We start from the raw sequence: 288358 nt of genomic DNA, 5'->3' as shown, positions 1-288358 counted from the left end.
CGTCATCCTCAGAGCCAATTCCTGAGCCAATGCAGTGTGATAGGATTTTGTCTAGAACGGAACGACAAGGATTCAGACGTCAGAATAGGTTGTGTTATTATTGTGGCGACGCTTCTCATGTCATTTCAGTCTGCCCTAAGCGGACAAAGAGGATCCCTAGTTCATTTACCATCAGTACTGTACAACATAAATTTCTGTTATCGGTGTCCTTGATCTGCTCATTGTCATCATTTTCTGTCATGGCGTTTGTGGATTCAGGCGCCGCCTTGAACTTAATGGATTTTGAGTTTGCCAGGCGTTGTGGTTTTTCCTTGCAGCCTTTGCAGAACCCTATTCCTTTAAAGGGGGATTGATGCTACACCTTTGGCTAAAAATAAGCCTCAGTTTTGGACACAGGTGACCATGCACATGGCGCCAGCCCATCAGGAAGATTGTCGATTTCTGGTGTTGCATAATTTGCATGATGTTATCGTGCTGGGTTTCCCGTGCTTGCAGGTACATAATCCTGTGTTGGATTGGAAATCTATGTCTGTGACTAGTTGGGGTTGTCAGGGGGTTCATAATGATGTTCCTTTGATGTCAATCTCCTCTTCTTCCTCTTCTGAAATTCCAGAGTTTTTGTCTGATTTTCAGGATGTATTCGATGAGCCCAAGTCCAGTTTCCTTCCACCGCACAGGGACTGTAATTGTGCGATTGACTTGATTCCAGGCAGTAAGTTTCCTAAGGGTCGACTTTTCAACCTGTCTGTGCCTGAACATACCGCAATGCGCAGTTATGTTAAGGAGTCTTTGGAGAAAGGGCATATTCGGCCATCTTCTTCACCGTTGGGAGCAGGTTTTTTTTTGTTGCTAAGAAGGATGGCTCCTTGAGACCTTGTATTGATTATTGCCTCTTGAATAAGATCACGGTCAAATTTCAATACCCTTTACCTTTGCTTTCCGATTTGTTTGCTAGGATTAAGGGGGCTAGTTGGTTTACGAAGATTGACCTTCAGGGGGCATATAATCTTGTTCGTATTAAACAGGGTGATGAATGGAAAACTGCGTTTAATACGCCCGAAGGCCATTTTGAATACCTTGTGATGCCATTCGGGCTCACTAACGCTCCATCTGTTTTTCAATCCTTCATGCATGATATCTTCCGGACTTATATTGATAAATTCTTGATTGTATATTTGGACGATATTTTGATTTTTTCCGATGATTGGAAGTCTCATGTGGAACAGGTCAGGATGGTATTTCAGATCCTTCGTGACAATGCTTTGTTTGTGAAGGGGTCTAAGTGTCTCTTTGGGGTGCAGAAGGTTTCTTTTTTGGGCTTTATTTTTTCTCCCTCATCTATGGAGATGGAATCCGGTTAAGGTTCAGGCCATTCATGATTGGATTCAACCCACATCCGTGAAGTGCCTTCAGAAATTTGGGGGTTTTGCAAATTTTTATCGCCGTTTCATTGCTAACTTCTCCAGTGTGGTTAAACCCTTGACTGATTTGACGAAAAAAGGTGCTGATGTGGCGAATTGGTCCTCTGCGGCTGTCTCTGCCTTTCAGGAGCTTAAACGCCGATTTACTTCTTCTCCGGTTTTGCGCCAACCAGATGTTTCTCTTCCGTTTCAGGTTGAGGTTGACGCTTCTGAGATTGGGGCAGGGGCCGTTTTGTCTCAGAGGAATTCTGATGGTTCCTTGATGAAACCGTGTGCCTTCTTTTCTCGAAAATTTTCGCCTGCGGAACGCAATTATGATGTTGGCAATCGTGAGTTGTTGGCTATGAAGTGGGCATTTGAGGAGTGGCGACATTGGCTTGAGGGGGCCAAGCATCGTATTGTGATCTTGACCGATCATAAGAATCCGATGTACCTCGAGTCCGCCAAACGGCTGAATCCTAGACAGGCTCGATGGTCCTTGTTTTTTTCTCGTTTTGATTTCGTGGTTTCGTATCTTCCGGGTTCTAAGAATATTAAGGCTGATGCCCTTTCTAGGAGTTTTTTTCCTGATTCTCCTGAGGCCCTTGAACCGGTCGGCATTCTGAAAGAAGGGGTGGTCCTTTCTGCCATTTCCCCTGATCTACGGCGGGTTCTTCAGGAATTTCAAGCTGATAGACCTGACCGCTGTCCTGTGGGGAAATTGTTTGTTCCTGACAGATGGACTAGTAGAGTGATTTCTGAGGTTCACTGTTCTGTGTTGGCTGGTCATCCTGGTATTTTTGGTACCAGAGATTTGGTTGGTAGGTCCTTTTGGTGGCCTTCGTTGTCACGTGCTGTGCGTTCTTTTGTGCAGTCCTGTGGGACTTGTGCACGGGCCAAGCCTTGTTGTTCCCGTGCTAGTGGGTTACTTTTGCCATTGCCGGTCCCTGAGAGGCCCTGGACGCATATTTCTATGGATTTTATTTCTGATCTTCCGGTTTCCCAGAGGATGTCGGTTATCTGGGTTGTTTGTGACCGGTTTTCTAAGATGGTTCATTTGGTGCCTTTGCCTAAATTGCCTTCCTCTTCAGAGTTGGTTCCGTTGTTTTTTCAGCATGTGGTTCGTTTGCATGGTATTCCGGAGAATATTGTGTCCGACAGAGGTTCCCAGTTTGTTTCTAGGTTTTGGCGGGCCTTTTGTGCTAGGCTGGGCATTGATTTGTCTTTTTCTTCTGTATTTCATCCTCAGACAAATGGCCAGACCGAGCGAACTAATCAGACTTTGGAGACTTATTTGAGATGCTTTGTGTCTGCCGATCAGGATGATTGGGTGGCCTTTTTGCCATTGGCTGAGTTTGCCCTTAATAATCGGGCTAGTTCGGCAACTTTGGTTTCGCATTTTTTTGTAATTTTGGTTTTCATCCTCGTTTTTCTTCTTGGCAGGTTGAGCCTTCTGACGGTCCTGGTGTGGATTCTGCGGTTGACAGGTTGCAGCAGATTTGGGCTCATGTGGTGGACAATTTGGTGTTGTCTCAGGAGGAGGCTCAACGTTTTGCTAACCGTCGTCGGTGTGTTGGTTCCCGGCTTCAGGTTGGGGATTTGGTTTGGTTGTCTTCCCGTCATGTTCCTATGAAGGTCTCTTCCCCTAAGTTTAAGCCTCGGTTTATTGGTCCTTATAGGATTTCTGAGATTATTAATCTGGTGTCTTTTCGATTGGCGCTTCTGGCCTCTTTTGCTATCCATAATGTCTTCCATAGATCTTTATTGCGGAAATATGTGGTGCCCGTTGTTCCCTCTGTTGATCCTCCGGCCCCTGTTTTGGTTGATGGGGAGTTGGAGTATGTGGTTGAGAAGATTTTGGATTCTACTTTTTTCGAGGCGGAGGTTTCAGTACCTTGTCAAATGGAAGGGTTATGGCCAGGAGGATAATTCTTGGGTTTTTGCTTCTGATGTTCATGCTGCTGATTTGGTTCATGCTTTTCATCTGGCTCATCCTGATCGGCCTGGGGGCTCTGGTGAGGGTTCGGTGACCCCTCCTCAGGGGGGGGGGTACTGTTGTGAATTCTGCTTTTGGGCTCCCTCCGGTGGTTGTAGGTGGTAATGCAGTTGCCCCTGAGTTGCAGTCCTGGTCAGGTGTATCTGCTGATTGCAGTTCTGACTGGGGTATTTAGGCGTGCAGGATTCATTAGTCCTTGCCAGTTGTCAATTGTTGTTGGGAGGTGTAGGACCTCTGCCTGGTTCCTCCTGCCTTTCTGCCAAATCAGCAAAGATAAGTGTCTGGTTTTTTTTTCCCTGTGGCACACATGTTGTGTGCTTCACAATTCAGTGCTATTCTTTGTGTTTTCTTGTCCAGCTTAGATTGTGTCAGTATTTTCTCAGTCTTGCTGGATTCTCTGGAGTGGCAGATATACATTCCATGTCTTTAGTTAGATTGTGGAACTTTTTGTATTATCTGCTGTGGATATTTTTGGAAGGGTTTTAATACTGACCGCCTAGTAATCTGTCCTATCCTTTCCTATTTAGCTAGAGTGGCCTCTTTTGCTAAATCCTGTTTTCTACCTGCGTTTGTCTATTCTTCTCCTACTCATAGTCATTATTCGTGGGGGGCTGCCTATCCTTCGGGGGTCTGCTCTGAGGCAAGGTAGCATTCCTATTTCCATCTTTAGGGGTATTTAGTCCTCCGGCTGTTTCAAGGTGTCTAGGGTATGTTAGGCACACCCCACGGCTACTTCTAGTTGCGGTGTTAGTTCAGGATTTGCAGTCAGTACAGGTTCCACCGACTCCAGAGAAAGTTTCATGCGGCTCCAAGGTCACCAGATCATAACACTAACCCCTGAAGAGGATTCTTTCCAACTACATTTACTTTCCAGGACTCTAGGATATTTCCTATAACCCAGATAAGGAGCGTCACGCCCTTTTACCTTGTATCATATTACCCTCATCCATGGGATCCACATATAGGACCTCATTCTGACCTTGAGCCACAAACAAAATATTGTTTCCAAAATATTAAGTACACTGAAGAAGGTCAATGTTACTGACCGAAACGTTTGTTGTACAAGTGTGTTGTGAATTCCGTTCTCGGGCTCCCTCCTGCGGTCATGAGTGGTACTGTGTGAGTTTGTTCTTGGGCTCCCTCTGGTGGCCTTTAGCGATATGGCTGGTCTTGGCTGGGCTCAGCTGTTTCATCTCCTGCTAGGCTGGGCCTATTTAACTCACCTGGACCTTTACTTGTCGCCTGCTGTCGGTGTATTCAGTCCTGATCCTGTGCTCTCCTGAATATTCCTTGTGACCAGTCTCCTGCTATGAGAAGCTAAGTTTGCTTGTTCAGTTTCTCATTATTTCCTTGAAAACGTTTCTCATTATATTATGAGTTCAGCCCAGCTTGCTTTTATGTGATTTTTTGCTTGCTGGTTAGTTCTGGGGTGCAGAGTGCACCCCTCACATCGTGAGTCGGTGTGGGGGTTCTTGTATTCTCTGCGTGGTTTACTTTTGATAGTTTTTGTACTGACCGCACAGACACCTACCTATTATCTGCCTATCTAGTATTAGCGGGCCTCATTTGCTAAACCTGTTTCATCTCTACGTTTGTGTTTTCCCCTTAACTCACCGTTATTATTTGTGGGGGGCTATCTAAAACTTTGGGGATATTTCTCTGAGGCAAGTGAGGTCTTTGCTTTCTCTCTAGGGGTAGTCAGTTTCTCAGGCTGTGACGAGGCGTCTAGGTTTTCAGGTAACGCTCCACAGCTGCCTTTAGTGTGTTTGGATAGGATCAGGATTGCGGTCAGTATAGCTTCCACATCCACAGAACTTGTCCTATATATTCAGGGTATATGTGTCAGGTCAGTTTGAGATCCTACCACCAGGATCATAACACAAGTGGCTGCCAATAAAATTTGCATATCATTGAAAGTTGAGTGCCAAAGTTTACTTCATATAGGCACAGGTACCGGCGGATGCTGACCATAGTTGAGGAGGAATGGGGTTTGTCCAGTGGAGTCGGCTATGGCATTGTTCAGTGCAAACTCCGCCCATGATAGCAAGGATGCCCAGTCATCCTGCCTGACTGAGACAAAATGTCGCAAATATGTGACCAAGGTCTGGTTGGCCCTCTCTACCAACCCATTCGTCTCGGGATGATATGCACTACACATACACCCAGACTCATAGTAACTAAAGTGGCCAAAGAAAATATCTCGGCCCACTCTACATGCTACTCCCAATAGAACAATATGCACACAGGAGGACAGCGGGAGTTTTTAGGAAAATATGTATTTATTTAGAAAAATAGTTAAAAAACTAATACACATTAAAAGACACCAATGAAAACACCAGAGATACATACATATCAGTGTACATTATATTAGCAACAGAATTGTTGACACATATAAATATGCAAAGAGAAGATCCCAAGTATCCAAAATGCCCTCAAGCAGGGAACCTTATCCTCCTGTAAACCTGCCTGAGTGTCCTATACACAACAAATATCACCACTGTGGCTGTGGACATGCAAGGAAAAAGCCAGCACAAAAAGGAAAGCCACCACACTAAAGTTAGAGGTGAGGAGTGCCCAGGGGAGCGACCTAAGTACAATGCCACCTGGCGTAAAAAATGCCCCTCCTGGGACACAACCTGAGGACGGATCTTACCCAATAGATGTAATCCCTGGATTGAGTGCTACCCCCGACGCGTGTTTCGCTATTATCTTACTGCTTTATCAAGTGTTGTTGAACGGCGTCCAGGACCTTATATCCCATAATCCCTAGATCACATGGTGGTCATGTGACCGGATGAGTCACCAGGCTGTGAGTAACGGCACATGTGCCCGCGGCTCTCCACCCCCTCAACCCCGTGGCCCGGCCAGCGTCTAGCAACAAGTGTGTGGCTGCAATAGAACCTAGCAACCAGGTCACCAGCCGCAAACGTATAGCGGCCGGACACAAGAGGCGCAGGGAGGGAGGCAAGCCAGCGCACGCGCACCACAGCATATAATCCCTACAAGGCTCCAATATAAAGGATTTACACTGCCGCCACAATATAAACAATAGAAAACATGTCTGAATCAAGTTCTGGCAGCGATCCATAATCCGCAGTCCTTGCAGGGAGAGTGGTATCCTATGATGCTGTAGCTTGATAACCCCAACATGGTCAAGGAGAGAAATAGGTCCAATATAAATGTATAAATCTAAATCAATAAAGAAAAAGTGAAAATTAAAAACAATAATAAAAACAACAACACACAAGAGGGAAATCAGCTGGGGAACAAGTGTATAAACTTATACAACACCGAAGCCTATACTGCATCATGTTACAAGAAGGGAGCAAAATTTAAGGCTTCATTCAGACCATGGGGTTTTGTCGTATCCAAAGCTACTATCCATTTAAGTTCTCGCTGAGCGAAAAGTTGCTTAATGTTTCCATCTCTTATTCCCACGTGGACAAAATCAATCCCCCGCACCTTGAAACTCTTTGGGTCACAGTTATGCACTTCTTTAAAGTGCTTGGGGATGGTAGTTAGTTCTGATATGTCAGCCACTGTCTTTGCCGCGCCAATGCCCCGCACATGCTCCCTCACCCTCACTCTCAGTTCTCTAGAGGTCAGACCCACATATATAAATGGACAGTCGCAAGTAGCATAGTATATAACATTCTTGCTACTGCAAGAGATGTAATCTTTAATCTGAAATTCCTTTTTTCCATCTGCCGAGCGAAAGGAGGTGCTGCGCAGGACATTGGCGCAGGCCAGACAGTGGCCGCACGTATAACATCAGTAGTGTAGCATCGGTATGTTTCGTCAAACTCAATTTGACAGGTGGACCCGCCCCTATCAAAGTGTATCAAAGTGTGTAACCCCCTCCCCTCCCTGTCTGGCAGCTGTCCCTGTTTGTCTGGCTTTCCCTTTTGACATAGTTTGATAATGTTAATTTGCTGCTGTGAGATTATTCTGTAATCAGGGCAGTGTGCTTTGAGATTATTCTGTAATCAGGGCAGTGTGTTTTATTACCAATGAGCACATTGCAAAACTGTGTATTATAATAACACACTGTGGCAGTTATATAATTATATCCTAGCTGGTGTGAGATTATTCTGTAAGATGTATTTTAGAAGCAGTGTTTCATCCCCACAAACAGAGCTAGACACACAGCTAATGCCCCGTCAATCAGCACACCAAAACAGACTGCAGGATGTTATGTGAAGGCCCTCCGGAAAAACACATTTTAAGCCCGTTTTAACTAATTGCTACCAGATCCGGGGGCCATCTCATTTACACAGGGCCTTTGAAGTAATTTGTCTATTCCTTACTTAACTACAAGCAGGTGTGTCTCTCTGCATGACATACATACACAAACATCATTTTACACAAGTTTCACAATGTTATGAGTTATGGAGGGACCCACGGATGTTGTGAGTTCTGGGGCCCCTGAAGTGATGCATCTCATTTTACAAGAGCTATTTCTTACATAAGCACAAACAGATGTGCCGTGCAGCTAATGGCCCATCAATCAACACAGCTTAGGTGATTGTTTCTGTCTGCAATTTTGTTTCTCCCCGCGATTCCTGTTGTTATGTGAAATGCAAGATGTACAAACACAGATCAGTTTAAAATCTTTATTGTCAGGTCTAAGACACAACAGAGCTAATTGCTAGCAGATGTCGCCCTGAATATCTTTTAACTAGCTAGCTGTCCTGGTCAGACATTTAGATCAATGAAGACAAGTACATTTCTGATAAAATTGATAACTCCGGTCAGAACAACGAGTTAAACATGAAAATTTTGATAACACAAAATCTGATACGATTCTATCATTATTCTGCATGTCAGAAGTGAAACGCTGTAAAAGTTTCTTGAATGGTAACCTGCGCGCTAAATGATGTAATACATATACGCAATAATGGCCGCATACACGGCTATACATATCTTGGATTTGCGCGTTCTGGTAACAATAAGATTCACAATTCTTGTTCAGGAATGTCACAAAATCGCGCAGGAAGATTATATTGTCCGGACGAAAACCATAACTATCAAAAAATATGCCCGTTTTATCATCGCAGAGCACGAATTAATACCCAGTGGCGGCCAGCCTGATGCGCCGGGTCTGTATTCACGATATATGCCACGGGTCTCTGAGTCACTCTTTCTTCCGGAAGCAAATCACACGGAAACACACCGGCGAATATACGATTTGTATAATTATTGGCTTTCACCACCGCTGTAAGTTGTAGACTGTCCATCGTTACTTAATTAAAATCGTACAAGATCTCTCTCCTATTATTAATTTCCAGAATGGTGTGGTTGACTGCAAAAACAATCATATTTATCGTGCGGGGTGTCGCTAGCGCAAAGCGGACTTCAGCACGTAGGTTACCTGTTTTAATGAGCGAGAAATGTCCTCCAGGCTCTTGATCAGGAGATAAATCAAAAGCAAATAGAGTGAATCCAGCCATAAATTCTTCACGATCTATCGCCATGGCACAATCAGCCTTTTGCTTGCCAGATATATGGGCAAGCGCCATATACTCTCTGATGGCTAAATCATCATTAAAATTAGGATTATAAGGTCTCACGGGTATCCGCTGGCCGTCCAGATATAAAGCGGCATGGTTGACATGGTAGTGGTGGAAGTGCAACGGATTTTTCACGTATGAACCGCTGAACCCCTCATTATCTACAAACCCCAATATAACAGTTTTTGGTATCTGGCCTAGGAAGAGGTTCTCGTGGTTCGTGATCCGTGTCCCTGCGGCGATGCTGTACACTTTCAGACATGTTTGGTCAATAGCGTACTTGGCGGTTGCGGATAGGAGGGCCTGGCTGTGGCCGATTCGGACAGCCGGAGACACCTGCACTCTCTTCACATAGAGAGCCGCTTGCAAGATTTGCACCTTCAGCGTCTCGGCTTCTGCGGACATAAGGCAGAAAGCATCCTTATTTCTTGTTAACTTAACCTTAAGGTCAAGGCCATTCAATATTAACTTTGGTTGATTAAATATATCCCCAAAAATGGGCCCCAAGAGGTCGATGGGCTTTGAGCGAGAAGCTGCATTGGCTCTTTTGATAAACCCTGCATTTGCGCCATCCAAGCTCCGGTCATTATGATGGCCCGCAGTGTCTTTATAGAACAAACCGGCTGTAAATTGTGATGACAGCGTCTGCGAGCTGTAATTTAAAAGGGTCTCTATGTACGCTCTCTAGCTGTAGAGATTGTCCGATTGTGAGATAAGTCGATCTCCCAGAGTAATATCGACCTGGTTAAAAAGGGAGGCTAGAGGATAGTTTATGAGAGCCACCCGGGAACCATCGGTGATAGCCGTATTATCTTGCTTCACGATGCGACAGCTTATGTACAGCAGCGTGTTGTTTAGATCATAATAATAATCGCCGCTCCCAGATATGAAAATTCCAACGGGCCATTGTCTGACAGCGCCGCAACCGGTTGTACTTCTACAAATAGAGATTTCTCTATACTTGTTTGTGTCGGGGGTACGTCAAAAATATCCAGTTCAGATTTTGCGCCCTCTACAGAAGCGCCATGCAGGAGAGCCATGATAACTGATTAGAAGATGTCGTCCGCAGAGCGCCTTACTCGTTTCTGACGGTGGCGTCTCTTGGTGGTAGTTTTATTCATGAGCATCGGTGGTAAAGGGGGGCAAGCGCACCTCTTTCTTTTTTGTGCTTTTTTAGTGACATAAATTATCCCAGATCCGTCTTGCTGTGGTTGCGTATTTATCCGTTTCATAAGGGCCGTTGAGGCGGTCGTGACGGCGTCCATCGCGATGTTCCGGACCGCTGTCTTTATGTGCGGTTTTACTAATTCTAGGCCTTTTCTGAAAAGCGGCACAGCTTGGCGAAATAAGCCTTTAAATATCCCGGCCAGGCCAGAGCCATACATGTACTCGCTCCTGCGGAACCCCTCTAGCCCGTGCCCTGACTGGGCAGTATAGTAGCGGGCATAAACAGCGGGATCTCCATACACCCTTTGAGACACCATTTTATCGTGTCAATACTGTCGCGGTGTGAAATGAAATCGCACTATACACTTTCCGTATCTGAATTTAACCGGCGTACCCTGGTCCGACATGACTGTAATGTTTATGGAGTCAAAGTGTTGTTTGCACAGCGGTATGTAATCGGGACGCGTATAGCGCACCGTGACAATATCATTATCATCGCCGCTAACTTCTACGGTTCGTAACAGTTGAACGTAACTGTCGCCTACAAGCTGATGCTGAATTATATCAGTGTATACAAAAAGCTAATAAAAACCAGCCTTTGAATCGGTGTAAAAGCGGCGATTACACGGCATTAAAGCAACGGGGGAGTAATCAACGGTCTGTAGGCCGAAAATAAATTTTAGCTTAGTACCCAGAGCAAACTGTATAGGGGCTGAGTCGGGCAGGATCACCTCTTGGCGTAGCTCATCATACCGTATTCTGTAGGCAGGCGTGGATAAATTCAGCGCCTCTATTCGGGCATTGACCGCGCCAACCAGCTTATGAATGTTCGAGTAAAATCCTGATTTTATGTGATAATGTTCTAACGGTTCGCCGTGTTTCGCAGCGTAGAAGTTCCCTTCAAAAGCCTCAAACGTGTTCCACGTATGGGGGTACTGTATTTCCATTAACGCCACTTCATAAGCGTCTGAAAGATGAACGGCCCTCGCTAACTTGGTATTGGTATTGTAATTCGATATGGTGTTGTCGGGGTAGATTTTAATTGAGGAATTGCTGGGCAGTGTCACGAAAAACGACCCCGCTTCCATGGCTATATATCTGTCAACTCCGAAGCCGGGATCCAACTATTGAATTTTTCGGGGTACCCCAGCCATTTGACGAAGCAGTGACTCACACCCCTGACATGTTTTTTTCTCAAAATCTTTTCTACTCTGTAGACGCGATTCTCATCCATAGGTATTTTTTGCAGCTCTTCCTAAAATGACCCCTCTACAGCCTCGCCGGCTAAATCACTAATTTTATAAAGAGGTTTATGAAATTTATTGGATACGCCTGTAATTAAAAAAATCTCTTCGCTGTACGATTTTTTATAGCCCTTACAGAATGTTCCCTTATAGCGCGATATTCTGACATGATCGCCAACCTTTAAAGACGGTTTAATCGGTTTATTAGTAATAGTAGAACTGTAAATATTGCGCCAGATCTGCATCGCGTTTTGCAAACTCACTTCAGCCGGGCTACAGCGTATGGTTGAGTGATAAGTATGGTTGTAGCTATGCACCAAATCCGGTAAAACATCGATGTACCTAAAGGTATTATGCTTCGTAAGATAGCGCCATATACGAGTTTTTAATGTGCGATTAAAGCGCTCTACCATAGCTGCTTTTACGACATTGTTGGTTAAAAAGTGGTGAATATTATGCATATTACATAGCTGCTTGAGTGACGAATTTATAAATTCTTTGCCGCGATCCGTCTGCAATTTCTTCGGTATGCGCTTATCATTTTGAAATATTAATTCGAACGATCTGGTGACACTAGCCCCGGTCTTGTTTGATAAGGCCACGCACCATGCGTATCTCGATAGAGTATCAATCACCGTCAGGATGTATTTGACATTATCATTTTCCCTTGAATAGTCAATTAAACTTACGAGATCCGCTTGCCACTGCGCATCAATGTCCGAAACGTAAATTTTATTTGTCAAAAAGCGTTTTCTAACAGGTTTGTGTAGAGTGTATGCATCTTGGTTATTCAACCAGTCAGCCACGTCGGATTTCTTTATTCCGCGGTCTCTCGTCACTCTAAATAATTTGTCAATTCTGCAGAATGATCCGGGCTCCCTAGCTGTAAAATATTGTTTTTCTAATATTTCATGATACGAGTTAGACGCCATGATTGAATAAAATGATTGTCTCAATAATCAACAGCCGCTTGCCTCTTCAATTGTATAAAATTTCATATTAAATGCTGTATTTATTCCAAATATTCCAGTCCTAGATAATATATTTCATAGGAATTAGAAGCCATGATTGAATAAAATGATTGTGTCTCGATGAACAACATCCGACTGCTTCTTTCAGAAATTCAATTGTATAAAATTTCAGGTTTTAATCCGGCAATATCATGCGTGAGTTAATACACTCAGTAATTGTCTGTATGGGTGTGTTCTGGGTGTTAACAGAAGGCATGTGGCTGGGGCGTAACTGGGAGTGTTTCTGGGTGTTAACAGAAAGCTTGTTTTTTGCCAGCCAGAATAATTACAGCTGTCCTGTACAGCCCCCAAAGGCAGACCAGACCAGACTAATCTCAGAGCTATTTTAAATGTAAGTATATACAGAGCAGCGCATTATTCTATTTTGCCTTATTATTCGCAAATGCTAAATTATATTTAACTATGCATCTCTAAAACCATAATTAAGGTTGTTATTTGGTTTAATAATTTAACCGTATATTTATTATGACATAATTTGTGTAATACAGTAGTTAATAGCTGTTAATACATCCTAACTAGCATATTCACCGCTTACTTATTACATATGTTTTGCATGACAGACATATTTATACAGTAGGCACAAATTTATTTGTTACGGTATATAAAATGTGTTTGTCTGTGGTGTGAAATTAATATAGCAATATAAAATGTGTTTGTCTGTGGTGTGAAATTAATATAGCAATATAAAATGTGTTTGTGTGTGGTGTGAAATTAATATAGTAATATAAAATGTGTTGTCTGTGGTGTGAACTTAATATAGACAGCACAAAAATTTACACAGTTAATTTACTTTAGATGGAATCCCAAAATTTTTGGGATTTTTCCGACCAAGCTGAGGAAACGCTATTAGGTATGTTTCAAGCTTTATATAAATACAACTACTAGTGTTCTAATTAATTCTAATTAAGGGCTGTTTTGTATATTATTTTTATATTGTTTTATTCTTTCTTGTTTAAGCTGCATATATGAGGGAGATCTCCGATGATTTTTTAAACGCCTTCAGCATGTCTGCTCTGGAGTGTGATACACCTGGAGCTGAGTATAGTAACACTAATGAAGCTGGCGCTGCTGTGTGGGATTTATCGCAAGACACCATAGGTGCGTTGTGTGTCTGTGTGTATATATATCTTTTAAGTATTTAGACGTGTAAATATATATTAATTCTTTACAGCTGCCGACCTGAATATCTTTTAAGTATTTAGACGTGTAAATATATATTAATTCTTTACAGATGTCGCCCTGAATATCTTTTAAGTATTTAGACGTGTAAATATATATTAATTCTTTACAGATGCCGACCTGATTCCAGAACCAATTACCTCGGAACACAATCAGATGACCGCTGAAGACTTGTTGTACCAGACCCCCACACCGAGAAACAGCCCGATTTCTAGAGCGCCTAAAAAACCGCGAGGACCTGCGAGCAAGAAAGGAAAAGGTAGCAATCGTATGAAATCGTGTTTTTGCACAACCGCTCTGAGAAAATCCCCCTCGCCAATACTAAGCCCTATATCTTTATTTATAGCCTGTAAAGTGAAGCCTAGGAGAATTGTATACACAAAAGAGAATATACCGCTGCTAATGGAGAACCTCACAGAAGCTCCAGAACACCCCACGGCAATCATCCACCCCACATCGCTAGTCCGTAAGTGTATATTTTGATATACATGCACACTCTCTGTACAATCAATGATACACGTGCTTCTCCAATGAGATCCTGGTCCCACACATATCTGACACATATCTGACACATATCTGACACATGTATAATCTTTCCAGCAGCTAAGCGCTGCGCCATGCAGCGGTCTCGCACATAACTGGCACATGTATAATCTTTCCAGCAGCTAAGCGCAGCGACACGCGGCGCTCGCGCACATATCTGACACATGTATAATCTTTCCCGCAGCTAAATGCAAAGTCGTGAGAAAATCGCCACCAGCACTGCTACAGCCACTACAGATCTCCGAGAATGGCACAGCACCAGTGTGGACGCCAATACAGTCGTCTAATGGACCTGTTAGAACAGCCCCGGTATCGTCGACCTGTGTGGTGCACGGCCTGGGAAACCCTGGGCCTGTGCCCCAGCGTGAAATACCCCATTCAAGTACTGAGCAGACATCAACCAGCCGTGTGAATGACCCAGCGCTACTATATCCAGAAGTAGTAGAGGCACCCCGAAAACATAAGCGAAAAACAAAGCATATTACAGAGCCAGCAAACACATCCGGCACCGTGGGTGTCACAGCCACGCTGACTGGTGAAGCACTTGATCGAGCGATTGATCAGCTCGCTGATGGTAAGTGCAGCGCCCCAGAGTCCTGGTCGTTGCAGTACTGTGGCTCCGCCACTATGGGGAGCCATGGTGCGTCCGATGGCACTGAAGGAGTTCATCTGATCAGGTATCACAGACACCAATATGTTTCACAGCAGGGCCTCCGGGGGGAGCTAAGGGTTCTATTCATTAGGCCACTCCCCACCATAGTGGGTAAACTGGGGGTCAGGCAGGAAGTTAGAGGAGAAGGCTGACTGGATTGAACGAAGCAACACCTTGTGGCAGAGGGTGTTGTGGAGGAAGAGACAGTAGGGTCTCTGCCAGGGGTGGGATCCTGGCAGAGGCTTGGTATTGGAAAGAACGTAACGGGACCGTGCCTGCTCAGAATAGCGGCGGTGCCCTAAGAAAGGACTAGAAGCGAGATAGATTGTGCTGAGTGAGAAACGAGATCAAGCAATAGGAGAATTCCAGTAGGGGTCGTGCTGTAAGACCGGAGCAACACCCTACTGAGGCGCATTACCGGTGGCCGGAACGCCGAGGGAGTATTATAACATTCAGCTTCAAGCAATACTCTAAACAGCAGCAGGACAGTCAGTTTAAGGCGGGCTGTCTAACACACATCACCTATGAAGTCTTGGGAGGCAATTGCGGGAGAGGGGCGTCTCTAGGGTCCCGGAAGAACTCCAGGCCTATCCGACAAACGGGTGCCGTTCCAACTGTAACATCAGGAAGGGACGGAAGATTAGAAGAACATCATTTAATCGAGTTGTGAGGGAACTTAAGAAACAGACACAACGGTTGTGGGGTACTTTCCGTAAGCACAGCAGGGAAGGACTACAACACATAGCGCTAAGAAGGAAGGCACCGATTTCCACCTGTGAAGTGAACTCTGGAGGTGCCATTGGACCGGCCGGACTTGCGCAGCCTGGTGAACCGTTGTAAGGTTTAAGACAATTGGCTATATCTGCTGTTATTTTTAGTAGAACCTAGTTTTTCCTGTCGGCCATTTTGCTTTCTGTTCTGCTGTATCTACTTTGCCCTTAACCAGCATGGAGTTCTCAGTTTCAATGTTTCCGCCCTGTTCTCTGCCACTTGCCCTTTAAAAGCAGCATCAGCTGTTTAATCAGTGCTTCAGAATCAAGTCTGCAATGTACCTGACACCTTGCTCCTGGAAGACATGGACTTATTATCCTAACCACCTTCTGCTTCAGATCCTTGGACATGTGTGGACTCAGGAATCTCTCAGCTTACCATCAACATTGGCAAGGGAAGTAGAGAACCTTTAACCTGTTTCTGTGACTAGATGGACAAGGTTTATTCCTGCCTGTCTTGTATCCTGCCTGCAACTGTGTTAACCCTTACTTGTATGAAGTAATACAAGAACTACTTAAGCAAGCCTGTGTCTTCTGTGTTTCCTTGCACCCAAGCACAAGACACTATACAGACAGTATTTTATATCTGACAAGATTCTGAAGCCAACGTTAGTGTCTGCTGGGTCTGGGAACGCCGAGTCTGCTGTGGACCGTGAATGCCAGATATCCAGTTATACCTTCTGTGATGATAGTGGTTGTGACTCCTCACAACCATTTCAGGTGAGCGCATTCTTTTTTTTCTTCAGCCAGGTGTGTTACCACAGGTAAACACTATTGTGCGCCCTTGTTTCTCTTCCAGCATTTCTATCTTAAAGGATCTGGGAAGATATTAATTTATACATTCTGTGACGACAGTGGTTGTGACTTTTCACAACCATTTCAGGTGAGCGCATTCCTTTTTTTTTTCAGCCAGGTGTGTTACCGCAGGTAAACACTATTGTGCGCTCTTTTCTCTCTTCCAGCTTTTCTGCCGTAAAATATCTGAGAAGATGGAGGCTCGTGTAAAAGACTTATGTGGAGTGACTGATAAGATTCTTGCGGATATTCAGGCTTTAAAGACCAGCTTTGCAAGCCAGCAAGATCTTAATAATCATAACTTGCAAGTTTTCGGACAAAATACGCAGGAATTGCGAACCAGGATTGAGGCTCTGGAGGAACGAGTCCTGGCACCACCCACACCCCCGGGTTCTGGGTTTCCAAAGTTGCCCCCTTTCCATTTTAGCGGTGAACGGGAAAAATTTAGGGGATTTATTAATCAATGCAAACTGTTTTTCTCTGCTCATGCTTCACAATTTCTCTCTGAACGATCCAAGGTGCTAACCATAATCATGTTGCTCACCAACAAAGCTCTGATGTGGGCAAACCCCCTGATTGAGACTGAGGATGAATGTTTAAATAATCTTGAAGCTTTCATTTCAGCCATGGGGCAGGTTTTTGATGACCCAAACCGAGCTGCAACAGCTGAAGCAGCCATGTTGGCTTTGCGCCAAGGTAAGCGCTCAGTAGCTGAATATGCCTTGGATTTCAGGAGATGGGCTCTCGATACCACTTGGGACAGTTCCGCAAAAAAATCTATTTTCCGTAAAGGGTTGTCTCCAATGATTAAGGACGAACTTGCTCGTGCCGACCCTCCCACCGCATTGGGAGACTTTATTAACTACTGCATCCGTATTGATACCCGTCTCACTGAACGCAGACAGGAGAGATGGTCTGAAATTAATCGTCCTAATCATTTCCTGCCTTCCTCCCCAGCTAAGGAGTCTGTGAGCCGGACTACACGGGAACCAGAACCTGAACCAATGCAGGTGGACTCCTTACAGAGACGGGTGAGTGATGCCCGCAAGGAACACCGACTAAAAGAAAATCTATGTTTCTATTGTGGTAAGTCAGGGCACTTCATTACAAGCTGCCCCAACCGTTCTCGTAAGACTGCTGCAGCAGTTATACACTGTGAGTGCTGCGAAAGGGGATCTGTCAAATCCGAATATCAAGCTCTAGGGAGATCTGCAGCTATAGATACTGACTTCTCGGACTTAAACTCCATTATTTCAGAGCCCGATGATGGTATAAATGCAGCAATTTTCCAAGTTTCCCCAACAGTATCCCAGTTGAGCTGTAAGAAGAACAACTCTCATTGTTCCCTCTCCATCAAACTCTGGGTTGACTCGGTATGGGTGTGTAGCTCTGCCATGATTGACTCAGGGGCAAGCGGCAATTTTATGGACATCTCTTTTGCCCAGAAACATGGGATACGTCCCGTGAAGAAGGCTACTCCTGTACAGATGGAGACTGTGGATGGCTCCCTGTTAAACTCTGGACCAGTAGATCAGGAGACAGAAACCTTGAAGGTGTTCATGGGTAAAAATCATCATGAGAGACTGTCTTTTATGCTTATCGCTTCTCCCCATTTTCCCATCATTTTAGGGCTACCATGGCTGCAGGCTCAGAACCCTACAATTAACTGGGAGACCAAGGAGCTGCACTTCCCGGAGAAACAGATAGGTCCAGAAGTTGCAGCTTGTTCTGTTCCTGAGGGATCCTCAACGCTTTCAGAGCTACCGGCTATGTACCATGAGTATGCCGACGTATGTGACAAGAGGAACGCTGACCAGCTTCCCCCTCATCGTCCATATGATTGTCCAATTGAACTCTTGCCAGGAGCAGGTATACCCTTTGGTAAGATCTACCCTTTGGCAGGGCCTGAGCTAAAGGCTTTGAAGGACTATATTGATGAGAATTTAGCCAAAGGCTTTATACGCCACTCCTCATCTCCTGCAGGTGCACCCATATTCTTTGTGAAGAAGAAAGATGGATCTCTTAGACCCTGCATAGATTACCGGGAGCTTAATAAGGTTACTATCAGAAACCGTTACCCACTGCCTTTGATCCCTGAGTTATTGGAGAGAGTACGGCATGCCAAAATTTTTTCTAAACTGGATCTTCGTGGGGCCTATAATTTGGTCCGTATTAGACCTGGGGATGAATGGAAGACCGCATTCAGATCACGTTATGGACATTTTGAATACTTAGTCATGCCTTTCGGTCTGTGTAACGCCCCAGCAACTTTCCAACATTTAGTGAACGACATTTTCAGGGATCTTTTGGATACTTTTGTAGTGATTTATTTAGATGATATTTTGATTTTTTCTAACTCTACAGAAGAACATCATGGACACGTGAAGTTGGTCTTAGAACGCCTACGAAAGAATCATCTTTATATCAAACTTGAAAAATGCGAATTCCATCAGACCGAGATTCAATTTTTGGGGTATGTAATGTCATCACGAGGTATTTGTATGGATGAAAGTAAGACCCAAGCCATCAAGAACTGGCCAGTTCCTAAGAATGTGAAGGAAGTACAGCGCTTCATCGGGTTTGCCAATTTCTACAGGCGTTTTATTAGGAACTTTTCTGAGGTGGTGTCACCTATCACCCAACTTACCCGTAAAAGATCTATCTTCACCTGGACTCCTCAAGCCCAAGAAGCGTTTTCTCACCTGAAGAGTAAATTTACCACAGCACCTATCCTAGTGCATCCCAACCCTGAACTGGCCTTCATAGTAGAGGTGGATGCCTCTGACTGTGCCATCGGAGCTATACTCTCTCAGAGAACAGGTGAGAAGAATGTTTTGCATCCCTGTGCTTTTTTTTCACAGCGGTTGTCTGCAGCAGAAAAGAACTATGACGTGGGCAATAGAGAATTGTTGGCCATCATTGCTGCCTTCAAGGAATGGAGACATCATCTTCAGGGAACTGCACAGCAGATAGTCGTCCTGACCGACCATCGAAATCTTGAATTTATCAGATCAGCTAAGTGCCTGACTCCTCGCCAGGCTCGTTGGAGTCTGTTCCTGAATCAATTCAATTTTGTAATCTCTTACAGGCCAGGGTCGTGCAATGGAAAGGCAGATGCACTCTCTAGGATCCATTCAACTGAGACCTCTCCACTCACTACTTCTAAGACTATTCTTCCCGATTCCAGGTTCCTGGGAGTGATTCACAATCAAGACCTACTCAATGACATCAAGGACGCATACCTTTCGGATCCCTTTCTGGCGCAACCTCCTAGGGATGTAAGTCTTGTTTATAAGAATGGTGTGTGGTTTCAGGGCCAACGTTTGTATATACCCGAAACGGTCAGACTGAGAGTACTACAGCTCATCCACGACTCTAAGATAGCGGGACATAGAGGAGTCTTAAAGACTCAAGAATTCCTTTCTCGTTTCTTTTGGTGGCCCACTTACAGAAAAGATGTTCTAAATTATGTCTCTTCATGTGAAGTGTGTGCGAGATGCAAGACCCCACGTTCTTCACCGACGGGTCTATTACAACCCCTACCCACCCCATCCCGTCCATGGGGATCCATTTCCATTGATTTCATTGTGGAGTTGCCAACCTCGCAAGGGAAAAACACCATTTTGGTGGTGGTGGATCGTTTGACAAAGGCAGCTCACTTTATTCCTTGTAGTGGCTTACCCACTGCTAAACAGACTGCAGATTTAATAATTCAAGATGTGTTTCGCTTGCATGGACTACCGGATGAGGTAATTTCTGATCGAGGAATGCAATTCACTTCAAGATTTTGGCAGAATTTCTGTGCCGCATTGGACATTAAAGTAAATCTTTCTTCTGCCTTTCATCCTCAGACTAATGGCCAGACAGAACGGACCAACCAGACCCTGGAGCAGTATCTCCGCTGCTTTATCTGCCACCTACAGGATGATTGGGTGGATTTACTCCCTTTGGCTGAATTTTCTTATAATAACGCTCAGAGTGCCTCCACTAAGCAGTCTCCTTTTTATGCTAATCTAGGTTATCATCCTAACATACTTCCTCGATTTCCTATAGATACGCCTTTGCCAGCTGTGGCGGACAGAATCGCTTCTCTACAACGGAATGTTGATCTTCTAAAAGAGAATCTGGAATCAGCTCAGGAGAAATACAAGAGAGCAGCTGATAAGTTTCATAAACCCGCACCAGCCTTCAAGGTAGGAGACTTGGTCTGGCTGTCAACTAAGAACCTTAAGTTAAGGATTCCATCATCCAAATTGGGACATAAGTACATTGGTCCCTACAGGATCAGTAAGATTGTAAGTGCCGTGGCTTGTCGTCTTCGTCTGCCCAGAACCATGAGAATTCACCCTGTTTTTCATGTTTCCCTACTAAAGGCGGCAGTACCCAATATGTTTCCTGGACGTTCTTCTCCTCATCCTGACCCAGTGCTGATTGATGGTCAGGAGGAATTTGTAGTGGAAAAGATTCTGGACTCTAGGTTGCATAGAAATCAGCTACAATACCTGATTAAGTGGCAAGGCTACTCAGTTGAAGACAACTCATGGGAACCGGTTGATAACATTAATGCTCCTCGCTTACTTCGCCAGTTCCATCAGAGGTACCCAGACAAGCCGGGTCTGGGGTCATCCGGAGGATGCCCCTAAGGGGGGAGTAATGTAAGGTTTAAGACAATTGGCTATATCTGCTGTTATTTTTAGTAGAACCTAGTTTTTCCTGTCGGCCATTTTGCTTTCTGTTCTGCTGTATCTACTTTGCCCTTAACCAGCATGGAGTTCTCAGTTTCAATGTTTCCGCCCTGTTCTCTGCCACTTGCCCTTTAAAAGCAGCATCAGCTGTTTAATCAGTGCTTCAGAATCAAGTCTGCAATGTACCTGACACCTTGCTCCTGGAAGACATGGACTTATTATCCTAACCACCTTCTGCTTCAGATCCTTGGACATGTGTGGACTCAGGAATCTCTCAGCTTACCATCAACATTGGCAAGGGAAGTAGAGAACCTTTAACCTGTTTCTGTGACTAGATGGACAAGGTTTATTCCTGCCTGTCTTGTATCCTGCCTGCAACTGTGTTAACCCTTACTTGTATGAAGTAATACAAGAACTACTTAAGCAAGCCTGTGTCTTCTGTGTTTCCTTGCACCCAAGCACAAGACACTATACAGACAGTATTTTATATCTGACAACCGTATTCTGGACTGAGGACTCGGAGATCTCCAGTAAAGAGGTAAAGAGACTGCAACCTCGTTATTTACCGCGACCTGCACCCCACAACTGCACCGTTACAACACGACTTATTGCACCGGACGTCCCCCACTGACAGACAGGGCCACGGACCGGGTCTAGCCACCGTGACAACCCCAGGACTGAGACCTAGAGGCCCGGCTCCGGGTACCCCTTGGCCCTGCGGCGGTGTGGGGGCGCTCCAAACTTGGCGTCACGAACAGGATCTACTTAAGCCTGAAGAATCAGGTCATGTGTGCCTAGAGACTGTGATTTGTTGTGCTTGGACTGTACTTTATTAAGAGGACTGTGTGTTGTGCCATTTGCCACCAAAATCCGCCGCCATTGTAGCGCTGAGGAGAGCGCAGGAAGAGAAGAGGGGCGTTCAGGGGGCGTAGGCAAGCTGGAGAGCGCGAACAGCAATGGCCGCCCAGTCTAAGTATTTCTGTGTCCTGAGGACGTGCCCGTCAACAGCCGAGGTCCGCCTCCTGATCTTGGTTGGAGGGTGGAGATCATGGGGACGGGGACGCCCACGAAAGAGACCGCGAAAAGAGGACATTGGAGGACAAATAAAGATGGCGACACCAGAAGTACCACGCGGAGCTGACCCGGCCCGGCCTGAGGCTGCACAACCCGGGACAGCCTCAGAAACGCCAACGCTGCAGGGTCTGACCCTCGCAGGGCCACCGATGGGTCGGGCCCCTTTGCCGCTGTCTGCGGAATGTGCGGCTGCAGCCGAGGCTCGACAGCTAGCCCGCCGGCTGAGGGCCGATGCCCGCGTACTTTCACAGCTAGGCCAGCCCACGGAGATCCATCTGGCCCCAGTGTCCCCTGTCGCTACCCACCCGACCGTGGCTGGAGGTACGTCACAGACGCCGGACTTAAAGATTCTACCCGATGCTGAACATCTGCGGCGGTTGATGGCCGCATGGAGGAGCCGACCCCAGCCTGCGGAACAGATTGGTTCGATTAGCGCTCCGGAAATCCCGCCCTCACACTGGGGTGTAGTAGTGGCCTTTAACCCTCAGTGTGGAAGAGGAGTGATCCAAGAGATCGGGGAACCGGTGCAAGTCCGCGTGGACCGGGAGGAGGTAGAACCTTGCCGTGGGAGGTTCGATCGCGACCTAGAACCAGGCGATGCGGTGACGTATACCCGATGGAGGAGGGCTACGGGGGAAGCTGGCTGGATGGCACGAGGCGTGCAGCGGTGCACTGCCTTCCAGGCTGCTGCTGAAGCACCGGAAAGAGGTGACCCCAAGGGGAAGACAGCGGAGCCCGGCCCCGCGGAACCGCAGGAAGCCCAACCTCACCGTGCCCCGGAGGGACGTGTACGCCTGCCGACAAGAAGGATCTCCCGGCGAGGGATTTTATCACTGTTGGGACCGGAACGGTGTCCTGGCTCACCAGTGCGATCTGTTGGCCTGGTGAGACCGGACAGGAGACCACCTCCCGCTTCACAACAGTAAAGTATCACTGCTCTTTTATGAAAATGTAAATAGTTTTCCCGTTAACTGTTTGTGAACTGTTTGCTGCTAAACCCGTCCAGGGTTAACAATTTATGGATCCCTTAGTTGACCCGGGATCCTTATTGTTTGTTTTTCTACAGTTTTGCACGAGTTTTACAAACTGAGAAATCATGAACAGTGCATGATCCAAACTTTCTTGTAAATAGTTTGCACCTTATTAGAGGCGCTTCCTACTGGTTTTATTTAAAGACTCTTTGCGAAGATACCGTTCTGGAACCTTTGCTGAACAAAGACTGGTAGGCTGAGAAGACGAGCTACCTCAGAAAGACTTGATCCTCTTTTAAAGGGGATGTCCAACAGCGTACTTACGAGAGATACTGTTTTAAGAACAGTAATGCCATGGTAATGTTGGAATGAGAAAAGTTGTATGTGTTTTAACTAGTTAAATGTAAAGAAATACTGATGATGATGCTCTGGAAGAAATGTAACTGTTTTGCATATAGGAAAGTTATGTGTGTTCAATTTGTTTAAAATGTGAAACCTAGATAATGTTCTTTGAAAAAGAAAAATGCAGAAAGCCCGTAGGGGCAGATTTAGAGTTCTGCTTAAGTGAAAGTAAGAAAATAATAATGAAGGTGAGGATAGAAGGTAAACCCTGAGTCCCCATAGAAAGTTAATAATGTGTTACTAAGGACAGAAAGTGAACCCGTAGGGGTTAGTGAGTGAGTCCTAATAGGAGCCAAGTAGAGCCGGCTCCATGTTCTCTAATTGAAAGGAATGTTATGTCTATACCATGTATAGTGGAGAAAGGCAGTAGGCCCTGGCTGAACGGGGCGGTCCTGTAAAAGAAAGGAGAGGCAGTAGGTCTGGTGCCATAGGGACAGGCGGTCCTGCAGGTTCAAAGTAGGAGAATGAAAAGTTAACTTGCCCTGTAATGTGATTATGGGAAGGCCTTTAGCGAGCTAGGAGTGTATGTTCCTTGAAGGCAATGTTAAATTATTGTTCATTTAATTGCACTTAGTAGAATACCCGGTTGGGTAATGAGAGTTAATTGTAGCCTGTTGCTATGATATTTAATTATGTTTGTAACGTTAAAGTGTCCTCACCTCCCATAAAGGGAAGCCTGTTCAAGTATACTTATTGTTTTGCACTCAACAAAATTGTATGTCTTTTTGCTAACCTGTATTGTTGTTTTCTTCCCAGTCCCGGAGTACTGTGTTTAACCAGGGGGGAGTGCAGCGCCCCAGAGTCCTGGTCGTTGCAGTACTGTGGCTCCGCCACTATGGGGAGCCATGGTGCGTCCAATGGCACTGAAGGAGTTCATCTGATCAGGTATCACAGACACCAATATGTTTCACAGCAGGGCTTCCGGGGGGAGCTAAGGGTGCTATTCATTAGGCCACTCCCCACCATAGTGGGTAAACTGGGGGTCAGGCAGGAAGTTAGAGGAGAAGGCTGACTGGATTGAACGAAGCAACACCTTGTGGCAGAGGGTGTTGTGGAGGAAGAGACAGTAGGGTCTCTGCCAGGGGTGGGATCCTGGCAGAGGCTTGGCATTGGAAAGAACGTAACGGGACCGTGCCTGCTCAGAATAGCGGCGGTGCCCTAAGAAAGGACTAGAAGCGAGATAGATTGTGCTGAGTGAGAAACGAGATCAAGCAATAGGAGAATTCCAGTAGGGGTCGTGCTGTAAGACCGGAGCAACACCCTACTGAGGCGCATTACCGGTGGCCGGAACGCCGAGGGAGTATTATAACATTCAGCTTCAAGCAATACTCTAAACAGCGGCAGGACAGTCAGTTTAAGGCGGGCTGTCTAACACACATCACCTTCTGGACTGAGGACTCGGAGATCTCCAGTAAAGAGGTAAAGAGACTGCAACCTGGTGTCCTCGTTATTTACCGCGACCTGCACCCCACAACTGCACTGTTACAACACGACTTATTGCACCGGACGTCCCCCACTGACAGACAGGGCCACGGACCGGGTCTAGCCACCGTGACAACCCCAGGACTGAGACCTAGAGGCCCGGCTCCGGGTACCCCTTGGCCCTGCGGCGGTGTGGGGGCGCTCCATAAGCAATCAGTCGTAGAACCGATCATTATACGTATGGCACACACTATGCAGCCGCCAGCGGCATATCTAACTGTACCGGCTAACTCCTCTGGTGCCGCCCCCACTGGCGTCTCTAATTTGGGTGGCACATCTCATGCTTGTGTATCTAACTCTGTTAATGTTAAGAAACGGTTAAGGAGGTCTTTACCAGAGAGTGTTAAGGTGTGTAAAAAGCCAAGGATTCAAGCGCCATCTTCAAATCTGTCGCATGAATCCATCGGTTGGGGGATCGCTGAAATGGCTGTGTTTCAGGAACAATTCACCCGCTACTTACGCTACAAACTCTGGGGCCCCAACATAATGTTTTTTTGTGATACTTTTGAAAAATTATTATCAACACGAGCCCCAACACATGCTAATAAGGCCGAACTATATGCACTCCGGAATCTGCAGCTGGCTGGCGAGACAACATCTGCCGCTAGCCCATTATGACTGAATATGGTCGGTCACGGTATGCATAAACCACCTAAACCAACACTATCCAGGTATAATAGGGCTAGAGTTATAAAGAGGGCTCTGAAATTGTTGGTCAGCGCTAAATGCTCGCTATGCGCTAGGATGCGTCGTGGTGGCACGTGTCCTGCAATAGCTCTATAGCCTCCCCAGTTATGGTCACAAGAGTCAGACCAGCATTCACATAGCCGAGACATCTCTGCAGATGCCATGCATGCATCTACACAAAATTCACAAGCGTCAGACGTTGACGCTGCCGTTGTTGGTAATGTGCGGAGCAGCGATCATACAGTGTTTTTGCAACACATTCATCATCATCAAAGGGCCCTCCGCAATTTCAACGGTCATATACATACAAATCATTTTAGATTTGTAAATTTGGAGCATGTACGATAATTTGAAGAGGGCATGAATATTGTTCATGACAGCATTCAGTCATTACTGGATAGAATCATCAGGGACATTGAACCTGGCGACTTTGTACAGTTAAGGCTTGAATGTGGCAATACTTTAGACCCTATTTTCACTACAAAACAAACCAGGGAAGATTTTAATTCTGAATCTTTTTTAAATGCTGTTGCCCGCACACTTCAAAGTAACGCTGAATGCATATCATCCAATTCGCTAAAGCTAGTCGTCACCATCATTAAAAACCGACGCGGTGGTGTAAAAAGGCGCTTGAAATCTATAGCGAGCAGTCGGGTCATTAAATAAAAGATGCGATGGCTGTATGATTTTAACAATTACACGACAAATCTGTGTTTGGCTGCTAGTGTGTGCGCCCTGATGGACGACACGGATGTCGCTGATGATGTTTTACTGAGCCGTTCTAAAAACATACACACAGCCCTGGGCATCCCTGATGATCAATTAGTGAGTTTTAGCGACATTCCGGCATTTGAAAAATATTTGGGGCTCAGCATTAAAGTGCTGTACTATAGTCATGGTGATTGGCGTTACTTTCAGAGTGGCAATACAGCTAATGGTAAAACCGTATTCATATTGTTCCATGATAATCACTACTACGGTATCAAAAATATGAAGGGTTTTATCGGTGCTGATTACTTTTGTGAGCTCTGCAATTCAGTGTTTCATCACAAGAAAAATCATTCCTGCCAGCATTTTTGTAGGGCCTGTCAGAGAGAGGGTTGTGCAGAAGGCAGCACCGACCAGCAGCCCAGATGTCCTGTTTGCAGAGTTTATTGCCGATCGAGTGAGTGCTTAGATTATCACACACAATTGGGTGTAGACGATTTAGCCTTCTGCAGGCTTAAAACATTTTGTGATTCATGCAACCGTTTTGTTTTCAGAAATAGCGAGACTGAGCATAGATGTAAAGGTTTGTGCTGTCCTGTATGTCGCGGCCGTATAAATAAATTTGATGCGCATCTTTGTTACATGCGGCGGTATGTAGCACAGGATGAGTCAGATTGTTATATCTTTTACGATTTTGAATGTATGCAGGAGACAGGCACGCACATCCCGAATTACATTTATGCTGCTACGCTGTATGGTCACCCCTCCTGGGAGTTTGAGGGGGATACCTGTACACATGACTTTGTACAGTTCTTTACAAGCGGTAAATTTTCAGATCACACATTTATTGCCCACAATGGTGGAAGATACGACTCATACTTTATTGTTAAGGAACTGATTTCTGAAAAACTACAGGTACAATTGATAACCCAAGGTGGCCGCCTCTTGTGTGTGACGCTACCCGATTTGTCTATAAGGTTCATAGACTCTCTAAATTTTATCCCCATGAAACTCAGTAAATTACCACAGGCCATGGGTTTTTCAGGTGGCAAAGGACATTTTCCACACTTTTTCAATACCAGAGAAAACCAGAGCTATGTAGGCCCCATACCTGCTGTAAAATATTATGGGGTGGAGTACATGTCACCTGGTGAGAAGGTAGAGCTCCTGGAGTGGTATGAGACACAGGTAAATACAACTTTTGACTTCAAGGCTGAGCTAAAATCTTATTGCAAACAGGATGTTGAAATTTTGAGACGCTCCTGCGAGATCTATAGAGAACGTATTATGCAAATGATGCAGAAAAATGTCAAAAAATACTGTAAGCGTCAAAAGCAAACGATTGTAGTGAGCAGATGTGCTTTTCAGCTCCTCACCCTGGCCTCGGTGTGTATGGCAATGTACCGATTTAAATTTCTTTCAAAAAAGACCATCGCCATTTTGCCAGGTGATAATTATCACAAGGCAAAAAAGCGCTACTCGTCACCCGCTATACAGTGGCTCATGTATGTGGCCCACTCCAAGAACATCGACATACAGCACGCTTTGAGAGGCGGTGAAAAACAGGTCGGGAAATATTTTCTAGATGGTTATGCCTATGTTAACGGCCAACACATAGCCTTTGAATTTCAGGGTTGTTTTTACCACGGTTGTCCCATGTGCTATAATGAAAATGACACGAATAAGGTCACAAACACGTCCTACGGCCAGTTATATTACCAGCGTTGCCTGCTGTCTATGTTCAAAAGAAAAACACTTCTAAAAAGTGAATTTTACCCAGGTATCAGACATTCTACGCTGTGTGCGTTGTAATGTAAAGATGTCTGAGAGACTCCGGCATAACTGGGCTCTCTTAAAAACTCTGGTGAAAGCAACCCTCTGTCCGAAAGTCTATTTTGCGCAATGCAAGCAATGATTTAATTACAGCCATAGGCGAGATTGCTTTAAACATCTTAAAAAGCAGGATTCCACTGAAAGAGCATCAAAAAGGCATATTAAAGAAGTGGCGTAAAGCTATAAGAACCCTGAGCGACAGATCTCAGCCCATAAAGAAAAAGAAGCGGCTACTAAAGCAGGCCGGCGGGTTTATCGGCCCTCTTTTAGCTTTTGCAATCCCTATAATAACAAGTCTACTCGCAGGAAGATAATGGAGCATACAGAGAAAATGTATCTAGTCCCCAAACAGGAGCTAGACAAACTAAGACCCGGTACTACAGATAACATACGCGACAGTGTTATTCGACGCCTTGATGGTGAAATTAGCGACATTTTACAACGTTGCGACATTCCCGATGATGTGAAAATTAAAATGTATAGCTCTGTGCTACAGCGCTACTTGGTACATACGAGGCACAGCTCAAAAGAAGTAACGGCTTTAAATCTCGTTAGCACTCCTGATCCTGATCAGCAACAATTGGCAAATACCGACTCTGATAAAAATCAAGAGGTCGCTGAAATTGTCAGCCATATAAACCAAAGATATGAAAAGAATGCTGAATTTTTACTAAACAGGTTACTGCAGAATAAAAATGTTACAGCCTGGAATAATAAAGCTGAATTTATTTTCAAAGGATCCGTAATATCCGGGTCTAACTTACTGGATTTGGTACGTAGTACAACGCAGAGTCATGCTCTGACCGGCAGAAATTTACCGCCGGGTTGGGATTCATTTATGCAGGCTATGGCCGAGCTAAATATACCGTCTACAGTTGTTGGTAACCCCACTACTAGGAAGCTTTTAGATGAATAAAAAATTTCCAGCAGTGAGACACACGCTGTATCTACGCCGCAGAAGCTAGCCACGCCGCCACGTACAATTCAATCTTTACATACCCCGTCATTAGGTACCACACGCGGAACTCTGGTACCTAAAAAAAGGTCTCTACCGATGCTACAAACCATGTGGCTCACGATGTAAAGAATGTACTGGATAAATGCTGTACTTGACTTGTAACACTATATTATTTATTTTGTAAGAAGTGTAATGATGTATGTTCATTGTACTTGTGATACTATTTATTTATTTTGGAAGAAGTGAGTTGATGTATGATCATTGTACTATTTAATGATTTTGCTTTTATACTCTGTAAGAATTTTTATAGTATTGAAATGTCTTTGAGATGTATTTATTTTACAATAAAATCTTTTTAAACTTTTACAATATCGTGTCTTTGGTTTTTATAATCGTATAAAACACACCACTTCATACTTGCGGGTGTTGTAATATGGTCAAAATGATGTTTGTGTATTGCATCTTACAGAATAATCACACACAAGCTACATATGAAAATCTAATATAAAAAACAATACTGTGATAATAAACACAGCAGCAATTAACATTTTCAAACTATATCAAAAGGGAAAGCCAGACACACAGGGACAGATGCCAGACAGGGAGGGGAGGGGGTTACACACTTTGATACACTTTGATAGGGGCAGGTCCACCTGTCAAATTGAGTTTGACGAAACATACCGATGCTACACTACTAACATCCCTTAATCCGCCGTGACATACCAAATAAATTGGTAACCGGTGGGGTATAGTGACTCTTGACCAGAAGGTCTTTCAGATTTCTGGCCCTACGTGGGGTCATAAGTGGACTGTCGGATAGAAACGGACCCAGGGAGGGTTCAGTGCTCAAAATGCGCCAATGCTTTTTCAGGATGGTTCTGATATTATTCCATTCATGATTATATTCAGATATAAATCTGATTGTTTCATCACCCCCATCCCTTTTAGTTTTATTGTATAGCAGCTGGTTTCGTGGGGTCCTCCTGGCCCTGTTATACCCGTATCGAATGCACCGTTTACTATAGCCTCTTTCTTGGAAACGTTTATTCAGATCCTCTGCTTGTTGTTCAAAGCTACCATTGGTCGAGCAAATCCGCCTCATCCGGAGGAACTGTCCGACCGAGATGGCCCTAATTGTGGCTTGGCTGTGCCCAGATGACGCATGCACCAGTGAGTTAACCGCAGTTTGTTTGCGGAAAACATCTGTTTCGATAAATAAATTAGAACCCACCTTCAAACAGATATCAAAAAAATCAATTGTATCATAATCATATCTATAGGTGAGTCTGATATTAAATGAGTTCATATTGAGCACAGCCATAAAATCCCTGAGTTGTTGTTCTGTCCCACTCCAAAAAAACAAAACGTCGTCAATGTAGCGCAGCCAACACAGCACATGGTCAGCGGCCCCTGCCCCCGCATCACCAAACACCAACCTCTCCCAGAAACCCAGGAAGAGGTTGGCGTAAGCGGGCGCACAGGCCGCACCCATGGCTGCGCCACGCTTTTGTTGGTAAAAAGAATCTTTGAAGGTAAAAAAGTTGTATGTGAGGACAAATTCCAACAACTCAAGGATAACTCACTCAAAGGGCCGCCCAGGTCGGAGGCCCCCAGAAAGAAGCGGACCGCCCGTAGACCATCTGAGTGATCGATACAGGTATACAGGGCCTCCACATCAGCCATAACAAGAAGAGTCCCCCGGTCCACAGAGACCCTGTCAACCCTTGTCAGGATGTCCGTTGTGTCTTTGACGAAAGATGGCAATGTTTCCACCAGTTTTTTGAGATAATGATCTATAAATTTGCAAATGGGGTCACATAGACCCTGCATACCTGACACAATCGGATGCCCAGGGGGGTTGACCGGGTCCTTGTGGACCTTGGGAAGGAGGTAAAACGTTGGAACCTTCGGAAATTCCACGGTCAGACCATCCAGAACCTTTTTATTAATTGTCCCTTCCTCAAAGGCCCGATACAGAATCCTCTGCAACTGCCCTGAGAATGAGGCCACCGGATTATGGGTAAGTTTAACATAGATATTACCATCACGGAGCTGTCTAAAGGCTTCCTTTTCATATTTTTCCACTGGCCACACCACGATGTTTCCTCCCTTGTCAGCCGCCTTAAAAACCACATCCTCCATAGATTGGAGCTGACGAATAGCTTCTCTCTCATTCCTCGTCAGATTGTCATATTCTCTACGTGTGGAGAGTTTCCTAAGATCTTCAGTAACTAATTTAGTGAATACCTCCACCGCAGGACAGAGAGACAAGGGGGGAAACCTGGTGGATTTAGGAAATATAGCCGATGGAAACTCACCTTTAGATGTGATGGTTTGCTCCTCCAAAAGCTCCTCCAAAATCCGGAGATCCTCCTCCTCAGTGCAGTCCAGAGGTTCCGACCCTTGTCCCCTACCAGAATGTAATTTCTTCAACACCAATTTACGAGAAAAAAGGTGGAGGTCTTTTAAGGCTGTGAAGAAATTAAAGCCGTTAGTTGGTGAAAACGGTAAACCCCTACCAAGCACACTAAGTTGGCAACTGGAGAGGACATGGTCGGAAAGGTTAATTACCTGTAAACCTCCCTGGGCCCGAACATCCGACTGTTTAGTCACTGACCCCTTCTTTGCATTTTGTCTAGTGGTCATTCTGTCACTCCCATGAGGACCCTCATTGCTTTTATCATGGAGGGCCTCTTTTCCCTCCATGTCTATCCTCCATGGATGTAGTAGACTTATATGACGCAGATCGGGATCTAGAGCGTGATTCATTTCGAAAAAAAGAACGTGACCCTTTGTTCCCATTTCTCCATTTGTACGTTTTGTTAATTTGTCTATCATTAGTATCATGCTGAAATTTCTTGGATTTCACTTGTTGGATGTCCTCCACCCACTTTTGAACCTCCTTATCAACCTCATCCTTAAATTTCTTTAAAGCTTCACCAGACATATCTGTTTTGATGATAACTTGTAAGGCCTCAATCTCGGTCTCCATCTCCTTTAAGGAATTGCCATTCATATCTTTAAGGATCTCCATGAAACCCACGGAACATTTGCTGGCACATTCCTCCCACCTCTCCCTGATGCCAGCGTCATCCACCAGGAAGGATGGGAATACCTGCACTCTTAGACCCCTTGGAATTAGCCCCTTTTGAAGGTATTTGTCCAGGAACGCATGGTTCCACCAAACCTTGGTGCGTTTTCTTAATAAGTCCTTAAATGTCGCCACTGTCTCTTGTAACCCCCTGGAGTTCCCCTCCAAGCCCAATTCATTGGTGTCATTAAAAACACTATCGATTTGCGTGAGCCATGTGCCGTCACGGGCTCTAAAGTCCATATTTTTACTGCTGGGACCTGCTGTGATAAACACAGAAATAATTAGCACTACACATACACCCAGACTCATAGTAACTTAAGTGGCCAAAGAAAATATCTCGGCCCACTCTACATGCTACTCGGGATGATATGCGGAGGAGAGATTTAACTCAATGCTGAGAAGACGACAAAGTTCTCTCCAGAACCGAGACGCAAACTGGGGACCCCGGTCACTGAAAATTTTGTCCGGCATACCGTGTAGGCGGAAGATGTGTTTTATGAACAACGCTGCCAAGGCCCATGCAGAAGGTAACCATGGTAGCGGAACCAAATGCACAATTTTCGAGAAATGATCGGTGATGACCCAAATGATGTTACAGCTGCGAGACTTGGGCAAACCAACTACAAAGTCCATCCCGACCATCTCTGTTATGAACTGGTGGTTTAAGAGCAACATGGGACGAGCTCTGGAGGAGGTGGTACCTGTACTAACCGCAGTTCCTGAGCTTATCACAACACTAGAAGTAGCCGTGGGATGTTTCTGTCTCTCCCTAGACACCTCGTCACAGCCGGAGGGCTAACTACCCCTAAAGATGGAAACAGGAAAGCTATCTTGCCTCAGAGAAAATCCCCAAAGGAAAGTCAGCCCCCCACAAATATTGACTGTGAGTGGAGAGGGAAATGACATATGCAGAATGAAATCAGAATGTAGCAAAGGAGGCCAGTCTAGCTATATAGATAGAACAGGACAGAATACTGTGCGGTCAGTATAAAAAAACTAGAAAAATCCACCACAGAGATTACAAAAATCTCCACACCCGACTAAAGGTGTGGAGGGCAAATCTGATTCCCAGAGCTTCCAGCTTAACTGAATAAATCCATATTGACAAGCTGGACAAGAAAAAACATAGAAAGAGCTGAGCGATAAAGTCCACAATATGTGGACAGCAAAAGAACAAGCAAGGACTTATCTTTGCTGAACTGGTCAGAATATCAGGGAAATCCAAGCAGAGATGTGAATCCAACCAGCAACCATTGACAACTGGCCAAGGCTGAAGGATAGAGCCAGGATAAATAGCCGAGCCAGAAAGATGATCAGTGGAAGCAGCTGCGACTGCTAAATCCAAGGAGCAGCAGTTCCACTCAAAACCACCGGAGGGAGCCCAAGAGCAGAACTCACAAAAGTGCCACTTACAACCACCGGAGGGAGCCCAAGAGCGGAATTCACAACAGTAACCCCCTTGAGGAGGGGTCACCGAACCCTCACCAGAGCCCCCAGGCTGATCAGGGCGAGCCAAGTGAAAGGCACGAACCAAATCGGCGGCATGGACATCGGAGGCAACAACCCAAGAATTATCCTCCTGGCCATAACCCTTCCACTTGACAAGATACTGAAGCCTCCGCCTTGAAAAACGAGAATCCAAAATTTTCTCCACCAAATATTCCAACTCCCCCTCAACCAACACCGGGGCAGGAGGATCAACCGAGGGAACAACGGGCACTACATATCTCCGCAACAAAGATCTATGGAAAACATTATGGATGGCAAAAGAGGCTGGAAGGGCCAAACGAAAAGACACCGGATTGATAATCTCAGAAATCTTATAAGGACCAATAAACCGAGGCTTGAACTTAGGGGAAGAAACCTTCGTAGGAACATGACGAGAAGACAACCAGACTAAATCCCCCACCCGAAGGCGGGGACCAACACACCGACGGTGGTTAGCAAAACGTTAAGTCTTTTCCTGAGACAACGTCAAATTGTCTACCACATGAGTCCAAATCTGCTGTAACCTGTCCACCACAGAATCCACACCAGGACAATCAGAAGGCTCAACCTGCCCCGAAGAAAAACGAGGATGAAAACCAAAATTACAAAAGAAAGGCGAAACCAAAGTAGCCGAGCTAGCTCGAATATTAAGGGCAAACTCGGCCAACGACAAGAAAGCCACCCAATCATCCTGATCAGCAGACACAAAGCATCTCAAATAGGTTTCCAAGGTCTGATTAGTTCGCTCAGTTTGGCCATTTGTCTGAGGATGGAACGCCGAAGAAAAAGTCAAATCAATGCCCATCCTAGCACAAAAGGCCCGCCAAAACCTAGAAACAAACTGGGAACCTCTGTCAGACACAATATTCTCCGGAATGCCATGCAAACGAACCACATGCTGAAAAAACAATGGAACCAAATCAGAGGAGGAAGGCAATTTAGGCAAAGGTACCAAATGGACCATTTTAGAGAACCGGTCACAAACCACCCAGATAACAGACATCTTCTGGGAAACAGGAAGATCCGAAATAAAATCCATGAAAATATGCGTCCAGGGCCTCTCAGGGACCGGCAAAGGCAAAAGCAACCCACTAGCGTGGGAACAGCAAGGCTTGGCCCGGGCACAAGTCCCACAGGACTGCACAAAAGAAAGCACATCCCGCGACAAGGAAGGCCACCAAAAGGACCTAGCAACCAAATCTCTGGTACCAAAAATCCCAGGATGACCAGCCAACACTGAAGAATGAACCTCAGAAATTACCTTACTAGTCCATCTATCAGGAACAAACAGCTTCCCCACTGGACAGCGGTCAGGTTTATCAGCCTGAAATTCCTGAAGCACCCCCCGCAAATCAGGGGAGATGGCAGAAAGAATCACCCCTTCCTTAAGAATGCCAACCGGCTCAAGGACTCCAGGAGAATCAGGCAAAAAACTCCTAGAGAGGGCATCAGCCTTAACATTCTTAGATCCTGGAAGATACGAGACCACAAAATCAAAACGGGAGAAAAACAGGGACCATCGAGCCTGTCTAGGGTTCAGCCGCTTGGCCGACTCGAGGTAAATCAGATTCTTATGATCGGTCAAGACCACAACGCGGTGCTTGGCTCCCTCAAGCCAATGTCGCTACTCCTCAAATGCCCACTTCATAGCCAACAACTCCCGATTGCCAACGTCATAATTGCGCTCCGCAGGCGAAAACTTTCTGGAAAAAAAAGGCACACGGTTTCATCAAAGAACCATCAGAATTCCTCTGAGACAAAGCGGCCCCTGCCCCAATCTCAGAAGCGTCAACCTCAACCTGAAAAGGAAGAGAAACATCCGGCTGACGCAACACAGGGGCAGAAGTAAATCGGCGTTTAAGCTCCTGAAAGGCCTCAACTGCCGCAGAGGACCAATTCGTCACATCAGCGCCTTTCTTCGTCAAATCGGTCAGGGGCTTAACCACACTGGAAAAGTTGGCAATGAAACGGCGATAAAAATTAGCAAAGCCCAAAAATTTCTGAAGGCTCTTCACCGATGTGGGTTGAATCCAGTCATGAATGGCTTGGACCTTAACAGGATCCATTTCTATAGACAAGGGAGAAAAAATAAAACCCAAAAAAGAGACCTTCTGAACTCCAAATAGGCACTTAGACCCCTTCACAAATAAAGCATTATCACGAAGGATCTGGAATACCATCCTAACCTGCTTCACATGAGACTCCCAATCATCGGAAAAAATCAAAATATCATCCAAATACACAATCATGAATTTATCAAGATAATTGCGGAAAATATCATGCATGAAGGACTGAAATACAGAAGGAGCATTAGAAAGCCCGAAAGGCATCACAAGGTATTCAAAATGGCCTTCGGGCGTATTAAATGCAGTTTTCCATTCGTCACCCTGTTTAATACGAACAAGATTATATGCCCCTCGAAGGTCAATCTTAGTAAACCAACTAGCCCCCTTAATCCGAGCAAACAAATCAGAAAGCAAAGGTAAAGGGTATAGGAATTTGACCGTGATCTTATTAAGAAGGCGATAATCAATACAGGGTCTCAAGGAGCCATCCTTCTTGGCAACAAAAAAGAATCCCGCTCCCAATGGTGACAAAGAAGGCCGAATATGCCCCTTTTCCAAAGACTCCTTGACATAACTCCGCATGGCGGCATGCTCTGGCACAGACAGATTGAAAAGTCAGCCCTTAGGGAACTTACAGCCAGGAATCAAATTAATAGCACAATCACAGTCCCTATGTGGAGGAAGGGAACTGGACTTGGGCTCGTCAAATACATCCTGGAAGTTCGACAAAAACTCAGGGACTTTAGAAGAGGGGGAAGAGGAAATTGACATCAAAGGAACGTCACAATGTACCCCTTGACAACCCCAACTAGTCACAGACATAGATTTCCAATCCAGCACCGGATTATGTTCCTGTAACCATGGAAAACCCAGTACAACAACATCATGCAAGTTATGCAACACAAGAAAACGGCAATCTTCCTGATGTGCTGGAGCCATGCACATGGTCAGCTGAGTCCAATACTGAGGTTTATTCTTGGCCAATGGTGTAGCATCAATGCCCCTCAAAGGAATAGGGCTCTGCAAAGGCTGCAAGGAAAAACCACAGCGTCTGGAGAATTCCAAGTCCATTAAGTTCAGGGCAGCGCCTGAATCCACAAATGCCATGACAGAAAAGGACGATAATGAGCAAATCAGGGTCACAGATAAGAGAAATTTAGGCTGTACAGTACTGATGGTAACAGACCTAGCGACCTTCTTAGTACGCTTAGGGCAATCAGAAATAACATGAGCAGAATCACCACAGTAAAAACACAGCTGACGTCTGACGTCTGAATCCCTGCCATTCTCCTCTAGTCAAAATCCTATCACATTGCATAGGCTCAGGACTCCGCTCAGAGGACACTGCTGTTGTGAACTCTGTTTTCAGGCTCCCTCTTGTGGTCACAGATGGTGTTGTGTGACTTTTGTTTTGGGCTCCCCCTGGTGGCTTTGTTTGTTATCCTGCGGGTCTGTGGCTGATCAGCTGCCTCGTTATTCACTTGGGAGTTTCCTATTTAGCTCTGTTCCACTTCCACTTGTTGCCGGCTGTCAATGTACTCAGTGCTATTCTGATTACTCCTGATTATCTTCGGTTTCAGTCTCTTCAGGAGAAGCTAAGTTCTGTTTAATTATTTTTTGCTCATCAGTCTGCAATATGATTTCTGTGTATGATGAGTTTAGTCCAGCTTGCTAATATGTGATTTCTTCTGCTGGTTTGCTCTGGGGTACAGAGTTGCTTCCCCCGCACCGTTAGTTGGTGCGGGGGCTCGAGCGATCTCTGCGTGGATATTTTGAATAGGGTTTTTAATTGACCGCACAGTTCCCTTTCTATTTTCTGCTTTCTAGTGTTAGCGGGCCTCATTTGCTAAACCTAATTTCATCTCTGCGTTTGTGCTTTCCCCTTAACTCACCGTTAATATTTGTGGGGGGCTATTCTATATCTTTGGGGTCATTTCACTGAGGCAAGTGAGGACTTTCGTTCCCTCTAGGAATAGTCAGTTTCTCAGGCCGTGAAGAGACGTCTAGGATTTTCAGGTAACGTTCCACGGCTGCCTATAGTTGTTTGCGGATAGGATCAGGTTGCGGTCAATTCAGTTACCACTTCCCCAGAGTTTGTAGTCGGTTTAGTTACTTAGCTAGTCCTACTTGTGATCCTTGCCACTAGGATCATAACAGTACAGCCGGCCTGTAAAGTGTTAATTGCATGGCAGAAGCAGGAGAAAAGAAGCCTTGAGAATTTGTTTTTTTTTTTTGCCATGTGTCTAGCTGCTGTGTGTCTAGCTTCTCTCCTCCTCTTAATCTTGGTGTGGCTCTGAACTCAGCTGCTGATATGGATATTCAGAGTTTGGCCTCCAGTGTAGATCATCTTGCTGCAAGGGTACAAAGTATTCAGGATTTTGTTGTTCACAGTCCTATGTCAGAGCCTAGAATACCTATTCCGGAGTTGTTTTCTGGAGATAGATCTAGGTTCCTGAATTTTAAGAACAATTGTAAATTGTTTCTTTCTTTGAAACCTCGTTCCTCTGGTGATTCCGTTCAGCAAGTTAAAATTATAATTTCTTTCTTGCGTGGTGACCCTCAAGATTGGGCCTTCGCATTGGCGCCAGGGGATCCGGCATTGCTCAGTGTTGATGCGTTTTTTCTGGCCCTTGGATTGCTCTATGAGGAACCTAATCTTGAGAACCAGGCTGAAAAAGCGTTGTTGGCCCTCTCTCAGGGGCAAGATGGAGCAGAGGTGTACTGCCAGAAATTTCGGAAATGGTCGGTGCTTACTCAGTGGAATGAGTGTGCTCTGGCTGCAAATTTCAGAAAAGGTCTTTCTGAGGCCATTAAGAATGTCATGGTGGGGTTCCCTACGCCTGCAGGTCTGAATGAGTCAATGACTCTGGCCATTCAGATTGATCGGCGTTTGCGGGAGCGCAAACCTGTGCACTATTTGGCGGTGTCTTCTGAACAGACACCTGAGTCTATGCAATGTGATAGAATTCTGACCAGAAGTGAACGGCAAAATTATAGACGGCAAAATGGGTTGTGCTTTTACTGTGGTGACTCAGCTCATGTTATCTCAGCATGCTCTAAGTGCAAAAAAAAGGTTGATAAATCTGTCACCATTGGTACTTTACAGCCTAAGTTCATTTTGTCTGTTACCCTGATTTGTTCCTTGTCATCTTACCCGGTTATGGCTTTTGTAGATTCAGGTGCTGCCCTGAGTCTGATGGACTTGTCATTTGCCAGGCGCTGTGGTTTTGTTTTGGAGCCTTAAAAATTCCCTATTCCACTAAGGGGAATTGATGCTACGCCATTGGCTACGAATAAACCACAGTACTGGACACAAGTGACCATGTGCATGACTCCTGTTCATCAGGAGGTGATTCGCTTTCTTGTGCTGCATAATTTGCATGATGTTGTCGTGTTGGGTCTGCCATGGTTGCAGACTCACAATCCAGTTCTGGATTGGAAAGCAATGTCTGTGTCAAGTTGGGTTTGTCAGGGAATTCATGGCGACGCTCCTGTGGTGTCAATTGCTTCATCCACTCCTTCTGAAGTCCCTGCGTTTTTGTCAGACTACCAGGATGTATTTGATGAGCCCAAACTCAGTTCTCTACCTCCTCATAGGGATTGTGATTGTGCTATAAATTTGATTCCTGGTAGTAAGTTTCCTAAGGGACGACTTTTCAATTTATCAGTGCCGGAGCATGCTGCCATGCGGAGTTATATAAAGGAATCTTTGGAGAAAGGACTTATTCGCCCCTCCTCCTCCCCTCTTGGTGCGGGGTTCTTTTTTGTGGCTAAGAAGGATGGTTCTCTGAGACCTTGTATTGATTATCGCCTTCTAAATAAAATCACGGTCAAATTTCATTATCCTTTGCCATTGTTATCTGATCTGTTTGCTCGCATTAAGGGGTCTAGTTGGTTCACCAAGATAGATCTTCGTGGTGCGTATAACCTTGTGCGTATTAAGCAGGGTGATGAATGGAAAACTGCATTTAATACGCCCGAAGGCCATTTTGAGTACTTGGTGATGCCTTTTGGACTTTCTAACGCTCCTTCTGTCTTTCAGTCTTTTATGCACGACATCTTCCGCGAATATCTGGATAAATTTATGATTGTGTATCTGGATGATATTCTGTTTTTTTCTGATGATTGGGAGTCCCATGTTAAGCAGGTTAGGATGGTGTTTCAGGTCCTGCGTGCCAATGCTTTATTTGTGAAGGGCTCAAAATGTCTTTTTGGAGTCCAGAAGGTTTCTTTTTTGGGTTTCATTTTTTCTCCTTCTACTATTGAGATGGACCCAGTCAAGGTTCAGGCTATTCATGACTGGACGCAGCCTACATCTGTTAAGAGTCTTCAGAAGTTCTTGGGTTTTGCTAATTTTTACCGTCGCTTCATCGCTAATTTTTCTGGTGTTGTTAAGCCTTTGACGGATTTGACCAAGAAAGGTTCTGATGTTACTAACTGGTCTCCTGCGGCTGTGGAGGCCTTTCGGGAGCTGAAGCGCCGGTTTTCTTCGGCTCCGGTCTTATGTCAGCCAGATGTCTCTCTTCCTTTCCAGGTCGAGGTTGATGCTTCCGAGATTGGAGCGGGGGCTGTTTTGTCGCAGAGAAGCGCCGATGGCTCTGTGATTAAGCCATGTGCTTTCTTTTCAAGAAAGTTTTCGCCTGCCGAGCGGAATTATGATGTCGGTAATCGGGAGTTGTTGGCTATGAAGTGGGCATTTGAGGAGTGGCAACATTGGCTCAAGGGAGCTAAGCATCGTGTGGTGGTCTTGACTGATCACAAGAATCTGATTTATCTCGAGTCGGCCAAGCGGCTGAATCCTAGACAGGCTCGTTGGTCGTTGTTTTTCTCTCGTTTTGATTTCGTGGTCTCGTACCTGCCTGGTTCGAAGAATGTAAAGGCTGATGCTCTTTCTAGGAGTTTTGTGCCTGACTCTCCTGGAGATTCAGAGCTGGCTGGTATTCTCAGAGAAGGGGTGATTTTGTCTGCCATCTCCCCAGATTTGCGACGAGTGCTGCAGGAGTTTCAGGCGGATACACCTGACCGATGTCCACCGGAGAGACTGTTTGTCCCGGATAGATGGACCAGCAGAGTTATTTCCGAGGTTCATTCTTCGGTGTTGGCGGGCCATCCTGGAATATTTGGTACCAGAGATTTGGTGGCCAGGTCCTTTTGGTGGCCTTCCTTGTCGCGGGATGTGCGTTCCTTTGTGCAGTCTTGTGGAATTTGTGCTCAGACTAAGCCTTGCTGTTCTCGTGCCAGTGGTTTGCTGTTACCTTTGCCTGTCCCGAAGAGGCCTTGGATGCACATTTCCATGGATTTTATTTCGGATCTCCCTGTCTCTCAGAGAATGTCTGTCATCTGGGTGGTGTGTGATCGTTTTTCTAAGTTGGTCCATTTGGTGCCCTTGCCTAAGTTGCCTTCCTCCTCCGAGTTGGTTCCGCTGTTTTTTCAAAATGTGGTTCGTTTGCATGGGATCCCTGAAAATATTGTTTCCGACAGAGGATCCCAGTTTGTGTCTAGATTTTGGCGGACCTTTTGCGCTAAGATGGGCATTGATTTGTCTTTTTCGTCGGCCTTCCATCCTCAGACGAATGGCCAAACCGAACGAACTAATCAGACCTTGGAAACCTATTTGAGATGTTTTGTTTCTGCTGATCAGGACGACTGGGTGACTTTTTTGCCATTGGCCGAGTTTGCTCTTAATAATCGGGCTAGTTCTGCTACTTTGGTTTCTCCTTTTTTTTGTAATTCGGGGTTTCATCCTCATTTTTCCTCGGGTCAGGTGGAGCCTTCTGACTGTCCTGGAGTGGATGTTGTGGTGGATAGGTTGCATCAGATTTGGAATCATGTTGTGGACAATTTGAAGCTGTCAGAAGAGAAGGCTCAGCGCTTTGCCAACCGCTGTCGCTGTGTGGGTCCCCGACTTCGCGTTGGGGACTTGGTGTGTTTGTCTTCTCGCTTTTTTCCTATGAAGGTCTCCTCTCCTAAGTTCAAGCCTCAGTTTATCGGTCCTTATAAGATTTTGGAAGTCCTTAACCCTGTGTCATTTCGTTTGGACCTCCCAGCATCATTTGCTATTCATAATGTGTTTCATCGGTCGTTGTTACGGAGGTATGTGGTGCCTGTGGGTCCTCCAGTTGAGCCTCCTGCCCCTGTGCTGGTTGAGGGAGAATTGGAATACGTGGTGGAGAAGATCTTGGATTCTCGTATTTCTAGACGGAGGCTTCAGTATTTGGTTAAATGGAAGGGCTATGGTCAGGAGGATAATTCCTGGGTTGTCGCCTCTGATGTTCATGCGGCCGATTTGGTTCGTGCCTTCCATGTGGCTCACCCTGATCGCCCTGGGGGTTTTGATGAGGGTTCGGTGACCCCTCCTCAAGGGGGGGGGTACTGTTGTGAACTCTGTTTTCAGGCTCCCTCTTGTGGTCACAGGTGGTATTGTGTGACTTTTGTTTTGGGCTCCCCCTGGTGGCTTTGTTTGTTATCCTGCGGGTCTGTGGCTGATCAGCTGCCTCGTTATTCACTTGGGAGTTTCCTATTTAGCTCTGTTCCACTTCCACTTGTTGCCGGCTGTCAATGTACTCAGTGCTATTCTGATTACTCCTGATTATCTTCGGTTTCAGTCTCTTCAGGAGAAGCTAAGTTCTGTTTAATTATTTTTTGCTCATCAGTCTGCAATATGATTTCTGTGTATGATGAGTTTAGTCCAGCTTGCTAATATGTGATTTCTTCTGCTGGTTTGCTCTGGGGTACAGAGTTGCTTCCCCCGCACCGTTAGTTGGTGCGGGGGCTCGAGCGATCTCTGCGTGGATATTTTGAATAGGGTTTTTAATTGACCGCACAGTTCCCTTTCTATTTTCTGCTTTCTAGTGTTAGCGGGCCTCATTTGCTAAATCTAATTTCATCTCTGCGTTTGTGCTTTCCCCTTAACTCACCATTAATATTTGTGGGGGGCTATTCTATATCTTTGGGGTCATTTCACTGAGGCAAGTGAGGAATTTCGTTCCATCTAGGAATAGTCAGTTTCTCAGGCCGTGAAGAGACGTCTAGGATTTTCAGGTAACGTTCCACGGCTGCCTATAGTTGTTTGCGGATAGGATCAGGTTGCGGTCAATTCAGTTACCACTTCCCCAGAGTTTGTAGTCGGTTTAGTTACTTAGCTAGTCCTACTTGTGATCCTTGCCACTAGGATCATAACACACTGCCATATGGTGCACAACTTTGCGCTCGCGCAGGCGCCGATCAATCTGAATGGCTAGAGACATAGATTCGCTCAAACCAGCGGGCGTGGGGAACCCCACCATAACATCTTTAAGGGCTTCAGAAAGACCCTTTCTGAAAATTGCTGCCAGAGCATCCTCATTCCATTTAGTGAGCACAGACCATTTTCTAAATTTCTGGCAGTATAATTCTGCCGCTTCCTGACCCTGACACAGGGCCAACAAGGTTTTTTCTGCATGATCCACAGAATTAGGTTCGTCATACAATAATCCGAGCGCTTGAAAAAATGCGTCTACATTAAGCAATGCCGGATTCCCTGATTCAAGGGAGAATGCCCAGTCCTGAGGGTCACCACGCAGCTGAGAGATGACAATCTTAACCTGCTGAATGGGATCACCAAAGGAACGGGGTTTCAAAGCAAAAAACAATTTGCAGTTATTTTTAAAGTTCAAAAACTTTGATCTGTCCTCAAAAAACAAATCAGGAGTAGGAATTTTAGGCTCTAAAGCCGGAGTCTGGACAACATAATCTTGGATACTCTGTACTCTTGCAGCAAGTTGATCCACATGAGAAAACAAACCCTGAACATCCATGCCAGCGCCAAAATCCTGAACCACCCAGAGATTAAGAGGAAAAAAAAGACAAAACAGACTGCAGAAAAAAAAATGGCTCAGAACTTTTTTTTCCTTCTTTTGAGATACATTTAATTCATTTTTGGCCAGTTGTACTGTTATGAACTGGTGGTTTAAGAGCAACATGGGACGAGCTCTGGAGGAGGTGGTACCTGTACTAACCGCAGTTCCTGAGCTTATCACAACACTAGAAGTAGCCGTGGGATGTTCCTGTCTCTCCCTAGACAGCTCGTCACAGCCGGAGGACTAACTACCCCTAAAGATGGAAACAGGAAAGCTATCTTGCCTCAGAGAAAATCCCCAAAGGAAAGTCAGCCCCCCACTAATATTGACTGTGAGTGGAGAGGGAAATGACATACGCAGAATGAAATCAGAATGTAGCAAAGGAGGCCAGTCTAGCTATATAGATAGAACAGGACAGAATACTGTGCGGTCAGTATAAAAAAAACTAGAAAAATCCACCACAGAGATTACAAAAATCTCCACACCCGACTAAAGGTGTGGAGGGCAAATCTGATTCCCAGAGCTTCCAGCTTAACTGAATAAATCCATATTGACAAGCTGGACAAGAAAAAACATAGAAAGAGCTGAACGATAAAGTCCACAATATGTGGACAGCAAAAGAACAAGCAAGGACTTATCTTTGCTGAACTGGTCAGAATATCAGGGAAATCCAAACAGAGATGTGAATCCAACCAGCAACCATTGACAACTGGCCCAGGCTGAAGGATAGAGCCAGGATAAATAGCCGAGCCAGAAAGATGATCAGTGGAAGCAGCTGCGACTGCTAAATCCAAGGAGCAGCAGTTCCACTCAAAACCACCGGAGGGAGCCCAAGAGCAGAACTCACAAAAGTGCCACTTACAACCACCGGAGGGAGCCCAAGAGTGGAATTCACAACACATCTCCCAGGGCCTGTCTGCCACCGGCAAGGGATAGAGTAACCCAGCTGGCTGTTGTCGAGGAGACTTATTTTTGGCGCAGGAGACAAACGCCTGAATATAATCTCTGACATCTCGGACCATATGTGGCCACCAGTACATCCTCGCCAGCAGCTCAGATGTCCTCTTTGTCCCAAAGTGTCCACCCACCCTGGACGAATGAGCCCAAGGGAGAACCTCCGGTCGCAAATTAATGGGCACAAAAGTCTTGCCCGGAGGCACAGACTCTAGCGAAACCGGAGCTACGGTTCTCAGGCTCTCCGAAGGGACCATAAGCTGAGGCTCTCCTTCCTCCTCCTCAGATGACACAACAGAGCGAGAGAGGGCGACAGCACGAATGTTCTTCTCCCCAGAGAGATAATGGAGGGTGAAGTGGAACCGGGAGAAGAACAACGACCATCTGGCCTGGCGAGAATTTAGCCGCTGGGCTGTTTGCAAATATAACAAGTTTTTGTGGTCTGTGAAGTCTTGAAAGGGAAAACGAGCCCCCTCCAAGAGATGTCTCCACTCCGAGAATGCTAACTTCATCGCCAGCAACTCCCTGTCCCCAAAGGAATAATTCCTCTCTGCTGGTGTGAAGGTCTTGGAGAAAAAGAAGCACGGATGCTTCTGACCTTGAGCATCCTTTTGGAAGAGGACTGCTCCTGCACCAACGGAAGAGGCATCCACCTCCATTATGAACGGCTTATCAACATCGGGACGATGTAGGATGGGAGCGCTAGCAAAATGAGACTTAATAGAAGAAAAGGCCATGGAGACCTCTTCAGACCACAATTTGGGATTTGCTCCCTTCTTGGTGAGGGCTACCAAGGGGAGCTACCAAAGTTGAGAAGTGGGGAATGAACTGGCGATAATAATTAATGAACCCCATAAAGCGCTGCACCGCTTTAAGAGAATGGGGTTCTTGCCAGTCCATCACAGCCTGTAGTTTGGCAGGATCCATAGCCAATCCCAGGGCTGAGATGATATAGCCCAGGAAAGGTAAAGATTCCTGCTCAAACATACACTTCTCCAACTTTGCATAAAGAGAATTTGCCTGTAAGAGGTCGAAGACTCTGCCAACATTTCTCCGGTGGGAGTCAATATCTGGAGAGAAGATGAGAATATCATCCAGATAGACTATGACCGAGGTGGAGAGCATATCCCGGAAGATGTCGTTGACAAAGTCTTGGAAGACGGCTGGGGCATTACAGAGCCCGAAGGGCATCACCAGATACTCATAGTGCCCATCTCTGGTGTTAAACGCTGTCTTCCATTCGTCCCCCTCGCGGATGCGAATCAGGTTATAAGCACCCCGCAGATCTAATTTGGTAAATACCCTTGCTCCCCGAAGCCTATCAAAAAGCTCAGAAATCAGGGGCAGCGGGTACTTATTCTTAACGGTGATGGCGTTAAGACCCCTGTAATCTATGCAAGGACGTAACTCTCCATTCTTCTTCTACACGAAGAAGAACCCCGCCCCTGCTGGTGACACTGACTTCCTAATGAACCCTCTTGCCAAATTCTCCTGGATGTATTGGGACATAGCCTCCGTTTCCGGGAGAGAGAGGGAATAGACACGTCCCCGAGGTGGTTCTGCTCCAGGCAAGAGATCTATAGGACAGTCATAGGGACGGTGAGGCGGAAGGGTCTCCGCAGCCTTTTTGGAAAAGACATCTGCATAGGACCAATAGCATTTGGGAAGAGAAGAGAGATCTGCGGGTATCTCAGTGGTGGAAACCTGAACGCACTCTATCACACATCTGCCCTTACAAGCTTCACTCCAACCCAATATCCTCCCAGAGGTCCACTCAATATGTGAGGAGTGGAAACGGAGCCAGGGTATCCCCAACAGAATCTCATCAGGACAAGAAGGGAAACAATCTCCTGGTGGGATGGGGACATGGCTAACGTGAAAGGGACAGTCTGATGTGTGATTTGTAATGGAAGTGTTGACGCATTCACCACTCTAACAGTTACTGGTTTAGCAAGCATTACCAGAGGTATTGTGTGGCGCAAAGCAAAAGCAGAGGACATGAAATTTCCCTCTGCTCCTGAATCCACACAAAGCTCAACTGTATGAGTGGATGAGCCTAAGAGGATTGTCCCTTTAAAGGACAACTTGGAGGAAAATGCCGCTGAGTCCAGTGATCCCCCTCCTATGGTCACTAGACCTGATCGTTTCCCGACCGCCATGGACATTGATTAGCGTAATGTCCCAGTTGTTGGCAATTTTTACACACCACAGGAACTCGAGCGGTCTGAGACCTAGGTCCCGCTCGAGAAACCTCCATGGCCTCATGGGAGTCGGACGCCAGAACAGGAGATTCTAGAGGTTTGGCAAAGGTGGGAGCCAGCCGAAACCTCTGCCTACACTGGGTCCGCTCCAACCTCCGCTCGTTAAAACGGAGATCGATGCGGGTAGAAATGGAAATGAGCTCCTCCAGTGTGGCGGGAATCTCCCTGGTGGCTAAGGCGTCCTTTACATGATCTGCCAGTCCTTTCCAGAACACCGGAATAAGGACTTTATCTGGCCATTCTAGCTCAGAGGCTAGAGTCCGGAATTGGATGGCAAACTGGCTGACCATGGACGAACCCTGAGTAATTGCCAACAATTGGAGCGCGGTATCGTGGGTCACACGTGGTCCCAAAAAGACCTGCCTCAGAGCATCCAAGAAGAGAGGAGCACTCTGTACCACACGATCATCACGCTCCCATAGCGGCGTTGCCCACTCCAACGGCCTGCCCGATAAAAGAGATATAATGAATCCAACTCTCGCCCGGTCCGTAGGAAAACGTGCAGCCAGGAGCTTGAGGTGTATGGAGCACTAGCTCTCGAATCCCCGACATAGCTTACTATCACCAGCAAACTTGTCTGGAAGCGGGAGACGGGATATAGTCGGAGCAGGGGTGGCAGCGGACAAACTGGCTGCAGCTACACTTGCAGCCTAAACAGCGACAGCAGTGACGTCCACAGCTGAGGTTGTACGCTCTAGAGCCGCCAACCTACCCTCCAGCTGCTGGATGTACCGCTGTAGACGCTGATCGTCAGCCATTTACTAGCCAGATCCTGGCGCTAGAATACTGTTAGGGCTAGCGGAACGCACCGAGTAAATATAAATGTTTTATTGAAATAGATGCGTTCGCAGCCCGGGGTCCACCGTGCAGGAGAACCTGCTGCTAGCAAACGGCGGCACGATATGGCGCTATGAACTACCTCTGTTAGTTTCACAGAGTAGCCGTGAAAGCAAAGCTCTGTGCCCTGTTAGACTTCACAGAGGCACAGGCTAACTACCCAAATTAGAGCAGTTAGTGGTCATGCATGCAAACAAAACTCCACTCCGGAGGTGCCAGCATTCTAGGGGCTTATTTCAGCCGGGTCCCTGAACACAAACTCACATGACCACACTGGCACAAAGCACATAACTTAGAAAGATACTAGCGCATGGCCGTGCGGCCATGCGAGCCTTAAATAGTTGCAGCACGTACAGGACCTTCCTAGAAGGACCAATGAGAGGCTGCTACAGAGCCTGCGCACCTACAGGACCTTCCCAGAAGGACCAATAGATTTGACTGCAGTATCTGAACATGTGACCCTCGATCTCCACTGAGAGATCTTACTCTGGGCATGCTGAGAACGAGAAAAGCAGGACTTAGCCCTAGAAGTGTCTGCTCGCCGCTGCCCAAAACTGGCTTCAATGGCAGAAGCAGGAAAAGCAGCAGTAACTTTTTGTACAGCGTCAGCCTGAGCGAGACGCTGCGACCGACGTCTCCGCTGAGCAGGCTCCACTGCGGCAGGAGAAGAATGGGAGACCGCAGTAGAGATGGCCCGAGATTCCCCCTGTGTAGAGGCGGGAGCTCAACCCCTAACACACCTCTCATTATTTTTCACGAGGGTTCACGTGTTTCGTGCTGCTACAGAAAGTCAATTTTTTGGCAAGGGTGTCTGTGATCCCAATTAAATATTTTTTTACAAATGTATCCCCCATGGGGAAATGTTTGTCAGCCCATACACTCAGTATATGGGCATTACAAGTCTAGTAGACGCGCTCCTTAACATTGGGCCTAGTTTTTAATAATGACTTCCTCCACATATCATCATTCACTAGAACACCATGGTGAACATGTTCTGTGCTGCTACAGCCATTCAATTTTTGTCCAAGGGCGTCTATGATCCTCATAAATAATTTTTTAAAAATGTACCCCCCATGGGGAAATATTTGTCAGCCCATACACTTAGTGTATGATCATTACAAGTGCTCTTTTAAATTGGGCCTAGTTTTTAATCAGGCCTGTTATGGACCTGGTGGTTAGGAGCACCCGGAATGACCTGATGAGTAAACTAGTAATCGGAACAAGCTCTGGGAAAGTGGGAACTCTGCTGACCGCAAACCCTACTCCTATCACACACACTAGAAATAGCCGTGGAGTGTACCTAACTCTCCCTAGACGCCTCTTCACAGCCTAAGAGCTAACTACCCCTAAAGATAGAAATAGAAGCCTAACCTTGCCTCAGAGAAATTCCCCAAAGGTAAAGGCAGCCCGCCACATATATTGACTGTGAGTTAAGAGGTAAGTCACAAACACAGGAATGAAACAGGTTTTAGCAAAGGAGGCCAGACTTCATTAAATAGTCAGAGGATAGAAAAGGAAACTATGCGGTCAGCACAAAAAAACTACAAAAACCACGCAGAGTGCAAAAAGACCCCCACACCGACTCACGGTGTGGAGGTGCCACACTGCACCCCAGAGCTTCCAGCTAGCAAGGAAATATCATGATAGCAAGCTGGACTAGAATTTAGCAGTACTAAGAAATATATTCAGGCAGCAGTAACAACAAATGAACTAGCAGGGACTTAGCTTCTGCTGGAGTAGACAGGTCCTCAGAGAAGTCCAAGAGAGATCTGAACCAATACTGATACATTGACAGCTGGCATGAAGTAACGATCTGAGTAGAGTTAAATAGGGAAGCCAGCATAACAATAAACGAGGGCAGCTGAGAAAGCAAACCTCAGAGACCAGCAGTTCCGCTCAAAACCACCAGAGGGAGTCCAAGAGCAGAACTAACCAAAGTACCATTCATGACCACAGGAGGGAGTCCGAGAAATGGAATTCACAACAGTACCCCCCCCCTTGAGGAGGGGTCACCGAACCCTCACCAGGGCCCCCAGGCCGATCAGGACGAGCCAAATGAAAGGCACGAACCAAATCAGCAGCATGGACATCGGAGGCAACAACCCAGGAATTATCCTCCTGACCATAGCCCTTCCACTTAACCAGGTACTGGAGCTTCCGTCTTGAAATACGAGAATCTAAAATTTTTTCCACCACATACTCCAACTCCCCCTCAACCAACACCGGAGCAGGAGGATCAACGGAGGGAACCATAGGCACCACATACCTCCGCAACAACGACCTATGTTATGACCCCAGTGGACAGGGTCTCAGAGGAACGTGTAAGTCTGCAAGATACAAAAATCCAGCTCATAGGGCTGTGGTAACTGGGTTGACCAAATAGCTACTCCTAACGCCAACACTAGAAGTAGCCGGGGATCATGCCTACGGTGATCGCTAGATGACTCGCGCCAGCCGGAGAATCTAACTACCCCTAGGAGAAGAAAACAAAGACCTCTCTTGCCTCCAGAGAAAGGGACCCCAAAGCAAGATACAAGCCCCCCACAAATAATAACGGTGAGGTAAGAGGAAATGACAAACACAGAAATGAACCAGGTTCAGCAAAGAGAGGCCAGCTTACTAATAGCAGAATATAGCAAGATAACTTATCTGGTCAACAAAAACCCTATAAAAATCCACGCTGGAGATTCAAGAACCCCCGAACCGTCTAACGGTCCGGGGGGAGAACACCAGCCCCCTAGAGCTTCCAGCAAAGGTCAGGATACAGATAGGAACAAGCTGGACAAAAAATACCAAACAAAACAAAAGCAAAAAGCAAAGAAGCAGACTTAGCTTGAAAAACAGGAACCAGGATCAGAGGACAAGAGCACAACAGATTAGCTCTGATTTCAACGATGCCAGGCATTGAACTGAAGGTCCAGGGAGCTTATATAGCAACGCCCCTGAACTAATGGCCCAGGTGAGGATATAGGAAAAGACAGACGCTCCAGAGTCAAATCGCTAATGACCACTAGAGGGAGCAAAAAGCAAAATCACAACAGTACCCCCCCCTTAGTGAGGGGTCACCGAACCCTCACCACGACCACCAGGGCGATCAGGATGAACGGCGTGAAAGGCACGAACTAAATCGGCCGCATGAACATCAGAGGCGACCACCCAGGAATTATCTTCCTGACCATAGCCCTTCCACTTGACCAGGTACTGAAGCCTCCGCCTGGAGAGACGAGAATCCAAGATCTTCTCCACCACGTACTCCAACTCGCCCTCAACCAACACCGGAGCAGGAGGCTCAGCAGAAGGAACCACAGGCACAACGTACCGCCGCAACAAGGACCTATGAAACACGTTGTGGATAGCAAACGACACAGGTAGATCCAGGCGAAAGGATACAGGATTAAGAATTTCCAATATCTTGTAAGGACCAATAAAACGAGGTTTAAATTTGGGAGAGGAAACCTTCATAGGAACAAAGCGGGAAGAAAGCCACACCAAATCCCCAACACGTAGTCGGGGACCCACACCGCGGTGGCGGTTGGCAAAGCGCTGAGCCCTCTCCTGTGACAACTTCAAGTTGTCCACCACAAGATTCCAGATCCGCTGCAACCTATCCACCACAGAATCCACCCCAGGGCAGTCAGAAGGTTCCACATGACCCGAAGAAAAACGAGGGTGGAAACCAGAGTTGCAGAAAAACGGCGAAACCAAGGTGGCGGAACTAGCCCGATTATTAAGGGCAAACTCAGCTAACGGCAAGAAGGTCACCCAATCGTCCTGATCAGCAGAGACAAAACACCTCAAATAAGCCTCCAAAGTCTGATTAGTTCGCTCCGTCTGTCCATTAGTCTGAGGATGGAAAGCAGACGAAAACGACAAGTCAATGCCCATCCTACTACAAAAGGATCGCCAGAATCTGGAAACGAACTGGGATCCTCTGTCTGACACAATATTCTCAGGGATGCCGTGCAAACGAACCACGTTCTGGAAAAACACAGGAACCAGATCGGAAGAGGAAGGCAGTTTAGGCAAAGGAACCAAATGGACCATCTTGGAGAAGCGATCACATATCACCCAGATAACAGACATGCCCTGAGACACCGGAAGATCAGAAATGAAATCCATGGAGATATGTGTCCAAGGTCTCTTAGGGACAGGCAAGGGCAAGAGCAACCCGCTGGCACGAGAACAGCAAGGCTTAGCTCGAGCACAAGTCCCACAGGACTGTACAAATGACCGCACATCCCTAGACAAGGAAGGCCACCAAAAGGATCTGGCCACCAGATCTCTGGTGCCAAAAATTCCTGGGTGACCTGCCAACACCGAGGAATGAACCTCGGAAATGACTCTGCTGGTCCACTTATCAGGCACAAACAGTCTGTCAGGTGGACAAGAATCAGGCCTATCAGCCTGAAATCTCTGCAACACACGTCGCAGATCAGGAGAAATAGCTGACAAGATAATACCATCCTTAAGAATACCAACAGGTTCAGCGACTCCAGGAGCATCAGGCACAAAGCTCCTGGAAAGAGCATCGGCCTTCACATTCTTTGAACCTGGTAAATACGAGACAACAAAGTCAAATCGGGAGAAAAACAATGACCAGCGGGCCTGTCTAGGATTCAGGCGTTTAGCAGACTCGAGATACATCAGATTTTTGTGATCAGTCAAGACCACCACACGATGCTTAGCACCCTCGAGCCAATGACGCCACTCCTCAAATGCCCATTTCATGGCCAACAACTCCCGATTGCCCACATCATAATTTCGCTCCGCAGGCGAAAACTTCCTAGAGAAAAAGGCGCAAGGTCTCATAACAGAGCAACCAGGGCCTCTCTGCGACAAAACGGCCCCTGCTCCAATCTCTGAAGCATCCACCTCAACTTGAAAGGGAAGCGAGACATCAGGCTGACACAAAACAGGCGCCGAAGTAAACCGACGTTTCAACTCCTGGAAAGCCTCCACGGCAGCAGGAGCCCAATTAACCACATCGGAGCCCTTCTTGGTCATATCCGTCAAAGGTTTCACAATGCTAGAAAAGTTAGCGATAAAACGACGGTAGAAGTTAGCGAAACCCAAGAACTTCTGAAGACTCTTAACTGACGAGGGCTGAGTCCAATCAAGAATAGCTCGGACCTTGACTGGGTCCATCTCCACAGCAGAAGGGGAAAAAATGAACCCCAAAAAGGGAACCTTCTGTACACCAAAAAGACACTTTGAGCCCTTGACAAACAAAGAATTTTCACGCAAAATTTTAAAGACCATCCTGACCTGCTCCACATGCGAGTCCCAATTATCAGAAAAAACCAGAATATCATCCAGATAAACGATCAGAAATTTATCCAGATAGTTCCGGAAAATGTCATGCATAAAGGACTGAAAAACTGAAGGGGCATTAGAGAGCCCAAAAGGCATCACCAAGTACTCAAAATGACCTTCGGGCGTATTGAATGCGGTTTTCCATTCATCCCCTTGCTTAATGCGCACAAGGTTGTACGCACCACGAAGGTCTATCTTGGTAAACCACTTGGCACCTTTAATCCGGGCAAACAAGTCAGACAACAGCGGCAAAGGATACTGAAATTTGACAGTGATCTTATTTAAAAGCCGATAGTCAATACAAGGCCTCAAAGATCCGTCCTTTTTAGCCACAAAAAAGAATCCCGCACCAAGAGGGGAAGAAGACGGACGGATGTGTCCTTTCTCCAGAGACTCCTTGATATATGAACGCATAGCGGTATGTTCAGGTATCGACAGATTAAACAGTCTTCCCTTAGGAAATTTACTGCCTGGAATCAAATCTATTGCACAGTCACATTCCCTATGAGGAGGCAATGCACTGGACCTGGACTCGCTAAAGACATCCTGATAATCAGACAAGTACTCCGGAACTTCCGAAGGCGTAGAAGAAGCAATAGACACAGGCAGGGAATCCTCATGAATACCACGACAGCCCCAACTAGACACTGACATAGCTTTCCAGTCAAGGACTGGATTATGGGTCTGTAACCATGGCAGCCCCAAAACAACCAAATCATGCATTTTATGTAGAACGAGAAAACGTATCACCTCGCGGTGTTCAGGAGTCATGCACATGGTAACCTGTGTCCAATACTGCGGCTTATTTTCTGCCAATGGCGTAGCATCAATACCCCTAAGAGGGATAGGATTTTCTAATGGTTCAAGAATAAAACCACAGCGCTTAGCAAATGAGAGATCCATAAGACTCAGGGCAGCACCCGAATCTACAAACGCCATGACAGGATAAGATGACAGTGAGCAAATCAAAGTTACAGACAGAATAAACTTAGGATGCAAATTACCAACGGTGACAGGACTAACAACCTTAGATATACGTTTAGAGCATGCTGAGATAACATGTGTAGAATCACCACAGTAGTAGCACAAGCCATTCCGGCGTCTATGAATTTTCCTCTCATTTCTAGTCAGGATTCTATCACATTGCATCAAATCAGGTGTCCGTTCAGACAACACCATGAGGGAATTTGCGGTTTTGCGCTCCCGCAACCGCCGGTCAATTTGAATAGCCAGGGACATGGTATCATTCAGACCTGTGGGAATGGGAAAACCCACCATAACATTCTTAATGGCCTCAGAAAGGCCATTTCTAAAATTAGCGGCCAGTGCACACTCGTTCCAATGTGTCAGCACGGACCATTTCCGAAATTTTTGGCAATACACCTCAGCCTCGTCCTGGCCCTGAGACATAGCCAGCAAGGCTTTCTCTGCCTGAATCTCAAGATTGGGTTCCTCATAAAGTAAACCGAGCGCCAGAAAAAACGCATCAATATCAGCCAATGCCGGATCTCCTGGCGCCAACGAAAAAGCCCAATCCTGAGGGTCACCCCGTAAGAATGAAATAACAATTTTTACTTGTTGAGCAGAGTCTCCAGACGAACAAGGTTTCAGGGACAAAAATAATTTACAATTATTCCTGAAATTCCTAAACTTAAATCGGTCTCCTGAAAACAGTTCAGGAATCGGAATCTTGGGTTCAGACCTAGGATTTCTGGTAACATAATCTTGTATACCCTGCACACGAGCGGCAAGCTGGTCCACACTTGTAATCAAGGTCTGGACATTCATGTCTGCAGCAAGCTTAAGCCACTCTGAGGTAAAGGGGAAAAGAAAAAAAAAAATGAGAGAGGGAAAAAAAAAACTCAAAATTTTCTTTCTTATAATCCCACTTCTGCAATGCATTAAACATTTAATACTGGCCTGGCATACTGTTATGACCCCAGTGGACAGGGTCTCAGAGGAACGTGTAAGTCTGCAAGATACAAAAATCCAGCTCATAGGGCTGTGGTAACTGGGTTGACCAAATAGCTACTCCTAACGCCAACACTAGAAGTAGCCGGGGATCATGCCTACGGTGATCGCTAGATGACTCGCGCCAGCCGGAGAATCTAACTACCCCTAGGAGAAGAAAACAAAGACCTCTCTTGCCTCCAGAGAAAGGGACCCCAAAGCAAGATACAAGCCCCCCACAAATAATAACGGTGAGGTAAGAGGAAATGACAAACACAGAAATGAACCAGGTTCAGCAAAGAGAGGCCAGCTTACTAATAGCAGAATATAGCAAGATAACTTATCTGGTCAACAAAAACCCTATAAAAATCCACGCTGGAGATTCAAGAACCCCCGAACCGTCTAACGGTCCGGGGGGAGAACACCAGCCCCCTAGAGCTTCCAGCAAAGGTCAGGATACAGATAGGAACAAGCTGGACAAAAAATACCAAACAAAACAAAAGCAAAAAGCAAAGAAGCAGACTTAGCTTGAAAAACAGGAACCAGGATCAGAGGACAAGAGCACAACAGATTAGCTCTGATTTCAACGATGCCAGGCATTGAACTGAAGGTCCAGGGAGCTTATATAGCAACGCCCCTGAACTAACGGCCCAGGTGAGGATATAGGAAAAGACAGACGCTCCAGAGTCAAATCACTAATGACCACTAGAGGGAGCAAAAAGCAAAATCACAACAGACCTATGGAACACATTATGGATGGCAAAGGAAACTGGAAGGATCAAACGAAATGACACAGGTTTGAGAATTTCAGAAATCTTATAAGGACCAATGAAACGAGGCTTAAACTTAGGAGAAGAAACCTTCATAGGAACATAACGAGAAGATAACCAAACCAAATCCCCAACACGAAGTTGAGGACCAACACAACGACGGCGGTTAGCGAAACGTTGAGCCTTCTCCTGGGACAACGTCAAATTGTCCACCACGTGAGTCCAAATTTGCTGCAATCTGTCCACCACAGAATCCACACCAGGACAGTCAGAAGGCTCAACCTGCCCTGAAGAAAAACGAGGATGAAAACCAGAATTGCAAAAAAAAGGCGAAACCAAAGTAGCCGAACTAGCCCAATTATTAAGGGCGAACTCAGCCAATGGCAAAAAGGTCACCCAATCATCCTGATCAGCAGAAACAAAGCATCTCAGATAGGTTTCCAAAGTCTGGTTGGTTCGTTCGGTTTGGCCATTTGTCTGAGGATGGAAAGCCGAAGAAAAAGACAAATCATTGCCCATCTTAGCACAAAAGGACCGCCAAAACCTAGAGACAAACTGGGACCATCTGTCCGACACAATGTTCTCCGGAATGCCATGCAAACGAACCACATGCTGAAAGAATAATGGCACCAAATCAGAGGAGGAAGGTAATTTAGGCAAGGGTACCATATGGACCATCTTAGAAAAGCGATCACAAACCACCCAGGTGACAGACATCCTTTGAGAGACAGGAAGATCTGAAATAAAATCCATGGAAACATGCGTCCAGGGCCTTTTCGGGACCGGCAAGGGCAAAAGCAACCCACTGGCACGAGAACAGCAGGGCTTGGCCCGAGCACAAGTCCCACAAGACTGCACAAAAGAACGCACATCCCGTGACAAGGAAGGCCACCAAAAGGACCTAGCCATCAAATCCCTGGTACCAAAAATGCCAGGATGACCAGCCAACACCGAGCAATGAACCTCAGAAATAACTCTGCTAGTCCATCTATCAGGGACAAACAGTTTCTCCACTGGACAACGGTCAGGTTTATCAGCCTGAAACTCCTGCAGCACCCGCCGCAAATCAGGGGAGATGGCAGACAGAATAACCCCCTCTTTGAGAATACCAGCCGGCTCAGAGACTCCCGGAGAATCAGGCACAAAACTCCTAGAAAGGGCATCAGCCTTCACATTCTTAGAACCCGGAAGGTATGAGACCACAAAATCAAAACGGGAGAAAAACAGTGACCATCGAGCCTGTCTAGGATTCAACCGCTTGGCAGACTCGAGATAAGTCAAATTCTTGTGATCCGTCAAGACCACCACGCGGTGCTTGGCTCCCTCAAGCCAATGTCGCCACTCCTCGAATGGCCACTTCATAGCCAGCAGCTCCCGATTGCCAACATCATAATTACGCTCAGCAGGCGAAAACTTTCTAGAAAAGAAGGCACATGGCTTCATCACAGAGCCATCAGAACTTCTTTGAGACAAAACAGCCCCTGCTCCAATCTCAGAAGCATCAACCTCAACCTGAAAAGGGAGCGAAACATCTGGCTGACGCAACACAGGGGCCAAAGAAAAACGACGTTTCAGCTCCTGAAAAGCCTCCACGGCCACAGAGGACCAATTCACCACATCAGCACCTTTCTTTGTCAAATCAGTCAAAGGTTTAACCACACTAGAAAAATTAGCGATGAAGCGACGGTAAAAATTAGCAAAGCCCAGGAATTTCTGAAGACTCTTCACAGATGTAGGTTGAGTCCAATCATAAATGGCCTGAACTTTAACAGGATCCATCTCGATAGTAGAAGGGGAAAAAATGAAGCCCAAAAAGGAAACCTTCTGAACTCCAAAGAGACACTTAGACCACTTCACAAACAAGGAATTAGCACGAAGGACCAGAAATACCATTCTGACCTGCTTCACATGAGACTCCCAATCATCTGAAAAGACTAAAATATCATCCAAATATACAATCATGAATCTATCCAGATACTTTCGGAAGATGTCATGCATAAAGGACTGAAACACAGATGGAGCGTTAGAAAGCCCGAATGGCATCACCAGGTACTCAATATGGCCCTCGGGCGTATTAAATGCTGTTTTCCATTCATCGCCTTGTTTAATACGCACAAGGTTATACGCCCCTCGAAGATCTATCTTGGTGAACCAACTAGCCCCCTTAATCCAAGCAAACAAATCAGAAAGCAGAGGCAAAGGATACTGAAATTTGACCGTGATTTTATTGAGAAGGCAGTAGTCTATACAGGGTCTCAGAGAACCATCCTTCTTGGCCACAAAAAAGAACCCTGCTCCCAACGGTGATGAAGACGGGCGAATATGCCCTTTCTCCAAGGACTCCTTTATATAACTCCGCATAGCGGCGTGTTCTGGCACGGATAAATTGAAAAGTCGGCCCTTAGGAAACTTACTACCAGGGATCAAGTTTATAGCACAATCACAATCCCTATGAGGGGGTAGGATACTGGATTTGGGCTCATCAAATACATCCCGGTAATCCGACAGAAACTCAGGGACATCAGAAGGAGTGGATGAAGAAATTGACATCATAGGAACATCGCCATGTACCCCTTGACAACCCCAACTAGACACAGACATTGATTTCCAATCCAATACTGGATTATGAACCTGTAGCCATGGCAAACCCAACACGACCACATCATGCAAATTATGCAACCCCAAAAAGCGAATATCTTCCTGATGTGCAGGAGCCATGCACATGGTCAACTGAGTCCAGTACTTAGGTTTATTCCTGGCCAAAGGCGTAGCATCAATTCCCCTCAATGGAATAGGATACTGCAAAGGCTCCAGGAAAAAACCACAACGCCTGGCAAACTCCAAGTCAGTCAAATTCAGGGCAGCGCCCGAATCCACAAATGCCATAACCGAGTAGGACGACAGAGAGCAAATCAAAGTAACAGACAAAAGAAATTTAGGCTGTACAGTAGCAATGGTGACAGACCTAGTGAACCGCTTAGTGCGCTTAGGACAATCAGAGATAGCATGATTAGGGTCAGCACAGTAAAAACACAGCCGATTCTGACGTCTGTGTTCTTGCCGTTCAGTTCTGGTCAAAGTTCTATCACATTGCATAAGCTCAGGCCTCTGCTCAGAGGACACCGCCAAATGGTGCACAACTTTGCGCTCACGCAAATGCCGATCAATTTGAATGGCCAAGGACATTGATTCATTCAGACCAGCAGGCGTGGGGAAGCCCACCATAACATCCTTAAGGGCCTCAGAGAGACCCTTTCTAAAAATTGCTGCCAGGGCACACTCATTCCATTGAGTAAGCACAGACCACTTCCTAAACGTCTGACAATATATCTCCGCTTCATCCTGACCCTGACACAAAGCCAGCAAGGCTTTCTCTGCCTGATCCACTGAATTAGGTTCGTCATAAAGCAATCCAAGCGCCAGAAAAAACGCATCTACATTAAGCAATGCAGGATCTCCTGGCGCAAGGGAGAATGCCCAGTCTTGAGGGTCGCCACGTAACAAAGAAATAATAATTTTTACTTGCTGAATGGGGTCACCAGAGGAGCGGGGTTTCAAAGCAAGAAACAGTCTACAATTATTTTTGAAATTCAGAAACTTAGATCTATCCCCAGAAAACAAATCAGGAATTGGAATTCTAGGCTCTAACATCGGATTCTGAACTACATAATCTTGAATGCTTTGGACCCTTGCAGCGAGCTGATCCACACAAGAGGACAGACCCTGAATATCCATATCTACACCTGAGTCCTGAACCACCCAGAGATTAAGGGGAAAAGAGAGACAAAACACACTGCAAAGAAAAAAAAATGGGTTCAGAACTTCTCTTATCCCTCTTTTGAGAGGCATTAACACTTTGCTGGCCAGCTGTACTGTTATGGACCTGGTGGTTAGGAGCACCCGGAATGACCTGATGAGTAAACTAGTAATCGGAACAAGCTCTGGGAAAGTGGGAACTCTGCTGACCGCAAACCCTACTCCTATCACACACACTAGAAATAGCCGTGGAGCGTACCTAACTCTCCCTAGACACCTCTTCACAGCCTAAGAGCTAACTACCCCTAAAGATAGAAATAGAAGCCTAACCTTGCCTCAGAGAAATTCCCCAAAGGTAAAGGCAGCCCCCCACATATATTGACTGTGAGTTAAGAGGAAAGTCACAAACACAGGAATGAAACAGGTTTTAGCAAAGGAGGCCAGACTTCATTAAATAGTCAGAGGATAGAAAAGGAAACTATGCAGTCAGCACAAAAAAACTACAAAAACCACGCAGAGTATGCAAAAAGACCCCCACACCGACTCACGGTGTGGAGGTGCCACACTGCACCCCAGAGCTTCCAGCTAGCAAGGAAATATCATGATAGCAAGCTGGACTAGAATTTAGCAGTACTAAGAAATATATTCAGGCAGCAGTAACAACAAATGAACTAGCAGGGACTTAGCTTCTGCTGGAGTAGACAGGTCCTCAGAGAAGTCCAAGAGAGATCTGAACCAATACTGATACATTGACAGCTGGCATGAAGTAACGATCTGAGTAGAGTTAAATAGGGAAGCCAGCATAACAATAAACGAGGGCAGCTGAGAAAGCAAACCTCAGAGACCAGCAGTTCCGCTCAAAGCCACCAGAGGGAGTCCAAGAGCAGAACTAACCAAAGTACCATTCATGACCACAGGAGGGAGTCCGAGAAATGGAATTCACAACACAGGCCTTCCTCCACCTCTCATCATTCTCCACCACTAGATCACCAGGGTTCACATGTTCCGTGCTGCTACAGACAGTCATTTTTTTTGTCAAGGGTGTCTGTGATCCCCATTAAATATTTTTTAAAAATTTACCCCCATGGGGAAATGTTTGTCAGCCCATACACTTAGTGTATGGGCATTAAGAGTCTAGGAGACCCGCTGCTTTGTAATGGGACAGTTTTTTTATGAGGCCCTCCTCCTTGTTTCTTCCAAGGGGAATTGGGGTGCGTGCAAATTTGGGTCAAGGCGGAACTTGCATTTAATGCATAAGGAAACAGTGTGCTAGGACCAACTGAAGAATGTGAAGTGGGTTTTCCTGTGGCAATCCAGTACCTGGGTTCAAAGGCTTATTGGGGTGCATATGACTTGATAGCAGGGCAGGCCTTGCATTCAATGCAACATTTTTTCAGGAAGCCCTCCTGTACCTCTCGTGAAAGAAGTATCAGGGTGCATTGTAAATGTTGGCAGCCCAGCCACTCACTTCATAGGTAATAACAGCATAGGAGACCCACTGTTTAATAATGGCCCTTTAAGAAGATTAATGCCACCTGATGCCCCTCTAAAAATAGGCTTTGAGACTTTAAGACTGAGTCCCTCTTTCATAAATGAAACAAGATGGGTCTGCTTATGTGTCACACACCACATGGCCAGCTAAAAAACGTGTTTTGAAAAATGTGTTGAAAAACGCATCAAAAACGCTGCGTGTGAACATAGCCCAAGTGGTGGAGGAACATTTTGGTCTGGGGTTAATAATTTTACCTTATATACAAGTCATTAGCCTTGAAAGGATGGACCTTAACATATTTCCCAGCAAAATCCATTTTGGTTTCGTTTTTGTATGTTTTTTGGTGCGCCTGTAAAAATGGCGTGAAACTCTGACAACATTGCTCACAGCTGTGACCTAGGAGTCAGAATCCCCATGATGTTAATGTGTCATTTGAGCAGTGTTTCCATCATTTTCAGACATTTTTAGACCTGAAAAGGACCCCCGGGGAATCGCGGTAAAAATTCTCGGGTCTCCCATAGACTTACATTGGGCTCGTTGTTCTGGCCGAGTACCCGAGTATCTCAATCTGCTCGACCCGAGCAATGAGCACCCGAGCATCTTAGTGCTCGCCCATCACTAGTGTAGAGGCAATGCCCACTTGATCAGCACAACTGGTGTGTCCGCCATGGAATGGTCATTTACCAACCCTCATGATTGATATAGCCGTCCAGTAAAGGTGTTAATGTTGCAAGTTAGCAAAAATATAACAAAAAGGGCCAAAACTTTTTCACAGGTGAACCTGAACTGTTCTTTTGTTGTTTCACATGTATATACATTATATGTATATACATTGTATCTGTATATCCGGGTCTGAATACTGATGGTTCATGTGATGCTTGTGTGATTCTTCCACACAGTTTACCGTTCTCCCCATGTGATGAGGCTAACAGTATATAAGGAGTCACACGGGGTAAAGACGAGATGTTTTATTCATGATAAGTAATATTTTGGATTCTTATTAATGTGAAGTGCCAGACACTGTTTCTTCTTTTACACGATTGGATTTGGACGAGGATCGTGGACATTTCCTGGTAAGTTGATCAGTCTTCTTAGTATTGTTGGAGAGCAGCCTCAAGAAAAGTGCGAGCAATGAATGAAAAGCAAATAGAGATGTCACCGTCTATCACTTACTGGCTCTTCATAGTAACTACAGCAGGGTCTGCCCTGGACACAGACTTCTCCACTCAGCTCCATCTAACTCCTTCTTAAGACCCTTCTTTAAGGGTTCACACACCCATCACTTAATGGCGCGTACCAGGCTGTAATAAAGAGAAAGTCTACTCTTCTCTCCACTATCCAACAGCCAGATCTTTTTTTCCAGGTTTTCCAGACTATTTGGTCTACACCATGGGTCAAGAACCTTCAGTTCTCCAGCTACAAGCTTCAATATGCCTTGACAGCCACCAGGAATGCTGGATGTTGTAGTTGCCTAACTGGACGATCAAAGGTTGTTGACCCTGGTCTAGAAGATTCCAGCAAGTTCATTAATGTGCATCAGTCGGGTTCTTGCAGCTGATTGCACGGGTACAGAAGCAATAGCAATGGATCGAAATGACTGCTATATCCATCACGAAGGATCAGTTTGCCAGTGCTCATGATGGATATACCGGACTCCAGGTGTTTCTAGACTGTGTGACAATGCTATGGTCTTTATGTGAAGCACTCCTCTATGAAAGTGTCATCTTCTACTCTTTTTACATCACTGTTTTCCTCATATTGTTTTCACATTGTTTTCTGACTGTTCATAATAATGTGATCTGGAAAGGGTCCAAAAAGTCTTAGTTCTTGTTAGAGGAGGGATTTCTAACCTACTCAGGTGTTCTCTGCCTTAGGAGCCCAAGTGATGAAGCAATAATCAGAGAGACAGACTGCTCGATGTCTTTCCAAAGAGTGTCTCTTTAATGGGGGGGGGTTAGGGTGTTCTTCTATAGTACAAGATCAAAGGGAAATGAGACATTACCAGTGTTGAGCATTCCGATACCGCAAGTATCGGATATCGGCCGATATTTGCTGTATCGGAATTCCGATACCGAGATCCGATACTTTTGTGATATCGGGAATCGGTATCGGGATCGATATTAATGTGTAAAATAAAGAATAAAAATAAAAAATATTGATATACTCACCTCTTTGACGCAGCCTGGACCTTACCGATGTAACCGGCAGCTTCCGTTCCTAAGAATGAGCGCTTGAAAGACCTTAGATGACGTCACGGCCTGTGATTGGTCGCGTGAGCGGTCACGTGACCGCCACGCGACCAAGCACAAGCCGCGACGTCATCTAAGGTCTTTCAAGCACTTGAAAGTCCTTAGATGACGTCGCGGCTTGTAATTGGTCGTGTGGCGGTCACGTGACCGCTCACGCGACCAATCACAGGCCGCGACGTCATTTAAGGTCTTTCAAGCGCTTATTCTTAGGAACGGAAGCTGCCGGTTACATCGGTAAGGTCCAGGCTGCGTCGGAGAGGTGAGTATATCAATATTTTTAATTTTTATTCTTTATTTTACACATTAATATGGATCCCAGGGCCTGAAGGAGAGTTTCCTCTCCTTCAGACCCTGGGAACCATACAGGATACCTTCCGATACTTGAGTCCCATTGACTTGTATTGGTATCGGGTATCGGTATCGGCGATATCCGATACTTTTCGGGTATCAGTCGATACTATCCGATACCGATACTTTCAAGTATCGGACAGTATCGCTCAACACTAGACATTACACAATAATCTGGCAGAAATATGAGTTATACAATGGGTTGTCAAACACATCCTTGGATATGAGATAAATTACACAAGAGAATGTGGGGGTACCTCCCTTATGTCAGTGTGCTCTAGTTCAAAAGTTGAAGTTCTCAAGAAAACTTGGCTGAACAAATAGACTTTTTAGGTGATTACAGACCATTTTGAAAACAACATGTCTTTGACAATTTCTGGGATTCTAAAACTGACCACCGGCCATGTGGATATCGGCATGTAGACAGATGATAACTGGAACATAGGCCATTCTTGCATAATACTATTTTTCTTCTATTTTATTCAGAACAGAAATTAACCATTTCTTTCACAACTCCCCTCTTTTTATCATCTGGTCTACCTTCCCTTGCTAATCCCTTCCTGTTACTCAGGTCTGCAAGATAACACTACTTCACAAAATACACAGCTTATCCTATGTATATCATGGGATACCAGTCTTGCTGCATATCCATTCAGATTATACTTGTGGGTCAGACCTTCTGTTCCTTCAACCCTATTTCTATCAAGGGATTATTATGAGGGGATGATATTGATATATTTTTATGACATAATATAATATAGACATTTTTATTAATATATTAAAATATGTGTTAGAAAATAGAATATAGTTTTTATATGTTAGTATAATTCATAGAGTCCATATTGTCAACGAGTCTTTGTAAGTTCTCTGAGGGCTCTTTGTCTTTTATCAGACCATTGGTCACCCACAATAAATACAACCAGCCAAATCTACTGAAGTTTGCTTGTTGCAGAATATGTATTCACGTTGGAGTGCGAGTATCGAGGTAGTCATCACTTGGGTTTGCTTTATTATCGAGGTAGTCATCACTTGGGTTTGCTTTATTATCGAGGTAGTCATCACTTGGGTTTGCTTTATTATCGAGGTAGTCATCACTTGGGTTTGCTTTATTATCGAGGTAGTCATCACTTGGGTTTGCTTTATTATCGAGGTAGTCATCACTTGGGTTTGCTTTATTATCGAGGTAGTCACCACTTGGGTTTGCTTTATTATCGAGGTAGTCATCACTTGGGTTTGCTTTATTATCGAGGTAGTCATCACTTGGGTTTGCTTTATTATCGAGGTAGTCATCACATGGGTTTGCTTTATTATCGAGGTAGTCATCACTTTGGTTTGCTTTATTATCGAGGTAGTCATCACTTGGGTTTGCTTTATTATTGAGGTAGTCATCACTTGGGTTTGCTTTATTATTGAGGTAGTCATCACTTGGGTTTGCTTTATCATCGAGGTAGTCATCACTTGGGTTTGCTTTATCATCGAGGTAGTCATCACTTGGGTTTGCTTTATTATCGAGGTAGTCATCGCTTGGGTTTGCTTTATTATCGAGGTAGTCATCACTTGGGTTTGCTTTATTATCGAGGTAGTCATCACTTGGGTTTGCTTTATTATCGAGGTAGTCATCACTTGGGTTTGCTTTATTATCGAGGTAGTCATCACTTGGGTTTGCTTTATTATCGAGGTAGTCATCACTTGGGTTTGCTTTATTATCGAGGTAGTCATCACTTGGGTTTGCTTTATTATCGAGGTAGTCATCACATGGGTTTGCTTTATTATCGAGGTAGTCATCACTTTGGTTTGCTTTATTATCGAGGTAGTCATCACTTGGGTTTGCTTTACTATCGAGGTAGTCATCACTTGGGTTTGCTTTATTATCGAGGTAGTCATCACTTGGGTTTGCTTTATCATCGAGGTAGTCATCACTTGGGTTTGCTTTATCATCGAAGTAGTCATCACTTGGGTTTGCTTTATCATCGAGGTAGTCATCGCTTGGGTTTGCTTTATTATCGAGGTAGTCATCACTTGGGTTTGCTTTATTATCGAGGTAGTCATCACTTGGGTTTGCTTTATTATCGAGGTAGTCATCACTTGGGTTTGCTTTATTATCGAGGTAGTCATCACTTGGGTTTGCTTTATTATCGAGGCAGTCATCACTTGGGTTTGCTTTATTATCGAGGTAGTCATCACTTTGGTTTGCTTTATTATCGAGGTAGTCATCACTTGGGTTTGCTTTATTATTGAGGTAGTCATCACTTGAGTTTGCCTTATCTCAGAGTCATCAGAGTATCAGATTTTAGCTTTACGTTTACCTGGAAAACATGTGCAATTAGAACTGTGAATTTTCTTTAAAAGCATAACAAATAACTTTATTATCACTTTATCATTTCAACTTGTTCTGTATCATGAGTAACTCTCATTAGTCCGGAAGGATCCATATAGTGGCAGCAGGCAGGTCCGACCACCTGACAGAAATTTCCTTGAGAGGCTGTGAGATAATTATGTACTATAGAATGATGATTAATAATAGCTATAAGCTGTTTTATGTAGGCTGATTCAAGATTTAGTGCATCAAATAAATAATCAGTTATACTATAAAAACGGTCACCTAGTCGATACATACCAACACATATTCAGGCCTACCTTTAGAAGCTGTATGAAATTAATTTGAGGTAGCTGGAGCAGGTACAATGGTCAGGTCAGGCGGTGCACTTTTTCACATTTAGGCATACACAGATTACACATCCCTATACAAATCTAGCAGCAGCACAATGGAATTCTGGATCACCCAATTAGCTTTTACCTAACTTACCATTGCGTTCTTAGACTGATGCGTCAGTCCATGAGGAAGGGCACTCATAATGATGAACAGTGCCTGAGGAAGGCAGCACCTACTGTCCGCTCTCCTCAGTCCATCCTCTTCTTTAGCACATGAGTGCTTCTGCCATCCTTCTTTTTCGGTGCAGAGGCCTGATCTTGCAGGCTCTGGAGTAGTTGTAGGTCCATCCCCCCGGACACCTGCACCGTGTATATCTCTGCGAGGTGAGAAAGCCGCAGCTTTAGCTACAATGTCAGCTCGGTTATTACCTCCAGCTTCTCTAGCGCACTCTTTAGTGTGAGTTCGCACCTTGACTATAGCAACTTTAAGTTGAGCCACCAAGTCTACATTTTTAGCGGGTTTACCAGTGGAACCAATAAACTTTCTGCTCTTCCATATGGGACCGCAATCATGGAAAATGCCGAATGCGTGGCACTATCAGTAAATGCTCTGCCATTATACATGCCTCAGCGAGTACTTTCAGCTTCCCGAGCAGACATCCTAGAAGGTGAAGCTTCACTTTTTACCACCTCTCTCATGTTGATCAACTATTGCACATCCTGTATGAGGCGCTCCATCTTTGTAAAACCGTGACCCATCTACATAAAGCTCTAGATCTCCATTAGGGACTGGTGTATCTTGCATATTGGCAAGTAGCTGTGTTAAAAACAGTACACCCGTAACATGTCCCCCCGATTCATGACAGTACAAATGGAAAGGGAGGTCATAATTTTGGATTCATAGTGTTGGGGCAGAGACAATGGCTTCCTTCCGGTCCTTGAACCCCTCTTTTGCTTCTGTGGTCAGTTGGTATGGCTGACCCTTGTTGCACATTGACAACACATTGAAGAGAGGCTACATGATCTGTGATGCCGAGGGAATCCATTCTCTACAGTAGCCGATCAGCCCCAGGAATGTTCTCAGTGTACTGATGGACATGGGCACAATTGCTTATGTGTTTCAGCTGAGGTGAAATGCAGTGACCTAAGAAAATTACATTTTCCTTATTTTTTTTTTATTTTGCTGTTTATCTCTTGAAACCTTACATCCTTCGTGGTACAAAAAGATTAGCAAAGAATGTGTTTCGATTAGACATACCTGGTTGCTCTCTGCTCAGGGGATATTGTCTAGTACACACCGGTACAGTTCCTGGCTTCAATTTGATGGATACTTGTGTTATCCTTAACAAACCAACGTCTCTCTTATCCTTTACCCATAGTGCAGCTGATACTTGATTGAGCATTTGCTGAATGTCCTCATCTTTGTTAATTTGCAGTTTTTCATCATCTACCTAAATTAGCGGCATCATAGTGCAGAGGGTTGCTCCAGACAATGGGCCTGTAACAGTAATACCTTTCTTCCAAACTTAATTAATAGCTGCATTCATTGCACTCAGGATATCAGCACTAGTGATGAGCGAACGTGATCACCACTACTCGTTACTCGCCCCAGTATCACTATGCTTGGTGTACACAGCGAGCACCAAGTATTTCCGGGATTATTCGGCGGGAGCTCGGGTCTCCACCTGCAATTCTGGCTCTCTTTAGAGCACCAATGACCATGCAGGGCTTGTCAGCCTGCACTGTAATGCTGCAGCCATCTTTGTTGTGGTCGTGCAGTGATTGGCTGGGCCGCACAACATCATCCCGAGTATAAGAGACCTGGCACCGCCCTGCTCACCGCATTCTGCTCCGGACTGTAGGGAGAGCTGCTGCCGAGATAGGGTCAGAATCGTGGTTTTTATAGTTAGTGTAAGTCTGCAACTCTTACATTCACAACTCCTGAGAAACCAACAGTCCTTTTTAGGGCTAATTTGTGGGTCCCGATATTGCAGCGCTAGGCAGGTAGGGCACAGCATATCCACATCAGTGCAAGGCCTGCAGGCACTGTATGTGCGTCCATTGCTCCCACTGCATCCTCCCAAAGCTCCATAACTGTCTGCTGCTGTTTATTTAATTTAATAATAATCTTTATTTATATAGCGCCAACATATTCCGCAGCGCTTTACAGTTTAACAGTTTCAAAAACAACAGTCATAAGTAACAACGTTAACAATACAATAATTAAAGCGAAATAAGCCGCCCCTGCTCATGAGAGCTGACAATCTACAATGAGGTGGGGGAGATACAAAGTACAGGTGTGTATTTACAATGATGGTCCGGCCATCTTCAGGTGGGGGGGGGGTAGATGGAGATAGTGAATGGGCTACACACACACACAAACATAAAATGACTGATTAGGGAACGTGGTAGGCCGCTCTGAACAAATGTGTTTTGAGCGAGCGCCTAAAACTATGCAAGTTGTGGCTGGTCCTAATATCTTGGGGTAGAGCATTCCAGAGGATTGGCGCAGCACGGGAGAGGTCTTGGAGTCGGGAATGGGAGGTACGGATTAGCGCAGAGGTCGGCTAGGCCGATAGACAGAAATGAGGGAGGAGAACAAGTACTTTGAATTGTATCCTGTAATGAATGGGCAGCCAGTGTAACGACTGGCGAACTGCCTGTGCTGTGCTTCCATATTGAATGAAGTCCCGTACTACAGGTGCTAGCTTCAAAATCAACTGCCATGTTAACTGCTAATCCTGCTACATCATTTATTTGAGTGTGGTTGTGGCAGTACATTGGTCGGACGATACATGCTAGACTCAACAAGCACCGTCCAAACATCCGTAATGGGTTCATGCTACATCGTCTTCTCCTTAGTGCATCGAAAGAATTGGAAAACATTAAAACTTGCTGTTATCGACCAGATTCCAGATGATTGGCCTGACCGGTATAATAATCTAATAAGAAGGGAGACTTTCTGGATTTTTAAGGTTGGCACACTGGCCCCTGAAGGGATAAACCTCACTATTGAGAAAATGACGTAATATATGCATGCTGCTATTCATATATTAATTAGGTGTATATTTTATGTGCACTGGTCTTATTTGTCTTTTAAATTTAGATTGTTTTCAAATGATGTGTTTAACTTTGTATCATCCCTGTTTTATTCCTTTACTGGGGCCTTGATTGGCCTTTTTAACCATGTGGGCGGTCTGTGGAATTGTTTCTGCTTGTTCACAGGCTGCCTTCCCTTTATATACTTTCCCCACCCCACTCTACCGATAACTGCCACCTGAGGAAGACGGAGCTATTCCGTGGAAACAAATAAATGAAGATTCTATATCAGCTCACCTAGGACCGATTTTTGTCCCTTCTTTTATTGTATCATGTGGGCTAATGTCCGTCCATTCCATAGTCATGTGACTGGATGTCATGTGACAGTGATCATGTGCCTCTATTGAATTATGCTGTCATAGAAAATATTAAAAATCCTTAAGGCCCCGTCACACATAGCGATTTACCAACGATCACGACCAGCGATATGACCTGGCCGTGATCGTTGGTAAGTCGTTGTGTGGTCGCTGGGGAGCTGTCACACAGACAGCTCTCTCCAGTGACCAACGATCAGGGGAACGACTTCGGCATCGTTGAAACTGTCTTCAACGATGCCGAAGTCCCCCTGCAGCACCCGGGTAACCAGGGTAAACATCGGGTTACTAAGCGCAGGGCCGCGCTTAGTAACCCGATGTTTACCCTGGTTACCAGCGTAAATGTAAAAAAAAAAAAACAGTACATACTCGCCTTTCGGTGTCCGTCAGGTCCCTTGCCGTCTGCTTCCTGCTCTGACAGTGCCGCCGTACAGTGAGAGCAGAGCGCAGCGGTGACGTCACTGCTGTGCTGTGCTCTCACTGTACGGCCGGCAGTCAGTGAGAGCAGGAAGCAGACGGCAAGGGACCTGACGGACATCAGAAGGCGAGTATGTACTGTTTTTTTTTTTTTACATTTACGCTGGTAACCAGGGTAAACATCGGGTTACTAAGCGCGGCCCTGCGCTTAGTAACCCGATGTTTACCCTGGTTACCAGTGAAGACATCGCTGGATCGGTGTCACACACACCGATTCAGCGATGTCAGCGGGACCTCAACGACCAAAAAAAGGTCCAGGCCATTCCGACACGACCAGCGATCTCACAGCAGGGGCCTGATCGCTGGTACGTGTCACACATAGCGAGATCGCTACTGAGGTCGCTGTTGCATCACAAAACTTGTGACTCAGCAGCGATCTCGCTATGTGTGACGGGGCCTTTAGGCCCTCATGTTGCCTTCCCCCCTCCCCTTTCCTTCTTTTTCTTTCATGTACGATTTCACAACATAGGACCTGTGAGCTGTGTCACACCTGTCTTTATGCGAAATGGCAGTGACACAGCTATGTGAAGCAGACTGATTAAAATGCAAGGACTTCTCTTTATGTCCAGGAAACTTCAAAGAAAGTCTATTGTCTCCACAGAGAGAGAGACAGGAAAAGGTAATTAGGATCCAAGTGGATCCAAAGAAGATCTCACACCATTTACAATGAGACAGAAACACCACGTCTCCGAGAGAAAATATAGGATATCGGAATTTCTATCCATCCGATATGAATGAGACGTATATTGTTGGCACCGGGATAAGTAGGCGATCAAACACATATTTTCTCCTAGTCATAACCCCCACCAAAAGACCCCAAATCCACAAGGGCCATATAACGCAAGCAGATAAGACATGTTTCTAAGCGTAGTTAAAATCCCAATAGGTAAGATGACATCTGCCCAAACTTCTGCGGTCATCTTATAAGGAGTTATTACACAAATTGGGATTGCCTAAAATTATGACGGGCTGAGTCCGGCCCACAACCGGGCCCTTGTGGGGTCATCGTAGAGGGGTGTGTGGGTGGGGCTCAGGGTCTGATAAAAGATTGATCCCAATTATCATCAGTGTTCGTACATGAGAGTTACATTTTCATGTATATAGGGACCCGTCCTGACGGACAAATCGAAGCGCTCTCCTTCGGCTAAACCGCATCGTCTCTGGGATCGGTGTAGTAAGTCCTCCTGTTAATCCCTTTTATTTCATGTAACTGTTTATGCTCTATCGTTTTGTCTCCTTTGTTTATTTTTCATAAACACTGCCTCCCTTTGGATTAAATATAACATTTTATAGTTCTGTTCCTTCTGTTTTGTAAACTACGCCTCAAAGCCAATAGTTGGTGTTTTTGTTTTGTTTTTTTACGGTATCTAATCGACTGAAAGAAATTAGTGGTGGCGGCGAATAGTCTGGGGTTGTCAGAGGTGGCCGTGATTGTACCGATACAAAGTGTATCGTATCGTACCGGAGTGTGTACACATATTCCATGTGTTGCAATCCGGAGGGATTCAGGGATTTGTGGTATTAAGTCCTGACAAATATTTGGGTCCCTGACACGTAGCGTCTCTATTTTCTGTGATTTCACGTTGGGTGAGGGCTTATTTTTTGCGTGATGTTTTCAGTTATACCATTTTTGTGCAGATACGATATTTTGATCGCCCATTATTGCATTTTAATGCAATGTTGTGGACACCAAAAAAACATAATTCTGGCGTTTTGACTTTTTTCTCGTTACGCCATTTAGCGATTGGGTTAATTCTTTTTTTATATTGATAGATTGGGCAACTTTGAACTCGGTGATACCAAATATGTGTATTTTTCTTGTTTTATTCCGAATGGGGCAAACGTTGGGTGATTTGAACTTTTATATGTGTTTTATTTTTTTAATATTTTAAAAAACTTTTTTTTTTACTTTCTGCACGCTTCAATAGTCTCCATGGGAGACTATGATCAGATCGCCTGTATGCAGCAGAAATGCTCACTTGCTATGACCACTGGGTGGTGCTCACAGCAATCCGGTAGTGACAACCATAGTGGTCTGCTGGAGACCTCTGGTTGTCATGCCAACCCATCGGTGACCCGCGATCACGTGATGGGGTCACCAATGGGCGGGATATCCAGTGCACTTGCTGGAAGCACATGTTAAATGCTGCTGTCAGAGATTGACAGCGGCATTTAACTGGTTAACAGCTGTGGGTGAATCGTGATTAGAGGCACATGTCAGCTGTTCAAAACAGCTGACATGTGCCAGAAAAGATGTGGCTCAGCGCAGGAGCCCACAGCAAAGGGAGGGAGTCCGACATCGGCCCAATGTCGGAAAACGGTTCAGGTAATAATCCCTGAATACCTCTTAGACAATCTCCCTTCTCCATAAACTTTCCTTACGCTAATTGCAGCTCAGAACAGTATTATTTGAGAACAGAAGCTATTTGAATTAACAATTAAAAAGACGGTTGCTTTAAGGTTCCATAAGCAGGTACTGCAACACAATGAACCCTGCCGACATGCCACGCTAGGTCTACGTCAAAAAATTTACCTGCACTAAATACTGCGAGCGGCTGCATTAGGATAAACTGTTATCTATTGAAATTAGCCTTTACCACGACTGTTTGTTTTAATGTTGTACCAGCTGTGGTAGTTCAACTCACGTGGTGCTATACAGAGGTAGAAAATAGGAACACCGTTCCTTTAAAACTTCGATTGGTTTATTATTATGCGGTATAAGCCAACAAAAAAAGAAAATAAACACATCCCGCTGCAGCACAGTCCATACATATGCGGGTAACTGGAACGCCCCCGTAGGGCTATGGGGTACTCGGTACCGGGTTCTCAGTAGGGATGCCACGGTGGCTGACCCGGTCCGTGGCCCTAGGGACGTCCGTTGAAAATGGGGGAAAGGACTTTAAAGGGATAATGTTCATGACACCACCTGTGGTATTCGGTCAGGGTGACCGACGCTGCTTTAAGGACTCCGATGGGGCGATGTTATGGCAGCTAGATGGTATACCTTCTGTAGCATGGCTAAAGGGTGTGTAGTCGATGGGAGGTATGTGCCACATAAGTGCCTTGTTGCTGTAATGTAGCCCGGAGTATTTCTTTGTTGTATATAACCATGTATATATATGTGTTCCAGGACCTGTGATGATGTCAGACCACATGGCTAATCATGTGATGGGTTACTGGGTGTGGTTAGCTCTATATAAGACAGGCTAACGCTTAACACAGGGGGGATATGTGTGGAGGTGCTAGCCTCCAGGGTGTGTTAAGACTCCAGGACTGAGCCTGAAGGAATGGACCCTTGTTTTTTTCATTTGCCTGAGCTAAAGGCTATTTGTTTTCTGTTTATGCTAACTGGTTTATGGAACAATAAACCTTTGAACTTTTGTTGGAACCTGCATCCTGAGTGTCAGCCGTCGCATCTGAGTGAGTGAAACCCCTACAATTGGTGGTAGACGTGCGGGCAGCGTTCCCAGCGGAGATGAAAAGTCTGTTATTGAATGTCCTGGGTCAAGTCTGTTGTAAGCCACCCGGGGAAAATGGAGGAACTGCTGAAACACTTGGTCCAGTTGCAGTCACAGCAGCAAGAGACCAACAGGCAGTCGCAGTCACAGCAGCAAGAGGCTAACAGGCTGTTTATGCAGCAGTTGCAACAGAACCAGCAAGAGACCAACAAGCTGTTGATGCAGCAAATACAACAGAGCCAGCAGGAGCAACGGCAGAGTCAGCAGGAGCAACGGCAGCAGATGCAGCTTCTGGCAATCGCCATCCAGGGCAAGACGAGTGCCCCAACCCCAGGTCTGGCTGATGACACCCACGTCCGGAAGACGGTAAGACGCGCATTGCAGAACATGACTCCCGGGGATGATGTCGAGGCCTTCCTGACGGTGTTTGAGAGGGTTGCTGAGAGGGAAAAACTTCCGCCAGAACAGTGGGCAGAGGTATTGGCACCTTACCTGATGGGGGAACCTCAGAAGGCATACTATGATTTGACCTTGCAGGATGCCAAGGAGTATCACAAATTGAAAGCCGAGGTTCTCGCATGTTTGGGGGTGACACTGACTGTTAGGGCACAGCGAGTTCACTGCTGGGCCTTTCACCGGGACAAACCGCCTCGCTCCCAAATGTTTGACCTGTTGCACCTGGTCCAGAAATGGCTACAGCCAGAGTCCTCTACGCCTGCACAGATGGTAGAACGGGTGATGATGGATCGGTTTGTGCATTCCCTCCCGAGGTCCATACAGACTTGGGTTGCCCAGGGTGTTCCCCAGAATGCCGATGAACTGATTGGACTGGTCGAGAGATACCAAGGGATGGAAGGCTCATTTGGGAGGCAGCCCATGCCGTACTGGGGGTCCCAGAAAGGTGCTGAGTCCCAAAAAGGGGTGGGGTGTCCAAGGTCACAAAGGGCGGGGGAGGTGGTGCCCAAGGTCCCTACGGGTGATATTATTTGCTGGAGGTGACACGGGCCAGGACATATAGCTGCCCGTTGTTCCAGACCACTGAGCAGATGGACTGCAGCATGGGACGCCGTTGTTCATACTATGCGTATCCAGCCTGCAGTGTGAACTCTCCGCCCAACGTGGGACCTCAAGCGTGTCCCGTAAAGGTGAACGGTCGAGCAGTAATGGCACTGTTAGACTCGGGGAGCCTAGTGACCCTGGTGAGGGCCACTTTTCCTCTCCACCTGCTCCCGGGAAAGAAGGTCGGAGTGCGGTGCATACATGGTGATGCAAAGGACTACCCTTTGGCCAGGGTGGACATTGAAACGGCATGTGGCACTGAGTCCCACATAGTCGGCGTCGTGCAGGACTTGTTGCACCCTATAATTATTGGCCGGGATTTCTGTTTGTTTTGGGATTTGTGGGGAAAAGGTTCGGAGCTCCCTAGCAAGAGTAGGGAACCAATGAACCCTGGAAGGGTGTCGCCACACCCGGAGTCAGACAGGTTTCCTTTTTGTGTTCTGGTTGGGGATGAGGAGGAAGTGTCCCCTGCATCTGACATTCTGAAGTTAGAGGTAACCGGTGAAAATTTTGGGACTGCCCAACATAGGGACCCCACTCTGAGGGAAGCCTTTAATAATGTCATAGTTATTGATGGGGTGGTACAGGAGCCGGGGGCAGACACAAGATTTCCCCATTTTCTGATGAGTGGGGAGTTGTTGTACCGGGTCACGAAAATAAGGGAGGAGTTGGTAGAGCAGTTGGTAGTGCCGGGTCAATATAGACGGAAGGTGTTGGACATGGCCCATTCACACATCTTGGGTGGACACCTAGGGGTGGAAAAAAGGCAGGAACGCGTTGTGCAGAGGTTCTATTGGCCTGGGTGTCACCGGGAAATAGTGAACTACTGCAGGTCCTGCCCTACATGTCAGCTAACTGCTCCCACTCCTCATTTCCGGAACTGTTGTGAATTTGGATTCTGGGCTCCCCCGGTGGCTACTGGTGGAATTGAACTGGTGTTTTCATCTTCTCTGTTCACCTGTTCCCATCAAGATGTGGGAGTCGCTATATAACCTTGCTGCTCTGTTAGTTGCTTGCCGGTCAACAATGTTATCAGAAGCCTCTCTGTGCTTGTTCCTGCTCCTAGACAACTACTAGATAAGTTGGACTCTTGTCCATGTTTGTTTTTGCATTTTTGTTCCAGTTCACAGCTGTAGTTTCGTTACTGTGTCTGGAAAGCTCTTGTGAACAGGAATTGCCACTCTGGTGTTATGAGTTAATGCCAGAGTTTTAAAGTAATTCCTGGATGGTGTTTTGATAGGGTTTTCAGCTGACCATGAAAGTGTCCTTTCTGTCTTCTGCTATGTAGTAAGTGGACCTCAAATTTGCTAAACCTATTTTCATACTACGTTTGTTATTTCATCTTAATTCACCGCCAATACATGTGGGGGGCCTCTGTCTCCTTTTGGGGTATTTCTCTAGAGGTGAGCTAGGACTAATATTTTCCTCTGCTAGCATTATTTAGTCCTCCGGCTGGTGCTGGGCATCTAGAATCAACTTAGGTATGCTACCCGGCCACTGCTAGTTGTGTGTTAGGTTTAGTTCATGGTCAGCTCAGTTCCCATCTTCCAAGAGCTAGTTCCTATATATGCTGATGCTATGTTCTCTTGCCATTGAGATCATGACAGTTTGACCGGCCCACAAAGTGTTAATTGTTTGGGCTGAAGCAGGAGAAAAAGAAGTGTTTAAGGGAATTTTTTTTTTTTTTTTCCCCTCAGAGTTTTGCTGCCTAGCCCTTAATTGCTGTCTAGCTGCTTCTTACCTCCTCTTAACCCTTGAATGGCTCTGTGTCCACCTGTTTGTAATGGATCTTCAGAGTGTAACTGCAGGTTTGAATAATCTCGCCACGAAGGTACAAAATTTGCAAGACTTTGTTTTTCATGCACCTGTATCTGAGCCGAGAATTCCTTGGCCGGAATTTTTCTCGGGGAATAGATCTGGGTTTCAGAATTTTCGAAATAATTGCAAATTATTTTTGTCCCTGAAATTTCGCTCTGCCGGAGACCCTGCACAGCAGGTCAGGATTGTGATTTCCTTGCTCCGGGGCGACCCTCAAGACTGGGCTTTTTCATTGACACCAGGGGATCCTGCGTTGCTCAATGTGGATGCGTTTTTTCTGGCCTTGGGGTTGCTTTATGACGAACCTCATTTGGAGCTTCAGGCAGAAAAAACTTTGATGTCCCTATCTCAGGGGCAAGATGAAGCGGAAATTTACTGTCAAAGATTCCGTAAATGGTCTGTGCTTACTCAGTGGAATGAGTGCGCCCTGGCGGCGACTTTCAGAGAGGGTCTCTCTGATGCCATTAAGGATGTTATGGTGGGGTTCCCTGTGCCTGCGGGTCTGAATGAGTCCATGACAATGGCTATTCAGATCGATAGGCGTTTGCGGGAGCGCAAACCAGTGCACCATCTGGCGGTGTCCACTGAGAAGTCGCCAGAGAGTATGCAGTGTGATAGAATTCTGTCCCGAAGCGAGCGGCAGAATTTTAGACGGAAAAATGGGTTGTGTTTCTATTGTGGTGATTCTACTCATGTTATATCAGCATGCTCTAAGCGCACTAAAAAGCTTGATAAATCTGTTTCCATTTGCACCTTACCGTCTAAGTTTATTCTATCTGTGACCTTGATTTGCTCTTTGTCATCTATTACCACGGACGCCTATGTTGACTCTGGCGCCGCTTTGAGTCTTATGGATTGGTCCTTTGCCAAACGCTGTGGGTATGATTTAGAGCCTTTGGAGACTCTTATTCCTCTGAAGGGGATTGACTCCACCCCATTGGCTAATAATAAACCACAATACTGGACACAAGTAACTATGCGTATTAATCCGGATCACCAGGAGATTATTCGCTTTCTGGTGCTGTATAATCTACATGATGATTTGGCGCTAGGATTGCCTTGGCTGCAATCTCACAACCCAGTCCTCGACTGGAGAGCTATGTATGTGTTGAGCTGGGGATGTAAGGGGGCTCATGGGGATGTACCTGTGGTTTCCATTTCATCATCTATTCCCTCTGAAATTCCTGAGTTCCTGTCTGACTATCGTGACGTCTTTGAAGAATCCAAGCTTGGTTCATTACCTCCGCACCGAGAGTGCGATTGTGCCATAGATTTAATTCCGGGTAGTAAATACCCAAAGGGTCGTTTATTTAATCTGTCTGTGCCTGAACATGCTGCTATGCGAGAATATATAAAGGAGTCCTTGGAAAAGGGACATATTCGTCCATCGTCATCTCCCTTAGGAGCCGGTTTTTTCTTTGTGTCAAAAAAAGACGGCTCTTTGAGACCATGTATCGATTATCGGCTTTTGAATAAAATCACTGTAAAATATCAATACCCATTGCCGTTGCTGACTGATTTGTTTGCTCGCATAAAGGGGGCCAAGTGGTTCTCTAAGATTGACCTTCGTGGGGCGTATAATTTGGTGCGAATCAGGCAGGGGGATGAGTGGAAAACCGCATTTAATACGCCCGAGGGCCACTTTGAGTATTTAGTGATGCCTTTTGGTCTTTCTAATGCTCCGTCAGTTTTCCAGTCCTTTATGCATGATATTTTTCGCGATTATTTGGATAAATTTATGATTGTGTATCTGGATGATATTCTGATTTTTTCGGATGACTGGGACTCTCATGTCCAGCAAGTCAGGAGGGTTTTCCAGGTTTTGCGGTCTAATTCTTTGTGTGTGAAGGGTTCTAAGTGTGTTTTTGGGGTACAGAGGATTTCCTTTTTGGGATATATTTTTTCTCCCTCTTCCATTGAAATGGATCCTGTCAAGGTTCAAGCTATTTGTGATTGGACGCAGCCCTCTTCTCTTAAGAGTCTTCAGAAATTTTTGGGCTTTGCTAACTTTTATCGTCGATTTATTGCTGGTTTTTCGGATATTGCTAAGCCATTGACCGATTTGACTAAGAAGGGTGCTGATGTTGCTGATTGGTCCCCTGACGCTGTGGAGGCCTTTCGGGAGCTTAAGCGCCGTTTTTCCTCTGCCCCTGTGTTGCGTCAGCCTGATGTTGCTCTACCTTTTCAGGTTGAGGTCGACGCTTCTGAGATCGGAGCTGGGGCAGTGTTGTCGCAGAAAAGTTCTGACTGCTCCGTGATGAGGCCTTGTGCCTTCTTTTCCCGTAAATTTTCGCCCGCTGAGCGGAATTATGATGTTGGGAATCGGGAGCTTTTGGCCATGAAGTGGGCTTTTGAGGAGTGGCGTCATTGGCTTGAGGGGGCCAGACATCAGGTGGTGGTATTGACTGACCACAAAAACTTGATTTATCTTGAGACCGCCAGGCGCCTGAATCCTAGACAGGCGCGCTGGTCATTATTTTTCTCTCGGTTTAATTTTGTGGTGTCATACCTACCGGGTTCTAAGAATGTTAAGGCGGATGCCCTTTCTAGGAGTTTTGAGCCTGACTCGCCTGGTAACTCTGAGCCCACAGGTATCCTTAAGGATGGAGTGGTATTGTCAGCCGCTTCTCCAGACCTGCGGCGGGCCTTGCAGGAGTTTCAGGCGGATAGACCGGATCGTTGCCCACCTGATAAACTGTTTGTTCCTGATGATTGGACCAGTAGAGTCATCTCTGAGGTTCATTCTTCTGCGTTGGCAGGTCATCCTGGCATTTTTGGTACCAGGGATTTGGTGGCAAGGTCCTTCTGGTGGCCTTCCCTGTCACGAGATGTGCGAGGCTTTGTGCAGTCTTGTGACGTTTGTGCTCGGGCCAAGCCTTGTTGCTCTCGGGCTAGTGGATTATTGTTGCCCTTGCCCATTCCTAAGAGACCTTGGACGCACATCTCGATGGATTTTATTTCAGATCTGCCTGTTTCTCAGAAGATGTCTGTCATCTGGGTGGTGTGTGACCGTTTCTCTAAGATGGTCCATTTGGTTCCTCTGCCCAAGTTGCCTTCTTCTTCCGAGTTGGTTCCTCTGTTTTTTCAAAATGTTGTTCGTTTGCATGGTATTCCTGAGAATATCATTTCTGACAGAGGGACCCAATTCGTGTCTAGATTTTGGCGGGTATTCTGTGCTAGGATGGGCATAGATTTATCTTTTTCGTCCGCTTTCCATCCTCAGACGAATGGCCAGACCGAGCGGACTAATCAGACCCTGGAGACATATCTGAGGTGTTTTGTGTCTGCTGACCAGGATGATTGGGTTGCTTTTTTGCCATTGGCAGAGTTCGCTCTCAATAATCGGGCCAGCTCTGCCACTTTGGTGTCCCCGTTTTTCTGTAATTCGGGGTTTCATCCTCGATTTTCCTCTGGTCAGGTGGAATCTTCGGATTGTCCTGGAGTGGATGCTGTGGTGGAGAGATTGCATCAGATCTGGGGGCAGGTGGTGGACAATTTGAGGTTGTCCCAGGAGAAGACTCAGCTTTTTGCCAACCGCCACCGTCGTGTTGGTCCTCGGCTTTGTGTTGGGGATTTGGTGTGGTTGTCTTCTCGTTTTGTCCCTATGAGGGTCTCTTCTCCTAAGTTTAAGCCTCGGTTCATCGGCCCGTATAAGATATTGGAGATTCTTAACCCTGTTTCCTTCCGTTTGGACCTCCCTGCATCCTTCTCTATTCATAACGTTTTTCATCGGTCATTATTGCGCAGGTATGAGGTACCGGTTGTGCCTTCCGTTGAGCCTCCTGCTCCGGTGTTGGTTGAGGGTGAGTTGGAGTACGTTGTGGAGAAAATCTTAGACTCTCGTGTTTCCAGACGGAGACTCCAGTATCTGGTCAAGTGGAAGGGATACGGCCAGGAGGATAATTCTTGGGTGAATGCATCTGATGTTCATGCCTCTGATCTGGTTCGTGCCTTTCATAGGGCCCATCCTGATCGCCCTGGTGGTTCTGGTGAGGGTTCGGTGCCCCCTCCTTGAGGGGGGGGTACTGTTGTGAATTTGGATTCTGGGCTCCCCCGGTGGCTACTGGTGGAATTGAACTGGTGTTTTCATCTTCTCTGTTCACCTGTTCCCATCAAGATGTGGGAGTCGCTATATAACCTTGCTGCTCTGTTAGTTGCTTGCCGGTCAACAATGTTATCAGAAGCCTCTCTGTGCTTGTTCCTGCTCCTAGACAACTACTAGATAAGTTGGACTCTTGTCCATGTTTGTTTTTGCATTTTTGTTCCAGTTCACAGCTGTAGTTTCGTTACTGTGTCTGGAAAGCTCTTGTGAACAGGAATTGCCACTCTGGTGTTATGAGTTAATGCCAGAGTTTTAAAGTAATTCCTGGATGGTGTTTTGATAGGGTTTTCAGCTGACCATGAAAGTGTCCTTTCTGTCTTCTGCTATGTAGTAAGTGGACCTCAAATTTGCTAAACCTATTTTCATACTACGTTTGTTATTTCATCTTAATTCACCGCCAATACATGTGGGGGGCCTCTGTCTCCTTTTGGGGTATTTCTCTAGAGGTGAGCTAGGACTAATATTTTCCTCTGCTAGCATTATTTAGTCCTCCGGCTGGTGCTGGGCATCTAGAATCAACTTAGGTATGCTACCCGGCCACTGCTAGTTGTGTGTTAGGTTTAGTTCATGGTCAGCTCAGTTCCCATCTTCCAAGAGCTAGTTCCTATATATGCTGATGCTATGTTCTCTTGCCATTGAGATCATGACACGGAACCCCCTTGTGCCCCTGCCCATTATTGAGGTGCTGTTCGAGAGAATTGCCATGGACTTGGTCGGTCCCTTAGTTAAATCAGCCCGGGGCCATCAGTATATATTAGTCATCCTGGACTATGCCACACGCTATCCTGAGGCAATTCCTCTGAGAAATTCTTCCTCGAAGAGTATAGCCCGCGAGTTGGTCCATGTCTTTTCCCGGACAGGTCTGCCGAAGGAGATTCTGACTGACCAGGGGACACCTTTCATGAGCAAAGTGATGAGGGAGTTATGCAAAGCCCTGAAAATCTCCCAGTTGAGGACCTCGGTGTACCATCCCCAGTCAGATGGCCTTGTTGAGAGATTTAACAAGACACTGAAGAGCATGCTGAGAAAAGCTATAGAGAAAGATGGTAGAGACTGGGATTGTCTCTTACCCTATCTGATGTTTTCCATTCGTGAAGTTCCACAGGCCTCCACAGGGTTCTCACCGTTTGAGCTTCTATATGGCCGACATCCGCGAGGACTCCTGGATATAGCCAAGGAAACCTGGGAAGCCGAAGTCACGCCCCACAGAAGCATCATTGAGCATGTGGCCCTGATGCAGCAGAGGATTGCAAAGGTGATGCCTATTGTGAAAGAACACCTCCTCCAGACACAAGAAGCTCAGACCAGAGTCTACAACCGGTCTGCAAGAGTGAGGCAGTTCAATCCGGGAGACCGAGTTCTTGTGTTAGTTCTGACGTTGGAGAGCAAGTTCTTGGCCAAATGGCAAGGGCCATATGAGGTTGTCGAGAAACTTGGTGAAGTAAATTATAAAATTCACCAACCAGGAAGATGGAAACCATTCCAAGTATACCATGTCAACCTCATCAAGCCGTGGCAAGATAGAGAGCCGACAGTAACTCCATCGTTGTTAAGCAACCCAGAAGGTGAGGTTGGAGCGGTTACTATAGCGGAGACACTATCGAAGACCCAGAAACAGCAGTGCCGGGAGTTACTCCAGAAAAACAGGAACCTGTTTTCAGAGTTGCCAGGACACACGAAGGTCATAGAGCACAAGGTCCTAACAGAGCCACATGTGCGGGTGAACGTGAAGCCCTATCGTATTCCTGAGGCTCGTCGAGAAGTTATCTCCAAGGAAGTGGAGCGTATGTTGAAGCTTGGAGTCATTGAGGAATCCAAGAGTGGTTGGTCGAGCCCAATTGTCCTGGTCCCAAAACCTGATGGAGAGTGGAGGTTTTGCACTGACTATCGGAAGTTGAATGAGGTCTCCAAGTTTGACGCCTATCCCATGCCCCGCGTTGATGAGCTCATCGAAAGGCTTGGGCATGCCAGATATATATCCACCTTGGATTTGACAAAGGGGTATTGGCAGATCCCCATGGCACAGGAAGCCAAGGAGAACACGGCCTTTTCGACACCTGATGGATGCTTCCAGTATGTCCGGATGCCGTTTGGCCCACAGGGAGCTCCGGCGACCTTCCAGAAGGCTATGGATAGAGTCCTTGCACCCCATAAGGCCTACGCTGCTGCGTACCTAGATGATATCGTCATCTTTAGCCCGGACTGGGAGAGTCATTTGGAGAAAGTCCAAGCGGTGTTTGATGCTCTAAGAGAGGCGGGGTTTACAATAAACCCGAAGAAGTGGGCCTTGGGTAAGGAAGAAGCTAAATACCTAGGCTATATAGTGGGTCGTGGAGAAATAAAGCCCCAAATCAGGAAAGTGGAGGCAATCCAAACATGGCCGAAACCACTCCCCAAAAAGCAAGTTAAAGCCTTTCTGGGAATGGTGGGATATTACAGGAGGTTCATCCCGAACTTCGCCACAGTGGCTGCGCCTCTGACTGATCTGCTAAAGGGGACAAAATCGGTGATGGTTAAATGGTCCGATGAGATAGTCAGCCTTCCAAGAGTTGAAAGGGGCTCTATGTAAGCAGCCCATTCTGATGGCCCCAGACTTCAAGAAAGAATTTATTCTTCAGACAGATGCCTGATGTTGGGGTAGGAGCAGTCCTTTCCCAAGAGCTACATGGGGAGGAGCATCCTGTTCTCTATCTGAGTAGAAAGCTGTCCTCATCTGAGAAGAACTACTCAGTCGTGGAAAAAGAGTGTTTGGCCATAAAGTGGGCTGTAGACACATTACGGTACTATCTGCTGGGTCGTAAATTCAGACTAATATCTGACCATGCCCCACTTAGATGGATGAGGCAAACAAAGGGTAGAAATGCTAGGGTCACCCGTTGGTTCTTAGCCCTGCAGGACTTCAGTTTCCATGTGGAACATAGGGCCGGAAAGCTGCACGGTAATGCGTATGCCCTATCAAGAATCCCTTGTTTAGTGGGGGAAAGTGCCAAGCCCCATGGCTTTAGGCAGAGGGGAGAGGTATGTAGCATGGCTAAAGGGTGTGTAGTCGACAGGAGGTATGTGCCACATAAGTGCCTTGTTGCTGTAATGTAGCCCATAGTATTTTTTTGTTGTATATAACCATGTATATATATGTGTTTCAGGACCTGTGGTGATGTCAGACCACATGGCTCATCATGTGATGGGTTACTGGGTGTGGTTAGCTCTATATAAGACAGGCTAATGCTTAACACAGGATATATGTGTGGAGGTGCTAGCCTCCAGGGTGTGTTAAGACTCCAGGACTGAGCCTGAAGGAATGGACACTTCTTTTTTTCATTTGCCTGAGCTAAAGGCTATTTGTTTTCTGTTTATGCTAACTGGTTTATGGAACAATAAACCTTTGAACTTTTGTTGGAACCTGCATCCTGAGTGTCAGCCGTCGCACCTGAGTGAGTGAAACCCCTACACTTCCCACAGGCTTCCCTTTGTGTAGATGGTGGATGGTACAAGGTGAAGTGAAGAACGAGGACACAGGGTTGCAGTCTCTTTACTTTTACTGAAGGCTTCAGCATCCACAGTCCCGAGCACCAGTTCACAGGGCAGGCAGAGTCCGGCCGGACTGAAGGCAAATCCAGAGTCCCCTTATCCAGGTGGAAATCAGTAGCCTTCCTCTAGCGCCTGGGTGTTGTAATACCTCCCTGCTAAGCTTCTCGGTAAGACCCTCACAACTGTTGCAGATGTTCTAGATGTTATGTCTCTCTCTCTGTCCCCCTGATGGTAAGGATAGGACAAACCGTATGACTGATGGCCTAAGGCTTTTTACAGGGACTCTAGCATGCCCCGGCCCCCACTGTTGCCACCGTGCATCCTGGGTATAGGTCGGGCAATTAATATGGAATTAGCTGTCCCGCCGGTCTCTGGAGCAAGGCTTGGAGACGCTGACTCCCTCAGTGTTCCGGCTACCGGATCCTGCGCCTCAGAAAGGAGGCAGCTTTTTGCAGGGCAGAACTCCTTCTGGTTTTCAGTCTCTACAATACAATTCTCTTCCAATGTCTCTTTCTTAGGATGCTGCCACACGTCGGGCAGGCGCAGCTCCGTGGCCTTCTGTCTAGGCCTCTGACAGGATCCCACCCCTGTCAAAGACCCACTACTTGAGCGGAGCTCAGATAACTGCTAACTGGGTGAAGCCCAGCTCGCTTTTGCCTAACTTCCTATCCAGACCAGCAGTTTTACTTAATTGTGAGGAGTGCCCTACTAAATAGGAGCATAGCTCCCCCTGGTGGACTGGAGTGTGAAGTGTGTTGTGTTGTTTCTGATACCAGGTAAAGAGATCTCCTTTATTGCCTTCAGACGTAACATCACTCCCCCTGGTGGAAGAATGATATTACTGCAACGACCAGGACCCTGGGGCGCTGCATAACATCCCGCTTTTGAACCACACAGGTTCAGTCTTTCTTCAGGACACAAGAACCATTGGAGAATCCTCTCTCCAGTCTTGCTGAACCCAGACTGCCGCTAAAGCCCAGTTATTGAAGCCCCAGACCATGAGACTATTTCCATCATGTGACTGACCACATGATCAGGATATCATACAGGTCCTGTCAATACACAGAGGTGCAGGTGGAGATAAGGAGGACATCTCCCCATCCACTTCATCGATGTCCACAAAAAACAGCCCATGTATGAAACTTTAACTTAACCCTCACTACATGTAGTGTGCTGGAGGAAAACGCTCTCTTATCACTGACGCCATATATCTCCCCTCCATTACATTACCTGTGATTTTGTCATACAGCGCATACACAAACGAAATGGCACACTGTCTTTTCTCCAACATAATTTCTGCCGGCACTATCTCTGAAGACAGTGCGCACAACATGGCATCTCCAATTGTTATATAGACCCAATGGTGCAATGCAGGCGGCCAGTCACAGTAATGCCAGTGGCAAAGATGGCTACGGCATTATTGTGATTGTCAGCCAATAGACCCATGTTTATTGGATGAAAACAGCCACGAAAAGTGCTGTGCGAGGAATTGAGCATGGTGGATGAGTGCCTGGAACCTCGTACAAACAACGAGCATCTCGAGAACCGTAGAGCTCTAGGGAATAACGAGCAATACTGAGCATGTTTGCTCATCACTAATTATTACCAGTGCCCGTCCTTTATCTGCTGGTTTACAAACTATGGATGGATCTTCTTTCAAGTTATATAAAGCATCCATGGTGGCTTTACTAATCAAGGAAAAATAAGCTTCTATTTACACACGTGGTCAAAATTGTTGGTCCCCCTCGTTTAATGACAGAAAAACCCTTAATGGTCACAGAAATAACCTAAATCATTCAGCTGCAGCGATGAAAAGTAAATCTCCGAGCACTTACAAATACTCGGAGACCCCCGGAGCATGCTCGGGAAATCTCGAGCAACGAGTACAATCACTCATCACTACACCTCTCCATTACTAAGCCAGGCTTAATGTCACCTTACAATACAAAGGTGACATTAACCCCTAAACTATTACACCACTTGCCACCACTACAGGCAAGTGGGAAGAGCGAGGCTAAATGCCGGTATTGGCACATCTTACAAATGTGCCTTTTCTGGCGTGGCTGTCTTCTGATGTTTTTAGTCAGTTGGGCCAATATCCATGGTCCCTTCCTAGGCTATTAATATCAGCCCACAGCTGTCTGTATAGCTTTTGCTGGTTATTAATTATGGGGAAAGCCCACATCATTTTTGGGGAGTCCCCTATTTTAATAGCCAGTAAAGGCTAAGTATACAGCTGTGAGCTGATATTAATAGCCTGGGATGCTCCATGGGTATTACCCCTTCCCAGGCTGTAAACATCGGCCCCAGTCGCTGGCTTTCCCTCTGCTGGTTTGGAAAATTGCGTGGAGCCTATGCCATTTTTTTTCCAATAAATAATCGTTTATTAATTAAATACATGTCCAGTAATTTGCACACACCCTGTACTAATTGTATTTGTCACTGACATCTATTTATCTACCTATTCTATGTGTATTTACTGTATGTCATCCATCTCTTCTATCCTGTCAGCTCCTGCAGTGATTTTACAGAAGGCGGCAGATGAATTACTGGATTTTCTTCTATCTGTCAGTGCAATATAAATACATATATATATATATATATATATATACACTCACTGGCCACTTTATTAGGTACACCATGCTAGTAACGGGTTGGACCCCCTTTTGCCTTCAGAACTGCCTCAATTCTTCGTGGCATAGATTCAACAAGGTGCTGGAAGCATTCCTCAGAGATTTTGGTCCATATTGACATGATGGCATCACACAGTTGCCGCAGATTTGTCGGCTGCACATCCCAAAGATGCTCCATACAAGGCAGGATGGATCCATGCTTTGATGTTGTTTACGCCAAATTCTGACCCTACCATCCGAATGTCGCAGCAGAAATCGAGACTCATCAGACCAAGCAACGTTTTTCCAATCTTCTACTGTCCAATTTCGATGAGCTTGTACAAATTGTAGCCTCAGTTTCCTGTTCTTAGCTGAAAGGAGTGGTACCCGGTGTGGTCTTCTGCTGCTGTAGCCCATCTGCCTCAAAGTTCGACGCACTGTGCGTTCAGAGATGCTCTTAGGCCTACCTTGGTTGTAACGGGTGGCGATTTGAGTCACTGTTGCCTTTCTATCAGCTCGAACCAGTCTGCCCATTCTCCTCTGACCTCTGGCATCAACAAGGCATTTCCGCCCACAGAACTGCCGCTCACTGGATTTTTTTTCTTTTTCGGACCATTCTCTGTAAACCCTAGAGATGGTTGTGCGTGAAAATCCCAGTAGATCAGCAGTTTCTGAAATACTCAGACCAGCCCTTCTGGCACCAACAACCATGCCACGTTCAAAGGCACTCAAATCACCTTTCTTCCCCATACTGATGCTCGGTTTGAACTGCAGGAGATTGTCTTGACCATGTCTACATGCCTAAATGCACTGAGTTGCCGCCATGTGATTGGCTGATTAGAAATTAAGTGTTAACAAGAAGTTGGACAGGTGTACCTAATAAAGTGGCCAGTGAGTGTATATATATGTGGGTGTTACTGACATGTATATATATCTCTGTATTCTATGTGTATATTTCTATTCCATCTATTCTATTCTGACCTGTCAGTGTGATTTTACTGTACACTGCACATGAATTACCGGCTCTGCAAAGGACACCGGTGCGTAAAAAAAGTAGCATGCTGCAATTTTTTTCTCAGTCCAATTTCAGCTGAGAAAAAAAATCGCAGATGAGATGTAACTCATTGAACAACATTAGTCTGTATGATTTTTATCGGATTGCACTCGTCCTTTTTTCTCACAAATGGGTATGAGCCTTAAGTGTGTCAGCGCCTCACAGCACATTGTACTTGGTAGTATAACACCCTATGCATTTCTACAGTGCCCGGGGTTGTAGCCGTCACCTCGGGGTGTTACAGAAGAGAGTACTGGATGTGTGCAGGCTTGCAGTGTTGCTATGGATACCTTCACCTTCAGGCTCATCCCTTGTGTGTTGCTTGGCAAACTTTAACCTTTCACCCAGTTCTGTACAAGAGCAAGGAGGAAGACAGTGACATCTTGTGGCCATTGTTTAGTGCTGCAGCCCACTGGAATATACCCTTAGATAAATAATAATAATTTTATTTCTATAACGCTGACATATTCCGCAGCACTTTACATTATAGAGTTGTTCAGATCAGCCATAGTATAAGGCTCGAGTGATCATGTAAAGCTGCATGAACTTTTTTTCAGCCAGAATATGTAAAAGCACAGACACAGAGGGCTATTAAATGCATGAAGAATGTGAGAACATGACATGAGGAACATGGTTATGGTGAAAATTTAGTAAAATATACTCCCGATAATCCTCCATATAGTATAATACACTTCCCATAGTCCACAGTATAATATAATGCATCCCATCGTTCTCCATATTGTGTAATGCACCCCCCATAGTCCTCCATTTAGTATAAGGCACTTGTAGGGATTCACTCACTCAGGTGCGACGGCTGACACTTAGGAGGCAGGTTCCAACAAAAGTTCAGAGGTTTGTTGCTTCATAAACCAGTTTAGCATAAACAGAAAAACAAATAGCCTTTAACTCAGGCAAAAGGAAAAACAAGTGTCCATTCCTTCAGGCTCAGTGCTGGAGCCTTAACACCCTCTTGGAGGCTAGCACCTCCACACATATCCACTGTGTTAAGCATTAGCCTGTCTTATATAGAGCTAACCACACCCAGTAACCCATCACATGATTAGCCATGTGGTCTGACATCACCACAGGTCCTGGAACACATATATATACATGGTTATGTGCAACAAAGAAATACTCCGGGCTACATTACAGCAACAAGCCACCTATGCGACACATATCTCCCGTCGACTACACACCCTTTAGCCATGCTACACACTCCACAGTCATTCATATAATATAATGAATTCCCCATAGTCCTCCATACAGTATAATGCACTCCCCATAGTCCTCAATAGAATATAATGCAGTCCCCATATAGTACACATAATATAATAATAAGAAAATAGGAGGTCCCAATAGGTAGAACATGCTTGTTATAATAATGATGGCTGGACCATACATAACAGGGTTTTAAGATTAAGCTGCATGGCCCAGTAGTCAGCCCGGATCTGTCTAGGTACAGTTACCAAGTGGTATTGGGAGCCTGGAGGATGTGGAGACAGATGAATAGGAAGAAGCAGAATAAAATTAACATTTAGAAGGAGGGAAACACAGATGTGTTTTTAAAGCACGCTTAAAAACATGGGGCTAGGTATCAATTTGATCATTTGGGGTAGTGCATTGCTGTAGACTGGCAGCATGAGAGAAGTCTTGGAGACGGAGATATGAGGTTTGGATTGTGGAGGACGTTGGTCTTAAGTCAGTTTTAAAACAGAGAGAACGTGTAGGGCGATAGAGAGAAATGAGGAAGGAGACAGAGGGCGGGGCAGAAATGTGAAGAGTTTGTGAGTGAGAGAGATGAGTTTATATTGTATTCTGTACTGAATGGATAACCAGTGTAATGACTGGCACAAGGTGGAGTTTACGGTGAAGTGGCTGGACTGAAATATGACCCTGGCTTCCTCATTCAGGACGAATTGTAGAGGAAAAAGTTTGGTTGGAGGGAGTCCGATCAAAAGAGATTTGCAGTAGTCCAGACGAGAGTGAATAAGAGTCAGAGTAAGAGTTTTTGCAGTTTCAAAGGTGAGAAAAGATCAGATTCTGGAGTTGTTTTTAACCCCTTTGCGCCATCCGCCGTACTAGTACGGCGCTGCCGGCACTGCATTTGTGCCAGCCGCAGTACTAGTACGGCAGACCGATCACCGCGGTCTCGCGCTGAGCGCCACTGTGATCGGGTGTGGGTGTCAGCTGTATATGACAGCTGACACCCCGCAGCAATGCCCACGATCGGCGCTATCGCCGATCGCGGGCATTTAACCCCTCTGATGCCGCTGTCAATAGTGACAGCGGCATAGAGGTGGATCGCGCAGGGACGGGGGCTCCCTGCGCTTTCCTTGACCTGGAAGGAGTCCCCGGATCCAAGATGGCCGCGGGACTCCTTCCGGGTCATTTACTGACCTGGCTTGCCGGCGCCTGCTGAGAGTTCCTAATAGCAGGCGCCGGCAAGCCTCTGGAACGTGCCTGTCACATCGTTGATCTGACAGAGTGCTATGCACACTGTCAGATCAACGATCTGATCTAAAACAGTGATGTCCAACCCTGGGACAATGGTGAAAAGTAAAAAAAAAAAAATACAATGTATAAAAAATAAAATTAAAAAATCCCCAAATAAAGAAAAAAAAAACATTTCCCAGTAATTCCATTTATTTTTGTAAATAAAAAAAAAAAAAAAAAAGTACACATATTTGGTATCGCCGTGTCCGTAACGACCCGCTCTATAAAACTATCCCACTAGTTAACCCCTTCAGTGAACACCGCAAAAAAAAAAAAAAAAAAAACAAGGCAAAAAACAACGCTTTATTATCATACAGGCGAACAAAAATTGGAATAACACGCGATCAAAAAGACGGATATAAATAAGCATGGTACCGTTGAAAACGTCATCTTGTCCCGCAAAAAAAAGCCGCTATACAGCATCATCAACAGAAAAATAAAAAAGTTATAGCTCTCAGAATAAAGCGATGCAAAAACAATTATTTTTTTATATAAAATAGTTTTTATTGTGTAAAAGCGCCAAAACATAAAAAAATTACATAAATGAGGTATCGCTGTAATCGTACTGACCTGAAGAATAAAGCTGTTTTATCAATTTTACCACACGTGGAACGGTATAAACGCCCCCCCCTAAAAGAATTTCAGGAATTGCTGGTTTTTGTTCATTCCGCCTCTCAAAAATCGGAATAAAAAGCGATCAAAAAACGTCATCTGCCCGAAAATGGTACGAATAAAAACGTCAACTCGTTCCGCAAAAAACAAGATCTCACATGACTCTGGACCAAAATATGGAAAAATTATAGCTCTCAAAATGTGGTGATGCAAAAACTATTTTTAGTAATAAAAAGCGTCTTTTAGTGTGTGATGGCTGCCAACCATAAAAATCCGCCAAAAAAATGCTATAAAAGTAAATCAAACCCCCCTTCATCACCCCCTTAGTTAGGGAAAAATAATAAAATTTGTAAAAATGTATGTATTTCCATTTTCCCATTAGGGTTAGGGTTCGGGCTACGGTTAGGGCTAGAGTTAGGGCTAGGGTTAGGGTTAGGGCTAGGGTTAGTGTTAGGGTTGGGGTTAGGGCTAGGGTTAGGGCTGGGGTTAAGGTTGGGGTTAGGATTTCAGTTAGAATTGGGGGTTTCCACTGTTTAGGCACATCAGGGGCTCTCCAAACGCGACATGGCGTCCGATCTCAATTCCAGCCAATTCTGCTTTGAAAAACTAAAACAGTGCTCCTTCCCTTCCGAGTTCTCCTGTGCGCCCAAACAGTAGTCCCCCCACCATGTGGGGTATCAGCGTTCTCAGGACAAGTTGGACAACAACTTTTGGGAAAAGCCGAGCAACCAATACACTCGCTCATCACTACTCAGCAGCTCCACTCTCCGACACAGCATGGAGTGCAATGAAGTGATGTCATCACGCCCACTGCATCAAAAACAGAGGGGGAAGGATGTGAGAAGGAGCATTACTTGATGCTCTCTCCACCATCATTGCTTTCAACTGTATCGTCATCTATGATGCTACTGTCTGGGGGCCCCTGGTGAACTGTGGTCCCTAGGTAAAAGCCTAGTTTGCCCATTAATGCTGGGCCTGCTCATGAACTAGGAGGCCTAGCTTTGGCTGCGGGGTGGTCAACCACTGCATCAGCATCCATGACGGGGGTGGCAGTCCATGGATAGCGCCAGATGAAGGGTAGCTTCCCGCCACGGCCCCAGAAGTGACAATCTGTGGTATCTCCTCCGTTTCCGCTTCCTCCTCGCTGGTCTCAATGCATCCACACTGCTGCCCAGCTGCCTTTCCATCAGTATCAGCCATTTTCCCAGGTCTCCTCTCCTCCACTCTTTTCTCCACACGTGCTTCTGAGTAAACAGCTCTGGTTGCTCACTTACTACACGCTTCCTGTCACTTTGGCACCACCACTTCCTAGACCGAACTTCTACCATATTTCCTGCATCACACTTCACTCGCGGCAACTCCCCCTTCAGCCATGCCTCCTCCCTTCGCTGACTTCCACACTGTACTATGCCCTCCTTAGGAATGCACCTCACACTTTGGGCTGGATCTTAGTTGCAGGGCACATCCTTCTGTGGGCCGACACACCCGTAGGCTGAACACATTTTTGCACTCTTGGGCACCATCCATGACAGGGTGTCCTTCTTCTCTTCACCGCCACCGTCGCCATCTTGGAGTCCATGCTTCTGGCCGCCATCTTGGGTTGCATATATTCAGGCAATCTCTCCTCTACATCATCGGTATTCTTCACCCCGCTTTCTCCACCTAATGAACCGTATTCTGCCGACTCTGCCAAATGTGACATGCCGGGAAGGTCATGTGTCTGACACCCCTGCACACTACAGAAAACCTATAATTAACTGTCCTGCCATTGGTTTGAAGTAATGCTTGGAGCCCAATACTTCCCCGGCGTTCCGGCCACCGGCTACGCACCTCAGTAGGATGTTGCCTCGATCTTACAGCACGACTCCTACTGGTGTTATCTCCTTTTCGCTTTGATCTCGTTTCTCACTCTCCACAATAAACTTCGCTTCTTGTCCTTTCTTGAGATACCGCCGCGATGTAGTGTAGGCGCGGTTCCTTAATGTTCTGTCCTTTTCGCTAGGCCTCTGTCAGGATCCCACCCCTGACAAGGACCCCCCTGAATCTTCCTCTGCAACACCCTCTGCCACAGGATGTTGCCTGGTTCCAACCCAGTCAGCTTCTCTCTAACTTTCTATCTAACCCCCAGTTTTACCAGATTGTGAGGAGTGGCCTAATACATAGCACCCTTAGCTCCCCCTGGAAGCCAGACTATGAAGTGTATTGGTGTCTGTGATACCTGGTCAGGTGAACTCCTTCAGTGCCATCAGACATACCATCACTTCCCTTAGCGGCGGCGCAACGACCAGGACTCTAGGGCGCTGCACTCCCCCACGGTTAAATCCAGTACTCCTGGACTGGGAAGAAAACAACAATACATGTCAGCAAAAAGACATACAAATTTTGAAATGCATGAAACAAGTAAATTTGAACAGAGCTTCCCTTTATGGGAGGTGAGGACACTTGAACATTAAAACTGAAACATGGTTAAATTTTTTAAATAACAGTCTATAAATAACTTCGCTTACCCAGCCGGGTATTCTACTTAAGTGCAAATTCTCAACAATAATTTAACTTCTCCTTTAAGGACGTATAAGCTAGATCCACTAAAGGCTTACTAATAAACTCCTAAAATATAAATTAACTTTTCTTCATTTTTCTCTTCTAAGTGCAATATTTTCTTCTTACTCTCTGATTGGTCTTATGCAGGACCGCCTGTCTATCTGCCAGGCCTACTGCCTCTTTTCGTAATACAGGATCACTGAGCTATCTCTCTATGGCTCCTAGGGGGACTCACCCACTAACCCCTACGGGTTCACTTCCTGTCCTCAATCTTCTAGCAACATTATCAAACATTTTGTATGGCTAACTAACTGGCTAAAAATAACTTACTATGTAAAACATTATTACTGTTCACTCTCTTTTAAAGCAACATTGTACATTAAGTGCAAATGGTGAACATTCCCTTTAGGAGGGAACCAAGTCTCTTTGAGGTAGTGCAACTGCTCAAGTTGCAAGTCCGTGTAGGGCAGGAACTCCGGTACTGTTTCCAGGAACAGTTTCTTCGCAAAGAGTTCTTTTTCTTGTAAAACCAGTAGAGGGCACCCTTAATAGGGTGCAAACTATTTAGATCACAGTTTGTGAACCATTCACCGTCCATGATTCGGCAGTCTTTTCAAAATAGGGAGTATAAATGAGTAAAAGGGAAAACAAAAGCAAAAATAAAAAGCAATAGGGATCTCGGGTAAACAAAGGGATCCCTTTAAGAACAACCCTGGTCGGGTACTAGCAGCAGGAGACACCAAAAGGCGAACAGTTAACTATTTACAGTTTGTAGAACTTTAGGGCTTCATTCTTACTGATTAGGAGACGGTCTCCTCCTAGGCCTTACCTGGCAAGTGGCCCTCTGTGGTTTGGGAAAGCCCGATCCCCGACCAGGCAACAGCGGCGCCCCCTCCTGGGCCACCCGTCTCAGCCGGGAATGGGCGCGACCCACAGGCACACAGCGGGTCGGGACATTCTGGTGGTCCGCAGCAGAGGGTCCTGCTACCATTTCCACAGTGGGTTCGACCTCCGGAGTCCCAGCAGCAACCTGGAGAGTGGCGCACCACTGAACACCCCGGGCCATCCAGCCGGCCTCCCTCCGCCACCGGGTATAGGTCACAGCATCTCCGGGTTCCAAGTCATGGTCCTCATCATACTTTCCACCGCAAGGCTCCACTTCCTCCCGGTCAACGCGGACCTTCAGCGGCTCTTCCATATCTTGGATAACTCCCCTTCCTTCCCGGGAGTTGAAGAAAACCACTACACCCCAGTACGACGGTGGGACCTCTGTAGCACCTGTCAGGTTGACCTGGGCCGCAGGTTGGGGTCTATTCCTCCACGCTGTCATCAAGCGCCGCAGGTGTTCCGCCGCCGGCAGGATTCTCAGGCCCTGCGTCTGCAGCTCACGCTCTGCCGCAGTCGGGATGGATAGGGCGGGGGACACTGGAGACAGGCAGATCTCCGCAGGCTGGCCCAACTGGGAGATCACACGATCTTCGGCCTCCTGGCGGCGTGCTAATCACCGGGCCTCAGCTGCAGCCACCCACTCCTCAGATGGCAGCCAGTTGAGTCTTCTCAGCGGTAACTCTGTGAGGGCCAGTCCCTGCAACGATGGCGAATCCGGGACTGTTACAGGTGATGCAGCCACGTGCTGGGTCGGGTCGTCCCCATGCGGTGCTTCTGATGTCGCCATCTTTGCTTCCTCCTCGGTGTCTCCTTCCCGCGCTCTCTTTCGGGGGCGGTCCCATCTCCATTGTCCCCACCCTCCATAGAGGATGAGAAGGCAGACCTCAGCAGCTGATGGACTCGTCCTCAGGATGCAATAATACTTAGACTGGGCGGCCATGATTTTCCGCGCTCTTCAGCTTGTTCACGCCCACTTCCACGCCCTTCCTCTTCTCCTGCGCTCCTCTTAGCGCTGTAATGGCGGCGGTTTTGGCGGGAGCTTCTGGCGGCAAGTGGCAATCCACAGTCTTTGCAATAAGTCACAGTCCAAGCACAATAAATCACAGTTCCAAGGCACACATGACCTGACTCTGCAGGCTTAAGTAGATCCTGTTCGTGATGCCAAGTCTGGAGCGCCCCCAGACTCAGGGCCGTGGGGTACTCTGTACCGGGCCTCTCTGTCTCAGTTCTGGGGTCGTCACGGTGGCTAGAAACCGGTCCATGACCCTGCTAAGGGGCGTCCAATGAAAGGTGTAGGTGATGGTGGTGCGTGGTGCAGGTCGCGATGAATAACGAGGACACAGGGTTGCAGTCTCCTTACCTCTTTACTGAAGGCTTCAAGATCCTCAATCCAGAGTACGGTTAACAGGGCTGTCTGAGACCGGCCGGTCCGATGGCACCTCCAGAGTTCCCTTTGCAGGTGGAAATCTGTGCCTTCCTTCTAGCGCCTGTGTGTTGTAGTACTTCCCTGCTGAGCACCACGGGATAGTCCTCACAACTGTTGTGTCTATTTCTGATGTTCTTTCCCACAACTTATGTCTGTTCTGATGTTCTTCTCCGTCCCCCAGATGATATGGCTAGGACGCACCCGTATGACGGGTAGGCCTGGAGTTCTTCCGGGACCCTAGTGACGCCCCTCTCCCACAGTTGACCCCTATGTCTGCTTAGGTGATTTAGGTGAGACAGCCAACCTATAATTAACTGTCCTGCCGTTGGTTTGAAGTAATGCTTGGAGCCCAATACTTCCCCGGCGTTCCGGCCACCGGCTACGCGCCTCAGTAGGATGTTGCCTCGATCTTACAGCACGACTCCTACTGGTGTTATCTCCTTTTTGCTTTGATCTCATTTCTCACTCTCCACAATAAACCTCGCTTCTTGTCCTTTCTTGAGATACCGCCGCGATGTAGTGCAGGCGTGGTTCCTTAACGTTCTGTCCTTTTCGCTAGGCCTCTGTCAGGATCCCACCCCTGACAGGGACCCCCCTGAATCTTCCCCTGCAACACCCTCTGCCACAGGATGTTGCTTGGTTCCAACCCAGTCAGCTTCTCTCTAACTTTCTATCCAACCCCCAGTTTTACCAGATTGTGAGGAGTGGCCTAATACATAGCACCCTTAGCTCCCCCTGGAGACCAGACTATGAAGTGTATTGGTGTCTGTGATACATGGTCAGGTGAACTCCTTCAGTGCCATCAGACATACCATCACTCCCCTTAGCGGTGGTGCAACAGTACTGCAACGACCAGGACTCTGGGGCGCTGCAGATGGTAAACTAGCAGAGCCAATGAGATAATCCTTCATCTTTTGGATGCAGGGACACAAGGGTCAGTATGTTACTCTATGACCCCTGCACCAAAGCAGTAGTTTGTGATCATTTAACAAGGGCGTTCTTTGGAGCCACATTCCTCTAACGTGTCCTCAGCTAAGCAAGACTCTTCTCTACAGGGCCTACCATCAGTGTCGGACAGGCCCACCGGAGAACCAGAGGACTCTCCGGTGGGCCCAGGCACTGACACCTGCTGGCATACTGGCCAGCAGCTGCCTAGGGCCCCCACTGCTCCAGGGGCCCCCAGCCAGTGGCGTGTCACTAACGGTTGTGGGGTGTTATGGACCTGGTGGTTAGGAGCACCTGGAATGACCTGATGGTTAAACTAGACGACAGGACAAGCTCTGGGAAGTGGGATCTCTGCTGACCGCAAACTCTAATCCTATCACACACACTAGAAATAGCCGTGGAGCGTACCTAACTCTCCCTAGACGCCTCTTCACAGCCTAAGAGCTAACTACCCCTAAAGATAGGAAATAAAGTCTTACCTTGCCTCAGAGAAATTCCCCAAAGGAAAAGGCAGCCCCCCACAAATATTGACGCTGAGTTAAGAGGAAAGTCAAAACACAGGAATGAAACAGGTTTCAGCAAAGGAGGCCAGACTTACTAAATAGACTGAGGATAGGAAAGGAATCTATGCGGTCAGCACAAAAATCTACAATAAGCCACGCAGAGTGTGCAAAAAGACCCCCGCACCGACTCACGGTGCGGAGGTGCCACTCTGCACCCCAGAGCTTCCAGCTAGCAAGACAATATCATGTTAGCAAGCTGGACTAGAACTTAGCAAGTACTAAGAAATATATTCAGTACACAATGAACAACAAATGAACTAGCAGGGACTTAGCTTCTGCTGGAGTAGACAGGTCATCAGAAAGATCCAAGAGAGATCTGGACCAGTACTGAGACATTGACAGCTGGCATGAAGTAACGATCTGAGTGGAGTTAAATAGAGAAGCCAGCCTAGCCGCAAATGAGGGCAGCAGAGGAAGTAATCTCAAGCACCAGCAATTCCACTCACAGCCACCAGAGGGAGTCCACGGACAGAACTCGCCGAAGTACCATTCATGACCACAGGAGGGAGTTCGAGAACGGAATTCACAACAGTACCCCCCCCTTGAGGAGGGGTCACCGAACCCTCACCAGAGCCCCCAGGCCGATCAGGACGAGCCAAATGAAAGGCACGAACCAAATCGGCAGCATGGACATCGGAGGCAACAATCCAGGAATTATCCTCCTGACCATAGCCCTTCCATTTGACCAGGTACTGAAGTTTCCATCTCGAAATACGAGAATCTAAAATCTTCTCCACCACATATTCCAACTCCCCCTCGACCAACACCGTAGCAGGAGGGTCAACGGAGGGAACCATAGGCGCCACATATCTCCGCAACAACGACCTATGGAACACATTATGGATGGCAAAAGAAGCTGGAAGGGCCAAACGAAACGACACAGGATTGAGAATTTCAGAAATCTTATAAGGACCAAAGAAACGAGGTTTAAACTTAGGAGAAGAAACCTTCATAGGTACATGACGAGACGACAACCAAACCAAATCCCCAACACAAAGTCGGGGACCAACACAGCGACGGCGGTTGGCGAAACGTTGAGCCTTCTCCTGGGACAATGTCAAATTGTCCACTACATGAGTCCAAATTTGCTGCAACCTGTCCACCACAGAATCTACACCAGGACAGTCCGAAGGCTCAACCTGCCCTGAAGAAAAACGAGGATGAAAACCAGAATTACAAAAAAAAGGCGAAACCAAAGTAGCCGAACTGGCCCGATTATTAAGGGCGAACTCAGCCAATGGCAAGAAGGTCACCCAATCATCCTGATCAGCCGAAACAAAGCATCTCAGATAGGTCTCCAAAGTCTGATTAGTTCGTTCGGTTTGGCCATTTGTCTGAGGGTGGAAAGCCGAAGAAAAAGACAAATCAATGCCCATCTTAGCACAAAAGGACCGCCAAAACCTTGAAACAAACTGGGAACCTCTGTCCGACACGATGTTCTCCGGAATGCCATGTGTTGTGAATTAGACTTTTTGGCTCCCTCTTGTGGTTACTAGTGATATGACTCTGGGATTTTCTTCCCTCAGTTTGCACCCAGCTGGGTCGTTAGTTCAGGGGTGTTGCTATATAAACCTCCTGGATCCTTAGTCCAGTGCCTGGCATCGTTGTAATCAGACACATTCTGTTTGCTCCTATCTGCTGGTCCTGGTTCGTGCAAAATTAGGCTAAGTCCTGCTTCTTTGTTTTTTGGGTTATTTGCTTGCTCTCATTTTTGTCCAGCTTGTACTAAATGTGATTCCTGACCTTGCTGGAAGCTCTAGGGGGCTGGTGTTCTCCCCCCGGGCCGTTAGACGGTTCGGGGGTTCTTGAATTTCCAGTGTGGATATTTTTGATAGGGTTTTTGCTGACCATATAAGTTATCTTTCTATATTCTGCTATTAGCTAGTGGGCCTCTCTTTGCTAAATACCTAGCTCATTCTTATGTTTGTCTTTTCCTCTTACCTCACCGTTATTATTTGTTGGGGGCTTGTATCCAACTTTTGGGGTCTATTCTCTGGAGGCAAGAAAGGTCTTTCTTTTCCCTTCTAGGGTTAGTTAGTTCTCCGGCTGGCGCGAGACGTCTAGAATCAACGTAGGCACGTTCCCCGGCTGCTGGTATTTGTGGTGCTAGGATTAGATATATGGTCAGCCCAGTTACCACTGCCCTATGAGCTGGTTTTCTGTGTTTGCAGACTTAGCAATTATTCCTGAGACCCTCTGCCATTGGGGTCATAACAGTATGCCAGGCCAACATTGAATGTTTAATGCATTGCAGAAGTGGGATAATAAGAAAGGAAATTCTGAGTTTTTTTTTTTTTTCTTTCCTCTCTTCCTCCCCTTTACCTTTGAGTGGCTTGTGCTTGCTGCAGACATGAATGTCCAGACCTTGATTACAAGTGTAAACCAGCTGGCAGCTCCTGTGCAGGGCATACAATATTTTGTTACCAGTAGTCCTATGTCTGAACCTAAAATACCTATTCCGGAATTATTTTCTGGAGACCGATTTAGGTTTAGGAATTTCATGAATAATTGTAAATTGTTTCTTTCTCTGAGACCCCGTTCATCTGGAGATTCAGCTCAGCAAGTTAAAATTGTTATTTCTTTTTTACGGGGCGACCCTCAGGATTGGGCTTTCTCGCTATCGCCAGGAGATCCGGCATTGGCAAATATTGATGCGTTTTTTCTGGCGCTCGGATTGCTTTACGAGGAACCCAATCTTGAAATTCAGGCAGAAAAAGCCTTGCTGGCTATTTCTCAGGGCCAGGATGAAGCTGAAGTGTATTGCCAAAAATTTCGGAAATGGTCCGTGCTTACTCAGTGGAATGAGTGTGCTCTGGCCGCAAATTTCAGAAATGGCCTTTCTGAGGCCATTAAGAATGTGATGGTGGGTTTCCCCATTCCTACAAATCTGAATGATTCTATGGCGCTGGCTATTCAAATTGACCGGCGTTTGTGGGAACGCAAAACCGCTAATCCTCTGGAGGTGTTGTCTGAACAAACACCTGATTTAATGCAATGTGATAGAATTCAGACTAGAAATGAGCGGAAAAATCATAGACGTCAGAATGGGTTGTGTTTTTACTGTGGTGATTCTACACATGTTATATCAGCATGCTCTAGACGTCTAACAAGGGTTGTTAGTCCTGTCGCCATTGGTAATTTGCAACCTAAATTTATTTTGTCTGTGACTTTGATTTGCTCTTTGTCTTCTTACCCTGTTATGGCGTTTGTGGATTCAGGTGCTGCCCTGAGTCTTATGGATCTGTAATTTGCCAAGCGCTGTGGTTTTGTTCTTGAACCGTTGGTAAATCCTATTCCTCTTAGAGGTATTGATGCTACGCCATTGGCGGAAAATAAACCGCAGTTTTGGACGCAGGTGACCATGTGCATGACTCCTGAACATCGGGAGGTGATTCGTTTTCTTGTTCTGCATAAAATGCATGATTTGGTCGTTTTGGGTCTGCCATGGTTACAGACCCACAATCCAGTCTTGGATTGGAAGGCAATGTCTGTGTCAAGTTGGGGCTGTCAGGGAATTCATGCTGATTCCCCGCCGGTGTCTATTGCTTCCTCTACTCCTTCGGAAGTTCCTGAGTATTTGTCTGATTATCAGGATGTATTCAGCGAGTCCAGATCCAGTGCTCTGCCTCCTCATAGGGACTGTGACTGCGCCATAGATTTGATTCCAGGTAGTAAATTTCCCAAGGGAAGATTATTTAATCTGTCTGTACCTGAGCATGCCGCAATGCGTTCGTATATCAAGGAGTCTCTGGAGAAGGGGCATATCCGTCCTTCCTCTTCCCCTCTTGGTGCGGGATTCTTTTTTGTGGCCAAGAAGGACGGATCTTTGAGACCTTGTATTGACTATCGGCTTCTGAATAAAATCACTGTAAAATTTCAGTATCCTTTGCCTCTGTTGTCGGACTTGTTTGCCCGGATTAAAGGTGCCAAGTGGTTCACCAAGATAGATCTTCGTGGTGCGTACAACCTTGTGCGCATTAAGCAAGGTGATGAATGGAAGACTGCATTTAATACGCCCGAAGGTCATTTTGAGTACTTGGTGATGCCTTTTGGGCTCTCTAATGCTCCCTCAGTGTTTCAGTCCTTTATGCATGATATTTTCCGGAAGTATCTGGATAAATTTATGATTGTTTATCTGGATGATATTCTGGTTTTCTCTGAAGATTGGGACTCACATGTGGAGCAGGTCAGGATGGTGTTTCAGGTTTTGCGTGAGAATGCTTTGTTTGTTAAAGGCTCAAAGTGTCTCTTTGGAGTACAGAAGGTTCCCTTTTTGGGGTTTATTTTTTCCCCTTCTGCTGTGGAGATGGACCCAGTCAAGGTCCAAGCTATTCATGAGTGGACTCAACCCACGTCAGTTAAGAGTCTTCAGAAGTTCTTGGGTTTTGCTAACTTCTACCGTCGTTTTATCGCTAATTTTTCTAGCGTTGTTAAACCTTTGACGGATATGACCAAGAAAGGTTCTGATGTTGCTAACTGGGCTCCTGCAGCCGTGGAGTCGTTCCAAGAGTTGAAGCGCCGGTTTACTTCGGCGCCTGTTTTGTGCCAGCCTGATGTCTCACTTCCCTTTCAGGTCGAAGTGGATGCTTCTGAGATTGGGGCAGGGGCCGTTTTGTCACAGAGAGGCCCTGGTTGCTCGGTAATGAGACCATGTGCTTTCTTCTCTAGGAAGTTTTCGCCTGCTGAGCGGAATTATGATGTTGGCAATCGGGAGTTACTGGCCATGAAGTGGGCATTTGAGGAGTGGCGTCATTGGCTCGAGGGTGCTAAGCATCGTGTGGTGGTCTTGACTGATCACAAAAATTTGATGTATCTCGAGTCTGCTAAACGCCTGAATCCTAGACAGGCCCACTGGTCATTGTTTTTCTCCCGTTTTGACTTTGTGGTCTCGTATTTACCAGGTTCAAAGAATGTGAAGGCTGATGCTCTTTCAAGGAGCTTTGTGCCTGACTCTCCTGGAGTCGCAGAACCTGTTGGTATTCTTAAAGAGGGAGTTATTTTGTCAGCCATTTCTCCTGATTTGCGACGCGTGTTGCAGAGATTTCAGGCTGGTAGACCTGACTCTTGTCCACCTGACAGACTGTTTGTTCCTGATAAGTGGACCAGCAGAGTCATTTCCGAGGTTCATTCCTCGGTGTTGGCAGGTCATCCGGGAATTTTTGGCACCAGAGATCTGGTGGCTAGGTCCTTTTGGTGGCCTTCCTTGTCACGGGATGTGCGGTCATTTGTGCAGTCCTGTGGGACTTGTGCTCGAGCTAAGCCTTGCTGTTCTCGTGCCAGCGGGTTGCTCTTGTCCTTGCCTGTCCCGAAGAGGCCTTGGACACACATTTCCATGGATTTCATTTCTGATCTCCCGGTGTCTCAGGGTATGTCTGTCATCTGGGTGGTATGTGATCGCTTTTCAAAAATGGTCCATTTGGTGCCTTTGCCTAAGCTGCCTTCCTCTTCCGATCTGGTTCCTGTGTTCCTTCAGAATGTGGTTCGTTTACACGGCATTCCTGAGAATATTGTGTCTGACAGAGGATCCCAGTTTGTTTCCAGGTTCTGGCGATCCTTTTGTGCTAGGATGGGCATTGATTTGTCGTTCTCGTCTGCCTTTCATCCTCAGACTAATGGACAAACGGAGCAAACTAATCAGACTCTGGAGGCTTATTTGAGGTGTTTTGTTTCGGCAGATCAGGATGATTGGGTAACCTTCTTGCCATTGGCTGAGTTTGCCCTTAATAATCGGGCTAGTTCCGCTACTTTGGTTTCGCCATTTTTCTGCAACTCTGGTTTCCATCCTCGTTTTTCCTCAGGACATGTGGAGTCTTCTGACTGTCCTGGGGTAGATTCTGTGGTGGATAGGTTGCAGCAGATCTGGAATCATGTGGTGTACAACTTAAAATTGTCACAGGAGAAGGCTCAGCGTTTTGCCAACCGCCGCCGCGGTGTGGGTCCCCGACTTCGTGTTGGGGATTTGGTGTGGCTGTCTTCTCGATTTGTTCCTATGAAGGTCTCCTCTCCTAAATTTAAGCCTCGCTTCATCGGTCCTTACAAGATATTGGAAATCCTTAATCCAGTGTCCTTTCGCTTGGATCTTCCGGTTTCGTTTGCCATTCACAACGTGTTCCATAGGTCTTTATTGCGACGCTACGTTGTGCCTGTGGTTCCTTCTGCTGAGCCTCCTGCTCCGGTGTTGGTTGAGGGCGAGTTGGAGTACGTGGTTGAGAAGATCTTGGATTCTCGTCTCTCCAGACGGAGGCTTCAGTATTTGGTCAAGTGGAAGGGCTATGGTCAGGAGGATAATTCCTGGGTGGTTGCCTCTGATGTGCATGCGGCCGATTTAGTTCGTGCCTTTCACGCTGCTCATCCTGATCGCCCTGGTGGTCTTGGTGAGGGTTCGGTGACCCCTCCTTAAGGGGGGGGTACTGTTGTGAATTAGACGTTTTGGCTCCCTCTTGTGGTTACTAGTGATATGACTCTGGGATTTTCTTCCCTCAGTTTGCACCCAGCTGGGTCGTTAGTTCAGGGGTGTTGCTATATAAACCTCCTGGATCCTTAGTCCAGTGCCTGGCATCGTTGTAATCAGACACATTCTGTTTGCTCCTATCTGCTGGTCCTGGTTCGTGCAAAATTAAGCTAAGTCCTGCTTCTTTGTTTTTTGGGTTATTTGCTTGCTCTCATTTTTGTCCAGCTTGTACTAAATGTGATTCCTGACCTTGCTGGAAGCTCTAGGGGGCTGGTGTTCTCCCCCCGGGCCGTTAGACGGTTCGGGGGTTCTTGAATTTCCAGTGTGGATATTTTTGATAGGGTTTTTGCTGACCATATAAGTTATCTTTCTATATTCTGCTATTAGCTAGTGGGCCTCTCTTTGCTAAATACCTAGCTCATTCTTATGTTTGTCTTTTCCTCTTACCTCACCGTTATTATTTGTTGGGGGCTTGTATCCAACTTTTGGGGTCTATTCTCTGGAGGCAAGAAAGGTCTTTCTTTTCCCTTCTAGGGTTAGTTAGTTCTCCGGCAGGCGCGAGACGTCTAGAATCAACGTTGGCACGTTCCCCGGCTGCTGGTATTTGTGGTGCTAGGATTAGATATATGGTCAGCCCAGTTACCACTGCCCTATGAGCTGGTTTTCTGTGTTTGCAGACTTAGCAATTATTCCTGAGACCCTCTGCCATTGGGGTCATAACAGCCATGCAAACGAACCACATGCTGGAAAAATAATGGAACCAAATCAGAGGAGGAAGGTAATTTAGGCAAGGGTACCAAATGGACCATCTTAGAGAAGCGATCACAAACCACCCAGATGACCGACATCCTTTGAGAGACAGGGAGATCTGAAATAAAATCCATGGAAACATGCGTCCAAGGCATTTTCGGGACTGGCAAAGGCAAAAGTAACCCACTGGCACGAGAACAGCAGGGCTTGGCCCGAGCACAAGTCCCACAGGACTGCACAAAAGAACGCACATCCCGTGACAAGGACGGCCACCAAAAGGACCTAGCCACCAAATCTCTGATACCAAAAATCCCAGGATGACCAGCCAACACCGAACAATGGACCTCAGAGATAACTCTACTAGTCCATCTATCAGGGACAAAAAGTTTCTCCGCTGGACAACGGTCAGGTCTATCAGCCTGAAACTCCTGCAGCGCCCGCCGCAAATCAGGTGAGACAGCAGACAGAATTACCCCCTCTTTGAGAATACCAGCCGGCTCAGGAACTCCCGGAGAATCAGGCACAAAACTCCTTGAAAGGGCATCGGCCTTCACATTCTTAGAACCCGGAAGGTATGAAACCACAAAATCGAAACGGGAGAAAAACAGCGACCATCGAGCCTGTCTAGGATTCAACCGCTTGGCAGACTCGAGATAAGTCAGATTCTTGTGATCCGTCAAGACCACCACGCGATGCTTGGCTCCCTCAAGCCAATGTCGCCACTCCTCGAATGCCCACTTCATTGCCAACAACTCCCGATTACCAACATCATAATTCCGCTCGGCAGGCGAAAACTTTCTAGAAAAGAAAGCACATGGTCTCATTACCGAGCCATCAGAGCTTCTCTGTGACAAAACAGCCCCTGCTCCAATCTCAGAAGCATCAACCTCGACCTGAAAGGGAAGAGAGACATCAGGCTGACGCAAGACAGGAGCCGAAGAAAACCGACGTTTCAGCTCCTGAAAGGCCTCAACGGCCGCAGAAGACCAATTCGTCACATCAGCACCCTTTCTAGTCAAATCCGTCAAAGGCTTAACCACACTAGAAAAATTAGTGATGAAGCGACGGTAAAAATTAGCAAAGCCCAAGAACTTCTGAAGACTCTTCACCGATGTAGGTTGAGTTAAATCATAAATGGCCTGAACTTTAACTGGATCCATCTCGATAGTAGAAGGGGAAAAAATAAAGCCCAAAAAGGAAACCTTCTGGACTCCAAAGAGACATTTAGAGCCCTTCACAAACAAGGCATTGGCACGCAGGACCTGAAACACCATCCTGACCTGCTTCACATGAGACTCCCAATCATCAGAAAAGACCAAAATATCATCCAGGTACACAATCATAAATCTATCCAGATACTCTTGGAAGATGTCATGCATGAAGGACTGAAACACGGAAGGGGCATTAGAAAGCCCAAAAGGCATCACCAAGTACTCAAAATGGCCTTCGGGCGTATTAAATGCTGTTTTCCATTCATCGCCCTGTTTTATACGCACAAGATTATAAGCTCCTCGAAGATCTATCTTGGTGAACCAACTAGCCCCCCTAATCCGAGCAAACAGATCGGACAGCAGAGGCAAAGGGTACTGAAATTTGACCGTGATTTTATTTAGAAGGCGATAATCTATACAGGGTCTCAGAGAACCATCCTTCTTGGCCACAAAAAAGAACCCTGCACCCAAAGGTGACGAGGACGGACGAATATGCCCTTTCTCCAAAGACTCCTTTATATAACTCCGCATAGCGTCATGTTCTGGTACAGATAAATTAAAGAGTCGACCCTTAGGGAACTTACTACCAGGAATCAAATTTATAGCACAATCACAATCCCTATGAGGAGGTAGGGCACTGGATTTGGGCTCATCAAATACATCCTGGTAATCCGACAAAAATTCAGGGACTTCAGAAGGAGTAGAAGAAGCTATTGACACCAAAGGAACATTGCCATGCACCCCTTGACAACCCCAACTTGACACAGACATTGCTTTCCAATCCAGGACTGGATTATGAACCTGCAGCCATGGCAGACCCAACACGACAACATCATGCAAATTATGTAACACCAGAAAGCGAATAACCTCCTGATGTGCAGGAGTCATGCACATAGTCACTTGAGTCCAGTACTAAGGCTTATTCTTGGCCAATGGCGTAGCATCAATTCCCTTTAGTGGAATAGGGAATTGCAATGGCTCCAAGATAAAACCACAGCGCCTGGCAAATGACAAATCCATCAAATTCAGGGCAGCGCCTGAATCCACAAAAGCCATAACAGAGTAGGATGACAGAGAGCAAATCAAAGTAACAGACAAAATGAATTTAGGCTGTACAGTACCAATGGTGACAGACTTAGCGAACCTTTTTGTGCGCTTAGAACAATCAGAGATAACATGAGTGGAGTCACCACAGTAAAAGCACAACCCATTCTGATGTCTGTGATTTTGCCGTTCAATTCTGGTCAGAATCCTGTCACATTGAATAGACTCAGGCTTCTGTTCAGAAAGCACCGCCAGATGGTGCACAGGTTTGCGCTCCCGCAAACGCCGATCAATCTGAATGGCCAAAGACATTGACTCATTCAGACCCGCAGGCATGGGGAACCCCACCATAACATCCTTAAGGGCTTCAGAAAGACCCTTTCTGAAAATCGCTGCCAGGGCACACTCATTCCATTGAGTGAGCACAGACCACTTCCTAAACTTCTGACAGTAAACCTCTGTTTCATCCTGACCCTGAGAGAGCCAGCAAAATCTTTTCTGCCTGGTCTACTAGATTAGGTTCCTCATAAAGCAATCCAAGCGCCAGAAACAACGCATCCACATTTAGCAATGCAGGATCTCCTGGCGCCAGGGAGAATGCCCAATCTTGAGGGTCACCACGTAAAAAAGAAATAATAATTTTAACTTGCTGAGCAGGGTCACCAGAGGAACGAGGTCTCAGAGAAAGAAACAATTTGCAATTATTTTTGAAATTCAAAAACCTAGATTTATCTCCAGAGAACAGCTCAGGAATTGGTATTTTAGGTTCTGACATAGGACTGTGAGCTACATAATCCTGAATGCTTTGTATCCTTGTAGCGAGTTGATCCACACAAGAGGACAGACCTTGAATGTCCATATCTGCAGCTGAGTCCTGAACCACCCAGAGATTAAGGGGAGGAGAGAGGCAAAACACACTGCAGAGGAAAAAAAAACCCTCAGAACTTCTCTTATCCCTCTTTTGCGATGCATTAACACTTTACGGGCCTGCTGTACTGTTATGGTCCTGGTGGTTATGAACACATGAACTGACCTGATAAGTAAACCAAAAATAAGGACAAGCTCTGGGAATGTGGGAACTTTACTGACCGCAATCCTGATCCTATCAACAAACACTATAGGCAGCCGTGGAGCGTTCCTGACTCAGCCTAGACGCCTCTTCACAGCCTGAGAAACTAGCTACCCCTAGAGAGAAACAAAGCCTCACTTGCCTCAGAGAAATTTTCCCCAAAGTGAAGGCAGCCCCCCACAAATAATAACGGTGAGTTAAGGGGAAAACACAAACATAGAAATGAAAACAGGTTTTAGCAAATGAGGCCCGCTAATAACTAAATAGTCAGAAGATAGCAAGGAATCTGTGCGGTCAGTATAAAATACTACAAAAATTATCCACGCAGAGAATACAAAAAGAACCCCACACCGACTCACGATGTGAGGGGTGCAACTCCGCACCCCAGAGCTTCCAGCTAGCAATCAAATAGCATATAAGCAAGTTGGACTGAACTCATCATATACTGAGAAACATTTTCAAAAAGCAATGAGCAAAAGTGGACTAGCATGAATTTAGCTTCTCCACGAGGAGACAGGTCACAAGGGAAGTCCCAGAGAGATCTGAACCAGTACTGAATACAACGACAGCAGGCAACAAGTAAAGGTCCAGATGGAGTTAAATAGGCAGCAAGCCTAGCAGGAAATGAGGCAGCTGGAGTCCAGCTACAGACCAGCCGTAACACTCAAAGCCACCAGAGGGAGCCCATGAACAGAACTCACAAAGTACCACTCATGACTACAGGAGGGAGCCCGAGAACGGAATTCACAACAGGTTTCAGCAAAGGAGGCCAGACTTACTAAATAGACTAAGGATAGGAAAGGAATCTATGCGGTCAGCACAAAAATCTACAAAAAGCCACGCAGAGTGTGCAAAAAGACCCCCGCACCGACTCACGGTGCGGAGGTGCCACTCTGCAACCCAGAGCTTCCAGCTAGCAAGACAATATCATGTTAGCAAGCTGGACTAGAACTTAGCAAGAACTAAGAAATATATTCAGTACACAATGAACAACAAATGAACTAGCAGGGACTTAGCTTCTGCTGGAGTAGACAGGTCATCAGAAAGATCCGAGAGAGATCTGAACCAGTACTGATACATTGACAGCTGGCATGAAGTAACGATCTGAGTGGAGTTAAATAGAGAAGCCAGCCTAGCCGCAAATGAGGGCAGCTGAGGAAGTAATCTCAAGGACCAGCAGTTCCACTCACAGCCACCAGAGGGAGTCCACGGACAGAACTCGCCAAAGTACCATTCATGACCACAGGAGGGAGTCCGAGAACGGAATTCACAACAGTGGGGGGAGGCAATGATGGAGGTGTTGAAATGGGCAATGATGGGGGTGGTGGGGGAGAAAGCAATGATGGTTGTGAAGGAAAGGACGATGATGGTAGTGGTGGAAAGGACAATGGTGGTGGTGGGGGAGGAGGCAATTATTGAGGTGGTGGAATGGACAATAATAGGGGTGGTGGGTGAGAAGGCAATGATGGAGGTGGTGATGAGGACAATGATGGGGATGGAGGGGGAAAACAATGATGGAGGTGGAGGGGGCTGCATTATACCCTATGAGGGGGCAGCATTATAACCTATGAGGGGGGCTGCATTATACTTTATGAGGGGGCTACATTATATTCTGTGGGGGCTGCATTATTCTTTCAGGGGACTGCATTATATTCTGGGGGCTACATTGTATTCTGTGGTGGGGCTGAATTATACTATATGAGGGGCTTGCATTATACCCTTTGAGGTGTTGCATTATATTTTGTGGGGGGGCTGCATTTTATTCTATGAGGGGGCTACATTATATTCTATGAATAGGGCTACATCATATTCTATGAGAGAGGCTATATTATATTCTATGAGGGAGGCTACATTATATTCTATGAGGGGGGCTACATTATATTCTATGAGGGAGACTACATTATATTCTATGAGGGGGGCTACATTATATTCTATGAGGGGGCTGCATTATATTCTATGAGGATGGCTACATTATATTCTATGAGGGGGGTTACTGTTGTGAATTCTGCTCTTGGGCTCCCTCCGGTGGTTATAAGTTGTAGCGCTGCAGTCTTTGGATCGCAGCATTCATCAGGTGTGTCCACTTATTGCAAATCTGACTGGGCTATTTAGTCTTGCTTGACCCTTTAGTCAGTGCCAGTTGTCCATTGTTCCTGGAGGATTCACATCCCTGCCTGGTCTCTCCTGCTTTGCTGTTCATTTCAACAAAGATAAGTTCTGGCTTTGTTTTTTGCAGTCCACATGATGTGGGCCTTATTGTTCAGTTTCTTTCCATGTTTTGTCTTGTCCAGCTTGGTCTGTATAAGGATTTGTTCAGCCAAGCTGGTATCTCTGGAGATGCAGATATACCCTCCATATCTTTAGTTAGATGTGGAGATTTTGTATTTTCTGTGGTGGATATTTTCTAGTGTTTTAATACTGACCGCATAGTACTCTGTCCTATCCTTTCTATTTAGCTAGAAGCGGCCTCCTTTGCTAAATCCTGATTTCAGTCTGCGTATGTTATTTCCCTCTCCTCTCACAGTCAATATTTGTGGGGGGCTGCCTATCCTTTGGGAATTTTCTCTGAGGCAAGATAGTTTTCCCTTTTCTATCTCTAGGGGTATTTAGTCCTCCGGCTGTGTCGAGATGTCTAGGGAGTGTTAGGTACATTCCACGGCTACTTCTAGTTGCGGTGTTCAGTTCAGGGTCTGCGGTCAGTACAGGTACCACCTTCTCCAGAGTATGTCTCATGCTGCTCCTAGGCCACCAGATCATAACAGGTTACATGATATTCTATGAGGGGAGATACATTATATTCTATGAGGGAGGCTACGTTATATTCTATGAGGGGAGCTACATTATATTCTATGAGGGGGCTACATTATATTCTATGAAGAGGGCTACATTATATTCTATGAGGGGGGCTACATTATATTCTACGAAGAGTGCTACATTATATTCGATGAGGGAGGCTACATTGTATTCTATGAGGGGAGCTGCATTATATTCTATGAGGGGGGCTGCATTATATTCTATGAAGAGTGCTACATTATATTCTATGAGGGAGGCTACATTATATTCTATGAGGGAGGCTACATTATATTCTATGAAGAGGGCAGCTACATTATATTCTATGAGGGGAGCTACATTATACTCTATGAGGGAGGCTACATTATATTCTATGAGGGGGGCTACATTATATTCTATGAGGGGAGATACATTATATTCTATGAGGGGAGCTACATTATATTCTATGAGGGAGGCAACATTATATTCTATGAAGAGGGCAGCTACATTATATTCTATGAGGGGGCTACATTATATTCTATGAAGAGGGCAGCTACATAATATTCTATGAGGGGGGCTACATTATATTCTATGAAGAGTGCTACATTATATTCTATGAGGGAGGCTACATTATATTCTATGAAGAGGGCAGCTACATTATATTCTATGAGGGGGCTACATTATATTCTATGAGGGGAGATACATTATATTCTATGAGGGGAGATACATTATATTCTATGATGGGAGATACATTATATTCTATGAGGGGGGCTACATTATATTCTATGAGGGAGGCTATATTATATTCTATTAGGGGAGATACATTATATTCTATGAGGGAGGCTATATTATATTCTATGAGGGGGGCTACATTATATTCTATGAGGGGGGCTACATTATATTCTATGAAGAGTGCTACATTATATTCTATGAGGGAGGCTACATTATATTCTTTGAGGGGGGCTACATTATATTCTATGAGGGGAGATACATTATATTCTATGAGGGGGGCTCATTATATTCTATGAGGGAGGCTATATTATATTCTATGAGGGGAGATACATTATATTCTATGAAGAGGGCTACATAATATTCTATGAGGGAGGCTACATTATATTCTATGAAGGGGGCTACATTATATTCTATGAGGGGGGCTACATTATATTCTATGAAGAGTGCTACATTATATTCTATGAGGGAAGCTACATTATATTCTTTGAGGGGCTACATTATATTCTGTGAGGGGAGATACATTATATTCTATGAGGGGAGATACATTATATTCTATGAAGGGAGATACATTATATTCTATGAGGGGGCTACATTATATTCTATGAAGAGGGCTATATTGTATTCTATGAGGGGAGATGCATCATATTCTATGAAGAGGGCTACGTTATATTCTATGAGGGAGGCTACATTATATTCTATGAGGGGGGCTACATTATATTCTATGAGGGGAGATACATTATATTCTATGAGGGGGGCTACATTATATTCTATGAGGGAGGCTACATTATATTCTATGAGGGGGGCTATATTATATTCTATGAGGGGGGCTACATTATATTCTATGAAGAGTGCTACATTGTATTCTATGAGGGGAGATACATTATATTCTATGAGGTGGGCTACATTATATTCTATGAGGGGGGCTACATTATATTCTATGAGGGGAGATACATTATATTCTATGAGGGAAGATACATAATATTCTATGAGGGGGGCTACATTATATTCTATGAAGAGGGCTATATTATATTCTATGAGGGGAGATGCATTATATTCTATGAAGAGGGCTACATTATATTCTATGAGGGAGGGTACATTATATTCTATGAGGGGGCTACATTATATTCTATGAGGGGGGCTACATTATATTCTATGAGGGGGGCTACATTATATTCTATGAGGGGAGATACATTATATTCTATGAGGGGAGATACATTATATTCTATGAGGAGGGCTACATTATATTCTATGAAGAGGGCTATATTATATTCTATGAGGGGAGATGCATTATATTCTATGAAGAGGGCTACATTATATTCTATGAGGGAGGGTACATTATATTCTATGAGGGGGCTACATTATATTCTATGAGGGGAGATACATTATATTCTATGAGGGGGGCTACATTATATTCTATGAGGGGGGCTACATTATATTCTATGAGGGGAGATACATTATATTCTATGTGGGGTGCTACATTATATTCTATGAGAGGGGCTACATTATATTCTATGAGGGGGGCTACATTATATTCTATGAGGGGAGATACATTATATTCTATGAGGGGGGCTACATTATATTCTATGAGGGAGGCTACATTATATTCTATGAGGGGGGCTATATTATATTATATTCTATGAGGGGGGCTACATTATATTCTATGAAGAGTGCTACATTGTATTCTATGAGGGGAGATACATTATATTCTATGAGGTGGGCTACATTATATTCTATGAGGGGGGCTACATTATATTCTATGAGGGGAGATACATTATATTCTATGAGGGAAGATACATAATATTCTATGAGGGGGGCTACATTATATTCTATGAAGAGGGCTATATTATATTCTATGAGGGGAGATGCATTATATTCTATGAAGAGGGCTACATTATATTCTATGAGGGAGGGTACATTATATTCTATGAGGGGGCTACATTATATTCTATGAGGGGAGATACATTATATTCTATGAGGGGGGCTACATTATATTCTATGAGGGGAGATACATTATATTCTATGTGGGGGGCTACATTATATTCTATGAGAGGGGCTACATTATATTCTATGAGGGGGGCTACATTATATTCTATGAGGGGAGATACATTATATTCTATGAGGGGGGCTACATTATATTCTATGAGGGGGCTACATTATATTCTATGAGGGGAGATACATTATATTCTATGAGGGAGTTACATGATATTCTGTGAGGGGGGCTACATTATATTCTATGAGGGGGCTACTTTATATTCTATGAGGGGGGCTACATTATATTCTATGAGGGGGCTACATTATATTCTATGAGGGGGCTACATTATATTCTATGAGGGGGCTACATTATATTCTATGAGGGGGGTTACATGATATTCTATGAGGGGGGGCTACATTATATTCTATGAGGGGGGCTACATTATATTCTATGAGGGGGCTACTTTATTTTCTATGAGGGGGTACCACAACCCCTGCTACATAATTAACACTTGATCCACCTTATATTATACCCTGTAGAATGTAAGTCTGCAAGGACAGGGTCCTCTCCTCTCTGTACCAGTCTGTCATTGTAAATTTGTTTACTATAAACGATATCTATAACTCTGTATGTAACCCCTTCTCATGTACAGCACCAAGGAATTAATGGTGCTCTATAAATAAATAAATAATAGTAACAATAATAATATTAGCGCGTTTTATCGCACAGTTGGTGGTCTTGTATTTATTTATTTTCTCTGGTGGGCCCAAGGTTATCCAGTCTGACGCTGCCTACCATGAATGGCCAACACCGGACTCACTTCCTTTTTTTCGTCCTCACACTTTTACCCACTTGCTTGCTGAACTGAATCTCAGTCGCCTCTGAAGTTCCTACAGGATTCTTGCTGCCTTGTCCCTCCCAGCTCCATGCTAGCTCTGTTCCATCTCTGAACACTTCTCTTTCATCACTAACTTCCTCAATCTCTAACTCCTCTGAGATTCCTAATTCTCCTCCCCGCTATGAGCCGGCCTTATAGTTAACTCTCACACTTTCCCTGTCCTCTCTTATCAGTGACTCGTAGATCAATGACTTTTGTGTCAAGGACTTTTTTATTGAGGATTCTTGTCAGTGGCTCTAGAATGAAGGACTCTTTGATCAGTGTCTCTTGTATGGAGAACTCTTGTATTGGGGTTTCTTGTATCAAGGACCTTTGTCTAAGGGTACTGTCACACAGTGCAATTTTCGTCGCTACGACGGCACGATCCGTGACGTCGCAGCGTCGTATGATTATCGCTCCAGCGTCGTAGACTGCGGTCACACTTTGCAATCACGGCGCTGGAGCGATGCCGAAGTCCCCGGGTAACCAGGGTAAACATCGGGTAACTAAGCGCAGGGCCGCGCTTAGTAACCCGATGTTTACCCTGGTCACCAGCGTAAACGTTAAAAAAACAAACAGTACATACTTACATTCCGGTGTCTGTCCCCGGCGTCTCAGCTTCTCTCCACTGTGTAAGCACCATAGCCGGAAAGCAGAGCGGTGACGTCACCGCGTCACCGCTGTGCTCGCTTTCCGGCCGGCAGGCGCTCACACAGTGCAGAGAAGCTGAGACGCCGGAGGACAGACACCGGAATGTAAGTATGTACTGTTTGTTTTTTTAACGTTTACGCTGGTAACCAGGGTAAACATCGGGTTACTAAGCGCGGCCCTGCGCTTAGTTACCCGATGTTTACCCTGGTTACAAGCGAACACATCGCTGGATCGCTGTCACACACAACGATCCAGCGATGTCAGCGGGTGATCAAGCGACGAAAGAAAGTTCCAAACGATCTGCTATGACGTACGATTCTCAGCAGGGTCCCTGATCGCTGCTGCGTGTCAGACACTGCGATATCGTAACGATATCGTTAGAACGTCACGAATCGTACCGTCGTAACGATCAAAATTGCACTGTGTGACAGTACCCTAAGTGATTCTTGTATCAGAGACTTTTGTGTCTGTGGCTCTTGTATAGAGGTCTTTTATGTTGAGGATGATGACTGATTAAGTTATCTATCCATGGTGTAATCAGGATGGGGCTAAACCACTTATAATAACTATTTTGTGAGATCATTGATTTCGGGGTCGATTGAGCACAGATCTGGTATTATTATTCAAATCTTCTGTATTTTTCTAATCACAGAAGCCATGGAGACGTCCACCATCATCACTCTTTCTCTGGTCCTTCTTTTCATTGTCCATATTCTCCTCTCATGGTCAAAGCAGCATAGACACCAGTCACTGCCTCCTGGACCTACCCCAATTCCTCTGCTGGGGACCCCCAAGTACATAAACCTTTCTCCAGTTCTCAAGAACTTCCAAACGGTAAGTGCAGATATTATGTGTCCTGTTGTTCATATATCATGGATATACAAGGGCTTCTCACAAAATTAAAATATCATCAAAAAGTGAATTTATTTCAGTTCTTCAATACAAAAGGTGAAAATCATATATTATATGGAGCCATTACACACAGTGATGTATTTCACGTGTTTATTTCTGTTAGTGTTGATGATTATGGCTTGCAGCCAATGAAAACCCAAAAGTCATTATCTCAGTAAATTAGAATACTTTATAACACCGGCTGGAAAAATGATTATAAAATCTGAAATGTTCCCTACTGAAATGTCTGTTCAGTAAATGCGCTCAATACTTGGTCGTGGCTCCTTCTGCATCAATTACTGCATCAATGCGGTGTGGCATGGAGGCGATCAGCCTGTGGCGCTGCTGAGGGGTTATGGAAGCCCAGGATGCTTTGATAGCAGCCTTCAGCTCGTCTGCATTGTTGGGTCCGGTGTCTCTCATCTTCCTCTTGACAATACTCCATAGATTCTCTATAGGGTTAAGGTCAGGCGAGTTTGCTGCCAATCAAGCCCAGTGACACTGTTGTTTGTAAACCAGATATTGGTGTTTTTGGCAGTGTGGACAGGAGCCAAGTTCTGCTGGAGAATGACATTTCCATCTCCATAAAGCTTGTCAGCAGAGGGAAGCATGAAGTGCTCTAAAATGTCCTGGTAGACGGCTGGGATCCGTTGAAGTGTTCCAGAGCTGTTACCTCATAAAGTGACAGTGGTCCAGAATTGTAAAAATTGGCCTGGTCATTAACGTGCAATCCACCTTTGAAGGTGAAGGGTTTAACAAGAGCATAGTAAAGTTAGAGACCTGGGCCTCTCTACAGTCAAGACAACCCCCAGAACAGGGACAGGTATGGTCCCAGCTCCAAGGATAGTTTGAGGCCCCTCTCCCTTACTGAAAACCATCACAGCGTGACAGACCTGGGACTATCCAGCCTCTGTTATGATCCTTAGTGGCTGAGGATCACAGATCAGACTAGCTAAGTACTGAACATAGAACAAGCTCTAGGGAGGTGGTAACTGGACTGACCGCAAACCTGATCCTAACCAAACACACTAAAGGTAGCCGGTGAACGTGCCTAAATTCCTGGACGTCTCGACGCAGCCTGAGAAACTATCTACTCCTTGAAGGAAAGTAAGACCTCACTTGCCTCAGAGAAATAACCCCAAAGATATAGGAAGCCCCCAACAAATAATAACGGTGAGGTAAGGGGAAAATACAAACGTAGAAATGAAAACAGATTCAGCAAATGAGGCCCGCTAATACTAGATAGCAGAAGACAGATAGGAAACTGTGCGGTCAGTAGAAAACCCTACAAAATATCCACGCTGAGAATTCAAGAACCCCCACACCAACTAACGGTGTGAGGGGAGAAACTCAGCCCCCTAGAGCTACCAGCAAGCAAGGAAATCACATATTAGCAAGCTGGACAAGGAACAAAAATAAACCAAGAAACATATTGAACACTGATGATCAAAAAATGAACAAACAGAAACTTAGCTTCTCTTGGAGAGACTGATAACGAAGGTAGTCAGAAGGAATCAGAATAGCACTGAATACATCGACAGCCGGCAACAACTGAGAGTCCAGGTGAGCTAAATAGGAAACCAACCAACAGATAACGAGACAGCTGATCCCAGCCACAGACCTGCAGAAAGACACAAAGAGCCACCAGAGGGAGCCCAAAGACAGCACTCACACAGTACCACTTGTGACCACAAGAGGGAGCCCAGAAATAGAGTTCACAACAGTACCCCCCCTTGAGGAGGGGTCACCGAACCCTCATCAAGACCCCCAGGGCGATCAGGATGAGCCACATGGAAGGCATGAACCAAATCGGCAGCATGAACATCAGAGGCGACAACCCAGGAATTATCCTCCTGACCATAGCCCTTCCACTTAACCAAATACTGAAGCCTCCGTCTAGAAATACGAGAATCCAAGATCTTCTCCACCACGTACTCCAATTCGCCCTCAACCAGCACCGGAGCAGGGGGCTCAACAGAAGGAACCACAGGCACCACATACCTCCGCAACAAAGCCCTATGGAACACATTATGAATGGCAAACGACGCTAAGAGGTCCAAACGAAAATACAACGGGTTAAGGATTTCCAAGATCTTATAAGGACCGATGAAGCGAGGCTTGAATTTAGGAGAGGAGACCTTCATAGGAACATACCGAGAAGACAGCCATACCAAATCCCCCACAAGAAGTCGGGGACCCACACCGCGACGGCGGTTGGCAAAGCGCTGAGCCTTCTCCTGTGACAACTTCAAATTGTCCACCACATGGTTCCAAATCCGCTGCAACCTATCCACCACAGAATCCACCCCAGGACAATCAGAAGGCTCAACCTGATCCGAGGAAAAACGAGGATGAAAACCAGAATTGCAGAAAAAAGGCGAAACCAAAGTAGCCGAACTGGCCCGATTATTAAGGGCGAACTCAGCCAATGGCAAGAAGGTCACCCAATCATCCTGATCAGCAGAAACAAAACATCTTAAATAAGTTTCCAAGGTCTGATTAGTTTGCTCGGTTTGGCCATTCGTCTGAGGATGGAAGGCCGACGAAAAAGACAAATCAATGCCCATCTTAGCACAAAAAATCCGCCAGAATCTGGACACAAACTGGGATCCTCTGTCAGACACAATATTTTCAGGGATGCCGTGCAAGCGAACCACATTCTGAAAAAATAAAGGAACCAAATCGGAGGAGGAAGGCAACTTAGGCAAGGGCACCAAATGGACCATTTTGGAAAAACGATCACACACCACCCAGATGACAGACATTCTCTGAGATACAGGAAGATCCGAAATAAAATCCATGGAAATGTGCATCCAAGGCCTCTTCGGGATAGGCAAAGGCAAAAGCAAACCGCTGGCACGAGAAAAGCAAGGCTTAGCCCGAGCACAAATCCCACAGGTCTGCACAAAGGAACGCACATCCCGCGACAAGGAAGGCCACCAGAAGGACCTAGACACCAAATCTCTGGTACCAAAAATCCCAGGATGACCTGCCAACACCGAAGAATGAACCTCGGAAATAACTCTGCTGGTCCATCTATCTGGGACAAACAGTCTCTCTGGTGGGCAACGGTCAGGTCTATCCGCCTGAAATTTCTGCAGCACTCGTCGCAAATCTGGGGAAATGGCAGACAAAATCACTCCCTCTCTGAGGATACCAGCCGGCTCTGAAACTCCCGGAGAGTCAGGCACAAAACTCCTAGAAAGAGCATCAGCCTTCACGTTCTTCGAACCAGGCAGGTACGAGACCACGAAATCGAAACGGGAGAAAAACAACGACCAACGAGCCTGTCTAGGATTCAGACGCTTGGCAGACTCAAGATAAATCAGATTTTTGTGATCAGTCAAGACCACCACACGATGCTTAGCTCCCTCGAGCCAATGTCGCCACTCCTCAAATGCCCACTTCATAGCCAACAACTCCCGATTACCAACATCATAATTCCGCTCGGCAGGCGAAAACTTTCTTGAAAAGAAAGCACAAGGCTTCATCACAGAGCAATCAGAGCTTCTCTGCGACAAAACAGCCCCTGCTCCAATCTCAGAAACATCAACCTCGACCTGAAAAGGAAGAGAGATATCAGGCTGACATAAGACTGGAGCTGAAGAAAACCGGCGCTTCAGCTCCCGAAAGGCTTCCACGGCCGCAGGAGACCAATTAGTCACATCAGAACCCTTCTTGGTCAAATCCGTCAAGGGCTTAACCACGCCAGAAAAATTAGCGATGAAGCGACGGTAAAAATTAGCAAAACCCAAGAACTTCTGAAGACTCTTAACAGATGTAGGCTGAGTCCAGTCATGAATAGCCTGGACCTTGACTGGGTCCATCTCAATAGTAGAAGGAGAAAAAATAAAACCCAAAAAGGAAACCTTCTGTACTCCAAAGAGACATTTTGAGCCCTTCACAGATAAGGCATTAGCACGCAGGACCTGAAACACCATCCTGACCTGCTTCACATGGGACTCCCAATCATCAGAAAAGACCAAAATGTCATTCAGATACACAATCATAAATTTATCCAGATATTCTCGGAAGATGTCATGCATGAAGGACTGAAACACAGAAGGAGCATTAGAGAGTCCAAAAGGCATCACCAAGTACTCAAAATGGCCTTCGGGCGTATTACATGCTGTTTTCCATTCATCCCCCTGCTTAATACGCAGAAGGTTATACGCACCACGAAGATCTATCTTGGTGAACCAACTGGACCCCTTAATCCGAGCAAACAGATCAGACAACAATGGCAAAGGATACTGAAATTTGACCGTAATTTTATTTAGAAGACGATAATCTATACAAGGTCTCAGAGAACCATCCTTCTTGGCCACAAAAAAGAATCCTGCACCAAGAGGGGAGGAGGATGGGTGAATATGTCCCTTCTCCAAGGACTCCTTTATATAACTCCGCATCGCGGCATGTTCTGGTACAGACAAATTAAAAAGTCGTCCCTTAGGGAACTTACTACCAGGAATCAAATTTATAGCACAATCACAATCCCTATGAGGAGGCAGGGCACCGGATCTGGGCTCATCAAATACATCCTGGTAGTCCAACAAAAACTCAGGGACCTCAGAAGGAGTGGAAGAAGCAATTGACACCAAAGGAGCATCGCCATGAATCCCCTGGCAACCCCAACTCAACACAGACATAGCTTTCCAATCTAAAACTGGATTATGGGCCTGCAGCCATGGCAGACCCAAAACGACAACATCATGCAAATTATGCAGCACAAGAAAGCGAATCACCTCCTGATGTACAGGAGTCATGCACATGGTCACTTGAGTCCAATACTGAGGCTTATTCTCAGCCAATGGTGTAGCATCAATTCCCCTCAGTGGAATAGGGAATTCCAAAGGCTCCAGGACAAAACCACAGCGCCTGGCAAACGACAAATCCATCAGATTCAGGGCAGCACCTGAATCCACAAAAGCCATAACCGAGTAGGATGACAAAGTACAAATTAAAGTAACAGACAAAATGAATTTAGGCTGTATAGTACCAACGGTGACAGGTTTAGCGATTTTTTTTAAGCGCTTAGAGCATGCTGAGATAACATGAGTAGAATCACCACAGTAAAAGCACAACCCATTTTGACGTCTATGACTTTGCCGCTCAATTCTGGTCAGAATTCTGTCACATTGCATAGACTCAGGTCTCTGTTCAGAACACACCGCCAGATGGTGCGCAGATTTGCGCTCCCGCAAACGCCGATCAATCTGAATGGCCAAAGCCATTGAGTCATTCAGACTAGCAGGCGTGGGGAACCCCACCATAACATTCTTAATGGCTTCAGAAACACCTTCTCTGAAATTTGCAGCCAGGGCACACTCATTCCACTGAGTAAGCACTGACCATTTCCTAAATCTTTGACAATACACCTCTGCTTCATCCTGACCCTGAGAGAGGGCTATCAAAGCCTTTTCTGCCTGGTTCTCAAGATTAGGTTCGTCATAAAGCAGTCCAAGCGCCAGAAAAAACGCATCCACATTAAGCAATGCAGGATCTCCTGGCGCCAGGGAGAAAGCCCAATCTTGAGGGTCGGCTGTACTGTTATGATCCTTAGATCCTTAGTGGCTGAGGATCACAGATCAGACTAGCTAAGTACTGAACATAGAACAAGCTCTAGGGAGGTGGTAACTGGACTGACCGCAAACCTGATCCTAACCAAACACACTAAAGGTAGCCGGTGTACGTGCCTAAATTCCTGGACGTCTCGACGCAGCCTGAGGAACTAGCTACTCCTAGAGAGAAAGTAAGACCTCACTTGCCTCAGAGAAATAACCCCAAAGATATAGGAAGCCCCCAACAAATAATAACGGTGAGGTAAGGGGAAAATACAAACGTAGAAATGAAAACAGATTCAGCAAATGAGGCCCGCTAATACTAGATAGCAGAAGACAGATGGGAAACTGTGCGGTCAGTAAAAAACCCTACAAAATATCCACGCTGAGAATTCAAGAACCCCCACACCAACTAACGGTGTGAGGGGAGAAACTCAGCCCCCTAGAGCTACCAGCAAGCAAGGAAATCACATATTAGCAAGCTGGACAAGGAACAAAAATAAACCAAGAAACATATTGAACACTGATGATCAAAAAATGAACAAACAGAAACTTAGCTTCTCTTGGAGAGACTGATAACGAAGGTAGTCAGAAGGAATCAGAATAGCACTGAATACATCGACAGCCGGCAACAACTGAGAGTCCAGGTGAGCTAAATAGGAAACCAACCAACAGATAATGAGACAGCTGATCCCAGCCACAGACCTGCAGAAAGACACAAAGAGCCACCAGAGGGAGCCCAAAGACAGCACTCACACAGTACTACTTGTGACCACAAGAGGGAGCCCAGAAATAGAGTTCACAACAAGCCTCCTCTCTATACTGTGCCCCCTGTTGACACTTTCCCCTAATGTCACTCCCACTCAATACTGTACCCCTTATCCATACTGTACCCCTCTTCACACTGTAACCCCTGCTCACCCCTTACTGTGTCCTCACAATAACCCTTACCCTGGATATTGCCCACCATACTGTGCCCACACATTATCTCTCCTACTATATACTGTCCCCTCACACTGTCCTTCTATCTGTATACTGCCCCATAGTGTGCCCTATCTCTTGTGTATACTGCACCCAAACTGTGCCCTCACAGTCTCCCTTACTCTGTATACTGCCCCTCATACTGTGCCCTCTCTCTCTTGTATACTGCATTCACACTGTGTTCTCAGACTATCCCTTACTCTACATACTGACACCCAAAATCTGCCCCCTCACTATCTTTCACTTGTATACTGCCCCAAACTGTGCCCTCATACTATATTCTGCCATCCATACAGTGCCCCATGTTATCCCTCCTTCTGCATACTGCCCCTATGCTGTTCCCTCACACTATCTACTGCTATCCCCATAATGTTCCCTCACACCACGTAGTGTCCCCATACTGTGCCCATACAATGTGTCCTGCTCCCATTCTGTGCCCTCACACTATAAAAATACCCCCCATATTGTACCCCCAATTCACCAAACTGCCCCCATACTGTGCTTCACACTGCCCCTCACTCCGTTTACTGGCCCCATGCTGTGCTGTCATGCTATAAACTGCCTCTCCATGCTGTACTCTCATACTATATTGGAGCGCCCCGTCAGGGCAGCGGGGTACTCAGTACTGGGTCTGGTACTTCACAGGGGTATGTCACGTTGGCTGACCCGGTCCATGGCCCTGGGATGCCCGTGTAAAAGGGAAAGGTCTTTAACGAGGAAATGTTCGTGACGCCACCTATGGTATTCAGTCAGGGTGACCGACGCTGCTTTAAGGGGTCCGCTGGGGTGATGTTATGGCAGCTAGATGGTATACCTTCCCACAAGTGAAGTATGTCCCCAGGGCTTCCCGGTGTGTAGATGGTGGATGGTGAGAGGCGCAGTGAAGAACGAGGACACAAGGTTTCAGTCTCTTTACCTTTACTGATGATTTCAGCATCCACAGTCCAGGGCACCAGATCACAGGGCAGGCAGAGTCCGGCCAGTTTGGAGGCAAGTCCAGAGTCCCCTTGTCCAGGTAGAAATCAGTAGCCTTCCTCTAGCGCTGCAGTGTTGTAGTGCCTTACTGCTAAGCTTCTCATAAGGTCCTCACAGATGTTATAGATGTTATGTCGCTCTCTCTCTCTGTCCCCCAGATAGGATAGGACAAACCTGTATGACAGGTGGCTTGAGGCGGTTTATTGGGACTCTATCATGCCCCAACCTCTAAGGGGTGCCACCTTGCCTCCTGGGTATAGGGCGGGCAGGTAACGTGAAATTAGCTGTCCTGACGGTCTCTGGAGCAAGGCATAAAGGGTCGTTGCTCCCTCGGTGTTCTGGCTACCGGGATCCTGCACCTCAGAAGGAAGCAGCTTGTGTAGGGTTGGGCTCCTTCTGGTATCCACTCCTTTGCTATGACTTCTTTCACCCTTTCTGCAATACAGTTCTCCTCGATCTCTGACAGGATATCACCCCTGCCAGGGACCAACTACCTGTGTGAAGCTCAGGCAGCAATTAACAAACCTTCCCTACAGGTCACCAGTTTTACCTAAGTGTGGGGAGTGACCTAATAAATAGGAGTAGGGCTCCCCCTGGTGGCCTGGAGTGTGAAATGTGTTGCATGTTTGTGACACCTGGATGCAGTTATCCTTCTTTGCCTCCAAACGTAACATCACTCCCCCTAGAGGAGAATATTACTGCAATGACCAGGACCCTGGGGCGCTGCAATATACTGCCCCCATACTGTGCCCTCACACTGCCCCTCACTCTGTTTACTGGCCCCATACTGTACCCTCATACTATATACTGCCTCCCCATACTGTGTCTTCACACTGTTTACTGCCATGCATAGGTGATAGCTCAAAATTGGCGGGATTCTGACAGCTGCTCCATTAATTTTCTATGAGGCTGTTGGAAAAAGCTGAGCACTAAGTTACCACCTGCGGTATGTTATGGATAGATGACCATTTCTCTTTTCCAGACACCACTATTGTGTGTAAAGCCATGTATAGCCGTCCTGGGGTCACTCCTAAAAACTGCCCTACTTACATTGACCGCATATCAGGATGTGAATATAGTTCAAATGATTAAATTTACTTTTCAGATCTGATGATTTCTCCATTTGTTTTCTCCATTAGCTTAACCAGAAATACGGCCCAGTAATCACCATTTGGAAAATGTCAGAACCTGTCATCGTCTTGTGCGGTTATGAGATGGTGAAAGACGCCCTGGTAAATCATGCCGAGAAGTTCAGTGGACGGCCCATAGTCCCGGTGGTGCAACACTCATCCAAAGGATTCAGTGAGATTTATACATTATATATTTTAGAACAAGTCTATAAGATTCTCTTATAACCTCTTTAGTCAGTATATAAATATGAGACAGGAAGGAGGGGGATGGAGCTGCAGTTTCTCTTTTAGTAAAACAGCTTTAGGCCACGTTCACATGCTCAGTATTTGGTCAGTATTTTACATCAGTATTTGTAAGCCAAAACCAGGAGTGGTGAAAAATGCTGAAGTGGTGCATATGTTTCTACTATACTTTTCCTATGATTGTTCCCCTCCTGATTATGTCTTACAAATACTGATGTAAAATACTGAACAAATAAGCAAGGAGGGAAGGGGGAGAGGATGGGTGACACTCACGACGTTGATGACCTCGGTTCTGAGCAGGAGTTCAGCCGGGGGCCATGTCCGCTGGTGATACAAGCCATGTTTAGAAGAAAAAAAAACAGATTCCATTGGCACAATCCAGCCCGTAATAAAATTATTCTTTATTGGAGCAGTTTTTAAAAAGACCCCGAAGCCTGACGCGTTTCTGGTGGTCACAGACCCCCTCACTCATAGGACATGAGAGGCAGAATGAACAAGGAACATATAAAGCAAAATGGAAGCGGTGGAACCGATTAACAAAACTGAAAACCAGACTGCTGTGGAAAAAAGGCATAAACATGAACATACCCTGAGGAAACCCAAGTGAGAGGATCATTGGATGTTAGATACTGAAGCAAAATAACGCTGCAAACAAATAAAGCACAACGACATTAATATACGTGCAACACTAAATTATTCAATAAATATAAAGTAAATCGTTTCTAGAATTCATGCCATAAGGAAATGTTGTATTTAGCTGCAAAATACAATAGGCCCCGTGTAGTGCACATTGTTTTTGCCAATTGCTTCCTTTGACCGGACAGTCCACCTTTTCAATCCCAAAGCACGAGAGCTGAGAAATGTCGCCTCTATGTCTGACTGCACCTGAATAACCAGCATTATTGCATGAGTGGTGTCCCCCTGCCACACCATGGACAGCGTCACCCTGCCATACCATGAGCGGCATCCTCCTGCCATACCATGAGCGGCATCCTCCTGCCACACCATGAGCGGCGTCCCCCTGCCACACCACGAGCGGCGTCCCCTGCCACACCATGGACAGCATCACCCTGCCATACCATGAGCGGCATCCTCCTGCCACACCATGAGCGGCGTCCCCTGCCACACCATGAGCAGCATCCCCCTGCCACACCATGAGCGGCATCCTCCTGTCACACCAAGGACAGCGTCCCCCTGCTACACCATGGACAGTGTCTCCCTGCCACACCATGGACAGCATCCCCCTGCCACATTATGGACAGCGTCCCCCTGCCACACCATGGACAGCGTCCCCCTGCCACACCATGGACAGTGTCCCCCTGCCACACCATGGACAGCGTCCCCCTGCCCCACCATGGACAGCGTCCCCCTGCCACATTATGGACAGCGTCCCCCTGCCACATTATGGACAGCGTCCACCTGCCACATTATGGACAGCGTCCCCCTGCCACACCATGAGCAGCGTCCCCCCGCCACACCATGGACAGCGTCCCCCTGCCACATCATGGACAGCGTCCACCTGCCACACCATGGACAGCGTCCCCCTGCCACATCATGGACAGCGTCCACCTGCCACATCATGGACAGCGTCCCCCTGCCACATCATGGACATAGTCCCCCTGCCACATCATGAGCAGAAAAAATAAAAAATTCCTCCCATCAGGAAACGAACAAAATAGCTGGTGAAGGGGAAAAGTTAGAGCCCATCGGGGAACCGAGGATCTGGAGAAAAAATGTGAATGGAACATAAAAACATTACATTTTAACGAATATTCCAAAGATAGCAAAATAAATTGCTTTAGCTGTGGTGAATATGCTCTATATTTGTCAAGATGGTATATAATCGCCACCAGCGCTAGAGAACGGGGAACTGAGGAATATAAATTTACAACGTCACAAGTAGCAAATTTGAAGGTAGACTTTCATGCAAATTTGTCAAAAACCCGCAACACTGCAGATGTGTCACTGAGAAAACCTGAGGTCCTGGCAATGAGGGTCTGGAGATGGCCATCAAGCCACTCGCTGAGATTCTCATTAAGTGAGATTAAGGCTCCTTTCACACATCAGTTTTTTCTACATCAGTCGCATTCTATCAAATTTTTTTAAAAAAACGGATCCGCCGGATCTGTTTTTTCTCATAGACTTGTATTAGCCACGGATTGCAAAGGATGGCATCACATTTCATCCGTCGTTCGCCAGATCTATCGAAAATTGTTTGTCCAGCGGCCGGAGACAACGGACAAAGTAACATTTTTAGGGGTATATCGAAAAACGGACAGCGACGGATTCATCACCGTCTGTCGTTTGGTAGAATGGAAGCCTATGGGCGCTGGATCTGTCAAATGATACAATCCGGCAACGGATTCCGTTTTTTTAACTGAGCATGCTCCAATCCAACTAGCCAGGTCCGCCAGTTGGATCAGTCCAAAAAATGGATCCGTTGCATCAGTTTTTCACAATCTGTGACGGATCTGTCGAGCCAACGGATTGTGACTGATGGCAAAAAACTGATGTGTGAAAGGGGCCTTAGCCTGCAATAATAGGATGAAGAGGAGGTGGAAAAATTTCCTTATGCAATTTAGGTAACCCATGGAAAATCGTAATGATAGGAAAATCTGGCAACAGCCATCTATGAATTTTGCTGGTAACGATGCCCATTCCTAAGCTCTCATTCAAACATCTAGACCATTCTACCAATCAGTAGGATCCATCCGATCTCATCCTGACATAAGTGGCTGCGTCATCAAGAATTGAAAAACTGTTGCAATATAATGCAGCGTTGAGGACAGCAATGCAGCCAACCTGGTCAGATTGACAGATTGTAAGGTTGACATTGTTCTGTAGCTCCTTCACAGCCCCAAACTGGTGGTCAGAAAAATTCTTACCGTGATGTATAGACTCAGTATCAGAGGGAAATCAACCAAGGACTGAAAAAGATGTAGACAAGGAGCTCTAGATTGGAGGGGATAGCGCGAAGGACTGGTGGGAATAATAATAATAATTTTATTTATATAGCGCTGTAATAGAGTGCAGGGTTGCGTATGTCACCACGGAACAGACAGACCAACTGTTGAAGGGGATTTATTAACAGGGGTAAAATTCTCCTCACAGGGAGTAAACGGGGTTAATAGAGTCAAGTAAAACAGTAAACAGTTAAGCGGAATCAAAGGGTTAACGAGTGTTCTTGTAACTTATCAGCCCAGGGAGGTCCTGACTGGAGGGTCCTTTTCCCAATGTGGATACAGTCACCAGCAGGGCTTGAGATCCTGAAGTCTCTTCTGTGTCTCCTGGAAGATCCGGGGTTAAGTCTCTCTGCAATCTGTTCTTCGCAAAGTGAAAGTGAAACCAGGAAATAGCACAGTCTCCGTCGTTGCTGCAAGAGCCTCTATGCACCAGGCTGACAGTCTCCCTGTATTAATGCTGTCACACACACTCTGGGTAGATACTTATCACACTCAGGGATTCTTTGCTTGTCACTGCGGTCACCAGGGATTCTTTGCTTGTCACTGCGGTCACCAGGGCTGCACAGTCACTGTCTCTGATTCTGGAGGCTTCCAAATCTACATCCTCACATCCAGCCGTCACTCTGGTGGGTATCTCAGCCTCAGTGCCCTCACGGGGAGCACTACTTTTAGGGGAGCGCGGCGCTGCAGCCTGCCCTCTCTTTGGCACGCTGCTTTCTCTCTGCTCTCCCGCTCTTTTCTGACCACACCTCTCTTTTCCCAGCAATCCCCTGGTCCCCTCTGTCCAGGGCAGAAAGTCTTCCCCCCAGCAACCCAGCTGTCTGACTAAGTGGTTCCAGGCAAGGAGCAGGGAAAGCAACCTCCTTACATTCCCCCTCTCTTAAAGCTCGCCATTCCACGGGCGAGGACTCTTCGTGCTTCTCTTTGTTCTTTGGAGGGGAGTCAGATACCTGCGATTCTCGCATCTCCTTCTGCTTTTCTTCTTGTACATACTCCCAGACTAAATGGTTTAGGAGCTGCTCATCAGTCAGGTTGAGATATGCTTTCTCTGCTTCATCAACAACTGCTGACTTCTTCTTTTTCTTCTTCTTCTTCTTCTTAGATTTGCCGCTAGCAGATGTCTGCGTAGAGGATTCATCCTCCTCCTTGTCGTTATCGGAAACTTTAGGGACTTCTTGTTCAGGCTCCTCAGTTTGGGGGCTTAGTACAAGCAATTCTTCTCCATAGCTCCCCCTCTCTTTGACAGGAGCATTCTCGTCAAAGCTTGAGTCAGATGAATTAAAACCATGCAGGCCGGACTCTTTGTCATCTGTGCCGGGCTCTGCGGACATCACTTCCCAGGGCTTCTCAACCACACGCCCTGTCTCACACAGCTGTTCCATTTCCCCTGTCCGATCAGGAACTGGTGAGCTGACAGCCAGCACATTCTTCACCTCAGGGGACGACATCAGTGGTTCCTCCTTCTCATCGGCTCGGACCTTGAAAACGAGTGTCGCAGGAACACTTGGCACTTTCTCTCCTTCTTCAGGACCTCGTGCTGGGCAGGGTAGTAAAGCACTTTGGTGGTCCTCTCGAGTGAACGTCACTTTCTTCCTGCCGGACTGAGTCTCACCAACAAAACCTTCAGACCCAGGCTGTAGATCCACCAGGTTCGCCTTTACGTGTTGGGACAGCGCAGTCATTTCACCAGAGATGCTTGACACCTTCTCCACCTCTCCTTGGTGTCCGACATTGTGGTACTGTCTTGTCCTAGATGGAACTCTTCTCTTCCTGCCGTACCATTCCCTCCAGGGGCGACGTTCCCTCCAGTTAGCAGGACCCTCAGAGGGGTGAGCGGATCTCTGCCACCGCTCGTCTCGGGTAGGGCAATTTCTGAACATGTGTCCCACCTTTCTGCACGTCCAGCACTCACGTCTGCGTCTGTCTGGAGGGCGCTTCAGTTTGGATCGTCGACCTCGGCAGGGGACATCTCTCATCTGCGGTTGCTCTTCATCCCAGGATACGGAGTTACACTCTGGGGCCGCCACCGAAGCCTTCTTTATGTGGCGCACCTCTCCTATATCTCTTTCTGGTGGCTTCCGCACGTTACCTCGGGATATGCCGCTGGTCCCCAAAACAGCAGTAAGGGCTTTCCCCAGACTCTCAATCTCCTCCCAGATTCTTCTTATCTTCAGCTGGGAATCCCGGGTCCACATCGCCTCCTCTTCATTTTGACTGGGTGCTCCGCAGTTGTAGCATCTAGGCAGTCTTCTTCGCCGAGCGGCACTAGTCTCACTTTGGAGGGCGGTCTCTGCAGCAGGGATCTTCTTATATTCAGCCACCTCCTCACGGACTCGCTTAACCTCCGTCTTCAAGTCTTCTACCCATTGAGGGGCTGTTACCTCCCTGCTCCATACCTTTCTCACTGGCCCTACCACCCCTTGCTCTTGCTCGCGCGTGCGTGCCTCACTTCCGACCTAAGAGAAAGTCATATCTAGCTTTACGCGCATGCGCTCTCGCAGGGCCTGTTTCACTAACACATCTCGCAAGCCTGTCACCAGTTGGTCTCGCAGTACAACGTCAATTGACCCCACACCTATGCCGTCCTTCCGTATAATGGCAGTATGAAGCTCCTGCAGTGCGTTCATATATTGCGTCACGGTCTCCCCCTCTCTTTGTACCCGGCGGAACAGTCGCATGCGCAGCTCCCCTACGTCAGTGGGGTCCCCATGCGTCTCCTCAAGTATACATAATACTTTGTCCAGGGTATCTCTTGCCTGGGGGGGTCTGAGCATAACAGAGTCCCGTGCATCCCCTTCTAGGGCCATCACAGCTATTTCCGCCTGCAGGGCCGGTGTCATAGGATGCATCCACATCATCCCTCGGATGCGCTCCGTCCAACCCCACAACATGACATTACTCCCTGAAAATCTTGGCAGGTTAGCTAACATGGCTCCCAGGGAGATGCTAGACCTGGGACCTCCATCAACTGCTTGGTCTGCCCCTTCCACGCTACCGTGTGACATCCTGCCGACTACGCCAAGTGTAATAGAGTGCAGGGTTGCGTATGTCACCACGGAACAGACAGACCAACTGTTGAAGGGGATTTATTAACAGGGGTAAAATTCTTCTCGCAGGGAGTAAACGGGGTTAATAGAGTCAAGTAAAACAGTAAACAGTTAAGCAGAATCAAAGGGTTAACGAGTGTTCTTGTAACTTATCAGCCCAGGGAGGTCCTGACTGGAGGGTCCTTTTCCCAATGTGGATACAGTCACCAGCAGGGCTTGAGATCCTGAAGTCTCTTCTGTGTCTCCTGGAAGATCCGGGGTTAAGTCTCTCTGCAATCTGTTCTTCGCAAAGTGAAAGTGAAACCAGGAAATAGCACAGTCTCCGTCGTTGCTGCAAGAGCCTCTATGCACCAGGCTGACAGTCTCCCTGTATTAATGCTGTCACACACACTCTGGGTAGATACTTATCACACTCAGGGATTCTTTGCTTGTCACTGCGGTCACCAGGGATTCTTTGCTTGTCACTGCGGTCACCAGGGCTGCACAGTCACTGTCTCTGATTCTGGAGGCTTCCAAATCTACACCCTCACATCCAGCCGTCACTCTGGTGGGTATCTCAGCCTCAGTGCCCTCACGGGGAGCACTACTTTTAGGGGAGCGCGGCGCTGCAGCCTGCCCTCTCTTTGGCGCGCTGCTTTCTCTCTGCTCTCCCGCTCTTTTCTGACCACACCTCTCTTTTCCCAGCAATCCCCTGGTCCCCTCTGTCCAGGGCAGAAAGTCTTCCCCCCAGCAACCCAGCTGTCTGACTAAGTGGTTCCAGGCAAGGAGCAGGGAAAGCAACCTCCTTACATTGCCAACATATTCCGCAGCGCTTTACAACTTATAGAGGGGACTTGTACAGACTAGGGTTGAGCGAAACGGATCGTTCATTTTCATAAGTCGCCGACTTTTGGCAAAGTCGGCATCTCATGAAACCCGACCCGATCCCTGTGTGGGGTCGGCCATGCGGTACGCGACTTTCGCGCCAAAGTCGCGTTTCAATTACGCTAAAAGCGCCATTTCTCAGCCAATGAAGGTGGACGCAGAGTGTGGGCAGCGTGATGACATAGATCTCAGTCCCCACCATCTTAGAGAAGGGCATTGCAGTGATTGGCTTGCTTTCTGCGGCGTCACAGGGGCTATAAAGGGGCGTTCCCGCCGACCGCCATCTTACTGCTGCTGATCTGAGCATAGGGAGAGGTGCCGCTTCGTCAGAAGCAGGGATAGTGTTTTGCAGGGTACATTCACCCCCAAACCGCTTGTGCTGTAGCGATTTCCACTGTCCAACACCACCTTTTGTTTGCAGGGACAGTGGAAGCTACATTTTTTTTTTCCTCAGCGCTGTAGCTCATTGGGCTGCCCTAGAAGGCTCCATGATAGCTGTGTGTGTGTGTGTACGCCGCTGTGCAAACCAACTGCTTTTTTCAAAGCACAAATCCTGTTGTTCCTTCCTTTCTGCACAGCTATCTTGTTTGTTTGTCCACACTTTTGTGTGCAGCAGTCCTTTTTATAGCTGCCTGCCATACTTTTCTGAGATTACTGCAGGGAGATAAAGATTGGCAAGTCTGCCTCTGTGCCAGTGCTGTGTGTGGCATCTGTCTCTCATTGTGTGCCACCGAAAACCAGTGTGTAATACTGGGCAATTTTTTTTTTTTTGGTAAATTCTCCCTGTAAAAAAAAAAATTAATAGTGGGAGATAAAGATTGGCAAGTCTGCCTCTGTGCCAGTGCTGTGTGTGGCATCTGTCTCTCATTGTGTGCCACAGAAAACCAGTGTGTAATACTGGGCCATTTTTTTTTTTTTTTTTTTTTTTAAATTCTCCCTGAAAAAAAAAAAATAGTGGGAGATTAAGATTGGCATTTCTGCTTGAGTGCCGGTCCTGTGTGTGCCATCTGTCTCAAATTATTGGGGCACAGAAAACCTAGTGTGTAACATTGGGCCTGATTTTCCTTTCAGTGTCAGGCACCTATAAAGGTATATATAATTCCTACAGAAGTTTGAGTTCACCTTATAAGTTGTTTTACAGTAACAAATACCGTTACTTTGGTTACGTTTTGCAAACAATGAGGAAGTCTAGTGGAAGAGGTCGTGGCCGTGGGCGGTCATTATCAGCTGGTAATGATGGTAGTGGTGGTGGAGCATCAGCTGGTCATGGTAAAAGCAGTACAGCACCTAAGTCTCGAGTTGTTGAGCCAGGTTCGTTGTCTGGCTACACAAGGCCTCGAACGCTCCCTTTTCTGGGAGTAGGAAAACCACTTTTGAAGCCGGAGCAGGAGGAACAAGTATTGGCTTTCATTGCTGACTCTGCCTCTAGCTCTTTCGCCTCCTCCTCGGAAAGTGCCAAATGTCAGAGCAGTGCATCGTCAGTGGATGCTCCCGGTCAGGAACAAGTCACTTCCTTGTGTCCTTCACCCAGAACAACAGTGAAGGATGCGTCAGTCGACACAACAGGTTACTCCATGGAGCTCTTTACACATACCGTTCCTGGGTTAGACAGTGAAACAGTTAACAGGCCATGCCCCTTAGAAGTTGAATCGGACATGGAGTGCACAGATGCACAGCCACAGCCAGATTACTATGCTGTTCCTTTGACTCAGACCAGAACATTGCCCTCGCAGTGTACTGAGGCAGAATCAAACCCAGCGGAGACTATGGTGCCCCGTCACGAACGCTATACCACCGGCTTACACGGTGACACAGACGAAGTTGCACACGACATAGAAGAGGAGGTCATAGATGACCCAGTTGTTGACCCCGATTGGCAGCCATTGGGGGAACATGGTGCAGGCGGCAGTAGTTCTGAAGCGGAGGAGGAGAAGCCACAGCAGGCATCAACATCACAACAGGTTCCATCTGCCGGGCCCGTATCTGGCCAAAAACGCTTGGCAAAACCAAAACCTGTTGGAGGACAGCGTGGCCATCTGGTTAAAGAAGCTCAGTCTGCAATGCCTGAAAAGTTATCCGATAGTAGAAAGAGAGCAGTCTGGCATTTTTTTAAACAACATCCAAATGATCAGCGCAAAGTCATCTGTCAAAAATGTTCAACTACCTTAAGCAGAGGTCAGAATCTTAAAAATCTAAATACAAGTTGCATGCATAGACATTTAACCACCATGCATTTGCAAGCCTGGACTAACTACCAAACGTGCCTAAAGGTTGCAGCACCCTCGGCCAATGAAGCTAGTCAGCAACGCTACATCCCTTCCCTCACTGTAACCCCACCATTTCCAGCAACACCTGCAGTATCTGTGCAGCTTTCGTTGCCAGGCCAAAGCAGTCAGGGAATCACCAGGTTCGTAGTAGGAAACACTGCATGTAGGGCACCGGCAAGAATACCATCTCCAACCCTCTCTCAGTCTGCCATGTCCACCGGCACCACCGCTAGTTCCACAATCTCCAGCTCTCCAGTCCAGCTCACCCTACATGAGACTCTTGTTAGGAAAAGGAAGTACTCATCCTCGCATCCGCGTACACAGGGTTTGAACGCCCACATTGCTAGACTAATCTCATAGAGATGATACCCTACCGGTTAGTTGAAAGTGAAGCTTTCAAAGCGCTGATGGACTACGCTGTACCACGCTACGAGCTACCCAGTCAACACTTCTTTTCTAGAAAAGCCATCCCAGCCCTCCAACAGCATGTTAAAGACCGCATCGTCCATGCTCTCAGGCAGTCTGTGACTACAAAGGTGCACCTGACAACAGATGCATGGACCAGTAGGCATGGCCAGGGATGTTATGTGTCCATCACGGCACACTGGGTGAATGTGGTGGATGCAGGGTCCACAGGAGACAGCAATATTGGGACAGTTCTGCCTAGCCCACGGTCAAGGAAAGAGTTGGCTGTAGGAGTTCGCCCCCCCTCCTCCTCTTCCTCGTCCTCCTGCAGAAGCGAGAGCTCATCCACAGACCGCAGTCGCACATCCACTCCATCCGCAGCTGCCACTGTTGCACACCAGGTGTGCCATTATGGGACAGCTAGTGCCAAGCGTCAGCAGGCTGTATTGGCAATGAAGTGTTTGGGCGACAACAGACACACCGCGGAAGTTCTGTCCGAGTTCTTGCAGAAAGAAACTCAGTCATGGCTGGGCACTGTACATCTTGAGGCAGGCAAGGTAGTGAGTGATAATGGAAGGAATTTCATGGCTGCCATAGCCCTTTCCCAACTGAAACACATTCCTTGCCTGGCTCACACCTTAAACCTGGTGGTGCAGTGCTTCCTGAAAAGTTATCCGGAGTTACCCGACCTGCTCCTCAAAGTGCGCAGACTTTGCTCGCATATCCGCCGTTTGCCCGTACACTCCAGCCGTATGCAGAACTATCAGCGGTCTTTCAACCTTCCCCAGCATTGCCTAATCATCAACGTTGCAACAAGGTGGAACTCCACACTGCACATGCTTCAGAGACTGTGCGAACAGAGGCGTGCTGTTATGTTTTTGTGGGAGGATACACATACACGGGCAGGCAGTTGGATGGCAGACATGGAGTTGTCAGGTGTGCAGTGGTCGAAGCTACAAGACCTGTGTCAAGTCCTTCAGTGTTTTGAGGAATGCACACGGCTGGTTAGTGCAGACAACGCCATAATAAGCATGAGCATCCCCCTAATGCGTCTGCTGATGCAAAGTTTGACGCACATAAAGGAGCAGGCGTCTGCAGCCGAGGAAGAGGAAAGCCTTGATGACAGTCAGCCATTGTCTGGTCAGGGCCGTGTAGAGGACGCGGTAGCAGGCGAAGAGGAGGAGGAGGACGAGGAGGATGATGGGGATGAGTACTTTTTTAATGAGGAAGCTTCTCCTGGGCCAACCGAAATTAGTGGCGTTGCAAGGCCGGGTTCTGTTTTTTTAAGGGAGACAAGTGACGTAGATTTGCCTGTAACTGCCCCTCAAACCAGCACAACCGCAGATTTGACAACTGGAACTTTGGCCCACATGGCGGATTATGCCATACGTATCCTCAAAAGGGACCCACGCATTATTAAAATGATGAGTGATGACGATTACTGGCTGGCCTGCATCCTTGACCCTCGCTATAAAGGCAAATTGCAAAATATTATGCCACATGAGAACCTCAAACAAATATTAGCAACCAAACAAGCTACTCTTGTAGACCGTTTGATTCAGGCATTCCCAGCACACAGCGCCGGTGATGGTTCTCACACGAGCTGCAGGGGGCTACAGGGCAGAGGTGTTAGAGGTGCACAAATCAGAAGTGGCGTTGGACAGAGGGGTTTTCTGACCAGGTTGTGGAGTGATTTCGCAATGACCGCAGACAGGACAGGTACTGCAGCATCTATTCAAAGTGACAGGAGACAACATTTGTCCAGTATGGTTACTAACTATTTTTCATCCCTTATCGATGTTCTCCCTCAACCGTCATTCCCATTTGATTACTGGGCATCCAAATTAGACACCTGGCCTGAATTGGCAGAATATGCATTGCAGGAGCTTGCTTGCCCAGCAGCAAGTGTGCTATCAGAAAGAGTATTCAGTGCTGCTGGTTCAATATTAACCGAAAAAAGGACTCGTCTGGCTACCCAAAATGTGGATGATCTCACCTTCATTAAAATGAACCAGTCCTGGATTTCAAATTATTTTGCCCACCTTTCCCGGCTGACACCTAGCTTTCCTATAAAAAGGTCTTGCTTGTGGACTGGTCTTACTGAGTGTTCCAATCTCTTAATTTGCAGCAGCTGTTTGTCCAGCATACGACATGTTTACAACTCCCCCAATGGGAAAAATCCCCCCACAGGGCCGTGGTCTCGCCACTTGGCGCAAGCACTCGTTAGAGTGCCGTTTGTCTGAAGAGGTGGGTGTGCCCGCTTTTGGTCGACGGCACAGCCACTGGGTCCCTCATAGTACAATAAAGTGTCTCTGGCGGTGGTGGTGCGCACCCAACGTCAGACACACCGTTGTAACATGAGGGGCCCTGGGACGGTACCGCAGGCCACAAGACAGTTCACCCCCCCCAGCTCAAACTGTGCTCTACCACATGCAAAATTATCTCTCACAGCTCCACCAATGTTTAGTCTATGCGCTGACATCATTCAATGCCTGGCACTGACAATACCAATTTGTTGACATCTATGATGCTAGTTAAAGTAGTCTGGGTCAGTGTCCTATATTGGCACCAGTAAATACTTACTGCCAAATTACTATGTCAGAAACTCAGCAGATGAGCCCACCCCTGTACCTAAGTATGCCACACTTTTTTTTTTTGTTTGTTTTGCGAGACATTAACATCTATTTATTATTTGTGAGTACTAACTGTGTCAGACACTCCTTGCAATCGTCCTCCGCTGACCACAACAATGCTGCCTGTGTACCCCTGCGAGATAACTCTAAGTGCCTTGAGCCTATTTTTAGTTATTTTAGGCCTAGTAAGCCTGTCTGCGGTCCCTCCTTGCAATCCTCCTCCGCTGACCACAATGCTGCCTGTGTATCCATGTAACCGATTTAAAACTGCCTTGAGCCTATTTTTAGTTATTTTAGGCCTAGTAAGCCTGTCTGCGGGCCCTCCTTGCAATCCTCCTCCTCCGCTGACCACACCAATGCTGCCCGTGTACCCCTGGAACCTATTTTAAAGTGCATAGAGCCTATTTCTTTATTTTATGTAATATTAAAAAAGCCATGATGGACTACGCTGTCCCACGCTACGAGCTACCCAGTCGACACTTCTTTTGCAAGAAAAGCCATCCCAGCCCTCCACCAGCACCACCTCCATTGTCCATGCACTCTGGCAATCTGTGAGTACAAAGGTGCACCTGACAACAGACGCATAGACCTGTAGGCATGGCCACGGAAGGTTACGTGTCCATTACGGCGCAATGGGTTAATGTGGTGGATGCATGGTCAACAGGGGACCGCCTACTAAGTCTGTCTGCAGTCCCTAATTCAAATTGTCCTCCACTGTCTAAATCTGAGCTTCAACCTTCTGGCTCTCATTAAGTGCTTGTTTAAAAAAAATTGGTGTTTAGGGCCTACTAAAGGTGTCTGCCGCTCCCTGGTGTTGTCCTCAACTGTATAAATCTGAGCTTCAACCTTGTGGCTCTCATTAAGTGCTTGTTTAAAAAAAATTGGTGTTTAGGGCCTACTAAAGGTGTCTGCCGCTCCCTGGTGTTGTCCTCAACTGTATAAATCTGAGCTTCAACCTTCTGGCTCTCATTAAGTGCTGTTTTTTAAAAAATTGGTGGTTGGGGCCTACTAACGGTGTCTGCCGCTCCCTGGTGTTCTCCTCCACTGTATAAAGCTGAGCTTCAGTCTTTAGGCTTTCGGCCTATAGTATCAGATATTAAACTGCATTTGGCCTTCAACTTTGGTTAGGGCCTACTAACGGTGTCTGCCGCTCCCTGGTGTTGTCCTCCTGACTGAGTGTTCTCCTCCTCCTTGGTGTTCTCCTCCAGGTTGCCTTGTCTGAGCTTCAACCTTCTGGCTCTCATTAAGTGCTGTTTTTTAAAAAATTGGTGGTTAGGGCCTACTAACGGTGTCTGCCGCTCCTAGGTGTTGTCCTCCTGACTGAGTGTTCTCTTCCTCCTTGGTGTTCTCCTCCAGGTTGCCTTGTCTGAGCTTCAACCTTCTGGCTCTCATTAAGTGCTGTTTTTTAAAAATTTGGTGGTTACGGCCTAATAACGGTGTCTGCCACTCCCTGGTGTTGTCCTCAACTGTATAAATCTGAGCTTCAACCTTCTGACTCTCATTAAGTGCTGTTTTTTAAAAAAATTGGTGGTTAGGGCCTACTAACGGTGTCTACCGCTCCCTGGTGTTGTCCTCCACTGTCTAAATCTGAGCTTCAACCTTCTGGCTCTCATTAAGTGCTGTTTTTAAAAAAATTGGTGGTTAGGGCCTACTAACGGTGTCTGCCGCTCCCTGGTGTTGTCCTCCACTGTCTAAATCTGAGCTTCAACCTTCTGGCTCTCATTAAGTGCTTATTTAAAAAAAATTGGGTGTTAGGGCCTACTATCGGTGTCTGCCCCTCCCTGGTGTTGTCATCCACTGTCTAAATCTGAGCTTCAACCTTCTGGCTCTCATTAAGTGCTGTTTTTTAAAAAATTGGTGGTTAGGGCCTACTAACGGTGTCTGCCGCTCCCTGGTGTTGTCCTCCTCCTGAGTGTTCTCCTCCTCCTTGGTGTTCTCCTCCAGGTTGCCTTGTCTGAGCTTCAACCTTCTGGCTCTCATTAAGTGCTTTTTTAACAAAAAATTGGTGGTTACGGCCTACTAACGGTGTCTGCCGCTCCATGGTGTTGTCCTCCACTGTATAAAGCTGAGCTTCAGTCTTTAGGCTTTTGGCCTATAGTAGCAGATATTAAACTGCATTTGGCCTACTAGTGTGGTTGGGCCCTTAAAACAGTGTCTGCTGCTCCTGGGTTTGCTACTCCACTGAACAAAGCAATGCCGCCTGTTTAGTCCTGTTACCAATTTTGAACTGCATTTAGCCTACTTTATTCTTTGGGCCTATATCTGTGTTTCCTCCTCATCCTGCCCATTGCCCAGCCACTGCTAGATGAGTCTGCTGGTACATTGACCTAGACCACTACATTCCCCTTGCACTCTACACAGCCAGAATCTCACCCTGCTAAAAGTCAGGTTCCCCTTCCCGCATGTTATACCACCTTACGCAGGGACAAAGAGGAAGGTGCAGATGAAAGTGCAGGTTCCTTCATCAGGTGGGGGGGCATACTCGTTGGCGACGTCACTGGCACAGGGCCCCTCAGAGTACGCAAAAGTGTCGCTGCTGGTGGGAGGCGCCCCCTCCGTGCAAAAACACCGCTGTACTTTGAGGGGCCCTGTGCCAGTGCCAATGCCAACAAGTGGGCCCCCCCCCTGCTTGGTTAGGATCACAGCACTTGCAAACTTGACATACTTACCTCTCACTGCTCCACCGCCGTGACGTAGTCCACGTTTCCTGGGCTGTCATGGTTCTCAATGGCAAGAGAACGTAGTAAAGCATACAAAAGGACTAGCTCTTGGAAGATGGGAACTCGAGCTGACTGTGAGCTAAACCTACCGCACAACTAACAGTGGCCGGGTAGCGTGCCTACGTTTTATCCCTAGACGCCCAGCGCCAGCCGGAGGACTGCCTGACCCTAGCAGAGGAAAATACAGACCTGACTTACCTCTAGAGATATTTTCCCCAAAAGGCAGACAGTAGCCCCCACATATATTGTCGGTGATTTCAGAGGAAATTGACATACGAAGTATGAAAATAGGTTTAGCAAATTGAGGTCCGCTTACTAGATAGTAGGAAGACAGAAAAGGGAACTACACAGTCAGCTGAAAAACCCTTTCAAAACACCATCCTGAAATTACTTTAAGACTCTAATATCAACTCATGACACCAGAGTGGCAATTTCAGATCACAAGAGCTTCCAGCCTCAGAAATATTCAATCACAGAGAACTGGAACAAAAATGCAAAACAAACTTAGGACTAAAAGTCCAACTTAGCTGATAGTAGTCTAGGAGCAGGAACATGCAACAGAAAGGCTTCTGGTAACATTGTTGGCCGGCATAGAAATGACTGAGGAGCAAGGTTAAATAGAAAACTCCCACATCCTGATGGAAACAGGTGAACAGAGGAGATGAAGCACACAAGTTCAGTACCACCAGTGACCACCGGGGGAGCCCAGAAACCAAATTCACAACAGTACCCCCCCCTCAAGGAGGGGGCACCGAACCCTCACCAGAACCACCAGGGCGATCAGGATGAGCCCTATGAAAGGCACGGACCAAATCGGAGGCATGAACATCAGAGGCTGTCACCCAAGAATTATCCTCCTGACCGTAGCCCTTCCACTTGACCAGATACTGAAGTCTCCGTCTGGAAACACGGGAGTCCAAGATCTTCTCGACAACGTACTCCAACTCACCCTCAACCAACACCGGAGCAGGAGGCTCAACGGAAGGCACAACCGGTACCTCATACCTGCGCAACAATGACCGATGGAAGACATTATGAATAGAAAAAGATGCCGGAAGGTCCAAACGAAAGGACACAGGGTTAAGAATCTCCAATATCTTGTACGGGCCGATGAACCGAGGCTTAAACTTAGGAGAAGAAACCTTCATAGGGACAAAACGAGAAGACAACCACACCAAGTCCCCAACACAAAGACGAGGACCAACACGACGACGGCGGTTGGCAAACTGCTGAGTCTTCTCCTGGGACAACTTCAAATTGTCCACCACATGCCCCCAAATCTGATGCAACCTCTCCACCACAGCATCCACTCCAGGACAATCCGAAGACTCCACCTGACCGGAAGAGAAACGAGGATGAAACCCCGAATTACAGAAGAAAGGAGAAACCAAGGTGGCAGAACTAGCCCGATTATTGAGGGCAAACTCCGCCAAGGGCAAAAAGGCAACCCAATCATCATGATCCGCAGACACAAAACACCTCAAATAAGTCTCCAAGGTCTGATTAGTTCGCTCGGTCTGGCCATTAGTCTGAGGATGGAAAGCAGACGAAAAAGACAAATCAATGCCCATCCTAGCACAGAATGCTCGCCAAAATCTAGACACGAATTGAGTTCCCCTGTCAGAAACGATATTCTCCGGAATACCATGCAAGCGAACCACATTTTGAAAAAACAGAGGAACCAGCTCGGATGAGGAAGGCAATTTAGGCAAGGGGACCAAATGGACCATCTTAGAGAAACGGTCACACACCACCCAGATGACAGACATCTTCTGAGAAACAGGGAGATCAGAAATAAAATCCATGGAGATGTGAGTCCAAGGCCTCTTCGGAACAGGCAAAGACAACAACAATCCACTAGCCCGAGAACAACAAGGCTTGGCCCGAGCACAAACATCGCAAGACTGCACAAAACCTCGCACATCTCGCGACAGGGAAGGCCACCAGAAGGACCTAGCCACCAAATCCCTGGTACCAAAGATTCCAGGATGACCAGCTAACGCAGAAGAATGGACCTCCGAGATGACTCTACTGGTCCAATCATCCGGAACAAACAGTCTACTAGGCGGACAACGATCAGGTCTATCCGCCTGAAACTCCTGCAAGACCCGTCGCAAGTCTGGGGAAACAGCAGATAATATCACTCCATCCTTAAGGATACCTGTAGGTTCAGAATTACCAGGGGAATCAGGCTCAAAACTCCTAGAAAGGGCATCCGCCTTCACATTTTTAGAACCCGGTAGGTAAGAAACCACAAAATTAAACCGAGAGAAAAATAACGACCAGCGCGCCTGTCTAGGATTCAGGCGCCTGGCAGACTCAAGATAAATCAAATTCTTGTGGTCGGTCAATACCACCACCTGATGTCTAGCCCCCTCAAGCCAATGACGCCACTCCTCAAAAGCCCACTTCATAGCCAAGAGCTCCCGATTACCAATATCATAATTTCGCTCAGCGGGCGAAAACTTACGAGAAAAGAACGCGCAAGGTCTCATCACGGAGCAGTCGGAACTTTTCTGCGACAAAACCGCCCCAGCTCCGATTTCTGAAGCGTCGACCTCAACCTGAAAGGGAAGAGTAACATCAGGCTGACGCAATACAGGGGTGGAAGAAAAGCGGCGCTTAAGCTCCCGAAAGGCCTCCACAGCAGCAGGGGACCAATCAGCAACATCCGCACCCTTCTTAGTCAAATCAGTCAACGGCTTAGCAACATCAGAAAAACCAGTTATAAATCGACGATAAAAATTAGCAAAGCCCAAAAACTTCTGAAGGCTCTTAAGAGAAGAGGGTTGCGTCCAATCACAAATAGCCTGAACCTTGACAGGGTCCATCTCAATGGAAGAGGGGGAAAAAATGTACCCCAAAAACGAAATCTTTTGAACCCCAAAAACACACTTAGAACCCTTTACACACAAGGAATTAGCAAAACCTGAAAAACCCTCCTGACCTGTTGGACATGAGAGTCCCAGTCATCCGAAAAAATCAAAATATCATCCAGATACACAATCATAAATTTATCCAAATATTCACGGAAAATGTCATGCATAAAAGACTGAAAGACTGAAGGGGCATTTGAAAGACCAAAAGGCATTACTAAATACTCAAAATGGCCCTCGGGCGTATTAAATGCGGTTTTCCACTCATCCCCCTGCTTAATTCGCACTAAATTATACGCCCCACGAAGATCAATCTTAGAGAACCACTTGGCCCCCTTTATTCGAGCAAACAAATCAGTAAGCAGTGGCAAAGGATACTGATATTTAACCGTGATTTTATTCAAAAGCCGATAATCAATACACGGCCTCAAAGAGCCATCTTTTTTAGATACAAAGAAAAAACCGGCTCCTAAGGGAGATGACGAAGGACGAATATGTCCCTTTTCCAAGGACTCCTTAATATATTCCCGCATAGCAGCATGTTCAGGCACAGATAGATTAAATAAACGACCCTTTGGAAACTTACTGCCCGGAATCAGATCTATAGTACAATCGCAATCTCTGTGCGGAGGTAGTGAACCAAGTTTAGGCTCCTCAAAAACGTCACGATAATCAGATAAAAATTCCGGAATCTCAGAGGGAATAGATGACGAAATGGAAACCAAAGGTACGTCCCCATGAGTCCCCTGACATCCCCAGCTTAACACAGACATTGCTTTCCAGTCGAGGACTGGGTTATGAGATTGCAGCCATGGCAATCCAAGCACCAACACATCATGTAGATTATACAACACAAGGAAGCGAATAATCTCCTGGTGATCCGGATTAATACGCATAGTTACTTGTGTCCAGTATTGTGGTTTATTACTAGCCAATGGCGTGGAGTCAATACCCTTCAGAGGTATAGGAACTTCCAGAGGCTCTAAACTGAACCCACAGCGTTTGGCAAAGGACCAATCCATAAGACTCAAAGCGGCGCCAGAGTCGACATAGGCGTCCGCGGTAATAGACGATAAAGAGAAAATCAGGGTCACAGATAGAATAAACTTAGACTGTAAAGTGCCAATTGAAACAGACTTATCAACCTTCTTAGTACGTTTAGAGCATGCTGATATAACATGAGTTGAATCACCACAATAGAAGCACAACCCATTTTTTCGCCTAAAATTCTGTCGTTCGCTTCTGGACAGAATTCTATCACATTGCATAATCTCTGGCGCCTTCTCAGTAGACACCGCCAAATGGTGCACAGGTTTGCGCTCCCGCAAACGCCGATCAATCTGAATGGCCATTGTCATGGACTCATTCAGACCTGTAGGCACAGGGAACCCCACCATAACATCTTTAATGGCATCAGAGAGACCCTCTCTGAAATTCGCCACCAGGGCGCACTCATTCCACTGAGTAAGCACAGACCACTTACGAAATTTTTGGCAGTATATTTCAGCCTCATCTTGCCCCTGAGACAGGGCCATCAAGGCTTTTTCAGCCTGAATCTCTAAATGAGGTTCCTCATAAAGCAACCCCAATGCCAGGAAAAACGCATCCACATTGAGCAACGCAGGATCCCCTGGTGCCAAAGCAAATGCCCAATCCTGAGGGTCGCCCCGGAGCAAGGAAATTACAATCCTGACCTGCTGTGCAGGATCTCCAGCGGAGCGAGATCTCAGAGACAAAAATAATTTACAATTATGTTTGAAATTCTGGAAGCGAGATCTATCCCCGGAGAAAAATTCAGGTAAAGGAATTCTAGGTTCAGATATAGGAGCATGAATTACAAAATCCTGTAAACTTTGAACCTTCATAGCGAGATTATTCAAACCTGTAGCTAAACTCTGCTGATCCATTTTTATCAGGTGAAATCAGAACCATTCAAGGATTAGAAGGAGAGAGAGACGAAGGCTGCAGTAAGCAGAGATGCAAGAAATCAACTAATGAGCAAACTCAGAAAAAAAAAAAAAAAATTCTCTGCAGACATCTTTCTCTCCTTTCTTCTGCCAATTATTTTAACCCTTGGCCGGCCAAACTGTCATGGTTCTCAATGGCAAGAGAACGTAGTAAAGCATACAAAAGGACTAGCTCTTGGAAGATGGGAACTCGAGCTGACTGTGAGCTAAACCTACCGCACAACTAACAGTGGCCGGGTAGCGTGCCTACGTTTTATCCTTAGACGTCCAGCGCCAGCCGGAAGACTGACTGACCCTAGCAGAGGAAAATACAGACCTGACTTACCTCTAGAGATATTTTCCCCAAAAGGCAGACAGTAGCCCCCACATATATTGTCGGTGATTTCAGAGGAAATTGACATACGAAGTATGAAAATAGGTTTAGCAAATTGAGGTCCGCTTACTAGATAGTAGGAAGACAGAAAAGAGAACTACACAGTCAGCTGAAAAACCCTTTCAAAACACCATCCTGAAATTACTTTAAGACTCTAATATCAACTCATGACACTAGAGTGGCAATTTCAGATCACAAGAGCTTCCAGCCTCAGAAATATTCAATCACAGAGAACTGGAACAAAAATGCAAAACAAACTTAGGACTAAAAGTCCAACTTAGCTGATAGTAGTCTAGGAGCAGGAACATGCAACAGAAAGGCTTCTGGTAACATTGTTGGCCGGCATAGAAATGACTGAGGAGCAAGGTTAAATAGAAAACTCCCACATCCTGATGGAAACAGGTGAACAGAGGAGATGAAGCACACAAGTTCAGTACCACCAGTGACCACCGGGGGAGCCCAGAAACCAAATTCACAACACTGGGCCCTCTAAAACCTTGAACCAGCCCTACCCCCCACAACTTTTGCCAAATGACCCCCAATTTCCAATGCCCAACTATTATTATAAAGTTAATTAAGATTGACAAGCTTCAGAAACAAGAATGGATGTTTTTGGCATTAAAATGGGCACTGTAGGTGTTTTCCTGGCCTCCACTCACTGCCGACTATGCTTCCCCATTGACTTGCATTGGATTTCGTGTTTCGGTCGATCCCCGACTTTTAGCGATAATCGGCCGACTGCACTCGACTCGACTTTGGACAAAGTCGGGTTTCGCAAAACCCGACTCGATCTTAAAAAAATGAAAGTCGCTCAACTCTAGTACAGACAATAGACATTACAGCATAACAGAAATCACAGTTCAAAACAGATACCAGGAGGAGTGAGGGCCCTGCTCGCAAGCTTACAAACTATGAGGAAAAGGGGAGACACGAGAGGTGGATGGTAACAATTGCTTTAGTTATTTGGACCAGCCATAGTGTAAGGCTCGGGTGTTCATGTAAGGCTGCATGAACCAGTTATCAGCCTAAGTATGTAGCAGTACAGACACAGAGAGCTATTAACTGCATAAAGTGTATGAGGACATGATGCGAGGAACCTGATTATTTATTTATTTTTTTTAATAGGCCACACAGGGATAGTTAGGTTAATGCGTTGAGGCGGTAGGCCAGTCTGGATAAATGAGTTTTTAGGGCACGCTTAAAACTGTGGGGATTGGGGATTAATCGTATTATCCTGGGTAGTGCATTCCAAAGAATCGGTGCAGCACGTGTAAAGTCTTGGAGACGGGAGTGGGAGGTTCTGATTATTGAGGATGCTAACCTGAGGTCATTAGCGGAGCGGAGGGCACGGGTAGGGTGGTAGACTGAGACCAGGGAGGAGATGTAGGGTGGTGGTGAGCCATGGAGTGCTTTGTGGATGAGGGTAGTAGTTTTGTACTGGATTCTGGAGTGGATGGGTAGCCAGTGTAATGACTGGCACAAGGTAGAGGCATCGGTGTAATGGTTGGTGAGGAATATGATCCTGGCTGCAGCATTCAGGACAGATTGGAGCGGGGAGAGTTTGGTAAGAGGGAGGCCGATTAGTAGAGAGTTACAATAGTCCAGATGTGAATGAATAAGTGAGACAGTAAGAGTTTTTGCAGAGTCGAAAGTAAGAAAAGGGCGAATTCTAGAAATATTTTTGAGATGCAGATAAGAAGAGCGAGCCAATGATCGGATGTGGGGGGTGAATGAAAGCTCGGAATCAAGGATGACCCCAAGGCAGCGGGCATGTTGCTTTGGAGTAATGGTGGAACCACACACGGAGATGGCAAAGATAGGTTAGTAGAGGGAGAGAACACGAGGAGTTCAGTTTTTGACAGGTTCAGTTTCAGATAGAGGGAGGACATGATGTTAGAGACAGCGGTAAGACAATCACTGGTGTTTTCTAAAAAGGTCGGCGTGATAACAGGAGAAGAGGAGTATAATTGGGTGTCGTCAGCATAGAGATGGTACTGGAAACCAAATCTACTGATTGTTTGTCCAATAGGGGCAGCATACAAAGAGAAGAGGAGGGGGCGCAGGACTGATCCTTTAGGAACCCCAACAGTAAGGGGAAGGTGAGAGGAGGAGGAACCAGCAAAACATACAGTGAAGGATCGGTCAGAGAGATAGGAGGAGAACCAAGAGAGAACGGTGTCCTTGATGCCAATGGAGCGGAGCATAGTGACGAGGAGCTGATGATCCACAGTGTCGAATGCTGCGGAGAGATCCAAGAGAATTAGCATGGAGTAGTGACCATTAGATTTAGCTGTTAGTAGGTCATTAGAGACTTTAGTGAGGGCAGTTTCAGTAGAGTGTAAAGAGCGGAAGCCAGATTGAAGAGGGTCGAGAAGAGAGTTATCTGAGAGATAGCGGGTAAGACGGGAGTGGACCAGGCGTTCGAGGAGTTTAGAGATGAAGGGAAGATTAGAGACAGGTCTATAATTAGCGGCACAGTTTTGGTGCGAATAATGCTGATGTCAGTCTTGTATTCTCCAATCCTTGATGACAAGTCCTGGAGTGAGGATGAAGGAAACAGAGCTTCTGTTTAGCAAAAGCAAGGGATGCATCATTGGGTGGCAGAGCTCTTGCTGCACATGTATCATTGACTAATGTTTGCTGATTTTTTAACCGTTAAGAGTCTAGTAAATCTATTAATGTCTCTGATGGTGTTGCATATAGTTTAATCTCTTAGCAAGGATGTCCATCTGTCTGTCAAACTGATAGGAGTAAGAATGATAACACTTTGGAGATTCCTTTGTAATGAAGGTGCCGGCGTCTCCTCTCCCTTGATGGATAGCGTTTCCAGGCGTCTGTTCCTCGGTCCCCCCACTCCACCTGGTACGTTTTGTGACAGAGGCTCGGCATGTCCATGTCTGTAATCAGCGCTGCAACAAGAGGTGTCAGTTCCACTGTCCGTGTCCACAATATCAGAAGAAGAAAAAGATTCTGATTTATTGGAGTAGGTGGATTGCTGATGGTAATGTGGGCGCTTTTTTTAAATTCCTCTGGCTGGTTGTCCAAAATTGGACCAATTGTACCCCCCATCATTTTTACAGTCCAATACATCTCTGTTGAACTTAGTTTTTGGTTTTGGCGACAGATTCTTCAAGTGCATTGAAATTGTCAGTCATTTGTTTAAAAAAATGAATAATAATCAGAAGGATTCTTTGATATTGTCAACATCCACCTTCAGGTTATTCACCTTGGTCTCCTCAACAGAGATAATTAACTGCCTTCATTTGAGCGGGCACTGCATCAAAAAAGTGTTCAGAAGCTCATCTGAAAAGACATAAGGGGCAGTTTCTTAATGCGCAGTCCCCCAGGGACTGTACTCTTCTCCACATATTTTTTAATGGTGTTGTGCTCCCGCCAAGTATGGAGTTGTTCTTCATTTCATCATTTTTCTAGTTTTGAACATAAATCCTTAATTCCTGATGACTGAGGAGACTGACAGTCCGTGTTGTCAAATAACTGAGCCACAGAAAATCATTGATGAACTGCAACTCCAATCATGTTATTTATTGCATCAGCTGCAATCGCTGCAATCTCCAATATATCGGACACAGCACAAGAAAACTGAGGCGGAGGACAGTGGAGCATGACTCTAGTATTAATAGCAACAGTGCGGGTCATTCAGGTGCCGTCAGACATAGAGGCCACATTGCTCAGCTCTCGTGCTTTGGGACTGAAAAGGTGGACTGTCCGGTCAGACGAGGAAGTTGGCAAAAACAATGTGCGTTACACGCCCCGTGTATTGGATATTGCAGCTTAATACAACATTTCCATATGGCATGGATTATAGAAACAATTTATTTCTTATTTATTGAATAATTTCATGTTGCACGTATATTAACGTCGTTGTGCTTTATTTATTTGCAGCTTTATTTTGCTTCAGTATCTAACATCCACTGACCCTCTCACTTGGGTTTCTTCGGGATACGTTCATGTGTGGTGATTAGTTTATCCCTTTTTTCCACAGCAGTCTGGTTTTCAATTTTGTTCATTGGCTCCACCACTTCCATTTTGCTTTATATGTTCCTTGTTCATTCTATCTCTCATGTCCTATGAGTGAGGGGGTCTGTGACCACCACAAACGCGTCAGGCTACTGACCGAATACTGAACGTGGGACCGCGGCCTTATGGTGAGAGAAAAGGAACAGGATTGGGGGAGCAGGGTTGATACTAGCTTTTCTACTGCCTGAGGTGAAGTTTGTAAAGGCCCCACCTTCATGAACTATAACTTCCACAAAGTCTCCAATCCACTGTGTCCCCTCTCCATTGTTCCCCCACACTGTCCCTATCTCCACGCGGCCCCCTATTCAGTGTGTCCCCCTCACTCTTCCCTGCTCTATACTGACTCCTGTCTATACTACGGCCCTCTCTATAATACCTCTCCTCTATATTACCTCCTGTGTAAGCTTTGCCCCCTGTGTGTACTGTGCTCCCTGTTTATACTAGTTCACCTGTCTATAAAGCCCTCTGTCCTATACATGTGTTCTGTAAATGATTGTGTATGATCAGAAAGATCTCCAATGATCCGTAGTAGGAATAGTCTTCTTCCATGAATCTAGTTCATCTCTACGTTTGTGTTTTCCTCTTGCCTCACCGTTATTATTTGTTGGGGGCTTCCTATATCTTTGGGGTTCAATTTCTCTGGAGGCAAGTGAGGTCTTATTTTCCCTCTAGGGGTAGTCAGTTCTCCGGCTGGCTCGAGACGTCTAGAATCAACGTAGGCACGTTCACCGGCTACTTCTAGTTGTTGTTAGGATCAGATATGCGGTTAGCCCAGTTTCCACCTCCCTAGAGCTGTTCCTATGTTTTTGTTGACCTTGCCGGAATACCGGAGATCCTCTACCACTGGGATCATAACAGAATGCCAGGCCCAAAGAAAATGTTTATTGCATTGCAGAAGCGGGATTAAAAAGAAGTTCTGAGTTGTTTTTTTTTTGTTGTTTTTTTGTGTTGCTGCAGTTCGCCTAGCTTCTTCCATCCCCTTTTTTCTCTGAGTGGCTGGAGCTCTGCTGCAGATATGAATGTCGAGACTCTGACTTTTAGTGTGGATCAGCTTGCTGCTAGGGTGCAAAGCATTCAGGATTTTGTTATCCATAGCCCTATGTCTGAACCAAAAATACCTATTCCTGAGCCGTTTTTTGTAGATAGATCTAAGTTCCTGAATTTTAGGAATAATTGCAAATTGTTTCTGTCTCTGAAACCTCGTTCCTCTGGTGATTCCGCTCAGCAAGTTAAGATTGTTATTTCCTTCTTGCGCGGCGACCCTCAGGATTGGGCCTTCTCTCTGGCGCCAGGAGATCCTGCATTGGTGAATGTTGATGCGTTTTTTCTGGCACTTGGTTTGCTTTATGAGGAGCCTAATCTTGAGAGTCAGGCTGAAAAGATGTTGCTGGCTATCTCTCAAGGCCAGGACGAAGCTGAGGTGTATTGTCAAAAATTTCGGAAATGGTCCGTGCTTACTCAATGGAATGAGTGTGCCCTGGCCGCAAATTTCAGAAATGGTCTTTCTGAAGCCATTAAGAATGTGATGGTGGGGTTTCCTATCCCTACAGGTCTGAATGATTCAATGGCTCTGGCCATTCAAATTGATTGTCGTTTGCGGGAGCGCAAATCTGCTAATCCTTTGGCAGTGCTGTCTGAACAGTCACCTGATTCTATGCAATGTGACAGAATTCTGACCAGAGCCGAGCGGCAAAATCATAGACGTCAAAATGGGTTGTGTTTTTACTGTGGTGATTCAACACATGTTATCTCAGCATGCTCTAAGCGCTTAAAAAAAATTGTTGTTAATCCTGTCGCCATTAGTACTTTTCAGCCTAAGTTTATTTTGTCTGTGACCTTAATTTGTTCATTATCTTCTTACTCAGCTATGGCTTTTGTAGATTCTGGTGCTGCTCTGAATCTGATGGATTTGTCGTTTGCCAGGCGCTGTGGTTTTGTCCTGGAGCCTTTGGAAAATCCTATTCCTCTTAGAGGAATTGATGCTACACCATTGGCAGAGAATAAACCTCAGTATTGGACGCAAGTGACCATGTGCATGACTCCTGTGCATCAGGAGGTGATTCATTTTCTGGTACTGCATAAAATGCATGATGTTGTTGTTTTGGGTCTGCCATGGTTACAGGCCCATAATCCAGTTTTAGATTGGAAAGCTATGACTGTGTCAAGTTGGGGTTGTCAGGGGATTCATGGCGATTCTCCATTGGTGTCTATTGCTTCTTCTACTCCTTCTGAGATCCCTGAGTTTTTGTCAGACTATCAGGATGTATTTGATGAACCCAGGTCCAGTGCCCTTCCTCCTCATAGGGACTGTGATTGTGCTATAGATTTGATTCCTGGTAGTAAATTTCCTAAGGGACGACTCTTTAATTTATCTGTGCCTGAGCATGCCGCGATGCGGAGTTATATAAAGGAGTCTTTGGAGAAGGGACATATTCGCCCATCCTCTTCTCCTCTTGGTGCAGGATTCTTTTTTGTGGCCAAGAAGGACGGGTCTTTGAGACCTTGAATAGATTATCGTCTTCTGAATAAGATCACGGTGAAATTTCAGTATCCTTTGCCATTGTTGTCTGATTTGTTTGCTCGGATTAAGGGTGCCAGTTGGTTCACCAAGATAGATCTTCGCGGTGCGTATAACCTTGTGCGCATAAAGCAGGGAGATGAATGGAAAACAGCATTTAATACGCCAGAGGGTCATTTTGAGTACCTGGTGATGCCTTTTGGACTCTCTAATGCTCCTTCTGTGTTTCAGTCCTTCATGCATGACATCTTCCGGAAATATCTGGATAAATTTATGATTGTTTATCTGGATGATATTTTGTTTTTTTCTGATGATTGGGAGTCCCATGTGAACCAGGTCAGGATGGTGTTTCAGGTTCTGCGTCAGAATGCTTTATTTGTGAAGGGTTCAAAATGTATCTTTGGGGTACAGAAGGTTTCCTTTTTGGGTTTTATTTTTTCCCCTTCTACTTTGGAGATGGACCCAGTCAAGGTCTGTGCCATTCATGACTGGACTCAGCCCACGTCTGTTAAGAGCCTGCAGAAGTTCTTGGGCTTTGCTAATTTTTACCGTCGTTTTATCGCTAATTTTTCTAGCGTGGTTAAACCTTTGACGGATATGACCAAGAAGGGTTCTGATGTTGCTAATTGGTCTCCTGCGGCCGTGGAGGCCTTTCAGGAGCTGAAGCGTCGGTTTACTTCAGCGCCAGTCCTGTGCCAGCCGGATGTCTCTCTTCCCTTCCAGGTTGAAGTTGATGCTTCGGAGATTGGTGCAGGGGCCGTTTTGTCGCAAAGAAGTTCTGATGGCTCCGTGATGAAGCCATGCGCCTTCTTTTCAAGAAAATTTTCGCCTGCTGAGCGGAACTATGATGTTGGTAATCTGGAGTTGTTGGCTATGAAGTGGGCATTTGAGGAGTGGCGACATTGGCTCGAGGGAGCTAAACATCGTGTGGTGGTCTTGATTGATCATAAAAATCTTATTTATCTCGAGTCTGCCAAGCGCCTGAATCCTAGACAGGCTCGTTGGTCGTTGTTTTTCTCCCGTTTTGACTTTGTGGTCTCGTACCTGCCTGGTTCGAAGAACGTGAAGGCTAATGCACTTTCTAGGAGTTTTGTGCCTGACTCTCCTGGAGTCTCGGAGCCGGTTGGTGTTCTCAGAGAGGGAGTGATTTTGTCTGCCATCTCCCCAGATTTGCGACGAGTGCTGCAGAAATTTCAGGCTGATAGGCCTGATCGTTGCCCACCGGAGAGACTGTTTGTCCCTGACAGATGGACCAGCAGAGTTATTTCTGAGGTTCATTCCTCGGTGTTGGCGGGGCATCCTGGGATTTTCGGTACCAGAGATTTGGTGGCTAGGTCCTTTTGGTGGCCTTCCTTGTCGCGGGATGTGCGTTCGTTTGTGCAGTCCTGTGGGATTTGTGCTCGGGCTAAGCCTTGCTGTTCTCGTGCCAGCGGGTTGCTTTTGCCCTTACCTATCCCGAAGAGGCCTTGGACGCACATTTCCATGGATTTCATTTCGGATCTTCCGGTATCTCGGAAGATGTCTGTCATCTGGGTGGTGTGCGATCGTTTTTCTAAAATGGTCCATTTGGTGCCCTTGCCTAAGTTGCCTTCCTCCTCTGATTTGGTGCCTTTGTTCTTTCAGAATGTGGTTCGTTTGCACGGCATCCCTGAGAATATTGTGTCTGACAGAGGATCCCAGTTTGTGTCCAGATTCTGGCGGTCCTTTTGTGCTAGGATGGGTATTGATTTGTCTTTTTCGTCGGCTTTTCATCCTCAGACTAATGGCCAGACCGAGCGAACTAATCAGACGTTGGAGACTTATTTAAGATGTTTTGTTTCTGCTGATCAGGACGACTGGGTTACCTTTTTGCCACTGGCCGAGTTTGCCCTTAATAATCGGGCTAGTTCTGCCACTTTGGTTTCACCCTTTTTCTGCAACTCTGGTTTTCATCCTCGTTTCTCCTCGGGTCAGGTTGAACCTTCTGACTGTCCTGGGGTTGATTCTGTGGTGGATAGGTTGCAGCGGATTTGGAACCATGTGGTGGACAATTTGAAATTGTCACAGGAGAAGGCCCAGCGTTTTGCCAACCGCCGCCGCGGTGTGGGTCCCCGACTTCGTGTTGGGGATTTGGTTTGGTTGTCTTCTCGGCATGTTCCTTTGAAGGTCTCCTCTCCTAAGTTTAAGCCTCGCTTTATCAGTCCTTATAAGATTTTGGAAATCCTTAACCCGGTGTCTTTTCGCTTGGACCTTCCAGCGTCATTTGCTATTCATAATGTGTTCCATAGGTCCTTGTTGCGGCGGTACGTGGTGCCTATGGTTCCTGCTGTTGAGCCTCCTGCCCCAGTTTTGGTTGAGGGCGAGTTGGAGTACGTGGTGGAGAAGATTTTGGATTCTCGTATCTCTAGACGGAGACTTCAGTATTTAGTTAAGTGGAAAGGCTATGGTCAGGAAGATAATTCCTGGGTTGTCGCCTCTGATGTTCATGCGACTGATTTGGTTCGTGCCTTTCACGCTGCTCATCCTGATCGCCCTGGGGGTCTTGGTGAGGGTTCGGTGACCCCTCCTCAAGGGGGGGTACTGTTGTGAACTGTGTTTCTGGGCTCCCTCTGGTGGTCACTAACGGTACTGTGTTAGGCAGGTCTTGTTGCAGGCCTGGGCTCCAGCTGGGTCATTAAGCAGCGGGTGTTCCCTATTTAGGTCTCCTCTGGACTCAGTCTCTTGCCTGGCATTGTTGTATCCAGTCCTATAAGGTTTCCTCCTGATTCCTTTCCGTCTGTCTCATGCAAGAAAAGCTAAGTCCGTTTTGAATACTTTGATCATTTGCATTTTTCAGTGTTTTTGTCCAGCTTGCTTGATATGTGATGTTCTGGCTCGCTGGAAGCTCTAGAGTGCTGATATTCCCCCTCCGCACCGTCAGTCGGTGTGGGGGTTCTTGTAATATTCAGCGTGGATGTTTTTGCAGGGTTTTCTGCTGACCGCATAGTCCACTTTCTATTTTCTGCCTATCTAGACTAGTGGGCCTCACTTTGCTGAATCTAGTTCATCTCTACGTTTGTGTTTTCCTCTTGCCTCACCGTTATTATTTGTTGGGGGCTTCCTATATCTTTGGGGTTCAATTTCTCTGGAGGCAAGTGAGGTCTTATTTTCCCTCTAGGGGTAGTCAGTTCTCCGGCTGGCTCGAGACGTCTAGAATCAACGTAGGCACGTTCACCGGCTACTTCTAGTTGTTGTTGTTAGGATCAGATATGCGGTTAGCCCAGTTTCCACCTCCCTAGAGCTGTTCCTATGTTTTTGTTGACCTTGCCGGAATACCGGAGATCCTCTACCACTGGGATCATAACAGTCCATTACTGTATATTATAAGGTTTAGCTTCTGAAAGAACTTCTGAGTGACCATCAGTTGTGACTGGACCAATCTTCTAATCATTTACAGAATGTGGCACTCCTTTTGTAAGACGCAAATTTAGAACTATATTGTGACATCAATCCACAAATTATCAGATTACTATCATATTACGCTGTCAGAATAAAGATCTGAAGTTGCGTCCCATAAAAGAAGTGCCAAGTCCACTCTATTATTTGACTTCGAGGAAGAAAACACATGCAGGAGTGCTGTATATCCTTTCATCCAATTCTGTAATTATCCCATGATGAAAGTTGAGGCGTTAGTTCACAAATATTCTTATATATGCAGCCGTTAATGCCAACAAGTTCTTTTTTTCTTAGGTATTGTTGGATCACGATGGCGCTCACTCCGACGCTTCTCCCTCAAATACCTCAAGAGTCTTGGAATGGGGAAGAAGTCCATCGAGATAACCATATTTGAAGAGTCTAAGCACCTCATGCAGGCCATGTCAGATACAGGAGGTGGGTGGACTCCACTGAATCATATTTGTTTGGGTCTTTGGATTCATAAGAAACATGAATATGTTGATTCTTTGATGCAACATCTATATGGGGATTAGAGATGAGAGAACCGACTCGAGGCAAATCAAGTTTGTGTTGAAATTTGCTAAACCCGGTGAATTAATATAATATGATCGCTTTGCACAGTCTGCCACCATTTTCCACCCTGCAGAAGACTGCAACATCCAGGACAGGATCACATTACCTCAAGACGTTGCCAGTCGGGCTTCCCCATAATGTCTTGCAGCTGTCACATCACATTGTAAATCAAAGCCAGTCTGGAGGTACCATAGCCTGTATGAAAGCTGAGGCAGGGAAAACAGCAAACATTTTAGGATTTATCTGAATAGCGAGGGAACGTCACAGCTCAACCATAGAGGTCAAGAGAGAAAATCATAAAATGCTGAAGAAACACTACAGATATTGTGTGTGACGCACATTTTTTCAGGGTAACTGGAGCATTGGGAGCAGGACTCTTCCCCCCCACTCACCTTTTTCTTTGCTCCATAACTCATCCTAAAACACATTATACTTGTGGCCCAAACTTTGATTTTTTATTATCACTATTTTTCTTTATTCCCTACAAAAATCTCCTTATAATGAACTTACTCCTCTGTCTATCACATTGGTAAAAATATTTAACAACAATTTACCCACATCCCCTTCCTGGGTCACTTAATTATCGTCCTTGATTGCACCTAAGAAAATAGTATCCGAGGTAACAGGTACAGTCCCAAATCAGGTGTAGCTCCAAGGATCTCCATGGTGCTGCTGTGGCAGTGTTTTTATAACCCTCCCAGAATCCGTAGTTTGAGGTCTGGGTTGCTTCCTTAGTGACTTAGGCACTCTTCCTATTTGCTATATATTTATAATGAGTAGCTGTCAGGTGATGGTCATATTGCCCACATGTCCCCTTTGAAGAACAAGTGTAATGTTGTATTGTGTAATGTGAATTGCAACGTGCATTAATAATGTTAGCGTTGTGTGACAAGGACAGAGACGGTTTCCTGTCAGAACGCCAGAAAGGGGCCAGGGTGAGTAGAAAGCAGAGTTAAGGTCTAATGTGAGCAGTGCCGCATGATGTGGGTGTCCCTAATCTGAGAGGAGACCAAGCAAAGAGATAGCGAGATTGTAACTGAACGAGGAAGTGACCAAAGGGATAGCGTGCTAGATCGAAGATGGGTCCTGTGACAGGACGCCTAGCAGTATGGCCCAGGGTTTATAACTCTCAAAGGTCTGAACGGGTAAAAGTACGCAAGACAAAGAGAGTGCCCCGGGAGTTTGGAGTCGATTTCTCTTGCTCCTCCATTTTCATTCAAAATTTGTTGTTTTTATTTTTTATTTCCACTTCTAATAGAAGTTGTAAGGGACCTTTGGGGTCGTCGTGTCTTCTGCTCAATGAAGGATTCACTAAACCATCTCAGACAGATGTCTGTCCAGCCTCTGGTTGAAGATTTCCATTGAAGGAGAGCTCAGCTCTTCTCTGAACTTGCTCTTATTTAAAATGTGGTGCCCAGAACTGGACACGTATATTTCAGATCAGTCATTTACAAGGTCACCCTAAGTGACTAAACAGATACAGCACTTTCCTTCATATGACAGAGTGACTATACAACTACAGCACCTTCCTATATATGACACTGAGTGACTATACAGCTACAGCACCTTCCTATATATGACACTGAGTGCCTATACAGCTACAGCACCTTCCTATATATAACACTGAGTGACTATACAGCTACAGCACCTTCCTATATATGACACTGAGTGACTATACAGCTACAGCACCTTCCTATATATGACACTGAGTGACTATACAGCTACAGCACCTTCCTATATATGACACTGAGTGCCTATACAGCTACAGCACCTTCCTATATATGACACTGAGTGACTAAAACAAGTACACTACTTACCTTTGTTATCACACTGAGTGACTAAACGGGTACAGTACCTATCTATATATCACACTGAGTGACTGAGCAGACACAGAACTTCCCTATATATTATATCTTCTTATATATCAATTGAATCTTTGGCAGACCGAAACTACCACTCCCATTTTCAACCTTCTTCAGCTCTGCAGTAGTACAGCACAATCAGATTGGACCTTTTTTAATCTCCATATGGAATGAGCTGTGCGCACTATCCCTACACTGTGTGAGAAATGGCGCTTGTTTTTTTTTCGACTCGCAGAGTGTTCAAATTCACGGGGACCTGTGAATTTCAGGAAAAAGTTACTTGAAGTCGATCCTCTGTGGATTGATCTGCTTATCTCTAGTCCAGAGTGTTCCCGAATTCTGATGAAAAATGAAAGTAAAGTCACAAGTGAAGCTCTCTGGAAATAAGCAAGCCCCATTACATCTGCATAAATTCAGCATTAATAATAAGACTTCCATTTACCATTACAACTGAGGATCACACCCGCCATGCCGACTATTCTGCACAGAATTCTGCCTATACACTGCAGCTATAAAAATAATGACGAAACCTTATTTGTACAGCTTTGAGGAAAGAAGACATTGATGATCACAGCTTAAATCTCTTAAAGGATTAAGAAAGGTTCAAGAAGAACAAGGAGAGGCGGCAGAATCTGAAATTAGACCAAAAAATAAAGTACGAACCATCACAATGATTAGATTATCAAGTACAGTGGCGAGATTCTTTACCTAAAAAAAGCAATTTACTGCACATGCACAGCACCCAGGGAATTATGGACCGCAGGTCAAAGAGAAGAATGACATCTCAGTGACAGACAAGAGGCCTAAGGAAGGCCGGAGGAAAAAGAGGTTGGAGAAGTTGGAGAGCTGTATAGACCAAGTCACTGCAGTTGTGAGCTAATTTTGTGACATGCAGAAGTAGTGTTAACTGCTGTTGCTTCAAAAGCATCCAGCAACTAGAGGGGTAAAAAACACAGCCACAGAAGACACAGAGTGGTTAGCAGAGCGCCAGGGGGATTGTGGGAAACTCGCTGACTGTTCCAGCAGCAGCCAAAGGGATTAGTGGTGTGTTTCTGTGATTTGTCTCAAAAACGTTCGGGCAAGTGAACAATTGGGACACAGGATTCCATTACAGAGTGGAGCTGGGCTAACCCCTGGATGGCTAGTCGAGAAAGTCTATCAGGAGCAGGAAGATAAGTACATTGTGTGATAAGTAAATTGTGTCACCGAGATCATCTTCCTCAGCAAACCCTCCTCCCTCCTCCATTACATTGAGCTAAAAGGAATGCTATATACTCCTGTGCTTTTGTAAAGAGTCTTGATCTGTGCTGAACTGTGCTGTCAAAAGAGACTGTTCGTCAATGTGCCTCTAAGAAGCTGTCCTGTTTATAAAGCCTGTGCTTAAGAGACTTGAATTGTACTGAATGTGCTGTGACATTAAACTACACTGTTCATATTCATGAGGACTCTATCAACTGTATCTGTGTGAGCAAGTGGATCCATCTTGTGCCTGAGGAAGCTGCGGTGCATAGTTTATGCAACATTTTGCATATACATTTACCTCTGGATAAAAAAAAATGGAGATAGGGTCTTTTAATACAAATGTATGGTCATCATTAATATTTCAGATTTTTCCATGCATAGACTTTAAATGTATGCGCCATCTGCACTGTACTCTGACGTCCTAAAATGTCAATACAGCCTTAGCTGCTAGCATGCAATCATAAAGCTGCAGGAGCGATGAGCTGGCTGTCAGACACAGCCGGACTCCCATAGAGAAGGCAGAGATGGTTTATGACCATTTCTGCCTTCCTGATCACTGTAAACACAGCACTGAATGAGATCTAGGTATACAGTCTAAGGCTGCCGTCACAACTAGGGTTGAGCGACTTTCATTTTTTTAAAATCGAGTAGGGTTTTGGGAAACCCGATTTTGTCCAGAGTCGAGTCGAGTGCAGTCGGCCGATTATCGCTAAAAGTCGGGGATCGACCGAAACACGAAACCCAATGCAAGTCAATGGGGAAGCATAGTCGGCAGTGAGTGGAGGCCAGGAAAACACCTACAGTGCCCATTTTAATGCCAAAAACATCCATTCTTGTTTCTGAAGCTTGCCAATCTTAATTAACTGTATAATAATAGTTGGGCATAGGGAATTGGGGGAAAGTTGTGGGGGGAGTAGGGCTGGCTCAAGTTTTTCGTGGGCCCAGGAAATGCGGACTACGTCACGGCGGTGTTGCAGGGAAAGGTAAGTATTTAAAAGTTGCAAGTGCTGTGATCCTGAGCAAGCAGGGGGGGGGGGGCCCACTCGTTCGCATTGCCACTGGCACAGGGCCCCTCAAAGTACGGCGGTGTGTTTGCATGGCGGGGGCGCCTCCCACCAGCAGCGACACTTTTGCGTACTCTGAGGGGCCCTGTGCCAGTGACGTCGCCAACGAGTATGCCCCCCCACCTGATGAAGGAACCTGCACTTTCATCTGCACCTTCCTCTTTGTCCCTGTGTAAGGTGGTATAACATGCGGGAAGGGGAACCTTACTTTCAGCAGGGACAGATTCTGGCTGTGTAGAGTACAAGGGGAATGTAGTGGTCTAGGTCAATGTACCAGCAGACTCATTTAGCAGTGGCTGGGCAATGGGCAGGATGAGGAGGAAACAGATATAGGGCCAAAGAATAAAGTAGGCTACATGCAGTTCAAAATTGGTAACAGGACTAAACAGGCGGCATTGCTTTGTTCAGTGGAGTAGCAAACCCAAGAGCAGCAGACACTGTTTCAAGGGCCTAACCACACTAGTAGGCCAAATGCAGTTTAATATCTGATAGTATAGGGCGAAAGCCAGAATGTGGAAGCTCAGCTTTGTTCAGTTGAGGACAACACCAGGGAGGGGCAGACACCTTTAGTAGGCCGGAAAAGCCTATTGCATTTTTTAAAATGGTAATTTGGAGCAGAAGGTTGAAGCTCAGCTTTATTTAGTTGAGGGCAACACCAGGCAGGGGCACACAGACAGACACCTTTAGTAGGCCGGAAAAGCCTATTGCATTTTTCAAAATGGTAATTTGGAGCAGAAGGTTGAAGCTCAGCTTTATTTAGTTGAGGGCAACACCAGGGAGGGGCAGAAGCCGTTAGTAGGCCCTAACCACCATTTTTTTTTTTAAAACCACTTAATGAGAGCCAGAAGGTTGAAGCTCAGCTTTATTTAGTTGAGGACAACACCAGGGAGGGGCACACAGACAGACACCTTTAGTAGGCCTGAAAAGCCTATTGCATTTTTCAAAATGGTAATTTGGAGCAGAAGGTTGAAGCTCAGCTTTATTTAGTTGAGGGCAACACCAGGGAGGGGCAGAAGCCGTTAGTAGGCCCTAACCACCATTTTTTTTTTTAAAACCACATAATGAGAGCCGGAAGGTTGAAGCTCAGCTTTATTTAGTTGAGGGCAACACCAGGGAGGGGCAGAAGCCGTTAGTAGGCCCTAACCACCATTTTTTTTTTTAAAACCACATAATGAGAGCCGGAAGGTTGAAGCTCAGCTTTATTTAGTTGAGGACAACACCAGGGAGGGGCAGAAGCCGTTAGTAGGCCCTAACCACCATTTTTTTTTTTAAAACCACATAATGAGAGCCGGAAGGTTGAAGCTCAGCTTTATTTAGTTGAGGACAACACCAGGGAGGGGCACACAGACAGACACCTTTTGTAGGCCTGAAAAGCCTATTGCATTTTTCAAAATGGTAATTTGGAGCAGAAGGTTGAAGCTCAGCTTTATTTAGTTGAGGGCAACACCAGGGAGGGGCAGAAGCCGTTAGTAGGCCCTAACCACCATTTTTTTTTTTAAAACCACATAATGAGAGCCGGAAGGTTGAAGCTCAGCTTTATTTAGTTGAGGACAACACCAGGGAGGGGCAGAAGCCGTTAGTAGGCCCTAACCACCATTTTTTTTTTTAAAACCACATAATGAGAGCCGGAAGGTTGAAGCTCAGCTTTATTTAGTTGAGGACAACACCAGGGAGGGGCAGAAGCCGTTAGTAGGCCCTAACCACCATTTTTTTTTTTAAAACCACATAATGAGAGCCGGAAGGTTGAAGCTCAGCTTTATTTAGTTGAGGACAACACCAGGGAGGGGCAGAAGCCGTTAGTAGGCCCTAACCACCATTTTTTTTTTTAAAACCACATAATGAGAGCCGGAAGGTTGAAGCTCAGCTTTATTTAGTTGAGGACAACACCAGGGAGGGGCACACAGACAGACACCTTTTGTAGGCCTGAAAAGCCTATTGCATTTTTCAAAATGGTAATTTGGAGCAGAAGGTTGAAGCTCAGCTTTATTTAGTTGAGGGCAACACCAGGGAGGGGCAGAAGCCGTTAGTAGGCCCTAACCACCATTTTTTTTTTTAAAACCACATAATGAGAGCCGGAAGGTTGAAGCTCAGCTTTATTTAGTTGAGGACAACACCAGGGAGGGGCAGAAGCCGTTAGTAGGCCCTAACCACCATTTTTTTTTTTAAAACCACATAATGAGAGCCGGAAGGTTGAAGCTCAGCTTTATTTAGTTGAGGACAACACCAGGGAGGGGCACACAGACAGACACCTTTAGTAGGCCTGAAAAGCCTATTGCATTTTTCAAAATGGTAATTTGGAGCAGAAGGTTGAAGCTCAGCTTTATTTAGTTGAGGGCAACACCAGGGAGGGGCACACAGACAGACACCTTTTGTAGGCCTGAAAAGCCTATTGCATTTTTCAAAATGGTAATTTGGAGCAGAAGGTTGAAGCTCAGCTTTATTTAGTTGAGGGCAACACCAGGGAGGGGCAGAAGCCATTAGTAGGCCCTAACCACCATTTTTTTTTTTAAAACCACATAATGAGAGCCGGAAGGTTGAAGCTCAGCTTTATTTAGTTGAGGACAACACCAGGGAGGGGCAGAAGCCGTTAGTAGGCCCTAACCACCATTTTTTTTTTTAAAACCACATAATGAGAGCCGGAAGGTTGAAGCTCAGCTTTATTTAGTTGAGGACAACACCAGGGAGGGGCAGAAGCCGTTAGTAGGCCCTAACCACCATTTTTTTTTTTAAAACCACATAATGAGAGCCGGAAGGTTGAAGCTCAGCTTTATTTAGTTGAGGACAACACCAGGGAGGGGCACACAGACAGACACCTTTTGTAGGCCTGAAAAGCCTATTGCATTTTTCAAAATGGTAATTTGGAGCAGAAGGTTGAAGCTCAGCTTTATTTAGTTGAGGGCAACACCAGGGAGGGGCAGAAGCCGTTAGTAGGCCCTAACCACCATTTTTTTTTTTAAAACCACATAATGAGAGCCGGAAGGTTGAAGCTCAGCTTTATTTAGTTGAGGACAACACCAGGGAGGGGCAGAAGCCGTTAGTAGGCCCTAACCACCATTTTTTTTTTTAAAACCACATAATGAGAGCCGGAAGGTTGAAGCTCAGCTTTATTTAGTTGAGGACAACACCAGGGAGGGGCACACAGACAGACACCTTTAGTAGGCCTGAAAAGCCTATTGCATTTTTCAAAATGGTAATTTGGAGCAGAAGGTTGAAGCTCAGCTTTATTTAGTTGAGGGCAACACCAGGGAGGGGCACACAGACAGACACCTTTTGTAGGCCTGAAAAGCCTATTGCATTTTTCAAAATGGTAATTTGGAGCAGAAGGTTGAAGCTCAGCTTTATTTAGTTGAGGGCAACACCAGGGAGGGGCAGAAGCCGTTAGTAGGCCCTAACCAAAGTTGAAGGCCAAATGCAGTTTAATTTCTGATACTATAGGCCGAAAGCCAGAAGGTGGAAGTTCCGATTTAGACAGTGGAGGACAATTTGAATTAGGGACTGCAGACAGACTTAGTAGGCTGTCCCCTGTGGACCATGCATCCACCACATTAACCCATTGCGCCGTAATGGACACGTAATCTTCCGTGGCCATGCCTACAGGTCCATGCGTCTGTTGTCAGGTGCACCTTTGTACTCACAGATTGCCAGAGTGCATGGACAATGCGGTCTTCTACATGCTGGTGGAGGGTTGGGATGGCTTTTCTCGCAAAAGAAGTGTCGACTGGTTAGCTTGTAGCGTGGTACAGCGTAGTCCATCATGGCCTTATTAATAGTAAATAAAATATATAACTAGGCTCTATGAACTTTTAAATAGGTTCCAGGGGTACACGGGCAGCATTGGTGTGGTCAGTGGAGGAGTATTGCAAGTAGGGGCTGCAGACAGGCTATCAAAGGCCTAAAATAACAAACAGTAGGCAGTCATGGCAGTTTTACATCGGTTACATGGATACACAGGCAGGCACTCCAGGCAGCATTGTGGTCAGTGGAGGAGTATTGCAAGTAGGGGCCGCAGACAGGCTATCAAAGGCCTAAAATAACAAACAATAGGCTCATGGCAGTTTCACAGCGGTTACATGGATACACGGGCAGGCAGCTTGGTGGTGGTGAGTGGAGGAGTATTTAAAGTAGGGACCGCAGACAGGCTTCAAAGGCCTAACATAAGAAAATGGGCTGGCTGTAGGCACTTTATAATTGGTTCCAGGGGTACACGGGCATCAGTGGTCTGGTCAGTGGAGGAGTATTTAAAGTAGGGACCGCAGACAGGCTATCAAAGGCCTAAAATAACAAACAATAGGCTCATGGCAGTTTTACAGCGGTTACATGGATACACGGGCAGGCAGCTTGGTGGTCAGTGGAGGAGTATTTAAAGTAGGGACCGCAGACAGGCTATCAAAGGCCTAAAATAACAAACAATAGGCTCATGGCAGTTTTACAGCGGTTACATGGATACACGGGCAGGCAGCTTGGTGGTCAGTGGAGGAGTATTTAAAGTAGGGACCGCAGACAGGCTTCAAAGGCCTAACATAAGAAAATGGGCTGGCTGTAGGCACTTTATAATTGGTTCCAGGGGTACACGGGCAGCAGTGGTCTGGTCAGTGGAGGAGTATTTAAAGTAGGGACCGCAGACAGGCTATCAAAGGCCTAACATAACAAACAATAGGCTCATGGCAGTTTCACAGCGGTTACATGGATACACGGGCAGGCAGCTTGGTGGTGGTGAGTGGAGGAGTATTTAAAGTAGGGACCGCAGACAGGCTTCAAAGGCCTAACATAAGAAAATGGGCTGGCTGTAGGCACTTTATAATTGGTTCCAGGGGTACACGGGCAGCAGTGGTCTGGTCAGTGGAGGAGTATTTAAAGTAGGGACCGCAGACAGGCTATCAAAGGCCTAACATAACAAACAATAGGCTCATGGCAGTTTCACAGCGGTTACATGGATACACGGGCAGGCAGCTTGGTGGTCAGTGGAGGAGTATTTAAAGTAGGGACCGCAGACAGGCTATCAAAGGCCTAAAATAACAAACAATAGGCTCATGGCAGTTTTACAGCGGTTACATGGATACACGGGCAGGCAGCTGGTGATGAGTGGAGGAGTATTTAAAGTAGGGACCGCAGACAGGCTATCAAAGGCCTAAAATAACAAACAATAGGCTCATGGCAGTTTTACAGCGGTTACATGGATACACAGGCAGCTTGGTGGTGAGTGGAGGAGTAGTGCAAGGAGTGTCTGTCCCAGTACTCCCAAAATATAAATAGATGTTAATGTCTCGCAAAACAACCAAAACAAAAAAAAAAGGTGGCATACTTAGGTACAGGGGTGGGCTCATCTACTGAGTTTCTGACATAGTAATTTGGCAGTAACTATTTAATGGTGCCAATATAGGACACAGACACAGACTACTTTAAGTTGCATCATAGATGTCTACAAATTTGTATTGTCAGTGCCAGACATTGAATGATGTCAGCGAATAGACTAAAGATTGGTGGAGCTGTGCGACATAATTTTGCACGTGGTAGAGCACATTTTGAGCTGGGGTAGGGGGGAACTCTCTTGAGGCCGGCGGGACCGCCCCAGGGCCCCTCATGTTACAACGGTGTGTCTGACGTTGGGTGCGCACCACCACCGCCAGAGACACTACATTGTACTATGAGGGACCCAGTAGCAATGCCGTCAACCAAAAGCGAGCACACCCACCTCTTCAGACAAACAGCAGTCTCACGGGTGCTTGCGCCAAGTCGCGATACCACGGCCCCGTGTGGGGAGTTTTGCCATTTAGGGAGGTGTAAACATGTCGTATGCTGTACAATCAGCTGCAGCAAATTAGACATTAGAAAAGTAATTCACAGGCAAGAGCTTTTCATAGGAAAGCTAGGTGTCGGCCGGGCAAGGTGGGGCAAAAGATTTCGAAATCCAGTTGTGGTTCATTTTAATGAATGTTAGATCGTCAACATTTTGGGTAGCCAGACGAGTCCTTTTTTCGGTTAATATTGAACCTGCAGCACTGAATACTCTTTCTGATAGGACACTTGCTGCCGGGCAAGCAAGCTCCTGCAATGCATATTCTGCCAATTCTGGCCAGGTGTCTAATTTGGAGGCCCAGTAATCAAATGGGAATGACGGTTGAGGGAGAACATCGATAAGGGATGAAAAATAGTTAGTAACCATACTGGACAAATGTTGTCTCCTGTCACTTTCAATTGATGCAGCAGTACCTGTCCTGTCTGCGGTCATAGCAAAATCACTCCACAACCTGGTCAGAAAACCCCTCTGTCCAACGCCACTTCTGATGTGTGCACCCCTAACACTCCTAGTCTGCTGCCCCCTGGAGCTCGTGTGAGAACGATCACGTGCGCTGTGTGCTGGGAATGCCTGAAGCAAACGGTCAACAAGAGTTGATTGTTTGGTTGCTAATATTAGTTCCAAGTTCTCATGTGGCATAATATTTTGCAATTTGCCTTTATAGCGTGGATCAAGGAGGCAGGCCAACCAGTAATCGTCATCGTTCATCATTTTCGTAATGCGTGTGTCCCTTTTTAGGATACGTAAGGCATAATCCGCCATGTGGGCCAAAGTTCCAGTTGTCAAATCTCCGGTTGTGATTGGTTGAGGGGCAGTTGCAGGCAAATCTACGTCACTTGTGTCCCTCAAAAAACCAGAACCCGGCCGTGACACGCAACCAAATTCCTGTGCCCCCGGGAAAGGTTCGGCATTAAAAATATACTCATCCCCATCATCCTCCTCGTCCTCCACCTCCTCTTCGCCCGCTACCTCGTCCTGTACACTGCCCTGACCAGACAATGGCTGACTGTCATCAAGGCTTTCCTCTTCCTCTGGTGCAGACGCCTGCTCCTTTATGTGCGTCAAACTTTGCATCAGCAGACGCATTAGGGGGATGCTCATGCTTATTACGGCGTTGTCTGCACTAACCAGCCGTGTGCATTCCTCAAAGCACTGAAGGACTTGACACATGTCTTGTATCTTAGACCACTGCACACCTGACAACTCCATGTCTGCCATCCTACTGCCTGCCCGTGTATCCTCCCACAAATAAATAACAGCACGCCTCTGTTCGCACAGTCTCTGAAGCATGTGCAGTGTTGAGTTCCACCTTGTTGCAACGTCTATGATTAGGCGATGCTGGGGAAGGTTCAAAGACCGCTGATAGGTCTGCATACGGCTGGCGTGTACAGGCGAACGTCGGATATGTGAGCAAAGTGCACGCACTTTGAGGAGCAGGTCGGAGAACCCAGGATAAGTTTTCAATAAGCACTGCACCACCAGGTTTAAGGTGTGAGCCAGGCAAGGAATGTGTTTCAGTTGGGAAAGGGAGATGGCAGCCATGAAATTCCTTCCGTTATCACTCACTACCTTGCCTGCCTCAAGATCTACTGTGCCCAGCCACGACTGCGTTTCTTGTTGCAAGAACTCGGACAGAACTTCCGCGGTGTGTCTATTGTCGCCCAAGCACTTCATAGCCAATACAGCCTGCTGACGCTTGGCAGTAGCTGGCCCATAATGGGACAACTGGTGTGCAACAGTGTCATCTGCCGATGGAGTGGTTGGCAGACTGCGTTCTGTGGAAGAGCTGTAGCTTCTGCAGGAGGACGAGGAGGAGGAGGAGGAGGGGGTGCGAACGCCTACAGCCAACTGTTTCCTAGACCGTGGGCTAGGCACAACTGTCCCTAAATTGATGTCGCCTGTGGACCCTGCATCCACCACATTCACCCAGTGTGCCGTGATGGACACATAACGTCCCTGGCCATGCCTACTGGTCCATGCATCTGTAGTCAGGTGCACCTTTGTACTCACAGATTGCCTGAGTGCATGGACGATGCGCTGTTTAACATGCTGGTGCAGGGCTGGGATGGCTTTTCTGGAAAAAAAGTGTCGACTGGGTAGCTCGTATCGTGGTTCAGCGTACTCCATCAGGGCTTTGAAAGCTTCGCTTTCAACTAACCGGTAGGGCATCATCTCTAACGAGATTAGTCTAGCTATGTGGGCGTTAAAACCCTGTGTACGCGGATGCGAGGATAAGTACTTCCTTTTTCTAACCAGAGTCTCATGTAGGGTGAGCTGGACTGGAGAGCTGGAGATCGTGGAACTTTCGGGTGTGCCGGTGTACATGGCAGACTGAGAGACGGTTGGAGACGGTATTGTTTCCGCCGGTGCCCTAGATGCAATATTTCCTCCTACAAAACTGGTGATTCCCTGACCCTGACTGCTTTTGGCTGGCAAAGAAACCTGCACAGATACTGCCGGTGGTGCGGAAAATGGTGGCCTTACAGTGACGGAAGGGATGTTGCGTTGCTGACTAGCTTCATTGGCCGAGGGTGCTACAACCTTGAGGGACGTTTGGTAGTTAGTCCAGGCTTGAAAATGCATGGTGGTTAAGTGTCTATGCATGCAACTAGTATTTAGACTTTTCAGATTCTGACCTCTGCTTAAGCTAGTTGAACATTTTTGACAGATGACTTTGCGCTGATCAGTTGGATGTTGTTTAAAAAAATGCCAGACTGCACTCTTCCTAGACTCGGATCCCTTTTCAGGGATTGCAGACTGAGCTTTAACCGGATGGCAACGCTGTGCTCCAACAGGTTTTGGCTTTGACACGCGTTTTGGTCCAGATACGGGCCCGGCAGATGGAACCTGTTGCGATGTTGATGCCTGCTGCGGCCCCTCCTCCACCTCCGCTTCTGAACTACTGCCGCCTGCACCCTGTTCCCCCAATGGCTGCCAATCGGGGTCAATAACTGGGTCATCTATTACCTCCTCTTCGAGCTCGTGTGCAACTTCGTCTGTGTCACTGTGTCGGTCGGTGGTATAGCGTTCGTGGCGGGGCAACATAGTCTCATCAGGGTCTGATTGTGGATCTGTGCCCTGAGAGGGCAATGTGGTGGTCTGAGTCAAAGGAGCAGCATAGTACTCTGGCTGTGGCTGTGCATCAGTGCACTCCATGTCAGAATATACTTGTAATGGGCATGGCCTGTTAAATGTTTCACTTTCTAAGCCAGGGACGGTATGTGTAAAGAGCTCCATGGAGTGACCCGTTGTGTCGCCTGCTGCATCCTTCTCTCTTGTTGTAGTTTTTGCTGAGGAGGACAAGGAAGCGACTTGTCCCTGACCGTGAACATCCACAAGCGACGCGCTGCTTTTACATTTACCAGTTTCGGAAGAGGAGGCAAAAGAGCTAGAGGCTGAGTCTGCAATGTAAGCCAAAACTTGCTGTTGCTGCTCCGCCTTTAAAAGCGGTTTTCCTACTCCCAGAAAAGAGAGCGTTCGAGGCCTTGTGTAGCCTGACGACGAAACTGGCTCCACAGCTCCAGACTTAGGTGGAATATTTTTATCCCCACGACCACCTGATGCTCCACTACCACTACCATCATTACCAGCTGACAATGAACGCCCACGACGACCTCTTGCACCAGACTTCCTCATTGTTTTAAAATCTTAACCAAAGTAACTTTATTTGTTGCTGTCAAACAACTTACACGGTGAGCTATAACTTCAGTATGATTTCAATATCCCTTAACAGGTTGGTGAGACCACAAGGAAAATCAGGCACAATGTTACACACTCTGTTTTCTGTGGCACAAAATCACAGAGATGACACACACGCAGGACTGTCACTCAAGCACTAATGTCAATATTAATCTCCCACCTAATTTATTTATTTTTTTTTCTCAGGGAGACTTTAGAAACCAAATAATATTAAAAAAAAAAAAAAAAAAAGGCTTTCTATGGCCCACAATTAGAGAGAGAGAGGTGGCACAACCAGGAGTCAAGACTGGCGCACAAGCTGAAAGGGCAATATTACTCTCCCACTGTTTTTTATGTTTTTTTTGTTTTTTTCAGGGAGACTTTAGAAACCAAATAATATTAAAAAAACCAAAAAAAAAAAAGGCTTTCTATGGCCCACTGAATGAGAGGGAGAGAGGTGGCACACCCAGGAGTCAAGACTGGCACACAAGCTGAAAGGGCAATATTACTCTCCCACTGTTTTTTTAGGTTTTTTTTTTTTTTTCAGGGAGACTTTAGAAACCAAATAATATTAAAAAAAAAAAAAAAAAAAAAAAATAGGCTTGCTATAGCCCACTGAATGAGAGATAGCACACACAGCAGTGGCACACAAGCCCTGACTGAGGCCAATATTTTTCTCCCACTGATTGATGTAGTGTTTTTGTGTTGAGGTAGAATTTAGAACACAAATCACGGAAAAAATAAATAGGCTTTCTATGGCCCACTGAATGAAAGGGAGAGAGGTGGCACACCCAGGAGTCAAGACTGGCACACAAGCTGAAAGGGCAATATTACTCTCCCACTGTTTTTTTATGTATTTTTTGTTTTTTTCAGGGAGACTTTAGAAACCCAATAATATTTAAAAAAAAAAATAAATAGGCTTTCTATGGCCCACTGAATGAGAGGGAGAGAGGTGGCACACCCAGGAGTCAAGACTGGCACACAAGCTGAAAGGGCAATATTATTCTCCCACTGTTTTTTTAGGTTTTTTTTTTTTTTTCAGGGAGAATTAGAAACCAAATAATATAAAAAAAAAAAAATAAATAGGCTTTCTATGGCCCACTGAATGAGAGGGAGAGAGGTGGCACACCCAGGAGTCAAGACTGGCACACAAGCTGAAAGGGCAATATTACTCTCCCACTGTTTTTTTAGGTTTTTTTTTTTTTTTCAGGGAGACTTTAGAAACCAAATAATATTAAAAAAAAAAAAAAAAAAAAAAATAGGCTTGCTATAGCCCACTGAATGAGAGATAGCACACACAGCAGTGGCACACAAGCCCTGACTGAGGCCAATATTTTTCTCCCACTGATTGATGTAGTGTTTTTGTGTTGAGGTAGAATTTAGAACACAAATCACGGAAAAAATAAATAGGCTTTCTATGGCCCACTGAATGAAAGGGAGAGAGGTGGCACACCCAGGAGTCAAGACTGGCACACAAGCTGAAAGGGCAATATTACTCTCCCACTGTTTTTTTATGTATTTTTTGTTTTTTCAGGGAGACTTTAGAAACCCAATAATATTTAAAAAAAAAAATAAATAGGCTTTCTATGGCCCACTGAATGAGAGGGAGAGAGGTGGCACACCCAGGAGTCAAGATTGGCACACAAGCTGAAAGGGCAATATTATTCTCCCACTGTTTTTTTAGGTTTTTTTTTTTTTTTTCAGGGAGAATTAGAAACCAAATAATATTAAAAAAAATAAATAAATAGGCTTTCTATGGCCCACTGAATGAGAGGGAGAGAGGTGGCACACCCAGGAGTCAAGACTGGCACACAAGCTGAAAGGGCAATATTACTCTCCCACTGTTTTTTTAGGTTTTTTTTTTTTTTTCAGGGAGACTTTAGAAACCAAATAATATTAAAAAAAAAAAAAAAAAAAAAAAAATAGGCTTGCTATAGCCCACTGAATGAGAGATAGCACACACAGCAGTGGCACACAAGCCCTGACTGAGGCCAATATTTTTCTCCCACTGATTGATGTAGTGTTTTTGTGTTGAGGTAGAATTTAGAACACAAATCACGGAAAAAATAAATAGGCTTTCTATGGCCCACTGAATGAAAGGGAGAGAGGTGGCACACCCAGGAGTCAAGACTGGCACACAAGCTGAAAGGGCAATATTACTCTCCCACTGTTTTTTTAGGTTTTTTTTTTTTTTTTCAGGGAGAATTAGAAACCAAATAATATTAAAAAAAAAAATAAATAGGCTTTCTATGGCCCACTGAATGAGAGGGAGAGAGGTGGCATACCAAGGAGTCAAGACTGGCACACAAGCTGAAAGGGCAATATTACTCTCCCACTGTTTTTTTAGGTTTTTTTTTTTTTTCAGGGAGACTTTAGAAACCAAATAATATTAAAAAAAAAAAAAAAAATAGGCTTGCTATAGCCCACTGAATGAGAGATAGCACACACAGCAGTGGCACACAAGCCCTGACTGAGGCCAATATTTTTCTCCCACTGATTGATGTAGTGTTTTTGTGTTGAGGTAGATTTTAGAACACAAATCACGGAAAAAATAAATAGGCTTTCTATGGCCCACTCAGTGAGAGATGGCACACACAGGGATGGCACTGTAGCAGAAATGCCAATCTTAATCTCCCACAAAAAAAAAACAAAATAAAAAAAAAAACTGTCCTACAATTACTATCTCCCTGCAGTAATGTAAGCCAGGTATGGCAGGCAGCAATAGGAGTGGACTGATGCACAAATTAAATAAAAAGTGTGGACAAACAAAAAAGATAGCTGTGCAGAAAGGAAGGAACAAGAGGATATGTGCTTTGAAAAAAGCAGTTGGTTTCCACAGTGGCGTACACACAGCAATACAGCTATCACGGAGCCTTCTAGGGCAGCCCAATGAGCTACAGCGCTGAGGGGAAAAAAAATAAAAAATAGCTTCCACAGTCCCTGCACACCGAAGGTGGTGTTGGACAGTGGAAATCGCTGCAGCACAAGCGGTTTGGTGGTTAGTGGACCCTGCCTAACGCTCTCCCTGCTTCTGACGAAGCGGCAGCAACCTGTCCCTAAGCTCAGATCAGCAGCAGTAAGATGGCGGTCGGCGGGAACGCCCCTTTATAGCCCCTGTGACGCCGCAGACAGCAAGCCAATCACTGCAATGCCCTTCTCTAAGATGGTGGGGACCAGGATCTATGTCATCACGCTGCCCACACTCTGCGTTCACCTTCATTGGCTGAGAAATGGCGCTTTTCGCGTCATTGAAACGCGACTTTGGCGCGAAAGTCGCGTACCGCATGGCCGACAAGCACAGGGGTCGGATCGGGTTTCATGAGACGCCGACTTAGCCAAAAGTCGGCGACTTTTGAAAATGATCGACCCGTTTCGCTCAACCCTAGTCACAACTATCAGTATTTGGTCACTATTTCTCATCAGTATTTATAAGCCAAAACCAGTAGTGGGTGAGAAATCCAGAAGTGGTGACGTGTTTCTATTACACTTTTCCTCTGATTGTTCCTCACCTGGATTTGGCTTCCAAATACTGATGAAAAATACTGACCAAATACTGATTGCGTGACTGCAGCCTAAGAAGTGCCGGCAGCGCTTCCTCCTCTGGACCCAGAGGCCATGTGATCGCTGTGTGTAGGGAGGGAACAGGAGCTGTTGGGTTCTAGTAGAGTCAGCCAGCTCGGCTACGCAGGCAAGAAACTGAATTTCCCCTGTAACTAGGTAAATATACCAGGCCCAGTTACAGGGGAAATTAGAGATAAAAATAATCTATTAATATGCTAAAATGCCCCCAAAGGTCTTCTGAGATCTTATAGGGAGGGAGGGCAGTGTAAAATAAATAAATAAAATAAAACTAAAAGAAAAATAGACAGTTCAAATTGGTCCAATGTAAAAAATACTTTCCACAGACAGGGGAACACAATTTAAAATGTTTTTTTTAGAAGTCACTTCCTATCATTCTTTATTTTTTTCCCAGATATACAAAAAAATTAGAGATAAAATGTTATCCTCATGTGTTACAAAAAAGTCAAAAATGATTTAAATATTTCAACCATAGCAACAACAAAGATAATAATCCTGCCAAATATAATCCATTACTTCCGTTCTAGCCTCTTCTCCAATGCTCTTTTTATGTGGATTTAAAAATTATTAATGAGCTTGTTTAGGAAAAAGCCGAGGCGGAAGAGTCACAATTAGGGCTCGTACTCATTTGCAAGAAAAACGGACGAGTGCAATCCGATAAAAACTTGGAATGCCCACATTACCACACAAATCCAGTTTGCTTTTGATTTTACACTGTGAATACAATGTATTAGTATTATTCTGATTTTTAATTATTATTATTGTTATTAACTTCATTTTAAGCTAATTTACCACCTGCGTAAGCGCTATTGAATGTTGTCATTATTTACTTTAGTTTAATCACCAGCAGCGATAATTAGATAGCAATGAGCGTGCCGAGCGTTAGCTGGCTGGAAACAGCTAGTATATATATATATATATATATATATATATATATATATATATATATATATATATATATATATATATATATATATATATATATATATATATATATATATATATATATATATATACTATACCTCATTCACTGTTGGTATGTATTTATGTATGTTCTTATGTATATATGTATGTGCTTCAATTTTATTTTTTTGTTATTTCTTAATAAAGATCTTTTTGAGGGTTAGGGGCAGCATTTCAATTTTTGCCTCTGGAAGTAGAGAAGCTAGAATTTGCACTGCTACAGGACTTATCATGATCTTACGTTCTTTCCGCAGGTAAACCATTCAACCCGATTATGCTCCTGGGCTACGCTACAGTAAACATCATCAGTTCTATGCTTTTTCGGGAGCACTTTGATTACCAGGATAAGAATCTGCAGAAACTTTTTCAGGCGATGGTTGAAGTTAATAAAGAGATCACCTCTCCATTATACATGGTTGTATATCATTATCTCATGAGTTTTTGTTTCCATTTCCACCAGAATATTGGGCTACTCCATAGTCCTAGACCTGTAGCTGCATGTGTTTATGTAATTTAATCTTATCATAAAGATTAGTGTAGATGACTGTAGCTAATAGAGGAGAATCCCGAGCACGGGAACACAAAGGGCTGAGCTTGTGTGAAATAGAAGCCCAGTTTTTACATACCAGAATGACCATTAATCCTGCCCCCAAATAAAACCCTTACTGCACTCAATGACTTAACCCTTCTGCAGTGTATTATGTCTTCTTCTTGCATCCTTGGATTTTTATTCTTATATTCTATCCTTTACAGCTCTGCAATATGTTCCCGGTTCTTCTGAAGTTTGAAATCATACACCAGAAAGTCTATAAAACAGAAATCTTTCTCAAGAAGATTCTTACCAATTACATAAATCAACATAAAAAGACCCTTAATCCGGAGTCACCGCGGGATTTTTTAGACTATTTTCTGCTGAAGATAAAGGAGGTAACGAGATTGATATGGACATAACCTAAATTTAAGCCTTCCCTGCTTTTATAGTGTAGGTGTTATATACCTGTCCCTGGTATCCCAGGCTCTGCTTCCTTCCCCTGATCCACTACCCTTCACGTTGAGTTTTGCGATGTCAGTCCCCTAGGCCTATTTAAGGCACACAAGTGGGCCTTTGGATTAAGACTCTAGTCCTATGTTTGGTTTGCATCTGTGCTTTTGTGCTTAAATGCATTCCTGTTGCGTTCAATTTCATCTGTCCTGCTGATCCTGAGATTGCTGTGTGTGCCAAGTTCCCGCGGCCTAAATGCCTTCCTGCTGCTGCATCATCGCCCAAGGGTAAGTGTTCCTACCTGGACCAGAGGCTAATCCACCTCACCAGGTGAGCCTAACAGGATCCAAAGTCCATGGATTCCAAAGCTGCAGTTTACATAACCGGCTAAATTTGCTCTTTCTTAGCCTTTTTTTCATAGAATATGAATGATAACAACAAACCTTTTTCTCCATTCATGGTTAGCGGTTGGGTGAAGCCATTTATTGTCATATTACTGTGTTTTCTCTTTTTACATCATAATGACAACCCAAAACATCCAAATGACCCTGATCAAAAGTTCACACACCCCATTTCTTAATACCGTGTATTGCCTCCTCTAACATCAATCACAGTTGGAAGTCTTTGGTGGTAGTTGTGAATGAGGTTCTTTATTTTCTCAGATAGTAAAGCTGCCCACTCTTCTTGGCAAAAAGCCTCCAGTTCCTGTAAATTCCTGGGCTGTCTAGGATGAACTGCGCGCTTGAGATCTCCCCAGAGTGGCTCAATGATATTGAGGTCAGGAGACTGAGATGGCCACTGCAGAACCTTCACTTTGTTCTGCTGTAGCCAATGACAGGTCGACTTGGCCTTGTGTTTTGGATCGTTGTCATGTTGGAACGTCCAAGTACGTCCCATGCGCAGCTTCCGGGCTGATGATTGCAAATTTGCCTCTAGTATTTGCTGATAAAGTGCTACATTCATCTTTCCTTCAACTTTGACCAAGTTTTGTTTGCCTTTGTAGCTCACACATCCCAAAAACATAAGCGATCCACCTCAGTGATACAGTAGGAGTGGTGTTCCTTTCATCATAGGCCTTGTTGACCTCTCTCCAAATGTAACATTTATGGTTGTGGCCAAAAAGTTCAATTTTGGTTTCATCACTCCAAATGACCTTGTTCCAGAAGTTTTGAGGCTTGTCTCTGTGCTGTTTTGCGTACTGTATGCAAGATACTGTGTGGCATTTGTGCAGTAATGGCTTTCTTCTGGCGACTCGACCATGCAGCCCTTTTTTCTTCAAGGGCCTTATTGTGCATCTTGAAACAGCCACACCGCTAGTTTTAGGATTGTCCAGTATTTCAGCTGATGTTATTTGTGGGTTTTTCTTTGCATCCTGAACAATTTTCCTGGCAGTTGTGGATGACATTTTTGTTGGTCTACCTGACCGTGGTTTTGTTTTTACAGAGTCCTGATTTTCCATTTGTTAATCACAGTGTGAACGCTGCTGACTGGCATTATCAATTCCTTGGATATCTTTTTGTATCCCTTTCCTGTTTTATACAGTTCAACTACCTTTTTCTGTAGATCCATTGACAATTATTTTGCTTTCCCCATGACTCACAATCCAGAAACGTCAGTGGCTGGATGAAAGATGAGTCCTGAGCAGAGAATTTGCATATTCCCAGTGCATTCTGGGATAAGTTAAGAGTCTCCATGAGCTCAAAGAACACGGGATTTTGGCCGTTGCAGCTGAAAGGAGGACATCGGTAAACCTTCCAACAACATGGTGGAAGAGTACGTGTTCAGACATCTCCACATACTGAGTGATGGGTCTGCCCCATTTAACTACTGGGTCTCCAATTTGGACACATGGTCTGAGCTAGCTCTTTGCACCTTGGAAGTGCTAGCCTGCCCTGCGGCAAGAGTACTGTCGGAACTTGTGTTTAGCAGGCAGGGGCTGTGATCACAAACAGGCACCTCCACCTGTCCACAACCAACATGGGCAAGCACATATTCATTAAAATGAGCCAGGCGTGGATCCCACAGGACTTGTTCATATCTTTGAGCAGAGAAATATACCAGCCACACTCAGCCATTGTTATACTCCACCACAGTTTCTTCTATTTGCCATTCCTAATGTTTTGGGGCCTCACCAAACTTAAAAATTAACAAAAACAAAGAGTACACATAGAACCTAACACTGTCCCTCACTCGAGCTGCAGCCTGTCCCTATGCTAGTCAGAGCAGAATGGTGGCGCACCAGGCTATATAAGGGTACTCTGCAGCGGGATGTATTACGGAACTCTGCACCCAGCTGTATTACGGTACTCTGTACCCAGCTGTATTAGCGTACTCTGCACCAGGCTGTATTAGTGTACTCTGTACCCGGCTGTATTACCGAACTCTGCACCAGGCTGTATTACCGAACTCTGCACCAGGCTGTATTAGTGTACTCTGCACCAGGCTGTATTACTGAACTCTGCAGGGGCTGTATTAAGGAACTCTGCACCCAGCTGTATTAGTGTACTCTGCACCAGGCTCTGTTAGCGTATGTACTCTGCACCAGGCTGTATTATGGCAGTCTGCAGTAGGCTCTGTGAGGGTACCAGGTTCAGAATAAAATGGCTGCGACACCTGTGATCCAGCGTATACACTGGCCACAGAGCAGTCCATGTTCAGAGTTCAGCACTTGACACTAGGTGCCTGATTCGAACCCCGAACTTTACAGTTTGGGTTTGCTCATCTTTAGTCTCTATAAATATTTAGTGAGGCCTTTCAGATTGTATAATGCACTAACTGTGTTCCAGCACTTTGTGAATGAGATTATTTGTGACGTTGTCGAATGTGAATCTATTGCACCATGGACCAGGCATACCTTGGAGGGGAGTAACTAATTGGCTACCTAGTTTTCACTAGAGTTTCTGATGGTGAGGTAAGGCTTGTGCTGCAGGAAGCCACCAGGTACCACTCCAGGACAGTCCCCGGTACTGCATCTGATGACCCCAATTGTCAGAAATGCAGGTATGGACCCGGAATGTCAGGCAGGTTGGGATCCAAGTCACAGGACAAGCTCTGGTACAGTGACGCAGGAATGGACTCCAGTAGCAGACAGGACCAAATTAGGATTACTAGGAGAAGGGATAATGGTGTGAGTTAAGACAGAACTGGTTCTGGTTCAGATACAGACTGGACGGAAAAAGGTTCAGGTAGTGGTTCAGACAGGACAGGAATGAGTACAGGTTTAGGTTCAGATAAGGCGGGTTCAGCTACAGACACAAACTGGATGGGCACAGGAACAGTGACCTAACAACTAAGTAGCAAGAGCAATACTAACTAGACACTAAGGTTGCTCATGCACCTCCCTATAGTGGAGGGTGTCTTAAATACCTAGTGCCTCCTAGCTATAGGCTAGGGACACTTTTCTTGTGTGTGCGCTGCCCCTTTATGAAGTGGGGAGCACACTCATCCTACGCACATCACCAGGACATTTGCACAGCATGTGCAGGTTCTGGGATCGAGGAGCTGTGGCGGAAGCATATGGTGAACATATCAGCGTCCCTGCCGGGGAGAGGGAGAAGAACCATGCAGGGATGCCAGCATTACAAATGTCCTGTATGTAGTGTTGAGCGATACCGTCCGATACTTGAAAGTATCGGTATCGGAAAGTATCGGCGGATACCGGCAAAGTATCGGATCCAATCCGATACCGATACCCGATACCAATACAAGTCAATGGGACTCAAGTATCGGACGGTATTCCTGATGGTTCCCAGGGTCTGAAGGAGAGGAAACTCTCCTTCAGGCCCTGGGAACCATATTAATGTTTAAAATAAAGAATTAAAATAAAAAATATTGCTATACTCACCTCTCCGAGGGAACCGGCAGCGTTGTTTGCTTAAAATTCGCGCTTTTCTTTCCTTACGTGAAGTCCCGGCTTGTGATTGGTTGCGTGCCGCCCATGTGACCGCAACGCAACCAATCACAGCAAGCCGTGACGTAATTTCAGGTCATTCAGTATTTTAAAATTACGCTCCGGCTTTGTGATTGGTTGCGTCGCAGTCACATGGGCGACGCAACCAATCACAGCAAGCCGTGATGTAATTTCAGGTCCTTAAGGATTTTAAAATTACGTCCCGGCTTTGTGATTGGATGCGTCGCAGTCACATGGGCGACGCAACCAATCACAAGCCGTGACGTCACGGGAGGCTGGACACGCGCGCATTTTAAAATGCGCGCGAGTCCAGCCTCCCGTGACGTCCCGGCTTGTGATTGGTTGCGTCGCTGTCAACCAATCACAAGCCGGGAGGCTGGACACGCGCGCATTTTAAAATTCGCACGAGTCCAGCCTCCCGTGACGTCCCGGCTTGTGATTGGTTGCGTCGCTGTCAACCAATCACAAGCCGGGAGGCTGGACACGCGCGCATTTTAAAATTTGCGCGAGTCCAGCCTCCCGTGACGTCCCGGCTTGTGATTGGTTGCGTCGCTGTCAACCAATCACAAGCCGGGAAGCCATTTTAAAATGCGCGCGTGTCCAGCCTCCCGGCTTGTGATTGGTTGACAGCGACGCAACCAATCACAAGCCGTGACGTCACGGGAGGCTGGACACGCGCGCATTTTAAAATGTGCGCGTGTCCAGCCTCCCGTGACGTCACGGCTTGTGATTGGTTGCGTCGTCCATGTGACTGCGACGCAACCAATCACAAAGCCGGGACGTAATTTTAAAATACTGAATGACCTGAAATTACGTCACGGCTTGCTGTGATTGGTTGCGTCGCCCATGTGACTGCGACGCAACCAATCACATAGCCGGAGCGTAATTTTAAAATACTGAATGACCTGAAATTACGTCACGGCTTGCTGTGATTGGTTGCGTTGCGGTCACATGGGCGGCACGCAACCAATCACAAGCCGGGACTTCACGTAAGGAAAGAAAAGCGCGAATTTTAAACAAAGAACGCTGCCGCTTCCCTCGGTAAGGTGCAGGCTGCGTCGGAGAGGTGAGTATAGCAATATTTTTTATTTTAATTCTCTCTTTTACACATTTTTACATTAATGTTGTTTCGATACCGATACCCGATACCACAAAAGTATCGGATCTCGGTATCGGAATTCCGATACCCGCAAGTATCGGCCGATACCCGATACTTGCGGTATCGGAATGCTCAACACTACCTGTATGAATATGTCTTGGTCTATCTGGACAACATGCTAATTTTCTCCAGAGACCTAGACTCTCATCTTTTGTCATGTCTGCTCCATTCTAATGAGACTGCAACAAAACCTCCTCTGTGCCCAGTTGGAGAAATGCCTGTTTGAGGGATAAGAATTGCCATTCCTCGACTACATCATCTCTTTTAGTATTCTTTGCATGGAACTGGAGAAAGTTTCCACTTTATTGGATTGGCCACAGCCAGTTGGTCTTAAGGCCAACCAAAGATTCCTTGGCTTTGCTAATTATCACCACCAGTTTATTAAAAACTACTGCCGACAGCTCTTGTTCAGAAAGGCGTTCATTCCCGGAAACTGGTCAGAATCTGCTTTTTCAAGCCTTTCAAGTATTCAAGTCATTTTTTTTTTACATTTATTATTGTCGTGCACCATCCTGATGTAGACAGACAGTTCTTCCTTGAAGTGGATGCCACTTCCATTGGTGTAGGAATTACACAATTTCTGTAGAGCAATAAGATATGGAGTCTTCTCTAAGAAAAATTCTCCAGCAGAGCGGAATTATTCCATTGGTGACCATGACCGGCTTTGAGGAATGGTGACATCTTCTTGAAGTAGCTAAGTTGCCGGTGAATATTTATACTGTCCACAAAAACATGGAGTACCTTCAATCTCCTCATAGGCTGAATACTTGCCAAGCTTGATGGTCACCCTTTTTCTCACGATTTGATTTCATCCTCCTTCTGCTCAACTTATTACCCTCAAAGTTACGGGCAGGCTAAAAGAATGAATCAGTGCATGGAGCAGTATTTACAAATGTTCTTCAACTCCCACCAACTGGCCAAACCTGCTTCCTTGGGACGAATTTGCCCATAAAAATTCTGTTTCGGAGTCATCTGGGAAATTTAGATTTTTTACGGTGTTCTGCCAAAAACCTAATCTCCCTCTGTGTATTCCAGCAGAGAGCTCACATTATGCAATGGGGGCAGCTGTCACGGCCGGGTTACCTTCTCTGGTATCACACAATCAACAGAGCAAGAGAACAGTGAACAATCCCAAGAACTTTATTTAGGCAAAAGTTGAAAGGTCCATATAATCCACCACACAAAGGATAAAATATTCCAGAACACAAATGCAGTTCAGTTACAGGATAAAAATCCAACAATCCAGCACAGAGGATAACAGTCCATATTCCCTTCTTTCTCTCTCTGAAGTGCTGTGTTCACTTCATAGTTCCAAACAAGACTCATCTGTGTCTCACCTCCCCATTCACAGGTTAGAGGGCTGGGTCACAGGGGCTCATTGTTTCAAGAAGCTAGGTCAACATGTCATTAGCATATTAGCAAACAACATTATTCACTGACACTGTGGAGAGATAACAATACAGAACTGTGGGAAAAATATCAGATGGCAAATAACAACTCATCCTACAAGACACAGTAAAGGTACCTTCACACTGAACAACTTAACAACGATATCGCTAGCGATCCGTGACGTTGCAGCGTCCTGGATAGCGATATCGTTGAGTTTGACACGCAGCAGCGATCTGGATCCTGCTGTGACATCGCTGGTCGGAGCTAGAAGGCCAGCACCTTATTTCGTTGCTGGATCACCCGCTGACATCGCTGAATCGGTGTGTGTGACACCGACCCAGCGATGTCTTCAATGGTAACCAGGGTAAACATCGGGTTACTAAGCGCAGGGCCGTGCTTAGTAACCCGATATTTACCCTGGTTACCAGTGTAAATGTAAAAAAAAACAAACACTACATACTTACATTCCGGTGTCTGTCGCGTCCCCCGGCCTCCGCTTCCCTGCACTGTGTCAGCGCCGACCGGCCGTAAAGCAGAGCACAGCGGTGACATCACCGCTCTGCTTTACGGCTGGTGCTTACACAGTGCAGGGAAGCGGACGCCGGGGAACGCGACAGACACCGGAATGTAAGTATGTAGTGTTTGTTTGTTTTTACATTTACACTGGTAACCAGGGTAAACATGGGGTTACTAAGCGCGGCCCTGCGCTTAGTAAGCCGATGTTTACCCTGGTTACCCGGGGACTTCGGCATCATTGGTCGCTGGAGAGCTGTCTGTGTGACAGCTCTCCAGCGACCACACAACGACGAAACAGTGACGCTGCAGCGATCGGCATCGTTGTCTATATCGCTGCAGCGTCGCTTAATGTGACGGTACCTTAACACCATGATAATCAGTAAAATAGAAATATACACAAAAATGATACCCACATAGCATATCACACCATCACAACCTCTCCCCCCTCATAATAAGTGAGCACTCCTTTAGGTCTACACAGACCTCTGGCCTGCTCACTTTAGTCCACTTTGCTCCACTGTTTATAGTTCCTTGTACAGTGGCAGGAATGCAATAATCATGAGCACTTGTTGTCCATAAATTCCCGGGTCCTGGCTTTACGGTCATACCAGGCTTTTTGACTGAAGTGGGCCATTCGCGTGATGTTCATTAGCCAAGGTAGCTAGCTGGGCGAGACAGTCTCTGAACTCTAGAACGTAGGGAATGATGGGCGTTAAGGTATCTGCGATATCTCCCTCCAATTGTTCTTTCATAAGGAGAGGCCCACGGACCTTCTGCTCCCACAAAATGACTTTGCAACTCCCCAATATCATTTCCAAGGAGGATATCTGCAGAAAGTCCTCCCATAACTCCAATCCAACACAGTTTTTCTCCAAAACCAAAATCCAAACGTACCAAAGCTCTCTGTATATATTCGAGGACACCCCCCGCCAAGACAATGGGAATTCCCGGGCCCTGGTGAATTGCCTCAGGTCGAACCACACGGGTGTCAGCGATAGTCAGGAATGCCCCCGTGTCTCTAAATCCTGACACTTTGTATCCATCAATTAAGACACCCTGCAGGTGGCAATGCCGTTGCTGTGTATTTCTGATGGACAAAGGCCGGAATCCGTACACTCCAGAAGGGGTATCTATGGTGCCGTGGTCGGTGGTCCACTCTGGTGGGGGTGGTGGTAGCTCTTCCTCAGGCGGGATGGAGTGCACAAGATGCACTGAACGAGGTGGGGCTCCCTCCGAATCCTTGAGGGACAGCCAGACTGCAAATGTCCAGGTTGCCCACACCCGTAACATCTCCTCTCTGTGATACCCCCAGGTCGTGGTCGGAACTGTTGGGGCCCAGGATTGTGAGCTGTGATTGTCATTGGCCTGCGGCTTTGTGGAAGGGCAGATATAATCGGAGTGGGACGGGATGCGGGAGAAGGCCGTGGTTCATTGTCCAGAAGCCTCCTCCATTGCGGTCGGATAGTAAAGGCTTCATCGGACAGGGCTGCAGCTCTATCCACGGTGCACGGCGTGCGCTCCCGGACCCATTCCCGGACCTCTGCGGGGCACTTGGCAAGAAATTGTTCTATAAGGAACGCCTGTATAACATCTTCCACAGTAAAGGCGTTTTCTGCTTCCAGCCATCTCCGACATGCCTGGGACATCTTATGTGCATACATCCTAAACCATCTCCCCGAAGTGCATGGGAGGTCTCGGAACTTGGCCCTATATGAGTCTGGGGTGATAGCATGGTAATCCAGGATAGTCTGCTTCACAATGTTATAATCCTGGTTCTGCTGGGAGTCAATGGTTCGGTAAGCCTCCGCCAGGCTACCGTTCAGGAGTCCCACTAACAAACGCATCCAGCCAGAGTGGGGCACCTCCATCACAGCACACTGCTGCTCAAAGTCCTTGAAGAACCCCTCCACATTTCCAGAAGCCTCATCAAATGGCTTAAAGTCTGTCCTGGTGATCCGTACAGGCTCCCGGATCGTTGGGTTTACATTCCACATTGTAACGTTACTCCCTCTTTCAAGCTCCATTGCTTCTTGTCTCCGTTGTGCCCAGCGGGCAGCCTCCTCCTTGTACTCCTGAGAGACGCATGGGCCCAGAACCGCCATCTCTTCTTCGTACCACACCACCCACTGGCTTTTTGGGGTGGGGGTCCTCGTCTCCAGTGCTTGTCCTTCAGATATATGGGAGTAGGTGGTCTGGCTGGCACCCACCAGTAGATCAATTAAGGCCTCTTTAGTCAGTCCCTGGTAGTTCAGGCCTAGGTCTCTGGCTCTCTCCTGTAAATTGGATACAGTCCAATTTCTGTACTCACTCTGTGTGTTGTTCTCCATTAGGTTACGCTCTGTTGATCCCGCTGCTTGCCACCAGTTGTCACAGGTTCCTTCTCCGGTACCACACAATCAACAGAGCAAGAGAATAGTGAACAATCCCAAGACCTTTATTTAGGCAAAACACGAAAGGTCCATATAATCCATCACACAAAGGATAAAATATTCCAGAACACAAATGCAGTTCAGTTACTGGATAAAAATCCAACAATCCAGCACAGAGGATAACAGTCCATATTCCCTTCTTTCTCTCTCTGGCGTGCTGTGTTCACTTCATAGTTCCAAACAAGACTCATCTGTGTCTCACCTCCCCATTCACAGGTTAGGGGGGTGGGTCACAGGGGCTCATTGTTTCAAGAAGCTAGGTCAACATGTCATTAGCATATTAGCAAACAACATTATCCACTGACCCTGTGGAGAGATAACAATACAGAACTGTGGGGAGAATATCAGATGGCAAATAACAACTCATCCTACAAGACACAGTAACACCATGATAATCAGTAAAATAGAAATATACACAAAAATGATACCCACATAGCATATCACACCATCACAGCAGCGTTGAGAATCTCTCCCGCCATGTGCTCACCCACCTATCCACTGTCCCCCCATGTGCTGACTTCTCCCATCTGTGCTCTCTTCTTTGACCCGTCTACCCCATGTGCTCTCCCCTGTCTCTCTTCTTCCTGTGCTGTATTCTCCCCTCAAAGACAATACTGACATTACAGCAGGAGATCGCAGAGGATACATTTTGTGAGGTAAAATATTTTTTAAAAACAGTCAATGAAATATTTTACCTCACAAAATGAATCCACTGTGATCCCCTGCTGTAATGTCAGTATTGTCTTTTCCTTCCTCCCCTGCCCAGGAGATGTGGTATCCTGGTCAGACACAGTCTGTACATGGTCAGACACAGTCAATTTTTAAAATGAACTTTCATTCGTGGGAAAACCCCTTTAATGTGACCAGCTTCCTCTGCCTGTAGGCACGTCGCGCATCTGCCGCCAGGATCAGCCGAATGATTCACTGCGCCTGCGCGGAATTCACACAGGCGCAGTTAATCAGACCGCTGCCATCTTTTGCAGACAGCGGCGGTCACATTAAAACTGTAAGCGCTCCTCCTGTACAAAGATAGCAGCAGTCAGTGAATCATTCGGCTGATCCCGGCGGGGGCGTGTTCGCGACGGTGTTCCACTGGTGGTACCATGCGAGAGGCTGCGAGTGTGTGTGAGTGTGACAGTGTGAATGTGAGTGTGTGTGGTACGTACGGCATATAGAGTGTGTGTGTGAGTGTGAATGTGAGTGAGTGTGTGTGTGAGTATGAATGTGAGTATATGTGTGAGTGTGTGTTTGTGAGTGTGAGAGTGTGAGGTGCGTATGGCATATAGAGTGTGAATGTGAGAGTGTGTGTGTGTTTGAGTGTGTGTGGTGCATACGGCGTAGAGTGTCTGTGTGTGTGTGTGAGTGTGATTGTGAGTGTGTGTGTGAGTATGAATGTGAGTGTGTGTTTGTGAGTGTGTGTGAGTGTGAGAGTGTGTGGTGTGTATGGCGTATAGAGTGTGAATGTGAGTGTGTGTGTGTGTTTGAGTGTGTGTGGTGCGTACGGCGTAGTGTCTGTGTGTGTGTGTGTGTGTGTGAGTATGAATGTGAGTGTGTGTTTGTGAGTGTGTGTGAGTGTGAGAGTGTGTGGTGCGTATGGCGTATAGAGTGTGAATGTGAGTGTGTGTGTGTTTGAGTGTGTGTGGTGCGTACGGTGTAGAGTGTGAGTGTGAGAGTGTGAATGTGATTGTGAATGTGTGTGTGTGTGGTGCGTATGGCGTATAGAGTGTGTGTGGTGCGACGGTGTTCCGCTGGTGGTACCGCGCAATAGGATGGTACCAGCAACAGTTTCCATATTGAGACACCCATCACTTGGATGTCCCAATATGGCGGTCGATGAACTTCCTCCTCTTGAAATTCTGGGATACGGTGACATCTGGACAGAACAGGAAATGAAAACATTACAAGGCAATTATATACATAGATAAACCCGGTCACATTCTCACTTAAACTACCTCCTATTCCAAAAATTCCTAATGCTTTTCATGTTTCTCTACTACGTCCTCTGGTTCTCAATTGCTTCTCTCCTACAGTCAAGACTGTTTCTGCTTCTGCCTCTGATCCAGACACGTAGTATGAAATAAATGAAATTATAGACTGTAAAAAGGTTTGTAGTAATCTCTTCTACATAATAGACTGGAAGGGATATGGTCCTGAGGAAAAATGTTGGGTGTCAAAAAAGGATATAAATGCTCCAATCTTTTTTAGACTCACGAGGTGAGATGGATCTTCTAAGCCCTGGTTGGGAACACAGATCTCAGACGCCGGTACAGCAAATGGGTGAGGCATGCAGGACAGAGATAGCTGGGATACTGGAACCCGCAAGCAGGTGGGAGACGTCCAGGAGATCACAGATACACAGCTGGGATACTGGAATCTGCAGGCAGGAGACCGGGGATAGGCAGCTTGGATTCTGGAAACCGCAGGCTGGTTGAAAATGTCCAGGAGGCCACAGACAAGCAAATGGGATGCTGGAAACTTCACGCAGCCAGGAGACATCAAGGAAACAGCAGGCAAGCAGCTGGAATGCTGGAAACCGCAGGTAGCCAGGAGACATCCAAGAGACCACAGACAGGGAGCAAAGCAGATCAAGCTGTACTGAGAAACTCACAGTCTTAGTAGCACTGAATTATTGATACCAAGGCACAGGTGTGTGTCTTTTTGATCCTTATATAGGCCCGGGCAAATGCTCACATGGGATCATTCCAGGCCATCTGCAAAGCCCAAGGTGAAGCAAAATACAGTCAAGCGGACCGGGGTCAGGGAAGCACAGAATGGATCTGAAACTGGTGTGTAACAATCTTTGCTCAAAGACTCGTCTGGGAAGGCTCTAAGAGAGCGTTCCTGTTACACCTCTGTCCCGGGTATCCAGGTCTCCTCTTCTTTCCCTTGGGTCCGCTGCCCTCTATTATATTGGGTCACAAACATAATTTGTAGGGTGACCCACTAATTCCTATACATAAAAGGATATGGGAGATGTATAAGCAGTCAAAGACATTATGACTGTTGTCCCCATAAATTAACATTCAAACTAGGCCACCAACAATTGTATCAGGATCATTGGAGGCAGATAAACCGTTTTTTTCAGATTATAAGACTGTTTTTTTCCCCAAAATTTTTTTGGGAAATGGGGGTGTGTCTAATAATGTGAATATACCATACCAGCCGCGGTGCAGCAGGGTCCCAGGGTCGCATTGACCAAGACGCATGGATCATAAGAAGAATTACCATTTTATAAAAAAAAAAATCCTATTTTTCTCTTCTAAATTTGGGGGGGGGGTGTTATAATCCAGTGCGTCTTATAAACTGCAAAATACGGTAATTTTGAGTGCTGATTGACAATTTGTACATGCACTGAAGAAACATATAATTGCAAAAGATGTAACCGCATTTAAAACAGTGCAGCGCTCATTATATTGAGCCTGCAATAAAGAAGCTACCAATTGAGAGACCGCCCTGGGCTGGTATGTTAAAGTTAACAGAGGGCAATATCATCCCATTATGGGATTAGATGCCCTGGGCTGGTATGTTAAAGTTAACAGAGGGCAATATCATCCCATTATGGGATTAGACGCCCTGGGCTGGTATGTTAAAGTTAACAGAGGGCAATATCATCCCATTATGGGATTGTCCCCAGAAATTAAGTCGGTTTTACTGTGCACAAAGCAGTACCTGAAAGCAGCTACCGATAATACTGTGCTGCGGCAGCGGTAGTGTGTATATACCGCTCAGAGTATCAGGTGCGATCTCTCCCCATACATGCCATGACACGTGGAGTGCTAACAGCAGGGATAGACACACGCTGTGTACTGCGTAAAGTCTCCGCTGTGACCAGGTGCGAACTATGTTATCGCTCAATTGCTACGATCTGCCTCATATGTTGGTATTGATGACCCCGACAACCTCACATATTTCTAACTATAAGACATGTGTCTCGATGTGCATTTCGCTGGTATACCGGCTTTTTCTAAGGGCCCTTAGATGGATGATATTACCCTTGTGAGGCAGTGGCTGTTTTTACATGTGAGGGTCACTGTACGGTGGTGTATTGAGGCAATGAGAGGGCATTGCAGTCACAGGCGTAGCTGTGGTTGCAATGCTGACTAAAGTGAGTATAGTTCTTGGAAATTCTGGTTGTCCAAGGCAGATTTAGGGAAAACCTGCTCTGGGCTTTAGTGTATTGAAACAGACTACAGATGGTAGTGATGCAGTCCATTTCATCTCGGGCTGGGTTTTCCAGGTGGCTGAAAGCCACAGGTTGCTAGATAAAAACTCTGCAGTATAGGGTTTGGGTGTGTCAGGGTCAGACTCAGTGTCAGTCTGGTGTATGCTAGAGGGCAAAGCAGTGGACTCTGCAGAGCTCCTGTTTGAGGCAAAACAGGCAAGCGGAGCCAAGCAGCCAGGGGAGCTGAGACTCCTGGCACCCATAACGTGTATAATGGTGCAGTCGCCCACAGTAATTGGTCAGAGGAGGTGGACTGGCATGTTTAGTGACTGTAATCCAGAGGATATGGTTCTGGGTTGCGATCCGGAGGATATCGTGTGCTGTGATTTTGTGAGTTGAACATTAAAGAGACTTTTGTATTGGAACTTTGCTGAGTCACTGCCTCATCACTGCACACGGTGCTACCGCTGCACTACACCCTCTATTAACTTTAACATACGAGCCCAGGGTGGTCTCTCAATTGGTAGCTGCTTGGTTGCAGGCTCAAATTAATGAGCGCTGCACTGTTTTAAATGTGGTTACATCTTTGCAAATTATATGTTTAAGATTCTTCAGGGCATGTACTGTATAAATTGTCAATCATCACTCAAAAGTATATCTTATCTGCCTCCAATGATCCTGATACAATTGTTAGTGGATTAGTTTGACTGTTAATTTATGGGGACAACAGTCATAATCTCTTTGACTGCTTATACATCTCCCATATCCTTTCATCTATAGGAATTAGTGGGTCACCCTACAAATTATTTTTGTGACCCAATATACATCCGTATTGGGTGTATGTACAGCAGTTTTACACACACCATTTTAATATACATGGAATAAAAGTTACATTTTAGTTACACATTATCTTTTTTTGTTTTTCTGTATTGTATTCATAACCTACTGGTGGTGTACATCGATGTGTAACTTTGTCCATTGAGGATAGATTAATCACAAATTACATTCATTCCTGCTGCGTTCAACTTCAATGCTCTGTGTGCCAAGTTCTCGCTGCCCATGTGCCTTCCTGTTTGTTGCATCAATGCCTGGGGGCCATGTGCTCAGCTGGGCAAGAGGTTTAGAGAATCCACCTCTCCAGGTGAGCCTAACAGTAGGAAGTATCATATTTACATCAAGCACTGTGCAATAAAAAAAAACTGTCTGTACTGCATATCTGCCCTCATCATTGTGCAGGTTGTCAGCCACCTTGTGAACAGACAATCTAACCAATCTGTTGCTAACATTAAATAGAATATGTGACTGATGTCCTGCTCTTTCTTAGGTGGAAAATGAGGTGGATCCAGATTTCTGTTACTTGAGTCTCCTCGAGATGATGAGTGCACTTTTAGGAACAGGATCTCTGGCTTTGGTTTCTTCCCTAAAGTTCAGCATGGTACTATTAGCCCATTATCCAGAAGTTCAAGGTATGAATAACACAGTACGCCTTTTATAGCATGTCCTAAATAAAGAAATGTAAAATAATAGTCAGGGGCGAAAGCAATCACGTCAGAACTTTGACATTGCAGATAATACAGAGTGACGAGATTCATCAAACTGAAAAAGAATTTTCAATTGTCCCTTCATGAGGACATCTAACATCAGGCACCTCCCCATTTCTAACTCAATAAACCGTCAGCATTCCACCGGCGCTGTAAAAAGGACTGCCACTCCGCTACACGGCTCGGCCCCAAGAGACCAATAGGAGGGCCTGAGTCTCCACTCCCTCTTAACCTTTAACACATCTGTTTAGCAGCCTGGTCTCCTGAAAACAGAAAATGTCAGCTTCAACCCAACTGTGAAAATCAAAGGCCGCAAATCTAGCTGTATTTGACTTTATGCTGGCGACATTAATGGACCCCAGCTTCAACGGAGTGGGTACCGCCATCATTGGTGATTGAGTTAGATGGCTTTCTTCTTCCCACTCCCCTTATCCTCTGCCTCAGAGGAGGGATCCTTCCCCCTCATGTCCATAGAGGTTTCCATTCCCACATTTTTTCTTTTTATCATCCTCATCTCTGGACTCTGGGCCAGTCCCTCCCTCCAAGGACCTTACATCCCTAGACGAAGGAGACTCGGCAACTCCTGCATATTACGCCGAAGTCGGAATCTCACCCTCTGCTTCTTCCTCAGAGGAAGAGATGTTCTCAAGGGCTTGGAACCGGTTAGAAAGACCAACCAGAGAGGAGTCAGTTTTTCCTTCCTTAGGTACCTTGGTCAGAGTGGGAGAAGATGTTTTATGTCCCTTCTTTCTCTTCTTGTTGGTGCCGAGCTTACGCTTGTCTTCTAGCCACTGCCTATTATCCTCATCCATACTTTCATAATGGTAGGATTCTGAGGAAGTGGAATTTTCCTCCCTGTGGATCCTCCTGACCTCCTCATCCAACTTATCATCTCTCAGGGTTTCAGTAGCAAAACTAGCGTCCAGGACAAGGGCCGCCTCAGTAGCACGGAGCTCGCCCAGCTCCCAGTAACAATTATGTGGGTACTATGAAATCTGATTATATGGGATAAAACTAGTCTGAGACCAAAGCTGAGACAAATAACTATTTCACAAAGAAAGAAGTAGAACATAAGCAAGCAGAGACTTTCCTGCAATTGTAACAAAGTGACAGCCCAAAACAGAAATGTCAGCAAACGTAGAAGCGGGGTGCGACCGCTCATACAAACACGTCCAGCAGTAATATGCAGCAAGAGTGCGACCGGCATGAGTAACGAGGCAAAGCACCGAGTAACGAACAGCAGCAGGAACTCCAGAGGCAAGCCAGGAGGAAGCTCAGATGCAAACAGCAACAAAATACTCAGGCAAGGAGGATCTCCAGACATGGACTTAAATAGCATAGCAGACAGGAAGTTCCAGGACAGGGAGAAGTACCAGACTCCATCTTGGACTAGGGCAAAACAGGCTCCATGGAAACATCCGGAATCCTTACACTTTCTGTCCTGTCTGCGCTTGTCTAGACGCTTCAGCTGGGCAGGCGTCTTTTTATTGCTTTTCCTCCTTAGCCCCTCAGCTTCCTCACCTCTTGCTAGTCCCTTACCCAGCAAAATCAACCTCATGGCTTTCTCCTACCGGGGTCATGACTGCATTAGCGAAGGAGCGAGGACAGCGGCTGAATGGGTGACCTAACTCACCACACAGATGGCACCTAATCTCCACACAAGATGCAGCAAGATGGCCAGTATCCCCACACAATGCACATTATAGCACAGTGCAGTTTGCACTGAAGTGTGTGGGGTCGCCATCTTGTGACAGAGCTTTGGTTGCCCCTGGTAGGATACCAGGGTACGATCCCTGCTCAGGAAGGCAAATGATAGTATGTGGGCAACCGTACCACCTGAACTCTTAAGTTTTACCATAAAAGTGCCAGGCCCCTGACAAGATACCAAACTCATCACGGTTTTTCTTTGGCATTTCCTCCACCTCTCCATATGGCTAAGCCACGTCATGATGTAATAACAAGAAAGCGACTCATTACAGGTCATCATGGTCACTTTCTTGACTTGGTTTTGGCGAGACACCGCCTGAACGGCAAAGTCTCACCAGCCGGGCTCATTTTTTGCCAACTCATAGTGTGACTAGAAGAGCTCAAGCCCCTCCAGCCGAGCAAAGCTGACATCAAACTCAGGCATGGCATAGGGATGTATCAAGGCATAGATGTCAATCACCTTGAAGCCCATCCTAAGCAGCAGCTCCACAACCTTAGAGGACACACATCACTGCCCCTCCACCGAAGACAGACCACATTCCTACGCACACTACCTAGCCCGACAGTTGGGAGAGACCACACTGCATCCCCCCCTTTGCTCTCGGAAGGCAGCGAGGCCATGCCTCTATCCAGAAGGATAGATCAACCTCTCGACCCTCTACCATTAGTGATCTCTTCCCCTTCTTTAGAGCCTCCATTAGATGCCACTGAAACATGCCTGTTGTGAATTCTGCTCTTGGGCTCCCTCCGGTGGATATAAGTGGTAGTGCTGCTGTCTTTGTATCGCAGCATTCATCAGGTGTGTCCACTTATTGCAATTCTGACTGGGCTATTTAGTCTTGCTTGACCCTTTAGTTAGTGCCAGTTGTCCATTGTTTCCTGGAGGATTCACTTCCCTGCCTGGTCTCTCTTGCTTGCTGTTCATTTCAACAAAGATAAGTGCTGGCTTTGTTTTCTGCAGTCCACATGCTGTGGGCCTGATCGTACTAGTTATTTTCCATGTTTTGCCTTGTCCAGCTTGGTCTGTATAAGGATTTGTTTAGCCAAGCTGGTATCTCTGGAGATGCAGATATACCCTCCATGCCTTTAGTTAGATGGGGAGATTTTGTATTTTCTGTGGTGGATATTTTCTAGTGTTTTAATACTGACCGCATAGTACTCTGTCCTATCCTTTCTATTTAGCTAGAAGTGGCCTCCTTTGCTAAATTCTGATTTCAGTCTGCATATGTTATTTCCCTCTCTTCTCACAGTCAATATTTGTGGGGGGCTGTCTATCCTTTGGGGATTTTCTCTGAGGCAAGATAGTTTTCCCTTTTCTATCTCTAGGGGTAATTAGTCCTATGGCTGTGTCGAGATGTCTAGGGAGTGATAGGTACATTCCACGGCTACTTCTAGTTGCGGTGTTAAGTTCAGGGTCTGCGGTCAGTACAGGTACCACCTTCTCCAGAGTACGTCTCATGCTGCTCCTAGGCCACCAGTTCATAACAGTACAACTGGCCAACAATGAGTTAATTGCATCTCAGAAGAAGGAAAGGAAAGTGCTGAGCCATTTTTTTTTCTGTAGTCTGTTGTGCCTTTTCTTTCCTCTTTACCTCTGGGTGGTTCAGGAGTTTGGCGCTGGTATGGACGTTCAGAGATTGGCTTCTCATGTGGACCAGCTTGCTGCTAGAGTACAGGGTATTTCCGATTATATCGTTCAGACTCCGGTTTTAGAGCCTAGAATTCCAACTCCTGATTTGTTTTTTGGGGACAGGTCCAAATTTTGGAACTTTAAAAATAACTGTAAACTGTTTTTAGCTCTGAAACCCCGTTCCTCTGGTGATCCCATCCAGCAGGTTAAAATAGTAATTTCTCTGCTGCGCGGTGACCCTCAGGATTGGGCGTTCTCCCTGGAAGCTGGAAATCCTGCTTTGCTTAATGTAGACACCTTTTTTCAAGCGCTAGGGTTATTGTATGATGAACCTAATTCAGTGGATCATGCTGAGAAGACCTTGTTGGCCCTGTCTCAGGGTCAAGAAGCGGCAGAATTATATTGTCAGAAATTTAGAAAATGGTCTGTGCTGACTAAGTGGAATGAGGATGCCTTGGCTGCAATTTTCAGAAAGGGTCTTTCGGAATCTGTTAAAGATGTTATGGTGGGGTTTCCCACGCCTGCTGGTCTGAGTGATTCTATGTCTCTGGCCATTCAGATTGATCGGCGCTTACGCGAGCGCAGAGTTGTGCGCGCTGTGGCGTTGTCTTCCGAGTGGAGTCCTGAGCCTATGCAGCGTGATAGAATTGTGTCTAGAGCTGAACGACAAGGATTCAGACGTCAGAATGGGTTGTTTTTACTGTGGCGATTCTGCTCATGTTATTTCTGATTGCCCTAAGCGTACTAAGAGAATTGCTAGTTCTGTTACCATCAGTACTGTACAACCTAAATTTCTGTTATCTGTGACCCTGATCTGCTCATTATCGTCATTTTCTGTCATGGCATTTGTGGATTCAGGCGCCGCTTTAAACTTAATGGACTTAGAATTTGCCAGACGTTGTGGGTTCCCTTTGCAGCCCTTGCAGAGTCCTATTCCTTTGAGGGGCATTGATGCTACACCGCTGGCTAAAAATAAACCTCAGTTTTGGACACAGCTAACCATGTGTATGGCGCCAGCTCATCAGGAAGATTGTCGTTTTCTGGTGTTGCATAATTTGCATGATGCTATTGTGCTGGGTTTCCCATGGTTACAGGTGCATAATCCGGTATTAGATTGGAAATCTATGTCTGTGACTAGTTGGGGTTGTCAGGGGGTTCATGGTGACGTTCCTTTTATGTCAATTACCTCCTCCCCCTCTTCTGAAATTCCTGAGTCTTTGTCAGATTTCCAGGATGTATTTGATGAGCCCAAGTCCAGTTCCCTTCCACCGCATAGGGATTGTGATTGTGCTATCGACTTGATTCCAGGTTGTAAGTTCCCTAAGGGCCGACTTTTTAACCTGTCTGTGCCAGAACATACCGCCATGCGGAGCTATGTTAAGGAATCTTTGGAGAAGGGGCATATTCGGCCATCTTCTTCACCATTGGGAGCAGGTTTTTTTTTGTTGCCAAGAAGGATGGCTCCTTGAGACCCTGTATTGATTATCGCCTCTTGAATAAGATCACGGTCAAATTCCAATACCTTTTGCCTTTGCTTTCTGATTTGTTTGCTAGGATTAAGGGGGCTAGTTGGTTTACTAAGATTGACCTTCGAGGGGCATATAATGTTGTTCGTATTAAGCAGGGTGACGAATGGAAAACTGCGTTTAATACGCCCGAAGGCCATTTTGAATACCTTGTGATGCCATTCGGGCTCTCTAATGCCCCATCTGTGTTTCAGTCCTTCATGCATGATATATTTCGGAATTATCTTGATAAATTCATGATTGTATATTTGGATGATATTTTGATTTTTTCAGATGATTGGGAGTCTCATGTGAAACAAGTCAGGATGGTATTTCAGATCCTTCGTGATAATGCTTTGTTCGTGAAGGGGTCTAAGTGCCTTTTTGGAGTACAGAAGGTTTCTTTTTTGGGCTTCATTTTTTCTCCCTCATCTATAGAAATGGATCCGGTTACGGTTCAAGCCATTCATGATTGGATCCAGCCCACTTCTGTGAAGAGCCTTCAGAAATTTTTGGGCTTTGCTAATTTTTATTGCCGCTTTATTGCCAACTTCTCCAGTGTGGTTAAACCCCAGACCGATTTGACGAAGAAGGGCGCTGATGTGGCGAATTGGTCCTCTGCGGCTGTTTCTGCCTTTCAGGAGCTTAAACGCCGATTTACTTCTGCCCCTGTGTTGCGTCAGCCGGATGTCTCCCTTCCATTTCAGGTTGAGGTTGACGCTTCTGAGATTGGGGCAGGGGCCGTTTTGTCTCAGAGGAATTCTGATGGTTCCTTGTTGAAACCGTGTGCCTTCTTTTCTCGAAAGTTTTCGCCTGCGGAACGCAATTATGATGTCGGCAATCGTGAGTTGTTGGCTATGAAGTGGGCATTTGAGGAGTGGCGTCATTGGCTTGAGGGGGCCAAGCACCGTATTGTGGTCTTGACTGATCATAAGAATCTGATTTACCTCGAGTCTGCCAGATGGCTGAATCCTAGACAGGCCCGATGGTCCCTGTTTTTCTCCCGTTTTGATTTTGTGGTCTCGTACCTTCCGGGTTCTAAGAATGTTAAGGCGGATGCCCTCTCTAGGAGCTTTTTGCCTGATTCTCCTGGGGTCCTTGAGCCGGTCGGCATTCTGAAGGAAGGGGTGATTCTTTCTGCCATCTCCCTTGATTTACGATGGGCTCTTCAGGAGTTTCAGGCCGATAAACCTGATCGCTGTCCAGTGGGGAAACTGTTTGTTCCTGACAGATGGACTAGTAAAGTGATTTCTGAGGTTCAATGTTCTGTGTTGGCTGGCCATCCTGGGATTTTTGGTACCAGAGATTTGGTTGGTAGGTCCTTTTGGTGGCCTTCTTTGTCACGGGATGTGCGTTCTTTTGTGCAGTCCTGTGGGACTTGTGCGCAGGCCAAGCCTTGCTGTTTCCGCGCTAGTGGTTTGCTTTTGCCTTTGCCGGTCCCTGAGAGGCCTTGGATGCATATTTCTATGGATTTTATTTCAGATCTTCCAGTTTCCCAGAGGATGTCGGTTATCTGGGTGGTTTGTGACCGGTTTTCTAAGATGGTTCATTTGGTACCTTTGCCTAAATTGCCATCCTCTTCTGATTTGGTTCCGTTGTTTTTTCAGCATGTGGTTCGTTTGCATGGCATTCCGGAGAATATTGTGTCCGACAGAGGTTCTCAGTTTGTCATCATGTTAGGGCATGTTAGGCTATGGGTTGAACTAGATGGACTTAAAGTCTTCCTTCAACCTTAATAACTATGTATGTAACTATGTAACTATGTTTCTAGGTTTTGGCCAGCCTTTTATGCTAGGCTGGGCATTGATTTGTCTTTTTCTTCCGCGTTTCATCCTCAGACAAATGGCCAAACCGAGCAAACTAATCAGACTTTGGAAACTTATTTGAAATGCTTTGTGTCTGCTGATCAGGACGATTGGGTGGCTTTCTTGCCATTGGCCGAGTTTGCCCTTAATAATCGGGCTAGTTCTGCTACCTTGGTTTCACCCTTCTTTTGTAATTCTGGTTTTCATCCTCGTTTTTCTTCAGGGCAGGTAGAGCCTTCTGATTGTCCTGGGGTGGACTCTGTGGTTGACAGGTTGCAGCAGATTTGGGCTCATGTTGTGGACAATTTGGTGTTGTCTCAGGAAGAGGCTCAGCGTTTTGCTAACCGTCGTCGGTGTGTTGCTTCCCGGCTTCGGGTTGGGGATTTGGTTTGGTTGTCTTCCCGTCATGTTCCTATGAAGGTTTCTTCCCCTAAGTTTAAGCCTCGGTTTATTGGTCCTTATAGGATTTCTGAGATTGTCAATCCGGTGTCTTTTCGTTTGGCCCTTCCGGCCTCTTTTTCCATCCATAATGTTTTTCATAGATCTTTGTTGCGGAAATATGTGGTGCCTGTTGTTCCCTCTGTTGATCCTCCTGCCCCGCTGTTGGTTGATGGGGAGTTGGAGTATGTGGTTGAGAAGATTTTGGATTCTCGTTTTTCGAGGCGGAGGCTTCAGTATCTTGTCAAATGGAAGGGTTATGGCCAGGAGGATAATTCTTGGGTTGTTGCGTCCGAGGTTCATGCTGACGATTTGGTTCGTGCCTTTCATTTGGCTCATCCTGATCGGCCTGGGGGCTCTGGGGAGGGTTCGGTGACCCCTCCTCAAGGGGGGGGTACTGTTGTGAATTCTGCTGTTGGGCTCCCTCCGGTGGTTATAAGTGGTATTGCTGCTGTCTTTGGATCGCAGCATTCATCAGGTGTGTCCACTTATTGCAATTCTGACTGGGCTATTTAGTCTTGCTTGACCCTTTAGTTAGTGCCAGTTGTCCATTGTTTCCTAGAGAGGATTCACTTCCCTGCCTGATCTCTCTTGCTTGCTGTTCATTTCAACAAAGATAAGTGCTGGCTTTGTTTTCTGCAGTCCACATGCTGTGGGCCTGATCGTTCTAGTTATTTTCCATGTTTTGTCTTGTCCAGATTGGTCTGTATAAGGATTTGTTTAGCCAAGCTGGTATCTCTGGAGATGCAGATATACCCTCCATGCCTTTAGTTAGATGGGGAGATTTTGTATTTTCTGTGGTGGATATTTTCTAGTGTTTTAATACTGACCGCATAGTACTCTGTCCTATCCTTTCTATTTAGCTAGAAGTGGCCTCCTTTGCTAAATTCTGATTTCAGTCTGCGTATGTTATTTCCCTCTCTTCTCACAGTCAATATTTGTGGGGGGCTGTCTATCCTTTGGGGATTTTCTCTGAGGCAAGATAGTTTTCCCTTTTCTATCTCTAGGGGTAATTAGTCCTCCGGCTGTGTCGAGATGTCTAGGGAGTAATAGGTACATTCTGCGGTCAGTACAGGTACCACCTTCTCCAGAGTACGTCTCATGCTGCTCCTAGGCCACCAGTTCATAACACATGCCATCCCCAGATCCCAGAGATGAGGAGGATACCCTACTTCCCCGGAGGTGACAGTGGCATAATTTCTGACACCTGCTGCCACCACCGGGGGGGGCAACAGGACCAGCCACCACATCCACACCAACAGTATCACTATTACCCACCTCCATAACCCCCTCACCCTCCACCAAATCAGCAACCACACCACTAGACAAAGAATTTTCATCATCCATATCCACCACCAACACATTCACTCCTGCTGGACTAGTGAGAGCAGGGGGTGACATTTTGACCTTCACATCATCAGGCACAAGGGGCTCAGTCTCCTCCACAGAACTGGAGGTGGCCTCACCCAGGTTTTATGTGTGCCCTCCGCATCATTAGTTGGTAGTTTCCGTTGCTTCACTGCTGATGCCAGACGCTGCTGATCCTTAGGCACTGTGAGGTGCTGCTGATCCTTTATATCACAATCTTACTGATCAGCGGTGCCAACACAGAACAGGACTTTGGGAGGACCGGAACTGCCAGCCCTGGTAACCCCCTCATACTGCCGCCACTTCTCAACTAATTGATCAGCGGCAACAGCATTCAGGGGCACCGAGACTAACCCCTCTCACTGAGGAGTGCACCACAGTATTGTGGCCTGACCGTATGCCCACCGCCTGGCCGCCCTCACTGTCCAGCCTGTCGGCTGATGCACCTGCTGCTACATCCCCGCTACTACAAGCAGAGACGGAGCTCTGCGCCTCACTACCATGCTTTGTAATCTCCCCTCGGTGGGCGGTGTATGTGTAGTTAGTCATTCCCTCCCATCTCTCTGACTAACCCTCTAAGTCCCCTATCATAACTAAGCAAAACTCAGGGAACTACAAGTCCTAGCACAACAATATTATTTTGGGCTTACAGCGCAGAGGACCTCTGCAACACATACCGGCCATTTACAACCCTATCGGTCACTGTTTCACCATCATAATTACAGATACGCCTGTGACTGCCACACCATCCCATGGCCCCAACATGCCTCCGTGCGCATACACAGCTGCACCAGGGGTCACTGCCTCACAATGTGCAGAGTGGAATTCCACTATGTCAGCAAATCGCATATTAACCTGTTAACTAGCATGGACAAAGAGCTCTGTATCGATGCAAGTTGATGACCTGAGCGATGCGAATGGCAGAAATTAGCACACAGCTTCCGTGCTTTCTGTAGCAGCTCACCAAGGCCAGGATAGTAGCGGAGAAAACACTGTACCACCAGGTTGAGGACGTGAGCCATGTAAGGCACATGTGTGACTTTGCCTTGCCGTAGGGCTGCCACCAGATTCGCACCATTATTGGACATGGCCTTCCATGGATACAGGTTCAGCGGAGACAGTCATTGATCAAACTCAGCCTCGAGGAGTGTCCACAACTCTTTAGCTGTATGACTGCAATCTCCAAGGGATATCTATTTTAACACTGCCTGATTGTGGTGAGCCCTGGCTGTGCAGTATGGAGGTGGTGGGGATTTGCTCGGCACAGTTGGAATGCGTGTCTCATTAAGCCAGAGGTTGAGGGCGCAGGTGGAGGCCCTGAAGGAGATAGAGGAGGCAGAAGCAGTGGAGGCAGTGTTAAATGTAGAGGTTTGTCCTGTAAGCTTTGGGGATTCCAAGACTTGTGGAGCAGCGCCTGCCCCCACAGCCACCAGAGTCATCCAGTGCCCAGTGGGCTGTCTGCAGTGCTGAGAGAGGGCGGAGTATGGTGAACCGGACAAAGTGCTGGACCGTGAGAGAGGTGCAGGTGGAGATATTATGGTGGATTGAGAAAGTTGTGGTGTGCTTGTTCTCTGTCAAAAACAGCAGGCATGTCTGCTTCCGTTACAGATGACGGCAAGTTCTCAGTCATCGTGACTGGACCGGGTAAAAAAACAGAGATTCTGCGGTCGAAGACCTGCATCTCAATAGTTGGCACGGTAACACAGGAGAAGGAAGAAGCAGCAGATGCGATTGAAGGGATGGCTGATGGTTGTTGAGGTCCTCTGGTTCGCATTTTAGTGCAGTAGGATTCCCAGAGTAACGCATGTTGATTGCACATGTGAAGGTTCATACATGGAGTGGTCAAGTTATTGCACTTTTTACTTCTACTCAGTTTTTTTCCAAAGTTGGCAGATTACTTGAGTTGACTCATCCTTTGCAGTGTGAAAAAGGGCCCAGGTTAGGCAACCCTTGCCTCCTCTTCAGACCTGTGGACACTGCTGGTCGCAGCCATAGTTGTGGCTGAGGATGCATTGCTCATCGTGGCTGCATCACATGTCTGCAACGTACAGCACAACGTATCTTCCTCCTCAAATGACCTACTCAGCTGTGTGCCTCTATGTTCACATCAACTGGGAGCTAACACCTCATCATCATCCTCTGTGTTATCACATTCCTTGCCCTTGGAGTTGCCCTCCTCCTCTTCCTGCCCTGACAGCACAGTACAGTCCACGTGAGCCTCAGATATCCAGATATCTCTAAGTCTCAACAGGATCAACCCCCGGGCGTTAATGTCTGATGACGAGGGTTAGGATACTGCTCAGACCCTACAATGTCCTGCCACGGATCCAGGCTAAAAAATTTTGGGCATCGGTAAAGATTTCCTCCTCTTGACTCTGTGAAACTTTTGAGTACAATTCTGATGACCATGGCATAGAATGTGTGAACAGCTCTTCAGAAACACCTATCTGTGGTTCCGTACAATCAGTTGTATGGTTGAAGAATTGGCACGTGGGGGTAAGCAAGGGGAATTTGGGTGCGGCCTCTGTGGACTGTGCTGGGTGTGATGTTGAGGTAGAGGAAGAGGAGGAGAGGCCAATTGAAGCTGCGCTTGCCATCCACTCGAGCACATGCTCTTTCTGGGCCTCATCAACAAGGCCTACCACTGTGCGTCTTGCAAAGAAAGGTAGCGGAGTAGCCCATCCAGTAACAGAAGCTGTCAGTTGTCTTTGCATAGGACATGACATTGTTGGTTCACTAGTGCTTTCACAAACATTACCACCTACCACCCATACACATAGAACACCAAGTATAATACCCCTTCCACCATGGCCTTCCTTTTTCCCAGTCATGTTGCTCAGATAGTGTGGTAGGAGCACAGTATTAGGATTAAAAAATTATATTTTCAACTCTGCAACAGCTCTACAAACAGCTGAATTTCAGCAGCAGTAAATTACAAGGTGAAATGTGGCAGGCTGAATCGCGTTAGTCACAGAAGAAAGCATTGTTTGAGCATGGATGAGGCATGTATGACAAAGAAGATATGTTACAAACAATTTGAAAGTGAGATGTCCCCTACTGTATGACGTTAATAACAGAAGAATTTTTCTGTGGCCCCTATAACACACTACATACTAGAAACAATTTGAAAGTCAGGTCCCCTACTGTATGACGTTTGGCAACAGAAAAAATTTTTTGGTTATGTGCGTGAGATCTGCCGACAGCTTAATTTCAACCCAACAAAATGATAGCAGGCTGTATAACATTTTGCAACAGAAAAAATTATATATTGTTTTAATGTGCATTAGGTCAGCAGACAGTTTCGTATCACCACAGCACTAAATGACAAGTTGGGATACAGCAGGCTGTTTCACATTTAGCTAGTGAAAAAATAAGATTTATAGTGATATACTCATGCATGGAGCACAATAGAAGCAGTGCACAACACACTTGTAGGACATGTGCCCTGCTGGCTTTGTCTGTGGATATTAGTAATGGCAAAAAAAGTGTTGGAAGGTCAATTTCACAGCCACACTGAACACTAGCTAGCTACACTATCTGACTGATATACAACCGCCTAGCTAACTAACTAAAATCTTGCTGCTAACAGTGCCAATGTCAGGAGCAGCCTCTCTGCACTGTTATAGTGTCAAAAAGGCTCTAAAACAAGATGTCCGCTCTTTTTATTGGGAGGGACGTGTGATTTCAGCAGCCAATGACACAAGCCGTTGTGTCAGGACATTGTGGATGTTTCCTGTGCCCTGATAGACTAGCTGCAATGTGCATATATAGAGTTAGGAAAACAAAATTACTGTTTACAAGAACACCACGCCTCTGAAATCTGCAAACCCCCTCCCCTCATCAAATACGTGCCAAACCCTCATCATGCACCACCATTATAGTTGCTAAAGTGCTGAAAATACTTTTGTGGCAACGCAAATATTTTCCCGCACTTTTTACCGAATATTACAGATTTTTTCTGATTTTATAAAATTTTGCTCATGTTTCCAATCACAAATCCAAATGTGCCATATTTGTGCCGAATTTATGTTTGCGATCGATTTCCGAACAAATTTGCTCATCACTATCCCTAACGCTACTCCTATTCTGAACCTTAATCCTAATCCGATCACTGACCCTAGTCCTAATTCTTTTCAGGGTTATAAAAAGACTTAAAATATATTAGAAGCCTATAACAAATTTTTGACTTTTAAAATTCAGGGCAGGCCCCCACCAGGTCTCCATCTCTGCTATCACAAAATCTCAGGGGTGAGAGGAGACTCGGGAGCTCTGGAAGAGCACAGTGCAACCTTTGCCTATAAGTTGCGGAGGAGAGTTTGTCAATGTCTTTTATACTCTGCATAGACAGCAGCCAAGATTAAAAAACTCTCTGAGAGCTTTGCTATCTCGGTTGATGCCTATGCAGATCCCAACAGCTGAACCTGTGGCTCCAACCTAAATGTCAAAGGCGCCACGAGCTGCTTCAACCATCCAGTTCTCTGGCCTCCAGGTGGGCACCACTGCCTAGTAATGAATGGTCACCAGTTGACATCGAGAGTCTCTCAAGTGAATGTTCACAATCGCAGCATTGTTTTCTCAACCAAATGTGTTTTATAGAAATGTGGACAAGGTGTTTTATAGAAATTCAGCAGGAGATAAAGACAACCAAGTCTCTGCATCTCCCTGAGTTCATGGACAAGGTGTTTTATAGAAATTCAGCAGGAGATAAAGACAACCAAGTCTCTGCATCTCCCTGAGTTCATGGACAAGGTGTTTTATTGAAATGTGCTGAGTGAATGTATACCCCATATAAATAAATTTTATTATTAAATAGTTAAAATACCACCAACCTGTGGTCATTCCAAACACACAAATCACACAGTGAAACTTTGGTATAGGGATGAGTGTTCTACAATGATAGCTAAACTGGTGCCTGCCTATCTGCGGGGGTTGGCGCCCTAGGGGAAACGTTATGGTGCCCCCACTCCATGATGGCTGGCCCTGGGGTCCCTAGATAAACCCTAATAGTCCAATTGGGTCCCTCTATCCAGATAAATTGCTAAAGGTACCCCTGACAACTATAGATAGATCACTCCTACAAATAAGGACCACAAATCCCCACACCGTGCTATAAAAACAATAGAGAACATGTGAGAAGGCAAAAGACGGCAATTGGATAAAGGCAGCACAATGGTTATCAGTGTTGTACACAGTATGATGTCATAGACACCTATATCTTGCATATTTTAGCATTCCAAATTGTCCAGATACTCATATGAACACTAGTGTACCACATCAGATGATTAATGCCCTTTAAATGCCATGCTATAGAGGTATTCTCATAGGTATACTGATAAATCCAGATCAAAATTTCAGATCAGAATAGAGTACTCATCCTAATATAGCATGCTGTCCACCTCTCATAGACACCGACTCAACGCGTTTCGCCCCTCTGGCTCATCAGGAGGCCCGATTTCATAACATGTATCCCGATGGTGTATGATAGCACTAACCTCAGATTTAAAAGAATCCGCCAGGACTCCCGAGCTCACAGCTAAGGATCAGCAGGAGATAAAGACAACCAAATCCCTGTGTCTCCCCAAGCTCATGGACAAGGTGTTTTATAGAAATGTGCTGAGTGATTGTGCCCTGTCTCAAAGATAAGGTTCAGCTGGAGATCGATGAGACAACCAAGTCCCTGCGTCTCCCCGAGTTCATGGTCAAGGTTTTTTTGTAGAAATGTGTTCAGTGAATGTGCTCTGTCTCACAGCTAAGGTTCAGCAGGAGATAGAGAAGACAACCAAGTCCCTGCGTCTCCCAGAGTTCATGGACAAGGTGTTTTATAGAAATGTGCTGAGTGATTGTGCCCTGTCTCACAGCTAAGGATCAGCAGGAGATAAAGAAGACAACCAAGTCCCTGCGTCTCCCTGAGTTCATGGACAAGGTGTTTTATAGAAATGAGCTTAGTGAATGTGCTCTATCTTACAGCTAAGGTTCAGCAGGAGATAGAGAAGACAACCAAGTCCCTGCGTCTCCCTGAGTTCATGGACAAGGTGTTTTATAGAAATGTGCTGAGTGAATGAGCTCTATCTTACAGCTAAGGTTCAGCAGGAGATAGAGAAGACAACCAAGTCCATGCGTCTCCCCGAGTTCATGGACAAGGTGTTTTATAGAAATGTGCTGAGTGAATGTGCTCTATCTTACAGCTAAGGTTCAGCAGGAGATAAAGACAACCAAGTCCCTGCGTCTCCCTGAGTTCATGGACAAGGTGTTTTATAGAAATGTGCTGAGTGAATGAGCTCTATCTTACAGCTAAGGTTCAGCAGGAGATAGAGAAGACAACCAAGTCCATGCGTCTCCCCGAGTTCATGGACAAGGTGTTTTATAGAAATGTGCTGAGTGAATGTGCTCTATCTTACAGCTAAGGTTCAGCAGGAGATAAAGACAACCAAGTCCCTGCGTCTCCCTGAGTTCATGGACAAGGTGTTTTATAGAAATGAGCTTAGTGAATGTGCTCTATCTTACAGCTAAGGTTCAGCAGGAGGTCGATGAAACAACCAAGTCCGTGTGTCTCCCTGACAAAGCCCAGATGCCGTATACAAACGCCGTCATCCATGAAATCATGAGAGTTTTGGACGTGGCGCCCACCTCTTTTACCCATGCCATTACTGAAGACGTCGTGTTCAGAGGTTACACCATCCCAAAGGTACCGGAGATTTTCCTCACTACATAATTATTAGGCCCCAGTTCACACGTTGTTTCTGCCTTTCTGGAAGAATGATGGAAGGCTATGTTCACATGCAGCATTTTTGTGTTATTTTGATGCATTTTTTATGCAAATTAAAAACTGCTTTTTACAGTACTATAAGATTTCAGAAATATCACTCATTTCTCCAGGGTTGTACGCTGTATTTAAGTGTTTCTGGTGATAAAGGCTGGAGCAGACATGCGTGTTGGGGCTGGCGCCATCCAGCAGGGGGATATATGGGTAAAGATGACTGTGTCCTATGATTCTGTGTTTATGTAATTGATCCCATCTGAATCCTTTGCACACGTCCCTCTTGCTGGTCGTCTTCCCTCAGTCCATACACCGTCTGATCAGACAGTTTCTCTATATTTACACTTGTAGATTAATGTATTATATGTTAATCGCCTCTGCAGTGTTTTTTCGCCCTCTAGTGGTTCCCCTATTTTTAACACTTGTCTTTCAAGTCCTTGTTACAATAAACTTTTATACTTTTTTATATACTTTTTATATTCTCCTCCTCGATGCACTCTATTTTTGTAGGTTCTTTTCAATATATTTAGGTTGTGTGCCCACATTGCGTTTTTTATGCGTTTTTGCTGCAGCGGAAACACTAAAAAATGTAAAAAAATGAACTCCCATGCAATCCTATGGGATTCTGCAGTTGCTGTGCCCATGCTGTGGATTTTCCGGCTGCGGAATCGCATAGTGGTAAAATCCGCAGCATGTTCACTATTTCTGCGGAATCTCGGCGATTCCGCAGCCATAGGATTGCATTGAAACACTCACTATACGCATGTGGCTATGCCCTCCATGTGGGAAGTGAGCGCTTCATGTGCAGATGGTACCTGGGTCTGGAGGAGAGAAGACTCTTCTCAAGGCCCTAGGTACAATATCCCTGTAAAAAAAAAGAATTAAAATAAAAAATAGGGATATCCTTACCTTCTGATGGCCCCTGAGTCCTCCTGCCTCTCAGAGGCGCTCCCGTTACGTTCCGTTCCCTGGGATGCATTGCGTGAATCACCTCACGTCCTTCGCGCAAAGCATCCCTGGGAACGGAACGTACCGGGAGCGCCTCTGAGGGGATCGGGGCCGTTGAAAGGTGAGAATAAACATATTTTTTTTTAATTATTATTTTTAACATTCTATCTTTTACTATTGATGCTGCATAGGCAGCATCAATAGCAAAAAGTTGGTCACACTTGTCAGACACTATGCACTATGACCAACCTGTCAATCACTTTTCCAAGCGATGCTTCAAATCGCTTGGAAAAGCGCAAGCATTCTGCAAGCATAAAACGCTTTTAAAACGCTTGTGTTTTGCAGGAAAATGCATACGAATTCTGCATGCGTTTTATCCACGGCAGGGAGTTGTGGAAATGGGCATTTCTGCAGCATTTCTGCAACGTGGGCACACAGCCTTAGGCCGGGGTCACACTAGAGAATAACACGGAAGTAGGAGAGGTGCAAAAACACCGCATTGTACACGGACCAATGATTCTCTATGGGGCAGCTCCTATCTGCCGTATATTTCTCAGCTGTATTTTACGGGCTGATAAAATCACAGCATGCTGCGTTTGTCAGCGTCTTGCGCAAAAAATCCGCCAATGAAAGTCTATGGGGCGAGAAAAATACGGATTACACACGGACCATCAGTGTGACTTGGGAGAAATACGCAATACTTTTGCAGGTGACAGGAAATGTGCCAAGCCCACAATCAGGAAGCTTAGACATGCTAATTAGCTGAAAAAGCCACATCCCGGAAGTACGCCGCACGGCTTTTGTGGTAAAGCCACAGATTTATTATTCTGCTGTGATAGCACTTGTCTTTTTTAATCTTTGAGTTTTGTTATGCCAAGTTTAAATGGCCACAAAAGCCATATGAAGCAAATATGGTATTCTGAAAAAATATTTTGGCTATTGCTAAAATAAAAAAGAAAAAGCCAAATTATGTTTGTTGTACTAATCATTAATACACCATACACAATCACTATATTCTTAACCATCTCTTAAATAAATCAATTCAACACACACAGTGAAGTAACATCACTTTTACTTTTCAGATGTATGTATACAGTATCTATCTATCTATCTATCTATCGATCTATCTATTATCTATCTATCTATCTATCTATCTATCTATCTATTATCCATCTATCTATCTATCTATCTATCTATCTATCTATCTATCTATCATCTATCTATTATCCATCTATCTATCTATTATCCATCTATTATCTATCTATCTATCTATCTATCTATTATCTATCTATCTATCTATCTATCTATCCATCTATTATCTATCTATCTATCATCCATCTATTATCCATCTATTATCTATCTATCTATCTATTATCCATCTATCTATCATCTATTATCTATCTATCTATCTATCTATCTATCTATCTATCTATCTATCATCCATCTATTATCTATCTATCTATCTATCTATCTATCTATCTATCTATCTATCTATCTATCTATCTATCTATTATCCATCTATTATCCATCTATTATCTATCTATCTATCTATCTATCTATCTATCTATCTATCTATCTATCTATCTATTATCCATCTATCTATCATCTATTATCTATCTATCTATCTATCTATCTATCTATCTATCTATCTATCTATCTATCTATCTATCTATTATCCATCTATCTATCATCTATTATCTATCTATCTATCTATCTATCTATCTATCTATCTATCTATCTATCTATCTATCTATCTATCTATCTATCTATCTATCTATTATCCATCTATCTATCATCTATTATCTATCTATCTATCTATCTATCTATCTATCTATCTATCTATCTAACAAATCACAACATATAGACAGCATTATCTTGCCAGGGAGTAGCACCCTGAGGTGAAAGAAAATAATTTGTGAAAAAATCCCAAACTTTGATTCCAGAAAGGGGACGACGCTGAGGAAGAACATGTGGTGTAGGCCTACTCACATTGGGCAACATGCCTCAGCACTATCAGCTGAGGAGCACTCGTGTAGTCTGGTGAAGTTATGTAAACCACAAGTACTGGAAAAATTGGTCGGGATGTGTCCGCAGAGATGCATACAGCTGGTGAAAATGGCCTTTAGTAAGGCGTTGCCTCAAAAGCGGATGTACCCACATTCTTCTCCTCCTCCGTGGATCCACTATCACGGAGTATGGCTGCCCAAAGCGACGTAACAACACCCGGTTATATAACACCCACTCAGTTGGGGTGAAATGCAGCAGGTCAGACATGTTGCCAAAGAGCCACCAACACACCAGCAGAAGCACAGCAACAAAATGGCCATATGGGAGGGTGGCACCTGTTTTAGAGGCCTTAAATAAGGTTGCTGATGATGATTTAAATTAATTTCAGGCCTGAAAACCGTTAAATGTCCATTTTGGAAGGTTGCGAGAAAAAAACACAGTACGGATGCCATACGGATTAAATACGGAGGTTTACATGCGTAAAAAACGCTGCCACACCTGGCCAGCGGATTACATACAGACCACTGTTTAGGGAACATTTCTACATATTGCGCAAGTAAAAAACGGACCGTATTTCCCTACGCTGAGTGTGACGCCGGCCTTAGTGTTTTATAGCCATGATAATCTATGGGGCGCTGTTATTTCTCTTTATATATTCTTTTGATACTCATCATGATTATTTTCACCACTACTCCTATTTAATAATAATTATAATAATAATTTTCATTTCTATAATGCCAGCACTTTATATTTACCACTCATTGCACAACCTGGATAGCTGCTGTGTTTGTGGTGATCATTCTCCGTTAGCTGATAAGATACACTACGAGGTTTCTAATATTCAAATCTGCTATTGATTTATGCAGTTTGCTGAATGTACAGTTCCCATTTTACATACACAATTAAATATTAAACCATAAAATTAAGAGTCATATTATACCTCCATTCTCATATTTTGTGAAAGTGGAAGAATGTCACCTTGTGAAAGACACAAGACAAACAGAAGATTGGGATGCTTGTGTGGGGCCATCATACTGTATGTATGAGGGTGACTGTGGAAGCATCTTACTGGGTGTGGGTAAATAATGTGGGGACATCATACTGTGTGGGGGGAATGTACTGTGGGGACATCATACTGTGTGTGTGGAATGTACTGTGGGGACATCATACTGTGTGTGGGGGAATGTACTGTGGGCATGTAGCGCCCCCACTGCCGCAGGGCCGAGGGGTACACGGTACCGGGTCTCCGAGTCTCTGTTCTGGGGTTGTCACGGTGGCTAGACCCGGTCCGTGACCCTGCTGAGGGGCGCCCAAATAATAAAGTGTGGATGGTGGTGGTAGTGCGGTGCAGGTCGCAGTAAATAATGAGGACACCAGGTTGCAGTCTCTTTACCTCTTTACTGAAGACTTCAGGATCCTCAATCCGGAATACGGTTAACCAGGCTGCGCAAGCCTGGCCGGTCCGATGGCACCTCCAGAGTTCCCTTCGCAGGTGGAAATCTGTGCCTACCTTCTAGCGCTTGTGTGTTGTGGTCCTCCCCTGCTGTGCTCACGGGATAGTCCCCACAACCGTTGTGTCTGTTTCTCGTGTTCCCTCACAACTCGATTCTGATGTTCTTCCACGTCCCCCAGATCTTATGGTTAGGATGCACCCGTATGACGGGGAGGCTCGGAGCTCTTCCGGGACTCTAGCGTCGCCCCACTCCTGTTGTTACCCCCCCCTGTGTCTTCCTGGGTCAATTGGGTGAGACAGCCCGCCTATAACTGACTATCCTGCCGTAGGTTTGAAGTTTGGCCTGGAGCTCTATACTTCCTCGGCGTTCCGGCCACCGGTTATGCGCCTCAATAGGATGTTGCCTCGTCTTACAGCACGACTCCTGCTGGTATTCTCCTTGTTGCGTTGATCTCGTTTCTCACTCAGCACAATGAACCTCGCTTCTTGTCCTTTCTTGGGGTACCGCCGCTATATCGTGCAGGCGCGGTCCCGTAACGTTCTCACCCCTGACAGGGACCCCCCTGAATCTTCCCCTGCAACACCCTCTGCCACAGGATGTTGCCTGGTTCCAACCCAGTCAGCTTCTGTCTAACTTTCTGCCTAACCCCCAGTTTTACCAGATTGTGAGGAGTGGCCTAATACATAGAACCCTTAGCTCCCCCTGGAGGCCAGACTGTGAAGTGTATTGGTGACTGTGATACCTGGTCAGAAGAACTCCTTCAGTGCCATCAGACGTACCATAGCTCCCCTTAGCGGCGGAGCATCAGTACTGCAACGACCAGGACTCTGGGGCGCTGCACTCCCCCCCGGTTAAATCCAGTACTCCTGGACTGGGAAGAAAACAACAATACATGTCAGCAAAAAGACATACAATTTTGAATATGCAAGTACAAGTAAACTTTTTAACAGTGCTTCCCTTTATGGGAGGTGAGGACACTTGAACGTTACAAACATGGTTAAATATTTTAAATAACATACTATAAATAACTTTTCTTACCCAACCGGGTATTCTACTAAGTGCAAAACTTTTGAACAATAATTTAACTTTGCCTTTAAGGACGTACTCGCTAAATCCACTAAAGACCTTCTTATAAAACATTATAAGGCTAATCAACTCTTCTGCATTCTCCTTCTTTACATCTGCAGGACCGCCTGTCCTATCTGCTCCAGGCCTACTGCCTCTCCTTTCTGTTACAGGACCGCCCCTTTCTGCCCGGGCCTACTGCCTTTCTGCTACTATACACGGTATAGAACTTATCATCCATCTTTCAGTTCAGGATTACTGAGCCATCCCTGTATGGCTCCTAGGAGGACTCACTAACTAACCCCATCTGGGTTCACTTTCTGTCCTCATTCTTTTATCAACTTCATTAAACATTTCTTACAATTTAACTAGCTTTCTACATATAACTTTTACATATCAGCATTATCAGTACTTTCTTTCAAAACATCATAATTCTTTAAGTGCTTTTGATGAACATCCCCTTTAAGAAGGGACTAAGTCTCTATGAGGTAGTGCAACGTCTCAAGCTGCAAGTCTGTTCGCAGTAAGGACTCCGGTGCTGGTTCCAAGACCAGTGTCTTCGCAAAGAGTCCTTTCCTTATGTAAAACCAGTAGAGGGCACCTTTAAGAAGGTGCAAACTATGTACAAAAAGTTTGTAATCATGCATTGTTCATGATTCAGCAGTTCTTGATAACTTGTGCAGACAGATAGAAAACAAAAAGCAAAAGAAGGGATCCCGGGTAAACAAAGGGATCCCTTTAAGAATTAACCCTGACCGGGTTGTAGCAGCAAAAACAGCAAAAAGACAATCAGTTAACTATTTACATTATGAAGCATTCTTGCTTACTCTGTTTCTGGCTGCGCAGGGGGCGGTCTCCTTCCTGCGGCTGAGGTGGTATCAGTGTCAAGGGTTGGTCTCTCGGGTGCAGTCAGGTCACCCGGTGTCTGGATTCGAAGGCTAACCCTGGCTGCAAGCTCGGTAGCCACGACAAGGCGTACAGTAGCAATGGTAACAAGATCTGTCAGGTCCGGATCAGTCATGGTCGGGACAAGAGGTGACACCCCCTCAGGCCCACATCGCTGGACATTCCGAGCGCACCATCCTTGCGCACTCCGGTGGCGGGTGTAGGTCACCTGGTCCCCCCTTTGCAATAGTGGGTCTCCATATTGATCGCGGCAGGGAGTCTTCACGTTATAACTAGTAACGAAGATGTCAGTCGGTAGTCCCGGTTCCTGTATGGAGCCCCAACCCCGCTTTGGGTGAAAGGCCAGCACAGTTCCCCGCTTTACCGCGTCCTTCCTGCCGTGCGCAGGCTTTGGGCGCCGTACGGTTAGTGGATCAGTCTGTCCGGTCTCTTTTCGGTTTTTCCAATGTAGGATCAGACATTGTTTATATTGTTCCCAGGTGAGCACAGCAAGGGTGAAGCCTTCCTCCCGAGCTCCTTCTGGCACGGTCCAGGGTGTGTCCCACTGGAGGATCACCCCTTCTGGGCTCACATCTATGGGTTCCCCCATCGTGGTCGGTAGTGGAGGTACCAGCTTCCCCATCGTGTCGGGGGTAAGGATCACCCACTCCACCGAGAGGAAACAGTTATTGCTGGGGTGAGGAGCGGTCACGGGAGCGGGATCGGTCAGGGGAGCCGGATCGGTCGGGGGAGCAGAATCGGCCGGGGGAGTAGGGGCGCTTTCCATACCTGCGCCTGATGTGATTCCACCGGTGTCGATCCGTTCCGCTGACAAGGACACTGGAATCGGCTGCAGCCCGGACCGCGGCTCCTCCGAGGTGGCCTCTTGATGTGGCTCCGCCCTCCATGGCTCCGTGGTTGGGATAGGTAGGCTCGGCTCCTCCGTCGGCGGCTCCAAGGAGTTCAGATCCTTCACCGGCGGTGGACACGAGTCCGCCTCTGGTGGGTGAGGGTAAGCCGGGATCACTTCGCCGTCGCTCGGGCACTTGCTGCTCATCGTCGTTGCCTGGCATTCGGCGGCAACGCATGCACCTGGCTCCGCCATTTCTCCTAGGTCGAGCTCCTTCTTCGCCTCGTTCCTGCCGTCAGGGGGCGGTTCTCCTCTGCTGCTGGGCAGGTCGTCATCTCGCAGCAGAAGTCGGAGGGGACGGTCGCTACTTTTGGCGCCGCTTTGGTGGCCTCCTCCCATGGCACGCCCCTCTTCTTCCTCTGCGCTCTCCTCAGCGCTGTAATGGCGGCTGGTTTTGGCGGCAAATGGCAATCCACAGTCTTTGCAATAAGTCACAGTCCAAGCACAATAAATCACAGTTCCAAGGCACACATGACCTGATTCTTCAGGCTTAAGTAGATCCTGTTCGTGACGCCAAGTTGTAGCGCCCCCACTGCCGCAGGGCCGAGGGGTACCCGGTACCGGGCCTCCGAGTCTCTGTTCTGGGGTTGTCACGGTGGCTAGACCCGGTCCGTGACCCTTCTGAGGGGCGCCCAAATAATAAGTGTGGATGGTGGTGGTAGTGCGGTGCAGGTCGCAGTAAATAACGAGGACACCAAGTTGCAGTCTCTTTACCTCTTTACTGAAGACTTCAGGATCCTCAATCCGGAATATGGTTAACCGGGCTGCGCAAGTGTAGCGCCCCCACTGCCGCAGGGCCGAGGGGTACCCGGTACCGGGCCTGAGAGTCTCTGCTCTGGGGTTGTCACGGTGGCTAGGCCCGGTCCGTGACCCTGCTGAGGGGCGTACAGTAATAAATGTAGATGGTGGTGTTGTAACGGTGCAGTTGTGGGGTGCAGGTCGCGGTAAATAACGAGGACACCAGGTTGCAGTCTCTTTACCTCTTTACTGGAGATCTCTGAGTCCTCAGTCCAGAATACGGTTCACCAGGCTGCGCAAGTCCGGCCGGTCCAATGGCACCTCCAGAGTTCACTTCACAGGTGGAAATCGGTGCCTTCCTTCTTAGCGCTATGTGTTGTAGTCCTTCCCTGCTGTGCTTACGGAAAGTACCCCACAACCGTTGTGTCTGTTTGTTAAGTTCCCTCACAACTCGATTAAATGATGTTCTTCTAATCTTCCGTCCCTTCCTGATGTTACAGTTAGAACGGCACCCGTTTGTCGGATAGGCCTGGAGTTCTTCCGGGACCCTAGAGACGCCCCTCTCCCGCAATTGCCTCCCAAGACTTCATAGGTGATATGTGTTAGACAGCCCGCCTTAAACTGACTGTCCTGCCGCTGTTTAGAGTATTGCTTGAAGCTGAATGTTATAATACTCCCTCGGCGTTCCGGCCACCGGTAGTGCGCCTCAGTAGGGTGTTGCTCCGGTCTTACAGCACGACCCCTACTGGAATTCTCCTATTGCTTGATCTCGTTTCTCACTCAGCACAATCTATCTCGCTTCTAGTCCTTTCTTGGGTCCCGCCGCTTCCCGGAGCTGGCGCGGACCCGTTACGTTCTTTTCAATGCCAAGCCTCTGTCAGGATCCCACCCCTGACAGAGACCCTACTGTCTCTTCCTCCACAACACACTCTGCCACTAGGTGTTGCTTCATCCAATCCAGTCAGCTTTCTGATCTAACTTCCTGCCTGACCCCCAGTTTACCCACTATGGTGGGGAGTGGCCTAATGAATAGCACCCTTAGCTCCCCCCGGAGGCCCGGCTGTGAAATGTATTGGTGTCTGTGATACCTGATCAGATGAACTCCTTCAGTGCCATCGGACGCACCATAGCTCCCCATAGTGGCGGAGCCACAGTACTGCAACGACCAGGACTCTGGGGCGCTGCACAAGCCTGGCCGGTCCGATGGCACCTCCAGAGTTCCCTTCGCAGGTGGAAATCTGTGCCTACCTTCTAGCGCTTGTGTGTTGTGGTCCTCCCCTGCTGTGCTCACGGGATAGTCCCCACAACTGTTGTGTCTGTTTCTCGTGTTCCCTCACAACTCGATTCTGATGTTCTTCCACGTCCCCCAGATGTTATGGTTAGGACGCACCCGTATGACGGGGAGGCTCGGAGCTCTTCCGGGACTCTAGCGTCGCCCCACTCCTGTTGTTACCCCCCCTGTGTCTTCCTGGGTCAATTGGGTGAGACAGCCCACCTATAACTGACTGTCCTGCCGTAGGTTTGAAGTTTGGCCTGGAGCTCTATACTTCCTCGGCGTTCCGGCCACCAGTTATGCGCCTCAATAGGATGTTGCCTCGTCTTACAGCACAACTCCTACTGGTATTCTCCTTGTTGCGTTGATCTCGTTTCTCACTCAGCACAATGAACCTCGCTTCTTGTCCTTTCTTGGGGTACCGCCGCTGTATCGTGCAGGTGCAGTCCTGTAACGTTCTCTCAGTTCGCTAGGCCTCTGTCAGGATCCCACCCCTGACAGGGACCCCCCTGAATCTTCCCCTGCAACACCCTCTGCCACAGGATGTTGCCTGGTTCCAACCCAGTCAGCTTCTGTCTAACTTTCTGCCTAACCCCCAGTTTTACCAGATTGTGAGGAGTGGCCTAATACATAGAACCCTTAGCTCCCCCTGGAGGCCAGACTGTGAAGTGTATTGGTGACTGTGATACCTGGTCAGAAGAACTCCTTCAGTGCCATCAGACGTACCATAGCCCCCCTTAGCGGCGGAGCTCCAGTACTGCCACGACCAGGACTCTGGGGCACTGCAGGGACATCATACTGTGTGTGGGGAATGTACTGTGGGGACATCATACTGTGTGTGGGGAATGTACTGTGGGGACATCATACTGTGTGTGGGGGAATGTACGGTGGGGACATCATACTGTGTGTGGGGGAATGTACTGTGGGGACATCATGCTGTGTGTGGGGGAATATACTGTGGGGACATCATACTGTGTGTGGGGAGTGTACTGTGAGGATGTCATACTGTGTGTGGGGAATGTACTGTGGGGACATCATACTGTGTGTGGGGGAATGTACTGTGGGGACATCATACTGTGTGTGGGGAGTGTACTGTGGGGACATCATACTGTGTGTGGGGAATGTACTGTGGGGACATCATACTGTGTGTGGGGAATGTACTATGGGGACATCATACTGTGTGTGGGGAATGTACTGTGGGGACATCATACTGTGTGTGGGGAATGTACTGTGGGGACATCATACTGTGTGTGGGGAATGTACTGTGGGGACATCATGCTGTGTGTGGGGGAATATACTGTGGGGACATCATACTGTGTGTGGGGAGTGTACTGTGTGGACATCATACTGTGTGTGGGGAATGTACTGTGGGGACATCATACTGTGTGTGGGAATGTACTATGGGAACATCATACTGTGTGTGGGGAATGTACTGTGGGGACATCATGCTGTGTGTGGGGGAATATACTGTGGGGACATCATACTGTGTGTGGGGAGTGTACTGTGGGGACATCATACTGTGTGTGGGGAATGTACTGTGGGGACATCATACTGTGTGTGGGGGAATGTACTGTGTGGATATCATACTGTGTGTGGGGGAATGTACTGTGGGGACATCATGCTGTGTGGGGGGGAATAAACTGTGGGGACATCATACTGTGTGTGGGGAGTGTACTGTGGGGACATCATACTGTGTGTGGGGAATGTACTGTGGGAACATCATACTGTGTGTGGGGAATGTACTGTGGGGACATCATACTGTGTGTGGGGGAATGTACTGTGGGGCATAATACTGTGTGTGGGGGAATGTACTGTGTGGATATCATACTGTGCGTGGGGGAAAGTACTGTGGGGACATCATACTGTGTGGGGGAATGTACTGTAGGGACATCATACTGTGTGTGGGGAATGTACTGTGGGGACATCATACTGTGTGTGGGGGAATGTACGGTGGGGACATCTTACTGTGTGTGGGGTAATGTACTGTGGAGACATCATACTGTGTGTGGGGAAATGTGCTGTGGGGACATCATACTGTGTGTGGGGGAATGTACTGTGGGGGCATCATACTGTGCGTGGGGGAATGTACTGTGGGGACATCATACTGTGTGGGGGAATGTACTGTAGGGACATCATACTGTGTGTGGGGAATGTACTGTGGGGACATCATACTGTGTGTGGGGGAATGTACGGTGGGGACATCTTACTGTGTGTGGGGTAATGTACTGTGGAGACATCATACTGTATGTGGGGAAATGTGCTGTGGGGACATCATACTGTGTGTGGGGTAATGTACTGTGGAGACATCATACTGTGTGTGGGGGAATGTACTATGTGGACGTCATACTTTGTGTGGGGGATGTACTGTGTGGACATCATACTGTGTGGGGGGGAATGCACTGTGGGGATATCATAGAATGTGTGGAGTAATGTACTGTGGGGACACCATACTGTGTGTGGGGAATGTACTGTGGGGACACCATACTGTGTGTGGGGAATGTACTGTGGGGACATCATACTGTGTGGGGGGAATGTACTGTGGGGACATCATACTGTGTGTGGGGAATGTACGGTGGGGATATCATACTGTGTGTGGGGAATGTACGGTGGGGGCATCATGCTGTGTGTGGGGGAATATACTGTGGGGACATCATACTGTGTGTGGGGAGTGTACTGTGAGGATATCTTCCTCGGCGTTCCGGCCACCGGTTATGCGCCTCAATAGGATGTTGCCTCGTCTTACAGCACAACTCCTACTGGTATTCTCCTTGTTGCGTTGATCTCGTTTCTCACTCAGCACAATGAACCTCGCTTCTTGTCCTTTCTTGGGGTACCGCCGCTATATCGTGCAGGTGCGGTCCCGTAACGTTCTCTCAGTTCGCTGGGCCTCTGTCAGGATCCCACCCCTGACAGGGACCCCCCTGAATCTTCCCCTGCAACACCCTCTGCCACAGGATGTTGCCTGGTTCCAACCCAGTCAGCTTCTGTCTAACTTTCTGCCTAACCCCCAGTTTTACCAGATTGTGAGGAGTGGCCTAATACATAGAACCCTTAGCTCCCCCTGGAGGCCAGACTGTGAAGTGTATTGGTGACTGTGATACCTGGTCAGAAGAACTCCTTCAGTGCCATCAGAAGTACCATAGCCCCCCTTAGCGGCGGAGCTCCAGTACTGCAACGACCAGGACTCTGGGGCGCTGCAGGGACATCATACTGTGTGTGGGGAATGTACTGTGGGGACATCATACTGTGTGTGGGGAATGTACTGTGGGGACATCATACTGTGTGTGGGGGAATGTACGGTGGGGACATCATACTGTGTGTGGGGGAATGTACTGTGGGGACATCATGCTGTGTGTGGGGGAATATACTGTGGGGACATCATACTGTGTGTGGGGAGTGTACTGTGAGGATATCATACTGTGTGTGGGGAATGTACTGTGGGGACATCATACTGTGTGTGGGGGAATGTACTGTGGGGACATCATACTGTATGTGGGGAATGTACTGTGGGGATATCATACTGTGTGTGGTGAATGTACTGTGGGGACATCATACTGTGTGTGGGGAATGTACTGTGGGGACATCATACTGTGTGTGGGGAATGTACTGTGGGGACATCATGCTGTGTGTGGGGGAATATACTGTGGGGACATCATACTGTGTGTGGGGAGTGTACTGTGGGGACATCATACTGTGTGTGGGGAATGTACTGTGGGGACATCATACTGTGTGTGGGGAATGTAATATGGGGACATCATACTGTGTGTGGGGAATGTACTGTGGGGACATCATACTGTGTGTGGGGAATGTACTGTGGGGACATCATACTGTGTGTGGGGAATGTACTGTGGGGACATCATGCTGTGTGTGGGGGAATATACTGTGGGGACATCATACTGTGTGTGGGGAGTGTACTGTGTGGACATCATACTGTGTGTGGGGAATGTACTGTGGGGACATCATACTGTGTGTGGGGAATGTACTATGGGAACATCATACTGTGTGTGGGGAATGTACTGTGGGGACATCATGCTGTGTGTGGGGGAATATACTGTGGGGACATCATACTGTGTGTGGGGAATGTACTGTGGGGACATCATACTGTGTGTGGGGAATGTACTGTGGGGACATCATACTGTGTGTGGGGGAATGTACTGTGTGGATATCATACTGTGTGTGGGGGAATGTACTGTGGGGACATCATGCTGTGTGTGGGGGAATATACTGTGGGGACATCATACTGTGTGTGGGGAGTGTACTGTGGGGACATCATACTGTGTGTGGGGAATGTACTGTGGGAACATCATACTGTGTGTGGGGAATGTACTGTGGGGACATCATACTGTGTGTGGGGAATGTACTGTGGGGCATAATACTGTGTGTGGGGGAATGTACTGTGGGGACATCATGCTGTGTGTGGGGGAATATACTGTGGGGACATCATACTGTGTGTGGGGAGTGTACTGTGGGGACATCATACTGTGTGTGGGGAATGTACTGTGGGGCATAATACTGTGTGTGGGGGAATGTACTGTGTGGATATCATACTGTGTGTGGGGGAATGTACGGTGGGGACATCATACTGTGTGAGGGGGAATGTACTGTGGGGACATCATACTGTGTGTGGGGGAATGTACGGTGTGGACATCATACTGTGTGAGGGGGAATGTACTGTGGGGACATCATGCTGTGTGTGGGGGAATATACTGTGGGGACATCATACTGTGTGTAGGGTAATGTACTGTGGGGACATCATACTTTGTGTTGGGGAATGTATGGTGGGGATATCATACTATGTGTGGGGGAATGTACTGTGGGGACATCATACTGTGTGTGGGGGAATGTACTGTGGGGGCATCATACTGTGTGTGGGGGAATGTACTGTGGGGACATCATACTGTGTGTGGGGGAATGTACTGTGGGGGCATCATACTGTGCGTGGGGGAAAGTACTGTGGGGACATCATACTGTGTGGGGGAATGTACTGTAGGGACATCATACTGTGTGTGGGGAATGTACTGTGGGGACATCATTGTTGTGAAATTGGATTTTGGGCTCCCCCGGTGGCCACTGGTGGAATTGAACTGGTGTGCATCATCCCCTCTGTTCACCTGTTTCCATCAGGATGTGGGAGTCGCTATTTAACCTTGCTCCTCTGTCACTTCCATGCCGGTCAACATTGTAATCAGAAGCCTTTCTGTGCATGTTCCTGCTGCTAGACAACTCCCAGCTAAGTTGGACTTTAGTCCTCGTTTGTTTTTGCATTTTGTTCCAGTTCACTGCTGTAGTTTCGTTTCTGTGTCTGGTAAGCTCTTGTGATCTGAAATTGCCACTCTGATGTTATGAGTTAATACTAGAGTCTTAAAGTAATTTCAGGATGGTATTTTGATAGGGTTTTCAGCTGACCATGAAAGTGCCCTTTCTGTCTTCCTGCTATCTAGTAAGCGGACCTCAATTTTGCTAAACCTATTTTCATACTACGTTTGTCATTTCATCTAAGATCACCGCCAATATATGTGGGGGCCTCTGTCTGCCTATCGGGGAAGCTTCTCTAGAGGTGAGCCAGGACTATGTTTTCCTCTGCCAGGATTAGTTAGTCCTCCGGCCGGCGCTGGGCGTCTAGGGATAAAAAACGTAGGCAACGCTACCCGGCTACTGTTAGTTGTGCGGCAGGTTTAGTTCATGGTCAGTTTAGTTTCCATCCTTCCAAGAGCTAGTACTTATGTTTTCTGGGCTATGTTCTCTTGCCATTGAGAACCATAACAGTTTGACCGGCCAAAAAAGGGTTAAATTAATTGACAGAGAAAGGAGAGAAAAGAGAAGTCTGCTGAAGATTTTTTTTTTTTTTTTTTTTCCCCTTCCCTTCAGTTCTGAGTGTGCTTGTAATTGAATCTCTTGCAAGTCTGCCTATATTGCAGCCTTTCTCTCTCTCTCTCTCCTTCTAATCCTGGAATGGCTCTGTGTTCACCTGTTTAAAATGGATATTCAGAGTTTAGCTGCAGGTTTGAATAATCTCACCACGAAAGTTCAAAATTTACAAGATTTTGTTGTTCATGTTCCTATATCTGAACCTAGAATTCCTTTGCCTGAATTTTTCTCGGGGAATAGATCTTGCTTTCAAAATTTCAAAAATAATTGCAAGTTGTTTTTGTCCCTGAAATCTCGCTCTGCTGGAGATCCTGCTCAGCAGGTCAGGATTGTGATTTCCTTGCTCCGGGGCGACTCTCAGGATTGGGCTTTTGCATTGGCTCCAGGGGATCCTGCGTTGCTCAATGTGGATGCGTTTTTTCTGGCCTTGGGGTTGCTTTATGAGGAACCTCAGTTAGAGCTTCAGGTGGAAAAGGCCTTGATGTCCCTATCTCAGGGGCAAGACGAAGCTGAAATATACTGCCAGAAATTCCGTAAATGGGCTGTGCTTACTCAGTGGAATGAGTGCGCCCTGGCGGCGAATTTCAGAGAGGGTCTCTCTGATGCCATTAAGGATGTTATGGTGGGGTTCCCTGTGCCTGCGGGTCTGAATGAGTCCATGACAATGGCTATCCAGATCGATAGGCGTCTGCGGGAGCGCAAACCTGTGCACCATTTGGCGGTGTCTACTGAGAAGACGCCAGAGAATATGCAATGTGATAGAATTCTGTCCAGAAGTGAACGGCAGAATTTAAGACGAAAAAATGGGTTGTGCTTCTATTGCGGTGATTCAACTCATGTTATATCAGCATGCTCTAAGCGTACTAAGAAGCTTGATAAGTCTGTTTCAATTGGCACTTTACAGTCTAAGTTTATTCTATCTGTGACCCTGATTTGTTCTTTATCATCTATTACCGCGGATGCCTATGTCGACTCTGGCGCCGCTTTGAGTCTTATGGATTGGTCCTTTGCCAAACGCTGTGGGTATGATTTGGAGCCTCTTGAAACTCCTATACCCCTGAAGGGGATTGACTCCACCCCATTGGCTAGTAATAAACCACAATACTGGACACAAGTAACTATGCGGATTAATCCGGATCATCAGGAGATTATTCGCTTTCTTGTGCTGTATAACCTACATGATGTGTTGGTGCTTGGATTGCCATGGCTGCAATCTCATAACCCAGTCCTTGACTGGAAAGCTATGTCTGTGTTAAGCTGGGGATGTAAGGGGAAGCATGGGGACGTACCTGTGGTTTCCATTTCATCATCTATTCCCTCTGAGATTCCTGAATTCTTGACTGAATATCGTGACGTTTTTGAAGAACCTAAGCTTGGTTCATTACCTCCGCACCGGGAGTGCGATTGTGCCATAGATTTGATTCCGGGTAGTAAATACCCTAAGGGTCGTTTATTTAATCTGTCTGTGCCTGAACATGCTGCTATGCGAGAATATATAAAGGAGTCCTTGGAAAAGGGACATATTCGTCCTTCGTCATCTCCCTTAGGAGCCGGTTTTTTCTTTGTGGCTAAGAAAGATGGCTCTTTGAGACCGTGTATTGATTATCGGCTTTTGAATAAAATCACGGTTAAATATCAATATCCGTTGCCACTGCTGACTGATTTGTTTGCTCGCATAAAGGGGGCCAAGTGGTTCTCTAAGATAGATCTCCGTGGGGCGTATAATTTGGTGCGAATTAAGCAGGGGGATGAGTGGAAGACCGCATTTAATACGCCCGAGGGCCACTTTGAGTATTTGGTGATGCCTTTTGGTCTTTCAAATGCCCCTTCAGTCTTTCAGTCCTTTATGCATGACATTTTCCGTGATTATTTGGATAAATTTATGATTGTGTATCTGGATGATATTTTGATTTTTTCGGATGACTGGGACTCTCATGTCCAGCAGGTCAGGAGGGTTTTTCAGGTTTTGCGGTCTAATTCCTTGTGTGTGAAGGGTTCTAAGTGCGTTTTTGGGGTTCAAAAGATTTCCTTTTTGGGATATATTTTTTCCCCCTCTTCCATCGAGATGGATTCTGTCAAGGTTCAGGCTATTTGTGATTGGACGCAACCCTCTTCTCTTAAGAGTCTTCAGAAATTTTTGGGCTTTGCTAACTTTTATCGTCGATTTATTGCTGGTTTTTCTGATGTTGTTAAACCATTGACTGATTTGACTAAGAAGGGTGCTGATGTTGCTGATTGGTCCCCTGCTGCTGTGGAGGCCTTTCGGGAGCTTAAGCGCCGCTTTTCTTCCGCCCCTGTGTTGCGTCAGGCTGATGTTGCTCTTCCTTTTCAGGTTGAGGTCGACGCTTCTGAAATCGGAGCTGGGGCAGTTTTGTCGCAGAGAAGTTCCGATTGTTCCGTGATGAGACCTTGTGCCTTTTTCTCGCGTAAATTTTCGCCCGCCGAGCGGAATTATGATGTTGGGAATCGGGAGCTTTTGGCCATGAAGTGGGCTTTTGAGGAGTGGCGTCATTGGCTTGAGGGGGCTAGACATCAGGTGGTGGTATTGACTGACCACAAAAATCTAATTTATCTTGAGTCCGCCAGACGCCTGAATCCTAGACAGGCGCGCTGGTCGTTGTTTTTCTCTCGGTTTAATTTTGTGGTGCCCTACCTGCCGGGTTCTAAGAATGTTAAGGCGGATGCCCTTTCTAGGAGTTTTGAGCCTGACTCCCCTGGTAACTCTGAACCTACAGGTATCCTTAAGGATGGAGTGATATTGTCTGCCGTTTCTCCAGACCTGCGGCGGGCCTTGCAGGAGTTTCAGGCGGATAGACCTGATCGTTGCCCACCTGGTAGACTGTTTGTTCCTGATGATTGGACCAGTAAAGTCATTTCTGAGGTTCATTCTTCTGCGTTGACAGGTCATCCTGGAATCTTTGGTACCAGGGATTTGGTGGCAAGGTCCTTCTGGTGGCCTTCCCTGTTTCGAGATGTGCGAGGCTTTGTGCAGTCTTGTGACGTTTGTGCTCGGGCCAAGCCTTGTTGTTCTCGGGCTAGTGGATTGTTGTTGCCCTTGCCTATCCCGAAGAGGCCCTGGACGCACATCTCGATGGATTTTATTTCGGATCTTCCTGTTTCTCAGAAGATGTCTGTCATCTGGGTGGTGTGTGACCGTTTCTCTAAGATGGTCCATTTGGTTCCCCTGCCTAAGTTGCCTTCTTCTTCCGAGTTGGTTCCTCTGTTTTTTCAAAATGTGGTCCGTTTGCATGGTATTCCGGAGAATATCGTTTCTGACAGAGGAACCCAATTCGTGTCTAGATTTTGGCGAGCATTCTGTGCTAGGATGGGCATAGATTTGTCTTTCTCGTCTGCTTTCCATCCTCAGACTAATGGCCAGACCGAGCGGACGAATCAGACCTTGGAGACATATTTGAGGTGTTTTGTGTCTGCAGATCAGGATGATTGGGTTGCTTTTTTGCCTTTAGCGGAGTTTGCCCTCAATAATCGGGCCAGCTCTGCCACCTTGGTGTCTCCTTTTTTCTGTAATTCGGGGTTTCATCCTCGATTTTCTTCTGGTCAGGTGGAATCTTCGGATTGTCCTGGAGTGGATGCTGTGGTGGAGAGGTTGCATCAGATTTGGGGGCAGGTAGTGGACAATTTGAAGTTGTCCCAGGAGAAGACTCAGCTTTTTGCCAACCGCCGGCGTCGGGTTGGTCCTCGGCTTTGTGTTGGGGACTTGGTGTGGTTGTCTTCTCGTTTTGTCCCTATGAGGGTTTCTTCTCCTAAGTTTAAGCCTCGGTTCATCGGCCCGTACAAGATATTGGAGATTCTTAACCCTGTGTCCTTCCGTTTGGACCTCCCTGCATCTTTTTCTATTCATAATGTTTTTCATCGGTCATTGTTGCGCAGGTATGAGGTACCGGTTGTGCCTTCCGTTGAGCCTCCTGCTCCGGTGTTGGTTGAGGGCGAGTTGGAGTACGTTGTGGAAAAAATCTTGGACTCCCGTGTTTCCAGACGGAAACTCCAGTATCTGGTCAAATGGAAGGGATACGGTCAGGAGGATAATTCTTGGGTGACTGCCTCTGATGTTCATGCCTCCGATCTGGTCCGTGCCTTTCATAGGGCTCATCCTGATCGCCCTGGTGGTTCTGGTGAGGGTTCGGTGCACCCTCCTTGAGGGGGGGGTACTGTTGTGAAATTGGATTTTGGGCTCCCCCGGTGGCCACTGGTGGAATTGAACTGGTGTGCATCATCCCCTCTGTTCACCTGTTTCCATCAGGATGTGGGAGTCGCTATTTAACCTTGCTCCTCTGTCACTTCCATGCCGGTCAACATTGTAATCAGAAGCCTTTCTGTGCATGTTCCTGCTGCTAGACAACTCCCAGCTAAGTTGGACTTTAGTCCTCGTTTGTTTTTGCATTTTGTTCCAGTTCACTGCTGTAGTTTCGTTTCTGTGTCTGGAAAGCTCTTGTGATCTGAAATTGCCACTCTGATGTTATGAGTTAATACTAGAGTCTTAAAGTAATTTCAGGATGGTATTTTGATAGGGTTTTCAGCTGACCATGAAAGTGCCCTTTCTGTCTTCCTGCTATCTAGTAAGCGGACCTCAATTTTGCTAAACCTATTTTCATACTACGTTTGTCATTTCATCTAAGATCACCGCCAATATATGTGGGGGCCTCTGTCTGCCTATCGGGGAAGCTTCTCTAGAGGTGAGCCAGGACTATGTTTTCCTCTGCCAGGATTAGTTAGTCCTCCGGCCGGCGCTGCCGTCTAGGGATAAAAAACGTAGGCAACGCTACCCGGCTACTGTTAGTTGTGCGGCAGGTTTAGTTCATGGTCAGTTTAGTTTCCATCCTTCCAAGAGCTAGTACTTATGTTTTCTGGGCTATGTTCTCTTGCCATTGAGAACCATAACACATCATACTGTGTGTGGGGGAATGTACGGTGGGGACATCTTACTGTGTGTGGGGTAATGTACTGTGGAGACATCATACTGTGTGTGGGGAAATGTGCTGTGGGGACATCATACTGTGTGTGGGGGAATGTACTGTGGAGACATCATACTGTGTGTGGGGGAATGTACTATGTGGACGTCATACTTTGTGTGGGGGATGTACTGTGTGGACATCATACTGTGTGGGGGGGAATGCACTGTGGGGATATCATAGAATGTGTGGAGTAATGTACTGTGGGGACACCATACTGTGTGTGGGGATTGTACTGTGGGGACATCATACTGTGTGGGGGGAATGTACTGTGGGGACATCATACTGTGTGTGGGGAATGTATGGTGGGGATATCATACTGTGTGTGGGGAATGTACGGTGGGGACATCATACTGTGTGTGGGGAATGTACTGTGGGGGCATCATACTGTGTGTGGGGGAATGTACTGTGGGGGCATCATACTGTGTGTGGGGGAATGTACTGTGGAGACATCATACTGTGTGTGGTGGAATGTACTGTGGGGTCATCATACTGTGTGGAGGAATGTACTGTGGGGACATCATACTGTGTGTGTGGGGGAATGTACGGTGGGGACATCTTACTGTGTGTGGGGTAATGTACTGTGGAGACATCATACTGTGTGTGGGGAAATGTACTGTGGGGTCATCATACTGTGTGTGGGGGAATGTACTGTGGGGACATCATACTGTGTGTGGGGGAATGTACTGTGGGGACATCATACTGTGTGTAGGGTAATGTACTGTGGGGACATCATACTTTGTGTGGGGGAATGTACGGTGGGGATATCATACTGTGTGTGGGGGAATGTACTGTGGGGACATCATACTGTGTGTGGGGGAATGTACTGTGGGGGAATCATACTGTGTGTGGGGGAATGTACTGTGGGGACATCATACTGTGTGTGGGGGAATGTACTGTGGGGACATCATACTGTGCGTGGTGGAATGTACTGTGGGGACATCATACTGTGTGGGGGAATGTACTGTAGGGACATCATACTGTGTGTGGGGAATGTACTGTGGGGACATCATACTGTGTGTGGGGGAATGTACGGTGGGGATATCTTACTGTGTGTGGGGTAATGTACTGTGGAGACATCATACTGTGTGTGGGGAAATGTACTGTGGGGACATCATACTGTGTGTGGGGGAATGTACTGTGTGGACATCATACTGTGTGGGGGGGAATGCACTGTGGGGATATCATACAATGTGTGGGGTAATGTACTGTGGGGACACCATACTGTGTGTGGGGGAATGTACTGTGGGGACATCATACTGTGTGTGGGGGGAATGTACTGTGGGGACATCATACTGTGTGTGGGGGGAATGTACTGTGAGAATATCATACTGTGTCTGGGAATGTACTGTGGGGACATCATACTGTGTGTGGGGGGAATGTACTGTGGGGACATCATACTGTGTGTGGGAGAATGTACTGTGGGGACATAATACTGTGTGGGGGAATGTACTGTGGGGACATCATACTGTGTGTGGGGGAATGTACTGTGGGGGCATCATACTGTGCGTGGTGGAATGTACTGTGGGGACATCATACTGTGTGGGGGAATGTACTGTAGGGACATCATACTGTGTGTGGGGAATGTACTGTGGGGACATCATACCGTGTGTGGGGGAATGTACGGTGGGGACATCTTACTGTGTGTGGGGTAATGTACTGTGGAGACATCATACTGTGTGTGGGGAAATGTACTGTGGGGACATCATACTGTGTGTGGGGTAATGTACTGTGGAGACATCATACTGTGTGTGGGGGAATGTACTGTGTGGACATCATACTGTGTGGGGGGGAATGCACTGTGGGGATATCATACAATGTGTGGGGTAATGTACTGTGGGGACACTATACTGTGTGTGGGGGAATATACTGTGGGGACATCATACTGTGTGTGGGGGGAATGTACTGTGGGGACATCATACTGTGTGTGGGGGGAATGTACTGTGGGGACATCATACTGTGTGTGGGAGAATGTACTGTGGGGACATAATACTGTGTGGGGGAATGCACTGTGGGGACATCATACTGTGTGTTGGGGAATGTTCTGTGAGGATGAAGTGGGAGAGGGTAAGGTCGCCCATGTATATCCATGATCTAGCCCAGCAAAACTTCCACACTCAGATTCCATCTTAACAAACGTATCTTTACTGTTATACATTTTCCTTAACACAGCGGAACACAATAATAGACAATACAAAAATATGCCTATTCACAGAGATAACGTGTAATAATAAACTATCCCTCACTGTCCCTATCCACACGTTACCAGTTCCTTTGCTCCAGGAGGTTATCTTCCCACGTCGCAGGCCTGTCTGTCACTGCAGGGGGACACGGTCCCTCGGAGGGTCTCATGCAGTGGTTCCGCAAGCCGGGCAAAGTCCTTGACAAATCGGCGGTAATAGCCCGCTAGCCCCAGGAAAGCCTGGACTTCTTTGATGGTAATTGGTTGTGGCCACTCTCGGACAGCTGCTATCTTCTCTGGAGAGGGTTGGACACCTTCGGCCGAGATCCGGTGTCCCAGGTAATCGATCTCCTGCTGGAATAGACGACACTTGCTGGGCTTCAACTTCAAGCTGTGTCTCTTCAAGCGCTGGAACACTTTGCCAAGCTTGTGAAGATGATCCTCAAAGGTGGCGGAGTATACCACGATGTCATCAAGGTATGTCAGCGTGAATTCGAAGTTGAAATCTCCCAGACAGCGTTCCATCAGTCTCTGAAAGGTCCCTGGTGCGTTACTCAAGCCGAATGGCATCCGGTCAAACTCGTACAGGCCCATGGGAAGGATGAAGGCGGTCTTTTCTCTGTCCTTCTCACTCATGGGGACCTGCCAATATCCACTGGCCAAGTCTAGAGATGAAAAATATTTGGCCTTTTTCAGGGCATTCAGTGACTCTTCGATCCGGGGGAGTGGATAGGAGTCCCGGATCGTGCAAGCGTTCAGCTGACGGTAGTCTACGCAAAATCTCAGGGATCCATCTTTCTTTTTGACTATCACCACGGGTGCAGCCCATGGGCTCTGGCTCTCCCGCACCACTCCGGCGTGTAGCATAGATTCCAAGAGGCTTTTCACCTCCTGGTATTGTTGAGGTGGTATTTGTCGGTACCTATCGCAAATAGGGGCAGTATCGCCCGTGGGGATCTCGTGTTGGATACTGGTGGCGTACCCGAAGTCGGTGTCATGCTTTGCAAAGGAGTCTTGGTGTTCTCGCAGTAGTTTCTCCACTTGAGACACTTCCTGTTTAGTGTACTGGGACGGGTCCAGTTGCACTTTTTCCAGTAGTTTTCGCCCAATGTCTTCATCATCTACTTGAGCATTTATGGCTGAGACAGTTACCGTCCAGCCATCTTCTGTAGACGGGGTGAATTGTCCCATGGGGTTCACTTCTGTGGGTAGAGCATATACTCTGGCAAGTTGCGTGCCAGCTTCAAGGGCTACACCTACGTCTGCGGTGTTGTTCAGCCTGACAGGGACTCTTCCGTTCCTCACGACGGCTAGGGTGCGGGCGACTAGTGGGTTTAGCTTACTCCCACTTGGAGCCCTCGGCTCGATTAACACTTCAACTCCTTCAAGCTGTCGGTTGGTGTTAAGAGGCAGGGAAATGACTGTCTCTTTTTCAGCGGGCAAAGTAATTCGGGTACAGCGGGGCATTTTAATGGCTGCTAGGGGTAATTGTTCCTTTGCCATCTGTTGAAGTCCAACGGTCCGGATTACGCGCTGGAACGCCAGACGAGTCGGTTTATGTTTGGTAACTTTCTGCCAGTACTTGGGCCCTTTTCTTGTCAACAGCATAAGATCCAGGTCTTTCAAGATATTCATTCCGATTATTAGTGGGGTCTCGGAGCCTAAGCCTTCCTTTACAATGACGATTCCTCGTTTCCCTAGGTCTTGTCCGCAGGTCTTCGTATCCATCCAGGCGACTCCGGTTACTGGAATGGGTAGGTTATTAGCCGCAATTATCTTAATGGTGGTATCTGGATCACAAGCAGTTCTTGGTTTGAGGTACTTTTCATAAAACTGTTCAGAGATCGTGGTCACTTGCGACCCAGTGTCCATCAATCCTTGCACTGTAACTCCCTCCAGAATAACTTCAAGTGTAGGACTACTCGAGGCAAGAGTACTCCGTTGCTGGCTCTGTTTTTCTACACCCCATTCTCTGCCCCCCCGCTGCTCGAACCTCAGCTGCAGGGGTGTCTAGTTTAACGGCGGCCATTGTGGTGAGACCTGGCGTGGCGGCTCTGCTCGTGGATGTAGCTGATATTCTGTTCGTCGTGGTAACTGATGGTTTGTTCGTTGAGGACAACGATTCGCCCTATGACGAGGGTCACCACATGACCAACACGGTCCCGCGGGACGGCTAGGTTGCATACCCTGGTCTCTCTGTCGTTCTAGTGTTAACTGTGACACCTGTTGCTGTAAATCTGCTACCATCTGTTTCAGCTCCTCGGTGTCACTGTTGGGCTGTTTAATGTCTAATATGGATCTGCACGCAGCGCTTTGAGTCCCCACATCCATGACGGGTCCCCTAGAACGTTCTATGGCTTCCTGCTTGACTTCAGCGAAGGTGAGAGTCGGCGTCATCCGAATCAAGTCCTGTAGCGTACGGTTAAGATACTGGTCTCTCAGCCCTATAACGAATTGATCTCTCAGTACCAGATCACGAGGAGCTATGTTAGCCAGTTGTTCCCCTTTTGCACAGACTTGTTCAAGGAGTACCTGAAGGGCATTTGCATATTGGGGAATGTCCTCCCATTCAAGCTGTGTCCGTCTAAAGAACAGGTATCGCAGTGTTCCCTGGTACGTAGTAGGCCCATAGGTCTTTTCCAGCACCCGCACCAAATCCTCCAACGCACGCTGCCCCCTGACCGTCTCCAGTCTGACTGTCGTCCATGCCTCCCCTTCTAGCGTCAGTACCGCCATTTCTGCCAAGGTCTTAGGGTCAATATTATACATTTCTCCCAGTATCCGCACTTGTTCCGCCCACTCTGGTACGGGGTAGTTTCGCCCGCCAAACTTCCTGACCTGGTTTACAATGGACACCGGCGGCGGTTTCTGACTGTACACTGGGCCTGGGTGGGAATCTTGCTGGGCACAGATCCTGCCGACTACGCCAGATGAAGTGGGAGAGGGTAAGGTCGCCCATGTATATCCATGATCTGGCCCAGCAAAACTTCCACACTCAGATTCTATCTTAACAAACGTATCTTTACTGTTATACATTTTCCTTAACACAGCGGAACACAATAATAGACAATACAAAAATATGCCTATTCACAGAGATAACGTGTAATAACAAACTGTCCCTCACTGTCCCTATCCACACGTTACCAGTTCCTTTGCTCCAGGAGGTTATCTTCCCACGTCGCAGGCCTGTCTGTCACTGCAGGGGGACGCTCCAGCCGAAGAGGAAACAACAGGGATTAAACAAAACTCTGTCTCTCAGGTCCAGACTGTAGTCCTTGGGGTTCAGCCGGTAAGGGTGGAATGTTCGGCCTCTCAACAGAGGACCCGCTTACAGTTCATGTTCTCCAGGATCTGTGAAGATGTCACCGCTGAGTGCTCCGCAGTGTGGGAGCTGGGAACAATCTGGATGTCAGCTTCCGAGAGAGAGAGGTCATCCAGGCAATCTTCTATATCGCATCTACGGGAGGACGCCAGCACACACCGACCTCTCTCTGCACACACCAGTTTCCCGGGCTCTCTCTTTCCCTCTCCTTCCTGTTCACATGACACAACAGGGGGAAGTTTAGCCAATACAGTTTGTTTCTCTGTAATCACATTCGGCATAGGTATAACTTCTGGCCACACGGGGGTAGTGTCTGTCACAGATTCTATGTCAATGATAATAGAACAGTCACAGCCGGCCAGCTCACTACAGGGACATCATGCTGTGTGTGGTGGAAAGCACTGTGTGGACATCATACTGTATATGGAGGAACATACTGTGTGGATATCATACTGTGTGGGGGATTATCATACTGTATGTGGCGGGACTGTGCTGTGGGGACATCCTAATATTTATGCAGGATATCAAAGCAGTAACACACTGTGTGGTAACACTAACTGACTTCACTAGGAGCAATATTTCGGAGTGGGCACATATGCAAGATGGGCAGAGGTTACGGACGTGGTTTAGCATCTCTTTGTTATCTTTCAAAGGTGAGTGGTGCTTTCGTTAGTACTATCCAGTAAACAGAATGCGTAAGAAGAAAAAGCTTCAAAAGAATTGCTCATGATACAGAATGTTTGGGTAAACAACCAGAATAAGCCACCAACTTGTGAGTGCTTAGGTCTAAATCTGATGCAGATCTTCACTTTCTATCCGCAAAGTGGCTTTCCTGGCCAGCAGCTGTGCTAGGAACGGCAACACAGATCCACTCAAGTGAACATGCCGTGGGGACTGTGTGCCTTCTACCATTTGGAATCCCATCGATCAGAATGTAATGGCACAACATAAAAAATATAATAAATGAGGACGTCATTATGATATTACATGTGTCATTTACAAGACACATTTGTGTAACTTCTTATCTTTCCTGTTATCAGGGAACGGCTGTGATCCCCTACCTCACATCAGTCCTACAAGACCCATCTCAGTGGGAAACTCCTGAAGTGTTCAACCCCGAACATTTCCTGGATGAAGAAGGGCAGTTCCGCAACAGGTTGGCGTTCATGGTGTTCTCAACAGGTAAGAACCAAAGATAAAAAGGTGAAAGCGAGGATAAGAAGTGAAATGAGGAATCTGATATTGTGCAGAAAGTGAAGAATTCTAGTTATCGGTAGTAGATAACAGAAGCAGCAGCTTTTCTGACTCTTGAATCTATTCCCAATCAAAAAAATGTCCCCGGTTCCCGACAAAGTCTGTTTTCACCTTCCTGACCAGGCCACAATCTTACATTCCGACATGTTTCACTTTATGTGTTAATAACTCTGGAGCTTCAACATATCCAGGTGATTCTGAGACAGTTTTTTCGTAGCACATTGCAGTTCATGATAGAATTATTAAATCAGGAGGAATAACCGAACAATAAGGTATAAAAAATGATGACGGGACCGTAGTTATAAAGAGTAAAAAAATATTCATTGAGAAAAAAAGAAGGGATAAAAAGGTGGCACTGACAGCACACAGTGATTGCCTGCACACACAGGTGACCAGGCATCACTGACAAGATAAAAGACCAAAAATACCAAGTGACAAAACAATACAAAATGGTAGTAATATGAAATAAAATATACAAGTTGTGCATATAAAGGTACAATTGTAAAGGGTACGAAGCCTGTAAATGACATATCAACAATTGTAGAGAATGTATATACAGTGCGTCTGTAAAGTCATGGTGCACTTTTAGAGTTTACATTTCGGCACCCTTTCTCTGGCCCTGTAATGTCAGACCTGTTCATGAGGAGAGATAACAAGAATCAATCAAACAACACAAATTCATTTAAGCTGTTGCTGAGCCCCCAGTCAGATTAACCCCTAATAAACTGAACTCTGATTAATACACTGCCAGGTCTGTGACGTCATGCAGCCACAAGCTTATGCTATCGTTTGGATGTGTGTAGGGCAACAAATGGAGCCCACATCGAACTGCACTGAATAGGTATGAAACTGGGAGAGTTTATCTTTTTTTATTTGGAGCAGATTTCACATTTCTATCGTTTTTTGTTGCTTTCCAGTGACTGGTCAAAAGTGCACCATGACTTTACGGACACACTGTATATCGTCAAAAATATATCAATGATATATGCTCCAACATGAAGTGCGTGTGTCTCACTTTAAAAATTAAGTTAAGGGTCCATAGAAGGTAGTCGTATATGCTGTGACCGTATGCAGACTATAATGAAGAAACAAAAAGATAGCCAGGGAGATACACAGGTGGTAACAGTGTTGTATGGTTGGTGTATAATGGGAAATGGCACTTGAAAAAATAGTGGTAGAACAGGGACAATGGGTATATACAGATATAAGACCACAATGGGTAATCACTAAAGAATGTATATGTGCAGATAAGTGGGGAAGAACTGTATATAGTTGTCCACAGTGAAAGAGTAAAACTATTTATTTATACAGTGCCATAATGTAGACCTGAGAGATGGTGCACGGAGGGACTTTTTGAATACAAATATAAATCTGTAAATCTGTGGATCTAGTTTCAATTCCAGATCATGCATGCTCACCTGGGCAGGCTGTGCACGGCAGGCTGAACACTAGAGAGGCCGGGTGAGTGCACAATGGACGGCTGCAGCTCCGACCGCTGGTGCCTAGGCCTATAATGCTGGAACTGGAATGAACGTTTAAGAATCAGAAAAACCCTGCGGGATATTCCAGGCGCTGTCAGTGGGTGACGGATGTCCAAAGTCAGGAAGATAAAGATTTTCATTTATTGTATTACACGTTTCGGAGTTTATTACACTCCTTCCTCAGATACATTAAAACGACATCACCTCTGACTTTAAAAGGGTCAATGATGATGTTACAATCAGCATCACACATGATAAACAACAATGAATTTCACAGCAGTTAGTTAATGTAAAACAAGTCTAAATATTACTAACAGTAATCACCACCAAATTGTAACTCCTTAGAGTAGTTATATTAACTAGTGATGAGCGAATATACTCGTTACTCGAGATTTCTCGAGCACGCTCAGGAGTCCTCTGAGTATTTTTTAGTGCTCGGAGATTTTGTTTTCCTCACCTCAGCTGAATGTTTTACATCTGTTAGCCAGCATAAGTACATGTGGGGATTCCCTAGCAACCAGGCAACCCCCACATGTACTTATGCCGGCTAACAGATGGTAATCATTCAGCTGCGGCAAGAAAAACTAAATCTCCGAGCACTTAAAGATACTCGGAGGACTCCTGAGCGTGCTCGAGAAATCTCAAGTAACGAGTATATTCGCTCATCACTATTATTAACGTATAGACATAAAAACAAAATGAGATTTTTTGTTTCCATTTATTGTTGTTTATCATGTGTGATGCTGATTGTAACCTCATCGCTGACCCTTTTAACCCTCTTCACCCCGAAGCCCGTTTCCACCTTCCTGATCAGGCCAATTTTTACAATTCTGACCACTGTCATTTTATGAGGTCAGAACTCTTGAACGCTCCAAAGGATCCCGGTGATTCTAAGACTGTTTTTTCTAGTGACACATTGTACTTTATAATAGTGGTAAAATTTCCTCGATATTACTTGCATTTATTTGTTAAAAAAAAAAAGGAAATTTGTCGACAATGTTGAAAATTTTGCAATTTTCAAACTTTTAATTTTTATGCCCTTAAATCAGAGTCATGTCACACAAAATAGTTAATAAATAACATTTCCCGCATGTCTACTTTACATCAGCACAATTTTGGAAACATAGTTGTTTTTTTTTGTTAGGAAGTTATAAGGGTTAAAAGTTGGCCAGCGATTTCTCATTTTTACAACAAAATAGGGACCACCTCACATTTGAGGTGACTTTGAGGGGTCTATATGACCGAAAATACCCAAAAATGACACCATTCTAAAAACTGCACCCCTCAAGGCGCGCAAAACCACATTCAAGAAGTTTATTAATCCTTCAGGTGCTTCACAGGAATTTTTGGAATGTGGAAGAAAAAAATAAACATTTACTTTTCTTTCACAAACATTTTCCTTTAGACCTATTTTTTTTTCTTTTGCAAGGGATCAGGAGAAAATGGACAATACACATTGTTATGAAATTTCTCCTGAGCATGCCGATACCCCATATGTGGGTGAAATCTACTGTTTGGGAGCACGGCAGAGCTTGGAAGGGAAGGAGCGCCGTTTTACTCTTTGAATATAAAATTTGCTGGCATAATCAGTAGTCACCATGTCGCATTCAGAGAGTCCCTGATGTGCCTCAACAGTGGAAACCCCCCACAAGTGACACCATTTTGCAAACTAGACCCTTTAGGGAACTTATCTAGATGTGTATTGAGCACCTTGAACCCCCAGATGCTTCACAGAAGTGTATAACGTTAAGCTGTGAAAAACAAAATCACATTTTTCCCAGATAAATCTTTTTTAGCTCAAAATTTTGCATTTTCATTAGGGTAACAAGAGAAATTGATCCATACAATTTGTTGTCCAATTTCTCCTGAGTGCGCAGATACCCAACATGTGGAGGAAAACAACTGTTTGGGTGCACGGCAGAGCTTGGAAGGGAAGGAGCGCCTTTTGACTTTTTGAATGTAAAATTTGCTGGACTAATGAGCGGATGCCATGTAGCGTTTGGAGAGCCCCTGATGTGCCTAAACAGTGGAAACCCCCCACAACTGACCCTATTTAGGAAATAATAACCCTTTGGGAATTTATCTACAGATGTAGTGACGATTTTGACTCAATGGGTGTTTTCCAGAAACAAACAGCAGTGGATGTTGCTGAGTGAAAATTACAAAGTGACATTGTAGTGACCAGTACGCTGTAGTGACCATTACATTATGCCCAGCTCATGCTTCTGGAAACACGCACCTGTAAACTAGGCGGGCTCTTATCACTACAGAAATGCCAAACATGTAGGCGCTAAATGTTGTTTAGAGACACTGGGGTTCAGAAGGGAGAGGGGGCATTTGGATTTGGGAGTGCAGAATTTGCTGAATGTCTTTTAGGAAGCGTGAAGCCATTTCACTTTTCCAGAGCCTTTGTGCTACCAGTAAGGTGGAAGTCCCCTATATTTCCGTTAAGAGATGACAGACCTGAGTGGGGACTTGCTTTTTTTGTGGATTGAGTTGAAGCTTTTATTGGGAACATTTTACATAATGGTAGGGATCACATTTATCCGTCGCTCTGCGCTGAGCACTTTTGGGGTTTCCATCTAAATTTCTGAGTGACGTGACAGATGAAACCTCCTGAGGGATTCATTCACGATAGTGAGGCAGCAGAGTTACTCTGGACTCTATCTGGCCTCTGTTCAGCGGTGTCCTTTTCATAAGTGCACAAAACTGTAGCCGACGGCACTTTTATGCAATCCTAAAAAGACGGACACTGCCGGATCACAGGTCCTATGGTGTCCGCACTGCCTCCATCTGCCTCATTATAGGGAATTTTCTGCCAGGGGTTCTGTCTGAATCACGTATTTCAGAGATTTACACAGAAACCCCGGTGTAAGCGCTCAGCGCAGAGCACAGGATAAATGTAAGCCGAGCCTTACTGCAGTCTTTGGGAGGCAGAAAGAAAAAAATGAACAGCAGGTGAAGAATTGGTTTTATTTATGTTTTACGCCGTTCCTAGTGTGGTATAAGTGATTAGGTGACTTTATTCTTCGGGTCGATGCGATTGCAACGATACCAGATTTATATCGGGCTTTTATGTTTGGCTGCTGTCACACACTGAAAGAAGCTTTTTATTGCGAAAACTAGTTTTTGCATCACCATATTTTGAGAGCTCTCAAATATCATACCTCCCAACTTTTGAAGATGGGAAAGAGGGACAAAGTTTGCGGCGCGCAAATTTTAGGCCACGCCTCTGACCACACCCATTCATAATTAGTCACACCCATATCCACGTCCCAAGCACACCCATTTAGCACTGCTGATCACACTGTTTCATATACAATAGTTATAAACAAAAAAATATGGCCACACAGTGCTCCATACTGTATAATGGCCACACATGAGGCTCCATACTGTATAATGAACACACATGACGCTCCATACTGTATAATGACCGTACATGATGCTCCATACTGTATAATGGCCGCACATGATGCTCCATACTGTATAATGAACACACATGACGCTCCATACTGTATAATGACCGCATGCATACTGTATAATGGCCGCACATGATGCTCCATACTGTATAATGGCCGCACATGATGCTCCATACTGTATAATGACCGCACATGATGCTCCATACTGTATAATGACCGCACATGATGCTCCATACTGTATAATGACCGCACATGATGCTCCATACTGTATAATGACCGCACATGATGCTCCATACTGTATAATGACCGCATGCATACTGTATAATGGCCGCACATGATGCTCCATACTGTATAATGAACGCACATGACGCTCCATACTGTATAATGACCGCACATGATGCTCCATATTGTATAATGACCGCACATGATGCTCCATACTGTATACTGGCTGCACATGATGCTCCATATTGTATAATGACCGCACATGATGCTCCATACTGTATAATGACTGCACATGATGCTCCATGCTGTATAATGACCCCACATGATGCTCCATACTGTATTATGGCCACAGTTCTCCATACTGTATAATGACATACAGGCACGCAGCTCACACACATGCAGCATCACACACACAGTATCACACATACACACGCAGCATCACAAACGCAGCTCACAAACACATGCAGCCATCACACACACACACAGCCATCACACACACACGCAGTCATCACACACACACACGCAGCCATCACACACACACACACAGCCATCACACACACACGCAGTCATCACACACACACGCAGTCATCACACACACACACGCAGTCATCACACACACACACGCAGCCATCACACACACACACACAGCCATCACACACACACGCAGTCATCACACACACGCAGCCATCACACACACACACGCAGCCATCACACACACACACGCAGCCATCACACACACACACACACACGCAGCCATCACACACACACACACGCAGCCATCACACACACACACACACGCAGCCATCACACACACACACACGCAGCCATCACACACACACGCAGCCATCACACACACACGCAGCCATCACACACACACGCAGCCATCACACACACACGCAGCCATCACACACACACACACACACACACACGCAGCCATCACACACACACACACGCAGCCATCACACACATGCAGCCATCACACACACCCAGCCATCACACACACCCAGCCATCACACACACACACACCCAGCCATCACACACACACACACACACCCAGCCATCACACACACACACCCAGCCATCACACACACCCATCACACACACCCAGCCATCACACACACACACCCAGCCATCACACACACACACCCAGCCATCACACACACCCAGCCATCACACACACCAGATACCTCATACACACATGACACACACACAAATGCAGCATCACACATCTCACACACACACACACATCACACACACACACAATCTCCTCTGTGGTGCAGGGGCGGCTGATCTGTCCATGTGCAGCTCTTCAGTTTCTCCGGCTGCTCACAGCTCTGCACTGTCCCGGCACCTCCCCCGTCTCTCCTTCTCTGCCGGGATAGCAGCTAAGAGCAGGAGACGCCAGAGCTCTGTGCACACACCTCAGGTAGTGAGTCGCTGACCTCTCATCTTGATCGCTGCTGGCTCTCTTCCTCAGCGTGGCAGCGCCGCACACACAGGGGGCGGGGGCGGGGGCGGGGGCGGGGGAGGGAATCGGTCGGGAGGAGACCCAGCATGTATAAGAAAAAAAAAACAGCCACAAACCTAATCGGGCTCTCTCTACGTCCCGGAAGTGGGCGGGGCTTCACCGGCGGCCGCAAATTCGGGATTTTAAATGCCCGAAGCGGGACAGCGGGACCCCGGTGCCAAAGCGGGACTGTCACGCTGAAATCGGGACGGTTGGGAGGTATGCAAATATTGAGAGCCATGTTATGGCTTGTTTTTTTGCGGGACGAGCTGACTTTTTTATTGTTACCATTTTTGGGCACATGACATTTTTGATCGCTTTCTATTCCGATTTTCAGGGGACAGAATGAACAAAAACCAGCAATTCGGGAATTGCTTTTATTTTTTTAATACCTTTCTGCGTGTGGTAAAATTGGTAGGACCGTTTTATTCTTCGGGTCAGTGGGATTACAGCGATACCTCATTTATATCTTTTTTTATGTTTTGGTGCTTTTACACAATAAAAACAATTTTATAGAAAAAATAATAATTTTTGCATCGCTCTATTCTGAGAGCTATAACTTTTTTATTTTTCTGCTGATGGAGCTGTATTGTGGCTTGTTTTTTATGGGACAAGATGACGTTTTCAGCGGTACCATTTTTATTTACATCTGTATTTTTTATCGCGTTTTATTGCAATTTTTGTTTGGCGGTATGATGATAAAGCACTGTTTTTTCCTTGTTTTTTACTTATTTTTTTTACGGTGTTCATTGAAGGGGTTAACTAGTAGGATATTTTTATAGAGCGGGTCATTACGGACGCGGCAATACCAAATATTGTTTGATTTTTTACTTACATAAATGTATTTATTGGAAAAATATATTTTGCTTCTTTATTTAGGATTTATTTAGGATATTTTTACACATTCTAATATTTTTTACTTTTTTACATTGTCCCAGTAACAGACATTACTATATAATGTCAGATTGCTGATCTGACACTTTGCACTGCTAGTATCAGATCAGCGATCTGACAGGCAGGGAAGGTTCTGCTCTCAGGAGGCGCTCAAAAGCCCCCTCCCTGCAGAACCCGGAAGGACCCCGTGGCCATCTTGGAGTCGGGGATCCACATGGAGACCACCAAAACAATGCGATCGCATTGCGATGTTCTGGTGGGAGCCCCCTCCCTGCGCGATGCTTCTCTATTCCACTATCACTACTGACAACGGCATCAGAGGGGTTAAATGCCCGCGATCGGTGCTCGCACCCGATCGCCGTGGCACTCAGCGTGAGGCCGTGCAATCTTTGCACCTTACTTGTACTGCTGTTTGCAGGAACGCACCCCCCGCAGAGCAGTACTAGTACGGCACATGTCGGGAAGGGGTTAAAGTCAGAGGTGATTTCGTTTTAATGTATCTGAGAAAGGAGTTGGATAAACTCCAAAACACGTAATACAATAAAAAAAATCTTCATCTACCTGACTTTGGATATCTGTTATCCACTGGCAAAGCCTGGAATATCCCGCAAGTTTTTCTCTGAGTCTCAAATGTTCTATTTCACTTTTGGACACAGATTTTTCAAGCATGGTTTGCGGATTTAATTTCAAGAACCCCTAAGTGCCAGAACACCAGAAACCCCCTCACGTGAACCCATTTTGGAATTTACACCCCTCTGAGATTTCATCTACAGGTGTTGTGACCATTTTGACTCATGGATGTTTTTCAGAAACAAGCATGCAGTGGACATTGCAGAGTGAAAATTGCAAATATTCCATTGTAGTGCTGTTGGAGCGCCCGCTAGGGCTGTGGGGCACTCGGGCTGGGTCCGACGGTTCTTAAAGGGGTGGTCATGGCAGCAGTGACCCAGTCCGTGGCCCAGGGCATCCAAGGTCAGTTAAAGAGGAATAAAGCTTATAGGGGAATTGTTTGTGACGCCACCTGTGGTACTCGGTTAGGGATGGCCGACTCTGCTTAAAGAAACCGCTGGGGCTGATGGTGATGCAGCCGAGTTGTCACAGCTCTCCACAGGTAGAGCTTAGTCCCAGGGCAGTTAAGATACTAAAGTCTATGATGATGAATGTAGTGATGCAGGGCAGGTGACGCAGTAATAATTCAGGGGACACAGTGGGGTACAGTTTCCACACTTTTACTCAGTTCTTAGATACTGTCCCAGCAGGGGTGCTGTGTCCTCTGGGTCTGTGGTCCAGCCAGCTCTCAGGTAATTTGCCAGAACCCCCTTCTTATGTTCCTTTCCTGGCCATCTTGCTGCGCTGGCTCCCACCTCTCCTGCCCTGCGCCTTCACAAACAGTGTCCCAAGCCAGCAGCCTGGGATCTTGTTGGGCACGTCTTTCTGGTCCCCTTGATTCTATGTGGCTGCCTTTTCAGTGAATGTATGTGGATTTGGCTGTGGCACATACAGATACCACAGCCTCCAGCTTGCTAGCTGAGCCTTGTAGTTCTCCACTAGTCTTGGGGGCTGGTTCCTCCACTGTGACCTGGTCCCTCCACCCAACTACAGTCATCATGGATACGGGCCCCACGGATGGATTCCTCACTACCCATGCCCCTAGGACCCCTTCTTTCTTTTCTCTCTAGCTTCACCTTTCTCTAGCTCCCTTTCTCTGGGAGCTCCTTTCTGCATGTCTCACTCCATCTACTTCCTCTCACAGACTGACCACTTTCCCTCCATCACTACTCTTCCTGCCTGAGTGAGATCCCACCCCTTTCTCTAGGGTCTGCCCATCATGCCAGGCTAAAGTAATGTGATGTTGGATGCAAGTGCGTGGGTCCAGGGCGGTGTCCTCTCCTTACCTGAGAGCGGAGTCCCTCACCTCTGAATGAGGTGCAGTACCTCTGTGGTGACTAGACCCTCAGGGGTGCCACAGTGTCACGTGTTTACCACAACAGAGAGGAGCCAGAAGACTGCAGCACCTGATTGCTCCTACTCCTGCACTGAGAAGAAGCACTTCACCTTCTTTTTAAATGATGTTAATTTATTTTGGCAGAAATGGGGTTAATTGGCCATGTTGGGAGCTCTGGGAGTCTGAGCTCTCAGTTGAGCTCATTTAGCTACTCTTATCCCCTTTATAATCTGGGTCCTGATTGAAAACCATGTCAGAGATAGTCTGTGGGGAGAAGAGAACAGATGGAGGGCTGACACAGGAGTTAAGGCAAGGGTGGCGGTCCCTGCATTTTGACCTTCAGAAGTATCCTGGGGAATAGGGCGAGCTAGGGCACCCCCTAGTGTTAGGGACAGGGAAGGAGCTCCTGTTCCTGGGTCACCCAACAGCTGAGTCGTGACATTAGCTCTGACCGTAACCATTTTTTATTCCATTATGGATCCCATTACCGCTCTGACAGGGCAACTGCAGCAGCTCAGTCTGGAGGTGGCAGATTTTCGCACCGTTGTTTTGCAACACCCTAATACATCTGGTGTAGGAATTATGTGTAGAAATCATGTCTCCCAGGCAAATCGTAGTGGAGCCCAAGATCGCTTTGCCTGACAGGTTTGCTAACAAGTTTGCTGTTTTCAAACTGTACTGCATTTTCTCTCCCGTCTGACTGCTGGTCGCTTCAGGCGGTAGAGGAATTTTTTCTGGCACTGGGCCTTACATACGACGACCACGACCACGTCTCCTTGGCTGAGTCCACACTGCGCCAACATCAGCAAGGAGACCGGCCAGTGGAAGAGTATTGCTCTGAGTTTCAGAGGTGGGCCAAGGACACTAAGTGGAATGACCCTGCACTCCGTAGCCAGTTCCGTGAGGGGCTTATGCAGCGCCCCAGAGTCCTGGTCGTTGCAGTACTGATGCTCCGCCGCTAAGGGAGGCTATGGTACGTCTGATGGCACTGAAGGAGTTCATCTGACCAGGTATCACAGACACCAATACACTTCACAGTCTGGCCTCCAGGGGGAGCTAAGGGTGCTATGTATTAGGCCACTCCTCACAATCTGGTAAAACTGGGGGTTAGATTGGAAGTTAGAAAGAAGCTGACTGGGTTGGAACCAGGCAACATCCTGTGGCAGAGGGTGTTGCAGGGGAAGATTCAGGGGGGTCCCTGTCAGGGGTGGGATCCTGACAGAGGCCTAGCGAACAGAAAGAACGTTACGGGACCGCGCCTGCACTTCATCGCGGCGGTACCCCAAGAAAGGACAAGAAGCGAGGTTTATTGTGCTGAGTGAGAAACGAGATCAATGCAACAAGGAGAAATACCAGTAGGAGTCATGCTGTAAGACGAGGCAACATCCTACTGAGGCGCGCAGCCGGTGGCCGGAAACGCCGAGGAAGTATTGAGCTCCAGGCCTTACTTCAAACCTACGGCAGGACAGTCAGTTATAGGCGGGCTGTCTCACTCAAATCACCTAAGAAGACATAGGGGGCAACAGTTGGAGAGGGGCGACACTAGGGTCCCGGAAGAGCTCTGAGCCTACCCGTCATACGGGTGCGTCCTAGCCATATCATCTGGGGGGACGAAGAAGAACATCAAAATCGAGTTGTGAGGGAACTTCAGAAACAGACACAACAGTTGTGGGGACTATCCCGTAAGCACAGCAGGGGAGGACCACAACACACAAGCGCTAGAAGGTAGGCACAGATTTCCACCTGCAAAGGGAACTCTGGAGGTGACATCGGACCGGCCGGACTCCCGCAGCCCGGTTAACCGTATTCCGGACTGAGGATCCTGAAGCCTTCAGTAAAGAGGTAAAGAGACTGCAACCTGGTGTCCTCGTTATTTACTGCGACCTGCACCGCACCACAACCTTATCACATTCTCAACTTTCACTGGACGCCCCTCAGCAGGGTCACGGACCGGTCCCAGCCATCGTGACAACCCCAGAACCGAGACGTAGCGGCCCGGTACCGGGTGCCCCTCGGCCCTGCGGCAGTGGGGGCGCTCCACTTACAGTAAGAGTGAAGGATGCTTTAGCCCTGCATGAGACTCCAGTCTCCCATGGGGCAGCCATGTCTCTGGCAATCCGGATTTATTGCTATCTTCGCCAGAGATATAGGGAGACACCCCTGTATGCGGGAGGTCTGGGGCCAAGGGAGATCAGGATAGAGTCAACTGAGAAACCCATGCAGGTGGGTGCGGCAACTCTCTCTGAAAAACTGTCTGATTTTCAACGAAAAGGGTGAGTATAACGTGTACTTCCTGATCTCACAGTAAACAGCCACTGGAAAACTAAGTGGCTTGGGTTGCTTGGAAATTAGAAACCTGGGTTTACTCATCATCGCCGTGGGTAGGACAATTTTTTCTGCCAGCTGAGATTCACCTGGGTGAAATTAATGTAGTCTTGTCTGCATTTTTGGGCAGTGGAGCGTGGTTTAACTCGATTGACGCTAGGTTCGCCCAATTCCGAGGCCTCTATCCACGTCCTCCGTCCAGACCCATACCCATAATTGCCATAGACTCCGCCACTTTGAGACAGGGGCCTTTTACTCAAGTCGTCTGAGGTTTACATATTCAGGCAGGGGGCATACACTCTGAGGTAATAGACTTATGTGCTAGAGGGTCTGCCCTCACATGTTGTTCTTGGACTTCCTTGGCTCGCTCTGAACAATCCTGTAGCAGATTGGCAGGAAGTGGTAAAGTGAAGTGAGTATTGTCAAGGACACTGCTTGGGTACCCGGCTTGCTAAGGTGGATACCCTGTCTGACTTTCGGGATGTGTTCACGAAGCAAAGGTGCCAAGAACTTCCTCCCCATCGTCCTTTTGACTGCGCTGGTAATCTAGTTCCTGGTGCCAAACTGCCTAAGAGCAGACTGTACAATATCTTTCGTCCAGAAAGGTAAGCCATGAAGAACTCTATTGCGGAAAGTTTGGAAAAGAGTCATATCAGTCCCTCTCATCTTTACTCAAATTGTAGGAGTAAAATGGTTTCAAAACTAGACCTCGGGGGTGTATAATCTCATTCGCATTAAAGAGGGGGATGAGTGGAAAACAGCATTCAATAAGCATGAGGGACACTAGGAGAACCTGGTTGACGAACGCGCACCTCTGTCTTTCAGCACTTTGTAAATTATTATTATTATTATTCATTTTTATAGCGCCATTTATTCCATGGCGCTTTACATGTGAAATACGGGGCAAATATAGACAAATACATTAAACATGAGCACAAACAAGGCACACGGGTACATAAGGAGGGAGGACCCTGCCCGCGAGGGCTCACAGTCTGCAGGGAATGGGTGATGATACACTAGGAGAGGGCAGAGCTGGTTGTGCGGCGGTTCAGTAGGTTCAGGATCACTGCAGGCTGTAGACTTGTCGGAAGAGGTGAGTCTTCAGGTTCTTTTTGAAAGTTTCTATGGTAGGCGAGAGTCTGATGTGCTGGGGTAGAGAGTTCCAGAGTATGGGGGAAGCACGGGAGAAGTCTTGGATGCGGTTGTGGGAAGAAGAGATGAGAGGGGAGTAGAGAAGGAGGTCTTGAGAGGATCGGAGGTTGCGTGTTGGTAGGTACCGGGAGATCATGTCACAGATGTATGGAGGAGATAGGTTGTGGATGGCTTTGTAGGTCATTGTGAGGGTTTTGAACTGGAGTCTCTGGGCGATAGGAAGCCAGTGAAAGGCTTGGCATAGGGGAGAGGCTGGGGAATAGCGGGAAGACAGGTAGATTAGTCGAGCAGCAGAGTGTAGGATGGATTGGAGTGGTGCCAGAGTGCTAGAGGGGAGTCCAGAGAGTAGGAGGTTGCAGTAGTCGAGGCGGGAGATGATAAGGGCATGCACTAGTGTTTTTGTAGTGTCACGGTCAAGGAATGCGTGGATCCGGGAAATGTTTTTGAGTTTGAGGCGGCAGGAGGAGGCAAGGGCTTGGATATGTGGCTTGAAAGAGAGGGCAGAGTCGAGGATCACCCCGAGGCACCGGGCGTGTGGGACTGGGGAAAGTGAGCAGCCATTGACATTGATGGATAGGTCTGGTGGAGGGGTAGAGTGAGATGGGGGAAAGATGATGAATTCTGTTTTGTCCATGTTCAGTTGTAGAAAGCGAGCAGAAAAGAAGGCCGAGATAGCAGACAGACAGTGCGGGATTTTGGTAAGTAAGGAGGTGAGGTCAGGTCCGGATAGGTAGATCTGCATGTCATCAGCATAGAGATGGTACTGCATACCGTGGGATTCTATGAGCTGTCCCAGACCGAAGGTGTAGATGGAGAAGAGTAGGGGTCCTAGAACAGAGCCTTGAGGAACACCAACTGACAAGGGGCGAGGTGAGGAGGTGGTGTGGCGGAGGGAGACACTGAATGTCCGATCTGTCAGATATGATGAGATCCAGAAAAGGGCCAAGTCTGTGATGCCAAGAAATCAAGGATTTGTAGCAGAAGGGAGTGGTCCACAGTGTCAAAGGCAGAAGACAGGTCCAGGAGAAGGAGATCTTTAGTCACCCGGTAGGCAGATTTGTGATAATATAATCCATCAGGGTAACATATTAATTTATTCAGCTGAAGTAGGAAAGGAGGAAGGGAATTTCCAGCACATCCATCCAGTGTAAGTAAAATTTCCATGTTTATTAGAACATTTTAAAAAACAGTTTTTTAAAAAAGAGAGAGACTCTCTGCCTGACGGGTTTCTGACGCACCACGGCACCCTTAGTCATAGGAGCTAATACAAAATGAATGAACAGGTTTATATATAGCAAAGAACCAATCACAAACATAGCAATTAATTACATTACACTGGATGGACGTGCTGGAAATTCCCTTCCTCCTTTCCTACTTCAGCTGAAATCCCCAGCAGGTACGGCACCCACCAGTTACATTCATTTGCAACGGCTTACAAATGCATGTCTCAGCGTGTCAAGCTCCAACTTTTCCCTCTCCCTCCTCTCTCCCTCAGACATTAATTTATTCACCTGACCTTGAGTCACATCAGGTACATGTCAGGCAGGTTTTACATGTACTCAGAGACAACAAATTATATGTCAAACCCAAGAAGCGTATATTCTTGGTTGAGGAGATCCCTTTCCTTGGATATGTGTTGTCGTCCACCAGTTTTTGCATGGATCTGACGAAAGTCCATGCCTGGTATTTTCAGTTGCCCTTGATTGTGTTGCCTTGTTTGTTGGGTTGGTGTACTGAGGTGCACGACAGCGCCCCTCTTCCCTGGGTGAGGGAAGGGAACAGACGGAGGGCAGATTCAGGAGATAAAGCAAGGGCGGTGGCCCCGGCATCTTCACCTTCAGAAGTATCAAGAGGAATAGGGCGAGCTAGGACGTCCCTAGTGTTAGAGACAGTGAAGGAGTCCCAGGTCACCCGACAGCTGAGTCGTGAGAAGTGCTCACACACTGTTGAGCCCAGTATATTGTGGTGCCCAGTACATTGTGGTGCCCAGAGCATTATGCACAGCTTGTGCTTCTGAAGACACGCACCCACAAATTAAGTGGCTCTCCTCGCTACAGTAATGGCAAATATGTGGACGCTAACTGTGGTTTAAGCTACTGTGGGGCTCAGAAGAAGGGATCATTTAGATTTGGGAGCGGAGATTTCTATGGATTTCTTTTGGAGGGGGGGAGCCATGGTGCTTTTCCAGAGCCTTTGTGTTACCAGTAATGTGGAATATTACTATACTTCCATTAACAGATGACTATACTGAGTGGTGACTTGCTTTTTGGGGATTAAGTTAAAGATTTTATTGGTACAATTTTGGGGTACGGAACATCTTGGATCACTTTTAACCCCTTAACCCCTGGAGCTTTTTTCGGTTTTGCGTTTTCGTTTTTCACTCCCCTCTTTCCCAGAGCCATAACTTTTTTATTTTTCCATCAATATAGGCATGTGAAAGCTTATTTTTTGAGGGACGGGTTGTACTTTTGAATGACACCATTGCTTTTACCATGTGGTGTACTAGAAAATGGGAAAAAAAATCCAAGTGCGGTGAAATTGCAAAAAAAGTGCAATCCCACACTTGTTTTTTTTTGTTTTTTTGCTCAGTTCACTAAATGCTAAAACTGACCTGCCATTATGATTCTCCAGGTCATTACGAGTTCATAGACACCAAACATGTCTAGATTTTTTTTTATCTAAGTGGTGAAAAAAAAATTCCAAACTTTGCTTAAAAAAAAAAATTGTGCGATTTTCCATTAGCCGTAGCGTCTCCATTTTTCTTGATCTGGGGTCGGGTGAGGGCTTACTTTTTGTGTGCTGAGATTATGTTTTTAATGATACCATTTTGGTGAAGATACGTTCTCTTGATTGCCCGTTATTGCATTTTAATGCAATGTTGCGGCAACCAAAGGAAAGTAATTCTGGCGTTTTGAATTTTGACAGCGGCATTTAACTAGTTAATAGGTGTGGTCGGATCACGATTCCACCAATGCCTATTGCGGGCACATGTCAGCTGTTCAAAACAGCTGACCCAAATATAAGTGCTCAGCGTAGAGCGCAGGATAAATGTGAACCGAGCTTTAACCCCTTTCTGCCATCGGACGGAATAGTACGTCTGATGGCAGCACCCCTGCTTTGATGCGGGCTCGGCTCACCGCCGGAGCCCACATCAAAGCAGGGGTGCTGCCATCAGACGTACTATTCCGTCCGATGGCAGAAAGGGGTTAAAGCTCGGTTCACACTTATCCTGTGCTCTACGCTGAGCACTTATATTTGGGTTCCCATTAGTGATGAGAAAATATACTCGTTACTCGAGATTTCTCGAGCACGCTCGGGTGTCCTCCATGTAGTTTTTAGTGCTCGGAGTGTTACACTCCGCGCTCCCTGCTCGTCGGCGTCGGGTCCTCTGCTGCTCGCGCCGCTGCCTCCTTGCTCCCTCGCTTCTCAGTCCGTGCTCCCCGCCGGCTGTCTGCACGGGCGCTTTGGCGCACTCCTCCTCCATCCTTGGCCACGCCTCCTATAGCCTGCGCAGGCGCTCTAGGACGCGTCTCTATTTTTCCCTTCGTTCCCCGTTCCTGTCCTGTGCTTCCATTGTTCCTATTTACAGCTCTCCCCACCGCTCCTGCCATTTCCTTCCTCTCCTATTTACTCTGCCAGTTTTCTCCATTTCTTCCTTTCTTCCGTTTGCCTTTCCTCTCCGAGCCAACCCCTGGTCCTGGCATCCGTGGTTTTAGAGGTCCCAGAGCCTGCTTCCTAACTATCCCTGTACAGGGGTTGGAATATTCTGGAGTGCTCGCTCGGGGAAGGGTCATTTCCATGGTCCAGTGGGTCCACTCTAGCTTCCAGCTCTCTGTGGCGTAACACGGAGTTTTAGATTTTCTTGCCGCAGCTGAATGATTTACATCTGTTAGCCAGCATAAGTACATGTGGGGGTTGCCTGGTTCCTAGGGAATCCCCACATGTACTTATGCTGGCTAACAGATGTAAATCATTCAGCTGTGGCAAGAAAAACTAAAACTCCGAACACTACAAAATACTCGGTGGACCCCCGAGCATGCTAGAGAAATCTCAAGTAACGAGTAGCGTATATACGCTCAACACTAGATCCCATCCATATCTCTGAAATACCTGATTCAGATGAAGCCACTGAGCGATCCATTTGCTATGATGAGGCAGCAGAGTTATTCTGGACTCTCTCTGGCCCCTGCTCAGCGTTGTCCTTCTTTTCAGAGGTTCACAAAACTGTGGCCGACTGCACTCTGAAAAGACGGACACTGCCGTGTCACAGGCCAGTCCTATCCACAGTGTTGCCATCTGCCTTATTATAGGGAATCTTCTGCCGGTTGTTTGTTCACAGAAACCCTGGTGTAAGCGCTCAGCACAGAGCGCAGGATAAATATGAGCTGAGCCTTACTGCGATCTTTGGGAGGCAGAATGACCAAATCAACAGCAGGGGAAGAATTCCTTTTATTTTTTCCACCGTTCCTTGTGTGGTAAAAGTGATAAGACGGCTTTGTTTTTCTGTCCAGTATAACTACAATTTTTCTATTTGTCTGCAGACAAATTCATGTGATGGGGTATAGTCAGCAGTAGAGACCACAAGGATCTACACTGGCAGCAGTGGGGACCAAAGGGATCTTTACTGGGACCAGTGGGGACTGCAGAGATCTGTGCTAGGACCAATTCTTTTTAACCTTTTTATTAATGGTCTTGTGGATGGGATTGAGAGTAAAATCTCAGTCTTATTCTTTGCTGATGACACCAAACTATGTAGGATACTAAAATCTGACCTTGACATTACAATATTCCAGAACGATCGGGATAATACGTCTGATGGGCAAATACTTGGCAGATGAGGTTTATTGCTGATAAATGTAGCATAATCACCGAGGACGGAGTAATCCTATAGCTGCATATACAGTAGATGTGAAAATACTCGAGACTACAGAACAGGAGAAGAACAGGAGATTCTGGTTACAAGTAAGCTGAGCAGCAGCACTCAATGTCAGACAGCAGCCGCAAAAGCAAGCAAGATTTTAGGGTGTGTAAAAAATTAGAGAGAAAATCCCGTGATCCCAACATATTGTTACCCCTCTATAAATCACTCGTGAGGCCACATTTAGAATATGGGATCCAGTTTTGGGCTCCACGTTTTAAAAAGGATATTCAGAAGTTAGGGTCAGTTCAAAGGCGACAAATAAATTATTACACTGGATGGAGGCCTCTCCTACATTACACGGGATGGAGGCCTCTCCTATATTACACGGGATGGAGGCCTCTCCTACATTACACGGGATGGAGGCCTCTCCTATATTACAGGGATGGAGGCCTCTCCTACATTACACGGGATGGAGGCCTCTTCTACATTACACGGGATGGAGGCCTCTTCTACATTACATGGGATGGAGGCCTCTTCTACATTACACGGGATGGAGGCCTCTCCTACATTACACGGGATGGAGGCCTCTTCTACATTACACGGGATGGAGGCCTTTCCTATATTACACAGGATGGAGGCCGCTCCTATATTACACAGGATGGAGGCAGCTCCTATATTACACAGGATGGAGGCCTCTCCTATATTACACGGGATGGAGGCCTCTCCTATATTACATGGGATGGAGGCCTCTCCTATATTACACAGGATGGAGGTCTCTCCTATATAACATGGGATGGAGGCCTCTCCTATATTACACAGGATGGAGGTCTCTCCTATATTATACGGGGTGGAGGTCCCTCCTACATTACACGGGATGGAGGCCTCTCTTACATTACATGGGATGGAGGCCTCTTCTACATTACACGGGATGGAGGCCTCTCCTACATTACACGGGATGGAGGCCTCTTCTACATTACATGGGATGGAAGCCTCTCCTATATTACACAGGATGGAGGCCGCTCCTATATTACACAGGATGGAGGCCGCTCCTATATTACACAGGACGGAGGCCGCTCCTATATTACACAGGATGGAGGCCGCTCCTATATTACACAGGACGGAGGCCGCTCCTATATTACACAGGACGGAGGCCGCTCCTATATTACAAAGGATGGAGGCCGCTCCTATATTACACAGGACGGAGGCCGCTCCTATATTACACAGGATGGAAGCCTCTCCCATATTACACAGGACGGAGGCCGCTCCTATATTACACAGGATGGAGGCCGCTCCTATATTACACAGGACGGAGTCCTCCCATACTGTATGATGAAATTTTAGGTTTGTTTAGCTTAGAATACAGACAGTTCAGAGAAAATCTCATTTACATATATAATGTATATGTGGTCAGTACAAAGGACGGCTGTTGTGAAATTGGATTTTGGGCTCCCCCGGTGGCCACTGGTGGAATTGAACTGGTGTGCATCATCCCCTCTGTTCACCTGTTTCCATCAGGATGTGGGAGTCGCTATTTAACCTTGCTCCTCTGTCACTTCCATGCCGGTCAACATTGTAATCAGAAGCCTTTCTGTGCATGTTCCTGCTGCTAGACAACTCCCAGCTAAGTTGGACTTTAGTCCTCGTTTGTTTTTGCATTTTGTTCCAGTTCACTGCTGTAGTTTCGTTTCTGTGTCTGGAAAGCTCTTGTGATCTGAAATTGCCACTCTGATGTTATGAGTTAATACTAGAGTCTTAAAGTAATTTCAGGATGGTATTTTGATAGGGTTTTCAGCTGACCATGAAAGTGCCCTTTCTGTCTTCCTGCTATCTAGTAAGCGGACCTCAATTTTGCTAAACCTATTTTCATACTACGTTTGTCATTTCATCTAAGATCACCGCCAATATATGTGGGGGCCTCTGTCTGCCTATCAGGGAAGCTTCTCTAGAGGTGAGCCAGGACTATGTTTTCCTCTGCCAGGATTAGTTAGTCCTCCGGCCGGCGCTGGGCGTCTAGGGATAAAAAACGTAGGCAACGCTACCCGGCTACTGTTAGTTGTGCGGCAGGTTTAGTTCATGGTCAGTTTAGTTTCCATCCTTCCAAGAGCTAGTACTTATGTTTTCTGGGCTATGTTCTCTTGCCATTGAGAACCATAACAGTTTGACCGGCCCAAAAAGGGTTAAATTAATTGACAGAGAAAGGAGAGAAAAGAGAAGTCTGCTGAAGATTTTTTTTTTTTTTTCCCTTCCCTTCAGTTCTGAGTGTGCTTGTAATTGAATCTCTTGCAAGTCTGCCTATATTGCAGCCTTTCTCTCTCTCTCTCTCCTTCTAATCCTGGAATGGCTCTGTGTTCACCTGTTTAAAATGGATATTCAGAGTTTAGCTGCAGGTTTGAATAATCTCACCACGAAAGTTCAAAATTTACAAGATTTTGTTGTTCATGTTCCTATATCTGAACCTAGAATTCCTTTGCCTGAATTTTTCTCGGGGAATAGATCTTGCTTTCAAAATTTCAAAAATAATTGCAAGTTGTTTTTGTCCCTGAAATCTCGCTCTGCTGGAGATCCTGCTCAGCAGGTCAGGATTGTGATTTCCTTGCTCCGGGGCGACCCTCAGGATTGGGCTTTTGCATTGGCTCCAGGGGATCCTGCGTTGCTCAATGTGGATGCGTTTTTTCTGGCCTTGGGGTTGCTTTATGAGGAACCTCAGTTAGAGCTTCAGGCGGAAAAGGCCTTGATGTCCCTATCTCAGGGGCAAGACGAAGCTGAAATATACTGCCAGAAATTCCGTAAATGGGCTGTGCTTACTCAGTGGAATGAGTGCGCCCTGGCGGCGAATTTCAGAGAGGGTCTCTCTGATGCCATTAAGGATGTTATGGTGGGGTTCCCTGTGCCTGCGGGTCTGAATGAGTCCATGACAATGGCTATCCAGATCGATAGGCGTCTGCGGGAGCGCAAACCTGTGCACCATTTGGCGGTGTCTACTGAGAAGACGCCAGAGAATATGCAATGTGATAGAATTCTGTCCAGAAGTGAACGGCAGAATTTAAGACGAAAAAATGGGTTGTGCTTCTATTGCGGTGATTCAACTCATGTTATATCAGCATGCTCTAAGCGTACTAAGAAGCTTGATAGGTCTGTTTCAATTGGCACTTTACAGTCTAAGTTTATTCTATCTGTAACCCTGATTTGTTCTTTATCATCTATTACCGCGGATGCCTATGTCGACTCTGGCGCCGCTTTGAGTCTTATGGATTGGTCCTTTGCCAAACGCTGTGGGTATGATTTGGAGCCTCTTGAAACTCCTATACCCCTGAAGGGGATTGACTCCACCCCATTGGCTAGTAATAAACCACAATACTGGACACAAGTAACTATGCGGATAAATCCGGATCATCAGGAGATTATTCGCTTTCTTGTGCTGTATAACCTACATGATGTGTTGGTGCTTGGATTGCCATGGCTGCAATCTCATAACCCAGTCCTTGACTGGAAAGCTATGTCTGTGTTAAGCTGGGGTTGTAAGGGGACGCATGGGGACGTACCTGTGGTTTCCATTTCATCATCTATTCCCTCTGAGATTCCTGAATTCTTGACTGAATATCGTGACGTTTTTGAAGAACCTAAGCTTGGTTCATTACCTCCGCACCGGGAGTGCGATTGTGCCATAGATTTGATTCCGGGTAGTAAATACCCTAAGGGTCGTTTATTTAATCTGTCTGTGCCTGAACATGCTGCTATGCGAGAATATATAAAGGAGTCCTTGGAAAAGGGACATATTCGTCCTTCGTCATCTCCCTTAGGAGCCGGTTTTTTCTTTGTGTCTAAGAAAGACGGCTCTTTGAGACCGTGTATTGATTATCGGCTTTTGAATAAAATCACGGTTAAATATCAATATCCGTTGCCACTGCTGACTGATTTGTTTGCTCGCATAGAGGGGGCCAAGTGGTTCTCTAAGATAGATCTCCGTGGGGCGTATAATTTGGTGCAAATTAAGCAGGGGGATGAGTGGAAGACCGCATTTAATACGCCCGAGGGCCACTTTGAGTATTTGGTGATGCCTTTTGGTCTTTCAAATGCCCCTTCAGTCTTTCAGTCCTTTATGCATGACATTTTCCGTGATTATTTGGATAAATTTTTGATTGTGTATCTGGATGATATTTTGATTTTTTCGGATGACTGGGACTCTCATGTCCAGCAGGTCAGGAGGGTTTTTCAGGTTTTGCGGTCTAATTCCTTGTGTGTGAAGGGTTCTAAGTGCGTTTTTGGGGTTCAAAAGATTTCCTTTTTGGGATATATTTTTTCCCCCTCTTCCATCGAGATGGATCCTGTCAAGGTTCAGGCTATTTGTGATTGGACGCAACCCTCTTCTCTTAAGAGTCTTCAGAAATTTTTGGGCTTTGCTAACTTTTATCGTCGATTTATTGCTGGTTTTTCTGATGTTGTTAAACCATTGACTGATCTGACTAAGAAGGGTGCTGATGTTGCTGATTGGTCCCCTGCTGCTGTGGAGGCCTTTCGGGAGCTTAAGCGCCGCTTTTCTTCCACCCCTGTGTTGCGTCAGCCTGATGTTGCTCTTCCTTTTCAGGTTGAGGTCGACGCTTCTGAAATCGGAGCTGGGGCAGTTTTGTCGCAGAGAAGTTCCGATTGTTCCGTGATGAGACCTTGTGCCTTTTTCTCGCGTAAATTTTCGCCCGCCGAGCGGAATTATGATGTTGGGAATCGGGAGCTTTTGGCCATGAAGTGGGCTTTTGAGGAGTGGCGTCATTGGCTTGAGGGGGCTAGACATCAGGTGGTGGTATTGACTGACCACAAAAATCTAATTTATCTTGAGTCCGCCAGACGCCTGAATCCTAGACAGGCGCGCTGGTCGTTGTTTTTCTCTCGGTTTAATTTTGTGGTGTCCTACCTGCCGGGTTCTAAGAATGTTAAGGCGGATGCCCTTTCTAGGAGTTTTGAGCCTGACTCCCCTGGTAACTCTGAACCTACAGGTATCCTTAAGGATGGAGTGATATTGTCTGCCGTTTCTCCAGACCTGCGGCGGGCCTTGCAGGAGTTTCAGGCGGATAGACCTGATCGTTGCCCACCTGGTAGACTGTTTGTTCCTGATGATTGGACCAGTAAAGTCATTTCTGAGGTTCATTCTTCTGCGTTGACAGGTCATCCTGGAATCTTTGGTACCAGGGATTTGGTGGCAAGGTCCTTCTGGTGGCCTTCCCTGTCTCGAGATGTGCGAGGCTTTGTGCAGTCTTGTGACGTTTGTGCTCGAGCCAAGCCTTGTTGTTCTCGGGCTAGTGGATTGTTGTTGCCCTTGCCTATCCCGAAGAGGCCCTGGACGCACATCTCGATGGATTTTGTTTCGGATCTTCCTGTTTCTCAGAAGATGTCTGTCATCTGGGTGGTGTGTGACCGTTTCTCTAAGATGGTCCATTTGGTTCCCCTGCCTAAGTTGCCTTCTTCTTCCGAGTTGGTTCCTCTGTTTTTTCAAAATGTGGTCCGTTTGCATGGTATTCCGGAGAATATCGTTTCTGACAGAGGAACCCAATTCGTGTCTAGATTTTGGCGAGCATTCTGTGCTAGGATGGGCATAGATTTGTCTTTCTCATCTGCTTTCCATCCTCAGACTAATGGCCAGACCGAGCGGATGAATCAGACCTTGGAGACATATTTGAGGTGTTTTGTGTCTGCAGATCAGGATGATTGGGTTGCTTTTTTGCCTTTAGCGGAGTTTGCCCTCAATAATCGGGCCAGCTCTGCCACCTTGGTGTCTCCTTTTTTCTGTAATTCGGGGTTTCATCCTCGATTTTCTTCTGGTCAGGTGGAATCTTCGGATTGTCCTGGAGTGGATGCTGTGGTGGAGAGGTTGCATCAGATTTGGGGGCAGGTGGTGGTCAATTTGAAGTTGTCCCAGGAGAAGACTCAGCTTTTTGCCAACCGCCGGCGTCGGGTTGGTCCTCGGCTTTGTGTTGGGGACTTGGTGTGGTTGTCTTCTCGTTTTGTCCCTATGAGGGTTTCTTCTCCTAAGTTTAAGCCTCGGTTCATCGGCCCGTACAAGATATTGGAGATTCTTAACCCTGTGTCCTTCCGTTTGGACCTCCCTGCATCTTTTTCTATTCATAATGTTTTTTATCGGTCATTGTTGCGCAGGTATGAGGTACCGGTTGTGCCTTCCGTTGAGCCTCCTGCTCCGGTGTTGGTTGAGGGCGAGTTGGAGTACGTTGTGGAAAAAATCTTGGACTCCCGTGTTTCCAGACGGAAACTCCAGTATCTGGTCAAGTGGAAGGGATACGGTCAGGAGGATAATTCTTGGGTGACTGCCTCTGATGTTCATGCCTCCGATCTGGTCCGTGCCTTTCATAGGGCTCATCCTGATCGCCTTGGTGGTTCTGGTGAGGGTTCGGTGCCCCCTCCTTGAGGGGGGGGTACTGTTGTGAAATTGGATTTTGGGCTCCCCCGGTGGCCACTGGTGGAATTGAACTGGTGTGCATCATCCCCTCTGTTCACCTGTTTCCATCAGGATGTGGGAGTCGCTATTTAACCTTGCTCCTCTGTCACTTCCATGCCGGTCAACATTGTAATCAGAAGCCTTTCTGTGCATGTTCCTGCTGCTAGACAACTCCCAGCTAAGTTGGACTTTAGTCCTCGTTTGTTTTTGCATTTTGTTCCAGTTCACAGCTGTAGTTTCGTTTCTGTGTCTGGAAAGCTCTTGTGATCTGAAATTGCCACTCTGATGTTATGAGTTAATACTAGAGTCTTAAAGTAATTTCAGGATGGTATTTTGATAGGGTTTTCAGCTGACCATGAAAGTGCCCTTTCTGTCTTCCTGCTATCTAGTAAGCGGACCTCAATTTTGCTAAACCTATTTTCATACTACGTTTGTCATTTCATCTAAAATCACCGCCAATATATGTGGGGGCCTCTGTCTGCCTATCGGGGAAATTTCTCTAGAGGTGAGCCAGGACTATATTTTCCTCTGCCAGGATTAGTTAGTCCTCCGGCCGGCGCTGGGCGTCTAGGGATAAAAAACGTAGGCAACGCTACCCGGCTACTGTTAGTTGTGCGGCAGGTTTAGTTCATGGTCAGTTTAGTTTCCATCCTTCCAAGAGCTGTACTTATGTTTGCTGGGCTATGATCTCTTGCCATTGAGAACCATAACAGTTTGACCGGCCCAAAAAGGGTTAAATTAATTGACAGAGAAAGGAGAGAAAAGAGAAGTCTGCTGAAGATTTTTTATTTTTTTTTCCCTTCCCTTCAGTTCTGAGTGTGCTTGTAATTGAATCTCTTGCAAGTCTGCCTATATTGCAGCCTTTCTCTCTCTCTCTCTCCTTCTAATCCTGGAATGGCTCTGTGTTCACCTGTTTAAAATGGATATTCAGAGTTTAGCTGCAGGTTTGAATAATCTCACCACGAAAGTTCAAAATTTACAAGATTTTGTTGTTCATGTTCCTATATCTGAACCTAGAATTCCTTTGCCTGAATTTTTCTCGGGGAATAGATCTTGCTTTCAAAATTTCAAAAATAATTGCAAGTTGTTTTTGTCCCTGAAATCTCGCTCTGCTGGAGATCCTGCTCAGCAGGTCAGGATTGTGATTTCCTTGCTCCGGGGCGACCCTCAGGATTGGGCTTTTGCATTGGCTCCAGGGGATCCTGCGTTGCTCAATGTGGATGCGTTTTTTCTGGCCTTGGGGTTGCTTTATGAGGAACCTCAGTTAGAGCTTCAGGCGGAAAAGGCCTTGATGTCCCTATCTCAGGGGCAAGACGAAGCTGAAATATACTGCCAGAAATTCCGTAAATGGGCTGTGCTTACTCAGTGGAATGAGTGCGCCCTGGCGGCGAATTTCAGAGAGGGTCTCTCTGATGCCATTAAGGATGTTATGGTGGGGTTCCCTGTGCCTGCGGGTCTGAATGAGTCCATGACAATGGCTATCCAGATCGATAGGCGTCTGCGGGAGCGCAAACCTGTGCACCATTTGGCGGTGTCTACTGAGAAGACGCCAGAGAATATGCAATGTGATAGAATTCTGTCCAGAAGTGAACGGCAGAATTTAAGACGAAAAAATGGGTTGTGCTTCTATTGCGGTGATTCAACTCATGTTATATCAGCATGCTCTAAGCGTACTAAGAAGCTTGATAGGTCTGTTTCAATTGGCACTTTACAGTCTAAGTTTATTCTATCTGTAACCCTGATTTGTTCTTTATCATCTATTACCGCGGATGCCTATGTCGACTCTGGCGCCGCTTTGAGTCTTATGGATTGGTCCTTTGCCAAACGCTGTGGGTATGATTTGGAGCCTCTTGAAACTCCTATACCCCTGAAGGGGATTGACTCCACCCCATTGGCTAGTAATAAACCACAATACTGGACACAAGTAACTATGCGGATAAATCCGGATCATCAGGAGATTATTCGCTTTCTTGTGCTGTATAACCTACATGATGTGTTGGTGCTTGGATTGCCATGGCTGCAATCTCATAACCCAGTCCTTGACTGGAAAGCTATGTCTGTGTTAAGCTGGGGTTGTAAGGGGACGTACCTGTGGTTTCCATTTCATCATCTATTCCCTCTGAGATTCCTGAATTCTTGACTGAATATCGTGACGTTTTTGAAGAACCTAAGCTTGGTTCATTACCTCCGCACCGGGAGTGCGATTGTGCCATAGATTTGATTCCGGGTAGTAAATACCCTAAGGGTCGTTTATTTAATCTGTCTGTGCCTGAACATGCTGCTATGCGAGAATATATAAAGGAGTCCTTGGAAAAGGGACATATTCGTCCTTCGTCATCTCCCTTAGGAGCCGGTTTTTTCTTTGTGGCTAAGAAAGATGGCTCTTTGAGACCGTGTATTGATTATCGGCTTTTGAATAAAATCACGGTTAAATATCAATATCCGTTGCCACTGCTGACTGATTTGTTTGCTCGCATAGAGGGGGCCAAGTGGTTCTCTAAGATAGATCTCCGTGGGGCGTATAATTTGGTGCGAATTAAGCAGGGGGATGAGTGGAAGACCGCATTTAATACGCCCGAGGGCCACTTTGAGTATTTGGTGATGCCTTTTGGTCTTTCAAATGCCCCTTCAGTCTTTCAGTCCTTTATGCATGACATTTTCCGTGATTATTTGGATAAATTTTTGATTGTGTATCTGGATGATATTTTGATTTTTTCGGATGACTGGGACTCTCATGTCCAGCAGGTCAGGAGGGTTTTTCAGGTTTTGCGGTCTAATTCCTTGTGTGTGAAGGGTTCTAAGTGCGTTTTTGGGGTTCAAAAGATTTCCTTTTTGGGATATATTTTTTCCCCCTCTTCCATCGAGATGGATCCTGTCAAGGTTCAGGCTATTTGTGATTGGACGCAACCCTCTTCTCTTAAGAGTCTTCAGAAATTTTTGGGCTTTGCTAACTTTTATCGTCGATTTATTGCTGGTTTTTCTGATGTTGTTAAACCATTGACTGATCTGACTAAGAAGGGTGCTGATGTTGCTGATTGGTCCCCTGCTGCTGTGGAGGCCTTTCGGGAGCTTAAGCGCCGCTTTTCTTCCACCCCTGTGTTGCGTCAGCCTGATGTTGCTCTTCCTTTTCAGGTTGAGGTCGACGCTTCTGAAATCGGAGCTGGGGCAGTTTTGTCGCAGAGAAGTTCCGATTGTTCCGTGATGAGACCTTGTGCCTTTTTCTCGCGTAAATTTTCGCCCGCCGAGCGGAATTATGATGTTGGGAATCGGGAGCTTTTGGCCATGAAGTGGGCTTTTGAGGAGTGGCGTCATTGGCTTGAGGGGGCTAGACATCAGGTGGTGGTATTGACTGACCACAAAAATCTAATTTATCTTGAGTCCGCCAGACGCCTGAATCCTAGACAGGCGCGCTGGTCGTTGTTTTTCTCTCGGTTTAATTTTGTGGTGTCCTACCTGCCGGGTTCTAAGAATGTTAAGGCGGATGCCCTTTCTAGGAGTTTTGAGCCTGACTCCCCTGGTAACTCTGAACCTACAGGTATCCTTAAGGATGGAGTGATATTGTCTGCCGTTTCTCCAGACCTGCGGCGGGCCTTGCAGGAGTTTCAGGCGGATAGACCTGATCGTTGCCCACCTGGTAGACTGTTTGTTCCTGATGATTGGACCAGTAAAGTCATTTCTGAGGTTCATTCTTCTGCGTTGACAGGTCATCCTGGAATCTTTGGTACCAGGGATTTGGTGGCAAGGTCCTTCTGGTGGCCTTCCCTGTCTCGAGATGTGCGAGGCTTTGTGCAGTCTTGTGACGTTTGTGCTCGGGCCAAGCCTTGTTGTTCTCGGGCTAGTGGATTGTTGTTGCCCTTGCCTATCCCGAAGAGGCCCTGGACGCACATCTCGATGGATTTTGTTTCGGATCTTCCTGTTTCTCAGAAGATGTCTGTCATCTGGGTGGTGTGTGACCGTTTCTCTAAGATGGTCCATTTGGTTCCCCTGCCTAAGTTGCCTTCTTCTTCCGAGTTGGTTCCTCTGTTTTTTCAAAATGTGGTCCGTTTGCATGGTATTCCGGAGAATATCGTTTCTGACAGAGGAACCCAATTCGTGTCTAGATTTTGGCGAGCATTCTGTGCTAGGATGGGCATAGATTTGTCTTTCTCATCTGCTTTCCATCCTCAGACTAATGGCCAGACCGAGCGGATGAATCAGACCTTGGAGACATATTTGAGGTGTTTTGTGTCTGCAGATCAGGATGATTGGGTTGCTTTTTTGCCTTTAGCGGAGTTTGCCCTCAATAATCGGGCCAGCTCTGCCACCTTGGTGTCTCCTTTTTTCTGTAATTCGGGGTTTCATCCTCGATTTTCTTCTGGTCAGGTGGAATCTTCGGATTGTCCTGGAGTGGATGCTGTGGTGGAGAGGTTGCATCAGATTTGGGGGCAGGTGGTGGTCAATTTGAAGTTGTCCCAGGAGAAGACTCAGCTTTTTGCCAACCGCCGGCGTCGGGTTGGTCCTCGGCTTTGTGTTGGGGACTTGGTGTGGTTGTCTTCTCGTTTTGTCCCTATGAGGGTTTCTTCTCCTAAGTTTAAGCCTCGGTTCATCGGCCCGTACAAGATATTGGAGATTCTTAACCCTGTGTCCTTCCGTTTGGACCTCCCTGCATCTTTTTCTATTCATAATGTTTTTTATCGGTCATTGTTGCGCAGGTATGAGGTACCGGTTGTGCCTTCCGTTGAGCCTCCTGCTCCGGTGTTGGTTGAGGGCGAGTTGGAGTACGTTGTGGAAAAAATCTTGGACTCCCGTGTTTCCAGACGGAAACTCCAGTATCTGGTCAAGTGGAAGGGATACGGTCAGGAGGATAATTCTTGGGTGACTGCCTCTGATGTTCATGCCTCCGATCTGGTCCGTGCCTTTCATAGGGCTCATCCTGATCGCCTTGGTGGTTCTGGTGAGGGTTCGGTGCCCCCTCCTTGAGGGGGGGGTACTGTTGTGAAATTGGATTTTGGGCTCCCCCGGTGGCCACTGGTGGAATTGAACTGGTGTGCATCATCCCCTCTGTTCACCTGTTTCCATCAGGATGTGGGAGTCGCTATTTAACCTTGCTCCTCTGTCACTTCCATGCCGGTCAACATTGTAATCAGAAGCCTTTCTGTGCATGTTCCTGCTGCTAGACAACTCCCAGCTAAGTTGGACTTTAGTCCTCATTTGTTTTTGCATTTTGTTCCAGTTCACAGCTGTAGTTTCGTTTCTGTGTCTGGAAAGCTCTTGTGATCTGAAATTGCCACTCTGATGTTATGAGTTAATACTAGAGTCTTAAAGTAATTTCAGGATGGTATTTTGATAGGGTTTTCAGCTGACCATGAAAGTGCCCTTTCTGTCTTCCTGCTATCTAGTAAGCGGACCTCAATTTTGCTAAACCTATTTTCATACTACGTTTGTCATTTCATCTAAAATCACCGCCAATATATGTGGGGGCCTCTGTCTGCCTATCGGGGAAATTTCTCTAGAGGTGAGCCAGGACTATATTTTCCTCTGCCAGGATTAGTTAGTCCTCCGGCCGGCGCTGGGCGTCTAGGGATAAAAAACGTAGGCAACGCTACCCGGCTACTGTTAGTTGTGCGGCAGGTTTAGTTCATGGTCAGTTTAGTTTCCATCCTTCCAAGAGCTGTACTTATGTTTGCTGGGCTATGTTCTCTTGCCATTGAGAACCATAACAGACGGCACAGGACTTATTCCTTCCAAGAACCATACTGAGGACCAGGGGGCGCTCACTACAGGTGGGAGAAAGGCGATTCTGGCAGCTAAATAGGAAAGGGTTCTTTACAGTTAGAGCAGTCAGACTGTGGAATGCCGACCACAAGAGGTAGTAATGACAGACTCCATGAGAGGTAGTAATGACAGTGTTCTGCCTTCCTCCACGTAGGATGCTGTGTGGATTCCAACATACGGCTAAACCTTCATCCACATCCCATTAAACAGACTGTATTGAAGCTCAAGTCTTATTTATTAGGGTGATGATAACATAAACTATAACGTTGAACAACAATGGTGGATAGTATTCATAGTAGATGATCGAATAGTGAATGATGTTGATGTACAAAGTGGATGTTCAGTGAATAATCATAGTGGATGACTGATGAAAAACGATATCCATTAGGACAGGGGTAGGAAAGTAAGTGAGACAGGAGCACGTGTGCCTCCCTTCAGTCCTGAGGAGAAATGGCTACTGAAGCTTGTCTTCCACAAGAAGAATGAGGGCAGAACTTACCCAGAAGACACTGCTCTTCTGGGGAAAGAGTTGGTAAACAACATGAAAAGTAGGCAACTGATGACCTCCAGTGGCCACAACTTGAATAACATGACAATTAACTTATAGCACATTAAAATGGGCAGAACACTCCCCGCTTGGCGTCAACAGATGCCACAATTAGGTTCTTTTGGGGAAAATAATAATACAAGCTCGGTAACGGGCCTGAGGAACAGTTTCTTCTCCCCAAGCTTACACACTCTGACCTCTAATTTCCGCACTTTCCCATCTTTGCTGGGAAGGGTCTTGACGACTAGGCCGAGTGGCCACCAGTTCCGATGCGACTGTCTTTAACGAGTACAACATCGCCAGATTGAATATTTGGGCAGTCTTTCTGCCACTTTGTCCTGGTTTGCAGAGTGGAGAGATACTGTTTCCTCCATCTATCCCAGAAGACGTTGGACACGCTTTGTACTTGCCTCCATTGTCGTCTGTAAAGGTCTTTGTCATTGAATTCTCCGAGTGGAGCTTTCGGGACACAGGTTTTCTGTGTGAGTAACATCGCCAGAGTAAGGATGGATGGATCTCCAGAATCACTAGAAAGTGCTGTCAGTGGCCTGGCATTCATGATGGCTGAGACCTCTGCCAAAAACATGGTTAAACTCTCTTGTGTAAGTCTGGTGTTAGCTTGCAAGAAGATAGAGTCTAGTATTTTGCGTGCTATCCCTATCATCCTTTCCCACGCACCTCCCATGTGCGAAGAGTGTGGTAGATTGAAAGTCCAGGTACATCCTTGCTCGCCTAGATACCTTTCCACATTAGCGATGTCCAGATTGGAAGGGATTTGGAGTTCTCTTGCCGCTCCGACGAAATTCGTACCTCGGTCAGAACGAATATGCTTCACAGGGCCTCTGATTGCGATGAAGCGTCGAAGTGCGTTTATAAAACTTGATGTGTCCATCGATTCGATTACCTCGATATGAACGGCTCTGATGGACAGACACGTGAATAGAACTGCCCAACACTTTGCTTCTGTAAGTATTTTCCTAGTCCGTCGTGTAGCCACAGACCAAGGACCGAATACATCTAGTCCAACGTTGGTGAAGGGGGTTCAGTACTGAGTCTGTCGGGTGGAAGATTGAAAATTAAACAAATATCAATAGGTTGGTATAGTGATCAAAGCATATTATTCCAAAACAACTAATACCTAAAATTACTTTATTAGAAAATAAGTTAAAAACTATAATAGACAAAAAACCGCAAACCTACAACAATGTAACAAAAAATGGGTAGGGCTATTGTTTCCCCATACTTCCCTAATGCACCCTCACCAACCGTGAGGGATGGCACCCCAACCGGTACCTTATATAACCTCCCCAATATTCACCGGCTTATCCCATTCAAACTAGTCGGCCCTACTGCCCGCAGGACTGAGAATTAAATTCATGCCTGTGCAGGGCGTACCGCTAGAAAATATAGATGGGGGAGATGTAGGGGTGGTGATTATTATGGGAAAAGTATGCAATTATATCAAAATATCACAGGCCCCTTGTTTTGCCTATGATGTCGGGAATACAGTAGCCTAAATTTACCAGATATTACCAGGACACCCACAATAGTTTGGAATAGGGGTATTGTATGCTATAGAGGTGCTAATAACCTAACCCTCACAATCCCTATAGGAACTGTCCCTGCCTAGCATGCGGAGGTTGGCACCCCTGAATAATCACGCAATTGGCGCCCCCGGTCTCGTCGACTGTCCCTCAGTAGCCCTATCCACTCCACCTATCCCATGTGCCAATCAAGGCAATAGGATGATAGGGCCTAAGGGGGAGGGGAAAGGAGAGGAAGGAAGCAGGGGTGGGACGGTTAGGGAGAACAGCAAAGGTAGGTGTGGGGAGTAGTTGGATAAATTTATGATCAAAACCAAAAGATATTAACATAACAGAGGTACCATCTTAGTATATCATGTGCACCCTGCTTGTAAATCTCCAGATAGTAGCAAATAATTGCACAATTTCTTATTTAGGTGCCCTCCAAAAGATAACTAACTGAATAATAGCCTATTCAACAGGTTATTGCACAAATGCCCTTACAAAATGTACATACATATTTAGTATCCACAAATTTCATAACCCATAGGAATAAATGGGGCAGAAATCATATAACAGAGGAGGTATCATATTTACAGATCAAGTATCAGCGGTTTAAGATTCTCCAAACCGTAATATCCACCACAAATTATTGCACAGTTTTTTACAAAGATACCTTCCAATAGATAGCCTTAAATTAGCAAAAAGATAGCATATTTGGCAGGTTATTACTTAAACATCTTCCCAGTGTGTATATGCCTATAATAAATGTCCACACATTTGATACCCCCAGAGGTCAGCATCTGCAGAAATATTTCCTCATGTAGTAGGGGATGTTTATATATAAAGTGCATCGAAATAACCATACTCATATAGATTGTGTTTGACCATCAGAAACGCCTCCCCTCATTGCACACTACCCAGCATGTAAATATACCACAGGATACCCCAAATAGACCAAATATCTTATCTGGTGTCCAAACGATCATCTAGTGCCTCAACGCGTTTCCCTGCCATGATACCAGTTCGTCAGGAGGCTAATGGAAAGACCGTTGTGCAGGGATACAGCATACGGCCATCATGATACACTGCTTGTAGAAGATTGGCCATCTTCGGATTTTGGAATGTGCCCCGGAGTTTGCGACACGTAACACAGTCGTAGATGAGTTTGCTTACTCTTCTCTTTGCTCCAACTATCCATAGTCCAGCCGCCCGTAGGTTTCCTTCAGTAAACAAACGGCCTTGGTGTCTCACTAAGACATGATGATGTTGAATTAGCAGGGTTGTTACGTGATGACGTCCAGGAATTATTACCGGGTGCTTCTCTGAAACTTCTACCTCCGCTTCTTGAAGACGGCCACCGACTCTCAGCAGCCCATCCTGATCGACAATCGGATCGAGCTTCCTTGTTGTGAATTCCGTTCTCGGGCTCCCTCCTGTGGTCATGAGTGGTATTGTGTGAGTTCTGTTCTTGGGCTCCCTCTGGTGGCCTTTAGTGCTTACTGCGGGTCTGTAGCTGGAATCCAGCTGCCTCGTTTCTCCTAGTCTGGCCTCTATTTAAGTCCACCTGGACCTTCACTTTTTGCCTGCTGTCGTTGTATTCAGTACTGGTTCTGTTCTCTCTGGACTTTCCTTGTTACCTGTCTCCTCCAGAGAAGCTAAGTCTTGCTAGTTTATGTTTGCTCATTATTTCCTTGAAAATGTTTCTCTGTATATGATGAGTTCTGTCCAGCTTGCTTATATGTAATATTTTCGCTTGCTGGAAGTTCTGGGGTGCAGAGTTGCGCCCCTCACATCGTGAGTCGGTGTGGGGGTTCTTGTAATTTCTGCGTGGATTATTTTTGATAGCATTTTATACTGACCGCACAGATCCCTTGCTGTCTTCTTACTATTTAGTGTTAGCGGGCCTCATTTGCTAAAAACCTGTTTTCATTTCTACGTTTGTGTTTTCCCCTTAACTCACCGTTATTATTTGTGGGGGCTGTCTAAAACTTTGGGGTGATTTCTCTGAGGCAAGTGAGGCTTGCTTTCTCTCTAGGGGTAGCTAGTTTCTCAGGCTGTGACGAGGCGTCTAGGATTTTAGGTAACGCTCCACGGCTGCCTATAGTGTGTATTGATAGAATCAGGGTTGCGGTCAGTATAGCTCCCACATCCCCAGAGCTTGTCCTAAGGATTTCTGTTACTTAGCAGGTCAGTTTGCGATCCTTGCCACCAGGATCATAACAGTACAGCAGGCCAAAAAAGAGTTAATGCATCGCAAAAGAGGGATAAGAGAGATCCTGAGTTCATTTTTTTTTCCTCTGCAGTGTGGCTAGCCTCTCTCCTCCCCTTAATCTCTGGGTGGTTCAGAATTCAGCTGCAGACATGGACATTCAGAGTCTGTCCTCTAGTCTGGATCATCTCACTGCAAGGGTACAAGGTATCCAGGATTATGTAGTTCACAGTCCTATGTCAGAGCCTAAAATACCAATTCCTGAGTTATTCTCTGGAGATAGATCTAGGTTTTTGAATTTTAAAAATAATTGTAAATTATTCCTTTCTCTGAGACCTCGTTCCTCTGGTGACCCTGTTCAGCAAGTTAAAATTATTATTTCTTTGTTACGTTGTGACCCTCAAGATTGGGCATTCTCTCTGCCGCCAGGAGATCCTGCATTACTAAATGTGGATGCGTTTTTTCTGGCGCTTGGATTGCTTTATGAGGAACCTAATCTAATAGACCAGGCAGAAAAGGTTTTGCTGGCTCTCTCTCAGGGTCTGGATGAAGCAGAGGTTTACTGTCAGAAGTTTAGGAAATGGTCTGTGCTCACTCAGTGGAATGAGTGTGCCCTGGCAGCAATTTTCAGAAAAGGTCTTTCTGAAGCCATTAAGGATGTTATGTGGGGTTTCCCACGCCTGCGGGTCTGAATGAGTCTATGTAGTTGGCCATTCAGATTGATCGGCGTTTGCGGGAGCGCAAACCTGTGCACCATCTGGCGGTATTTTCTGAGCAGAAGCCTGAGTCTATGCAATGTGACAGGATTCTGACCAGAATTGAACGGCAGAATCACAGACGTCAGAATGGGTTGTGCTTTTACTGTGGTGATTCTGCTCATGTTATCTCTGATTGTTCTAAGCGCACAAATAGGTTCGCTAGATCTGTCACCATTGGTACTGTACAGCCCAAATTCATTTTGTCTGTTACTTTGATTTGCTCCCTGTCATCCTACTCAGTTATGGCTTTTGTGGATTCAGGTGCTGCCCTGAACTTGATGGATTTGTCATTTGCCAGGCGCTGTGGTTTTATCTTGGAGCCTTTGCAATTTCCTATTCCACTAAAGGGAATTGATGCTACGCCATTGGCCAAGAATAAGCCTCAGTACTGGACTCAAGTGACTATGTGCATGACTCCTGCACATCAGGAGGTGATTCGTTTTCTTGTGTTACATAATTTGCATGACGTTGTCGTGTTGGGTCTGCCATGGCTGCAGGCTCATAATCCAGTCCTGGATTGGAAAGCAATGTCTGTGTCAAGTTGGGGTTGCCAGGGGATTCATGGCGATGCTCCTTTGGTGTCAATTGCTGCTTCTACTCCTTCTGAAGTCCCTGAATTTCTGTCGGACTACCAGGATGTATTTGATGAGCCCAAATCCAGTGCCCTACCTCCTCATAGGGATTGTGATTGTGCTATAAATTTGATTCCTGGTAGTAAGTTCCCTAAGGGACGACTTTTTAATTTATCTGTACCAGAACATACCGCTATGCGGAGTTATATAAAGGAGTCTCTGGAGAAGGGGCATATTCGCCCGTCCTCGTCCCCTTTGGGTGCGGGGTTCTTTTTTGTGGCCAAGAAGGATGGTTCTCTGAGACCTTGTATAGATTATCGCCTTCTAAATAACATCAGGGTCAAATTTCAGTATCCTTTGCCATTGCTGTCTGATCTGTTTGCTCGGATTAAGGGGGCTAGTTGGTTCACCAAGATAGATCTTCGAGGAGCGTATAATCTTGTGCGTATAAAACAGGGCGATGAATGGAGAACGGCATTTAATACGCCCGAAGGCCATTTTGAGTACTTGGTGATGCCTTTTCGGCTCTCTAATGCACCTTCCGTGTTTCAGTCCTTTATGCACGACATCTTCCGAGAGTATCTGGATAGATTTATGATTGTGTACCTGGATGATATTTTGGTATTTTCTGACGATTGGGAATCCCATGTGAAGCAGGTCAGGATGGTATTTCAGGTCCTGCGTGCCAATGCCTTATTTGTGAAGGGCTCTAAATGTCTCTTGGGAGTCCAGAAGGTTTCCTTTTTGGGCTTTATTTTTTCTCCTTCCACTATTGAGATGGATCCAGTTAAGGTCCAGGCTATTTATGACTGGACTCAACCTACATCAGTGAAGAGTCTTCAGAAGTTCTTGGGCTTTGCTAATTTTTACCGTTGCTTCATCACTAATTTCTCTAGTGTGGTTAAGCCTTTGACGGATTTGACCAAGAAGGGTTCTGATGTGACCAATTGGTCTCCTGCGGCCGTGGAGGCCTTTCAGGAGCTGAAACGTCGGTTTTCTTCGGCTCCTGTCTTGCGTCAGCCGGATGTCTCTCTCCCTTTCCAGGTCGAGGTTGATGCCTCTGAGATAGGAGCAGCGGCTGTCTTGTCGCAGAAAAACTCTGATGGCTCTATGATGAGGCCATGTGCTTTCTTTTCAAGAAAGTTTTCGTCTGCCGAGCGGAATTATGATGTTGGTAATCGGGAGTTGTTGGCAATGAAGTGGGCATTTGAGGAGTGGCGACATTGGCTTGAGGGAGCCAAACATCGTGTGGTGGTCTTGACGGATCACAAGAATTTGACTTTTCTCGAGTCTGCCAAACGGATAAATCCTAGACAGGCTCGATGGTCGCTGTTTTTCTCCCATTTCAATTTTGTGGTTTCATATCTTCCGGGTTCAAAGAACGTGAAGGCTGATGCCCTTTCTAGGAGTTTTGTGCCTGACTCTCCGGGAGTTTCTGAACCGGCTGGTATCCTCAGAGAGGGGGTGATTCTGTCTGCCATCTCCCCTGATTTGCGGCGGGTGCTGCAGGAATTTCAGGCCAATAAACCTGACCGTTGTCCACCGGAGAGACTGTTTGTCCTGGATAGATGGACCAGTAGAGTTATTTCCGAGGTTCATTCTTCAGTGTTGGCGGGTCACCCTGGAATTTTTGGTACCAGGGATTTGGTGGCTAGATCCTTTTGGTGGCCGTCCTTGTCGCGGGATGTGCGTTCCTTTGTGCAGTCCTGTGGGATTTGTGCTCGGGCCAAGCCTTGCTGTTCTCGTGCCAGTGGTTTGCTTTTGCCTTTGCCTGTCCCAAAGAGGCCTTGGACGCATATTTCCATGGATTTTATTTCGGATCTTCCAGTCTCTCAGAGGATGTCTGTCATCTGGGTGGTTTGTGATCGTTTTTCTAAAATGGTCCATTTGGTGCCCTTGCCTAAGCTGCCTTCCTCCTCCGATTTGGTGCCGCTGTTTTTTCAGAATGTGGTTCGTTTGCATGGGATTCCGGAGAACATTGTGTCTGACAGAGGATCCCAGTTTGTGTCCAGATTTTGGCGGTCCTTTTGTGCTAAGATGGGCATTGATTTGTCGTTTTCGTCGGCCTTCCATCCTCAGACGAATGGCCAAACTGAACGAACTAATCAGACCTTGGAAACTTATCTGAGATGTTTTGTTTCGGCTGATCAGGATAATTGGGTGTCCTTTTTGCCATTGGCTGAGTTCGCCCTCAATAATCAGGCTAGTTCTGCTACTTTGGTTTCACCTTTTTTTTTGCAATTCTGGTTTTCATCCTCGTTTTTCCTCAGGTCAGGTTGAGCCTTCGGACTGTCCTGGGGTGGATTCTGTGGTGGATAGGTTGCAACAGATTTGGAACCATGTAGTGGACAATTTGACGTTGTCACAAGAGAAGGCTCAGCGCTTTGCTAACCGCCGTCGCTGTGTGGGTCCCCGACTTCGTGTGGGGGATTTGGTATGGCTGTCTTCTCGTTTCGTTCCTATGAAGGTTTCCTCTCCTAAGTTCAAGCCTCGTTTCATTGGTCCTTATAAGATTTTAGAAATCCTTAACCCTGTGTCATTTCATTTGGACCTCCCAGCATCGTTTGCCATTCATAATGTGTTCCATAGGTCATTATTGCGGAGGTATGTGGTGCCTGTGGTTCCTTCTGTTGATCCTCCTGCTCCGGTGTTGGTTGAGGGAGAATTGGAGTATGTGGTGGAGAAGATCTTGGATTCTCGTATTTCGAGACGGAAGCTTCAGTACTTGGTTAAGTGGAAGGGCTATGGTCAGGAGGATAATTCCTGGGTTGTCGCCTCTGATGTCCATGCGGCTGATTTGGTTCGTGCCTTTCATCTGGCTCATCCGGATCGGCCTGGGGGCTCTGGTGAGGGTTCGGTGACCCCTCCTCAAGGGGGGGTACTGTTGTGAATTCCGTTCTCGGGCTCCCTCCTGTGGTCATGAGTGGTATTGTGTGAGTTCTGTTCTTGGGCTCCCTCTGGTGGCCTTTAGTGCTTACTGCGGGTCTGTAGCTGGAATCCAGCTGCCTCGTTTTCTGCTAGTCTGGCCTCTATTTAACTCCACCTGGACCTTCACTTTTTGCCTGCTGTCGTTGTATTCAGTACTGGTTCTGTTCTCTCTGGACTTTCCTTGTTACCTGTCTCCTCCAGAGAAGCTAAGTCTTGCTAGTTTATGTTTGCTCATTATTTCCTTGAAAATGTTTCTCTGTATATGATGAGTTCTGTCCAGCTTGCTTATATGTAATATTTTCGCTTGCTGGAAGTTCTGGGGTGCAGAGTTGCGCCCCTCACATCGTGAGTCGGTGTGGGGGTTCTTGTAATTTCTGCGTGGATTATTTTTGATAGCATTTTATACTGACCGCACAGATCCCTTGCTGTCTTCTTACTATTTAGTGTTAGCGGGCCTCATTTGCTAAAAACCTGTTTTCATTTCTACGTTTGTGTTTTCCCCTTAACTCACCGTTATTATTTGTGGGGGCTGTCTAAAACTTTGGGGTGATTTCTCTGAGGCAAGTGAGGCTTGCTTTCTCTCTAGGGGTAGCTAGTTTCTCAGGCTGTGACGAGGCGTCTAGGATTTTAGGTAACGCTCCACGGCTGCCTATAGTGTGTATTGATAGAATCAGGGTTGCGGTCAGTATAGCTCCCACATCCCCAGAGCTTGTCCTAAGGATTTCTGTTACTTAGCAGGTCAGTTTGCGATCCTTGCCACCAGGATCATAACACTTCCTCAGCCCACTGACTTCAGGAATGGTTTGTCCCTTGTTGAGGTTGTCTATTTCTCTGCCATAAGTTTCTCTTTGTACGACACGAAGTATTATAACCTTGGCTCTTTCCAGGTCGGGAGCAGTAAACGCAAGCCTGCAGTGATGCCAACTGTTATGATCCCAATGGCAAAGGATCTCAGAGATTACAGCAAAGTCTGCAAACATAAATACCAGCTCATAGGGACGTGGTAACTAGGCTGACCATATACCTGATCCTAGCACAAACACTAATAGTAGCTGAGGAACGTGCCTACGTTGATCCTAGATGTCTCGCGCCAGCCGGAGAACTAACTAACCCTATCAGGGAAAATAAGACCTCTCTTGCCTCCAGAGAAAAGACCCCAAAGTAATACAAGCCCCCAACAAATAATAACGGTGAGGTAAGAAGAAAAGACAAACGTAAGAATGAACTAGATTTGAGCAAAGAGAGGCCCACTGACTAATAGCAGAAAATAGTAAGATTACTTATATGGTCAGCAAAAACCCCTGCAAAATATCCACGCTGAATATCCAAGAACCCCCAAACCGACTAACGGTGAGGGGGGAGAATATCAGCCCCCTAGAGCTTCCAGCAATATCAGGAATCACATTTTGTACAAGCTGGACAAAAATATGAACAAAGCAAAATAACAAAAAATAAGAAAGCAGGACTTAGCTTATCTTGCAAAGAACCAGGACCTGAAGACAGGAGCAAACAGAAATGAACTGAATACAACGATGCCAGGCACTGGACTGAGAATTCAGGAAGTTTAAATAGCAACACCCCAGGCCTAACGAAGCAGGTGAGTACCGACCTGGTAAAAGACAATCAAGTGCCAAATCACTAGTGACCACAAGAGGGAGCCAAGAAGTATAGTTCACAACAGTACCCCCCCTTTAAGGAGGGGTCACCGAACCCTCACCAAGACCACCAGGGCGACCAGGATGAGCAGCGTGGAAGGCACGAACCAAATCGGCCGCATGAACATCAGAGGCGGCCACCCAGGAATTATCCTCCTGACCATAGCCCTTCCATTTGACCAAATACTGAAGCCTCCGTCTAGAGAGACGAGAATCCAAGATCTTCTCTACCACGTACTCCAACTCGCCCTCAACCAACACCGGAGCAGGAGGCTCAACAGCAGGAACCACAGGCACAACGTATCGCCGCAACAAAGACCTATGGAACACGTTGTGAATGGCAAACGACACCGGAAGATCCAAACGAAAAGAAACCGGGTTAAGAACTTCCAAAATTTTATAAGGACCAATAAAGCGAGGCTTAAACTTAGGAGAGGAAACCTTCAGAGGGACATACCGAGAAGACAACCAAACCAAATCCCCAACACGAAGTCGGGGGCCCACACCGCGGCGGCGGTTGGCAAATCGCTGAGCCTTCTCCTGTGACAACTTCAAGTTGTCCACCACATGATTCCAAATCCGCTGCAACCTATCCACCACGGAATCCACCCCAGGACAGTCAGAAGACTCAACATGACCCGAGGAGAAACGAGGATGAAAACCAGAGTTGCAGAAGAATGGCGAAACCAAAGTAGCGGAACTAGCCCGATTATTAAGGGCAAACTCCGCCAATGGCAAGAAGGTCACCCAATCATCCTGGTCCGCAGAAACAAAACATCTCAAATAAGCCTCCAGTGTCTGATTAGTTCGCTCCGTTTGACCATTAGTCTGGGGATGGAAGGCAGATGAAAACGACAAATCAATGCCCATTTTAGCACAAAAAGATCGCCAGAATCTGGACACAAACTGGGATCCTCTGTCGGACACAATATTCTCCGGAATGCCGTGTAAACGAACCACATTCTGAAAAAAACAAAGGAACCAGATCGGAAGAGGAAGGCAACTTAGGCAAGGGTACCAAATGGACCATCTTGGAAAAACGATCACACACCACCCAGATGACAGACATTCCTTGAGACACCGGAAGATCAGAAATGAAATCCATGGAAATGTGTGTCCAAGGCCTCTTCGGGACGGGCAAGGGCAGAAGCAACCCGCTAGCACGAGAACAACAAGGCTTAGCCCGAGCACAAGTCCCACAGGACTGCACAAATGACCGCACATCCCGTGACAAGGAAGGCCACCAAAAGGACCTAGCCACCAAATCTCGGGTACCAAAAATTCCCGGATGCCCTGCCAACACCGAGGAATGAACCTCGGAAATGACTTTGCTGGTCCATTTATCAGGAACAAACAGTCTGTCGGGTGGACAAGAGTCAGGTCTACCAGCCTGAAATCTCTGCAACACACGTCGCAAATCAGGAGATATGGCCGACACGATTACTCCCTCTTTAAGAATACCAGCTGGCTCCGAGACTCCAGGAGAGTCAGGCACAAAGCTCCTAGAAAGAGCATCAGCCTTAACATTCTTCGAACCAGGCAGGTACGAGACCACAAAGTCAAAACGAGAGAAAAACAATGACCAACGAGCCTGTCTAGGATTCAGGCGCTTAGCAGACTCGAGATACATCAGATTTTTGTGATCAGTCAAGACCACCACACGATGCTTAGCGCCCTCGAGCCAATGACGCCACTCCTCAAATGCCCACTTCATGGCCAACAACTCCCGATTACCAACATCATAGTTCCGCTCAGCAGGCGAAAACTTCCTAGAGAAAAAAGCACATGGTCTCATCACAGAGCAACCAGAGCCTCTCTGCGACAAAACAGCCCCAGCACCGATCTCAGAAGCATCCACTTCAACCTGAAAGGGAAGTGAGACATCAGGCTGGCACAAAACAGGCGCCGAAGTAAACCGGCGCTTCAGCTCCTGGAAGGCCTCCACGGCTGCAGGGGCCCAATTAGCCACATCAGAACCTTTCTTGGTCATATCCGTCAAAGGTTTAACAACGCTAGAAAAGTTAGCGATAAAGCGACGGTAGAAATTAGCAAACCCCAAGAACTTCTGAAGACTCTTAACAGACGTGGGCTGAGTCCAATCATGAATAGCTCGGACCTTGACTGGGTCCATCTCCACAGCAGAAGGGGAGAAAATAAAACCCAAAAAGGAAACCTTCTGCACTCCAAAGAGACACTTTGAGCCCTTCACAAACAAAGCATTATCACGCAAAACCTGAAACACCATCCTGACCTGCTTTACATGAGAATCCCAATCATCCGAGAAAACCAGAATATCATCCAGATAAACAATCATAAATTTATCCAGATACTTCCGGAAGATATCATGCATAAAGGACTGAAACACTGAAGGAGCATTAGAGAGCCCAAAGGGCATCACCAAGTATTCAAAATGACCTTTGGGCGTATTGAATGCAGTTTTCCATTCATCTCCCTGCCTAATGCGCACAAGGTTGTACGCACCACGAAGATTTATCTTGGTGAACCACTTGGCACCCTTAATCCGAGCAAACAAGTCCGACAATAGCGGCAAAGGATACTGAAACTTAACAGTGATTTTATTCAGAAGCCAATAGTCTATACAAGGTCTCAAAGACCCGTCCTTCTTGGCCACAAAAAAGAATCCCGCACCAAGAGGGGAAGAGGATGGACGAATATGCCCCTTCTCCAAAGACTCCTTGACATAAGAACGCATCGCGGCATGTTCGGGTACAGACAAATTAAATAATCGTCCCTTAGGAAATTTACTGCCAGGAATCAAATATATAGCGCAGTCACAGTCCCTATGAGGAGGAAGAGCACTGGACCTGGACTCACTGAATACATCCTGATAGTCACACAAATACTCAGGAACTTCTGAAGGAGTAGAAGTAGCAATAGACACCGACGGAGAATCGCAATGAATTCCCTGACAACCCCAACTCGACACAGACATAGCCTTCCAATCCAAGACAGGATTATGGGTCTGTAACCATGGCAGACCCAACACGACCAAATCATTCATTTTATGCAGAACAAGAAAACGAATCACCTCCCGATGTTCAGGAGTCATGCACATGGTCACTTGTGTCCAAAACTGCGGTTTATTTTCCGCCAGTGGCGTAGCATCAATTCCTCTGAGAGGAATAGGAACTTTGAAAGGCTCCAGGACAAAACCACAGCGCTTGGCAAACGACAAGTCCATAAGACTCAGGGCAGCACCTGAATCCACAAACGCCATAACAGGGTAGGAAGATAATGAACAAATTAAAGTCACAGACAAAATAAATTTAGGCTGCAAATTACCAATGGAGACAGGACTGACAACCTTGGTTAGGCGTTTAGAGCATGCTGATATAACATGTGTAGAATCACCACAGTAAAAACACAGCCCATTCTGTCGTCTATGATTTTGTCGTTCGGTTCTAGTCAGGATTCTATCACATTGCATTGCTGGATCGGGGTTTCTATCACATTGCATTGAAACAGGTGTCTGTTCAGACAACACCGCCAGAGGATTAGCGGATTTGCGCTCCCGCAAACGCCGATCAATCTGAATAGCCAGCGCCATAGAATCATTCAGACTTGTAGGAATTGTGAAACCCACCATCACATTCTTAATGGCTTCAGAAAGGCCATTTCTGAAATTTGCGGCCAGAGCACATTCATTCCATTGAGTAAGCACGGACCATTTCCGAAATTTTTGGCAATACACTTCGGCTTCATCCTGGCCCTGAGAGATAGCCAGGTGAGCTTTTTCTGCCTGAATTTCAAGATTAGGCTCCTCATAAAGCAATCCGAGCGCCAGAAAAAATGCATCAACATCCGCCAATGCCGGATCTCCTGGCGCTAACGCGAAAGCCCAATCCTGAGGGTCGCCACGCAAAAAGGAGATAACAATTTTAACTTGCTGAGCTGAATCTCCAGACGAACGAGGTTTCAAAGATAGAAACAATTTACAATTATTCCTAAAATTCCTAAATTTAAATCGATCTCCAGAGAACAGCTCATGAATAGGTATCTTAGGCTCAGACATAGGACTGCTAACAACAAAATCCTGAATGCTCTGCACTCGTGCAGCAAGCTGATCCACACTAGTAATCAAGGTCTGAACATTCATGTCTGCAGCAAAGCTTACAGCCACTGTGAGAAAAAGGGGAAGGAAGAAAGAGGAGAAAAAAAAAACAAAACTCAGAACTCCTTTTCTTTTAATCCCACTTCTGCAATGCATTAACTATTCATAGGCCTGGCATACTGTTATGATCCCAATGGCAAAGGATCTCAGAGATTACAGCAAAGTCTGCAAACATAAATACCAGCTCATAGGGACGTGGTAACTAGGCTGACCATATACCTGATCCTAGCACAAACACTAACAGTAGCCGGGGAACGTGTCTACGTTGATCCTAGATGTCTCGCGCCAGCCGGAGAACTAACTAACCCTATCAGGGAAAATAAGACCTCTCTTGCCTCCAGAGAAAAGACCCCAAAGTAATACAAGCCCCCAACAAATAATAACGGTGAGGTAAGAAGAAAAGACAAACGTAAGAATGAACTAGATTTGAGCAAAGAGAGGCCCACTGACTAATAGCAGAAAATAGTAAGATGACTTATATGGTCAGCAAAAACCCCTGCAAAATATCCACGCTGAATATCCAAGAACCCCCAAACCGACTTACGGTGAGGGGGGAGAATATCAGCCCCCTAGAGCTTCCAGCAATATCAGGAATCACATTTTGTACAAGCTGGACAAAAATATGAACAAAGCAAAATAACAAAAAATAAGAAAGCAGGACTTAGCTTATCTTGCAAAGAACCAGGACCTGAAGACAGGAGCAAACAGAAATGAACTGAATACAACGATGCCAGGCACTGGACTGAGAATCCAGGAAGTTTAAATAGCAACACCCCAGACCTAACGAAGCAGGTGAGTACCGACCTGGTAAAAGACAATCAAGTGCCAAATCACTAGTGACCACAAGAGGGAGCCAAGAAGTATAGTTCACAACAGCCAACCTTTACAAGGTCTCGGGCTATCAGGTAGTGTTGACTTGTAGGACTGGGTTACATGAAATAGATAAGCTATAGCTCGAACAAGTGACTTCCAGGTGGAAAACCTGCTAAACCGGTGAGATTCGAGGTGACAGCTTGAGGTCTCTGTATGTAGAGCAGACACTTGAGGTCGGATCTCTTCATCTGTGTCTGGACCCACTACTTCGAAAGTATCAGGCCTGCTGATGTGGGGCATCGAACGGTACAAAGAGGGAGGACCTGTGAACCATGTAGTGTCCTTCAGATAACTGGGTGCAACGGATCTAGTCGCGTGGTCTGCAGGATTGTGGTGAGTAGGTACGTAGTGCCACTGATTAGGGCCGGTGGATCTTCTTATCCGAAGTACCCGATTGCTGACGTAGACGTAGAAGCGTCGTGTCTCGTTACAGATGTACCCCAGTACCACCTTGCTATCGGTATAGAACTCTGCATCCTTGATCTTCAGACTCATCGCATCCGAGATCAGTTCGGCCAACTCAACTGCAAGGACAGCAGCACAGAGTTCCAGTCTGGGTATCGTGTATTCACGAAGTGGCGCCAATTTTGTCCGGCTCATAACGAACCCGATATGGCACTGTCCGCTTACGTCTATGGTTTTGAGGTATGCTACTGCTGCAATTGCTTTGACTGATGCATCACAGAAAATACAAAGTCTTTGCGTTTTGACCTCTGTGGATGGCACAGGAGCATACGGTCATTTCACACGAAGGTTGGTCAGGGCTTCAAGAGACTTCCTCCACTCTGCCCACAGGTCAGCCTTTTCTGCTGGAAGTGGATCATCCCAATCAGTAGTGTCTTGGGTGAAGTCCCTGAGCATCAGCTTTCCTTGGATGGTTCCTGGAGCTACAAATCCCAAGGGGTCGTATAAACTATTCACGAAGGAAAGAACTCCTCTGCGCGTGAAGGGTTTCTCATCCTTGCTGATCTGAAAGGTGAAGGCATCTGTCTTCAGGTCCCACAGCAATCCAAGGCTCCGCTGCATGGGAATGAAGTCAATGCTGAGGTCTAAATCCTTTAGATCGCTGGAATAGTCTTCAGAGGGAAAGGCTTCCATCAACTCTCGGCTGTTGGAGGAAATCTTGTGTAACCTTAGGTTAGACTGAGCGAGCATGTCACGAGTCCTCTTTAGTAGACTGATTGCGGCCTCACTTGTCGGTGTGGACTTCAAACAGTCATCCACGTAGAAATCCTTTTCCACGAAGGACCTGATGTCCGAGCCATACTCTTCTTCACCCTTTTTAGCAGAATGTCGGAGGCCGTAGATTGCGACTGCTGGGGAAGGGCTGTTCCCAAAGATGTGTACCCGCATCCGGTACTCTGCGATGTCTTTGTCTGGGTCGTTGTCACGGTACCAGAAGAACCTCAAGTAGTTTCTGTGTTCCTTTTTGACGAGAAAACAGTGGAACATCTGTTGTATGTCAGCCATAAATGCCACTGAATCTCTACGAAAACAGAGTAATACTACCAGAAGTCTGTTGTTGAGGTCTGGGCCCGACAGTAAGACGTCATTCAATGACACATCTTCGCATTTGGTGCTTGAGTCGAATACCACTCTAATTTGACCTGGCTTCTTAGGATGGTACACTACGAAGAAGGGTAGGTACCAACACTCCTCTGAGTGTTGAAGTGCAGGTGCAATCTCTGCGTGGTTGTTCTGGAATATCTTTCCCATGAAAGTAAAGAAATTTTCCCTCGTCTCAGGTGACTTCTGAAGCTTGTGTCTTAGGGAGATGAATCTGCTGTAGACCAATTCCCTGTTGTTGGGTAGGCGTCTCCTCTGAGGAACATCCTGTCTTCTATAGACATCGCTACCTTGTTGTCTTCCTTCGTCCTGTGGAAGACTGTATATCCTATGTGGTCTTGTTCACCTTCACAGGCGTGGTCTTCGTTGATAGGAACTGAGAAAGGGCAAGGTAGGGGAATGCTGCTCGGTAGTTCCTTTACCAGCAGATTATTGTGACACGGGTGGAAGAGAGATAGACGTCCATTTTCTAGTGTGCTGGTAAGCATACTGTTGACTGAGACCGGCTTGTGTGCTCCTCCTAGACAGACATCTCCTACTATGACCCATCCAAGGTCTTGCCTCTGAGCGTATGGAGCATTCCGGGAGCCGTTGATATATTCTCTAGTCTTGTGGACTCGTAGTATATCTCTTCCCAGAAGTAAAGCTATTGGGGCTTCTGGTTCCAACTCAGGTATCAGGTGGGCTATACGCTTCAGGTGGGGGTGATATGTTGCCACCTCTGGTGAAGGTATCTCCGACCTGTTGTCAGGAATCTGGTTGCACTCCAGGATGGTCGGTAGTGACAGGCAGGTCTGGCCATCTATGGACTCCACTTTGTGTCTGGTAGCTTTCCTCCCCACCGTCTCGACGGTACCTGAACATGTCCTAAGGGAGTAGGGAGAACCGGGGCCTACAATGTTGAAGTTGTCAAAGAAGATGGACCTGGCTAAAGACCTATTACTTTGGTCATCCAGGATTGCATATATCTTGAGCGCTTTATCTCTGTGGCTTGCTGGATAGACTCGGACAAGGCAGATTTTTGAACAGGATCTTCCTCCTGTGAGTCCCTTACAGATCTCCGTACATTGAGCGATAACCGCAGGGGTGTCTTCGTCGGTGTTCTTCTGCTTCTCATCGTGCTCCTCTGCCTGTGACAACACTCGTGAAGGTGGTCCAGGGTGCAAGGCTGTATTGTGATCCGTGCTGCTGCATTCTGCACATTTCACGCTAGCTTCACAGTTCCTGGCGAGGTGAGAGGTTGTCGCACAGCATTTGAAGCAGATGTTGTTTTCCTTGAGGAAACCTTTGCGATCCTCTAAAGTCTTCTCCCTGAAGGCTCTGCACTTTAGTAGAGGATGTGGTTTCCTATGTAGAGGACACTGCTTACTGACATCCTGAGGTTTGCTCTCTTCCGTAGGGGGCTTAGTTGTCTTGTGAGGAGGACCTGTGGAATCAATATTAGTTTTATGGACTGCCACGGGTGTCTTACTGGGTTTGACACCAGGGGTAGTGGAACATGACAGAGTGAAATCAAAACTAGGGTCATTTCTGATCCTGGCTTGCTGGGTGACAAACTCAAAAAATACAGTAAAAGGAGGGAATGGTACATTATGAATTTGTTTATACTGTGAACCATGTATAACCCACCTTTCTTGAAGATTGTAAGGAAGTTTTTGTACTATTGGATTGACACCCCTAGCAGTGTCTAAGAATGTCAATCCGGGCAAGAGACCTTCCTTCTGAGCGACCTGTAACTCTATCAATAAATCACTCAATTCTCTAAGCCTTTGATAACCTTTGGACCCTATCTTAGGGAAATCATCAATTCTTTTGAATAAAGCATTCTCTATTACTTCTACGGACCCATAGCATTCATCAAGTCTTTCCCACACTTTACGTAGACCTATGTGTGGGTGTTCTATGTTAATGTCTCTTAGTCTTTTAGCATGCTCGACCGATTCAGTTCCAAGCCACTTTACCAGGAGATCTAACTCCTCACTACTAGAAAGGTCCAGTCCCTGAATGGCGTTCTGGAACGAAGCTCGCCATGACCTATAGTTTTCGGCTTTGTCAGTGAACTTTACAAGTCCTTTTGTTACCAGTTCTCGGCGGGCAAAGAACTTTGCCAAGTCTATGGTGGCTTGATCAGTGTTGGTACGAGCCGGTATGTTATAGTCATGTCTAGTGTGTGGTGCATCACCATACCTGTGAGACGCTCTTGGCTTCGGACAGTCTGCATAGTACCTTTCTGGTGAAGAAGATGTCTCTTTAAGGTGAGGTGGGAGCTGTACCTTCTTCTCAGTGGAACGGTAGCTGTGGTCGACATCTCTGTGCTGGACGTCTTCTTGTTTGTAGTAGCGAAGTTCAGGGTTGGATCGATGATAATCGGCGTAGGCTGATCGATGTAGTCTGTCGAGGGTGTTGTCCATGCTGGAGTGTCGATGGACGTACTCTGCAACGCGCTGAGCTGGATCTTGCTGCTCTAGATCTGTTCCAAGAACGTTGCTGCGTCTCTCATAATCAGGATCCTTCATGGCTTCCAAGTACTCTGCCTTAGCAATTGCAGCTGCTGTCTCTTTGTCTGCCATAAGTCTTTCTAGAGACACTTGCAGGCGAGCACTTTCAGCCTCTTGCTCTGCCCGCAAACGTGCGGTTTCTGCCTCTTGTTCTGCCCGCAAACGTGCGGTTTCGGCTTGCAGGCGTGCAGTTTGTTCTGCCTGCAAACGTGCATTTTCTGCTTCATGCTCTGCTTGTCTCAGCTTTAGATGCATTTCTTTCTCAGCGAAGGAGGACCTCGCTTTGGCTGCTTCAGCTTCAGCATGAGCGACAGCAGCCAGTTCTGCTAATGATGACCTGCTAGAGCTTGCTCGTGACCTCGTCTTGAGTGAGGATGTGCTGTTTTGAGACATTGTGCACTTAATTGAGTACTGCTGAGTGATTTGGAGGGAAACTGAGTCTATGAGCGGTGAGCTTCCGCGTGGCGGGAATGATGTAGCTCTTCTTGGCGGGCTGCAGTATAGTTCTGCGGCTGTATGGCGGCTGCTGTGATACCCGAATGCGGAGCAGTGTGGGTGTTAGCGGTTCCGTACAGTCTGATCAACTACAGCCTGCGACCGGCTATCAGTTTCACTGAAGGCAGCTAATCTGTTCTTACTTTACAATCACCGCCTGCGACTGGCGGTCTCGTTTTTCACTATTCTGCCTTCCTCCACGTAGGATGCTGTGTGGATTCCAACATACGGCTAAACCTTCATCCACATCCCATTAAACAGACTGTATTGAAGCTCAAGTCTTATTTATTAGGGTGATGATAACATAAACTATAACGTTGAACAACAATGGTGGATAGTATTCATAGTAGATGATCGAATAGTGAATGATGTTGATGTACAAAGTGGATGTTCAGTGAATAATCATAGTGGATGACTGATAAAAAACGAGATCCGTTAGGACAGGGGTAGGAAAGTAAGTGAGACAGGAGCACGTGTGCTTCCCTTCAGTCCTGAGGAGAAATGGCTACTTAAGCTTGTCTTCCACAAGAAGAATGAGGGCGGAACTTACCCAGAAGACACTGCTCTTCTGGGGAAAGAGTTGGTAAACAACATGAAAAGTAGGCAACTGATGACCTCCAGTGGCCACAACTTGAATAACATGACAATGAACTTATTGCACATTAAAATGGGCAGAACAGACAGACTCCATGACAGCTTTTATACAAGGGCAGGATGAGTTCCTCAGTACATATCACATTGTGGGTTATAGAAAATGTATCTTGATGGACTTAGGTCTTTTTCCAACCTATGTAACTATGTGGGTGATGTTTTTGTGGGATGAGAAACATTTTCTTTCACCATATTGGGGTGCGTAACGTTTTTTGATCGCTTTCTATTCCGATTTTTGGGAGCCAAAGTGAGCAATACACATCAATTCAGGAATTTATTTTATGTTTTGATTTTTTAAGCCGTTAACCTTGGGGTATAAGTGATAAGACAGCTTTATTTTTTCGGGTCAGGATGATTACAGCAATATCACTTTTATGGAAGTTTGTTTATGTTTTGCTGCTTTTACACAATATAAACAATTTTATAGAGTAAAAATTGTCTGTACATCGCTTTATTCTGACAAATACAGCATTTTTGTTTTTCCACCGACAGGGCTGATTGGAGGCTTCTTTATTACACAACTATTTGCTGGGACTTTTCTAAATTTTAATGTCTGTTAGTGGTTCTTGTGGATGTTATGGCACACGTTGGCAGCATGGGGCTGTTATGGCATACGCTGGCAGCATGGGGATGTTATGGCATATGTTGGTAGCATGGGGATGTTATGGCATACGTTGGCAGCATGGGGATGTTATGGCACACGTTGGTAGCATGGGGATGTTATGGCACATGTTGGCAGCATGGCGATGTTATGGCATACGTTGGCAGCATGGGGATGTTATGGCACACGTTGGCAGCATGGGGATGTTATGGCACATGTTTTCAGCATGGGGATGTTATGGCACACGTTGGCAGCATGGGGATGTTACAGCATACGTTGGCAGCATGGGGATGTTATGGCACACGTTGGTAGCATGGGGATGTTATGGCACATGTTGGCAGCATGGCGAAGTTATGGCATACGTTGGCAGCATGGGGATGTTATGACATACGTTGGCAGCATGGGGATGTTATGGCACACGTTGGCAGCATGGGGATGTTATGGCACACGTTGGCGACATGGGGATATTATGGCACACGTTGGCAGCATGGGGATGTTATGGCACATGTTGGCAGCATGGGGATGTTATGGCACATGTTGGCAGCATGGCGATATTATGGCACACGTTTTCAGCATGGGGATGTTATGGCACATGTTGGCAGCATGGGAATGTTATGGCACACGTTGGCAGCATGGGGCTGTTGTGGCATACGCTGGCAGCATGGGGATGTTATGGCATACGTTGACAGCATGGGGATGTTATGGCACACGTTGGTAGCATGGGGATGTTATGGCACATGTTGGCAGCATGGCGATGTTATGGCATACGTTGGCAGCATGGGGATGTTATGGCACACGGCAGCATGGGGATGTTATGGCACACGTTGGCAGCATGGGGATATTATGGCATATGTTGGCAGCATGGGGATGTTATGGCACACGTTGGCAGCATGGGGATGTTATGGCATACGTTGGCAGCATGGGGATGTTATGGCACATGTTGGCAGCATGGGGATGTTATGGCACACGTTGGCAGCATGGGGATGTTATGCATACCCTGGCAGCATAGGGATGTTATGGCATACGTTGGCGACATGGGGATGTTATGGCACACGATGGCAGCATGGGGATGTTATGGCACACGTTGGCAGCATGGGGATGTTATGGCACATGTTGGCAGCATGGCGATATTATGGCACACGTTTTCAGCATGGGGATGTTATGGCACACGTTGGCAGTATGGGGATGTTATGGCACACGTTGGCAGCATGGGGCTGTTGTGGCATACGCTGGCAGCATGGGGATGTTATGGCATACGTTGACAGCATGGGGATGTTATGGCACACGTTGGTAGCATGGGGATGTTATGGCACATGTTGGCAGCATGGCGATGTTATGGCATACGTTGGCAGCATGGGGATGTTATGGCATACGTTGGCAGCATGGGGATGTTATGGCACACGTTGGTAGCATGGGGATGTTATGGCACATATTGGCAGCATGGCGATGTTATGGCATACGTTGGCAGCATGGGGATGTTATGGCATACGTTGGCAGCATGGGGATGTTATGGCACACGTTGGCAGCATGGGGATGTTATGGCACACGTTGGCAGCATGGGGATGTTATGGCATACGTTGGCAGCATGGGGATGTTATGGCATACGTTGGCAGCATGGGGATGTTATGCATACCGTGGCAGCATAGGGATGTTATGGCATACATTGGCGACATGGGGATGTTATGGCACACGATGGCAGCATGGGGATGTTATGGCACACGTTGGTAGCATGGGGATGTTATGGCACATATTGGCAGCATGGCGATGTTATGGCATACGTTGGCAGCATGGGGATGTTATGGCATACGTTGGCAGCATGGGGATGTTATGGCACACGTTGGCAGCATGGGGATGTTATGGCACACGTTGGCAGCATGGGGATGTTATGGCATACGTTGGCAGCATGGGGATGTTATGGCATACGTTGGCAGCATGGGGATGTTATGCATACCGTGGCAGCATAGGGATGTTATGGCATACATTGGCGACATGGGGATGTTATGGCACACGATGGCAGCATGGGGATGTTATGGCACACGTTGGCAGCATGGGGATGTTATGGCACATGTTGGCAGTATCTGCAAAACCAAGTAAAAAAAAAAAAATATGACATTTATTAACCTGACAAAGGGCAAAAGGAAAATTTTGGGAGGAAAATGGGGCCTTTGCTTACCTTCTGAATATGCCACAACTTTATCCAGTTTCTATAAACCTTTACAATCCGAACATCCCACACTAAACACAATTTATCAATATTGTAGCCGACCTATTTTGTACATCTAGCAAGGAGGGTTAAATTCATTGATAGCAAATCAAGGTTTTAAAGCAGTGGGAAAAAAAGCAGAAAGTGACCCGGTCAGACCTAATTGTAACAAAGTTGTGATTTCTTTCTAGGGAAGCGAGTTTGCCTTGGAGAAAGCTTAGTTCGAATTCAATTCTTCCTGTTCATCAGTGCTCTACTGCAGAAATTCACTCTTACCCTCCCACCAGGGACAGAGCGTCAGGACTCGAGATATCTCACCCTGCACAAGGAGGGAATCATAGAATCTTCCCAGATCTGCGCTGTGCCTCGTTCCTCTCCCAAGTGATCACCGTCCAGCCCCGCCACATGGAGGAGATAATAATGAGAAACTGTAACATCCTGGAAAATCTGACATAAAAGACACTGATGAAAAAATGTTGAAATGTTTATAAAGTCGGGATAAATTGGGTAAAATATGAGTTTTCCCTTTGTAACGACAGCTGGGATGTCATGTGTCAGAATATACGGAGCTGAATCCAGTGTTAATGTGTGCAGAATCTATCATGGGGACAGGGCGGGTAAAGCTGGGAAACATGGCAAAATGCCATCGTTTTGGTGACCACACACTTTTTTAACACTTTTGATTACAAAATAAAAAAAATCATACCTAACCCCACACCTATACATTTTCTGAAAAATGACACCCGACAAATTGTCCAAAATGTCCCATGTCCAGTTTACAAGCAGCTCAAAAGTCTAATATTCTTTTTTATTTTTTCTTTGAATGATTTTTATTGACATTTTTGAAATATTAACAATATATAACATATAAAGGTAATAGAAAAAATGGGAACTAGAAGGAAGTCTATTTTACATGAAGAGAATAAGGTCAAACTGAGTAGCATGTCTATGTCCTAGCTAAGTATAATGGATATTCATTAGAGGCGAATCATACCTTAAGCTTCTAGTGTTTAATTCATACAAAAGAAAAAGCGGACATATGTTTATTTTTATATTAATTCTGTTCTGTCATTAGGTATTGACTTATTAATTCTCGCATGAATATGTTCAGATAAAGTTATCAGTTTTTCAGTTATTTCAGAGTTTGTCGGGATTATTTGAAAGAATTAAGTTGTTAATTACCCCCAAGAAATGTGTATAATTAGTGATTTATGTTTTGGTAGAATCATTTCCATGTCTAGAGGTAAAAGTGCTAAATTGTGAATAATTTTAATATTTTTGTGTTATTTTGGCTAAAAAAGCATAATTTTCAATTAATAAAAGCTAATGAAAAAGTAAAATTTGTGGCTGAACATGTGATTCAGGCAAACAAAAATAAATAAATAAATAGAAAACAGACACACACACACTCCTAAAATCAAAAGTTAAACGTGGAATTCATATATACCTCTTGTACCTATGTTTATGTTGGGGGTCGGCCCTTGCTAGGCATTGAAAGACATTGTGACTTTAAGAAACCATGCTCCCCTCTGATTTGTGTGAACTGCACTTGGACTAGTCCTTTCTCCCCTGCAGTTTGCTGTGTGTTGCTTTTGGACAAGAAGCCTCTTGTCTCAGGGAGACTGGCTGGACTGTTTTCTGTGTTCTAACAATGAGTGACTGACAAATGAACTAATTGTTTCAAGGGATTAGATAGTGCTAGGCTACTGCAGGATTGATCACCAGGACCGTGTCCCAAAGGAAAAAGTCGCATTGCACATCAAGGTAGTTCTCCCCAAAAACCTATAACCTATAACCTGAGAGAGAAAAGAATGCTGTGGTACCAGTCATCTCTCAACATTGAAAGTGAGAACGAGACTTGCCCACATCTGGAAGAAATCAGTTAACCTGAAGGAAGAGCTCAACACAACAAACTCAGCTCAGCTACAAGACCAAGCAGCAGCTACCAAGCTTCCATCTAATCTGCAGAACTGTGTGACACTGATGTATTACTGTGTTAAGGCGTAGAGCAGGATTCTTTAGCTAGGACGCTGTAGCAGCGTGGCCGGATTATCGGAAGCCAGGTAGGAAGTTAGAAGAGAGTCATTTGTGAAACTTGTTTATACTGTTTGGATTGAACTTTGCATGCCATAGATGAAGAGCAGCTTGTGTGACACGCTCCAGCTATCTCTCCTTCTGTATTCTGTATCTATTATGTCTGTTATTACAATAATCTGATTTTCCAGCATATAATCCTCTGTCAATAAAGCCGGTGTTTTGTTTTTGCTTCCTCGTCTACTGTACCGTATTTGAGTCCTGCCCGGCGGTGTCATTCAGGTACCGCTACTTTTATATGTCCATATGTTTATATAATTATCAGCACTGGAGATATATAAAATAATAATTTTTTGCTGGAAATGTAAAAAACAAAGTAGCATAAAATACAGAGTCAGCACCTTTTGAAAAGCTATGAATTCCCCAAAACAGATAACCTGTTTATTAAACTTGTGCTAAAGGGAGCTTGTCACCCTCAAAATTCAGTCTGCTCTAATCAGATGGTCAGAAGACTAGTAACTAGTAAAATCAAGTGCCCCTGCCCCTATGATGACCTCAGATAGGTGTTTTACATTTAGAGCACAGATTCTACCACAAGTATGCTATGGGTTCTGCTGGACCATCTTTCTCCGCCTCCTGATGAACCTTAGCCTGGAGGGGAAATGTGTCGGAACCATGAATATGGACACCTACTAAGGGAAGTACATCTATTTCTCCAATTGTTTTACCATGCAGCTTAATGAACTCCATATAGTGATAGCCACCGGCAAATGCTATATATGAGCCTAATCCAGAGCATCTGAACAGGCTGCATTTACACACGCATGGTTCCCAGTCCCACACAGTTTATCGAGTTATCTTGATTGTGATACACTGTAACAGGGATGCACTCTTATACTTGTGCGGATGGGTATATATCTATTTTTTTGTGGAGGTGCACGGGTTTTGGACACTATCTAACATCTTTTACTTGTACCCATATGCCGCGTAAGGAGACCACTGCTTTTTTGTGTCTCGTCATGTCTGTGTTTCTTGTGGTAGAGTCTGTGCTGTAAGGATAAAAGACCTATCCAGGGTCGTCATAGGGGCTCTCAGGGCCAGACGACAAGGAGACGGGACGCCTTCACTTGTGTTGCCTATTAGGATGTTAACCTCCACGGATAGATAGGACTCATGATTTAGGGTGACACATATAAACATATATTTATATTATGTTGTAGTAGATTGCCTCACTCAGATGTATGTGGAGGTAGACACGACAACACTGTCTTTATAAGAATTTCCTTTGGTTTATTATAGGCAGCAATAAACACAGCCCTCTGGGCAAAACAAAACCAAGATGGTAACCAAAACACAGTCCTTCTGAGATCAGGGTTCCTCCCGCTCACCATTAGCAGAACACACTCGTTCAGGTTGGTTCCAGCACAACCGCTTCTCTGGAGTGTTCCTCTCCAGACACTGAACAACTACTGCCTCTGGAGCCCACCTACTTAAGCCTTAGACCACACCCTGGGGAGGAGATTAGGTGGACAGCCTCCCACCAGTTCTATGGATGTCCACATAAAACCCAGTCCATTAAACAAGTTAGGTGTTAACCCCTTGCAGCACTTAATGTGCTGGAGAAAACAATCTCTGGGTCT

At 46.3% G+C, this 288358-nt stretch overlaps 1 protein-coding gene across 1 annotated transcript; it reads left to right on the top strand.

The window, feature by feature from the left end:
• The first annotated feature begins 61840 nt into the window (after positions 1 to 61840).
• On the top strand, positions 61841 to 286951 carry LOC143783132 (cytochrome P450 2C20-like). Its single transcript, XM_077271429.1, has 10 exons — positions 61841 to 61979; positions 115323 to 115504; positions 124218 to 124380; positions 154831 to 154971; positions 173549 to 173709; positions 174048 to 174221; positions 189166 to 189307; positions 204342 to 204520; positions 231255 to 231396; positions 284876 to 286951. Exons 2-10 carry the CDS (start codon positions 115328 to 115330, stop codon positions 285067 to 285069), a joined length of 1473 nt encoding a protein of 490 aa, XP_077127544.1. The 5' UTR covers positions 61841 to 61979; positions 115323 to 115327; the 3' UTR covers positions 285070 to 286951.
• The last annotated feature ends 1407 nt before the right edge of the window (positions 286952 to 288358 follow it).

The sequence above is a fragment of the Ranitomeya variabilis genome, chromosome 6, assembly GCF_051348905.1.
Source record: "Ranitomeya variabilis isolate aRanVar5 chromosome 6, aRanVar5.hap1, whole genome shotgun sequence".
In the NCBI taxonomy this organism is placed as follows: Eukaryota; Metazoa; Chordata; class Amphibia; order Anura; family Dendrobatidae; genus Ranitomeya; species Ranitomeya variabilis.
The sequence above is the reverse complement of the archived record's forward strand: the minus strand, read 5'-3'. Positions and strand labels throughout refer to the sequence as shown.

Bases quoted from the DNA above. Each gene is read 5' to 3' on its own strand.
- LOC143783132 (XM_077271429.1), top strand. From the start codon at position 115,328: ATGGAGACGTCCACCATCATCACTCTTTCTCTGGTCCTTCTTTTCATT. The intron at 154,972-173,548 runs GTGGGTGGACTC...TTCTTTCCGCAG, and splicing joins GGCCATGTCAGATACAGGAG to GTAAACCATTCAACCCGATT. The intron at 174,222-189,165 runs GTAACGAGATTG...GCTCTTTCTTAG, and splicing joins TTCTGCTGAAGATAAAGGAG to GTGGAAAATGAGGTGGATCC.